Consider the following 288,358-nt stretch of genomic DNA (forward strand, 5'->3'; position numbering starts at 1 on the left):
GCCGTTTGTACTGAGTTTGAACGTGTTTTAGCGGCTCTGTGTTTATTAGCTCTGTTAGCAAACACCTGTTGCTCTGCACTAACTCACCGTTTATGACGCCGCTGACGCCTGTTACAAGCTCGTCACCTCAGACATCCCTCTGGTTTCTATGACAGCCGCACAAAAACACACAACACAGCACCTGGCAACCTAAAAGAGCCGCGCCAATCGCGACTGCTGGATATAGATTGACTGTCCCAGCACTGCGCCGCGCGGGATTATGGGACATGAAACCCACACCACAGAATTTGGAGTGGATTGGATTTTCAATGTGTTTATGAGTCAATGAATAATTAATTAATTAATGAAATATATATAAAATAGTTATAGTTATATATATATATATATAATATATATATATATATATATATATATATATATATATATATATATATATATATATATATATATATATATATATATTTAAAAATATATTTTATAGTTTTAATATTCTATACATCTTCATATATTTTAATGAATCATGAATGAAAATCTGTTCGTCTGTCCATCATTTTATTCATTCACAAAAAGATAACTGTAAAAAAGGGGAAAATATATAAACAAAGGAACTGTTTGTTTGTGTGTAACCAAACAAATGAATGAATAAACAATTAAAATAAAATAAAAAAGAAAGAAAGAAAGAAAGAAAGAAAGAAAGAAAGAAAGAAAGAAAGAAAGAAATGTGATCCATGCAGGGTTTTGGGGAGTTACTTTCTAGGATATATAAATTATAAAGATCAACATGCATATATTTTCACATATTTCCATTAATCGTGAGTGGATACGATTTTAAAAACCAGTTTCAGTTTCTAAAAATAGAGTTTTAAAAAAATATACATATCTATTCAGCCAACCATCCATCCATCACTGTATCAATTCACCAACGTAGATAAGTATTTAAAAAAGGAAAAATTATGAAAATAAATAAATAAATACACATATAAATAGTTTTTTGGTGTGAAAATGTGATCCATATATGGACACTGGGACTTTTTTTTATGTTGTAATAACAATATTAAATACAAAACACATAAAATATAAATATAAATATACTATCATTCTATCTACCAATATAGATCACTAAAATATGGGGGGGGGGATATTAAAAATAATTAGTTTTTTATTTAAGTGTTGGGATTTTCTCAAAATATATATATTTTTTCTGTTATAGTCTAAATATAAAATGCAAAATATACATATAGCTGCAATACATCTCCACTGTTATAACATCCATCAGAAGTCAGTTGATGGCATATGATGGCGCATTAGTGGTCTAGTGTAATATTTCAACGTCAAACTAGTGATTACTTGATGTCTCCTGTGATAAACCTGAACTGGTGAATGATCATGACTGTTTAAAGAGAGAATCCATCCTCTGAAGCCTAGGGAAATACATCAGCATGACTTGTTTAATAAGCAGTGCCATGCAAAGAGTCATATATAATATCTCCCAGTCGCCACCAAATGGCTTTAAACGTACAGCTTGGACTTGATGAGTGTGCTTTTGTCCCTCTGAATAAACATATGATATGCGTCACTCTTGAGACACACACACTGTCCAACAAATATAAATATAAATGAATAAATAAGATTTAAAGAACACAAATTAAGGTGGAAAAATGCAAAAACTAATGTACTCTAAAAAAAAAAAAAAAAATCTATTTTTAATGTTCTTATTTGAAAGAATACATTATGATGGGGATTTCCCACAGCATTAAGGGCCTTGAAGTAATGGAGCATAACAAACAAATGAATTACCGCAACACTTTTGTTTCTCCTTTTCTCTAAAGTCTCATGCCCAGCTGACATTGCAAAACAAAGCACTGAATATAAAAAGAAGGTTTCCTAAAATAGGGAAATAAACAGTCAACAAATGAACTCATAGTTTCCAAATAAGCATCTTCAGGAACCTACTGAGACTACTTGTGACTTGACTTGAAGTGACACTAATGGTAAACACCAGTGTAGTGCTGGATTACCGATTCTTAAAGGGACAGATCTCTTGAACATGAATATTATAGTATTCCAAATCCATATAAACTTTTCTCTTATGCAGGACACAAAATGAGAATTTCTGAAGAATATCCAGGCAGCTATTTTCCATATAATGAAAGTGAATGGGGACCGGGGCTCTCAGGCTCCACAATGACAAATAACACCAGCAAAGCAGTCTGATTTTCTTATATCTTGGGCTGTTCCTTACACAACTTAACATATGGCTTCAAAAGACTTGGAATATAGTCATTTAGACTATGTTTATTACACTTTAATGCTCATTTTTGAGCTTGACAACTCCAGTCCCCATGGTCTTTTTTTTATTTTATCGTTTTTATTTTCATTATATGACTGTTTTCCTTATTTTCAGTGATCTATACTGTCTAAAAAGTAAAATAAATAAACAAATATTTTAACAAATAAACAAACAAATCAAAATAAACAAACAAATATAAACAAACAAACAACCATCCTTGTGTTTTTTTGGATTTACTCAACATAATTATTCTATTTTTATGCCGCAATATAATCGCAATTAATCGCATCCAAAATAGACGTTCTTGTTTAAAATATATGTATATGTATGTATGCATATGTGTGTGTTTAAAAAAATAAAAATATACATATATATATTAAAATATATATATATATATATATATGTATGTATATATATATATATAAAATTACACACACATACAGTATATATTTTGAAAATATTTACAATATACATTTATATTTTATATTGTATATAAATATATTTAATATATAAACATGTTTTTTCTTAAATATATACATGCATGTGTTTCAAATTAATATATACAAAAATATACACACACACACACACACACACACTCTCTCTCTCTCTCTCTCTCTCTATTTAAACGAAAACTTTTATTATGGATGGGATTAACAGCAACTGATCGTTTGACAGCACTAATTAGAAATGAAAAATACAAGATAAACTATACTAAAAATGGTAAAGTGTGTGTTTTGCTGATCTGAATTTTGGGTGAACTGTCCCTTTAAGTGTCAAGTAGGTGCTCTTGTAAACCCCATCAGTCACTAGAAACCTGATCAAATCAAACTAGGTTATCTGCACGCAGACCCGCAGCGCAAAGCGGGTTGCAAAACAGCCGAAACTCGGGCTATGCTGCGTCACGTGACAGTTACTGATGGTCAAGCGCCCGATAGTTTATCAGAGCTCTCAATCTAGAGAAACCCCGTGAAAGACGCAAGAGCCCCGTGAAAACTGCGAGCAGCCTGGGGTTGACTGTGACATGCGCTGTGGTGCAGCAGGTGTGAGTTTGTGTTTGTGGTCGTGTGTTACTCACTCAAACACTGCAGGCCATGCTTTCTCTGTAGGGTCTTGCTGCACAGGGAACATGTCGCCCAGGTGGAGAACGAGCCAGGCACGAGCTGGTGGCCGCTCACGCTGCGCCGCCGCACTTTCTCACGCTCGTGCAACTCTTTCTCTTTCTCTTTGTCTTTGTATTTCTCTCTCTCTCTGCTTTTCTCTTTCTGCGGCTCTTTGTCTCGGGTCTTACCCTGAAAACAGAGGAATCAAGGGGCATGTAGCGTTACGCTTTGATAGTTAGCAACAACAACAAAGTAAAAAATATGTTAAAAAAATAGAATTATATATGATTTTGTAGATGTTTATAATTCTATATACTATTTGATTTTATTTACAAAAATAAACAAAAATATATTTTTCACAATATAAACTGCACAGAACATGCATCATGTTAGTATTTGTTTCAGTGAATGTAATGTAATTCATGCTGAATTTTAATGTAATTACTCAATCATGTTTAATTTAATGAAATTTTAGGGAAAAAAATAAAAATTTTTGTTTACATAATATATGTGTGTGAACTCTGTAAATGTATTATGTACATAAAAAAAATAAACAAAGTATACATGCATGTGTGTGTATTTATGTATACATAAATATACACGATATATATTACGTAAACAAAAAAAAACTTATTTTGGATGCGATTAATCATGACTAATTGTTTGACAGCACTAAAATAAACAAAATATATAGAATATAAAGCATGAAGTACATTTGTTTCAGTCAATGTAATTTTTGCTGAATTTTAATGTAATTATTTAATTAGTTTAATTTTAATTTATATTAAGAAATTTGTTGAATTGAATAATAGGGAAGAGCAGGGATAGATAATTTTTTTAAATGACTATTTTCATTTATTTCCACCAAATTATCATTACTATGATGAAAAAAATAATAATTGAATAAATAAATAAATGTAATATATACAATTTTGTTTATTATTATTATTATTATTTTTTACATTTAATTTAATATTATTATTATTTTTTACATTTAATTTAATTATATGTTAGAGTGGGGATTGATGCTAAAGTGGTTTTTCTTTTTTGTAATCCATTTTCCACCAAATGTACTTTTTTTGTGTGCATTTCATAAATATTTTACTCTTTACTCTTATTTTGCTGAACTAATATAAGAAAAGCATATAAATAAGTCCTAAAAATAGACTAACCCTAACATTTTAAAGTATATCAGCTATACTTTTTATTTTTTAAAAGACAGTATACAGTTGGCACATTGTCTAGTTCAAAGATCAGGTCAGAACTTCCCTAGTAGTCTGCATGGGCGAGCTTAGTGTCTCTCTACATTCAAGAAAAGGAGGAAGTTGCAGAGGTGCAGAAGTTGCTCTGAAGTTCAGCAGAAATGGACATGATTTTTTTTCCCACAGCCCGAGCGAGCATGAGCAATGACAGCGTGTGTGTGTGATTACTTTGTCTTTGTTGAAGGATCCGGTCACGCGGTTCCTCAGTGAGCTCAGAGTCCGCTTTACTTTGGTGCCTTTTTCCGGACGCTCTGGTCTGTCCTCCTCTTCTTCATCATTTCTACTTAAATAATTAAACCAATTTAAAATTCAAAAGAACAAGAGTATATCCATGTGATTATCATATAAAGAACAACATAAAAAGGTCAATGACTTACTCAATGGCAAGAAACTCGTACCACGTGAAATTCCCTGCCACCTCCTTTCTTTCTGTGTTTGAAGTTCTGCATTTAGCTCTGAGAAAAATCCAAGATAATCATGATCAGATAAGAATAAATTTGCTTCCTACAAAAATATACTGGATATGTTCGGAATGCAAACTACTATAACCTTATTGTTTTTACAGTATGCAGTATCTGGATAACGTACTACTTTGCCAAATTGTCAACCTTTCATACTACCGACTGATACCTCTTTAATGCATACTTGAAATGTTTGATTGGACTAGCAAACGTTTTAATGGAATTTAAAACAATAATACAAAAACTTTTAGCAAAAAATATTTAAAAAATACATGCAACATGTTGAGGTGATGTGACAGTGTGCATGCTACTGCTTAAACATATGATGCTGTATACATTAATACATAGTGCTCAGTAAGCAGCATGCTAGCATCCATTTTTATGCTCGGAACAGAATAATACCATACTATTTCTGCAGTATGCAAATTTTCTGCAACCTACAATGCAACATGTTTAAATAAACCTTCCATTGTTAGAGTGGCAGCTGCATCAGCCTCAATTTTTAACATCTCTTGTCTCTCTAGTGTACATTGTAGTACACTACTTTTTAATGTAAAAAAGGAAGTATGCACTCTAGTTTTCCATTCCGAACATACCCTCTTGCTAGTCTGCTGTTAGAAGCGTCAGTTACTGTGCAGATGTTTCATGACCTTGTTAAAAGCATGCTCTGGTTTCTCATGCAGGTTTTGAGATAAAACAAGGAAGTCCTAACCAGGAAAAGCCCCACCAGGTTTAAAAATACAGCAAGAGTGGTAAACACAGAAGATAAAATGCGGCATAATTATAAGCAAACGTATACAACATGTTTAAGACAGCCAAGTGAGAAACAATGCTTTCTATTTCGGGCCTGCAAACCAAACGTGGGCCACTCTGTTAGTCTGTAGGAGTGTACGACAGGCTCCTTCACACTGTTTACTTACCCATGATACTGCTTAAGCTCCTGCAGAACATTCTGTACCATCAGCCTGAGACAAACAAGACACTGAGGCTAAGTATGTGTGGCAGCAGCAGGGCACACGGTGGGCCGCTGTCCAAATAAAACCATCAGTAAAATCTACTGCCTAACTCACAGGCAGCCCACATCCACAGTGGGATACAATCAAATAACCCATGTTTAACAGACAAAAAGCTTGTTTAGATTAGTTCATTAGATTTTTCCCTTTAGTTCCAGTCTATTAGCCTTTAGGCTAAGCTATATGCTAGCATAAAAGTTGATCAATTAAAATTTAGGTCTCTTTCAAGAAAACAGACCCAAAATCTTGATGACATCATTCTGCACTACATACTTGTCCAATCAAATGGCTTTCTAGAATGAGAATGCCCCTCCCCAAATACTAGCTGCAGTTGTGAATAGCAAGTGTGATTTAGCTAACAGCTATTGGAAAAGAAAAAGAAGAAGTCTTTTGATATGTCCCACCCTACAACAGGAAATACATAAATAGTACTGAAATCTATACTTGTTTGTGTTTGTTATTAGAATAATTAGCATATACACATAATAGTTTTATGCAAATAAAACAGAACCCCTACCCAGCTATTTATACAGTACTGGACTTGTTAATCTAGCTATATTCTAAATGCATTCCATGACGCCATCATGGAAGCTTCTTGATCGTCTTGACAGATTACAAGCTCCTTCAGTAATCCTTCAGAATTATGTAACTTCACTGACTCAAAATAACCTTGCCATGGTGCTCTAAAACAAAACAAATATGTGAAAACTTACACATGACTCCGTCCTTCCACTGACTGCAGCCCCTCTTCTGACTCCTGCTCTTCTGGAATTCCAAAGCAACACAAGTCAGGATTACATGTATTCTGTTGTTCTTTGCAGCACTTTAGGATCAGTTTTCTAAGCAAGAAAGATATATGGCTGTAAAGGCTTCTATATAGAACTATACAGTTTCTATATAGTTCCCTGGATGTTCAAAACAGTTCAGTTTCTGGGTTTTTGAAAGTACCAGAACATAGTTTGTTTAAAGAACTACCGAATAAAGAAGGTCTCCTTGGAAGACTTTAAATGGTAAAGTGTGTGTTTTGCTGCTTTTGATCCAAGAATTCCTCCTGACAGAATTAGCATTGGATTTATGTGATTGCTTCAGAGCTAGAGCCCATGAGAACCTGACTGGAGTTTTCTGCCTAATTGGAGAATCATTTCACTAACCTCCAGCCTCTCTGGCAGCCTGCTTAGAAGTCTCCAGTATGCGGGAGACTCTGTCAGCTTGGGATTTTTTATCAGTCGCAAGGATCTCAGATCTGGAATATTCTGTCTTTGCTGGTGTGGTTGAATTCTGTTGTTAAAACCAAAGCATGGGAGAACATTATCAATAAGAGTTACGGCACAGGAAGCCAACCCTGCTCCTTGAGTGCTACCTTCTGGCTAGAATTCCACTCCAACTCTCCAACATACGTTATTTTCAAGTAATCCTGAACACCTTGATTAGCTGGTTCAAGTTTGTTTAATTAGGGTTGGAGTTAAACTCTGCAGGATGGCAGTCCTCCAGGAGCAGGAGTGTGGTTTTAGAGCTATCTGAAAGTCTTGTTCTGGTCATACTAAGACCGAGATTGCAATAAGGATAGTTACTGGTGTTTGGGGTATTTCACTTTCCACAGCGCTGGTGGTTTCTTCCACTGAGCTTTCGGAGAAGGAGCAAGATGGTATATGGGGACTTTTGGCCAAACAGTGGACCTCTCTTTCCCCATCACTGTCAATGCCGTTTGTGTCTAGACTGAATCTACACAACATAACCATACAATGTTTACAGACACACATATATCAGTCTGACTATGTTACCAGACAATTCATGCACTGCTCAAAGACTTTCTATCATCTCAGTTAGTTATGGCACTGACATTTATTTTTATTTGGAGCCACTGAAAAAGGGAGTCTTACCTTCTTCCCATGTCAAACGGCGACACTGGCACTTCCCAGCTGTGTCTACGTGATGTGGACATGGATCTAACCAATGTAGGAAAGTTATCTGTGTCCGAGTCCTCATCTTGATCTGATTCTGGATAATCCTGGAATTCCTTCTGTTCTGAGTTTCTGATAGCAACCAAGCGTTCCATGCCTTCCCCTTCAGTGGAAATCGCATCGGCTGTCTGGAAAAGTTGATGGTGCCGAGATCCACTTTCTGATGTGGATGCAGGAGGTACCAAAGGGGCAGAAACAGGTGCAGTTAAAACTGGAAGTGGTGTGTCTAGTGGTTCAGTTGATCCAAGTTGCAGGTCTCTGAAATATTCTGAATCTCTCAGATGAGAGCAGAGGTCTAAAAGGTCCTCTTCACTGCTGCACTCGTTGCTCTGTCAAGAAATTTCTCTGAATGTAAAAACCCATAGACAGTTGATTTATCACAACAAAAAGGTCACATGACCCATGAATAATAATGTGAAGTCTAAGTAAGTCTCAACTAGTGTCATTCATGGACTGAAAGAGGATGCAGTAAACTTCTTTTGTGATGCAAGGGCCACTGGCTAAGCCAGCGGTTCTCAATTCCAAATAACCACCCCCGAACCTGCTACAAACCTGCTAATCAAGGTCTTACTAGGTATACCTGAAACTTCCAGGCAGGTGTGTTGAGGCAAGGAGGAGCTAAACTCTGCAGGACACCGGCCCTCCAGGACCAAGTTTGGTGACCCCTGCAGTACACTGACAAAGACTCCCAACAGAGGAACCAGTGGTACAGTGCCTTGATCAAGGTCTTAAGATATTACACAGCTATATAAATTCAATTTCAGTTTGTTCCTCACACAAAGCTATGATACAATTTTAAAAAAAAGGCATATACATAATGAACAAGTCATATGGACTGTTTTGCCAAGTTCCATATATTCCTGGGTCAAAATCCTTGACGTTCTAGAACAACATTCCTGGCAAGCAATCAGTTTGAGGGTTTAGGGCTAATGTTGGGGTTTCGTTTAGGACTTGATTAAGAGCTTGAGCATCCTTCTTCTCAAACAATCATTAACTCTATATTAAGGGTAAGGTTATGGTCTTACCTTGTCCTCAGGTGAACTGCTAAAGAAGACGTCTTCTGGGATGGAGGTTGGGGACAAGGATGAGGAGGAGCTGGGTGCTGAGACCTGGGCTCGAAGTTGAGAGCATGGTTTGCAATCTGAGCCTGAAACACAAAACAATCCACCATGAATTTAGCAAGGAATATTATCAACATTTGTGTGAACTCTTGATCTCAGACTTGCAGTGTTGCTTTGGGTCAGGTGTCTTATCAAACATGTTGCTGTGCATCAGACAAAACAATTTAAGAGTGGTGTGACATTCGGTGTGATATCTAATTACATCGTATCTATTGTGTTTATTCCTTTGACATAGCAATAATAGAGATATGGGTCTGGAGAGCCAGTATGACAGCATACCCTAAATAAAATACTCTAAATAGCTAATGACAGAACTTATCGGTGACTTCCATTAACTTCAGCATATTACATCAGCACACAGCTGGAGTCAGTTGAAGCTGGAAACATTTCCCTGTAAACAGAAGATCTTAATCTGATGTAAAATGGAAGCACTAGTTTACAGAAGCAAAACTCTGGGTTGTGTTTGATAGCGGGTATATAATGGCCTCCAGCCTGATGCGATAGGAGAACCCAAGGTTCTTCAGAAAGCCATCAAATTACATGCTTCAAAAGAACCAAGAAATGCTAGATGTTTCCTCTACCTGGAAGCAATTCACTGACCTGAAGAACATATGAACCTGAAAATAAACTTGTTTCATCTCCAAAAGAGCCATATTACCAACTGTAGAACCACATAAGAACCATTGCAGAACCTGTATTTTTATAAATGCAGACTCAATGTTCTCCATCTTTTGAGATTTTCAAAATTTGCCATAAATTCTCAAGAACCGTCTTTTGGAGTTAAATTAAGGCCCATCACTATTGGGGCATTGCTTAAGTGACCTTTCCAAAACTCAGAGTAACTGAGTGACTAGGTGATGACAATAATGATATAGACTATGACAAAACCCAGACACCAAAGTGCAATCCACCTGTACAGTAATTTCTGGCGTAAATCATCTTGGCCCTAGAAGAATGACAGAGTCTGAGAGCAGTGCAGGTTGTTTGTATCCAAATTAGACACGTAATATGTAAACTATAAGAGAACCAAGATATCCTTTTATGGCGGCTGCGTCTTACCATATGCTCCAACATAAATGATTAAACAAAGGGACCTCTGAGCTTTTACAAGGGTTACTGTAGGTCTACCACAGAAAAGGTCAGAGCACACACTTTTAAGATGAAAAGTTTTATTTTGGTCTAAGTAAAAGGAAACAGGCTTGAAATAGCCTAAACTGTGCCATGCACTCGAGTAGCTGAATCCAAGGAGGAAGTTAAAGGTTTGCCAATTGCAATTTGCAGAATTATGTTATGTGAGTCTTGAGCTTTTCCAGGAGATTTACAGGAACAACCCCAAAGCTATAAAGCAATTCAGAGCTCCATCAGAGGAGGTAATCCCTGAAAATGCATGCAATATTTGGAGCATCATTAACAGATGATTTTAAAAACAACTCAAGTACACTAATTGTGACTTCTGCTTATCTCTCTATCTACAGTATCTATAACATATAACTGTTATTTATAATAGACATACAACTAAATTAATGAGAGAAAGATGGGGAACAGAATCTGGAAATGTTTGAGAGCAAATGCGCTATTGGCTAAATACTAAAAGAGCATTTTTTTTTTAAACTTGTTTTTTCTTTAAAGAATAGTGCAGCAACGAGAGGAAATGACATAGGATCAGGAAATTGCACATCAGAATCAAAATTGCATCACTTGTTTGATTACCATATCTCAAGAGTATACTGTAACACGCTAACCGCATGGGTTCAGTATTTAAATACATATCAAAAATTCCTGTTTTGGAGTCTGGTGGTTTCCAGTTATTCTGTCTTTTATCTCAAAATACAGTAATGACGTAATCACATAGAACATTTAAGTATGAAAATGTGGTTTTGTATGTGCTAACAGATACAGTCTGGTCATGAGAGCTTCATGCAAAAGCTCATTCTGTTAGCAATGAGACCTCTTGAGCACCGGTGGTCTTAAAGAACCGCAACTGCATGTACCATAACATCAGTGACACTCTCAACCACAAGCAAACAAAACATCTTCTCAGCTATTTATATTTTAAGACAGAAAAGGTAGGGAAATAATCTCCACTCTGCACAATTCTATAAAACACATGGCCAATTCAGAAAGCCAAAATAAAACACTAGGTATACTTTCAGAGCGGAAATGTTCTACTTACAAAAAATATATAAGATATTGTATGAGTACATTTTTATTTAAAATAAGAAAAAAGTAAAAAAATATTATGGGTACTAGAAATGATTTCTTTATTAATTATAAATACGAGGGTTTGGGAACAGAAAAAAAAGGAAAGATGCTAGCGTCTCCAGAAAGATGTACGAATCAGGCCCTCTACCTCTTTCTGAAGGACCACAGTTTCATGATGAAACAGAGGGCCAGAACATTTTAACGTATGAAAATGTGGGTTTTGTATGTGCTAACAGATACAGTCTGGTCATGAGAGCCTCATGCAAAAGCCTCATTCTGGTGTTAGCAATGAGACCTCTTGAGAGCACCGGTGGTCTTAAGAGAACCGCACTGCATGTACCATAACATCAGTGACACTCTCAACCACAAGCAAACAAAAATCATCTCCTCAGCTATTTATATTTTTAAGACAGAAAGGTAGGGAAATAATCTCCACTCTGCACAATTCTATAAAACACATGGCCAATTCAGAAAGCCAAAATAAAACACTAGGTATACTTTCAGAGCGGAAATGTTCTACTTACAAAAATATATAAGATATGTATGAGTACATTTATATATAAAATAAGAAAAAAGTAAAAAAATATTATGGTACTGCACATTATTTATTTATTAATTATATATTTTATTATAATTATATATTATATAATAGGGTAGAACAGAAAAAAAGGAAAGATGCTAGCGTTCCAGAAAGATGCAATCATGCCCTCTACCTCTTTTGAAGGACCATCGTTTCATCCATGAGAACGAGGGCCAGGAGTTGTGGAGAGGTGGATCTGCCATGTGGACAGTGTGAATTTCTCCCAGAGGAGTTAGTGAAAAAGATATCAGGAAACTAGAGTCCCACAGCCGGATCAGAGATGGGAACCGCTGGGGATTATCTAACATATGATTCAAAGTCAAGAGGCACAGCGGTGGGGGCTCACAGTGAGAAAGAGAGAGAGAGAGAGAGAGAGAGGGAGTAATAAAAGAGAGAAAGGAAGCACCACTGGATCTGAATGGGAGGGAATTGTGTTTAATACTACCACTTCAAAAAATGGCAGAGTGACGGAATTAGTTGGTAAATATCACCGTATTGTCCCTTCTGAAATTTGGACGCTTCACTTTATTTGGAAACTTTCATCAAAACAACAGCTTGCTCCACCCCACAACCTACTTTCTTTTTCTGCTGACATTATCAGACCACTTATTTTTAGACTCCTCCCTTTCAATAACCTTTTATCAAAATGTAACAACTTGCTCTGCCCCTCAAACGACTTTCCTTTTCTGATGACATCATCAAGGCCTCTACTTTTTAAACTCCTCATCTTCAATAACTTTTTTTCAAAATGTTCCACTTGTTCCAAGACTCCTCTTCTTCAATAACCTTTTAATCAAAAAATAACAACATGCTCCGCCCCTTAAACTACTTTTTTTCAAAACATCAACAACTTTTAGACTTCTCCCCTTTAATGACCTCAAACCTTAAACGACTTTTCTGCTGACATCATCAAGGCCACTTAGTTTTAGACTCCTCCCCTTCAATAACCTTTTAATCAAAAAATAATTTGCTCTAATCCTTAAACGACTTTCTTTTTCGCTGACATCATCAAAGCTACTTATTTTTAGACTCCTCCTCTTCAATAACCTTTTATCAAAACGTAACAACATGCTCCGCCCCTTAAACTACTTTTTTCTGTTGACATCAAGGCCACTTATATTTAGACTCCTCCCCTTCAGTAATCTTTTATCAGAACACAACTTGCTCCGCCTCTCAAACGACTTTCCTTTTCTGCTGATATCATCAAAGCTACTTATTTTTAGACTCCTCCTATTTAATAACCTTTTATCGAAATGTTCATCCTGCTCTGCCCCTCAAACAACCTTTTTTTTGTTGCTAACATTATCAAGGCCACTTGTTTTTTTAGATTCCTCCCTTCAGTAACCTGCCATATAGAGATACTTTTCACCTCCTATCAATCCCTAATAATGGCGCTATATAATTTTTTGGTTACGCTTTGTTTTAAGGTGTAGATGCTACAGATCGCCATTTTGGAGAATATTAGCTGAATGCAGGCAGCTTACGCTCTTCTGTGTCAGCCGCGCTGCACAGATGCGCTGTTTTCGTTCAAATCAAAGCGTAAATACACTTAGAAAACATATCCTTGTATGGCGGCTGACACAGAATAGCTTTCGCAGTTTGCATTCAGCAGATATTCTTCAAAATGCCGCTATGGTGGTGCAGAAAGACACAGAGGAGAAAAACTGTTGAATAAAGTTGTTATTTTTGTTTTCTTCGTGTACAAAAAGTATTCTTGTCACTTCATAACGTTACGGTTGAATCACTGATGGCAGATGGACTATTCTGATGATGTCTTTCATACTTTCCTGGACCTTGACATTGTATTTTATTTGGAAGTCTATGGGACAGTCACAAGCCTCCCGGTTTTCATCCAAAGTATCTTAAATTGTGTTCCAAAGACAAATGAAGCTTTTACGGGTTTGGAACGACATGGGGGTAAGTGATTAATGACAACATTTTCATTTTGGGGTGGAGTAACCCTTTAACCCAGCATTTTTTTTAGAGTGTACTATAGCAAGTACATGCAACATGTAACCATGTCACATTTAAATAAAATGTGTTACTTATATGAAATATCTCAGATTATGGCAATAAAATGTAAAACTGTTGATTTTAAATATGTTGCTCAAACACCCAATTACGTTTGGGGCTAATATACTGTATAAACCATGTTATTGTGTAACTGACATATTCATGCAACCACCATAGTTTTCTGTCAAAACTATCATGGTATTCTTGGAAGTAGCATTAACTATGGTACATGGTATAATACCATCACATGCCCCAAAAAACACAGTAAAACCATGGTATGTTTCGCAAAATGAACTACAATGAAATGTATAACGGTGTGCGTGATCTGGTGTATAATAGTGAAAGTGGAAAACACCATCTGTGAAGAGCACAAACAAGCATCATAACGGTTGCTCTTGAAAAACAACAGGTTTGTTCAAGAAAAAGAATACACAACCAACACCAAGTATGATTTTCTACACTTAGTCATTGAGTTGCACCACAGTGCAACTGCAACTGCATTTCTGCTTAGGCAGTTCCTTAAATGATACCAGCGAGTGAAGCAATAATGGCTGAAAGCACCAGTGAAATCCATCTAGTCGAGCTCAAGTCGGGTTCTTATAGCCCAAAACATCCAACCTTCATTCAAAACTCAAGATTAAACACATTAAAGGTTGCATGATAGCTTATCTGGAGCTGGAGAAGATAATGCCTTACCAGAACAATGGCACAGATTCAATTCAAATCATACAAAGTTAGCATTTTTATTGTGTATTAACTAAAACAAACTGTTTTAAGTACTCACCCCAATCTAGAAGTACAAACAGCAATCCACAACTAGCAAAAACGTCCTCCTCTGAATCTAACACACCACTTTCTGGCAGCTGAAGCGTCTGAAAAGAGCAGAGTGCTGCGTTAACCACAGCCTAAAACACACAACACTGCTACAACTTCCTCTTCAGACTGACACTCAGTGCAGACACATGGCCTTTATATGAACACACACACACAGAGGCCCTTCTTTCAGAAGTGGTATGATCAAAACGTGTCGAAGGTGGAAGTTTTAATTCAAACTGTAGAAAAACCCAGCCTTTTTGTGCATCTGTTGTGATGGCTGCATAGTTTCCATACTGAGTGCACTTGTGCAGAGGTTTGGAGGAGATGAGCAGAAACGCTGGTGGTTAACGTGGTCAACGAACCCTTCGAAGAGCTTGTTTTGCTTAAACTAGCTGCTGTTCACACTTTACTGACTACTAGAGATAAAACGTGCCATTTCCTGCTAACTGTACTATTGCTCTTATGACGACCCAATGTAGAGAAATTGAGTCTCTACAGACTTGAGTTTCTTTTTATGGCTTTAAAAGACATGTATGTTAGTATAATACTGTTACTCTTAACATTTACTAACACATCATTAAAATCAAAAGTTAATAGACATGACCTCACTTGAACTGCATTTTTTTTTTATTAGCATACAATGATTAATAAATACTGGAGCAAATATGTTGATCTTTCTTTAACAAAAGTGTTACTGATAAATACATAAACAGGAAAATTCTGTAATTTTTCTGAAAATCATCAATATTTCCACCAGTGTTATTTTTTAACCACATTTCAGATCATATTTTCTGGTATGGAAATGATGATGGAAATGACATTTAATGATTGCAGGAAAAAATGGCCAATTCATTTGTCTTTCTAATGCTGATTTTATAGCCTTTGTATCCAAAATGCACACAATTAAATAATCTTTTCAGTTTTCTGTGTTAATTCAACAAAATTACAGTTTGATTGGAAATAGGTATTTTTTGGGGAAAAGATGTTGTAAAATGAAGCCAAAAATTAGAAACAATCTTAATTTGTCATATTTTTTTTTTTTTACAACAGACTTTCATAGTTTAAGATGCAAGTATAGAGTATACTGTAAGAAAGAAAATATATTCATAAAAGGCATGTCAGAACTTTCCAAAAGTTTTTAACACTATATATTTACGTTTTAAGAGGTGCATTTTGTTTGAGATATTCACATTGTCTACATTTTGTCTAAAATTGAATAAAATATATATATATCTCAATGTGGTGTAAGAAAATAAAAATTCCTAATAAAAGAAAAATAAAACATTAACAAGTTTAAAATGTTTTTAAATAACAACTAAAAACTTTAAATAAATACATTTTAAATCATTCACTCACCCTTATGTGTTTTCATTTAAATTTTAATGTCAGTTTTTGATTTTGGTTGTTCTTTTGCATTTAAGGACCGTTGCCTTTTTCTCTCTTAAATGTACAAATAAAACCATTTATTATCTTGGGAACAGACACAACTGCAAGTCATTTTTCCCCCAATAATTTTTAATTCATAAATTTCATATAAACAGTTAATTGTTGAATAATTTACACACAGCAAGATTCATTTTCATTCCATTCCAACATTTGCTGTACATGTCACTGCTTGGCTTTTCTTGAAAAACTAAAACTGTCTATTCGTACTAGTTAATCATGGCACAGTTTGATCCTGGTCTGATGGATTTGTTGGTTTGCTTAAATAAGTGACGGTGGTTTTCATATGCAACGTATATGGCACAAATTCAACCAGCGAGGGGAAAGTTTTGATGGGAAGGTGTGTGTTGGTGATTAAATAACATTTTCTACAGTAAAGGTGAATGATGGGACAGAACAACAGTCGTGGTGATCGTCTATGTGCACAGAGGAAAAGCAAAACAGAAAACAAACAAAACGAAACAGCAGGGATAAACGAAACAAACCAAATTATCAAACGTTCAACTAAACAGAAAATTGTACAGGACAACAGTTGAAAAAAATACAAAAGGGTGCTGATTATTTGATGTTGAAACAGGCCAGACAACCTGAAACGTCCATCACATATAAAACCCCAAAAAGATGTTGGATTTACATAAGAAATAAACATTGAACACATTCAATAAAACAAAAGAAAATTAAATTGATGCTGTATCTGGGGCTGACATGATGCTTTTTAATCAAAGTTGTTCTCTGTAACCTATGGAAGCTCGTTTCTGCTTAAAAAACAAACTCACATTGCAAGATATAAATTCACAATTCTAAGGAAAAAAAAAAATCAGAACTACGAGATATAAACTCAGAATTCTGACTTTTTTTCTAGCAATTCCAAGTTTTTAACTTGCAAATTTTACTTTTCTCTCTGAATTCTAAGTTTACACATCACAATCTCATAATTTGTCGACTTTGTATTTCATAGTTCTGACTTCTTATCTCACAATTCTGAATTTTTTTTCACAATAGTGAGTTTATAATCCTACAAAATGTTTTTTTCCACACATTTTGGAATTTTTTCACAAAATTGCAAGTTTACATCACGAAAATTGACTTCTCACAATTCAGACTTTTTTTTCCCCTCACAATTGCGAGTATATATAATATAATTCCGATTTGTTTTTCTCAGAATTGTGAGTTTATATCTGAGAATCTCAGAAATGTGAGAAAAATTTACCAAACTTAGAAACAACAGAAAAAAATCAAAAATTCAAAACAAAAAACCACAACTAAAAATAATAAAAAAACATCCTCTTCCAAAAACAACAATACAAAAAAAAACCTACCCTATTATGTGTAAGTTCTCAATCATTTCAGATGTCAACTATACCTTTATTTTTGCGTGATTGTAGCTTATAATAAAGTCTGCAGTGGTCTTTTCCAGTTTTTCACATTGAAAAACAATTGTTTATTCAAACGGTCACCTTCATGAACGCAGAGGAATTGTCTGTATTGTACAAAGAAAAGGGTAACAATTTACAAATACAAAATGCTGACAAATGATATGCAATCATTTCTTAGATGGCAAACAAGTAGTTATACATGAAAAAAAAAAAAGAATAAAAATAAAATCAAACAACAATGCAATGTCATACAAAGAACATCATTGTAGGCCAAACCTCTGAACGGTTCGTCATCCGATCAGTTTGTAGAGTAAAATCGATGTCATTTCAATCTCTGAATCACAGTGTAATGCCATGAACAAAAGACATCACAATTTTATCGAAAAGAAATCTATATACATTGATAATGTTAATTCCGTAATGTACATGAATAGTAAAAGTTTACAGTCAAAAAAGTAATTGAATTTGCCCTCCCTATTTTGACTAAAAAAATAGAAATTAATATCTCTAAGTGTAATACTTTTTCCTTTTTAAAACAATAAAATACATACAATGCCTTGCGCTCGACCTGTTCTGCTTTTCTAGCTTGGTGCAGAAAACCGCATTAGGGTTTTTGTTACTAGGTTATTTAAGGTCATTCATCAAAATTATATTCTCTCAATTTAGAGCTGCCAAAGTTGTTGTTTTGGGTAACAGTGAATCAATCGTACGACGTTAGGCGGTTTATAAAGCCACAAAGCAAACCTTAGCATATCCAAGAAGAGACAAGTTCAGCTTAATTAAAAATAAAAATAAAAGAATATCATTCACATATACCAATACAGTAAAACCGAGCCAAGCATTGAGCCAAAGATGTGCTAACCTGTCGAGAAATCTGTACAATAGGCTCCAGTATTTTGAGGATGTTGGGTGAAAAACAATCCAGTCCAGGGAGTTTGTTGGCCAGGTTTGGCTTGGAGGATACTTAGGTTTGTGCAAGGCACTATGGATCCACCAGGGGGCACTCAATTTATTCCCCGAAACACATTGGAGAGGCAACAAAAGATACTAAATGCTTTCGAGATGCACGACTGGCATCCAAAGGCATCGTTTTTGCAGTTTTCCATTCGTTTTTCTCGTACGATTATGCTAGCAGTGGATAAAATTGACGCTCCTCCGATAAACAAAACCCAACGCTCACATCTCCCTGAGGAAAATAAAACATTTCTATGGCACATAGGATTGTCCGCAAGAGTATTTATGAACGCATGTGTAAGGAGAGGCAGGTGAAGTCCGTGTTTACTATAAACTATGGCATTGATAGAAATTTTCACAGTAGAAAACACATAGAACAAAAAAAGACATTGACAATCACATTTGGTGCAAACAAAACAAAAAACAAAAACAAACAAACAAAAAAAGTTTTTGTATGTGAAACTACTTAACTCTGGGCATCAGAAAGTTTGTTCGGTAAGATACTGCAGTGAGCGAAGAAAAGCTGTTTCACGTAGTGAATCACAAATGGTTGTACGCCCACTGTAACTACATAGCCAAAAAAAATAAAATAAATAATAATAAAAAAAAAATCGCAAAAAAAAAAAAAAAAAAAAACGCTAAATTTTTGGGCGTTTTTGCGCAACAAACTGTGATTCAGTAGTCTCTCAGGAACTGACTTCAAAGGTTAAATTGAGCTTAAATCTCAAAAAACATACATACTAAAATGTTTGCGAATTAACAAGTGGCTTTACGAAAAAAAAAAAAAATTATTTAAATAAGTGCTTTGTGTAATAGACAAACAAATAAAACTCTATAATACCTCATTCTGATAAGCAGAGCCAAACAATGTACCGTAAATTAAAAACCAGTTTTTCCGTACACTGAAGGTTGTACCTTAGTGATACTCTTTTTCGTACACTTTTTAATTTGGATAAACTTACGTTTTATCTCATTTTTCACAACTTAACTGCTCTGCGTATTTCAAATGACTCGAAAGAAAGATATCACCCGTTAAAATGAATCTTTGGGTTCTAAGCTTTCTCCAAAATCAAATAAAGGGGAACAAGGGAAGTGATCTGTAATCATAAATGCAAGAGAGAACCTCTAGTGGCCGAATTTGGGATTGCGGACATGGTTTTTGCTGCCCCGAAACAAGCCTGTTAAAGAAATTCAAACAACTAAAGAGAGATGCACTTGGCTCTAAAACATTTCTAACAACATACTGAGGTAGACTATGTCCAAACAACCAACAGAAAGACATTAGCGCTAATAAACCAACTGCGTTCGTGACCTCGCCAGCTGTTACTCTCTTTAAACAAAAAATAAACAACTAAAAGACTAGTTTTACCCGCCTTAGAGTATTGTAATAAAAGTTGGCAGGGATTTACATAATTATGAGGATCATAAAATAAATAAAATATCAATATTTGCCTTTTCAAAGATATGGTAATCTTGTTAAAAAGATTTTCTTTTCTGAAAAGCTACAAGCAAGTTAAAATAAAAAAAAAAAAGATTTTCTTTGTAATAGTTTAAGAAAAGCTACAAGCAAGTTTGATTTCTTCGATTCTGCTATGTACATTTAAAATTAAGCCAATGGAACCAAGAAAGGGAACATTTACGTTAAAAGGCTACGTAAAAAAAAAAAAAGAAAAAATGTGAAAAAAAAAAAAAGAAGAGCAAGGTGAGGAAAAAAATACATAAAATGGCAAACACGCTTACTAAAGCTTATGTGTGAATTTCAGCCTTGTTCTGTCGTTTCGCTCCCAAACTACCCACAAATAAATACACATACACAAATATACATGCACACACAGGAAATGTGCACATTTTTGATGATGACAAGCAAGAACCAGTAAAAGCGCCATCTCTCTTGCCTCTGGCGATTGGAGAAGGCACAAAGAATTGAGCATCTGCCTACGAAAGCTGTCTGCTTTTTAACTTTAAAGGATTATTTGGGAAAAGGCAGCATCATTCTGACAGAGAAGGAAGTTTACTTTCCCTGTGGTCTTCTAAGACTTCCCTTTCTCATAACTAGAGCGTAAACGTTGTTATTATGTGAAGCTGTGCGAGAACTACACTCACTTTTGATACTTAAACAGGTACCGGAGCCCGATCGGGGATAAATTACAGGAATGTTATAGTGATCCAACTTAAATATTACCAGGTTGAATATTTCTGCTGTCAAAAAACAAACAACCTAGAATCCCTCGGTAAAGCATATCTTTCACAATAACATCCTAAATCCACCTAAAAAATCAGGTAATTAGTAAATTGAGCCAAAAACAACCTCTCATATTCGAAGAAAAAAAAAAAAACGCTACGAAACATTCCCAAAACATTCTTCACAAAAGCTTTTGGAATCCCAAAAATTTAATTGATGAACATCCTACAAAATCCAATTTATGACAGAAAATTTGAACGTTTATTCCCTTGAATTGAGCAATCAAATATTTGTATTTTTAAATAATAATAACAATAATATTTTATTATTATTATTACGAAATGAAATCAGTTGAATTTAGGCCAAACCAAAAACGCTCCCCACTGTATGCTGGAACATCACTGTGAGTCAACTCGCACGTTAATTAATGAGAATTCTTTTTGGTTATATATATATATAAAAAAAACAGCTCATAAAAAGAGACAGTTGCAAAAAATATTGAATAAGCAAAGCTGATGAAGACATTAGATAAAGACATTATAATTATGTACAAAAGTTCAGATGTTGTGAATAGTATATTTAAAATACTGATACCAATCAATATTTAAATATATATATATATATATATATATATATATATATATATATATATATATATATATATATAAAATCAAATACCCACTATATATCAGAGCAGCAGCTATTGGTCAGTCTGAGGAACTCTTTTGTCCAATTCATAACTGTTAAATATCCTTCAGCCGGTAAAAAGGACACAGGAGTAAAAAGCTCAGAGAAAAAAAAAATAAAGCAAATAAATTAAACCTCCGTGTGAATATCATCTATGTGAATTCAGGAATTCTCCAGGACAAAATAAAAGTCATTCCTCTACAAAACAAAAGTTTGTTCTAAAAGAATATAAGCCATCCCATAGTTCCACACTGTAAAGTCATTGTTCTAAAGAAATTAACACAAGCATTGATAGACACTTCTCTTTTTATAGGCCACTTAATAAAAGGCCACTATCTTAAAAGATTTCCACTTAAAAAAAAAAAATAGAGAAAGAGACAGGAAATAAGCATCCAAGGGAGAAGGAAGTGGACTTGAGGTGATGTAGCCGAAGCAGCTTTTCTGGTTGATTTAGTCATGTTCACAGTTTGCTTTTCCCCACCGCCCAACCAAACTGTTTTGGAAACTTGGCAAAAGTGTAAAAGTGTCAGAAAGCGAATGGTGTGTCGGATGATGGGCGAAATAACGTCCGTTTTCGTTGTAACCATACTAGTGTAGCCGTGAGACGGAAACAACAACAACAACAACAAAAGACCTGAGATCTGTATCTTTAAGGGCCTCTGCAAAAATAACGCATTTAAAAACTTTTCTTGAAAAAAAAAAAGAAAAAGCCGAAGCAAATGTTAGGACGGATTAGATCTGGGTAAAGACAGAATTCGGCCATTTTTCTTTCCACCGTTCATATGCGTATAGGGCACATGCTCCTCATAATTGCCCCGTAGGCCCACCGAGGGGCCGTTGTCTCTACTGAGGCTCTCCTCGCGTTGGGAATAGGATGAGGGGTCCAGTGGTATGCTCTCCATGTTCTCGAAGTCCATGTCGAACTCCTCGGTCTCAGGAGGCTTGTTCTCCTCGCTGTAGAAAAAGGAGACCTCTTGGAAAGAAGGATGCAGGTCCTCCTTGATCATCTCAATGATCTCGAGGAAGGTGGGCCGCATCTTTGGGTTGTACTGCCAACACATCTGCATGAGGTTGTGCCTGAGAGAAGAGTTAGAGCGAGAAAACCACATAAACCTCAGTCTCCATGATGGGTATAGAAACCAGAATGTATTTTATTCATTTGTCAGATTGTTACATTTAATCAATAAACTCAATTAGATTATACAATTATACTGTTATACGAAGCTGCATCTTAAGTGGCATTTAGATATTTACAGCCCAGAGGTGTCTTGAAAGTGAGTGACATACAGTATTATCATAGAAGGCAAATATAGTAAATTATCATACATACTTGGTTTTTTGAATTCTAGAAAAATATTGACGTGGCCTGTTTTCTGCTGAAAGATCAGATTATATTGTATTTTGGATACACCAAAAAAAAAAAAAAAAAAAACTTTCGAGATCGAAATCGTTGACTGGAACAATGCCGAAGAACGAAATCATGAACAGCATAAGTACAAATACCCAATTACCCAAATTGAATTACCGAAACGTTAGTTTTTTTGGCTTAATGAGACCTTCAATTTCTGTTTTTCAGTAAAACAAATAAAAAATATATGCACTTGTTTCAGATACTGGACGCCAACAAGGAACGTCAACAGTAAAACTTACTTAGTCAACCAAGAAAGGACTGACATGCTTTCTTGCTGAAAAGAACAGGATACATTGCGTTTTCAATTGTGATGCACTAAATTTCAGAAATTTGGTTGAAAGAGCAAAAAAGAATGTCATTTTCACTTTCAGCCAAAATTGCTTTGGAATCGTAAATAATTAACCAAAATTATGCTGAACAACTTTACTACTTTTGGTTTATAATTTCAGAACACAAAATACTGGATAGCATAAAATAAAATACCTAAATAACCTAAATTCACTAAATTTGGATACTGGAAGCCAAAAAGGGACATCAACAGGTTTCTTAACTTGCTGAGCCATCTAAACTTACTCAGTCAAACAGCTACAAATGATGGTCTAATATGGTCTTAGCAAGGTTTCTCTCTCTATCGGTACTTACATTCTCTCTTGACAGTTCTCCGGTCTGTCCAGGTAGCCTCCGTCCATGACAAACTTGAGCACTTGCTCGTTGGACAGTCCCTGGTAAGGCTGCTCGGCAAGTGTGCTGATCTCCCATAATACCACTCCGAAAGACCTAAGAGTCAACAGAATTTTTATTACAGCACTGCCAGCTCATTAGGCTGGGTGTGTATTCATTTTGGTGGACCCTCTGTCTTGTAACCCAAGAATGTCCAATCCTGCTCTTAGAGGGCCAGTGTCAGCCAGCTTCAACACACTTGCTTGGAAGTTTAAAGTAATCCTAAAGACCTTGATTAGCTGGTTCAAGTTTGTTTAACTCTGCAAGGCCCTCCAAGATGAGGATTGGACACCCAAAAGGGCTAGCAAAGCACTTCTTGACTAGCATCTTATAGGGGATCTGAATGTTCTTCTAGACACCTGGTTAGCAAAAAATTACAAAGAAACACCAAGATATACCCACCAGCAGTCTGAGTGAGCGGTGAAAACGCCATCTTTTAGGGACTCTGGCGCCATCCATCTGACAGGCAATAAGCCCTTTCCACCCTTGCGATAGTAATCAGTCTCGTAGATGTCTCGCGTCATACCAAAGTCTGCAACAAAAAAACGAAACCAAGATTTTTCATTCTTCGAATCTTGAGTTTCACACTAAATATGCTTGATTCTGGTCTTCTTACCTCCAATTTTCACAGTGAAATCTTCAGCCACCATGCAGTTTCTGGCAGCGAGGTCTCTGTGGACGAACTTCTTAGCGTTGAGGTACGCCATGCCATCTGCTATCTCAGCTGCCATTTGGATCATCTCCTTCAAGGTTGGCGGTGGGCGACCTGGGTTATTCTGTAAAAAAAAACAAAAAAACAATTGAAATCAATGGTCACAGCTACAGGCTACTGTGATCTATTGATTGTGATGTTTCATAGACTCATACAGCCATTTAAGATAAAGGAAAACTGGATTATTTATCATCAAATGACAGCATTTGGTCTATTTTACTGTTATAACATCCTCAAGTGAGGTGCAATGAAATTGGGGGCTCGTCCGGGATACAACAATTGTCGATTGGGCTCATTCTACTTCAGGGATAAGAAGACTTGCCTCTGAATCAGGTCTCAGGCTACGCAGGTAGCTTTTCAGATCTCCGTGCGTCATCAGTTCCATGACGACCAATGACGGTTGCCCCTTAGATACCACACCGAGCAAGCGGACCTAGGTGAACACATTGAACATTTAGACAAGGTTGTTTTTGCCTTGATTATTTTGCTTCTCCAGGTTATCCACACTCACCACGTGATGGCAGTTAAAGGCTTTCATGACTGAAGCCTCGTTGAGGAACTCAATCCTCTCGCGCAGGCTCGCCGACTCGTTGACCGTTTTAACGGCCACTCGCGTATCCGGTTCGCCCTTCACAATGTCTTTAGCAATGCCTTCGTACACCATTCCAAACGATCCCTGACCAAGCTCTCTCATAACGTTGATCTTCTCCCGTGGCACCTCCCATTCATCTGGGATGTACACTACAAACACGCAAATTCAAATTTTCAAAATGTATGAATAATAATAATTAATTTTTTTGCCTTTCAAAAAAAAAAAAAAAAAAAAAGGCAAATTGAAAGCTATAAAATAAAACAAAAGGGGTAAATATTAGCGTAAATAAGCACAAGCGTATTGACAATAACATTAGTTCACAATCTTTCATTATCTATTTAATGAAGTGGATTACATCTATAATATCTTACCATCATTTGCACTTAAATATTCTGGGTTCGAGGAAGCAATCAGTGGACCAGTCGGTCCTTCAGTTTGTCTGAGGGAAAAGATATTTATAAATGAGAGCATTGTCTAGATGATAAAAAAGGAATTTATTTAAGAGTGTCTAACACATACTTCTTCCTAAGGACAATGAAGACGGAACTGGCCAGAAACAGCAGTACAATGAAGCAGATAAGCGGGCCGATAATGACTTTCATGTTCACATCCCCTGCAAAACATGCATATTAGAGACCATAGTGGCCAAAATAACAGTAAAAAAAGTAATAAATACAGTGAAACTTACTGTCTTGAACAAAGAAGTATGCAGGCTCCGTCCAAGAGCCATTGCTGGCCAGTGAAGTGGCACGTATTCTCACACTGTAATTCCCAGGATGCCCTACTCGTAATCGATAGCCATTCATTTTTTCATAAGTGATTCTGGACACACAGATTTGATCCTCCTGAGGAAAAAAATTAAGAAAAATATATACACCTTCTTGAACAAATGAATTTTAAAATATAGAATTGTATAATATTTTAAATACAAATACTTTAAAATGCATACATATTTAAATACATTAAGTATTAAATATATTTTAAGTTTTTAAACACATAAAAAAGTATTTATTTTCCAAACATATAAATGACTAAATATTGAATTATTGTATACGTTTAGGTCTATTTTTTATATCTAAAAATATAAATGTTTAAATAAAAATATTAATTAAACAATATATAGATAAAATACTGAAAAAAAATATAATATAAAAGCTAAAATTTAAACATTAATATGTCTGAATTTCTTAGAATTAATTGAACACCTACAGAGTTATCTGACATCCTCATGTATTTGACTTCATACAGTATGATCATGCCATTGGGTGCTTTCGGCTCCTGCCATCTGATGTAGACAAAGTCCGGTTCATCGGGAAAAAATTCGTGAGTCACTTTCCCAACGATATTGTCAGCTTTTACTAAGAACACAAACGGAAGATGACACATTAGAACGTGAATCCAAATCAAAACATCAGAAAAGAGGGGTCCGGCGGTCTTACGTTCAGGCAGGGTGCGGGCGTTGACGTATGTCGGCATGCTGCAGCGGTTCGGATCCATGGGATGGTTGCAGGCCTGGATCTCGATCTGGTAGCTGGTGAAGTGGACCAGGTTGGAGATGACCATGAACTCTTTGGAGTTGGCTTTGAATACCATCTTCTGACTCTTTTCCTTCTCTGGGCTGGACGTGGTGGAAAAGTTGGGCAGGCTGGATGATGTGCTTGCAAAATTAGGCAAAGTAGCATTGGCCACGCCAACTGAGCGCCGCCGTCGGTGGGGTCTGCGGGTTAACAGTGAAGACGGAGTTTCATTCGGAGCCATTGGACCAAAATAAACACCCAATGATTTTAGTTCTAATGCCACATAATGAAGAGCAGATAAATGTAAGTAATGCTTTATTGTGCTTTATAACTTCTGCCATAGAGAATAATGGGAAATGTTTAGGAACGATGTCCATCTTTGAGAAGTAGTAGTAAGAAATATATGCATTAATATTTATTCCATTAAAATACTTTTTTTTCTCTGCTAAAATAAAAATTGATGCAAACATTTTATATTTGCTTTCAAGTTTTTCTGATTATTTCTTTGAGTAACTGCATAAAGATGCCAAATTTTATTGTGTGTGTGTGTGTGTGTATACAGTATTTAAAAATTTTTAATAATATAATATTGTAATAATTAATATATTTTAAATTAACACCAAAAATATATTTTTATATTATAAAGATAAAATAACAGACCATAAAAACATAAAATAAAAAAATTATTTCAAACGAATAAAACATTATATTCTAAAACTAAGAAAATTGTTGTCATTCACTGTATATGTGAAATATTATTAAAAAATATTTCCAGATGTTTTTATATTTTTTATACAACTTGATTCTAGTGCTTTGAAAATTGAAATCACACTAATTTCAACTATTAAATTTACAAAAATACATGTTGTCATTCGACTGTCTTTGATTAATTGGATAAAGATGCTGTATACTATAACAAAAACTTAAAAAAAACAACATAAATAAAAACTAATTACATTTACTATAAAACATATATTTAAAATACTATAATAATAAAAATTAAAACAAAATAAAAAATAAAACAAAATTGAACTAAATAAGCTGCAGTGTGGCCGATGCAAAGCAATTAACCAATTAACCAGAAGATGGCGCTATAGACCCAAGATGTCAAACAGCTCAGAACCATTTAATATTAGACTATTTAATGAAAAAAAAAATCTAAATATATAAAAAAACAAATAAAAAAAAAAGTAATAATTAAAAAAAAAAAAAAAACAAACGAACAAACAAAAAATAAAAAAAAAAAAAAATGTAGCTAAAACTAAAAGAAATAAAAATAAATAAAAAAAAATAAATCAAAAAAAAAAAAAAAGTGAAAATTACATTATTTATCATCTATAATAACTTAATATTCATCTAAAATAAAACATTACATTTTTATTACATTATTTATCATCTATTGTATATGATTATTCGTCTTCACACAAGCACTGTGTACCTGGGCTCAAACACTTCATTATGGAGGTAGTTTTCAAAGGTCTTGCGGAACTCGCTCTCTTCGGCCTCCTTCTTCAGCTGCGTCTCTGTTATGGGACAGGCGCAGCAGTGGCCCTTCTGGTCGGTCACCTCTGTTTGGTTCCACTTCTGGTCTTCTTCGATGTCGTGGTGCGTCGGCGTATGGGACGGCACTTTCATCCCTGTTTGGAGAGAAAGAGGACATAAACGTAAGAAGCAGTGGTGCTGTGGACGTCTAGGCCTACAGACGCTTTGATGGATCAGGACCTTGCTGGCAGTAGTCGAACTTGTAGTGTGTGATGTCCTCATCCTGCTTCTGGCAGTAGACGATGTAGTGGGTGATGTTGCCGTTGGGGTCGGAGGGCGGTTTCCACTTGAGAATGATCTCGGAGGAGGAGTTGGACCAGGAAATGGGGTCCAGTGGTACCGAGGGTCCTGTTACACGTCAGAAACAGAGCAGGACAATGTCGCTTCAGCTTTCTGTTCTCAGATAACAAGCTTTCACGAGTCATTTCATTCACAGCACGCTACGGGGCTGATGGACTGACAACAACTGAGAGGAAACTGTTGCTTAACATACATACACACTGTTTCCCATTCATTAACTGGACTGTGGCGGCCCGCCTCAGTCTAATCTGTCCCGCCAGAGTTTCATATTAAACCCAAAATATATTTAAACTTCTCATTGTAACATAAAAGCTCTTTAACGCTGTTGTGCGCCATTGCTTTGGCAAAGTATGTGACAAACGAGCTAAAACCGAAAGCGCAATATGACTTTCTCAAGTCTGTTTGCGCTGTGTTTCTGCCGCAAAGTAAGCGGAAGCATTACGTAACTTTTCGCCTGCACGCACTCTCTTTGAAATAGGAATCATTGCCACATTTCTTGTTAACATTTTTTCATTTATCGTCGTCTCGTTTGTATCTGGCCAGTTTGGAGAAAGCCTCACCAAACCTGACCGGCCAGGCGTTTGCGATCACGGGAACTTGAAGACACTTGTACAAACGCTGATGGGTGACATGAATGGAGATGGCTCCAGATCGTTGATGTAGTATTTGGTTTCCCAACAAGGTCCATCGCCCAACACAAAATTAATTTGCTAAATGCAGAATAAACTGTATTTTCCTGCGCTCAAACCTGCCAATCTAAACAAAAACCTTATAGTCGAAATTAAATTCATATTATAATTGCACGGTTGTCATGGTGACCATCAACAGCCCTAGAGTGTGTAAATTTATTTAAATTACATTATATAAACTAAAATTAAAATTGAAAATTACAATTGCACGGTTGTCATGGTGACCATCAACAGCCCTAGAGTGTGTAAATTTATTTAAATTACATTATATAAACTAAAATTAAAATTGAAAATTACAATTTCCATTACAAATTTCTGTTATAATTAATGCTGTCAAATGATTAATTGCGATTAATCGCAGCCAAAAAAAGCTTTTGTTTACATAATATATGTGTGAACTGTGTAAACCAAATTTTTCTTATAGACATACAATATATATTTTGAAAATATTTACATGTAAATATTTATTTTCATATAATTTATATTATATATAAACCAAATTTTTCTTACATATATACATGTGTTTACACATATTATGCAAGAAAAACTTATTTTGGATTCGATTAATCGCGATTAATTGTTTGACAGCACTAATTATAATTATAAAATAATTATGTTATAAAATTTATATATATATATAATATATATACATATATATACATATATATACATATATATATATATATATATATATGAATAAAATAAAAAAAAAATTTAGAATTTTTTTACTACATTTAATTCACTACTTTATAAACAAAATGCTAATTTACATTACAATTACAAAACACAAAACAATTATATGTATATAATTAATGTGTTATGCATATATTTTTATGCATATGTATTATATATTTAGTTTTATTATAATTGCATAATTTACTATTTTATAAATAAATGTACATGAAAATATAATAAAATTATACATAGAAAAGTAATATGTGCTTTTATGCATATTAATATATATACTGTATATATACACATTTTATGCATGTATATCTATACTATTTATATTATAAAATTTACAATCAATTCTATTATAATTGTAATAAAATTATAGCCATTAGATTTTAATGAAAAAATATATATACCTGTATTATCTGTATGAACGTATAATATACACACCACCAAATATACATTTAGAGTTTTTTAGGCAAGAATGTAGCTGTTTAAACTTCAAATATGCTGTTTATTTATAATGATTCTAAAGTTTGTTTTTTTTCCATACGCTAGAAGCCAATAGGGACCATCAACTGTTAGGTGACCAACATTCTTCAAAACATCTTTTGTGTTCAACAAAATAAAGAAACTCTTACCTGTATGGAACAATATGAAGAGTAAATGATAACATGATTTTTATTTTTAAGTGAACTGTCCCTTTAAGAACCAAATAATGAAAAGAAGCTGCTGCTGTAATTTTCTGAACGGCTGTGACTTACGCGTGGCGTTGGTGCGGACGTAGATGATCTCGCTTTTGGCCCCGCGGACAAGGTGGTCGTCAGAGGCGGCGAGTTGGGTTTTGACCATGATGGCGTACTGGGTCCAGGGCTTCAGAGCATTGATGAGGAGACCCGGCTCGCTCTGGGCTTTGCCCTCGGAGCTGCGTTCAGGAGGCTCCACGTCTGCGATCGCCCAGCTGTTAGAGCCACAGGCATCCTGCCCGTCGTATTCAGTCACGTTCTTATAAGGACTGAACACGAAGAGACAATGTTACACAGTACTTCAATGCTTTCATAGATGATCTCATTTACACACGTAGGTTTTTAACTATTTTAACATATTTGAAGGTTACAGCAGATTAGCAATAAATTAAAAAGATGAGAAAAATGTAAACAATTTATATACTATACAGACATATATAAATATACACACACACACACCCATATATATATATATATATATATATATATATATATATATATATAGTATATATATATAATATATATATATATATATATTTTATATATATATATATACATATATATGTTTGAAACAATTTTTTTAAATTACATTTATTATCTTTATTAATTAATTGTTCAGGTTGTAAATGACATTCTTTCAATGTTTGAAACAATTATTATAATATATATTTGACAATTTTACAAACCAATCATAATTAAGATCAAAACACAGTTTTTTAATTATTTCAAGTTAGTATTTCAAGTATTCATAATCCAAGCATACACACAAAATAACACTATTTAAACAAGCAGGTAACAGAACATTTATAAAAAAAAAAAACATAATTCACAAAAAAATAAAATATTAAAAAAAAAAAAAAAAAAAAAAAACTAATCATCATGCACGCAAAATAATATTTTTATTAATAAATCAAAATGCAACCTCAATTAAAAATAAAAACGTGAAAATAAATAAATAAACAAATAAAATGTGATTTTTCAAAACAGTAATAACATATGAAAACATTAAAGCAATCGTAACACTCACGCTTCCTTGTAGAAGACCATGAATCCCAGCAGGTCTCTGAAGTCCGAGGGCCAGAACGCTTGCCACTGAATGAGGATTTTGTCGGACATCGTACGGATAAGCGTAAAATTAAGAACTTGATTTTCACCTGAAAGAGAGGACTGATAATCAGATCTGGTTTGACGTAAAACTCAAGCTGCGCTGAAACCTAAAGCGCGGCGTGTCTTACAGAAGGCCAGGTCCGCATACGCCGGGATGTTGATGTCGTTCTTCCTGTTCTTGGTCCCGGTCACTTCTTCCATCCGGAGAATCTCAGACTTACAGAGCTTGGAGTTGTAGCCGAAGTACATCCTGCCATTGAGGATGGTGAGGCTGTGTTTGTTCCAGTCCCACAGCTGTCGCAGGTTCTGGTTGTCAAAGGCGTTGAAAGAAAAGTTCCTGTGAAGATCAAAAACAGGAAAGTAAGCAAGCTGTGAGCTCAGCGTTAGAGGTCGGAGGCGTTTTACATACTCGTTCTCCAGCGTTTCTCCGCGAATGACGCGCAGCTTGCGGAGGAAGGAGAGCGAGACGAGAGCGTAGGCTCTGCGGATGCTCAGATAGCCCGTGATCTCCTCCAGCTGACCCAGACTAGACTCCAGCTCGGCGGCGATATTGTCTGAGGAACACAAGATGTGTCTCCATATGCTCCACTCACTTCATTTCACGCATACACATACTGATACTTAGATACATATTACTGTATGTGCTAAAAACATAGTACATGACTATTTGAAAAACTGATTGGTCAAGCATAGCACTCAGGTATTTAAAATCGATTTATATAATGATGGTCAACGGAATAATTGACTTATTATTTAATACTTTTTTATTTTCAAAAATATATCATATAATAAATATTTTATTTTATACCTATTTTATGTATTTGGGTTCATTTGACATTTAATTTGTATAATTATTTATATTTAATTCATTTAATGTTATTTGTTATTAATGTAAATGTTTTTATTTTTGTTCAAACAAACAAGTGACTTTTGTATTTATGTGTACAATATCTTTTTACATATCTTTATGAATATAGAGAATGAATATAGAGAAAAGTTTTTGTTCATGTAATTTACACGTGTATGTACGGTGTATATTGATTATGTATATATAAATACACACACATACAGTATATACTGAAAAAAATATTTACATGTATATATTTATTTTTATATAATTTATATTATATATAAATACATTTAATATTCAAATATAATATATTTTTCTTAAATATATACATGCATGTATTTATATATACAAAATAAATATACACAGTACACACATATATTATGTAAACAAAAATCACTAATAATCGTTTCAACAGCATTAAATTAATATCATAAAAACAAAAAATTTTTTTTTGAATAAGTATCGTTTACAGTTCAAAAAGTTTGCACAATAAACATTTTTTATTGTTTGTTAAACATTACCATTCTTAGTATTTTGAAAACTAACATAAAACTGAATATTACACAAAAGTTTTAAATATTACAAAATATGAAAAATTACTATGCATGTAAATACAGCATCTACAATATCTATAATTTATCATCTGTAATTTAACGTTAACACTTTAATCATTTTAATATATTTCTAATTATATATATATATATATATATATATATTTATATATATATAATTTTTATAACTATATAAAATATTTTAATGTCATTTAAAATAAAAATCATTTTATGTGTTTAATGGTTGAACCCATTTAATATTTATATTTGCGATTGTCTAATTATAAGTATTTAATTTATTTAAAATGCTATATTATGTTATTAATATAACGTAATGTTCAACTAATAATTAACTTATGTATTTATATTCGTGGTTACTATTGTTTTTATTTTTATAAATATATAAAAGTATACATTTTGTTTTCTATTTATAATAAATTTTTGTCATTTACTTAAAATGTTATTATATTATGTGCTATTTTGTATTTTGATAAGTAAATCTTAAAGAAAGGAAAAAATTTCACATAACTTATTTATGCATCTACATAAAGAAAAAAATGACAATTCTTAACATTCTGAAATAATATTACACAATATTGTTAAATTAATTAAATTATATAATTAAATTAACAATATTAATATTTAAAATAATACTAAAACAAAAAAGAAATCGATACGCTTGCATTTTGAATGCACAATACTCACTTCCTTTGCTGATCTTGATGGTCAGACTGCCGTTGAGCACCGTACAGCCGCGCAGAGCTTGAGCGGCGGTGACCGAGTCCACCGTCTTCACCCCCGTACACAGTTTGGGACACCGACCGGTGCACGGTGTGCAGTTCAACCTAAATGAACGACAGCGACAGGTTTGAATCAAGACAGAAGCCTGAAGACGTTCAAAGCCAATAACCACTGCTTTACGCATGCATTTGCCATGATGTCAGCAGCTGGCAGTGCTTTTTGAGATTATGATTGCCTCGGGGGCAAACATATTGTTCCCTGCCCTCTGAAGTCTCATGTCACCTGCACGGTTGTCATTGTAGTGTTTGGAACAAGCCCAAACGCGCTAGAATAGATTGTGTGCTGCAATGCAGCAGTGCATGTGAATGGAAAGGGTCAGCGAGGCCACAATCCCACTGAGACTCAACTAAATACCACGAATAGTTGCATTGGCTTTGAAGTACGCGACCTCCGCATGCGTCCCGTATGAAGAAACGACTCTGGAGACGAGGCCTTTTGATGCAAGAATCGGCGATTGCGCTGAAAGATGCTCTGGAAAGATCTAATCGTGAAACTGGAACGTAATGAATCCCTGCGGTGCAGAGCGTTTGCATAATTCTGTAATTTGATCAAAACGAGAGAGTAACGTTACGTAATTGCGCTCGACTCTTGCTGAAATGTTGCAGGAGTGAGTGGGAGGGGAATACGCAGCTATTTTTTCTAAATTAATTTAGAGTTTCAAGATTGAGATTTCAGCTTTCTTCTCTGATTCCACAAAAAAAAAGTCAAAAGCTTTAAGGAAAGAAAGTAAATAAACGTCTTAAACTACACATTGTCATTTGATTCGTAAGTTGTTAACTGAATGTTTTTGATTTACTCACATTCATAAGAGTCGTTTGTTGGGGAATCTGATTCAGTGGTCGCGCTCTATGTTTTTGATTGACTACAAAGAATCAGCTGTTGAATCACTTGTTTGAATCATATTTAACTGGTTGTGTTGTATGCTTCTCATTAGCTATGTTTCCATCCAAAGATTCGAATTAAACTTATGCGCAAAACTGGAATATTGCATAAAACATTTGCGAATGAAGCTTTTCCATCCAACGAATCATAGAGAACCAAATCGTCACTTCCTGATAAACTGGCACTAAATATCTCTAAGAAAACTAGGAGAAGCCACTAAATATGATCATTTTCGTATATGATAAATAACTTGCACCTCAGAGCGAGCAGACGAAACACAATAAATGCAGTCATTGCTTTCGGAGGTGGATGCCAGCTGTTTGGGAACCCAGTCGTGTAAGACAAGAAATTTTCGACGACAGATTTTGCTCAGGCATTTCAGAACGACCATAACAACATATAGATGCTGTGAACGAGATCAATCCGTTGATAGTTAAGTTATCCCATCTCATAGCGCAAAGTCACATGACTTTTTCGATGCGCATGGTGAAATTTATTCGGTAAATTGTGCTTTCATCATAGTTTATGTGCATTTTTTCTTATTGGATAAAATGTTTATCCTGCTCAAATGTGCGCACAAGTTTTTTTATGCGCATTTGTAGAATTTATGGCCATCTTGGCATTTCCATCCAGCGTTTTTTTTTTTGTTGCAATATTCCAAAATGCACATAAAATTAAGTGGATGGAAACATAGCTATGGACTTAAGATGCAGTTGTTTACGATCATTTTTTATTTTTCATGTAAGAATAATTTGATTGGGAATCAGATGTTTTAAGTCACGTAAAAGAACAGACTCGGAATTAGATTACTGATTGTGCTGTACGTTACAGATTCACTAAAAAGAATCAGCTCAAGGAGTCATTTGTGTGGGAACACTGGTCATGCTGTATGTTTTTGTTTCACTAAAAAGGCTCACAAGAGTCATTTGCTTGGGATTTGTACCTCACGTATTGCACTGTATGTTAATCTACTTTAGATTCAGTAGTTCAGTGTTGAAGCGCCATTGAGAGTATTTTAGTACAAAGGTTTGTCAGAAGAATGAACATGCGCAAACTATTAACTGAACTAAACATCACGGGGTTCTGGTGTTAGTTAAAGAGCAATAGTTAATGTTTCAAACCCTATTCAAGAGTATATGGGGGGGGGGGCATTTTAGAGTTCGACTGAACCCTTTTAAACTGCCACTACAAAAAACACTTCAAAGCATCACACATTTCAGGAATTAATTGAATTGAAAACCCCCAAACAACCCACAGAAATGCTCAACAGTTCATTCACAAATGAGCATTTTCTCTCTTAGGTTTTTAAGCTCATAAACCCACTCTTTAACTCCCATTCCAGTTTTGGAGATCCAAACCACGCAGATTTGTTTCAAATGCACACCGACGCCGTGAACCCACGGTTTTTATATTTTAGGCCCTTCGAGTGATATTCACGTGCTGCTGAATTTTCATTTACACTGCTTTGTCTTCTCCTTAGGAAAATATGAGGGATGGAAGGATGGGGTGCCCAGTTACGAAACTGGACTTACTGCTGCATGACTGCCTCTCACAAAAGGCGAAAGGTGGCCGGACGAGAAAAACAAGCCAATGACGTCACTTCAAAACCAAATTCCTGGAAAGCCGAGATCCCATCAAGCTTCCACAACTGCAACGCTCCGACATGGAGACAAAGGAATCAAAAGGCCAGTGAAACAGCCACCTTTTTAAAGCCCCCGAGACCCCAGCGAACTCAAACAAAGGCTGCTATTGTTCCCGCGAGGCTGCGTTTTACTCCCGTTCGCAGTGTTAATTCTCTGTTTATTTGTGCGTTAATAATTCCCACACATGAAGCTGGATGTGCAAACCAGCATGTGCGCAAGCTTCCGGACAATCTCAGGCAGCCAAACGGACTCGGACTCAAAAAAAGGGCCACTAGTGTCACTTTCCGTCACGCAATGTTGTTTTGGTTTGGCTCATTATACTTCCGCTAAGCTTGACAAATTCAGCCCGACTGCAAATGACTCGGTTGGAATAATCAGGGTGGCATTTTATCACGCTCTTAACACTTGACACCGGCCATTATAATCTGCTCATTTTCAATTTGCCGTGACTGACGAAAAGACTAAACGATGTTATGATACTTCCAGAAGAGTTTTCTCTTCTCCCCGGTCAAGTTGAGCGTGACAACCGGTTCGTTAATTTTCTAAACGACCAAAACAAATCACAGCATTAACCAGAAACGGCTCCTTCATGCCTGCAGCACACAATTCACTCTTTAAACAGTCATTTATATAGAAGGGGGAAAAAAAGTCTCACGAAACCTGTCAAGAACAGTGTCAAAAGAGAAATTATATTTTTAATAAAGGATATAAAATTATATTTTAATAATTATATGAAAATAATTTAATAATACTTTTATAACAATTTAACTATAATTTTTTTATTTTGGATTTATAATTTATTAATTTTAATAAATATATATTTGTTAATGTGATAAAGAAATGCAAAAAAAAAAATCAAAGTCTTGATTTTCTTTAAGATTAGATTAAGATCTTTTTTAATGCATTTAAAAACATTTTTATAAATTTAGATATATATAATTTTCATTTATAATGCTAAAACAATTTAAAGGGAAAATGTGTTTAATTTATTCAAATAATTCAAATTAGCACAAAAAATAAAATATTGCTTAAACTTGAATTTTTCTTTAATATTAGTTTTGTATTGTCAAATTTTCATGACAATTACATGATCTGTCACGATAGCTGGCTTCTCATCCTATTTCCCCCCTCATTTATACTATCATTCATTACTGTAGAACTTATTAAAATATATAGAGCATTATAGAGCATTGCGTTATCAGTGCAAAAGGTTGTGGGTTTGATTCCCAGGGAACACATGTTAGGTAAAAAAATGTTAGCCTGAATGCACTGTAAGTCACTTTGGATAAAAGTTTCTGCTAAATGCATAAATGTAAATGAATTGTTTACTGATAGAAATTCTAAAATTAATATAACAAATATTTAAAAATAACCATATAAAATAAAATGTATTGTGCAAATAAGACTTGAGAGATGGTGAAAATGTCAATGCAAAAAAACTAAAAATTTGCGTGTGAACTTTTGAGACTAAAAACCAAATTTTTTTTTTCTTCTTATTACATCATGAAAAAATTGGCGTGTGAACTTTTGAGACTCACTTCCAAATGTTAGACTGATTTTCATTAACATCTCTTGATACAGTTTATTTTCTGTCATGAAAAACAAAACAAAAACAAAACAAACATAACATCTTGGCCCTTTAATTCAACTTAGTGATTTATCGTCTAACTCATTCTGCCGCTGTTTTTAGTCAACTCATGTTTAACATGGAGCGAAATCTGATTAGAGTTGATTGGAAAGTGTAATACTGTTTAACGGCAGCAGTCTGGCTGCTGTAGTTGCATTTATTTGAAAAACTAAATGTGGTACGTACGAGGTGGAGTTCATGGTGGTGTATCCAGATGGGCATTCTGGGATACAGGCTCCATTGTGGATGACGTATTCGTGGCAGTCACCGCTCTTGCCCTTGCACTGGTTGTGGAGGTCCTGGCAGAATTTAAAGGACACGCAGCGCCATCCCTTGAAGGTGTAGTAGCCCGGCGGGCAGCGCTCCACACAGGTGTCACCGAACAGGAAGTTGCGACAAGCCACGCATTTGGTCGAGTTCCCTGGCACAGAGCAGCCGCCCAGACACTGGTCGTGACAGCACTCTTTATGGGGGGTACAAGCACCGTGGACGCATTCGGAAGGGCAAACTGTGAGGGGAAAAGAGTGAAAAAAAGAACTTGTTAGATTCATTTTCTTTAATGCAGCGAACTACAGGTAAAAACATTTTTTATACCCTTGTCAATTTTGAGATCTTTATTCATAACATGTTTCAGACTAGTGGAAGGAAAACATCTAAAATGCCCTTTTATTTGTTTATTTCTTTTTACAGTTTATCTGTAGATTTCAATTCAACTTTTTTATTTTTTTCACAATACAAAAGTTTTTTCTCCACTTCAGCAGCACACACACACACCAAGACTTAGAGTTTTATTCTTGTTTATATTCTGAAGGATTTTACTGAGGGGATTGTTCATATAACATTCGCCTGGTTTTTCAGAACATTTTATTCCTAAAAACCTTGGTTAAAATGCTAATTTTTTTGGCCGTTGACAGTATTTTCTGATTTATGGAGAGATAGAAAGAGATATCCAAAATCCCCTCTATAAAAACCTTCGACTCTAATATGTGAACAGAATTAAACCAGAATTTTAAACCCAGCTTTATCCAATGTTTTGGAACATTCTGTAAGAGTATGTTCAGAAACTCTAAGAACTAGAGAATGCTGTGCTTGTATATTTAAACATAACAGAAAACTTATAAAACAGAAAATATTTGCAATTCTTAATGTATTCAATCAACTGGGGAAGCACGCGTCTCTGTGTGTTTTTTTTACATTTTATTTTAATATAAAAATAACACTTTTAATTAACAGTTTAATTATTAGACAAAATTAGTAGATAATTAGCACATAATATAAATGAACATATTCAGAAATTGATATTAAATTGAATAACATTGTAACATGTTAACATTATTTCTTGTTTTAAAATTAAAACAAACATATCAATCTAAAACATCAAATAAATTTTTTTTACCCTATTCACCTGAGGTGTTAACATTATTTCTTGTTTTTCAGTTGAAACAAACATATCAAGCTGCAACATCACATAATGACAAAATCATGCATAAAATGCACGAAAAGGCGATCTGAGGTCAGTGGCATCGTTCTACTCCTTTCGTCAGGCAGAAAGGAAGTGATTCAGTCTTGTTTGGCCGCAGGACCATCTGGAAGTGAGGCTTGTGCATGGCAGGGTGCAAGAATTAATGAATACAGCGGTCTGTAAGTCATCTTACTCGTCTCGCACTAGCTGCCTGATAGACCACAACAAAGACGCTCCGGGACAAACGTGTTCCAGAAACATGTAAAGAACAGCACCCTATACACACAAAGTATACATGATACAATCAAAGATGTAAAAATAAATAGGTTAATAGTAAAAAAAAAAAAAACAATGATAGAAAATTATGTTAATACACTTTTGTTTTATTTCAAGTTTGCCTAAGCAGCTACACAGTACAAATGTACTTATATAAAGACCCATCTTAGCATGTTAACGTGCAGCATGTCAATGCAACCAAGCATTAAATTCAGCCTGAGCAGAAATGCCGCCTCCTGAGACTATTTCATAGATGTCGGACGCGGCCGGCCTTCCAGATTACAGTGGAGAAGCAAATCTGTTGGACTATATTAGTGCCATAAAACCCTCCATCATGTGACACTGGGCCGCCCCACAGGAGCAAAACAACATGGACCCTTCAGCCTGTCAGTGACAGGGCGGACCATATCACTGCCTGCCTGAAATAAAAAGGGCAAATAGGGCCGATAGGTGACGGGGAGTATGGGGGAGAAGATCCTGAATACATTCACAACAGACAAGAATCAGAAAAAGGCCAAGGAAACAATCCTAAAATTGTGCAAAAGGTATCAATTTGAAGCGAGTATATAACAAGTATATATTTTAACACCGTCTGCCTCAGTTGCAAGGCCCAACCACGTTTATACATGCCACAATTTTTCACCGAATCCCGATCCAAAACTCCAGTCCAGGTTTCTGCAGCAGCCTCAGATCCGCCCTCACCCTTAACCAATGTTTTTGCTGTCCGTGGAAGGCAGCCATTCAACGGCCTCATCCAACAGAGAGAGATATCCGCCCAGCATTAACCCCCGACGTGCCGGCAGACGGATGCAGCGGGAAACGCCAGAATACACGAGGACAGGCAGGAGCAAGCATGCAGACGGGCGCAGCCTCCACTCTCGCAGCATTCCTCACATACGCCAGCGATTGCAGGACAGCGTAACCCTGCACAAAACACCCCACCCCTCCACGACAGTCTCCACGGCATCTCCCCAAGGATCATCCCTGTGCAAACACACACATCTTCTCTCTGCGGCCTTTGTAGTCCCTCCTGCTTTCATTCATAAGCATTGTGTGGGTTTTGATGTCTGATTTGTCGTTCTTTTATGGATATCAAAATTGTTGCATTAACATATACACTATTAAAACGTATTACACTATTAACGCATTTATTTAATTTAGCATTATAATTTAATTCTGTCCTTCCTGCAAATATATGTCAGTATTATAAATATACTAATATAAATAATTTACACATTTTCTTAAAATATTGCTGTTAACAATATGCAATAAAAAAATTAAAAAAATAACATAATTACATAATTAAAAATTATAAAAATAAAAATACAAATAACAAAAAAACAAAAAAAAAGGAAAAAAAGACTATTTGGTCAAAAACCCCTTTAAAGGCAGGGCAAATACAAACATATCTAGACTGATTATAATCAAAAGGTTAAAAAACATCAAGTAATTGTTTTTGCCATATCGCAGAGCCCTAGTGACATGTGAGCGCGACACGGCCCATATAAAAACACACGCTTCCCTATATTCACTCTGAAGTCACGGGTCAGCAGCATTCACAGAAAACTTGTGCGGATTCCCCATAAAAACATGCTAATGCATTCACACGCGTGCACTGGAGCGCTTGGACGGCGTTTTACTATATTTGGCGGCGCTCGCATGTCTCAGGCCTCAAAAGATTTACTGTAAACGCTACTGATCATTTGTTCAGAGGCGTGCGGCTTACGAGAGCAGAGGCAGAGCGAGGAAGTCGGGGGAGGGGAGGCTAGAAATGTAAACAAAACAAACCCGTAAATGGGGAGGGGGAAGAAAGCCTCGAGGCGCTCGCTTAGGAGGAAAGGAAAGAAAGCACTGGAACATGGCCGAAGGTATGAAAGCATCTAGTTTATGCAACCTTGTCCTGGAAAACACACAGAAATGTGACAAACACACTGGCCGGGTGACCCGTTATTCAAGGTTCATCGGTCCAAGAACTCGACAAACAAAAACAAGCTTCAGAAATGTCATCCAGGCCGCTGATATCACCAGATTACGCAAGGCAGGTGAACAGGAAGTGCAAAGGTGATTCGCTATCAGGCCGCCGTAAATTCCAAGGAGTTTCACGTTTGCTGATTTCATAGGGAAGCCTTTGAAGTATCAGCCTCGGAGAGAACACTTAAAATAATTTGTTTAATCGGTCAGATGATGTTGTTTTGTGTTTTATTGGGCAAGTGTGCACACTTCACCACAGGAGTGAGCCGTCGACCTGCTTGGGCAAGTTGTGGGAGTGTCTGTTATGAACACACATCCCTGACCGGCAAACACATGAGCATGGGCAGAACGTCCGTCACTTAGCCAATAATCAAATGCCACAACATTGCTCTTGTCTTTTTTTTTTTTGGAACAAAAAGAGACGACTCATTTTTGAGGCAATTACGGAATTGGATTCACATGGATTATTATTATCATTTGGAGTCTTGGTTGGTTGGTGCTTATTTTTGAAGATCTTCCAAGTTAGGTGGCAAGTTTGCCGTAAAAATGTCCCTGATTTGTCCGTTCTTTTATGGATGATCAAAATTGTTGCCTTAAACATATACACTATTAAAACGTATTACACTATTAACGCATTTATTCAATTTAGCATTATAATTTAATTCTGTCCTTCCTGCAAATATATGTCAGTATTATAAATATACTAATATAAATAATTTACACATTTTCTTAAAATATTGCTGTTAACAATATGCAATATTAGTAAAAAAAAATTACATATTTACAGAATTATATGTTTTATAATTATTAGTATAAATATGCTGATAACAAAAACGGGGAAAAAAAGACTATTTGGTCAAAAACCCCTTTAAAGGCAGGGCAAATACAAACATATCTAGACTGATTATAATCAAAAGGTTAAAAAACATCAAGACGTAATTGTTTTTGCCATATCGCAGAGCCCTAGTGACATGTGAGCGCGACACGGCCCATAAACACGCTTCCCTATATTCACTCTGAAGTCACGGGTCAGCAGCATTCACAGAAAACTTGTGCGGATTCCCCATAAAAACATGCTAATGCATTCACACGCGTGCACTGGAGCGCTTGGGACGGCGTTTTACTATATTTGGCGGCGCTCGCATGTCTCAGGCCTCAAAGATTTACTGTAAACGCTACTGATCATTTGTTCAGAGGCGTTGCGGCTTACGAGAGCAGAGGCAGAGCGAGGAAGTCGGGGGAGGGGAGGCTAGAAATGTAAACAAAACAAACCCGTAAATGGGGAGGGGGAAGAAAGCCTCAAGGCGCTCGCTTAGGAGGAAAGGGAAAGAAAGCACTGGAACATGGCCGAAGGTATGAAAGCATCTAGTTTATGCAACCTTGTCCTGGAAAACACACAGAAATGTGACAAACACACTGGCCGGGTGACCCGTTATTCAAGGTTCATCGGTCCAAGAACTCGACAAACAAAAACAAGCTTCAGAAATGTCATCCAGGCCGCTGATATCACCAGATTACGCAAGGCAGGTGAACAGGAAGTGCAAAGGTGATTCGCTATCAGGCCGCCGTAAATTCCAAGGAGTTTCACGTTTGCTGATTTCATAGGGAAGCCTTTGAAGTATCAGCCTCGAAAACAACAAAAAAAATAATTTTAATAATCCATAAGATGTTGTTTTGTGTTTTAAGGGTGCATATAGTGTGCACACTCACTTCACCACAGGAGTGAGCCGTCGACCTGCTTGGGCAAGTTGTGGGAGTGTCTGTTATGAACACACATCCCTGACCGGCAAACACATGAGCATGGGCAGAACGTCCGTCACTTAGCCAATAATCAAATGCCACAACATTGCTCTTGTCTTTTTTTTTTTTGGAACAAAAAGAGACTCATTTGAGGGAAAGGAATTGGATTCACATGGATTATTATTATTCATTTGGAGTCTTGGTTGGTGCTTATTTTGAGATCCCCATGTTAGGTGGCAAGTTTTGCGTAGAAGTATTGTAAAACAATACAGGATGAGCAATTTTCACGTTTGCATTGTGCAGTCTTCAAAAATTGGGACTATGGTTAAAAACTAAAAATGTTGGTTAGAACAAAAATTCAGCTCCTCTCATCACTCTTTTTTTTTTTTTAAAGTGGCGGTTAAGATGAGAAATTAACAATGGAAACGAATGCGGCCAAGATATAACCGATTAGTTAACATTATTTTTCATTAAAAAAACAAAAACAGCAAATATGGAGGTTACGATGAGAAATTAACAATGGAAGTAAATGGGGCCAAAATATAACCAATGAGTTAACATGGTTTCAGTAAAAAACAAACAAACAAACAAAAAGAACCACTCTTGTAGCAGGTGTTTAGTTGGGCCAAATGAATATTCACAATCATTTTGCTAAAATTTGAAAATGCAATTAAAACAATTAAACAAGGAGGTCTCTGTGGCAATTTTTTTTTATTTTATTATAATAGTATAAAATATTTTCATATTATTTTTGGTCAATAATATTTCATATTAGTAATAAATAACATCAACAATACAATTTCACTAAATTAAATATAAATACGTATATATTTTTTATCAATTACACCATTAAGTCAAAAAACAATACAAAAATTATGATTTAAAAAGTATTATGGCTACAACAAAATACACTATTTTAACAGAAAATAAATTTAAGTGCCTTAAAAAAAAAAAAAAACACATTTGTTATATCCACAAAAATTCTCCTTTAAGAATAATTTTACTCAAGGAGCCTACATCCCGCATATAATGCACAAGGAAGTGTTTTGAGTTACATTTCTTGAAATTACAATTGGGTTTTTCCCTCCCTATTTTGTATAAACAAACACTAACTGATTTTAAATGTCTAACTATCCTTCACGCTCAAACTGCTGAAAAATGCATGACTGTTACAAAATGGACTCACTTTTTTTTTTTTTTTTTTTAAAGAAGTTGCTATAAATGAGAAGATTAGCATCTCTACATACCCAAAGTGACAACATTTGATTAGGCCAGTTAAAAGAAAACATCAGTATAATAACAGTTGGCACCTGCTATACACATTCAAGGGTCATTCTTAGTCCAGTCAATGACACAAATGTGATTATGGCACAGTTGGAAGGGGACAAACAGACCATCAAGGCCATGCAGGATGTTCTGTGGCCTAGACAGTGATTCAATTAAGGGTTCCTGCAGAAGAACAGTGAGTCACCTGTTATCTAGATGGTTCCTCAGTGAGGGCATCTGTCTGGAAGGAGTTACTCACAGCAGCTGTTCTTACAGTGACTCAGTGTCTCTCTGCCTCTGCTTGCCCTTCTATACGGGTCTCTTTCAGGTAGTTTGCATATTGTGCCCACAAGCTGTAGCCAAATTATTGACAGTAAAGTCATATTTTAAGTTTGCAGTCTAAACAGAGAGTGATAAGGTCAAATGGTTGTGTATCGCAGGCTGCACGCAATAACATCCAACGTGACCAATGCAGTACGATTCATGAACATATGACTGTCACGACCCGATTCTTTTCAGTGAATCCAACACATGGAGTCAGAGTCAGAGCTGTGCGTTTTTGATACACTAAAAGGAATCAGTTCATAAGAGTCATTTGCTTGTGAATCGGACTTTACTGGTCGTGCTGAATGTTCTTGATTATCTAAAAAGGAACTGTTCATTAGTTTATGACTCAGCTCTCTTCATGAATCATTCAAAAAGGCCCACAAACTAGCAAGTTACTGTTCGAATCCCTCAATTTGTTTACCGTTTTACTAACTTATCGTTCTAATAAAACTATTAGGCTACACATGAAACGCAATGGTGATGACAAAAATCAACATCCATCAGGACTAATGGTTATTTCCGTCCCTCGATTGATAAAAAAACGGTTTCCAGCTTCTCCTTTAGGTCCAGAATGAGGCAGGCCAGACTGGACACTCGGATGACAGACACAACCGGCCAATGAATATCATCGGGGGGAAGGGGAAATGATTACAATTCAACCTGCACAGAGACATGAACGCTACAACAGACGGAAAAAAAGCAAGCGAAATGTGAAATCCAAGAAACGTACAGTCCATCCATCGCTTTTGGTTGCCAAACCTTTTGTTAACGAAACCAATGCACTCGCTCGAAATAGCTTAGGCTCTTAACCCACCATAATGCCGTAGGAATTGGACTTTGGTAGAAAAAATATATTAGCTTAATCCATGTAACTAGATCACCTCTGAGCTAGTCATGAGCAGGGCATATTATACAGCCTCAAAGCAAACTGAATAGGCCATTATCTTCTCGAATGAACAAATGAAGAGTATCCAAACTCAGGGAATGTCTGGGATTCGGGGTGGACTTTTTGCAGGTGGAATTACGCCGTTCCAAGTCGCAGTGCCAAATGAGGACAGCAGGGATAACAAATCTTGAGCCTCGTCTTAGCCTTTTTTTTTTTTGGCCCGCCTGCTGTAGTGGTTTCCATGTGGGAAGGTTAACACAAAACGGAGATAAAATAAATCTAAAGATTGCATCCTATTGGATTGGAGGCAGTGCAGTAAGGAGACTCCAGAGAGGTTGTACATGTGCGGACAGGGCTGATGGGACGGGATGGGTTGGGCTGACCCTGCTCTAGAAACCTGCGGCACTGCAGCGGCTGCATTGCAGATAGGGAGCTGTTTCATATTCACGACGCAGCACACCGAGCCAGACGCGGCCCTCGGTCTGGGATCACCTGGCTTTCTCTCGCACGAGCGCTCGTCCCAGTCAAAGAGAGCGCGACTGTTTCCAGGGTTACAGTGATATCCGAATAATCTGGTTTCCTTGTCAATGACCTCCGGGTGAGCAGGGGAAAGGGTTACGCATTCGATTGCACAGGTGCTGCCGTTTCCAGACGAAGTGGAGAGCGTGAACTTTTCCCCTCGAGGATGTTTCTGTACATTTTTTCCTTGTGACGTTTACAAGTCTCAGCCCAGCTGCTCGTACGGACTCGGAAAAACATTTATTTCCAACATTACATTAATCCAACACAACACAAAACAAGAAATTACAGACGAAAATGTTCGGGTTTGTCATTGATAAAAAATACAGATGACAATAATGAATATATAAATGTAATCAAGTGTTGGGGAAAATATGACGACATTAAACACCACAAAATATTAACAATGTGAGTGTTTTTTTTTCTTTACTGTCTTTGATAATGACAAAAGCACATTACGGTGATAAAAAGAAGATTCATTAAAACATCAAAACATTGCTAATATTTCAATAATAAACAGTGAAAAATATTATCAATAAACTTTTTTTAATTGTCACAAAAAAAAAAAAAAAAAAAAAACGCATTCCAATGTTAAAAAATTAACCAAAACAGTGCATTTCTAATAATTTGCAATGTTTTTGTAGTCATAATTTCATCAACACTAAGTTTTTTGTCATCACTTATGTAATGCGCATTACAACGATAAACAAATGATTTTAATTCGAACGTAGCATTGGCAAAAATGACTAAATATTATCAGTGCACTTAAGTTTTTTTTTTTTTAATTGTCATCGATAATGAAAATACGCATCATAATGATAAATCTTAATTAAAACATAGCACATTCCTAATATTTTGCAGTATTTTTCTCGTCAACACTACATTTTTTGTCATCAACAATGATTAACACGCATCACATTGACAAATGGTTTTAATCCAAATGCCGTGTTGATGAAAACATGACAAAAATGAACATGTTTTTTGGAAAAGAAATATCCAGAGAGAATATGATTGTTTCAAATAATCCAATAAAGTCGATAATGACAGGTTTTCTAGCCGAGTTTACTCTGACTAAAGTACATGAATGACATGACAAAAATAATGACTAAATTTAAAAAGATTTTCATCAAAAGACTGACTAAAACAAACAAACAAAACCGCTGTAAAATTTGAACAATGTATTGAACCCATTATTATTCCGTTGTTAGTGCCATGCTCTATAGTTTAACTACACATCTTCAAAGTAAATTTCCTGGAATATGTATTAATAAATGCTGCTTTGAGACTGTCAAATAATGAAAGTACAGCTCAGTTAGTGAGCAATGCCAACGGAGACTATGACTCACTAAGAAAAGACAATAGGACAACAAACGCATGGAGCCAAGGACAAACAGGAAACAGTTTTCTCATGGCAGAAAACTGGAAAAAAACACGTCCTTGTAAAGTCTTGATACTGTATATTTACCTTTCACCTTCAGCATCTGTGACCTTGTTTTTGGACCACAGAGTCTAAATATACTGCAACTTAAGATGGGGAAAGTTTTATGCACTATGTAGTGTACCTAATGAAACAGGTGCTGAATCAGAAATAATTCAAACAGGAAATGGCCCGTATATGCCCTCTATATATAGAATACTGGGATATGAAACACATCTACAGTTGAGGAAATGGGGAAGTCTATAATATAAGTCTATAATGTGCAACATATGAAAACTTATCTATAGTGCTTACAGTGCAACTAAAGATTGCAACTACCCCCGAGAATGGCTGTAAATACAGTTTCTGGCTTATGACTTGGTGAAATGATTCCAGAACCCAGAATGATGTAACATTGCAAATGTTTTATAATGGCCATCTAATGCAAGGTTTGAATTTTCAAACTTTGCACATTTAACTTTTTTCATATTTAGCACATTTTCTTATATAAATGATGTCTTGCTTAAAGACAATGGCTATTTTTAGGGCCAATGAATTTTTTTGCAGACCCATACACTGGAAAATAAGCTTCACTTTCTTTATGCAAGACATTATTTCCATGATATTCTACAAGACATTATTTCTATTCTTATTTCTATAATTAAGAAGCTGATTAAGCAAAATGTCCATTACAAAAAAAAAAACAAAAAACAAAAAACATCAACTATATATTTAAATCGTAATGCTGTTAAATCAAAAATAAAAAATATTAAAGATTAAAATTATTTTTTGTTGTAAAAAAGTATTGTAAGAGACAAACAAAATTCAAAAAAAAAAAAAGTAAATAATGCATTAATAATACAAATCAGTTCAAAAACACTTAAAAATGTGCTTAATTATGAAAAGTCACATTGCACAAATATTAATGTTACTAGAATTATGCAAAATTTAATTATAAACTTAATATTTGAACAAACTACATGCAAACTACATGCTTCATACTACATGAAATATAAAAACTAATATTTTTATACAATTTATTCCAAATTAATAACTGCTTCCTTTTTAAGATTTTAATGTTCAAAAACATTTAAATAAAATGTGCTTAATTATGAAAAGTCAAAATGTAAAAAAAAACCAATGGTACTAGAAATGTGCAAAAATATAGTTATAACCTAATATCTGAACAAATAATATATAACAACTAATATTCTTTAAGCAAAACAATTTCTTCTAATAGATTTCAGACTATTTCCTTTCTTTTTTTAAATTTCTGAACAAAGCAAAAATATAAAAATGAATATTTTATGCAAAAAAAAAAATTTCTAAATTGATTCAAAATGAATAATTTTCTTTCTTTTCTTTTATTATTATATTTTATTTTAGATTTTGGGCTAAAACAGGACATGTAATTCATCCACTAATAATTCCACCCAATAATTTGGCTTGTAAGGGCACAAACGGCTAGTCGTCTGCTTAAATAAACTGTTAAATGTGATGCGAGGACGACGGTCAGTGCCCAGCATGCCGTGCGGTGTGTTCAGATGGAGGCCAGCGGGCAGCATTCAATGTTAAAGATTAACAGCCGCCCCGCCGACCCACAGCAAAGTGATAACAAGAGCTCCATACGGTCACTTGACCAGCCCAGACCAACGGATGAGGAGGAGGAGGAGGAGGAGGCTGCGCAGAAGAAAAGCCACAGCGAGACAGCCGTGATAAAGCTATAAACAGTCATGGCGTGAGACGAGCACATGGCCTCACCAACAAAAACAATTAGCAAAACAACCTGCATAGCAGCTGATTATTAAAACAACAGCAGTGACTAACCTACTAACATCTCGCATGTCCATATCAAAACCAATTTCATCAACAGAAAAGAAAAGCATTCTAGACCAGCACAGCTAATGCTAAAGCTCTGTAGTGAGCTGCCTTGCTCCCTAATGCCTACACAGGCAGCTTACTTCTTAGTTAGCATCCTAACTGAAACAAATCATCATGTGTGACTGATCTGGAACGCAAAAACATTAGGAGAATCGAATTATGATTGAATTATGATTGAATTTCAATAAATTGTTTCAAGCTATGTTAAACTAATATGCACAAATCAATATTTTATACAAATCTATATTCATCTATACTTCAGAATAAAATACAAGAAAATAATTTGAGCCATTGTTTGTTTTGCGGTCATATTTTAGATTTGAATAATTTATTAGTTTTAATATAACATCATCTACATGGTTTAGAATAAAAGCTATGTAGCTACAAGCTGAGCTATAATTTAAATGATTTGAATTTGTATACACTAATAAGCAAAAGTTATTTTTTTTAATAAAAATTTATAATTGCCATTTAACTAGAACCATCATATTTCTCTGTATTATTTTTTTTTTAAATAATTTTTACACTAAAAATGACATAATCGTTATATAACAACTCATCTGTACTATTCAGAATAAAATACAAGTTACATAAATATCCGAGTGTAATACTTTCATATTTTAATAATTTTTATATGCTAATAAGCACCATTTATTATTTTTATATAACAATTTCATCTACACCTTTCATGCTTTAGAATAAAATGATTTGTTAGTTATATAAATATATAACTGCTGTATAAAATTACCAACCATATATTTGTATTAAAATTTGTATTTTATAATTATTTAATGTGCCAATAAGTATTATTTATTACTTTTACATAACTATTCCAACTATACTTATATAAGCTGCCATATAAGATAATTATTTTTTGTTGTTGTTGTAATATTTAAATAGTTAAATTATTTTATAAACTAATAAGCATAATTTATTAATTTTATATAACAATTTCAGCTATACTTTCCAGATTAAAATACATTTACATTTAGCCATTTAGCAGACGCTTTTATCCAAAGTGACTTACAAATGAGGAGAACAATAGAAGCAATCAAAACTAACAAAAGAGCAATGATATACAAGTGCTATGACAAGTCTCGGTTAGTGTGTACACGTTAGTACACGTAGCAAGGTATTTTTTATATATATATATATATATATATGAATATATAAGTAACCAGTCAATCTCCTTATATATATATATATATATATATGACACACACACACACAATTGTAGTGCAATACGTGTGGCTAGTAACCAGTCAATCTCCCTGTTATAATGACTGTCCGTTCAGTGCTGGCCGATAACAGCCGTGAGGATCCTGCCATGCCTGGCATTGTGTGCTCTCTACTTACACCAATTAGTCTACTGGCAGGATGGCTCATTGTGTCACGCTGGCAGGTCATTAATGAAAACACGCTCATTCCCAATTAAAGAAGGTCTGTTTTATTCCTGGGGCCAGAGGAAGCAGGTCGCACACGGGCAAAAACAGAAAAACACACTACGAAATGAGGGATTTTATTTCGTCGGGAGATTGCAAAGGCTTGTGGTGAATTGAAATAGACAACATCAAGTACTGACCAATGAAATATCCTGCTGAGCAATCAGAAAAAAGTCATACTGTAGAAGTCGAATGCATTGTGAATGTTAAGACTATTCTACACTGCATTGAGAATTCATGTTGTATGGTGCCTTATATGAACCGGACGCAATTAGGACTGCGCATTCTCGCTCAAACATGAAAACAAGCAAAGATAAACCGGAGAAGCGCAGAACATCAGATCGGCCCCATTAGCGAGATCTGGCTTATTTCCTGCACTCTCTCTTTTGTGCCCCTTCTAAACACCATGTGCTGTTGATCTCGCAGACCTCCATCTGATCTGACTAAAGACATTTTCAGCCTAATGACGGGACCCACACGGAGCGCTTTCTGCTTCTCCTGCGCTGATTATGAGGAGAAATCTGCAGAATTATGTGGAACAGATTAAATGCGGGAAAATGCGATGCAGATGAGAGTTCTGCATTCTAATAGCTGTCAAAGTCAAAATGAAAAATAATTCACATATTGAGAAGGTTATCAATAAAAAGACTGCAAAATGGATTGCAGACATTTTTTTTATGAGTTACAGCTAAAGCAGAAGAATATGCAAAATAAATTATAGTAAAAAAATTGCATTTTAAATAAATGAGCATTATTACTCAACTTTTCTGGTAAAGTTTTATCATGAAAATGTAAGAAAAAAAATCAGTGAATGTCAATGGATCAATGAAATGTAAATGTATTAATATGAAACCTTTAAGTCAGTTAAAGTTACACTAAAAGTTTGGATGGTAAAACCTCTACAAAGTGAGAGAGGCATACAATAAAATAAACAAACAACAAATTATTTATTGTAACCCATCCATATTAGCAAACGTTACTTATAAGATCTATAAACAGCAGGAAAAAAAGAACTTATACACTGGCCATTTTATAAGAAATATGTGCAAATATGAAGGCTGAAAAGATATACAAACACATTAGGTGAGTATAAAATCATGAGGAAAATGCATTAGAACAAGACCATTAAATAAACACAAAGACCTGTTTAAATGAATCACACATGATGCACAAAATGTGTCGCTCTCATTTACATAAACTTCATTTACACCAAAGGTAAGGGAATCCTCGCGCGCAGATGCTACACGCAGCAGCGTTAATGATAGCACAAGTGCTAATTTTTTTTTAACTAGATATGATAACCCAAAAATACTCTGCTGTGAACCGCATGGCCCCCGTTTCAAGAGATCTAAAAATATTTATCATCCTAACAGCTCCGCCAAGCGTTTCTGCGCTCATCCCGCCTATAGCGCTAGCGATTGGGATGTTTACATGTTTTCTTGTAACAACTGTGAACTGGCAAGCGTGTGGAAGCTTAAATTGGATCAGAAGAGCGTGTTTTTGGGGTCTGACTCACAGTCCAGAGTGGAGTATGGCGCGGTGACAGAATCCAGAGCTTCGCTTTGCTTTCCTTTCCCAAACTTGGCTGATTTAGGAGGGAATTCCCCCAGACTCGCTGCAAGGTGACTCTCCACAGCTGTACGAGTCGCGGCCAAACTCGCGAGCCTCACGCGGGCCAGGTGTTCGGGGCCGGCTGGCTCCATAATTACAGTTTAAACGAGCCGGCGCATTCTTAAATGGAGTGAGGGAGCTATAAAACTAGCCGTCGTTTAGGCAATGGCCAAACAGAGTAAACAAAGGCACATCCTGATACGCAACAAATCGAGAGTTCGACGAGTCCCAGACGAGTCTCAGAACGAAGGAATTTGGGCTTTTAGGTTAGCACTCGAAACGAACTCAGTCCCCTCTAAAGCGGACTGAACTTAAAGGGATAGTTCACACAAAAAAGACAAACTGCTTTTGCCCGTAGTCAGTGGGTACCAATAAAGACTTCCTTTGTATTACCAAAAAAGAAATGATGATGCCAAAATTTTGGCAACCGAATCAAAACAAAAAATGAAACGAAGTGAAACAAAACAAAACTAAGCGAAACAAAACAAAAAAGAAAGCAAAGCCAAGATAACAAAACATGAATTTTCAGTGTCAAAATAGTTTTGGATAATCGAAAACTTTGATCAAAACAGGTGACATGTAATGTAATTTTTTAACCAAAAACAAAACAAATTTTCAATGTCAAACAAATGGTTTTGGATGGACAAAATCTTTGATTAAAACAAGTGACACTTAAATTAACGTTTTTTTGACGTGTTTCTTGCCCACAGCATGGATAAGCTGTGTGCGGTTAGCTTATGATTTTATTCATAAACGCTAAATTTTAGGGTGAACAATTTGCAACAACTTTTATGAAAAGTTTTTTTTTTCATATAAAACAATTTGCAAGCTTTTCGTATGAACAATTTTTTTTCTTTAGACGAAAAGTTTTTAATCAAACATATATATATATATATAAAATTACATTTTTTTGACAATATCTAAAGTTTATAAATATTATTGAGTGATACTATTAAAATATCACTCAAATACCAGCAAATAAATATAATGATATATATAATTTTTTTAATAAAATTACACTTTTTTTGTCAAAATATTTTTTGCCATTCAAACTTTAAATAAATTACAGTATATATTATCTATATATTGTTATATACAAAAGCATATAGTTAGTACACACGACACATTTCATAGAAACATTTTTGGCATATATATATATAGTTTTATTCTTGAAATATATAATTATATATATATATATATATATATATATATATATATATATAGTTTTATTCTTTGCAAAAATTTGAGATGCTTATTATTCGAATATATCATTGAATTGAATACATATCATTAATTGATATTCATTGATATAATTATGTTATTATTTACTATTATCTATTCTTATTGCTGATTGTTTAATTATCTTGCTGTGCTTCGGCTGTTAGATTCATTTTCATAATAAAACCACTTTGAAATATGACAAATATATGATACCGAAAGTAAATAAATATTGACAGTATTTAAATTTTTGGGTGGGGTCCACATATTACGTTCTTTGTAAACACAATTTTAGGTCCAAGCAGAATAAAGTTCAAGAGTTTGAGCTTTCTCAAAGCGGTTCAAATTCGGTTTAAATGTGGACGCGACAAACAAACTCATCAAACTTAGAAGGTTATACAAGTTCTTAGTGAGTTTGGCCTAATTTTTTAGGCGTCACCCAAATGCTGCAGACACAGCTTTGGGTACAGCTAGAAATCACAAGAGTTGGTCATGTTTTGGGGAGCAGAACGCTGGAAAGTTTGCGGTGACTGCTTAGCTCAGATCCTTCGACCCCAAACCTTCTGTGCTGAGTCAGTGCTCGGTGTGGGAGCGCCCACAGCTGGTTGGTACTCTCGGGGAAGCCTCACGCTTTGATCAAAGGCCCGTAATCAAAAACTACCCACCGTCCGTTGCCCAACAGTGGAGAGGAGGGGGGAGGACGAGCGTTCGGGCGAAGCCGGAGCACTGGGTTCTTCCATTCGTCACTCTCCAGCTGTGGGGTTTTATGATGAAGGCGTCCAGATGCACGGCAAAGTGGAAACGACAACAACAACAATAACAACAGCCTGGGAAAAACAAATTAGAGGGGAATCTCTGACAGCAACATGTTGCATTCATTTAACATTGCCTAATAACAAATGGACAAGCGATATATTCAAGTAATGGCTGTGTCAACATGTTTCTGGCTTAGAGTACAAACACGTTGCTTCATGTGGCGCGACGAATGCCGGTAACCCAAGAGCCACGGACTCTGCAAATATGGAAACGCCCTTGTAAATGATCTCAGGGTTAAACAATAGGTAAGTTATGACGGATCACATGACCTGTATAAATGGTTTGATGCTTTTGCTTTTGTGTCAGAGCGTCGATCAAACCTAGGTCATGACTTCTGCACAATTCGTAACCGATTGAGTCATTGGTTTGAAAGAGGAGCGGCTGACTCATTGGTCAAACGGTTCGAGAGCGATCCCACATTGTTTGTCAAGCAAACAAGATGCCCCTGCTAGCCCGGGACGCTGCATTTGTTTGGTCCACCAATGATTACTAGTCTGATGGTCGGGGGGGGGGGGGCTTTCTAAACGGGAAATGGCGGTTATGTGACACTTTCGAGGGTTGAAAACAATCCTCTCAGTCACCAGCGAGGAGGGAGGGCTTGTTTTGCTCACAAACAAGTTATGCAATGCCTCCTCCTCTCCTCAAATCATTAAACTCTTCCCTTCGGGGAGCTTCAGGCTACTAATTTTGCTCTCTGGTACACACGTGCTGATGCTCATTAACAATTACAAACGCCCCAATACGCTCATTAAAATACTTTTTTTGGTTTTTAATTTTTATTTTTGGAAAGCCGTCAAGTCTATTTGGGCTTTTTAATGGCCGATGACAGTGGCAATAATTAGGGACAAAATTGGTGAAATAAAATGCATTCTTATGTTATATAATATTAAACATAAAAAAAAAAAACACTGTTCAAATATTGGACAAATTTATAGAATTAGAATGCAAAGGACCAAAAATAGTGAAATAAATATTTTTGGCCTCTTTTTCACTATGTATATTTTTTCCCCCTGCATTTAATTGCCATTAATTTTATTTGTATAAAATGTTATGTTATCATTTACTTTTAATAAATATTGATCAAAAATACTAGGAAAACATTGCTCAGATATTAACAAAAAATAAACATTTTTTTTATATATATAAAAATTATAAAGGCCAAATACAGGACAATTTGGACAAGAAAACGCCCAGAAAGGGCAAAAATGTGAGGAATGTTTTGGTTGCTCAAATTAGTCAAATTAGCCAAAATATAATACAATTTGTGGATGACAACAGTCCCATTTCAGCACAGATTCTGGTAAACCATCCAATGATGTACTGTACCTAATAACCATTCCAATCCAGTCCATCGCTGTCACTTCCACGGCTCCCCTGAGTTTCTGATAGCTGTGGAAGTGTGAGACGCCGCACAAAGATAGGAAACAATTCCAAGAATTTCCTGTACACTTCACAAAGATGCCGGATTCCCTGTCAGTGTAGATTTGGAACGGTTTCTCTTTACATGAACACACATGCCTTTAGACACTCGCTTTTCATCACAGATGCTTCACTGTTGCCTGGAAACCCTAAAAACAGGAGCAACCACGTTTCTTCAACCCTTCTCAGTTATTAATACAATGTCATCATATTACATGACATTACTTACTATTTTTAAACATAATTTACAAAAATATAAAAATTTGCTAAAATATAAATTGTATAATTATTAGTAAATAAATGAAAAAAAAAATAAAAAAAAATAAAAAAATAAAAAAATAAACTGGCAATAATACTACATTAAAACTGTTATCTAAATCTATTTAGTTAGTATGCACAACCAAATAAAAAAAAAAATCAATGATAATACTATTATTAAATATCACTGACATATTAATAGCTAGAATATAGATTGTATATAATTTTAAATATTTTTTTTATAAATTTTAAATAATTGTAACTTTACATATTACATACCAATTTATATAATTACATAATTTATATAATATGCAAAAGGCCAAAAAAGTGCTATAAATATTTTTGACCTATACTGCACTCAAGGAGCCAAGAGACTTATATTTATTTGTAAATAATCAGGTTCTTGGATATTAAACAACTTTTTGTACCAAAAAAAATAAATAAACAAATAAATACATTTCATGATAGAAATGCATTGTACAATAATAAATCAATGTTACATTAAAACTGTGCTAAATTAATATGCAAAACAGAGTTCTTTTGAAAGAATTTAATGCTTCTTTTCAGCAAGGATGCATTAAAGTGACATTTATAATGTTAAGTCATATATTAATAATAATTAAAGATAATACAGTAAAAATAATATAGAATTATAATGTTACAAAAGATTTTAATTTCAAATAAACTCACAGTATTACTGTTTTAACAGTATTTTTGATTTAAAAAATGCAGCCTTGGTGAGAATAAAGTAAATAAAATATTTCCACCCCAACTGTATTATCAAAATGCATATGAAAAAAAAAAAAATCTGTAGTGTGATATAACAAAAAATAATGAGCTGAGATTTGTTTGCATTTAATTGTCATTAGCCACATGCAAATACGTTCCCTCAGATATTTCCCATGTTTACATGTGTGTCAGAAGGATCTAGCTTCTGAAACTGTCCCAGCGGCTCTTCCTTTCCTTTCTCAGAAGGACATGAAGCTGCGGGAATGCGCGAGCGCTAGACGAGAGAGGACGGGCTGCCTGTGAGAACAGCGTGTCAGTGGCGCGATGCAAATGTGGGGCATAGAAACGCCACCAATAACAACGACGATAAAACCACCTCCACCACCCCCATCACTTCCTCCTCATCAAATAAATAAAAGAAGTCGTAGTAGCTACACAACACCGAATTCACAACAAAAAAAACACACACACACACACACACACGTGCGTGCATAATCACAGAGGAAGTGCAGCTGCTAATGTGATTCTTCAGAAACAGCTAATCCAACACAATCTGCACTTCCTAATGCCGAGTTCACACTGCATAATTTTCAAAATCATCAGATCATCGTTATTTTCACACCACACGACTATCTGGGGTAGCATTCAGTTGCTCCGATTTCGGGCATTTGTCTGCGACTTCGCAAAACCTGTCGGCGAGTGAAAATCAGGCCTAAAATCATGCAGTGTGAACCCGGCATAATCCAAACACAAACCACTGGTTTGTCTCTAATCAAAATATTAATACATTAAAAAAATTATACATAAAAATACATTGCATAAATGTTTATATTAATTTTATTTATATTATTGTTGTAATGCAATGATTGTAGATTCATAGAAAAAAAAATATATATAGATAGATAGACAGACAGACAGACAGACAGACAGACAGACAGATTGATAGACCTTCCCTTACAATTGTTTTGATTCTATTTGTTCAATATTATTTATCATCATGTTATGATTCTATTTGTTCAATATTATTTATATTGTATACAAATAATTATACATATTAAAACATTTAAATAAATGGAACACTTTTTTTACTCCCATTTGATGCTTGCCACATTTGGTGCTTGCCTTTCGAACTATGCACGCATAGCAGAATGCATTTATGCCTCGTGCAGCAGTTTGTTGCTTCACTGTCTGTGAGAATCACTGGCTGGCAGCTGCAAGAGGGCCTCATACTTCCTGTCCTGACACAACATACACTCTTTACCTATAGGCACACGCATACACAAACTGCAAAACCAAAACAAACAAAACAACCACCCCCCCACAAAAAAAAAAAACCACAAAAAACATAGGATGTCGCACGTGTCGCACAAGCCAGCGTTTCAGTGGTGCTGATGGGTCGGACGACCTCAGGAGCCTATACGATGAGAAGGTATCTGTGTCAAAGTTCAAGCACACGGGTAACTAAAACCCCTGTGTTCCCGTGCAAGCTGATCTCAGAGCGAGGGGATCATGCTTCGCCTCCTCGATCAAGGGGGCTTTGTGCAAAAACCACAGATTTTACCTTCATAACTGTAAGATTAAAGGTAAAATGTGAAGGAAAGTCACTGCTGGATCACAAAATCCAAAGAATGCGATTTTAGTGAGGGTTATTGCTACTTATAAAACTAAAGTTATTCATTTTGAATAGATAAACATGTTTTTATATGTATAATTTAATGCTAAACAATTCAACCTCAAAAAAAAAAATACAGAAAAAACAATCAAAAACAAAAGTCAAGACATAAAAAAATTAAGCAATGACAAAAAAGGGCAAAAGGCGGGACTTTAAAAAATTAGGGCCTGATGATGTCATCTGAAAGGAAAGTCATTTCAGAGATAAGGAAAGCCGATAAAATAAAAATGCACAATAAACATTCCGTTTGTCATAATCATGTAAATATAGATATTGTTATTGGTGTGAATAAAGTTATTGTTCTTAGTGTGAATGCGCATCAAGACCAAAAATATAAACATTTAACAATAACTGATGAAATGATCACAATTTTAAAAGGGAATTTTACATGGAATAGAGAAAAAAAAAAACAGAACACCTATCAATTATAAAAATTCTACAAATTATCATAATGTTGTGTGCACACCGAAAGCAAGCGAATATTTGCATCACTCGCACAAATAAAAACACACGCAGTGAGGAGCGCCTTTGACTTTACGCTCATTTACAACAACACCATTTGGAAACCTTTGCATTGACTTTATACATAATCTACTCACGCAAGTAATTAAATTAGCTTTCTGTGTACACACACACATTACAGTTATCATTCCTCTTGTGAACAGGCCTTAGGCCCAGGAAAAACTATATAAACTAAAGCTTGTGCAACAAACACATGTAAATATAGATATTGTTATAGTTATCTTTCTTGGTGTGAACAAAACTTAAAAAATGCACAATAAACATTCCGTTTGTCATAATCATGTAAATATAGATATTGTTATAGTTATCTTTCTTGGTGTGAACAAAACTTAAGACTGGGGTATAATTAAAAAAGTAGAGTTAACAAATGAATGAATAATACATCGCTAATTTTAAAAATGTTTGAATTTAATTGGAAAAAAAGAATCAGAACGCTTCGAAATTGTGAAAAAAAGGTTTTTTTTTTTAATTTGCAGTACTTTCAGCTCTGGTTAAGAACTTTTACCAAGTTTGAATTCATTGAAAAAAACAAATTTAAATTTTAAATACTTGACACTTTTGAAAAAAAAAAAAATATAAAAAAAACAAAAAAAAAATAAAAAAAAAAAAAAAAACAACAACATGGCGATCAAATCAAATCAAATAGGCCTATGTAAACGACAACAATGGAAGCTACCACTTGCTTTTAAAATTCGAAAGGTTACATTGAATTGGAATACAAACAATCAGAAGAGTAATCGTAAAAATTCCACTGATTATGTCTTTGTTTGTTCTAGGCTAATTTATGCTAATTTGATGACCCTAACAAAAACGCGGTACTTTCAACTCTTACCACATTCTTTCAAAACTTCAAAATAAATTTTACATTTAATTAGAAAACAAAGAGTCGGATAATTTGAGATCAGTTTAATTGTAAAAATTCTGCAAATTCTTTGCCTCATCCATTCGTTTGTTAAATATTTAGGCTAATTTGACAATTCCAATAAGAAAGTTATACTTTCAGCTCGGTTTTGCTGCGTTCAAACTCCTTTAAGCACAAAAATGGAGCAAAAAACAAGATTTCATCTGGGCCTGGATATAAGGCTCTCTGACTGACAGCAACCATCGAGTTCCCCTGCTAAAGAAAATCAAATCAAGTGCTACAAGTGACTTCCATTCTGTCAGAAGAGGAGCCTAGAGATTTTTTCTTCAAAATTCTGCGAAGCACTACAATAAAAAAAAAGCTGTCGCTTGATCAAGCTGTGCAGACGATCCCCAGCTATTCCGCTGTGAAAGAGTGTCGGATACAGTGGGGAAAAGAGCAGTAAAGTGGGAGAAAGAGAATCCTCACGGCTTCTTATCTGTCTTGCTAAGGGCCTCTTTGCTCCGAGGTGGGAAGTGAATGACCCACTCTCAGACGGTTAGGAAAAGCACACTTACCCTCCGGCACTTCCGAGGTGCTGATACTCGGAAAAGCGGTTCGCCTAACAGCGGACGGAAGCTGAAGCGTCCACCTGTCCGCAGGCATCACGCGACACTTCAGCTCGACCCACGCATGGATTTATGCACCACAGTTATGAATTCAAATGAGTTTGACCGCAAGGTGTCCCTGAAAATCATTTTAAATCAAATTCAATCTGATTTCAGGGTCACCTATTTGGCTTGAAACGCCTGGAAAAACAAAATAAGTATACAAACACCTGTTAAGGGTCTCTCAGTCAAGGTCAGACTGAAGATCAGGAGATTTGATATCAAGCGCCTTCCAGAATCTTTTACCTGGACCACAAAAACAAGAACATCGGCTTCCTTGACCTCACTGAACCCTGTTATCTTTGCCAAGGCGAATGTGTCGGAGATTTATGACTGGACGTCAGCACTTGTAGAGCACCGCATTTTTCCTTCTGTTTTTACGGCTATTTTTTTCCACCTCCTTTTCTAAGAAACCAAAACACAGCTGAAACCCAGGAACATACCAGTGATTGTTCTACATCACTGATATATATATAAAAATCATATTGTTATAATAATAATAATTATTATTATTTATTAAAACTAATAACGTTGATAAAATAATAATCATCATCATCATTTATATTATTATTTATGCAATATAAAAATAATAACAATAATACAATAAAAAATTATAATCTTATTACTATTATAATTATTTATATATTATATAACAATAAAGCTTAAAATGTAAGTATTTTTATAATATAAATATATTGACACTACTACTTCTAAAAAAATTATTTATATAATTCTTTATATATTTAATAATAATAAGCATTATTATTATTATTATACTTTATAATTTACAATTAAGTTTACAATTCTCATTTAACATGCAATTTTAATATCACTACTAATACATTGTTATTATATACTACTATTAATAATATTAATAACAATAATGATCCCAGTTATTATTTTAAAATAAAGTATTATTGTATAACAAAATATACTACTATTAAAAACAAGAAATAAGTTTACGTTATTTTTACTTTAAATTGTTCATTATTAAATGTAGCATTATTATTAATAGTAGTGTTTATTATATTATTATGATTATTCTTCATAGTAACAACATGTTGATAAATTAATAATGACAATTTAATTAATAATAATATTATTATTATTTATATAATAATATATTATATAAATAACTGTAATAACTATAAAATAATAACTAATAATAAAAATAAAACACTACTACCACTACTACTACTAATAATAAGTGTCCACAACTCAAAGCAAACTAAGATTTATGATATTATTAGCTTCTGTTAATTATTGTTTTAATATTACGTTTAATAAGCTGTTAAAGCACATTTAAGCAGTAAATGAAAGTTAGATGAAAAACTAGCAAACCAAAAAAAAGTAATTCTTGTCAAGTTAATTCAAAGCGTCTGATCCAGATGAAAACCGACCTCAAGTCCACAGCGCACAACGCTCTGACGTCACCACAGGAGAACAAAATGGCTATGACAACAAAAAAGCGCAAATCCGCGGCTGCTGAACTTTGACCTGAAAACGTCCCGGTTGTGCAAGAGCCGCAGTCGGCGCAACAGAACAACGCTCACAATAACAGAACACGCTGTGCCAGAGGAGAAGATATGACTTATCTGAACAGCTCATCTGTTTGTACTGTCTTCTGTCGGACCCTCCACCTCACTGTTTGCGTTTCTGATGTTTTATATAGAAAAAGGAGGACGGTTTTTAATGCCGTTGCTACACAAGAACCAAGATATTTATCTGAAAGTATTAAAATAAATGACAGATTTCTTTTGTTGAAAGGAAAATACACGTTCCCTGGGCAACAAATGAAGCAAACACTAAACATTTGCTTTATACTTCAAGCATGTGGAGTTTTTTCATCGAGCTAAGAATGGAAAGCGCCGCTTACAGAAGCACCTGCACAGATTTTATCTTTGCACTCAAGCTCAAGTCTGCATCCACCGGCTCAACTTAAAACGCTTCCTGACACTGAACGCCTGCTTACACTCAAAACACTCACTGCATTCATGAATGAATCAAGGCCTTGCGCTTTCGCCACGTTAATTCATTTGCTGGACATTTTTACTGATTGTCAACTCAAAATGTTTTATGCATTTACGAGGCAACGCAAAACAGAATTTACAATTATATTCCCTTGGTTATATCTATAAAAAAATTGATTAAATGGTGAAAAGTGGACATTACGTACAGGAGTGGGACAAGACCTGGATAAGAGTTTGCAAAAATAATTAAATTATAATATGGAATTATTTAGCTATTTTCTTTCATTTAGCTATTACTTCATAGACTGTGCTCACTGAATAACGTCAGCAAAAACAAAAGCTGAAAAAGAAAAAGAAATAAACAAAAGGTATAAATCACATTAATAAAAATATTCATTTTATTAATATTATAAATAAAGTGCATAAAATAAAAATTTAAATAAACAAATCTAAATACACTACTACTACTAATAAAACATTTAAATATAGCCCACCATAATTTTAATCCTTGTAATAAATAACTAATAATAACTTTTAATATTATTAATAATAACAATAACAATGAATAAATACACTGATTAATAAACAAAAAAGAAATTAATATCACAAGTTAGAATGACAATCTATAAACAAATAAAATGCACAAATACATTACTTGAATTACAAAAAATTACAGGCATAAATATTTTTAAATATACATTTACTACTATTACTAAAAACATTTAAATATAGTCCACAATATTGTTAGTCCCTGTTATAATTAATCATCATCATTATTATTAAATAATTAAAATAAGTAAATAAAATGTATAATGAAGTGCATAATAGAATCATGAATATTATGAAGAAAAAAATACTGCTTAAAATAATGAAAACAAAGTAATAAATAAATAAATGGTTTACATAATAAAAAATTATGTAATATTTTTAAATATTATTTAAATAATATTTTTAATATGTTTGTGTCATTTATAATAAAATATTATGGTAATGTTTTATATATTGATATATAACAATAATAATAATAAAAGCATATATGGTCCACAACATTATTATTTAATATTACTTACATTATTATTATTACTATGGTTGATGTTGTCTATCACCACAATATCTTCACAAAAGAAGATATTTTAAAGAATGATGGTATCAAACTGTTGACGGTAGCCAATGACTTCCATTGTATTTTCCTCCATACTATGGAAGTCAATGGCTACCATCCATATCTAATATCTTACAACATCATTTCTGCTACTTACGCTTACAATAATACAATAAAATATGCAAAAAAGATAAAATATTATGATAATATTTTAGTTATTAATAACAATACTAATAAAAATATTTAAATATGCTCCACAACATTATTAATAATATTACTTACATTATTATTACTATTATGGTTGATGTTATTGTTTATCACCACAATATCATGAGTAGCTAATTGTTATCAGGAAATGCAATCATGCCACACCTAAAACAGGGTTAAATTTGCTTTTACTTTGGCTTGAAATAAAGTAAAAATGGAAGAACACACCTATGTAGGAAAGTTCCTTCTGGAATTAAATGCAAAAGAAAGTCAAAAACCTTCCATCTGGAACACAAACCATTTCCCCTTATTATTAGCTGTGGAGAAACAGAATTCCTTGGAGGAGCGAGGAAACATGAACGTCAGGCTAAACAAACAAACACACAGGTTGTGTTGATTTGGCACGGTGGAGAGCGCCTGTTTCTTTCTGGATCTGGAATCTTGCTGTAGGGTTACACACTCGCTCACCCAGCGCCTGCCCAAATACAGCAGCATTGCATCACACTCCAGAAATGGTGTCTTGCTTTGACATTACAGCCGACTAAACTTTCACCTCTCACATGACAAAAAGTGGGTTGAGTCATGTGTGCATGCTTACCAACGTGGAACTTTATTTGGGCTGGACGCTGCTGGTCTTATTGCAGAGCCTGACCTCATCCATATGAATGCAGTTGTGATTTCACTCACAAGGATTGTACAAACTACATACTTGCAAAACCAAATGGTCACTAGGTAATCTGAACATCAGTCTTAAAGGAATATATCACCCAAAAATGACATCTGAGATGTAGCTAGATGAGTTTCTTCGTGGGAAAAGATTTAGAGAAATTTAGCATTACATCACTTGCTCACCAATGGAGTGAATGGGTGCCGTCAGAATCCAAACAGATGATAAAAACATCACAATAATCCACACCACTCCAGTCCATCAGTTAATGTCTTGTGAAGTGAAATTTTATGCGTTTGTAAGATACAAATTCATCAAATTCGTTAGTTGACGTTTTTCCACCACAAAAAACCATCTCCTATACACAAAATTTCTCTCTCCACAGAAAAAAAGTCATCTTGTCTGAATCAGGGGAGAAATCAAGCAGTGTTTACAAGTGAAAACTGTTCTAAACAAATAATGTCAGTGGATTTTGATGTGAGAGGACAACAGGAGATGGACTTTTTCACTGGTGAAAACTATTTTATGGATTATGGAGTCATATTTTTGCCAAAAGCGATGGTTGTAAAGTTAAAACTTCTTAATGATGGATCTGTTTCTTACAAACGCACAGCTTTTTCCTTCACAAGACATTAACTGATGGACTGGAGATGTGTGGATTACTTGTGGATCATTGTGATGTTTTTATCAGCTGTCTGGACTCTCATTCTGACGGCACCCATTCACTGCAAAGGATCCATTGGTGAGCAAGTGATGTAATGCTAAATTTCTCTAAACTTGATGATTAAACAAGATCACCTACATCTTTGGTGAGTAAATTTTCACCGGATATTCACTTTTGGGTGAAATACTCCTATAAGGAAACCAGCAAATAAACTAGGTTTAGATTTTAGCTGCATAAAATTACACCTTTTAACTACTTATCGATTGATTTCTGGATGCATTTCAGGCCGAACAGACACACTGAGTGCTTCCACATCATTCCTCTCCAAAAAAGGTGGAAGTAAACAAGGCACTTGAGCTGAATCAGGTTGAACGGGGTGTGAGGTGAATAGCGAGCAGGCGCTGTACACGTTGAACCGCCAGACGAGATTTGTATTGGCAGACTGTCCTGTAATGTACCAGAGTGGCTTCCTCCAGCCAAACACTCACATACACACAGTGTTCATCTCAGCTATTGTAGGCAGCTTTGACTTGCAAATCAATCAGACCTATGTTTACTACAGAAATGTTCTCCTGCATATTTCTCAGACAATATGCAATAAATATCTACTCTGAATCTGAATCTAAAAAAGGTTATTTTTAATCAAGGGAACCTCAATTTCTACCAAAAAAGGCATCGTAGCCAATTAAATACAGAAGTTTTAAAGTGACAGTTCACCCAAAAATAAATTCTATCATCATTTACTCACCCTCAAACCTGTATGTGTTTCTTATTTTCTGCTGAACACAAAAGAAGATATTTTGAAGAAAGTTTGTATCAAACAGTTAATTGTAGCCATTGATTTCCATAGTATTTTCTTTCATACTATGGAAGTCAATGGCTACCGTCAACTTAGGATCTTCTTTTGTGTTCAGCAGCATTTCTGCTTAACACAGAGGAAGATACTTTAAAGACTGATTGTATGAAACAGTTGACGGTTGACTTCCATAGTGTGGAAGAAAATACTATGGAAGTCAATGGCTACCATCAATTGTTAGGATCTTCTTTGGTGTTCAACAGCATTTTTTGCTACTTACGTTTACAATTAGATATGCTACAAAAATATCTAGTCTCAAGACAATGAAGTATTAGTAGAAAGCTTAACAGCGAAATTAAAAAAACGCGATAAAATTGCACCAATCACAATGTCGCTTAAATGTATAATCACCAACAAATTCAGCACAAACACATCATGGATATTCGAAATACAGTAAACCTCTTTCCACCATGGTTTCTGATCACAATCACAACATCATATTTCAGTGCTACTCGCGATATCAGGCCATTCTGTTAAGTGTCAAGACCAAGTAAAGTCTTTCCGAGAGCCCTGCACTAGGGATGTAACGATTAACCGCAAGCCAGTTGGAAATCAATTAAAATATGTGACGATTCAAATCGGTTCGGATGCCAAACAAATCGTGATACAGCTGAAATAGGAGTTTATATGAATGTATCTCTGAGGGGAACGGACTGTCTTCAGAAAGGTTTACGTGGTATTTTCTTTTCATCTTGCCTCTGAACGATGCATATCAAAGTAGTGTTCATAAGCGCAGTTCTGCTTTGTTTACAGCGATAACCAAGGAAACACTACATCACTGCTGTTCATAAGCGCCACCTGCTGTCAGAAAATGAATGTGCGTCTCATTCAGCTCGTCTACGATTTCGTTCAGATACATTTTACGTAGTATATAGTTTCACAAAACTAAAGTCAGACCATTCTGTTTTTGGTTCAAATTTCGAAATTATACAGTCTTAATTTAGATTAAAAACTACTCATGCTGCATGTATGCTGCATCTTTGTTTAGATTAAAATGATTAAAATGCAGTGGTTGCCTCTAATTTTAAACGAAAGAGCACAGACAAAACCTTAGTTTGTTTATATGAAGAGATTTCTTTTATTCTTGCTTATTTGATTTGTTTTAAATTTTCAGCTTTAGTTTTGTTATATTTCAGTTTCGCAAAGAAACGTGCAGCAATAGCCTGATAAAACGACACCTTCTCATTTACTGTATTATGTCTTCAATCTCATTTCGTAAAAAAAAAAAAAAAAACATGAGAAAATCGAATCGTGACATCAAAATCGTGAATCGAATCGTGAGTTGAGTGAATCGTTACATCCCTACCCAGCACTGACTTTTGATTCCTTTTGATCAAAAACATAGGCCTGCTACTGCTTCCCAAGAAAGTTGAAAAGATGTTACACCAATGGCCTAAATAAAAACTGAGGATGACCATTATTCTGAAAGAAGAACAACCCCAACTTACTTCTTTGGCAATGGTTCTGATTCCAGCAACGCTCGCCGAAATTCCCGTTGATGGTGGTCTGTTTGCAGGTTATCGTCCCCGTGATGGTACCCGGGCAAATGTCTCCGCACTCCCGCTCATCTTTGTTAGCCACAATGAAGTTGTCCTCCACCGAGTCGGAGATCTTGGACCAGTCGAGGGTGGACAAATAGCAGAGGTTGGGGTTCTTCTCGATGCGCACCGCTCCTCGAGTGATGTTAGTCAGGCTGTGGAGGCCGATTTCTTTCAGCTGGATCATTTCGAACAGGACCAGGGCGTAGTTGAAGAAGAGATTGTTGCCGCGGATGACGGTGAGGTTCGGGAAGAGGTCACCCAGACTCTCCACGCCATAGACACGGAAGAGGAGCAGGTAATCCGTGATCACGACCAGCTTCGGGAAGCTTATCCCCCGGAAGTCCTCCAGTCTGGGCTTGAACATGAGCAGGATCTTCAGGTGGCCCTCGATCACCGTGCAGTTCTCCAGAAGGCGCAGGTGGGTCGCATTGTTGCGGATATCCGTGCTGGGGCAAACTGCAATGACAGACAGAGGAATGGTATTAGGAAAGTAATTGTTTCTTTTTCATTGGATTACATTTGGAAAAACAAACTCACTGTTTCAAACCTGAATGACTTTCTTTCTTCTGTTGAACAAAAAATAAGATATTTTGAAGAATGCAATTGAAAAAAAAAAACAACACTATGGAAGCCATTGGTCACCGTCAAATATTTGGTCACCGAGATTCTTCAAAATATCTTCTTTTTCAAACAACACAATAACTATCCCTCCGTCTTATATTAATATTAGTCACCAAGATTCTTCAAATTAAAATAAAACATTTCATAGGGCCCTTATCTTCTTTTTGCGTTCAACACATGCTTTTGAATTAAAAAACTCATACAGGTTTGGAGATGTTATAATAAAAAAATTCTAAATAATATACCTCATCTAGCTTATCAATAAATATTTGTTAACTGCATCTTAATATTCCTCATAAAACTTATCAATAAACATCATCAAAATAATCTTTAAAAAATTTTCTAAAATTTTCACCACAACTGACCACCCACCACAATTATAGAAAAAAGGACTCGGTGATGAGATAAATGTGTATTCAGCTGCACTTGATACAAACAAAAAATGCAAAAGCCGCAATTATTTGCACGCCAGCTGACCTCCCGCCACAATTTGAGGACGGTGACAGTTCTAGCATAAATGAAGAGCGCGTAAAAGTGCACGTGAAGGCCATCCTAACAGGAGCATGAAAGATTATCAACACTGAATAATGCATAAAGCGTGTCTCCGCGCAGCAGCTTTTCTGAGTTCATTCATAATCCAAACCCGCACACGCTGAGACCAGGCCGAGAGAATTCATTAGCAAAGCTTTGCGACAAGAGAGCATCTGCTAATGGATAACATCAAGAAATCCTTTCAGAGCTGCTCCATTGATTCACCATCAAAAGAAATCTCTCAGGCCTTTTTCAAGGGGTGTGTGTGTGTGGGGGGGGGTTCCTCTGGTTTCGCGCTGGAAATCATTACGAAATATTATTCACCGCGGCCTATTCATCCGAAACGCTGAAGTGTACAGAAACACCCATTCTAAGACATTACCAGACTAAATCATTAAAAAGAACGCTGGAACGTGCAATTTAGAGATTACGACGAATTCTCAGAGGCGAAATCTCAACTCAAAGAACATCGCAGGAAAACAAAGAGCTTTTCTGTCGAATGTGTTTCTGGAGAAGACAAAGGGAGCATGTGATTTGTGGTGTGAGCAGGTGTCAAAGTCTTTGAGGCTCGGCTGATCTCAACGGACTCTGTTTTTCCTCCTCGTCTGTGGAGAAGGCAGTTATCAGGGTTAATGGTTTTCGCATCGCAGCCTGAAATGGCAGTTTTACCTCATCTTATCACGGTATGTGGCTAAAACCTAAATAAAACCACAAAGTTGCTGTTGAGGACGCACATATGAGAAATTCAGTGAACAAAACTCAAGCTCACTGAGATCCAGGTGCTTTCTTCATGTGAAGTATTAACATAAAGTGCAAACTTTTTGGGTGATTTTCACAAAGACCATTTCCAGGTCATATTACACTCAAACAAAACAAAACAAAACAAAACAAAACAAAACAAAAAAATCAAAACAAAAACCAAAAAAAAAAAAAAGTTGTTGTTAAACACTAAATAATATATTTCAACAAAACAAAGCCATTTTCCATCAAAGCCTATACCACTATCTAAAAAAAGTTGTTGTTAAACACTAAATAATATATTTGTACTCAAACTTTCTGGGTATATTTCACAATAAAACATATCCAGGTCGTTTCACACATTTTATACACAAAACATACACTTATTTAATGATTTTATTAAAGTTAAAAGTACAGCATTTTTGGATAAAGAAAAAAATACATACATAATATTATTAAAAATATATTATTTAATGATTTTATTAAAGTTAAAAGTACAGCATTTTAAATTTAATATTAAAATTAAATACAAAAAAAAAAAAAAAAAAAAAAAAAAAAAAAATAAAAAAAAAAAAAATTGTACTGGCTATATTACACTCCAAAAGCAAAAAATAAATCAATCCTTCAGGTTTTAAAATAAACAATATATTAAAGGCCGTACAAATTCAATTTTTTATTTAAAAATAAATCCTTCAGGGTATTTAATGATTTTTTTTAAAGTTAAAAAAGTACAGTAATTTAAATTAATAATATACGATTATTTAAATTACAATAATGAAAATAAAAAATTTAAAAAAATAAAAAAAAATATAAAGTTTTTTAAACAATAATAATTATAATAAAAAAATAAAAATAAAAAAAAATATACAATATACAAAAGGCAGTGCAACTTATAATACAATTACAAAAAAATAAAAAATTAAACAATATACAATTTGTTTTGCATTACAGATCTACCTCCTTATTCTTTTCTTTTGATTATGAGGTATAATACGGCCTGGATATGTCCTTCAGGTTCTGTGAGATCACCACTTAAGCAATTGTGCAAACTTGATTTCCCTAAAATAACTGACTGACGCAGACTACAGATAAACCTGACTGACACAGAGACCATTGATCTCATAAAGGTCAGAAAAGCAACACTATTGAGACAAGCTGAGGACCCTTCACCCTCATGACCTGCAAGATCCTGACACACACACACACACACATGAGAAACTGTTACATCAGCTCCCTAAAGATAATTGAGCAAACATCATAAAACGGCAACATCTCTCCATAGCAACACGCAGCATGCAGCAACACGGAGCGTTTGCCAGACAAAAATGCACTTCAGCCTGTTTACCTCTGAGGAAAAGTCTGGAGGGGAAAATCAAAATACAACCAGAAAACACAAATTATATCTTGTAACAATCTGGTGCCAAAATCCAGGACTGCCAGAAAATATTCAGACACAAATCTGATGAAATATTACACAAATAGGGTAATTAAAGCCTGAAACTCTTCAAAATGTGTTTTCTATTTTAATAAATAGTCAACAATAGGAGGTGGTTTTATTTTCTGAGATTTTTATGTGAGATTCACAGCTTTTGCAATCCTGTTTCCCAATCTGGGATACAATTACCTTTTTTTGTTTTTGTTTTTTTGACATAACAGATGTAGGCCTACTAGTTTTAATACAAAAAAAGGTCATTAAAAATATTCATATTAGTTCTAAAAAGTCTTAATTTTATGTGAGAATCAAATGCAACCCTGTTACTCATTAAAAATTTAAACCACTGATGTTATTTTCTAGCAATGAACCTTTAACAGAATTTAAAAAAAAAAAAAAAAATGAAGAAAAAAACATGAAAATGCCACCTAGTAACGTAATTATTATTTTTTTTTTGAATTTTGTCATGCTGTAAAATAATAAATAAATAAATAAATAAAAGAATTTTAAAAAAATTAATGAAAATAAAAATGTAAAAAAGTTAGTGATATATATTTTTTTCCAAATATTGCAGAACAAAAAAATGTTTTAATCACTATCTGTTCTTATAACTTTGGTAAAAGAATTAAATTAAGCATAAATACAACAGTTGTTATTTGTGTGAAAATTTAGAAAATGTTTTATCTTGTCAAGCTATACAAAGTTTTACTAAGGTGTCAAAATTCGAAGAATTTTTTTTGTAATTCTTTTGAGAAAAAAATCACGCAATAACAGGGCTGCATGCAAAATGTCACATTAAAATAACTTTAATATTTAAATCATTTTTTTTTTACTATAACATACTAAAGTTTTTAATTACTTTTTATTGGAGAAAAGAAGCAAAATGTTAGCCTAACTGTAGAAAGCGGTGTTTAACACTTTTATAGTTACCGCAAAATGCATGTTAAATGTGGGATATTGACATAATTTTAATATTTAAACTTTTTTTTGTTTTAACTACAACTACCAATGAACATTGTTTTTCTCAACTCACGTTTCGATTCACGAATCGAATTTTCTAAAGTATGGCTCAAAATGTTAAAAATAATTAAATGGTTTACTTCAACTTTTTTTTACTGGAAAAAAAGTTTTTTTTTTTTAATTTATTTTTTTTTACACACACACAAAACATCTAATCGTGGCATTCAACATTTTTACAAAATGCATGCAAAACTGTGGGACATTAGTTTAGTTATATTTTTACTACAACAAATATAATATTTTTATTACACAAAATACACAAAATTGTGCCCTAATCATTAAAAGTACCACTCAAAATTTGAAAAATGTTTATAAATGTAAAATATTTTTTACCTTTTGATGTTTAACTTTTTTTTTTTTTTTTTTTACTGGAACAAAATGAATATTTTTTACACACACATAAACACACAAAACATTCAACATTTACAGCATTTTTACAACATTTTACAAGATGCATGCAAAACTGTGGGATAAATTTTAATATTTAAACAACAAACTGAATAGTATTTCACACAAAAAGATGATAAAACTATAGCCAAATTGTTAAAAAAATAAATAATTAAAAAAATTATATCCCCCGTTTATGAATTAATTCCCATTATGCCACAGCGCACCAAGTCAATCTCTATTGCGGCGTAGCACTCAGATCTGAATGAGGACAAGGTTACATTTTATTGTGTTGGTCAACATTGCCAAGGTCGGCTGTAAACATATACGCCGCTTGTTTGTGTGATCGTATGAGACCTCACGCGCCCATCTGTTCACACACTCCACAAACTTCCCCTTTTCCTCTCCGAGCAAACCTGCTCTTCTCCCGTACGGCGTTCGGGACGCATCCTGCCTCGGCCAGACTGAAAGTGGACACCCAGCCGTCATTTAGGAGCCTGATTTATAGGGTGTCACTGCGGTGACGTCAGGTTTTAGGTTGCTGCCTGTTTACGCCGCGCTCTGGGAATGAACACGGGGGGCTTCTGAGCTGCTGAAAAAAAGCAGCAGCAGCTTGTTTAGCGATGCTTACGAAATAAAGACAAACTACTCATAAGTGCTGAAAAAGACAGAGGATACCGAAACTGTGGGAGAAATATCAGATCTGCAGTATGTACAGATCAACAAGTTCAATATTACACAAACAGCTGCAGAGTCGAGGAAGGCAAGCGAGAACTAGTGCATGAAGATCTAGAAATGGGGGGGGGCTTTTTCTCGGGCAGAAGGAAACTAGTGCATGAAGATCTAGAAAGATCTAGAGATAAACAGCAGGCAGCATGTCTGAAACTCAACGCTGCGCTTATCACGCAAACCATCAACCAGAGCGCAGACGAGTGTCAAAGTAACAGCTCTGCATTCAAACACACACCGACTGATGTGCATAACAACGAAACAGCACCTGACCGCAGCCGTGAGGGTCAACCGATGCTACCGAACTGCAGAAAATAAACCACGCCACATTTTTAAATAACGTTTGAGAGGCTGCGTGCTAGAGGTGGAATATATTCACAAAACCACACAAAAAAAACTGCAAAAAAAATAAAAAACACAAAAAATAAAATAAAAAATACACACTGGTCCTTGTGCTGAAAAAAAAAAAAACTAAAATATTTTCTAAAAAAAAAAAAAAAAAAAAAACTGGTAAAAACTACTGAATCTACACTAAAATACAAAATAAAACTAAAATAAAAATTACGACATATTATTTGTTTTAGTTTTAGATAGATCTATACTATATTTAGTTTAAAAAACTGTGCCAATAAAACCACTTTAATCAGTATTATTTGTATTTATTTTTATTTCGATTTTTTAGAACATTTCCCGAATTTCACAATATTTTTAATTGAAACATTTAATGCATTATTTTGGCAGGCCTAAAATAATGAAAACTAAAATAAAAATCTAACACACAATGAAATAAGAGCTAAATAAATACATAAATAAATTCAAAATAAATAAATTACAAGATAAACACTTAAAAACTTAGAGTCAACAAACAAATAAATAAACGTTTTAACATAAACATACATGAAAAAGTAACTAACCCAAAGGAAAACGAACCCCAAGTATAAACAACGAAACCAAAGTAAACTCTAATGAGAAAACTAAATATAACTAAACTAAATATCAACGAGAATGAAAACTTAGGAAAAAATAAGGGTAGTTTAGTTAAAAAAAAATAAAGTAAAAATATATTAAAATATATAATCTAAACAAAAACAAATGAATTAGAAACACAATAATAAACACATATAACAATAATATTAACACTGTTCTGATAGAAGAAATAGATTCTAGCATGTTGTATTGATCAATTGCAGGATTACTGAAAGTTTCTTGAAATAAATAAATAATTTCATCTAGTTGCCAAGCAGACATTTCTTGTTTTCATATAAGCTTAGTTTGATATGTACTTAAATAACTAGCACTAAAACTAAAACTCAAAATAAATAAAAACTATATAGACATAAAAAATTTAAAAAATGACAAAAACACAACAAAATTACTAAAATTTAAATAGAAAACATAAAAATCCAAAACTGTAAAAGCATCTCAATGATACTAAAACAACACTGGCCAATCGGCATCGGTTTTATAACCACATATCTGACGGCTGAATCATTCTGCGAAGCTTCTTTGGTTAAAACCAAAAGGTCATCTTTCCAAAAGCTCTCAAAAGATCTGGGCCAGCAGCTTGTGAGACACTAGGGCTGTTAGTGAGTTTACATAAGGGCCGAGGGCCAAACCAGAGAGACGAGGGGCCCGCCGAAGGGGTGCTGCAGGTTAAAACCATTTCTCTTTCCCATCGGCACACATCGGGCCGGATAAAAGGGGGACACTTAAGCTGTAACATGAGCCGCACTATCCATGACGTAAGGCGAGCGGGACGGTTAGCGATCACACGCATGAATGGATGTGCCAATAGCCTCTTCTGTGAACACAAACACACGCGGACAATGCTGCTGGAAATGTGACTTCCATAACAGGCCTGGAAATGAAGCTCGAGGGAGGAATCCTCAGCCTTCAACAGACACTCCAGGATTCGGTTTCACATTCAAACTTTCGCGCTTCAGCCTTAAAACGCAGCAGCCGTGTGACGATCACAATAAACAAGACGTCAGGAACGACTATCGAGGCTACAATATCCCACTGTTTACATGATGAGATGCTTCCTTATTTTTAGGCTCACATTCCCAATGGAGAATTTAATATGTGGCTAGCAATAGTAACTAGCGCTTGGAAATGAAAGCATGATGGTTCTTACGCCACATGTCAGGAAGATCATTGCCACTCGGAGAAGTCTTCGCTGATGCAGCTAAACTTCACTTGCCTTGGTTTCCAAAATTAAAGTTTATAAAGTAAGAAAGTTACAAAGTCTACCACTGCAGATTTTACTGTTAAAATGAGCCTTATGAAGAATACGTCAACAATATTTCACCAAAAAAACTAAAGAGGAGGAAAAAATTTAAGAAAAACAATAGTTTAATTCGAAAATCTGTATTATTTTAGATTTTTCAGTGAGTTAAAGTTTAACTATAAAGTCTAACTTTAATGAAAATTTGGGAAAAAAAAGAATGAGACATGGGGGTAAAATGTGCTAAATTGTCATGAAAATATCAAAATACAAACAAAAAATATCGTAACAGTTCTAAAATAGGCTTAATTGTCTTGCAAAATAAAACAAATAAATAAAAATCCAAAAAAAAAAATTATAAACCATCCAAATATAAAAAATTACATAAAAAATCAAAAAAATAAAAAAAAATAAATTAAATTGTCAAAAATATCACAAATGCAATATTTTCTTAGTTTTAAATGCAATAAAAGGGAAATAAAAATGCCATTAAATTGTCAAAAATGCACAAATGCAATATGCATAAATATATATATATATATACTAATATATATATATATATATAATAACATTTTAGAAATTAAAATAAGCTTAATTTTCTTGCACATTTTATTGTTAAATAAATAAATGTTCTCAATACTGCAATAGAGTGATGAAATTCATACTTTCTGAATAGGATACATTTTTCTAATTAATATTAGCAGAAATAAAAAATAAATACATAACAAATACTACTATGATGTATACTAACTGTACCTGACAAGAAAAAAAAAAATTCTGCATTATTTTTATTTTAAGTTTATGCTAAAGGTTTATCTAAGCTTCACCCACAGTATAACCTTATAGTAATGAAAATTTAGCATGAAAATCATCAATTGGGAAAAAAAATGTGCAACATTTACGTTAAAAAAAATCTTTATGTTACTAAAATAAGCCTGATTTATTGCTAAATAGGATATATTATTTGTATTAGTTTATCAGTATTGAAATATGAGACCGACTGACAGTTTTCGCAAAGTTTATGCATAAAATGAAGCAACAGCTTTAAAAGACATGCTGAGGTTCTGCCTCCCACAATGCAATGAGTCTATTTCCAAACATCTCCTTTAGTTTACATAAGCTGTTACAGAGAATGGTCTGTTAGTTTGTGCAAAACACTCACAGACTGAAACGTTGTCATGTCATCCTTTAGTAGAATCACTGAAATATCATTCTAAATAATACAAAATAATCACCATTCCCAACAAAAGATACAGAAAACTGCATCAGCTCCAGAACATCCTCATTTTCTGCATCATGCAAACGTGTCGTCAGCAGGAGCAATGGAACGAACGGCTTTTTATTTAGGCTAGCTTTTGGCCAGCAGAAAATGCTTTTAGCCTAAACACAGGAAAAAAACAGTCTAGGTCTAAAAAAGCCGAAGGATTCATCCGTCAGGACGCCGAGTCGCTACAAACAAGACATGAATTCTGTCCAAAAACATGTTGCTTTTTGAGCAAAAAAAAAAAAGTATGGGGAAACAACGAGCGCATCAAATATCGATAGCTGTGGGGTAATTATGCTCTCTCTGAAAGGCTTCTGCCCCCATTAACGCTGAAGAGACGCTAGAACACATTTCCTCGTGCTTCTAAAAGCAGCACCGAGGCCCGCGGGTCATCGGGGACGGTATGAGGTACGTTCCTCATAGCACGCCACTCCAAAACCAGATGGGATCTGGCATCCTGACTATTTGGCTATTTCTTTCAAATCCGCAGCCTAGCCAGAGCAGGCAGCCACGTTTCTCACACGCCTGGAAGAGCTATGCTTTCACTAATAACCACCAACAAGGACTCACAGTTAATTAGGGAGGTCTAGATCGGATTTTTTTTTTACTTTTCTGAGAAAATGTAACAGTTGGGCCAGAAATTTAATACACAGAATTCAAATTTAAACACTGTGTGTAAGAATCTGAAACAAACGTGTTACATTATGATTTGATGCATTTCAGAACGTCAGACTGTGTGAAATCAATCTCAAAAGATACATATTTGAGTGTTTTGACATTACATGCTGCCGACGTGCTCAAATCACTCCAAAACGTTGTCGCCTCCAGCAATAAATTTCATGAAAGTTACAGCCAGACTCCAAAGATTTAGACTGATCTGTAAAGTTAAGACGGTGTAGTTTAAAAAAAAAAAAAGAAATGGTTTAGCTAACATATGGCCTTATGATTGAAGCCATGCAGAAAATCTGGATGGAATCACAAAATCCATTCATAAAAATGGAATTTACTGTATAACACGAAATGTTACAGAATTTGACTGTACACTCACCACTGTATAATATATTTGTATTACAACATAAATCAGCAGATAATAATAGCAATAATAATACAAATAATAAAAACAACAACAATACTAAATACAATAGTAAAAAAAAAAAAATTCAAGTTGTATTCAATTGTTTAGATATTGTTTATCATTAAAACAATTATCCCATTAAATACAAATCCAGAATTTTAGAATGTTATTTAGAAATAAATTAAACTTGGGGAATAAATATACAAAAACAATAAAAATAATTGTTAAATTGTGTCTCACGGTTTTTATTAATAAGACATGCTTTTTGATTACAAAAATTTAATCTAACCGTTAAAATAAAATACAGAGAAATGAAAAGGCAAACCAGAATTTCTTAAGTTTTTTGTTTTTTTAGAAAAGTATTGTACAAATTAATAAATTATTAAACTATTCAAAGTTCTATTAATTTAACTGATTAGATATTCTTTCGGATTATAAATATTTAATCATACCACTTAATTATACCAACCCAGAATTTGAGAAAAACAAAATAGAAACTGGTAAAAACAAAAAAATAAAAAAAAATAAAACTGATTTCATAGGGCCCTAAAAATGTCATTTTTGTTAAACTTTTAATAAATGGTTGTTAAATCATAAAGAATCCAAGTGGTTTCAATTACTCAGACATGCTTTTTGATTACTAAAATGTTATTTAACCATTAAAACGGGATCCAGAAAAATTAAAAAAAAAGAAAAAAAAATGGAGTTTGGTAAATAATAAAATTTTATAGAGCCCTGGGAACTGCGTAACATCCTAAAATATGTCTGGGAAATTAGTTGTTGTTAGCACGCTAAACGTTGCATCTCTTAATTCAAACCTTTGGTAGCAAATCCATCACTTTCAACAAATTCAAGGCAATTACTGTCAGACTTTAGAAATATTTCAACGGTTCATCAGGAGTAACGACTTCGCTCATTGCATCACATCAGACCATGCGTATTGTATTGATTAAACATGTTATGCTGTGTTTGAACACACAAACGTGCTTTGCGTCGACGCCTCATAAGAAACATATTTCTACAAGCTGCTGCACATGAACCTCTTATGAGGACAAATGCAACTCATGCTATACGGCGTAGTGTGTGTAGTGTGGCAAGAGAGAATAAAGGATTATTACGATGTTTTTCTACGTCAAGCGCTAAGCTCCTCACCGCCACCCTGTGCGAAACACGCAATCCTATCAGCATTTGCTGCAAACGTGGCTGTAACACAGCATCTTAAAAGCAGCTGAGAAGAGCCGAAGAGACAAAAGCCGATATTGATGAGTTCCTCGTTCAGAGTGCTGATGGGCGCAGTGTGTTTGGGTGAGAGTGTGCGAGATGAATATGGCCTTTGCAGTGCCGCCCCTCCCCCGCAGCCGCCGCTGGAATCAGTCCACACAGTCACCGCAGGGAGAGGAGCGGCCCGCCGGCTGCAGGGAAACACAGGTCACTTTAATGGGCTGTTTGTCTGTTCTGGAGACCACCGGCTCAGACTGACTGCTGCTGGGTAAGACCACGTCTACCCATAAACCCACACGCTCTGTCAGACTCTATGGCTCATCGCGAAGCAGCTTCGGGAGGCGTGTGTTTATCAGGGGTGAGCGAGGACTCTACTGAACCCTGAGTCGAACAAAATCGAACAAAACTGACTTCAAAATATAAAAAAAAAAAATAAATCAAAAAAGCAAATAATAAAAAAATATAAAAGAATAAAAAAGAAAAAAAAAACAAACCAAGAAAACAAAATAAAAAGAAAAACAAAAAAAAACAAAATCAAACTACATAAAAAAAAAAAAAAAATAACCGAAAGGAACCAAACAGATTAAAAAAATAAAGAAATGAAAAAAAAGAGGAGAAGCAAAAAGAACAGAATCAAACAGACAAACAGAACTGGAATTAACCAAATAGAAATCAAATCAAAAATACATAAATAACTGAATAGAATCAGTTTAAAACTGAACAGAAGAGAATCCAAAAGAAACTGAATCAAATAGAAAAAAACGGAATAAAAGAAAAAAGAAAAAGGAACATAAGAGAACCAAAAATAAATAGAATCCAACAGGCACAAACAGAACTGGAAAGAACCAAATAGAACTCAAATACAAAATACACAGAACTTAATGAATAGAATAAGGAAGAATCGAATAGAACCATAAAGAAACCAAATATCAAAATATTTGGATTATTTTAAAAAGAAACTAACAGAACTGACTAGAGCAAATCAAAAAAAGAACCAAATGGATAAAAAAAGATCAGAAAAGAAGAAAAAAACAAAAAAAAAAACAAAAACAAAAAAAAAAAAACAAAACCAAAACGAATAGCACAACACAAAAAAAAATACATTTATACAAACAAACAGATCCAAATAGATCCCAATTGAACAGAATCAGGTAGAACCAAACAGAACTGGAAACGACTTGGATTAATCTAAAAAAAAATTTAGAACTGAACAAAACAGAGAAAGAAACCGAAAGAATCAAACAGAACTAAATAGATCAAAATAAAAAAGAAATGAAAGAACAGAATCACAGACACAAACAGAACTGGAATTACCCAAATAGAACTAAACCAAACAGAACAAAATTCAAATCAAAGACCTGCCTCGCACCAAATGGAAATCAAATAAAAAACAAAGGAAACCAAACGAAACCTAAATGAATAGAATCAGGAAGAGCCAAACAGAACTGAAAAGCATTTGGAATTATTTTCAAGGAAACTAACAGAACGAACAGAACAGAATCCAAAAGAAACTGAATCAATTAGAAACAAACTGAATTAAATTGAATGGAATCAAACAGAAACAGAAGGAAGCAAATAGAATGCACAGAACAGAATGAAACCAAAACTTATAGAGTCAACCCCAAAAAAAAAGAACAATAAAAAATAATATTTTATCAAATTAAAATAAAATTAAATAAAAATCACCTTAAAAATAAATATATCGAAACAGAAGCTCATCTCCGAGTGTAAATTTCAAATATTATTTATTTTGCGGCATAATCCACTGCAGACTATTTCATAGCATAAAGGAGCCCCTTCATAAACAACATTCAATATTCATGCATTTGTGAATATTTGAGCATGTACCTGCAGCATTACACAGCAATGAAATATCAATTCATTACACTGCGTCTAGCAGCTCAACTAATATTTCCACTATTTGTTTTTCCGTTAGACTGCCCTGGACACTAAACAGTTTTACATTTTCAAACACACGAGAGCATGTTGGTTTTTCCCATTCTGGATATCCTTAACCCAAGCAAGGTGGGACACGTACAGAACCTACTAACCCACAAATCACTCACTGTCACCTCAATGGACCTAAGAGATCCAAACCCCAAGTCTGGATGGACCAAATGGAGCATATTTGGATTTATTTACCAACAAAGTAGCATTTGCTACACAATAAACACCCAATTTGTAGAACATTTCTGCAATGCAACGTAAAAAAAAAAAAAAAATGGCAGTTTCGTATGTGACGCCACCTTCTAAGCATCCCGGCGTCTACACAGTCTCTCATGGGCAGTTGGGCACTTGACGGACAACTCAAAGTTTGCTGCTTTTAAACATGTAACATGGCAAACGAAAAGAGAGAAAGGGACTAAGCAAAGCAAATAAATAAAGCTGGGCCGAGTGTGCTTTACTTTATTAACAATAGATACCCTGTTTCCTTTGCCACTGAAGTAAACCACGGTTAATTTCTCGCCCTGGTTGGCTGCCAAGTGCAGTATGAGCAGTCGCCTCACATTTGGACACATTTCTGAAGTTTTCCTTTCATGTTGAAGCATCTGACACAATGAAAGACTAAAACATTGGGAGAAAGATTGCGTCACGAAACGGTTCTGTCTAAAATGATGCATTATGGCGGCGAACAGGTGATGAAAGGCTTACGAAAATTAACTATGGTCTTACTACAAATAAAACAAACAAACAAACAAAACAGTTAAACCATGCACGGCAACCACAAATTAACCAGGGTTTTGTTACACTAACCGTAGTTTAACCGTGGTATTTGTAGTAAAACTGTGCATATGCAAATGGTAATCAATTCGTCAAAAATCCACAGTTACTACACCTTTACAACAATAAATTTTCATAAGGAAAAAGGCTCCAAAAATATCACGTTCATCGCATCTGACTGCATAAACAAATTTTGTTGTATTTGAGATGTCTTCATTTCAAAAGAATAAAATTTTTAATGAGCTCAAATCTGCACACGCTGTAAAAAAAAAACTTTTTCGAAGTTGTGAATAAAACGATTATTAGAGTACGATTTCGTTTTTTTAAGTACTTACTGTTTCTTTGTAATAATTTGCGAATTTTAATAGAAATTCTAAGTTTAATTGCAGCAATCATATTTTAATCTATCAATTTAAAGCAAACTTTGAAAAAGTGTATATTCTTTTTTATTTGCTAAAGATTATTAAAATTTAATAAATTACTAGTGCTTGTAAAGATTACTTTTAAGTAAGAATTTGATGAATTTGAATTGCACTGTATCGTGGTTTCCATAGAAAATTTAAGTAGCACAACTGTTTTCAACATTGATAATAATAATGAATGTTTCTGAAGCAGCAAATCATCATATCAGAATGATTTCTGAAGCATCATGTGACACTGAAGGCTAGATTAATGATGCTGAAAATTCAGCTTTGCATCACAGAAATAAATTACATTTTAAAATACATTCAAATAGAAAACAGTTATTTTAAATTGTAATCATATTTCACAATGTTACTGTATTTCTGATCAAATGAACGCAGCCTTGGTGAGCGTGAGACGTCTTTCAAAACCCTTTTTTATTATTTCATTATTTCAAACTTTTGACTGTTAGTTTATCATTTTACGTTGACTTTGAAACTGTAGTCTCAAAAAGCTACATGGAAAAAAAAAAACTAAGCTTGCTAAACCAAGTTTACCAACCAAACATTATTTATGCATAACTGGACTGGTGGAAAACATGCAGGCGTTGTAGGTGAATGAGTTTGTTTTCACACTTACAAACCGTCCAGGGCCGGATTATTGTAGCCGCTCATTGTTTGTACGTGTTATCCAGGCAGGACGGCTGCAAATACGTGTTGTATGAGGGGAAAAACAAAACAGTGAATGACAGTGAACTCTCTCACCTCCCTTTAAATGAGAAAAACTTGGGACGATGTGCTGCCTGACAGCAGCGCTCGGGCACCAGGCCATAAACTCACAAAGATGGCCTCGGGTGGGGAACGCGGCCCAGTGACGGGAATGTTCACTTTTGTAACGTGGTCTATGGAATTAGAGGCAGAACAGAATTAAAAATAAAGCAAATAACCTCTGATTTCTCATTTCACGCCTCTACGAGGAGAGTAAAACAGGTGGAGCGATCCAGTATTAAGACTCTAAACTCAATCCAGTTAGAGAGTAAAGACCTACGCTTCCACATGAGATTACGAGAGCAACTAAAACTTGGACGGCGTCCTGCTAGAGCGTGATCTAATTCTTCATCTGCAGCGATGTCTCTTAATGCGGTCAGGCTCAAGGCAATGAGATTTCAAGCTGAGAACAGAGCACAGCATAATACGACAGTTCATTTCAGGTAAATTATTTGACAGGATTGGAGTTTGACTCTTCTGAATCCTTTAAACGTTCAAAGTCTAGATCAAACAAAAACAAATCAAACCAAACACTCTCAATTAGTTTTCACTCTTAAACTACTTGCTAAATGCTTCCAAAGCCAAAGATGTTATCGAAGGCAAAATTAAACAGATGCAACCTTTTCCATAACATGCAATATTTCTGTGTCAAGAAGACTTAGACAAAAATCAGCAAATAATAAATAATACAAAAATTCAAATCAAAATAATAAATTAAAAGCCCAAAACATTAAGAAACGCAGTAAATTCATATAGACTTAAATGCAATTATAATTTCATAAAGCCTGCATTTATCAAACACAAACTTCTTAAGCAAACTATACTTACTCCTAACGACTGCTAAATTTTGTTTTGCTGGAGGTACAATAGATGCAATTAAGTTATAATTTTAACAACAGTGCTTATAAATCTAAATTGAGAATTTTTAAATTGAGAAAGACTTTTAAAAATAACATAAAATGGTGGGTTTTCTCACGACTGGTTGGCAATCAGATCAAAAAAAAAAAAAGTTTTGTGTTTGTAATAAACCACTGTTTCTGGCCAAAATATGAATCCATAATAACACTTATACTCCAGTGGAAAAGTCATCCTCTTTTATCATTTCACATCAAAATCCAACAACATATTTGGAGCATTTTGTAAACAGTGTTTGATCTGTGCATATTTCTCTCCTGATTCAAACAAGAGAACTTTTTTTATATTACAAGACATTAATTGATGGACTGGAGTCATATGGATTACTTGTGGATTATTATGATGTTTTTATCAGCTGTTTGGACTCTCATTCTGACGGCACCCATTCACTTCAATGAATCTATTGGTGAGCAATTAATGTAATGCTCCATTTCTCCAAATCTGTTCCCATGAAGAAACAAACTCATCTACATCTTGATTACCCTGAGGGTGAGTCAATTTTAGGCAAATGTTTATTTTGGTGAACTATTCCCCTAAAGCTCGTTTTCATTCATTGCTACAGAATGTTTTGCTCCTGAGCTATCTGATAGTATTTACTTGCAGTGAGCGAGGCGAGAAAATCCTAATTTCATTTACCCGCAAAGTAAAACAAATTAATGTCACCCCTTAACCTTGTTGAAAGGTTTATTGGCAGAATAAAGATGAGTATCGCTCACATTTACGGCTCTGTAATTGAGGGAACAGCCGCGTGTTTCACCACACACATCGAGATACGTCGTTCACTGCAGAAAAAGAAGCCTGTCTTCACCTATTAAATTATTTTATATAATACTTCCTCTAAAAACAGCACTAACCTCTGAAGAAAAACAAAGGTTCCTGCAGCTCAGCTTTCAAAATACATCATTTAGCTTTACTATTTAACCCATTTCTATTTCAGTCCCTGTATTGCAACTTATGACTGTTTAAAAGGCAACATTAAATTAATATTGACTTTCATTTCCTAAAGGAACAGTTCACTCAAAATGATTTTTTTCTGAAAATGTTCTCATGTAGATGAGTTCGTATCTCCATCAGATTTAGAGAAATTTAGCATTACATCACTTGCTCACCAATGGTTTCTCTGCAGTGATTGGGTGCTGTACGTCAGTGAACATTAAGGCATTTTTGGTATGTATTGATAGATGACTAATGCCAACAAATGGAACTTTATTGTAAAGTGTTACCAAACTGTTTATTACAGTTTTTACTAAATGCAACAATGGAATGATGCCGCAAAAACAGCAAAAGGCTTCAAAACAAACCACAGAATTTTGATTTCTCCCTTGGGATCAGATTAAAAATTATGGTCAAAAGAACCCGATTTCAGCCATATGACAGCTCTCAAAATACATGTAAGCCATCAGGTAGTGTAACAGAGCTGCCAAAATTCTCTAAAGCCCACAAATGCTGGAGACAAGCTGTCTTTCCACCCTCTCGTATGTGCTGAAAGGGCCCCAACTCAATGCTTGCTGATCCCCGCATTACTAGCATGGTTTGACAGAGACATTATGGCATGAGATCATTGACAGATAAAGCCGGACGGATACAAACAGCCACCGGCTCATCAGATCAGATTTTTCAGGCATGTTGTAAGAGGCATTGACCTCATTTGTGACCCACAACCCAACATGGAGAATGGTGTCAATAAAAGAAACAAGCCGCCATTAAACTTTAGTCAATGAATATTGAGCAGAGGCGGGACTATGTTAAGACTGAACGAGTCAGTTGAATACGTCGATGTGGAAATGACGGCCTCTGAGAGGTGGAATAAGGGCAGGTTGCTCGGTTCACGCCCTGGAACATCTTGACACGGTGAAGCAAGGATGTAGAGTTAAAACTGATGTGTTCGTAATAAAATCACAAACTGAAAGAGTGGTTTAAAACGGTCTAATCTGCATCATAAAACCTTTATTTTCCTTGATTTCTCACCAACTTAAAACTCAATATGAAGTTACATAATCAGTATCAAAAATATTGGTGCTTGTTGTTCATTAAAAAAAAGTGTTAGCTTATCTTTTTATAGAAGATAGTTTTGTCGCAAAATGTGTATGAAAAGGTGATTAAACAACAGAAACCATGATTAAGACATGTTCACGCCAAAAAACAATAACTATATAGGCTTCCACACCAATGCAAAATAACGTTCTTTTTATTATAATCACGCACTGCAGTTTTGTCATAAGTCACTTTAAATTCTCAAGCGCTTTAAAGCAGGATGGATTCTGACTGGCTGTCAGTGTTTTCATCGTTCATCAGTTAGAAAACCTCATTTTTAAAAAGAGATTCCAATTATGTTGTTTTTCTGTCGTTATTGTTACAGTTTTGATATGGACTCTGCTATTCTTTTAATTTTAGAGCAATTTTTTAAAACCGTACCTTTATCTCTATAGTTATTGTCCTTAATCTTAAAGGAAACAGAGATAAGGGGTTTTTATCCCCAAAAATAATCAGCAACTTATAAAACGTACAAAGTTTACAAAAGGAACAACGATTGTTACATTGTACTGATTTTTTTTCTCACAAAAAAAGTTTTGCAAGTTAATCAAAGCAAGTTTTTATCATTCCTCAGCTGGACAAATGTAATTATCATCCTTAGTGTGAACTGGCCATTATTTTTTTGCAATTAAGGGTTTTTGTTTTTAAGGAAAATAAACAGCAATTGTGCTTTCCAAAACATGCGAAAACTTTTACGAAAAAATAGCAAATTTCTTTCGCAAAAATGTTTTGCAAAGCAATGCAATTGCTGTTTATATTTCATTAAACAACTGGGTTAAGCACTACTTTTTTTAAATGAAAAAAAAAAATGCAACGTGTGTATTATTTTTATATTAATTGATTCATGAAATTTCCATTATACATTTAAAATACTTTTGAAGTATTTTAATACATTCAAGCATTTTAAAAATTAATATAAAATAAAAATAATGTATCCAATTTTATGCATGCATTTAAAGTTTCAAAGTTCTTATATGTGAACAAATATATAAAAAATAAGTTTTGCAGAACTTCTTTAGTTTCTTAAACATCTCTGGTCTTACTGTGGATAAATCATCACTTTATTATATTAAACAATGTTTACTTTCATATTTGGTCATCAAAACATAACTTTCTGCATCTGAATTTATATTTCCACTGGCAACCAATGAAAAAAATAGTTCAAACTCTAAATTCTGATTGGATGAGCCACATTCGAAGTCATTGTAAAATTCCTTTGAACATTTTTAATAAATACACACATTTTCTAAACTAATTTTTTTTTCTTTTTTTTTTTTAAATGGACACCTGCATGCATTTAAAGATTTTTTTCTTGTATGTGAATGTATGACAAATCATTTTTGAAATGGGAACCTTCGAGAAAATGGCCACACACCAATGAACTCCAATGAGTCCAATGAAATGCTCCAGTTTCCTGGGAAAAGCCCACCCTGGAGATTCGGAGAGCTGAACATAGAGCTCACATGCTACATGGCAAATGTTCAGATACATGACCTGGAAGACAAGAGGTCAGCAGGCAGCAGACACCGAAATGAGTCCCGAAACCCTCAACGGCAAGAGCACCTACAGGGTGGGCCACTTCAAAGACATTCCACACGCTTGGAATTCTGGGAGACATACCAAGGCAAACTACAGAGTGTCAGAAGATTCCAAACAGGTCCATGGAGTCAGGGAGGCCAACGGTAATGTTAAAACTATCCCAGCGTATTTTGACGTCCTAATATTTGAGAGTACAACCACAGATGTTTTCCAAAAGAGTAACAGTGAAAAAAGATTAACTCATATTTGGAACCAATCTTGGGAAAACTGTTTCAAATAGAGCAAAAAAAATCAAAAATTGCTCATCTTGCCAACTTTCTTTCTTTACATGAAAAACAAACAGATTGCATGAACATTAATCAAGTTTCTGATAGAGAAATCACACCACCTGCAAACACCTCATGTTTTCCCAATCTACATTACAAATGGCTCGCTGGGATGCAACGGTTACCTATAATAAGGAAGATCTAATTATCTCCAGACCATTATTTATAACAGCGTGTTACTCTTGCAGGCATCAGTCCAGCACTTTCTTGAGACAGCAACTCTACTAAACATTATCAGCCCACTATTGTAAGTGTGCCCATAAAAGTGCCTATTCTAAAATTAAAATGATGTTCAGAAATGGAGAAGCAGAAGGGGTTTAGATACAGTAGATATAAATTTCACAGTAATAAAGGATCTAAACATGTGCTACAGCTTCTTTATTTAACATGTAATGAATGAATTTAATGAATTAATAAAACTTTGTTTAATAAAAATCCAATTTAGCACAAACCTGGAAACACACAAATATATATATATATAGACAGCCATTCACTTGTCCGAGTAAAAAAAAAAGTTACTTCTTCGGAGCAAAAAAAAGTTTTTTGTTTTTATCAGTGCTCTATGAGGTCTTACTTTAATCAGCATATTTGTGATATTTGCCTTAAACTGATTTCTAGGACACTTTTTAACTTTGTGAAGGGCAATATTTTCCTAACCTTACTAAATGCATAATTTACGTCAAATTCTTACATTTTATCAATACATTCAGTTAGAATAATTTGACCCTGTATAGTTGTTACCATTCAAATGAAATCAGTATCAACAAACTCCATCTTTCCACTGCAGAGGAACAACGAAAGCTGCATCGAAAGTGCCATTTAGATGTATTTACCAACTGGAAACCTCCCGCTCTCTCTCGTGAAACCAACACGTAAATTACTTAAACTGTAATTCATCGACTGGCCGCTAGAGGCTGGCTGCAAAAGGGAGTCAGTCCCATAGACTCCCCATGTTAAAATGATTTACAGCAGAAAAAAACATGTTTACAGCCTGGTGCAAAAAATTATTTTGGTCTATATAGCCAATTTTGCCCTTCATGACAACTGTGAGGGGGGTGAATTTTTTTATTTATAAATCATCAGTTTAAATTATATTAAGCCTTAAAGTTCTGCATAATTATGGGCGTGGCCATTTGAGTGAAAGGTGGATTGCTGCTGCTGACACCACCGTCGAGATAGGTGGGCGTGGTTTCAGCAACCAGCTCCCACATTTTTGACCATTTTCGATGATACGGGAGTGACGCTCTGCCAAGATGGCAACGGTCGGCTCCGCCTACTTTAGGCTTCAAAGGCCCCACCCCAAATGAAACACTTAATGTGCACTTATGTAAGTCTTATGGACTTACAATGGCCGCCGCGTGTTTTACTTTTTTATCATATACAGTTAATATGAAATGTTGATACTTTTAAATATGAAACAAAACCACCAGTAGGTGGTGAGAAGTCACTATCTTAAGGAGCGAGTCACTGATTCAACCAATTCGTTCAAACATCTAATTCATTCAAAAAATAAAGCAAGTGACTCACTTTATGAATGGCTCACTGAATCATTGACCCACCTGATTTCTATAAAAAATGCTGAATTGTTCAGTAACGAAACACACTGCTGTGTGATGCTCAGAGATACACAACTGTTCTGCTGTGGCTTTGCTTAGAACTATTTTCGTTTGGAAAAATGGTCAATAATATGTCTAAAATGTAAGTCTGTTTATTGAACTACTGTTGTATAAAATGAGTGTCTCATTTGCAATCGTGCTGGTGCTTGATCTTGTGATGTTGCTAATAGCTACATCAAATAGAATATTTATATTTTTTTCTACCGCAGTATATTTGTTCATGTTTTGTGTGTGTGTGTGTTGTTGCACCCATAAAGTTTGGATTTTTTCCATGAGTCAGACAGGCTGTAGAAACCTCAACTGACGCGACCTTGATGCTGTCAATACATTTTCCATTATCAGTCAGCGTTTACACTGAAAGTAATAAAATCAGAATCATTCTCCCCAAAGTTTCGGTGCTGCCCTAGTTATTGATGTTTTATTCAGGTTACTTGTCCGGTTGGGCAAGTAAAATTTTCTTTCACTTGCCCCTTCACAAAATCCACTTGTCCCGGACAAGCGGACATATCTCTATTTATCTATCTATCTATCTATCTATGATAAATGATAGGAATATGACTTAATACAAATACCACCAGTTGCAGCATGACATGCGTGTTAATAACATAATATGAATTAATATTTTAAAGCATACCGATTTAAATACACACAAGCCACGGTTCTGTTAAGTATAATATCATATTTGATGACATAATTAAGGAGTAATTCAAATTACCATTGCTATACCTCCCTTATGAAAATTGACCATGGTTTTATTGTAAAAGTGCAGTAACCATGTTTTTTGGCGTATTGATTACCACTTGTTTTATAACCACAGTTTAACTATTTTTAGTTTTACTGATTTGTGGTCGCCATGGTTTAACTATAGTAACCAAGGGTTTTTGGCTGAAGTTGTAGTAAAACCATGGTCAATTTTCGTTATTATAAAATTATCCACAAATTATCCTTCAAATATCTAATTGCACGCGCAACATTCTTTTCCTTCTCTTTTGGGAATTCCATAATTGACATCACACCGAAGTCGATCTGGATATAGAAAGAGTCCCAACGCAGGCTAATCCCACACTTATGGGATCTGGGAATCTTCTTAGGGCCTGTTTACACGCTTCCAGATCGAACGTGAGGAACGTGCGTGTGCGCCTCCGCGACTGGAATCCAGGCGTGCGCGGTGCGCTCGCGAATCGAATCCCGCCGAGTCCAGTCACGAGCGCTAATCTGGCCTAGAACGCCAGGCCTGAGGAACGGCCCATTTTGAGAGGAAGCGGGGGGCGGGAAGACATATAAAAACATACGTTTAGCTACAAAACAATAAGCTTTTCATTCCACCGGTGACCTAAATGGCACCTTTATAAAATATCTGACACATAAAAATGTTTCCGAATGATCAAATGTCAAAACACAAGCCATTTTAAAAATCAAATAAGTGCGACATCCCTCGCCAGCACGTCGGAGCGGCCCGAAGTCTACACGGAGTGAATTCCACAAGTCCCTTCAGTTGTAAACTATAATAGTACGCACACATAGCACAACAACATCAACATTTTGCGAATTAAAACGTTAGAGAGTGTGTCACGACTTACTTTCTCCATGTAGAGATCCGCAGAGGCACACGATGTAGGCGAAAGTGACCAAAACAACCACAGATGTGTCCAGCCGCATTCTGCTCCGCGACACGTTTTAGTTTTCCTGGAAAATTAAATCCACCTCTGGTGTGTCCAAAAAAAAAAAAAAAAAAAACGGTTGTGGAGCAATAAAATAAAAATAAACCTTTAATTAGCTTATATCCAGGTCCAAAAAAAAAAAAAGTCAGGGACAACTTAAATGAGACCCCCCAAGAAGGGGACCCAGGGGTCCAGCGTGCTTCAGTTGAAGATAATGTTCAATTTAAGTAGATGTCGCCTACACAGCGTGAGCATTAAATAACACGATCTTGCACCCTAATGGAAAATACATGGATACAAATCATTTTGAACTACTTCTCGGGTTCATCTTTGCTCTCAGTAGCTCAAGCATGAAACACGTCCATGCATTTCTTCCATGGAGTCAATCCCACACTTCTAGGAATGAGGTACCCTTAAGGGTACAGTGCATTGCAACTTTTTCATACCCCTGTTTTAGCTTGAAAATGTATGTAATATTAATATTAATAATAATTACAGAAATAATAAGATACCCAAGGTTGCTTTAAAAACAAAAATATTCCAAATGTTCACAGAAAAGCTTCCCAATGACAAAAAAATCCTGAATTTTAACCTCTTTTAGGAAAGAAGCAAAAAAGCAGGCGTTATTCCACAGGTCGTGTCATGCACTGCCAAATGTTTCTAGAAAAAAGGGCATCTCCTCATCTCCATATGCACATGCACACACAACGCACACAAAAACAGATTTTTTTTTTTGCTCCTCTACTGACAAAAAAAGCCAGCGTCCCCTGATATTAAACGTCCACACACGTCTGTGTAAATTCAAAGCGTTCAGAGCCCAATGAAAAAATCTGGATATTCCCCTAAAAGCCTTAGCTTCCAGCACAATGCTCCAGAAGTGTGTGAGCGTACGCGCGTCACGGCCGCGTTGCGTTCTAATCTTCCACGTTAATCAAAAGAGCCGCGTCCAACGCGTGTCCGGCCTGCCCATAAAACCGCTCAGTTGCGTCCACAAGACCCCGGTGCGCGGTTTCGATGCACTCATTGGCGTGGGAATGGGCTGAAAGTGGGAAAAACTTCTCTGGTGTTGTCGGCGGTATGGTTTTCCCCCTCTCGTCTCTCCCTGTGTACCTCCACCAGTAAACAAGTACTGCTAGTCAGCTGGGGCACAGAAGACGGCGCCGCGCAAAACACGGAGCGGCTGCTGGAGCGGAGTCCGGCGTGAAGACTGTGACGCCCACATAAAGACAACGCACGAGTCATGAAGTAAATATAACGACGCCTTTCCATTCATTGTACTCAGGGGTTAATGTTAAAACTGAGTATTTTGGAGGTTGGAATCTGAATCCATGCAATAATTTACATGTCAAAATTTCAGCTGTATTTAATTGTGAATATTTAGCATTTTTGATTATGTGAATTTAATTATTAAAAAAATTAATAACAATATATTTTTGATTGCATCTATATAAAATATTTGTAAGTCGACTAAAATAAAATCTAAATATAATTACAAAATTAAAAAATAAAAATTATTTAATAACAATTTAAATAAAAATTATTTACAACAAAACAAAGATTTTCTTTTTTTTTTTTAAACTAAACATATTATATTATATTATATTATATTATATTATATTATATTATATTATATTATATTATATTATATTATATACATTGTACTCAGGTCTTAACAATTAAAACAGAACTTTGTTGGTTTGAATCTAAATCCATGCATTTTTTCATTATATTAATTTAATTATGAATTAAAATATATGGTATTTAATATTAGTTGACAAATGACATGGACAAATTTTTAAATAAAATTTTGTTTAAAAAGTAATTTTACCAAAAAAAATCATTACAAATTTAGTAAGACTTTACATTAAGACTATTAATTTTGATGCTTAGAATCTGAATCCATGCGATATTTTACGTGTAAAAATTATGAGTAATTTAGTATTTGTAATTATATCCCATTTAATTTACACTATGTATTTAATATTAGTCGACAAATAATATGGAAAACTTTTTAAAGATGTTTGGGTTTAAAAATTATATTATATTATATTATATTATAGCCAACCTTTCCATTGTATTTAAGGCTTAACATTAAAACTGAGAATTTGTCATTTGAATCCATGTTATATTTTACATGTAAAAATTATAAATAGTAAATGTGAATATTTAGCTCTTTTTATTATATGTAATTAAAATATAAATATGCATTTATTGTTTGCAGACCAATAACATGGACGATAACATTTAAAGATTTATTGTTTTTTAAATAAGTATATTTATTTTATTGTGTTATGTTATATTACATTTCTTAATATATAGCCCAAGCTTGATGAGATGCTTGAAAGGCAAAATGTGAAACTGAAATGTGAATTGTTTGTACATATGATGATTATTAATGTACTAACAAGTGTGCATTGAAGTCAGTGATTTGCCATTGATCACTTCTGAAGTCAGTGCTGCACGAAGGCGTCTATTTAAAACACAACTGTAATGTAATTGGACAATTTAATCTGTGAAAGCACACCGGAGCGGAACATCTCGTTTGCTTTAAAGCTGTGATTAATCTATCTGTTATACAAGAGCTCATATACTGACAGTTTCAGCATCAGTAATCCAAAATGATTTCTGTGATCAGATTATTGCCGCCCCCCCTTTATCAACCCAGCCACATACACACCTGTCAGACGCTGAACGCACATGTCATTTCCTGTGCATAGATGAGAAGGAAATAAACAAATTATTTATAATGGATAGATGAGAAGGAAAGCTACTATTGATTTATATGACCACACCTGCACAGGGACATTTAAACCATAATTTAACCAAAGGAAACACACAAGCAAATGTTAAATGACCATTAATAAACATTGATGGAGCAAATATTGATTTGCCATTTTATCACTAACACGCCTTTGTCAATAATAAGAGATTTTTGCCGGTGGGATATTGACATTGTATTAGAAGAATGAATGGATCTGATGTCCACTTGATACAGTAATGTTTGATTAAACACTCCTAGTAAAGTATATTTGAATAGTTGCCACGTCAAATTATGAGTGCTTTCACTTGTGCATATAAAAGAGCGATATTAGTAATTTGTTATCAAGTGAGGGTTTTTTTAGATTCTTTGATTAGTTGAACCGACTTAAAGGAATATTTCACCCCAAAATTTGAATTTGCTGAAAATTTACTCGCCCTCAGGCCATTTAAGATGTAGAAGAGTTTGTTTCTTCATCAGATTTGGAGAAATTTAGCATCACATCATTTGCTCACCAATGGATCCATTGTAGTGAATGGGTGCCGTCAGAATGAGAGTCCAAACAGCTGATAAAAACATTAAAATATTCCACAAGTAATCCATACCACTTCAAAAAAATAAAAAATAAAAAAAATTGAATTTTTGTAAAAAAAAACAAAAACAAATCCATAAATATGTTTTTAACTTGCCTTTGGCTAAAATACAAGTCTGTAAACCATAATACTGCTTCCTCTAGTGAAAGATTCCATCTCCTTTTGTCATCTTACATCAAAATCTGATGACATTTGTTTTTAGAAGTGTCTTGGATCATTTTCACTTGTAATCAGAGCTTGATCTGTGCATATTTCTCTGCTGATTCAGATGAGATGGCTTTTTCTTTGGAGAAAGCAATATTATGGATAGAGGACTTGAATTTTAGCTGGAAGCAATGTTTGAAGTTAACAAAAATGCAGCTTTTTGCTTCACATGACAATAATTGAGGGACTGGAGTGGTGTGGATTACTTGTGGATTATTGTGATGTTTTTATCAGCTGTTTGGACTCTCTTTCTGACGGCACCCATTCACTGCAGAGGATCCATTGGTGAGCAAGCGATGTAATGCTAAATTTCTCCAAATCTGTTCTGATGAAGAAACTACATCTTAAGGCCTCAGGGCGAGTAAATGTCAACGAATTTTAATTTTTTTGGATGAACTATTCCTATAAGACAACCTCTGATCAGTTTGCGGTCTACGTGGGAATAACAAAGATGTTTGAACACATTTAGAAGTCATGATGATTTTAAAAGATTAGCAAACAGCTGTTGCCAATATAGAAACACAGCTGCTGTTTTTTTGCGGCTTGATTCATGGGGAGCTGTGTATATAAATATAAACATGTTGGCAGCACATGTCAGTAGGTTTTAGCAACTCATTTCAGTTTTCTATATCTGGGGTCTATCTATCTATCTATCTATCTATCTATCTATCTATCTATCTATCTATCTATCTATCTATCACCTAAACATTACCATAAACAAAATGGTCTCAAGACATACCTTGATGAAATGACTACACTTGGCCACCTCAGTCTCAAAACAAGATGAGGTTATTTACCACAACACCAGAGAGGGAAGACTGAGAAACCAGGTAACCAAACAGCTTCCTGAACAACTTCCTGAGTGTTGCTCACCATTAGTGTTTACAGAAGGGCAGATCCCCCATACCACCCATCCTGGAGGACCAACGGCGTAATTATACCGGCTCCTTCTGCGAGGAGCAGCCGAGGATCAAAGCAGAAGAGCGTTTCCCACACTGCTCTTCCTGCTGGGGCATGTTGCAACAACTTTGTTTAAAACAAGCCCTCCGCCCCCTGCACACCACAGTACTGCCTTTATTTATTCACCGACTTCAAAACTTTACATAAACCCCACATAAAAAATGTCTTGATTCAGTACATGACCAAAAATCATGTAGAGTTGTGAAATATGCACACAAACTTGTCTTTTTCCATTCGTTTGGACACAGTTGACCTTCATATCTTCACCTGGAACAAAACCTTTGACGTTAGAATCGACCTCGAGAAGATACAAGCAGCTGCTTTCTGAATTCAAACATCGGTTTTGGCAGGTTCTCAGTTTGTTTGTGTTAATCAAGTAAAAGCTTTTCCACTTCACGGTTAAAGATCTCCTGAGAAGGTGGGTTTATTGTGTCTTAATCTCGGTGAACTTGAGTGGTTTCCAGGAGCTTTGCAGCACCTGCTGGGTTCCCCAGGGGTTGAGTGGAGGCCCGCGGCCGGGCGGAGGTGTCGCTTCAATCCCTTCACCCCAGCTAACCTGCCACCTTCCAGCCAGATCACAGCTTTCCCTGTCAGGAACCGCGAAATTAAAACTCACAGCTGCTTTATCTGCTCGCTTGACTTCAAAGGTGGGTCGACCTGGTTTAGAAAATTAGGCCTTTGGGTCCACAGGAGTCCTGTGTCAGAGTAACCATGATTTATGATGCATCAGGGGACTGCTAAGCTAACAGCGACAGGGGTCATGAAGAACATTATCCCAAAGTACATAAATTTCCATGCACATCAGCATTTTTTCCGAACATAAAATGTTTTGTGAAAGACGTAATGTTGCCTCATGAAGTGCAGTTGGGTCGTTCCCACCAAGTGAATACATCTCAGGTTAGGTTCTTGAACATTAAAACATACAGTTCATTTACTCAATATTTTCCATTTCAAACTTCCATACTTTTCCAGACTCAAATTTCCAAACCGATTTTCAGACCATATTTAACATAAATGGTCCATAGAGCATTATTTTCAGCTTTATAGGCCTATTTGGAGTATAGTACAGTAATTTGAAAAAAAAAAAATATATATATTTTCTCAGGGTATTTTCTTTTTTTTTATTGATTTTACTGTACAAACAGTATATTTTATTTCTCTACATACCTGTATATTCTATAAACCTACCCCTAGCCCTATACCCATTACTCAAACTTTCTGTATTTTTACAATTTTATCTTTCTGTATGATTTATAAGCTTGTTTCCTCATAGGTACCTAACAAACCCAGACAGCAACATAGTGTTGGCCCAGATCTGGCCCACATCTGGGCCAAAACTGCTTGCTGTCTGGGAAACTTTCCCACAAGTTTAGAATTTACTGGTATTATACATGTGGGGACATTTGGACATTTTAACCTATTATCATAAAAATCATGTACTGCTAAACAGCTGTGACGCAATAGGACACCTGTCTGGGTACAGCTGATACACAGCATCTCAACCGTACCTCACTGACCTACTCGCATGTTTCTCTAAATTATGCAAAGACCTTGCATGGCACAATATCATAAAATATGTCTATTTTTAGAGCACAGAGTAATGTTTGCAATGATATACGTGAAGTTTAACAATCACAAAAGAATAATAATAAGCTACTCATTGTGGAAGGGACATGGTGAAATTAAATCTTACTTTGAAAAAAACAAAAACAAACTTTTGCCGATATCTTCGGAGTGGAAAGATGCACCCCTTTCAAATTTTCCATGATCAAAGAGAATTCTAATACTCATGTGGAGCAGAAATCACGACTCAGGGTTCCTTTGCACGCAAGTTATTTAAGGTGTTTCAACTGTACACATGTCCCAAATGTACTCAGTCTACCCTACCTTTATTTTCTCATTCCGTGCAATAACTGGATATCGCCTGCAAAAACAATAAAATAAAATAGACAACAAGTAGGCGGATTGCCAATTATTTTATTAAAATAATACACCCTCCTGTTCTTTTCTTCACAGATAACTTCGAACACATCCGATAGAAAAGAAGAGTATATGACCATCTGTTCATGTGAATGAATTACAGGAGTGAAACTAAACACACAGACAAATAAACGATCACTGATTGACAGGCCGCTTCAAGATCCATCAATAGACTGCGCAGTGAAACATGTTAACCATATCTGAGCAATACTTAATACTCCGTCCATGTGCTATATAGGGAACAAGCACAAATAGATCGTTAGCAGCTAAACGGGTCATTTTTACTCTCTGGGTGGAGAAGGCAGTATCCATCTGTGCTTCCGACGGGCAAAAATACTTCCAGCTGTTTGCCAGAACATTTCCTGATCGACGCGGCGAGTCTGGACAAGTCTGGACCCTAAAACAGCTCGGTCCGTTTTTATAGCGACTGTACATGAGAAAGTGACTAACAGAAACTCAGGTAAAGCTGGAGGAAACTGTCTTTCATTTTAAGCGTCTAGAAATGCTCATATATAGTGTCAAAATGCATTAGCCTATATCAAGCATTACACTAGCCTGTTGGAAATAAAAACAGTTCAGGGAACCCTGTCAACAATGGCATGCAGGTTGAAAAATGTCGGTCTCAAGAACGTTTGTCATCAGATTATGTATTTAAATGATTGACAACAGTTTGTAGACTAGTTATCAAATGTTAACTGTTAATACCAACCGAATCAAATGATTCATTGAAGACCGTGTGGGCTATGTAAACCTGTTGTACAAAGACGTCAACAATGGCATGCAGGTGAAGTACATTTTCGCGGGAATGACTGAACGATCGAGGCTGTCAATCAAATTTATAACTCTTAGCTCGTGTGGGCTATGTAAACCTGTTGTAATAGATAAATTAAATCCAGCGGTTCTAATGATGATTAACATCATCTGAGTCGCGGGAACAGTCTTATGAAGAGGATCATGCTGATAAACGTGAAGGAGACGACGATTAGCATCAGCCACAGGAACCAGTTGACGGATTTCTTGGCGTGCTGCTCCAGACGCTCTGATTCAGTCTTCAGCTTCTCGAAGTTCATGTCGGCCTGACGCATAGACTGAGTGAGAGTCTGAGGAGGAAGAAGAGCGTTTACACTGTGTTCACTGTCGTTCAGTTTAACAAAGTTACTCAGAGCATGTCAAAGGTTTGGTAACAAAGTCATTCAAAAAAGCGTACATTAGTTTATATACTGATTTGTAAGGCCATGTTGCTGTAATAACAACATCACACTTAGGTCTGAAAGCGCAATAATTAGTGTAACACTAATGTAGTGCTGCCCTCTAGTGGTCACACAACAAATAAACCAATAATACAGTAAGAACCTCTCTTTTTAGGCAGCTACTTTACATTTTTAAATGCACTTTATTGTGGTGATTTTCACCCAGAAAAGTAATCAAATAATAATTAATAATACAACAACAACATAATATGACATTACAAGAGAATATTATTATATGAATATATTATATATGTGAAAATATTTATAAAATTATGTAATATATATGTATGTATTTTTTTAATAAAGTTGAATATCCTGATTTAAAAATGAAAAAATCATTCCAAAATTTTTTTTTTTTTTGAGCTGGCAGTAATTAATTTGAGGCAGAAGAATAAAGTATAATAATATAATAATAACAATAATAATAAGAGCAACAATACTGTAATATAAGCATGTAATAATATTAATAATGACATTATTTTATTATTAGAATAAAGTATAATAATATAATAATAACAATAATAATAAGAGCAACAATGGTAATATAATATAAATATGTAATAATATTAACAGCAATTTTATTAATGGAATATATATATATATATATATATAATATAATATATATATATATAATATATATATTATATATATATATATCTATATATATTAGGGCTGTCAAATGATTAATCACGATTAATCACATCCAAAATAAAAGTTTTGTTTACATAATATATGTGTGTATACTGTGTATATTTATAATGTGTATATAAATACACACAAATGCATGTATATATTTAACTAGAAAATGTTATGTTTATATATTAAATATATTTATATATAATATAAAATATAAGAATATAAATATACAAATGTATAACATGTAAATATTTTCTAAATATATAATTTATGTGTGTGTATTTATATATACATAATAAATATACCCTGTACACATACATATATTATGTAAACAAAACTTTTATTTTGGATGTGATTAATCGTGATTAATCATTTGACAGCCCTAATATATATATATATATATATATATATATATATATATATATATATATTATCAGCAACAACAAAGTAATAATAATAATAATTATTATTATTTTTATTATATTATTATTATTATTTTTATTATTATTATTATTATTATATACTTATTATAAGAACCAATTAAAAAACATTTAATTTAAAATTATTACTACCAACAATGTTACAGTTATATTCTTTTGCACTGCCAGTAATTAATTTGAAGTAGATAATTGGTGACCTTTTTTTTTGCTAGATAAAATATATTACAGCAACAAGAACTGAATGTCATTCAAGAATGAGAGTGATAAAATATGTTGTTGATTAAACGATGTACACAGTTTATTTTTGCTCTCAGAGGATGGTCACTAAGGTCCTAAATCTGCACTATTCTATAAACACCAGATGAACTAGAGCCGTGTAGAGAGAAAAGCACCAGACCTGGTTGTCCTGCTTGATGATGTTCTGGGCCGCGAGCGTGTTGTTCTTCAGGTTGCGAGCCAGATTCAGCATGTCATCAGCCAGTTTCTCCTGCAGGTTGTGATGATGCTGCAGAATAGCGTCCAGCTCTGTCGCCGACTGCCGCTCGTCTACAGGAATACTCCTGAAAAACCAGCAGAAATAACTCAATACTGTAGATTCCAGTGACACGTTCACAGAGAAAATCAATGAGAGAGCGCCACCTACTTTCTCTGTCTGAGATCCGTATCCAATGAACCTAACCAATGATTAATCACATCCAAAATAAAGGTTTTGTTTACATATGTGTGTGTGTGTGTATTGTGTATATTTATTTTGTATATATAAATACACAATACATACAGTATACATCTAGAAAAAATAAATAAATAAAATTTATATATATTATATATAATATACAGTACACACACACATTATATATATATATACACATGCATGTGTGTGTATTTATATAGAAATAATAAATATACACAGTACACACACACATTATATATTATGTAAACAAAACTTTTAATTTGGATGTGATTAATCGCGATTAATAGTTTCACAGCAGGCATGCTTAATAATTTGTAATTTAATTTCATAAAATGTAGCATTTAAATTAAAATAGAATATACAGCTTACCAGAACTTGACACAGCCTGTTAAGAAAAGCACAAAATGTACATTATATATATATTTTAAGGACGTTTAGATTTAGATTTTATGAAGCTACAATTCTAAGATGTTTCCATAAAAAAACCAGATTAGTAGCTGAAAGAGCAAAGTGTCGTACGGTGCTCATCAGCTCCTTCCTCATTTCTCCGGCACATCGCGCTTTACTCTGGATGTGCACCGTCTTACTGGCAGGCGTTCTCTCGCTGGATATCGTAGGCGTCCGTCCAGGAGCCAGAAACTGATTGGCCAGAGACTTTTCTGCTGGAGACGGCTAGATACAAAGCGTTTCTAGTTACAATCATCTTACTGTCACTGAGCAAGTGCTGACCAAATATCATAATCACTGACCAGTTTGTCTGCCTCTAAGAGACCCTTGAGGAAGTCCACCTTGCGGTTGTAGTCCGTCAGTATTTCCGGCGCTGGTTTGCTGAGAGAATAAATCAAATATAAATCAAGACTCATCATCTACATCAATATCTGTTCATATCACAGCTGTAGGAGAAACACTACTAGCCCTTTTTTCATCTGAACATCACACAGACGTTAATATATTTCTCTTTCATACTATAAATGTTGAAATGGTTATGTTTACACTTAAAATATGTGAATCATGAATGCCTGTAATCTTAAATAAACTTACCTGGGACTCTTTTTAAGGGCAACAAGCATCTCCTCAAGAGCACCAACGTACGAAAAGACAAAAGTAAATCCACTGAATATGATTTTCTGCTTAAAATGATAGAGAGGATATTACATTGAAAAATTAACTAATCAATTCTAGCGCACTAGGCGTAAATATGAATATGAATACGTAAATATGAATGTATGTCTTGTTTTTGACACGTAATTCATATGTAAATGGCGTTGGCAATATTGCTTTGTTGTATCGTGCAGAATACATAACGTTTACTTCAAAAGCGCGGAAGTACACGCGAATGCGGGGTTGTTATGAATTACCTTCTCTAGTCTCCATTCTGTCTCGTTCCTTTTCTCTGAAGCCAGAGATTCACAGCGCGATAATAACCTGATAAAATTGATCTCGAGTCTGGACGTGGCCATATTTGACGCTCAAAGCGGAAGTCGCGTGAGGTTTACGCACAACAAGGCGGAACCAGAGCGACAACTGAAGAGTCCTTGTTGGTTACGCAGGAACGGTGGGTAATAACGTATGCGAATGTAGTATAAATTTAAAAACAAACATACAAAACACGTGTACTTGTAACTTACGTTCATATATATAGCTTAAAAATAGGTAATGCAATCTGAGAAAACTAAAAGCAAATTAAATGTCCCCCGTGATGATGCAATATCTCTTCCCTTTCAAAAACAAAACAAAACATGGTTTTACTACAAAAAACAAAACAAAACAAAAGTTTCTGTAGTTAAACCATGCTAAACATAAATTAACCATGATTTTGATATGCTAACCATAGGTTAACCATGGCATTTGTGGTAAAACTTTGGTTATACAAATAGTAATCAATATGCCAAAAAAAAAAAAAAAATCCTTGGGGACGCAGGAGCCAATTAGTAATCAATAATGTCCGTGATGATGATTTAGCAATTTAAAAGTGTATATAAAACCAGGTCATAATCTAGAGATCATTGATGGCATCAGACTGCACACCATTGGTAAATGAGAAACTGCAATACATTTATATATTTAGGATCTATATTATTATTATTTATGCAAAATTCAATTCATTTAAAAAGAATACCAAATTATCCAAACAATATGTTAATCATTATTTTGTTTCTTTCTAAAGACACGTTTTATAAGGACAGTGATGGTACCAGACTGTACAGGACTGCTAAGTGTTAATGCACCACATTAAATTTATACATCTGAGATCTATTCAGAAGATTGCAGTGAAGATACATTATAGCTAATGTGTGCATTTTATTTGTATTTTTCTCTGCTGTTCCTCCTCAGATCCACTGACAGATCCTGAATATCTAGAAGTTCAGCCAAACTCTGTATATGAAACACCTTCATACTGAGAGATTGTGTTTTATTTCTTGCTGTTAACTTCAAATGATCAGAATTGATCATTTTTATTTATGTCTCTTTCCAAGCTTCTAGCTAAAATTAGGTTTTAAAAAATGAAATGTAATGGGATGTAGTGACAGCGGCTTGTCCAGATAATGATGTCATCTCCGGATCTACATTTTCCAGTTTTACATATAGTTTAAACAGGGTGGAACAGAGCAACGAATGAGTCTGTCTAGGTTACGCAGGAGCAGATGTTCTGAAAATGTATTTAAAAAGGCAAAAAACAGCAGGTTTCAGAGAAAGAAGAATGTTTTAGAATAGCCAAGTAGAAGTCCAGTGCTAATTCCAATAAAAAAACTGGTGGACTGGACTTGAAGCTGGTCTTCAAGTTGCACACAGAAGAGCCGCCTGATCAGTCTGAAGCTTTTTTGCAAGGGAGAGTTAGATAGGATCTAAGCTGATTGAGTTTTCATGATATTGCTGTATAAAAAGCAAAAAGTGCTTCAATCAAATATTAGCTGAGAGTTGTGTGCAGTTGGGAAATCAGGTTATTTTAAAGAAATACTTCACACAAAAAGGAAAATACGCTGAAAACTGACTCACCCTCAGAGCTTCCAAGATGTAGATGAGTTTGTTTCTTCATCAGAACAGATTTTGAGAAATGTAGCATTATATCACTTGTTCACCAGTGGATCCTCTGCAGTGAATGGGTGCCGTCAGAAAGAGAGCTGATAAAATCATCACAATAATCCACAAGTAATCCAAACAACTTCATCATTAAGATGCTTTTAACATCAAACTGTTTCAAGTCCATAATCCATAATAACACTTCCTCCATTAAAAAGTCATCTTGTCTGAATCAGGAGAGAAATATGCACAGATCAAACATTATTTACAAGTGAAAACAGTCCAAAACAGTTATAAACACACGTGTCAATGGATTTTGATGAGAGGACAACAGTGGATGGGCTTTCTTTTGGGAGGAAGTGTTATTATGGATTACATTTGTCCAGATACAATGGTTTAAAGTTAAAAAGTGTCCTGGATTTTTTTTCATAAATATTCTTTTTTTTTTTTTTTTCTCAATAAAATCAACTCAAAAACTCAAATAAAACAACCAAAAACAGCAACCATAACTGGAAAGTTATTTTTAACATCTATAACAAGAACTCGATGAATCATCTGGATATGATGCAACCCACATGGTATACTCCCATTCCTAAAGAAAAAAGTATATTTTGGCAACTTCCTTTATTCTATATTAGATTCATTAAAAAATAATAATAATAATAATAACATTTTATTTATTTAGCATATTTGGTCTTGCCATATTTGAGTCATTTTTTACTCTTTAACCAGTAGCAGTAAATAAACAACAAGCGCCAGCAGGGCCAGTTTAAGTTGAACTTGCGTCACTTCATCTGATTTACAGTATTTGGGCATTTCTGAAGCTCAGCAGTAGCACTTCCTCTATGAATTGTTACAAAAGTCACCCACAATCCTGAACAAAACCTGAACACACGTTCAACAAGCTCAAGAATGAAGACGCTGCTGCTTTCACTGCTCTGTAAGTTTATTTCTGTGTGATTGAGTGTGATTCTGTCTTGATCAGATGATCTCAATGATCTGTTTTCTGTTTCTTCAGGTCTGTTTGTGTGGAGTCAGTCCACAGATGCTTTAACTGATCAGCAGGTGGTTTTAGGACAGAATGTGACTTTAGCCTGTGAGTTTAATTTAAAAGCTGTTATTTGGTTTGTGACAAAACTGCCAGCTCGCCCAGAGATGATACTGCGAACATATGGATCCCCCCAACAGGCTAAATATTACAACAACAAATTCATTAGAAAATACTCAGAGGGAGGCTGGAGCCGCTTATTAATCAATGAAGTTAGTGTTGATGATTTAGGAATTTATTACTGTATAAAACCAGGGAATGATCTAAAGGTCATGGTCAGTGATGGTATCAGACTGCAAACCACTGGTAAGTGATAAACTGCAATACATTTACACAACTAAAATCTACATTATTATCATTATTTATGTTGTAAATTTATGATTTTGCATTACAATTATCCAAACTGATTATTTCTGTGATGACAGTTATGGTCCAGACTGTACTCCACTGGGGTGTGTTTCCCAAAAGCATTGTTAACCATCTATGGTTGTAACATTCAAGGTGTTTCTAGTGCCCAAAGTTTCTGTTCGCAAACAGCATTGCAAACTTAATTGTATGGTTGGATCTACACTTCTCCACCCGTGGTTAGAAGTTTACTAACTATCCGAACAATACATTAATACTTTGCTTTTCTAAAAGAAATTTCTCTCAGTAACCGTACCAGACTGCACAACACTGGAAAGTCACCGGCGATAAATTTATTCTTTATACATACTAAAAAAACCACAAAGAAAAATACATACAATTATTAACAATAAGAAACCAAGATTAAATCAACAACAAAACATTTCTAAGATAACGGAGAACAAAAACAGCTACAGTGAGTAGTCATCAGATTCCATGTTTGTATTTACAACAAAAACCTGAGATTACTGGATAATTAGCAGAAGTTATCACTCCACCGCTTGCTTGACGTCATTAACGTCAGATTTTAACCGAAGGACAGATGTGCAACAGAATTCCTACATTTTCGTGAAACAGTCATGAGCCTGTTTCTCTAACGCATTGTACTATAAGTTACTGTGTTGTTTGGGGAACGCACCCCAGGTTATGAATGAATGAATTATACATCTGATTTCTATGTTATTATTGTTAGTAGAAGCTGTAGTAGTTTATCATGTAATTATTAGGGGCCAAGCACTGAAGGTTCGTAGGCACCTATTGTATCCGTTGGCATTCTTATTAATCTTTTTTTTTGTTCCTCTGATTCCTTGGCTCAAGTTGATTTGATTACACTATATGATGTCATTTTCCATCTTTAAAATTTTCCCGCCATTTTGAATTTTATGAAGAACTTATTTTTTCAAACTCCTCCTAATCTGTTGCTCTGATTTTCACGAAAATTGAACCAGATCATCTTCATACCTTAAATCGAATTTTTAGTAGTGCTTGTGAAAATAAGCGTAAGGCTGTATCTCAGGGATCCTCAAATCTGGACCTCGAGATCCACTTTCCTGCAGAGTTTAGCTCTAACCCTAATCAAACATACCTGAGCATGCTAATCAATGCAAGTCAATGTCTTTGGGATCATTAGTAAATCACAGGCAGGTGACTTTGATCAGGGTTGGAGCTAAACTCTGCAGCACATTGGACCTCCAGGACAAGGTTTGAGGAACCCTGCTGTTTTGAGGAACTCGTTAACGCTTTATCATATTCAGACCAAACTTAGTCCATTTCATCATAACCATGACCTTGTCAGGGAAAATAAAGGAGGATTCAGTAGTGAGTGTAAATCTCAGTTCGTTATTAAGAAAACAATAAGAGTAGTAGCGTTGGGTCAGACGGGAGCAAGTGCATGAGGGTCCTCTCCTGGCAGATCAGGGACGCAGATGGGCAACCAGTCTTCCGTGGAGCACGAGAAATGGAACGACCATGAAGACAACACAGGAACCAGAACAATCACGCAGGAACAAGACAGCCAGAAACAGGACGACTCACAGTAAACTCCAAAATGATCCGACAAAGACAGGAAGTGGGATAAGAACATATATAGGCAGGTGAAAGTGACTGCAGCTGTCTGTGGTGATCAGGTGAGTGGTAATCAGTGGCCACGCCTCCAACACAACCAAACACACAGAGAGCATGAGCCAGCCAATTCAAGAACCGTGACAGTATCCCTCCCACTAGGAGCGCCTCCTGGCACTCCCAGGAGAACCTACCCGTCGATTGTAATCATCGATAAGGGAGTGATCCAGTATGTCCCTTGCAGGAACCCAACTCCTCTCCTCCGAACCGTAACCTTCCCAGTCCACCAAGTACTGGAATCTGCATCCCCTCCGTCTAGAGTCCAGAATACGATTTATCGTATAAGTTGGTTCCCCATCTACGAGTCGCGGCGGGGGAGGAATCAGAGCAGGCAGATTAAATACTGAATTAAAAACTGGAAATAAAACCCAAAATCACTGATGAAAGCCACACCCATATGCTGGAGGTAGTTTGAGGCAGACTTTTACTGGACTAAGGATCTTGGCAACAGGGAATGGACGAATGAATTTAAGAGCAAGCTTATTACACACGGAGCGAAGAGGAATATTTCTTGATGAAAGCCACACCTTTTGACCCACGACGTAGACAGGAGGCCTAGACCGGTTGCGATCGGCTTCAGCCTCGGTGCACTCCCCCACCTGGAGCAGAGTCTCACGGGCTCTATTCTATGTGTGACGACACCTCTGGACGAAGGTGTGAGCGGAGGGGACCGCGACTTCGTATTCCAGACTAGGAAAAATTGGTGGCTGGTAACCTAAACTAGCTTCAAACGGAGAGAGGCCCGTGGATGACACTGGTAACGAGTTATGTGCGTACTCAACCCAAGAAAGCTGTTGGCTCCAGGAGGAAGGATTCTTGGACACCAAACATCGCAACACTCTCTCAAGATCTTGGTTGGCTCGCTTGGATTGTCCATTGCTCTGGGGATGGAAACCCGAGGACAGACTCACACTCGCCCCCAGTAATCTACAAAACTCCCTCCAGAATTTGGATATAAATTGGGGCCCCCTGTCGGAGACCACATCTATCGGGACGTCATGTATACGAAAGACATGATCTACGACAGCCACCGCTGTCTCCTTATCAGAAGGCAAGGGAATAAAATGAGCCGCACCAGAGACTCGAAGGGACTGGCAGCGGTTGGAGCAACCCACCTGGAGGTCGATTAACAAAATCGAGCGCAATGTGGGACCAGGGTCTCGAAGGGACTGGCAGCGGTTGGAGCAACCCACCTGGAGGTCGATTGGAAGTCTTACCACATGCACAAACCGAACAGGCAAACACAAAATCCCAAATGTCGCAAGACATACCTGGCCACCAAAATCGTTGCTTTACCAAAAATTTGGTTCGATTAACTCCTGGATGACATGCCACATTGGAGCAATGACCCCATCGAATAACATCTGACCGAAATCTCTCAGGCATGAATAATAAACTCGGTAGACCGCCGGGCAGAGGAGTTACCCCTTCTAAGGCAGATTTGACCTTTGATTCAATCTCCCATGTGAGTGTGGAAACAATGAGTTTCTCAGGTAAAATGCACTCGGGAGTAGACGGGCGATTGGAGTGGTCAAAAACGCGTGACCAAGCATTGGGTTTGATGTTCTTAGATCCCGGGAGATACGATAGGGAAAAATCAAAGCGTCCCACCGAGCCTGCCTGGAGTTGAGTCTTTTAGCTGATCTGATATATTCCAAGTTCTTATGATCGGTCCAGATGATAAAGGGAATCCCTGACCCCTCTAACCAATGACGCCACTCCTCCAATTCTAACTTGACTGCCAACAACTCTCTGTTACCAATGTTGTAGTTACGTTCGGCTGGCGACAGATGATGGGAATAAAACGTGCAGGGATGCATCTTGTCATCCGAAGGAGAGCGCTGAGAAAGAACCGCACCTACCCCCACCTCTGACGCGTCGACCTCCACCACGAACTGACGTGAGGAATCAGGGGCAATCAGAATGGGAGCCGAAAGAAAGCAGCTTTTGAGTTTGGTAAATGCAGCTTCGGCTGCACCAGACCACCTGAACATCATTCGGGAGGAGGTCAAGGTCGTCAGAGGCGCAGCTAGTTGGCTGAAATTACGAATAAAACATCGGTAAGAATTGGCAAACCCCAGAAACCTCTGTAGGGCCTTACAGGAATGTGGACTTGGCCAATCTACCACAGCCTTATAACATCTGAATGATTTGGCCAAAAATCAAAAGTGGTCTCTTTAGATTCAGTGAAGCATGCCGAGTCGAACCATACCCAATTTTCCCATGTCAGCCATTTTTGGCGTCGGCCATTTTGAATTTTTTTATAAAAAGCTATATTTTACCAACGCACTGGCGTTATGAAACTCGGTTTGTGTATTCAGCACCATGCTCTGATGGCACTCAAAAGGCTTGGGGACAGCACCACCTTGTGGTCAAACTGTGTCTGAGGCTGCATCTCTGCAAAGCTTTGACATATTGACACCAAACTTTGTATTTGTGCTATTGTCACCTCACACTGACCACGCCACATCAGTTTGATAACAGGGTCACCTATTGGTCAAAAGTGATAAACCATTCATTAACCATTAATAATTAAATTTCTAAAAATTCTAATAACATTTCAATACATTGGCCCAATGTAATAAAACTGGTCTCAAATATTCCTTGGGTCATGCCAAGAACAGAGATACCAATTATGCCATAGTCAATGTCAATGAACAGTATTTATAAGGCAGTTGTTGTCAGCTCGGTGAACAGTTTTGGAGAATTTGATGTTCCCCATTCAAAGAGATTTTTTCTTTTTTTAACTCCTCCTAGATCGTTTGTCTGATTTTACCCAAATTCGAGTCAGATTTGAGTGTGCTGACAAAAAGTTATGGATTTTGTGTCGATAGATGAAACAACAAAGTTGAGGCATGATGCCAAAATGACTCTGAAGCTGTATCTCTGCAAAGCTTTGACATATTGTCACCAAACTTTGTGTGTGCCATTGTCACCTCACATAGAAAATACCACATCGATTTGAAAACAGTGCCACATATCAGTCAAAAGTGATAAGCCATTAAATCACATAACTGGAGGTTGTATTCATGATCTTTCAACCATTTTTACTAAAATTAATCTAAAACGGCTTCAATTACTCATTGCTGCAGTTGGTCCGATGCTCCATGCCACGCTTAGCTCCTCATTTTGCCTCTGTTGTGATTGGGCCCCTTAATAAATGCTGCTTGCAGCTATATTTGTTTATTATTTTTGTTTAATTTATGAAATTATATTTAGGCAGATTTATTTCCAATCTAAATTTAAAGAATGAATTCCCTTTATTTAATAAGTTAAGTAACTTTCCAAACATTAAATTAATACTTTGCTTTTCTAAAAGAAACATCTCAATATGACAGTGGACTTACCAGCCTGCACACCACTGGTAAGTCACTGGCAATAAATTTATTCAAAATAAATAAATAAAATGGCAAGAATGCCTGGCATTTATTTAATTTTTCTAACAATTATACAAACATTATAGAAGTTAGTTTACGTGGCTGTAGAAGATAAAACTTGGTATTTTTCTCAAAAACACAGAATCTCCCCCAAGTGGCAATGAAACAGAGGAAAAAAATCCACCACAAGATCAGACAACACTTCAGATTCCCATCATTATGTTAAGTCTGTTGACTGTTGTGCTGTTTGCTGCAGTAATAGGTGAGTAAAAAAGTCAAGACCATCATATATTAAAATCATGCAATGAAAATGATCACTAAGCTTTAAAAAATTTTGTACATTTATTATAGATTATAGATTTTATAGATGATATTAAATAATTAAAACATTTATAATAACTATATTCTAAATTATATATGAAATAATAATTAATTATACATACATTTAATATTTAAGTACAGTTTTGTTTGTATTACATTTATTGATTAATTTAGCAGCATTTAATCAAATATCATTGTGCTATTCTAGGTTTATTAATAATGAACCATAAACTGTCTAAGGAAATACCTAAATATGCCAATGCTCATCAGGTAAGATGTTTCTTATTGCTGTTATTATGACTGCTTTTGCAAACTTTTTATATTCCAGAAAACAAAACAAAAAATGTTTAATTAAAAAGGAATGTGTAAACATGATAAATGATAATGTCTTGATAAATGGAAATAAACATCTAATGTATCATTTTTGTTTGTCATTCGTTTAGATTTCTACTATGAAGTTTTGTGAGAGTAACAGAGGAAAAACAGATCCTGCATATCTAGAGGTGCTGCCAAATATCTAGAGGTCCTGTTTGAAACAGTGTTGATTTATTGCTGTTTGCTTCAAATGAGCAGAATTCTGCGCTGCTTGAGCATGTAATGAAATGATCTGCACTTGTCTGTTCATAATAAAACATGACTAAAATCTGTCTGCAATGAAAATGTCCATCAAGTTTTATAATAACGTTTGCTTTTGAAAAAATAAACTTTGTAATGTTTTTGATTGTTTTTTTTTTGTCTTTTGCTGGGTTGCTAAAATCTGATTGTAATGGGATGCAGCAACAGTAATTAGTGCATTCGCTCTGCTGATTGATCATGTGACAATGAATGTAATATGTGGATGTAACATAACAAACACAGCTTTTCATTTCACAAGACATTAATTGATGGACTGGAGTGGTGTGGATTATGGACTACTGTGATGTTTTTATCAGCTGTTTGGACTCTCATTCTGACGGCACCCATTCACTGCAAAGGATCCATTGGTGAACAAGTGATGTAATGCTACATTTCTCCAAATCTGTTCTCCTGAAGAAACAAACTTATCTAAACCTTGGATGTCCTGAGGGTGAGGAAATGTTCAGCAATTTTCAGTTTTGGGTGATCTATCTCTTTAATAACAATAAGTTGTCCAGTCAATTCGAGTTCAGCCGCAACTTCTTATGAAGGGAGTGGTTTCCTTTTATTTCTTAAGTTCTCCAACACTTTCTCTCAGATTCGCAAATTAACCATATTACTCTACATTAATTAATAAGTTCATGCCCAGATACTCTTCAGTAAGTTTTAAGTTCATGCCCAGAATAAGACTGAATATTGTTTAAAGTGAAAGTTAAGTGATGTGTGGCCAAGTAGGTGACCCATACTCAGAATTTGTGCTCTGCATTTAATGTGCACACACACACAGTAGTGAACACACACACTGTGAACACACACCCGGAGCAGTGGGCAGTTTGGGGTTTGGTGCCTTGCTCAAGGGTCTCACCTCAGTCGTGGTATTGAAGATTGGAGAGAGAGCTGTCAGTGGTGGACGAAGTACACAAATCAAGTACTTGAGTAAAAGTACAGATACGTATAATAAAATATGTACTCCATAAAAGTACTCCTTTTTCAATTTTACTCGAGTGAAAGTACAAAAGTACTACATTTTTTATGTACTTAAGGGAAAAAAAAGTACTGATAGATAGATTTATTTTGCAATTTTATGTAGGATACTTAATTTAATTTTATATTAGCACATATTTTTTATAATCTTATACTGCTCAAAATGCCTGGGATTTTCCCAAAATAACCAATATATGGAGTCAAGATATATTTTTGTACTACGTTGATGAGAGTGATGTACGTTAGTAATGTTCACTGTGAAGCTTACACTGCCATGTTCCTGAGAGGAAACAGATTTGACCATCTGATTTTCACCAGTAAGATAAAAGTGTTTCAAAGTTAGTTGTTTTCCAGAACATAACAGTTATATATGACAAGGGAATAAGGCCTTTAGTTAGGAATAACATTTTAAGGAAAATATAAATATATTTTCATAATGATTTTTTTCTTTATAAACCTTGTCTGTGGTGTAAAAAAAACAAACAAACAAAAAAACACCCAAATGCCCCCAGAGGGCATCACTTTCCACTTTGATAATTGCTGTAGTTACCATGTTCTGAACATCACATCCTTTCTTTTTCCCCCAGATATAATCTATCTAGGTCAGGGATCCTCAAATCTGGACCTCAAGATCCAATTTCCTGCCGAGTTTAGCTCTAACCCTAATCAAACACACCCTGATCATGCTAATCAATGCCAGTCAATGTCTTTGGGATCATTAGAAAATCACTGGCAGGTGACTTTGATCAGGGTTGGAGCTAAACTCTGCAGCACATTGCAGGGCAAGATTTGAGGAAGGGGGATCTAGGGGGTTGAAAAAAAATATTTAGACTTTATATCTATACCTCAACTTATCACCAGCAAGCTTGACAGTTAGCATAAGCTAACAATATTTAATTTTCAATATGGTTATGAAGAAACATTCATAGCCCATCTGTCAACTCGGCTAGTTAATACAAACAATATAAAAAATATATACAGTTGATAAACAATATAAAAACAGACATCACACGTAGTGTTTTAATAAAACTGTTAACATTACGGCAGCGGGGAATTTGAATGTGCATGAGTTATTTTATTTAATCTGTTATTTTAATGTTTCCTTTTTTTACCTAAAACATGACACGGATGCTGATGTGTCTGCATTCAAGCATTTCAGTGGGTTTAAATAGATCCACCTTTACAGCAGATTTAGTTCACAAACAACTGTCAGTTTTGACCTAAATATGGTTTTCAGTTACAATAATTAATTCTAAAAACGACATTAGTAACTTATTTTTAGCAGCTTCAGTCGCGCGCGCGCTCACAAGATCTCCCGGTTGTGAATTCAGTCCAATAGAGACTCGCACTAAACGGTTCATTTGAATCAGTGAGTTGTCGACTCGAGAACAGCTGCAATCGGATCATTATAATTCGTAAATGAATCATTTGGTGCGATTTGTGAACCGATTTAAAAGATTCATTGAAAAGAATCAGTTCGTTCTTGAATCAGATGGAGCATGTGATCTACTGAGCACGGGATATATTCCGACTCTCTAATAAGGAGTAACGATATGTTTTAGTAAAGTACGATTTTTTTTTTATGAAATGTAGTGAAGTAAAAAGTACGATCTTATGCTTTGGAATGTAGTGAAGGAAAGGTAACCAAGTTAGGCTACTCAAAAAAAAAAACTACTCCAGTAAAGTACAGATAGGCTACTTGAAAAATGTACTTAAGTACAGTAACGAAATAAAGCTACTCCGTTACTGACCACCACTGAGAGCTATACATTTACTCTCCCCCCAGCACGAGACAATTCCTGCCGGACTAACTGACACTCGAACCCGCAGCCATCGGGTTACAAGTCCGACTCTCTAACCCAGAGGTCGGCAACCTTTTCGGCATGACGTGTCATTTTACATTTTTCTGGTTAACCACTTGTTTTTTTAAACTTTTCAAAAGTTTCTTGAATAACAGATTTAACAGCGCTCTGCTTTTGTCAACAGTAAACCCCGCCTACTTTGATTTGATTGGCCATCTCAGTCATTTTGACATTGACGAGCACTGCTGAGGTTTTGATCTGAAGCACCTAGTACGTCAGTATCACTGATAGATCAAGTTAATTCTCACACTTTAATAGTATTTATAGCTCCTAACAGACTGTGTGATTATGAGAAGTTATAACCTAAAAATGTACGTCAGTATCACTGATAGATCAGTGGTCAGTATGCAGTTTTCTCTGTTGCTCGCATGCCAGCGATTATCCCTCTGTTCTGCTGTTGGCACGCGTGCCGTAGGTTTGCCGACCCTAACCATTAGGCCACGACTGCCCCACAAACAGAAATAATCTAACAGAAATCATTTGAAAAGACATAATCTGAATGATCTGTGTGTTTCTGTACAGATCTGCTGCTGCTGCTGGCGTGTCAAACTACAGAGAGTTTAACTGATAAATGGGTGAAATTAGGGCAAAATGTGACTTTAGACATTTCCTGAAGCCACCAGACTCTGTAGTAGTGATTCTGCCAACTTTCTCATCAGATTCAAGATCTACTTTTGTACAAGATGAAGGATTCACAGACAAATATTCAACATTAACTTTGAGCCGTTTATTTATTGGTAACATATCTATTGATGAATTAGGAATATATTATTGTGCAAAAGCAAGCATCTCTCTACAGCTCAGTGAAGACACCAGACTTTACATCACTGGTAAGTGTGTATAAAATCATCATGATAAATCTGTTATCTGTGAATTATCTAAAAACTGTTATAATGCACAAACAGCATTAAACTGGTGCTGTTTAAGGACTATTTCAAAAAAGACACCAACAGTACAAAAAAACCACTGGAACACAAAACCAGTCATAAGGATAATGATACATAATTATGAAATCATGAATAAATAAGGTTTCCATTAATTCATGGTTTGTTATGATTAGGACAATATTTGGCTGAGATACAACTATTTGGAAAAATCTAGAATCTGAGGGTGCAAAAAAAAAAAACAATCTAAAGTGGAGAAAATAACCTTTAAAACCTGTCCAAATGTTCCTTTTCAAAAAGCCTTAGCAATGCCAAATACTAATCAAAAATTAAGTTTTTAATATAGTTACATTAGAAATTTACAAAATAAATAATGGAACATGATCTATCTTAATATCCTAATGATTTTTGGGTGATAAAAGAAAAAAATTCATTTTGACCTCATTCAATGCAGAGATTTGTTCATTGCTAAAAATAAACCAAATTGCATCACATATAACAGGTTTTGTGGAAATAAAGGCAAAAATACCAATCAATGAAGGGGAAACTGCATTTGGAAAGTGAACACACAAATGCACAAATAAAAAAAAAAGCTATTATAAAACTCAGAAAGACATACAAATATAAAACATAAAAAACATAATAAATCAAAAATAAAACAATATTATAAAACTTGATTGACATTTTAATTGCAGACAGATTTTTAATAATCATTTTCTTCATGTCCAAATGTTGAACATTACAAGATTGGAATAAGCTGGTAGTTTAATCAAAAACCATATGGGAATCTTACATTTAAATTCACATGGCTCAAGCATCTCTCAATTCTGATCATTTAAAACCACCTGCAATGATCAACACAAGCTCTCAGATGACTGACTCCACACAAACAGACCTGGCTGAACATCTAGAATTCAGGATCATTGAGATCATCTGGTCACGCTCACCAAACATCACACTCAATTCTAAACAAAAATAAAAAAAAAAAAAAAGCAGCAGCGTGCTTCATTCACGTTCATTGAAGAATGTGTGTTCAGTAGGAAAACATAATTGGATTACTAAACTTTTTAAACTAAACTAAACATTTTAAACTAAAATCAATATCACATCAATATTTGTATAAATGTGACCCTGGAACACAAAATCAGTCATAACGATAATAATACATAATGCCTCATTTTGATAAAAATAGGATAAATATGCATCTCACCTTCTTCAAATCTGAAAATTGTAAAAAAATATCTAATCAAAAAATTCTAAAATATACATTTTCTTTTGGTATGGGTTTATTAGGATCATATGCTGCAGATTAATCAAATAACAACTATTTCGAAAATCAGCTGTCTGAGTCATGCCATACCAAAAAAAAACATGAGAGATGAAAATAAATCAAGAACAAAGACAGCTATCTTTAAAGGCTGTCCAAATGAAGATTCTTGCAATGCATAAACCTAATCAAAAGAACATTTTCAGAGATATTTACATTTTTAATTACACTCATAAAAAAATGTGTTTTAAAGGAACTTACATCTATACTTAATATCCTAATGATTTTTGGTATAACAAGAAAAAATTCAGTCAAGGTTCTTTAAAGATACAATGTCTTTTTTAGCTTTTGTAATCTGAAGAACCATGTATTGCATTTTCTCACTTACCAGTGGTTTGCAGTCTGATACCATCACTGATCTTTAAAGCCCAGCCTGCTTTTATACAGTAATAAATTCCTAAATCATGATCTTTAAAGCCCAGCCTGCTTTTATACAGTAATAAATTCCTAAATCATCAACAGTGACATTGTTGATTACTAATTCACTCCTGTTTCCCTCTAAATATTTGTTGCGGAATTTTTCATCATAATAATCAGTTTCTTCAGATCCAAATGTTCGCATTATCATCATTGGACGAGCTGGTAGTTTCATCAAAAACCATATAGCGGCTTTACATTTAAACTATTAAATGCTAAACAGTCAATATCTGTTCAAAAACCAATGCTATTTCAGTTAGAAGCTTCATATGTACTGACTCCACACAAACAGACCTGATATCAACAAAAACAGATCATTGAGATCATCTGATCAAGACAGAATCAACACTGAATCACACAGAAATAAACTACAGAGCAGTGAAAGCAGCAGCGTCTTCATTCTTAGCTTGTTCAATGTGTGTTCAGGTTCTTTGTTCAGGTTGATGAAGTTTATAACTAACAACTAAGGAAAATGCCAAATTCCGTATCTGCAGAAAAGTTAAATATTGTGAAAAGGACTCACTGAAATGAAGCAAGTTCAACCTGGTGCCTTTTACACTCTAAGTCATGCCTCATTTTGAACTCAGGAAACACCTGCACCTTCCTTTAAATCAGTCTCAAAAGTCTAGTTATGTAAAAAATCTTATACAAAAAAAAGATTGCTGAAATATACAGTTTTCTTTGGACGATCATTGTACATCTGCACATATGCTGCAGAGAATCAAAATATCATTCTGTTAAGGCTGGCTGTTCACATAGCTCTGTGTCCAGACCAATTAATAGACAGGCAAGGGAGATGAACTGATAGAAGAACAGCAGTCACAAGTACAGTGATAACCGCACCCTGGAGATTGATTGTGAAACAAAACCCTTCAAAAATGTGGGGGAGTCAAAATGAAGTGTTATGCAGCTGGAGTCAGTGCTTCAAAACCCATTACACAAAGACGTAAACAAGACATGGGTTTCAGCTGTCGCATTCCTTGTGTCAAGAGGCTTAAAACAACAACATTTCAGAGAGCGTTTATTTTTTAATAACAGGACATGGAAGTAAAATGAGTTTTCCAAGTTATGTGCTCTGATGAAAGTATATTTTGCATTTTTGGTTTGGATATCAGGGTCCCAGAGTCAGGAGAAGGTTCTTTAAAGAACACAATCCACATTTCTTGAGGTCCAGTTGTAATCTCCACAGTCAACCTTGGTTTGTGGTGCACAATCAACTTTTCTGGTGTTGGTCCACTGTGTTTTCTGAGGTCCAAGGTTCTTTACGGAACCGTTTATACCAAGAAGTTTTAGAGCACTTAATGCTTCCTGCTATTTTTAAAAGTGTGTTTAGTGGAGAGACATATTTAATTTTCCAACAGGAGTTGGCACAACACAGTGCCATTACGTTCAAGCCTATGTTTAAGGACCATGGATCCCTGATTCTTAATTGGCCAGCAAACTCGCCTGACCTTAAACCCCCATAGAAAATCTATTTCATTGGGAAGAGGACAATTTCATATGCCAGACCCAACAATGCATTAAGAGCTGAAGGCCACTATCAGAGCAAGCTGAAATATCTTCAAAAACAATGATATTTTAGTTTAGACTGATCGAACATATGTATATTGCATTGCTGCAGTAAATTCAGGCAAAGGAGCCCCAACTAAGTATTGAGTGCTGAGACACTGCTCATATTTAAATAAACATACTGGTGGTGATTGGCCCAGGTTTCTAAACCATCTTAAAGCTTTGTATTGGTCTTATAGTTTATGTAATGCTTCTGAGATGTCGTGAATTTGAGATTTTCCTAGTTGTCAGTTAGCATCAATCATCAAAATTAAAAGAAATAAACATTTGCAGCCTATCAGTCTGTGTTTGTAATGAATGAATATAATATGCAAGTTTCTGTGCTTTTTGAATGGAATTAGTGAAACCTAAAAATCAACTTTTTGATGATATTCTATTTATAGATGACCAGCACCCTGTATATTGCAGAATAGCACAATTGACCTAGGACAGATCCTTTGGCTCCATACTTGGTGATAACAGAGATGACTCCCCGTTTAAAACTAAACAAAGTGGTTAGCGATCAGATGTACTTCTAAAAACATAGTAAAGCCTTACCTTGGATACCTGTTTCCATAAAAAGTAACTGGGTAAAAAACAAAGAAATTTTTTTTAATTTAAAATAAAAAAGCAAGCCTAGCCCAGGTGACAAAAAGCAATGCAAAAGTAAAATAATGCATTACTTTCCATAAAAAGTAACTGGGTAACGCAATTAGTTTCTTTTTACAGAGTAATGCAATATTGTAATGCATTACTTTTAAAAGTAACTGTCCCCAACAATGGTCTCTGTGTTTGTGATATCCTGTAGAAATAAAGATGGATTATTTTAGTCATCAAAATTGTGAACAGCTTTAAAGGAAAGAAACAAAAATGTGCTGACATGCTCAATTTGGTATTTGATGAAATATGGTCTGGACACCAAACAAGAAGTGAACATTGTGTGTCCACATCTGGAGGTTACACAAGTGTTTAACGTAAATTAATCATCCAAATCCACTCCTCAGTGGAACTGAATTGCATCACTTCCTCATAACATTAAATTTGTCTGGGATTAAACTAAACCTGTCATCATCATTTACAGAAAACCTCATATGACAACAACAAAACATCTCATGATAGGGTAATAATAATAGGATAAAAGTTATAAATAAATTTGAAAAACTGGACTTTTACATTTTATAATATTTGAACATTTCCAATTTCCACTGAAGTAAAAAGTCAAAATCTGCAGCCTACAGATGATTGCTTTTATTTTTTTTATTATAGTTTTGTCCCTCATGTATATGTTCATACCATAAAGAAATTATCAACATATCTAAAAAAAAAATTAACAATCTAAAAAAAATAACGCATCTTATACACCTGTTTCTCCAAACTTACATTTACATTTAATCAAATACAACCAATCATACAAACTAAAAAACAACCAAAAAATAATTACAAATGAGAACAATAGAAGCAATCAGATCAATGAGAGAACAACAAAATTAAAGGAGATCAACGAATTTTTTGAACTAATTAAACGGTAAAAATGCAACATGCCATGACAAGTCATCGCATGTACTCAGTTTTAGTCTAGCACACGAAACTCATAGCAAGACGCGTTCTGTTTTGCGCTTTCCAAATTCCCAAATTTCCCAACTTCCCTTAAAGGGAATGAAAGATGAGAGATTGGTTTTATTGCACATTACCGCCCAAAAAAGAACTCAAAGAGAATAGGGAAACCCGTTTAGGACCATTGCGAAAGAAAACGTTTTTTCCGTCGTTAAAAAAAAAAGAAAAGAAAACCTGGCCATGAAAAGATCGTTTAAAATAGAAATATCTGCAGCCTAGAGATGATTGCTTTTAATTATAGTTTTGTCCTAGTATTAGTTCATTTGGTCAAGTGCTGGCTAAAAAGAGTTATTTTTTACATCTTTAGATGTTTTTTGAAAATGAAAACTTATTTTGTTCTGCATTAGATTTTTTTATTTTTATTAAAATGGCAATTATGACCTATTGAATAGGAGGTAAGATGCATATTCGATCCTGATTTTATTAAAATGAGGCATCACTTACAGTAAAAGGATCAGGTTGAACTTGCTTCATTTCAGTGAGTCATTTGGTTAATTTTAACTTTTCTGCAGCTCATCAGTAGCACTTCCTCTAAGAGACACTATAAACTTCAACCTGAACACAAGTTTAACCTGAACACACATTCAACAAGCTCAAGAATGAAGACGCTGCTGCTCTCACTGCTCTGTAAGTTTATTTCTGTGTGATTGAGTGTGATTCTGTCTTGATCAGATGATCTCAATGATCTGTTTTCTGTTTCTTCAGGTCTGTTTGTGTGGAGTCAGTCCTCAGAAGCTTTAACTGATCAGCAGGTGGTTTTAGGACAGAATGTGTCTTTAGCCTGTGAGTACAGATTAAAAGGCGTTATTTGGTTTGTAATGAAACTACCAGCTCGTCCAGAGATGATACTGCGAACCTTTGGATCAGAAAAAAAGACTGAATATTACGATGAAAAATTCCGTGAGAAATATTCAGAAGGAGACAGAAGCCGCTTAGTAATCAATAATGTCAGTGTTGATAATTTAGGAATTTATTACTGTATAAAACCAGGCTTTGCTCTACAGATCAGTGATGGTATCAGACTGCACACCACTGGTAAGTGAGAATCTTTAATACATCAATAAAAATATTATTATTTAGGCATAATTGTTTTGCAATCTTAGTGGCAAGAATGAATGCCCAGTTTAGGCAATACATTAAATGTACTTTACCTGTGCTTTTCTAAAAGAAATATGAATAGTCGAAGAGGAATGATGAAAAAGCCTGTACCTCACTGGTATACATCTGATTATTATTTGTATATCATCCCTATTTTTAATTGTAAATTAATTTGTATAAATGATAATTATTGTTTTATCATTTTTTAGAAGTCTGAGGTGAACTTCAGTGAGCATTAGAGAGGAGTAACATCCGTTCAGACCAGCAGCACTGTTCCTCCTCAGATCCACTGACAGATCCTGAATATCTAGAAGTTCAGCTGAACTCTGTATATGAAACACCTTCATACTGAGACATTGTGTTGATTTATCTCTGTTTGCTTCAAATGATCAAAATTTTTTTTTTTGCAAATTAGTTTTTGCCTGTTTGCAATAAAAATGCCTGAAATCTGTCTACAATGAAAATGTAATGTAAGATTTAAAATACCCTTTTCTTGTGCAATAAATCAACTTTGTAATGTTTTAGATTGTTTGTTTACTTCTCATTTTGAATTTGTAGCTAAAATCAGATCCATTAAATGATATAATGGGATGCAGTGACAGCAATTATTATTCACTCTCCTAACTGATCATGTGACAATGAAAGTAATATCTGGATGCAACAAACAAGACTGATAATAACTTTTCATCACAACTTGCTGGGGTAATTGGTTACTGTTCATTAACTATAGCTGATTTGTGCCTTTGTGGCACCACTTTCCAAATGCAGTGGATCTTAATTAGTTAAAGGCCCCTGAAGTGTTTTTCTCCCTCCTCTTTTACTGTATAATGAATACATAATCATTTGAAGTTGCTAGAATTATCTGTACTGTTAGCGTATCACAACCTGTAGAAATGACGTGTTTCTGTATTCTAAGTTAGTTTGAGGATGGCTTCGCTTACTCATTTTCTATAGCCTTTGGAAGTATGGAGGATAGTAAGTTGTCAAGTCAGTTCAAGTTCAATCACATCTTCTTTGTGGGAGTGGTTTACTTTTTCTACTTAAGTTCTGCAACACTTCTGCTCAGATTCACAGTAAAGTTAACCTCCTTACTGCATATGAATTAAACAACCAGAGAATGAGGATGGTGCATCTTTTACTCTTCTGTAAGTTGAAGTTAATGCAAGATTTTGTTCTGTTTTTATTATTTTATTATGTCAGGTGTTGAATTGCTGTGTAAATAGAAATAATCTGAATGATCCGTGTTTTTGTGTAGGTCTGCTGGTGTGTCAAACTACAGAGAGTTTAACTGATAAACTGGTGAATTTAGGGGAAAATGTGACTTTAGACTGTCAGATTGATGTAAGAGACATTTATTGGGTTTTCCAGAAACCGTCAGACGCTCCGGTGATGATACTGCGAACTTTTACATCAGATTCTACAACACACATACAAGACAAAAGACTGAAAGACAAATATTCATCACTAACTTTGAGCCTTTTATTAATTAATTAGTAATGTAACTATTAATGAATTAGGAATATATTATTGTGTAAATCGAAACAAAACTCTACAGGGCCGGGTTTCCCGATAACGATTGATCTTAGCGCTTACCAGCGTTTTCTGCGAGTAATTTTACGATCGTTCGTTATTGTGTCACGTCACGCCCGTTTCCCAAAAATGCACGTAAAGCAATCGCACGTAGCTGTGCTTTAAGTGCTACTTAGGAGTCGCTATCCGTTTGTCAAGTGCTGAAATGAATGGCTCTTAATTGTAGTACACGATCGTTTATTGAGATGTTAACCTAATGCTGCGTTCCAGACAGACAACTTGGATCTATAATACAATACAATATTATATTATAGTGTATTATGCTTTACATAATAATATATAATATACTTTATATACAGTATAGAGAGAGAAAGAGAGACCTTATTTCCGGGTGTAATACATAGATGGTATTCCTGCACGTTAGCAAGTCACTGACATATTTTTTCCCCCCGAGTCTTTGAGGCATTTCCTACATTACTTATTTTATTCGTCTTTTTTTCTTCAGTCATTTAATTTAGATTTTCAATTCTATCTTCCCTTCCCTAATTAATTATTTCATTTATAAATTAATAAAAAAATAAAGAAAACGAGTCATAAAGTGTACAATAAAGCACAATCAAATCCTTATATTATAATCACATTGCACTTGAATCAAGTTTAAAACTGCAACCCTGAACGAAATAATAATAATAATGATAATTACTATTACTATTATTAAAAAAACTGACAAATACGATTACACCACATAACATGTAGATCTACGATGATTTTCAGGTGCTACTTAAGTTACAATGCTTTTGGTAAACCACAAATAAATACTAAGAAAATAAGTACGAAATATTTCAAAAAATTAACAACATTTTATACCAATGATGTAAATTTAATGCTAATATCAATGTATTAGACTTGACATCATTGGTAAGGGTACATAACATTATCTGTTGTTATCTATGAATGATCTAAACTAAATTAACACATACCACATTACACAGTAAAATAAATATTTATCCATCATTTACATCCGGAAGACAATGCATGATGCATATTAATAATTTAAATAAAACAAAACTATTATATCTCTTAAGCTACTCAAGATCAGAATCAGACAGAACTGAACTATCATTCACAACATCGGAAAACACAGCAGGCTCTGATTGTGTTATATGTTATATTGAACATTGTGATGTTTTCTGCAGTGATAGGTGAGAATTCAGAGCTCTACATATCATATAAAATAATGATGATGATAATAATAATAATAATGTCCTTTAAATGTTTTTTTTTTTTTTGTATTACTTGATACGTTTTGCTGCATTACTGATGAATTTAATAATATTTAATCAGAAATGTTGGTGCTGTTTAAGGCCTATTTCAAATCAAACTCCAAGCGTGTAAAAAAGGACACCAACAATGTCAAGATGAAGAACTGGAGCAGCTTTACAGCACAAATGATGAAGAGGTACGACGCTCTTATTCAGAATTCAGTGTGTGTTTAGTGAATAGACTCTTTCTACTTGGACATTAGAAGCTCATTTATCTTTTGTTTTGTAGTTTTCTGAAGTGGAGTTTCGTCTGTTTCACCCGACCAACAACACTTTTCTTCCTTTTCAGCATGAATTTATTTGCTTTCGTTTTGATAAATAAGTCTCGTAAATAAAGTCCGTAAGTCTTGATTCTGTATATTTATTTTGAGTGGCTTCATTCTCTGACTTTGGGCTTTTATAATAATGTAAATAATAATGTAAAATTAAGATTTTTTAATGTTTTTGAAAGTCATAAAATAGGAAAAAGAAATATTATGATCTACTATAATTTCAATTAACTGTTTTATATGAGAATATATATGACAGGACTGGTTGCTTGTTTACATTAAGTATGATATATGTAAATGCTTATTTGTTTGCTCTAGATTTGTTTATGTGTGGTGTTAATATCCAAATTGTAAGTTTATGTTTTAAGGGTTTATTAACATATTTCAATGTCAATAAATAGGCCTATATACTGGCAGCATATAAACTTATATAGTGCTGTAGTGAGTCTTCTGGTTTCTCAAGTCATGAATATCAAGTCAAAGTCAAGTCACCCTTGTATTACAAACCCATTTTACTTTCTTCCATTAAACACAATTAAAAGAATAAGTTAAGCACATTGTTGGCTGAGAGTCTCAGAACAGAAAAACTGAATGGTTACTGAGACTGTCAGTTCTTGTACTCCACAGAAGAAATAAATCATTTATTACACACAGGGAAAGTTATTTTTTTAATTGTAGACTCACTTACGCAGCTGCTGTCTGTCTTCAGTTTAGACATGATGAGATGCTTATTAACTGAAAAGTACCTTCATGTTTTTTCGACTCGGATATCTTCTGTATATGTTTGTTTAGATGAATACAAACAGAGCAATGTTTTATCTCTGTATGTTCTGCGTCGAGAAAGCATTTTAGCATCGAAAATTGCCTCTAAATGGTGACAGCGCCCTCTATCAGTTGATTTTAGTAGCACAGTTTGATGAGGCAAACCGGAGATTTAGCAATAAAATAGTTTAGACTACATTATATTTTTAACAAACGCGTTAAAAATCATCTCATGTTTTTGAGATGTAATACACCAAGTTTTATTTCGAATTACACTGGTTCGGTCCTGAGTCCTGTGAAAGCTATTATTTTGTGTCAATTTCTGTGCCAATATATACATTTGTATTATTTCTTTGGTCAAATCTGGTAAAGATATGAGTTTTAGAAATTAAATGTAGCCTAAATTGAGGTGATGTCAACTGATTACTTAAAATCTTTGATCGTCTTGTAAGTCCAGAAGGCTTAACCTGCAAAATTAACAACAGAAATATTCAATCATTTATTTTTGTAATTAGGCCTACATATTAACAACATTTTGTATGATTCGTTCAGTCAAAAGAATCACAGGTCCAAGAAAAAAAGGATTCTGAGAAATCAATCTTGCATGACAGCTGACCATGTTTTGCAAACGTTATGAAATCTTTATTTCTTAAAGGGTTAGTTCACCCAAAAAGGAAAATTCTGTCATGAGTTACTCACCCTGAAGTCATCCCAAACCCAATAAGACCTTCGTTCATCTTCGGAACACAAATTAAGATATTTTCGATGCACTCCGGGAGCTCTTTGACTCTCAGCAAGGGTACTACCACGATCAAGGTCCAGAAACGAAGGTCTTACGGGTTTGGAACGACTTCAGGGTGAGTAACTCTTGACAGAATCGTCTCAGAACTATTCCTTTAATGTTATCTGAACATTCAAAATATCCACTGTTTACATTTTCTTTCTTTCCTGGTTATACAAATGTTAAGGGATGAATAAATTTTTTGATTTTGCAAACATTTTGGAATTTTTTTTTTAATGTCCCCTGAACTTCCTGAAACAAGTAGGCTAATATATATATATATATATATAATATATATATATAAAATATATATATATATATTATCTATAAAAACCTAGATGGAACCTCTACTGATGACACCTATGAATGAACATGCTACTGAATCTGTTTGTTCATAACTGTAAAAGAACATTGCCAAAATGTCCTCTACTATTTGGGTTGTTTTCAGTATACATGTTCCAGAGTATGAAGAAGCAAGGTGGCTACAAAGACTATGTGTACTTGTACATGAAACATACATGTAAAAAAAAACTCACACCTGCTAATGTGAAACTAGGTCAGCAAAACCACATGCCGGTGCTGTCAGAAAACACCTAGACATATGGCTGACAAGATTGGTCAGACGTTTTGTTAAAAATAAATAAATAAATCGGCTTCAAATTAAAATTAATTTTAGCTACCAATATAGCAATTGAATTAATTGAAAGTAAAACCTATTGGCAGCTGAAATTACTTAACCAAAACAAACACTTTATCTCATGCACTCTGATCTTCTTAAATGCTTTAATAACAGTAACCAGTCTGGTCAGTGCAAGTTCAGCATCTACATCCTCTTTTCAGGGGTGTATGTTGGTTTCTTTCTAATTTTTTTATGCACATCTGTGGTAGCACTTCCTCCAATTCATAGTTACGTTTTCCATCTTACTGCATATGAGCAAAACAACCAGAATGAGGACGGCGCAACTTTTACTCTTCTGTAAGTTACTGAGTGTAATTTCTGTCTGATCTTCACATGACTGAATAGTTTTCAGAGTTGAAAGAGTTGTGTTTTATCTTCACAGGTCTGCTGGTGTGTCAAAATACAGAGAGTTTAACTGATAAACTGGTGAATTTAGGGGAAAATGTGACTTTAGACTGTCAGATTGATGTAAGAGACATTTATTGGGTTTTCCAGAAACCGTCAGACTCTCCGCTGCTGATACTGCGAACTTTCTCATCAGATTCTACATCATCTTATGTACAAGACCAAAGACTGAAAGACAAATATTCATCACTAACTTTGAGCCGTTTATTTATTATTAATATAACTTTTCATGAATTAGGAATATATTATTGTGCAAAAGCAGCCACAACTCTACAGATCAGCAATGGCACCAGACTTTACATCAACGGTAAGTGTGTATAAAATCATCATGACAAATCAGTTTGATCTGTTGTTATATTTATGAATGATCTAAAAGTAGTTATTATGATCATATTGCATTCAATTTGTATTTTAACCTTTATTTCTATCAGAGATCTAGGAAATATAAATGCATGTTAGGTATTTCTAACACTGAACCCTTGTATTTTCTGTGTTCAGGAAGCTGCTCGAGATCACAATCAGACAGAACTGAAAAATAACTCGCAACGTCAGACTACACAGCAATCTCTCATAGTTTTGTGCTTCATACCAAATATTGTGATGTTTTTGGCAATAATAGGTGAGATCTCAGGTTTCTACATGTGTAATATATTATCTTTCTTTTAAATGCGTCTTACTACATTCCTTTAGTGATCAGTTATACAAGGTTTAATCAGAAATGTTGGTGCTGTTTAAGGCCTGTTCCAGATCAAACTCCAAGCGTGTAAAAAAGACACCAACAATGTCAAGATGAAGAACTGGAGCAGCTTTACAGCACACATGATGAAGAGGTACGACGCTCTTATTCAGAATTCAGTGTGTGTTTAGTGAATAGAATCTTTCTACATGGACATTAGAAGCTCATTTATCTTTTGTTTTGTAGTTTTCTGAAGTGGAGTTTCATCTGTTTCACCCGACCAACAACACTTTTCTTCCTTTTCAAAAGCCGAAGACAAAACCTAGACAAACATCCTAGAGAAACCTAGAGAAAGATCAGCTCATATAGTCTAATAGAAGTATGTATATTGTGTTAAATAATGAGTGAAATATTGTTAGCTGATGTTTGTTACCTAAACATGCATGTAATACAAAATTTGCAATGTTTTCAGCATGACTTTATTTGCTTTTGTTTTGATAAATAAGTCTCGTAAATAAAATCCATAAATCTTGATTCTGTATGTTTATTTTGAGTGGCTTCATTCTCTGACTTTGGGCTTTTATAATAATGTAAATAATAATGTAAAATTAAGATTTTTGAATGTTTTTGAAAGTCATAAAACAGGAAAAAGAAATATTATGAACTACTATAATTTTAATTAACTGTTTTATATGAGAATATATATGACTGGACTGGTTGCTTGTTTACATTAAGTATGATATATGTAAATGCGTATTTGTTTGCTCTAGATTTGTTTATGTGTGGTGTTAATATCCAAATTGTAAGTTTATGTTTTAAGGGTTTATTAACATATTTCAATGTCAATAAATAGGCCTACTGGCAGCATAAACTTAGCCTATATAATGCTGTGTGCGGTAGTGAGTCTTCTGGTTTCTAATTGTATTTAATGTATCTTCATTGTCTTGTTACAGTTTGTTTTCTCACAGCTGTGGGTTAGTTGGCTTGAACTCTGGTCTGGTTCAAGTTTTTGTAAAAAGACACACGTGGTGAAAAACATCAGCGCAGGGGCCTCTCAGTCTTTGCATATTTTTCACTTTATCACTATGAAGTGTTTTTGCTGGTTTCCTATATTTTTATTCTGATTTCAGCTCAGATTGGTCTTAACTCTTTGACTGCACATCAGTTAAACAAGCACAGAATGAGGGCGGAGCGGAGTGTTTCGTTCCTGAATAAATCAACCGTTGAAATGATTCAGTTCAATCGCAATGACTCACTTATTAACAGTGACTTGCTGACACATACTGGCCATTTTAATTTCACATTTAAAGTATCTTTTGATTTTTTTTTTAATAATTAATTTCTTATATTTCAAATGAGTATTCAACATTTTATGTCTTGTATTTCAAAACATTATTCATGCATGTGTAACTGCAGCTTAAATGCATTCTTGTCCTGCACTAAACAGTCTGTAAATACATCTAAATACCACTTCAGATGAAGCTTCTGCGTTTCCTCTGCATTGAAAAGATGAGTTTGTTGATACTGATTTGCCTGGTAACAGCCCAAATGTCTTATTATTCTAAATAAGCCTACTGATTCCTTTTGTACTTAATTAAAAACAACTAGTTTGAGATTAATAGGCCTATCCCGGGGTGGTTTTCAAACTCAAAAATCTTTAGTTCTAACCCTGCTCCAGCAAAAATGAAAATTATCATGTAGTTTTCAAATAAACCTAAATGATTAGATTAACTGGATTAGATGTGTTTAATATATCTAAACTGTGCAGGACCGTGGCCCTCCAGGAACTGAGTTAGACACCCTTGGCCTGTCCCATTTTTGCCTCCATCCCACTGTTAAAATGTAACTAAGTAATTTTTACTCTGAGTACATTTTAAATGAGCTACTTTTTAATTTTACTTGAGTAGATTTTTAGACTGGTACTTTTACTTGTACTTAAGTAAAATTTCATTAATGTAATGGTACTTTTACTTGAGTAGAATATTTTCGTACTCTTTCCACCTCTGGTTACTACCACGATCAAGGTCCAGAAACGAAGGTCTTACGGGTTTGGAACAACTTCAGGGTGAGAACTCTTGACAGAATCATCTCAGAACTATCCCTTTAATGTTATCTGAACATTCAAAATATCCAGTGTTTTAAAAAAAAAAATTCTTTCTTGGTTATACAAATGTTAATGGATTAGGTCAGCAAAACCACATGCCGGTGCTGTCAGAAAACACCTAGACATATGGCTGACAAGATTGGTCAGACGTTTTGTTATAAATAAATAAATCGGCTTCAAATTTACATTTATTTTAGCTACCAATATAGCATTTGAATTAATTGAAAATAAAACCTATTGGCAGCTGAAATTACTTAACCAAAACAAACACTTTATCTCATACACTCTGATCTTCTTAAATGCTTTAATAACAGTAAACAGTCTGGTCAGTGCAAGTTCAGCATCTACATCCTCTTTTCAAGGGTGTATGTTGGTTTCCTTCTAATTATTTTCTGCACATCTGTGGTAGCACTTCCTCTCCAATTCGTAGTTAAGTTTACCATCTTACTGCATATGAGCGAAACAAGCACAGAATGAGGACGGCGCAACTTTTACTCTTCTGTAAGTTACTGAGTGTAATTTTCTGTCTGATCTTCACATGACTGAATAGTTTTTCAAGGTTGAAAGAGTTTTGTTTTACCATGTGTTTTATCTTCACAGGTCTGCTGGTGTGTCAAACTACAGAGAGTTTAACTGATAAACTGGTGAATTTAGGGGAAAATGTGACTTTAGACTGTCAGATTGATGTAAAAGAGATTTATTGGGTTTTCCAGAAACCGACAGACTCTCCGGTGATAATACTGCGAACTTTCTCATCATATTTTACAACATCTTATGTTCAAGACCAAAGACTGAAAGACAAATATTCATCACTAACTTTGAGCCGTTTATTTATTATTAATATAACTGTTCATGAATTAGGAATATATTATTGTGTAAAACGAAACACAACTCTACAGATCAGCAATGGCACCAGACTTTACCTCAATGGTAAGTATTTTAAAAATAACATTTACAATTGACACAAAAAAGTATGAATATATTCATAACTATAAATTATCTAAAAATGATTTATTATATGTTTTGCTGCAATGAATGTATGCTTTTACATTTAAGTCTATCAGAGGCATTTAATCATATTTGGCATTAAAAACCTAAAACTGATGAGCGTTCTTCTATTTAGACTGTCAGCAGGAACAATCATGTGAGAAAACACTGGAGTTGTACAGGATTTTGACTGTTACATCCATCCTACTGAATTCTGTGCTGATTATTGCAATAATAGGTGAGGTTTCTGAGATACAATCACTTTGAAAGTACAAAAAACATGATGGCATGTTCAAATTAATCTGCCCGGTAAATTAGGTTTAGTGCATTCCTTTCTGAAAAGTTTTGTTTGAAGTGTACTCAACTATTGTTTCATAATAACATTGATTTCATGATAATATAACTTAACCAAAATGTAATGCACTATACTTTAGGTATGTTAATGATCAAACTTAAGAAGCCAAGAAAAAGTCGACGACAACCCCAGAATGTCGAACCAGAGCAGATCGAGGACTTAAACACTGCACAGGTAAGACTTATATTGCTAATTCAATTGACATTTAAATTCATAATACAAAATGTTTCCAAAATTTTCAGGCAACAGCTAAAATGTCTCATCAAGTTATTCTATTGTTTCTCTAGTAAACTCATTAGTTGTGAAATGTAAACATCTTAAGCAGCTGTGAAACACATACAACTTGCTAACATAACTCTACTAGATGTTCTACAAACTTACAAATGTTTTACAAAATCATCCAAATGTGTTCATGTGTGTGATGAAGAGGTTTATAAAGTGGCTAATTTCATTCTTATTGTTCTCATAGTATTCCGAAATCGAGTTACCCACATATTCCAGAAGAAAAAATCCCATTCAGACAAACGACACTTATGAACTTCTTCAGAAGCCAGAGCTGCATCCTAGATCAACACATGCAGAAATCATCACATCATACAACATAAAAAGTTGATAATGAGGCAGTCTGACACCTTCTGTGGGTGAATCCTTTTCGGTAGGATTAAGTTTTATAAATGTTTCTGTCACTGTTTGAATGAAACCTTGTTATTTGCTTATTTATAAAATGCATAATTTGGATGTGTTTTGCTACCAAATACCTTAGACATGTTAACAGATCAGTCTTGATTAATGTGGTTCAATGCATTAACATTAAATTACAATGGACAGTTTGTTTTCTCACAGCTGTGGGTTAGTTGGCTTGAACTCTGGTCTGGTTCAAGTTTTTGTACAAAGTCACACGTGGTGAAAAACATCAGCGCAGGGGCCTCTAATATCTCAGTCTTCGCATATTTTTAATTTTATCACTATAAAGTGTTTTTGCTGGTTTCCTATTTTTTATTCTGATTTCTGCTCAGATTGGTCTTAACTCTTTTACTGCACATCATTTAAACAAGCACAGAATGAGAACGGAGCAGCTGCAAAAAATCCTGATTCATAATCACAACGTCATTTAATGAAATCAAATACACATAAGATAAAGAAAATGGCTTTGCTGTGATTTCGGCTGTATTTGCATGTAAAAATAAAAGTTGGCAACACCGTGTCCACGCTCTTATGTCATCTCTCTCTGCTGGCCTGCTGCGTCACTTGGTTAGGATACGGTGCGTTCAAATACAAACATATATTTATTCAACAAAAGAGAAGTTATTTCAAGTCATTTAACTCAATTTCGAGTCAAGTCTCAAGTCATGAATATCAAGTCAAGTCATTTGGTTCAACACTTTGGTTCTTTTTCAAAACTCCCCAAACACAAAAACCTACACAAACACAATGAAGTGTAAATTATAAAGTCTAATAGAAATATATTCAGCTAAATTTTGCTTGCTTGTTGCTTTTTTTCCAATTAAATGTATTAATACAAATGCAAAATAATTAAAATTCAAAATGTTAAAAATTTAAATTAAAAATTCTAAATAAAAAAAATAAAAAAAAAAAAAAAAATAATTGTTATTATTATTATTATTATGGTTGTTATTATCGATAAATGAGTATACATTAAAATATTATTTCACCCAAAAATAATTTTTTGTCATCATTCATTCACGGTTCACCCTTGTGTTGCTACAAACCCATTTTATTTTCTTCCAGTAAACACAATTAAAAAGAATAAGATAAGCACAATGTTGGCTGACAGTCTCAGAACAGAAAAACTGAATGGTGACTGAGACTGTCAGTTCTTGTACTCCACAGAAGAAATAAATCATTTATTATACACAGGGAAAGTTATTTTTTTAATTGTAGACTCACGCAGCTGCTGTCTGCCTTCAGTTTAGACATGATGAGATGCTTATTAACTGAAAAGTACCTTCATGTTTTTTCGACTCGGATATCTTCTATATATGTTTGTTTATATGAATACAAACAGAGCAATGTTTTATCTCTGCATGTTCAGCGTCGAGAAAGCATTTTAGCATCGAAAATTGCCTCTAAATGGTGACAGCGCCCTCTATCAGCAGAATTTAGTAGCACAGTTTGATGAGGCAAACCGGAGATTTATCAATAAAATAGTTTAGACTACATTATATTTTTAACAAACGTGTTGTAATACACCAAGTTTTATTTCGAATTACAATAGTTCAGTCCTGAGTCCTTTGAAGACTATTATTTTGTGTCAATTTCTGTGCCAATATATACATTCGTATTATTTCTTTGGTCAAATCTGGTAAAGATATGAGTTTTAGAAATTAAATGAAGCCTAAATTGAGGTGATGTCAACTGATTTCTTAAAATCTTTGATCGTCTTGTAAGTCCAGAATTCTTAACCTGCAAAATTAACAACAGAAATATTCAATCATTTATTTTTGTAATTAGGCCTACATATTAACAACATTTTGTATGATTCGTTCAGTCAAAAGAATCACAGGTCCAAGAAGAATAGGATTCTGAGAAATCAATCTTGCATCACAGCTGACCATGTTTTGCAAACGTTATGAAATCTTTATTTCTTAAAGGGATAGTTCAACCAAAAATGAAAATTCTGTCATGAGTTACTCACCCTGAAGTCATCCCAAACCTGAAGACCTTCGTTCATCTTCGGAACACAAATTAAGATATTTTTGATGCACTCCGAGAGCTCTTTGAGTCTCAGCAAGGGTACTACCACGATCAAGGTCCCGAAACGAAGGTCTTACGGGTTTGGAACGACTTAAGGGTGAGTAACTCTTGACAGAATCATCTCAGAACTATCCCTTTAATGTTATCTGAACATTCAAAATATCCAGTGTTTTTAAAAAAAAAAAATTCTTTCTTGGTTATACAAATGTTAAGGGATTAATTCATTTTTTGATTTTGCAAACATTTGGGATTTTTTTTATTTTTTTTTATGTTCCCTGAACTTCCTAAAACAAGTAGGCTAATATATATATAAAAAAAACACCTTAGATGAACCTCTCATGAGAGAACTATGAATGAACAATCTGTTACTAAAACTGTTTGTTCATAACTGTAAAAGAACATTGCCAAAAGGTCCTCTACTATTTGGGTTGTTTTCAGTATACATGTTCCAGAGTATGAAGAAGCAAAGGTGGCTACAAAGACTATGGTGTACTTGTACAGAACATACATGTACATGTATAAAAACTCACACTTGCTAATGTGAAACTAGGTCAGCAAAACCACATGCCGGTGCTGTCAGAAAACACCTAGACATATGGCTGACAAGATTGGTCAGACGTTTTGTTATAAATAAATAAATAAATAAATAAATAAATCGGATTCAAAATTAAATTTATTTTAGCTACCAATATAGCATTTGAATTAATCGAAAATAAAACCTATTGAAATTACTTAACCAAAACAAACACTTTATCTCATACACTCTGATCTTCTTAAATGCTTTAATAACAGTAAACAGTCTGGTCAGTGCAAGTTCAGCATCTACATCCTCTTTTCAAGGGTGTATGTTGGTTTCCTTCTAATTTTTTTCTGCACATCTGTGGTAGCACTTCCTCTCCAATTCGTAGATAAGTTTACCATCTTACTGCATATGAGCAAAACAAGCACAGAATGAGGACGCCGCAACTTTTACTCTTCTGTAAGTTACTGAGTGTAATTTCTGTCTGATCTTCACATGACTGAATAGTTTTCAAGGTTGAAAGAGTTATGTGTTTTACCATGTGTTTTATCTTCACAGGTCTGCTGGTGTGTCAAACTACAGAGAGTTTAACTGATAAACTGGTGAATTTAGGGGAAAATGTGACTTTAGACTGTCAGACTAATGTAAAAGAGATTTATTGGGTTTTCCAGAAACCGACAGACTCTCCGGTGATGATACTGCGAACTTTTTCATCAGAATCTTCATCATCTAATGTACAAGACCAAAGACTGAAAGACAAACATTCATCACTTACCTTGAGCCGTTTAGTTATTATTAATATAACAGTAAAATAATAATGAATAAATTAAAAAATAAATCAAAAACACAACTCTACAGATCAGCAATGGCACAAGACTTCACAGCAATGGTAAGTATTTCTAAATCATATTTACAATTGACACAAAAAAGTATGAACATATTTATAACTATAAATTATCTAAAAATTAGTTATTATATGTTTTGCTGCAATAAATGTATGCTTTTAAGCATTAAAACATAAAACTGATGAAAGTTCTTCTGCTCAAACAGAATCTGCCCAAGATCAAAACCTAACTGAAGAGAAACATCAGGAACAGTCATGTTCAAACAACGAAGAACAGGGATCATGTGAGAAAACACTGGAGTTGTACAGGATTTTGACTGTTACATCCATCCTACTGAATTCTGTGCTGATTATTGCAATAATAGGTGAGGTTTCTGAGATACAATCACTTTGAAAGTACAAAAAACATGATGGTATGTTCAAATTAATCTGCCCGGTAAATTAGGTTTAGTGCATTCCTTTCTGAAAAGTTTTGTTTGAAGTGTACTCAACTATTGTTTCATAATAACATTGATTTCATGATAATATAACTTAACCAAAATGTAATGCAACTATACTTTAGGTCTGTTAATGTTCAAACTTAAGAAGCCAAGAAAAAGTCGACGACAACCCCAGAATGTCGAACCAGAGCAGATCGAGGACTTAAACACTGCACAGGTAAGACTTATATTGCTATTCAATTGCCATTCAAGTTCATAATACAAAATGTTTCCAAAATTTTCAGGCAACAGCTAAAATGTCTAATCAAGTTATTCTATTGTTTCTCTACTAAACTCAGTTGTGAAATGTAAACATCTTAAGCAGCTGTGAAACACATACAACTTGCTAACATAACTCTACTAGATGTTCTACAAACTTACAAATGTTTTACAAAATCATCCAAATGTGTTCATGTGTGTGATGAAGAGGTTTATAAAGTGGCTAATTTCATTCTTATTGTTCTCATAGTATTCTGAAATTGAGTTACCCACATATTCCAGAAGAGAAAATCCCATTCAGACAAACGGCACTTATGAACTTCTTCAGAAGCCAAAAGCTGCATCCAGATCAACACATGCAGAAATCATCACAACATACAAAGTTGATAATGAGGCAGTCTGACACCTTCTGTGCATGAATCCTTTTCGGTAGGATTAAGTTTTATAAAGGTCAATATGTTTCCGTCACTGTTTGAATGAAACCTTGTTATTTGCTTATTTATAAAATGCATAATTTGGAGCAAATACCTTAGACATGTTAACAGATCAGGCTTGATTAATGTGTTTCAATGCATTATACAATGGACAATATGTATTATGTTTTAATCCTGGGTTAATGTTTTTGAATCTTCATGTTCAAGTTTTTGTACATAACTAGTTGTGAAAAACATCAGAAGGGGCCCTTATCTAAGTCTTTGATATTTTTCATTATCAATATGAGTTTATTTGGTTTCCTATTTTTTAATCTGATTTCATGCTCAGTTTAGTCTTGACTTTTAGTTGGTCCCCATCACTGGCCAAGCACAGAATGTTTAGGAGCAGCTCTCCCAAAATCTGATTCAGCTGACAACGTATTTAATGAAATCAAATACACATAAGATAAAGAAAATAAAATTAGGTCTGTGATTTCGGCGACTTTTCATGTTGAAAAAAAAGTTGGCAAAAAAAACGCTCTTATGTTATTCTCTGCTTGCCTACAAGTCACTCGAAGGTTACAATTCAGCACAAAATGGGAAGATAAAAAACTCATGGTCAAGTCTAGAATATGCAACACTGACTTAGAGTACACAAACACAATGAATGTTGACATGCTTCTATCGTGTGAACAGATTGGTAAAAGTGCTACTTTCTGTTTCTGAAAAACACAATAAAAACATACCAATCTAGAGAAATAACAGCGAAATGTCTACATGCATTTTTTTTCAAAAAAAAACTAGTGTTAGAACTGTCTAGGGTTAAAATGGTTTCAGAAGCTCTTTCCAGCAGTGTTTTTTGTTCTTTCTGAACATAAATTCATCAGAATAAATAGTCCGAATTTTTTAACGAGCTTCTAATAATCCTGCTTGTAGCAAGTAATAATAAATATTATGCATCTGAAGCTATTACTGCCGCAATGAGTATACAGTCAAAAGATTAGTTCAACCCAGCGCGGGCGCGCGCAATTCACGGTGCACTGCGTCTGCTCTGTTTTAGCACAGCGGCTGAAATAAGAAAGCTGCGCTTTCAGTTAAGAACACAGATGTGTTGCTTCTCTGATTTTGTCAGTTCTTGCAAGTACAGCCAAATAAATCATTTATTACACACACAGCCATTGTTTTTATCTTATGCGTAGCCTCACGCATTTTGCAAACGCCGGCACGATTATAAATCAGGATTTTTTATGCAGAAAAGTAACATCTTGGAAGGGAGAGCTCGGTTATCTTCTGTATATAATGGGTCATGTTTCAAACACTATTTTTATATTTATGTCGTGCGTCTGGCAATCAGAAACAGCATCGAAAATTGTATCATTGGTGAACAGTTTTGAGAATTTAGCTGATTTCAAAAGCACAGTATGTGGCACACCGGAGATTTAAACAAAACAGTAATCAGGGACGGACTACCCATTAAATGTTTTTTCCTTGTCTCTAATAGACATGGGCAAAGTGCTTTTGAAAAGATATGCTATGACACGCGAACGGTTGCTGTTTAACATGACTACCGTCTGCGTGTCCGAGTTGAACTCTATGGTTTCACTAATAATAAAAATATTATTACATAAAGCATCCATATTTGTCCATGCCCATGTTCTGATTAGATTAAAAACTTGAAGCGGTTTTCTCTCTCTGCGTCCAGGACTAGGCTGCCTTAATTAAATTAAGATATTTAAGCAACTTTTACAAAAATGCCTTGGAAGAAAATGTTACAGGTGTGCATCTTGACACAGAACAATGATTTTTAAGATATGTCAGAGCAAGATATTTTCAGTTGAGGCAGCTCAAACATGGATTTTAGTCTGGGACTAGCTTAAGCCTAATCTGGGAAAAGTATTTAATTTAAGGTACATTTAGAACAGATAAAAATGTGTGATTGAGTTGCGATTATTCACAAGTTAACTCATGACAATCATGCGATTAATCGCAATTATATTTGAATTGATTGACAGCCCTAAGTTGAAATGACTAAAAAAAAAAATGTAGGCTTACACTAGTAACTCATCAGTGGACTTTCCTCGTCAATAAGAGGCTATATTTAGTTTTCACACTTTTTCTCATTTTTACTAATTCAAGTTTTTATGCTAAAAATCGTTTTCAAACTGATTGTCTTTAGAAAAGTTTAGATCACATTTTCATTTTAGCTGATAAAGTATCATTTAAGGCCCGTTCACACCAAGGACGATAACTATAAAGATAACGATAAAGATATAGTTCTAAAAATCGTTTTCAGTATTAAAGAACAGCAGAGTCCACACCACAACTATAACAATAAAGACAAAGAAAAACGATATAGTTGGAATCACTTTCAAAACGAATTTTTTTCCAGCTGATGAACGATAAAAAATTGACAGCCAATCAGAATCCATCCTGCTGTAACGCGCTCGAGAATTTAAAGCGGCAGACGAGCGTGCGCTTAAGGCCCGTTCACACCAAGAACGATAACTATAAAGATAACGATATTAGAGTCCACTCATGACAATCGTGCGATTAACGATATATCTTCTGTTTGATTCTAAGCGCACGCTCGTCTGCCGCTTTAAATTCTCGAGCACGTTACAGCAGGATGGATTCTGTATAATAATTAATTAATTATTTATTTATTAATTATTCTGTAGAATAAACAGAAGATATCGTTCGCTGGTGTGGACACTAATATCGTTATCTTTATAGTCAGGCGTTGCCGGGGAACGTTCTTGGTGTGAACGGGCCTTTATAAGCTGAGCACTGCTTTGTTTACAGGCGTTGCCGGGGAAACAATAAATGTGCATTTTCAACAATCTAGTCTGCAGTTTTTGTTCAGACCAATGTGAAAATTCACCCGCATAAATCCGTTTTAAATATCAGTTCAGAAATTCACCCACATAAATCCGTTTTATGTGAAAATTTTTAAAGGTTCAATAAATCCGTTTTAAATAATATAATAATTTTATACTTCCGACTTTTCAATTGCTAAAATGGTTTAAAGGTTCAATAATGTGACTAAATTCATCATAAATTTAATAATTTTTGTTTTTTGTTAAAAAAAATTGTATCTCAACAGTACAACAATGTGGCACATTGTTGCTATTTCGTGCATCTACAAAATGAATGTAATAAAAGTGTCTGCTAAATGCATAAATGTAAATGTAATTGAAAGGGGTCCCATTCATACATAAAAAATGTAGAAATAATTGTTTTATTTTCGAATTACACTGGTTTCGGTCCTGAGTCCTTTGAATTGTCTGTGCAGCAGCAAGCATTTGGTACGACAAAAAAATGTGGCCTAAAGATCTTCTTGTAAGTCAAGAAGGCTTAAATCTGCAAAATTAACAAAATTACGTCAATATTATTCAATCATTTATTTTTTGTAATTAGGCCTACATATTACCAACATTTTGTATGATTCGTTCAGTCAACAGAATTACAGGTCCAAGAAAAATAGGATTCTGAGAAATCAATCTTGCATCAGAGCTGACGATGTTTTGCAAACGTTATGAAAACTTTATTTCTTAAAGGGATAGTTCACCCAAAAATGAAAATTCTGTCAAGAGTTACTCACCCTGAAGTCATCCCAAACCTGAAGACCTTCGTTCATCTTCGGAACACAAATTAAGATATTTTTGATGCACTCCGGGAGCTCTCTGACTCTCAGCAAGGGTACTACCACGATCAAGGTCCAGAAATGAAGGTCTTACGGGTTTGGAACGACTTCATGGTGAGTAACTCTTGACAGAATCATCTCAGAATGATCCCTTTAATGTTATCTGAACATTCAAAATATCCAGTGTTTTCAAAAAATGTTTTTCTTGGTTATACAAATGTTAAGGGATTAATAAATTTTTTGATTTTGCAAAATTTTTTTTTTTTTTTTTTATGTTCCATGAACTTCCTAAAACAAGTAGGCTAATATAAAAAAAAAAAAAAAAAAAAAAAAAAAAAAACTTAGATGAACCTCTCACTGAGACAACTATGAATGAACACTGTGTTACTGAAACTGTTTGTTCATAACTGTAAAAGAACATTGCCAAAAGGTCCTCTACTATTTGGGTTGTTAACATTACAAAAAATACAAAGTATTAATAATAAAAGGTGTACATGTACATGTATAAAAACTCACACTTGCTAATGTGAAACTAGGTCAGCAAAACCACATGCCGGTGCTGTCAGAAAACACCTAGACATATGGCTGACAAGATTGGTCAGACGTTTTGTTATAAATAAATAAATAAATAAATCGGATTCAAAATCAAATTTATTTTAGCTACCAATATAGCAATTGAATTAATTAAAAATAAAACATACTGGCAGCTAAAATAACTTAACCAAAACAAACACTTTATCTCATACACTCTGATCTTCTTAAATGCTTTAATAACAGTAAACAGTCTGGTCAGTGCAAGTTCAGCATCTACATCCTCTTTTCAAGGGTGTATGTTGGTTTCCTTCTAATTATTTTCTGCACATCTGTGGTAGCACTTCCTCTCCAATTCGTAGTTAAGTTTACCATCTTACTGCATATGAGCAAAACAAGCACAGAATGAGGACGGCGCAACTTTTACTCTTCTGTAAGTTACTGAGTGTAATTTCTGTCTGATCTTCACATGACTGAATAGTTTTCAAGGTTGAAAGAGTTATGTGTTTTACCATGTGTTTTATCTTCACAGGTCTGCTGGTGTGTCAAACTACAGAGAGTTTAACTGATAAACTGGTGAATTTAGGGGAAAATGTGACTTTACACTGTGAGATTGATGTAAAAGAGATTTATTGGGTTTTCCAGAAACCGTCAGACTCTCCGGTGATAATACTGCGAACTTTCACAACAGAATCTTCATCATCTCTTGTACAAGACCAAAGACTGAAAGACAAATATTCATCCCTAACTTCAAGCCAATTATTTATTTTTAATATAACTGTTCATGAATTAGGAATATATTATTGTGCAAAACCTGGCATAATTCTACAGATCAGCAATGGCACCAGACTTTACATCAATGGTAAGTATTTCGAAATCACATTTACAATTGACACAAAAAAGTATGAATATATTCATAACTATAAATGATCTAAAAATAATTTATTATATGTTTTGCTACAATAAATGTATGCTTTTACATTTAAGTCTATCAGAGGCATTTAATCATATTTGGCATTAAAAACCTAAAACTGATGAGCGTTCTTCTATTTAAGATCTGTCAAACAGAATCTGGAACAAAATCAAACAAAAGACAAACAGCAGGAACAATCACTGGAGATGTACAGGATTTTGACTGTTACATCCATCCTACTGAATTCTGTGCTGATTATTGCAATAATAGGTGAGGTTTCTGAGATACAATCACTTTGAAAGTACAAAAAACATGATGGTATGTTAAAATAATCTGCCCGGTAAATTAGGTTTAGTGCATTCCTTTCTGAAAAGTTTTGTTTGAAGTGTACTCAACTATTGTTTCATAATAACATTGATTTCATGATAATATAACTTAACCAAAATGTAATGCACTATACTTTAGGTATGTTAATGATCAAACTTAAGAAGCCAAGAAAAAGTCGACGACAACCCCAGAATGTTGAACCAGAGCAGATCGAGGACTTAAACACTGCACAGGTAAGACTTTATATTAATTATTGCCATTCAAGTTCATAATACAAAATGTTTCCAAAATTTTCAGGCAACAGCTAAAATGTCTCATCAAATTATTCTATTGTTTCTCTACTAAACTCATTAGTTGTGAAATGTAAACATCTTAAGCAGCTGTGAAACACATACAGCTTGCTAACATAACTCTACTAGATGTTCTACAAATGTTCAAATGTTTTACAAAATCATCCAAATGTGTTCATGTGTGTGATGAAGAGGTTTATAAAGTGGCTAATTTCATTCTTATTGTTCTCGTAGTATTCCGAAATCGAGTTACCCACATATTCCAGAAGAGAAAATCCCATTCAGACAAACGGCACTTATGAACTTCTTCAGAAGCCAGAGCTGCATCCTAGATCAACACATGCAGAAATCATCACAACATACAAAGTTGATAATGAGGCAGTCTGACACCTTCTGTGCATGAATCCTTTTCGGTAGGATTAAGTTTTATAAAGGTCAATATGTTTCCGTCACTGTTTGAATGAAAACATGTTATTTGCTTATTTATAAAATGCATAATTTGGAGCAAATACCTTAGACATGTTAACAGATCAGGCTTGATTAATGTGTTTCAATGCATTAACATTAAATTACAATGGACAATATGTATTAATCCTGATTAATGTATATTCATGTTAACATACATAACTAGTTTATTATGAAGTATATTATTTAAGTTTGATTGTATTGATTGTAATTGATTTTATTTTAAGTGGTTAATCATGCATGCTGGTTTAGGATGATTTAGTTGGTCCCCAGACTGGCCAAGCTGGTGTTTAGCTGGTCTCCCAAATCTGGCCAGCTGACAAGTACCCAAACCACATCAAAAACCATAAAATTAGGTCAGAAAACGACTTTTCTTGAATAAAAGTGCAAAAACAATTATGATACAAGGTCGAACAAAGCACAAAATGGGAAGATAAAAACATGGTCTAGATATGCAACACTGACTTAGGTTTTGACATGCTTCTATCGTGTGAACAGATTGGTAAAAGTGCTACTTCCTGTTTCTGAAAAGAATAAAAACACCAATTAGAGAACAACAGCGAAATGTCTACATGCATTAAGGTCAAAAACTAGTTAAGAGGTCTAGGGTTAAAAATGGTTTCAGAAAGTGTTTTAAACTTTCTGAACATTGTTTTCATCAGTAAAGTGTTGTAGCATGCACTTGTGACTCATAAAGACATTAAAACTTGTTTTAAGAGATGGGTGTTTTTTTTTTATTATTATAATTGGAGCAATTACACTATATCGAGTATTCTGGAAGGAAATCAGCACAATGAAGTGAACAACAAACAATAAATAGAGTTAAATTTCAATTCTTTACATCCTAACATCAGATTTTCCTCTTCGATAGATTCACATTATGCAAATCTACGAGATACAGCAATTAAGAAACGTCACAAACAATTTTATTTGTCCATCTATCAACAGGCATCAATAAATAATCTTTATATCGGTGTTTGATTGTGTCATGAAGGCGAAGCATTTATACAAGCAATTCTGTGGTACCCACATCAAAAATAAAACGCATTCAAACGCACTCAAATACAAAACACAAAATGGAATGGGGTGTGTGATGGACGTCATCAGTCCAGGCGGATCTTCTGATTGGTCATCCTGTAGATGATGCTGTCATATCCAGGATCCATGTTCCAGAGGTTGTACGAGATCACGATGACGGCTAAAGCTAACACGATCATCAGCCACAGGACAATGTTAAAGACCACGGCGTAATCATAGTCATACTTGTAGGCCAGGTTGTAGAGGCTGCCTTCGTTAGTCTGAAACAACCACATTCTAGCGTTACATGTAGGTCAACCTTCAAAATTAGGTCAGCGAAGGGGGTTTCTACTGTACTGTTACCGTCTTTGTTTTAGAACAAAACAAACTGGTTATGGGTTGGAAAGGTGAGGGTCGCTAAGATAAAACTACACGCTTCTATTTGCTAACCAGCTACTACAGCTTATGCAATTCACGTTTAATGTCTTACAGAAGTGGTCTTGAAACGATTCTTTCTTCTCGTACCCTGACGAATAAGAATAATGCTGAAAACGAGGACCTGATCCAATTTTAAGTTTTTTTTTTTTGTATGTAGAAATGTTTGCAGTTAACTTACGGTCTGAAGGATGGAGCGTGACTTCCGGGTCAGAGGGGCTTCAAATGTCTTCACCGTCACCACTTCTACAACCGCGTTGTTTGCATAGACGTTGGCCACATCGTCTGCGAACTTGTTCATGTACAAACAAACAGATTTTAACGTAAAAGTACTAAAAACAGCAGTACTTTTTATGTATTATTTAGTACAACTAGGCCAAAAAACAAACACATTTTATATCTGGAACCAAGTAGAGAAATACATACGAAAATGTAATTAATGAATAATGAAATTTAATGAACGATGATGATCTTATGTTCATGACAAAACAATAAAAAGAGAAATTTGTAGATATCTAAATAACCTAAAATTTGTCATATTAGGGGCTAAAAGCAAAGCTTTTAAATATTTTGGCTTAATTTATTTTAACTTGTTATATTAACAGTTTTACACAGTAAAAGTGTGCCATTTTTTTAGCTTAAAATAAGTAAAGAAATAAAGCATAATATAATTATTTTTTTTTGCTTAAAAATGCCTTAATGCAAAATAAATATAAAAATCTTAATTGTCCTAAGGCTTAATTAAAACAACAACGATGACAAAAAACTACTAGTCTTCCTTATTTCTAGCAGAACATTTTATCAACTTGTTCCATGTTCCATATAAAAAAAAACTTTTGCTTGCGATTAAGTTTTAGAATTCTGTAATTATTGTCATATTATTGAAATATTGTCATTTACACTGCTATCTATTACACAATATGAACACATTATCAAACTGCATTTACATTAATGTAACACTGACTGTAATGTATTTTGAAAAAAAAAAAAAATTACAGTAAAAGTAATGTACTTTGTTGCATTAGAGACCATTGTGTCAGTAAACAAGAAAGAGGCTAGCACAGCAGTGTTATCTGAGTATCACTGATATCACTAATATTTAGAATTAGTTTTTATTTTTATATTTCCAGTTTGATTTTAGTTTAGTTTAGTAACTACCATTTTTATTAGTTTTTATTTTAGTTCAGGTGAACATTTTTATACATTTTTTATTCCAGTTAAAATGTATTTTAAATAATAGAAAGCTGATGTTTTAGTAAACTATAATAATGCAGCACAGTCTCCATACCTTCTGCAGAGCAGACGTCAGGATCCTGGTAGCGTCGGCGAACTGAGGAGAGTCTGTGCCATAACGACGGACGATCTCCTCCAACCCCGCAAGCTCTAGAGAGTACAGGTCAGGAGCCGGGTCTTTAGCCAGATGCTTGTGTTTCTGCAACTGTAGCACACAGAAAGAAACACTTCAATAAACACAGAATCAATAGAGTAAATTATCAGTGAAAAAGGACAATTCACTTTGTTTTAAAAAGTTGCCACGGTAATTTAATCTGATTACATAGATTTTGTTTGTTTTTTTCTCAGAGCAAACAGAGAAACTCACCAGAGCTGAGATGTCATAAAGCACCTGAACCTCAGAGAGGAACAGAAGATCAGCCTGAAAAACACAGACCACCACACGAACACATTCAAACCGGTTTATTTAGATCAACGCATAGTTTAGGGTGGGAAACAAAAAACCAACATGCATCTACCTAAACGACGGTTTCTATCTGTAACAACTACTTTCACATGTCGATATTTTCAGAAGCCACTTCCTACAAAGACCGAAAAACTGCTTCAGAAACTGTTACAGTCCATGTCTGTATAAAGCGTGTGAATACCGTAAACACTAATAAATAAATGACAGACAGACAGACAGATAGATAGATAGAGGGGTGCAGGATCTGGAAAGATCCTCAAGCTGGGATTCGAACTTGGGACGCCCATAGCACAACGATGCTGTATGTCAGCATGCTGCCAACAAGGCTATCAGTGCCGACAGATAAATACATTTTTAATTAGTTATTTGACATCTATGGACAAAGTAGATCTCAACACCATGAGTCTTCACCTCATTATTACGGCTGAGAGAGATGAGAGGAAGGGACGTGAGGACAGATCCATCCTGGGACAGACGTCCACGGATCTGCTGCAGGGTCACGGGCAGGTCCTCAAAAACCGTGTTGGCCATCCCCATCATATACAGCCTCTGAAACACACAATCAAGACATTTCTTAATATTAGACACGTATACAATAAATGTTTTGGGTTCAAAACATGTCCCATTTACATCATCTATGACTCTGTGAGAATTTCACAAAAAAACTAACAATTTAGACTTGTCTCTCAGTTTGTTAAATAAAAAAAATTATTTACTTTACTAATTATAAACAACATAATTGAAACTATTTTTAAATTACCATAATAACAGCAAAAAAATTTTTTTATCTTAGTGCTATATCAACACATACAGCAATTAAAAAAAAGACACATAAGATAAATAATAATAAAAAAAAAAAATCTAAAATCATCATTTAAAGCATGATTAGACAACTCTTTTTTTTTTTATACATATACAAACTACAAACTTTTAACTTAACACTGAATAAAAATGCTAATTTTCCAGTATTAAAAAAAACAAGTCAGTTCAATTGAATTGAATATTCTTTACAGTAGGTCTCATTTCAACTTTGCATTTAATAGCATTGGATTTTAAGCATCTCACGTGCATCTTCATCTGCAGAGCACTTTGTGTGTTTGCAGGCATCACTTATGTGGTTAGTGAGTCATAATGTGTCAGAAATTCGCTGAGGTCATACCTCCTCACTAGGGGCGAGCTGCAAGACCACAGGGGTGCTGTCGGCAAACAGAGTGTGCACCGTGTTTGCCACACTGTCCAGAGTGAACGGAACCGGCTGAAACCAGACAGACAGAGACGGATAGACAGACAAAGTAGTGCCATCAGTCTCATGATGCAAAATAAGGGAAGTCTAGCAGGGAAAATACATGGCTACTCAATCCAGAAATATCCTAATTTTCTGGAACTTACAAATTAGCTGTCGAAACTTCTTTTTTTCTGTTTTCAGGGTCAAAAGGGACTTATTTAACTTTACTCATTCATTTAAAGGTCAAAGTGACAACATACACATTGTATCAAAGACATAAAAGCAAGAAAGAGTCAGAGACAAAACCAGCTTTTGCATTCATGCACCACAGACCCTAAAATAACCCATGCACATGAGAATGCATCACTCACATTTTCGAGAGGGTAGGAGGAAATGTTTTTCGGAAAGTCGAGGGTGTCCAAGCCGCGCACGACAATCAGAGCGTTTGCACGCGGGCGTTGGAAGAGCGAGCCCGCAGCCAGACCTGGCCAATCAAGATCCTGCAAACAAAACAACAAGCTCACTACAGCGTTTACATGAAGACATCACATGTGCCATTACATGATTAAATAGACGTATACCTCACGGATGGAGAAGCCCATGGTCAGGGCGACTAAATCGGGGACCTTTTCTCCTGATATAGGCCATTGTCCATCCTGGAATGTCACATATGGCGGGCTGCGCAGAACAGTCAAGCTGTCGCCCAAAACACCTGATAGAAAATAGTACAGAAAACAATGCTGATATACATTACCACAATCTTTCTTTGCAATAAATGACACTTGCTTTAATATTTTGACAGCTAATGCAATGACATTCATAATAAGGTCCTTCGAAAGGTTTGCAAAAAAATAAAAAAAAACTGTATAAAATACAGTACAGGTCAAAAGTTTGGAAACATTACTATTTTTAATGTTTTTGAAAGAAGTCTCTTCTGCTCATCAAGCCTGCATTTATTTGATCAAAAATACAGAAAAAAACAGTAATATTATGAAATATTATTACAACTTAAAATAATAGTTTTCTATTTGAATATACTTTAAAAGAATAATTTATTCCTGTGATGCAAAGCTGAATTTTCAGCATCATTACTCCAGCCTTCAGTGTCACATGTAACATCCAGTCTATCACATGATCATTTAGAAATCATTCTAATATTCTGATTTATTATGAGTGTTGGAAACAGTTCTGCTGTCTAATATATTTGATGAATAAATGGTTAAAAAGAACTGCATTTATTCAAAATTAAAAAAAAAAAAATCTAATAATATATATTCTAATAATATATTTTCTTTACTATCACTTTTTATCAATTTAACACATCCTTGCTGAATAAAAGTATTGATTTTATTTAAAAAAAAAGAAAAAAAAAAATTACTGACCCCAAATTACTGACCAGTAGTGTATATTGTTATTACAAAATATTTATATTTTTTTACTTTTTATTCATCAAAGTATCCTAAAAAAGTATCACATGTTCTGAAAAAATATTAAGCAGCAGAACTGTTTCCAACTTTGATAATGAATCATCATATTAGAATGATTTCTAAAGGATCATGTGATAATGATCCTAAAAATTCAGCTTTGCATCACAGAAATAAATGATAATTTAAAGTATAATAAATTTAAAAACAATTATTTTAAATTGTAATAATATATCACAATATTACAATCAAATAAATGTATTTTTTTTGATGCTAAAAAATCCAGTATTTATCAGCAAAACAAACTTCTAAAAAAAAATCAATAAAAATAGTAATGTTTCCAAACTTTTGACCTGTACTGTATATAAATTAAATAATAATAAAAATAAGATTTAACAAAATAAATACAAATTATATTAAAATAAGTAAAAGAAATGACGAAAATAAATATATTCATACAAATAAATATAAACATCTATCAGTACCATCTTATAGTAGTACAGTAAAAAAGCTAAATAATGTAACGTAACAAACTAAATATTTTCCAAATAATATCGCATATTTATAATATGATTTCTTGTTCTGTAAAAACTGGGAATTTCTAAGCACATACAAATATATAAATGCCTTTCGTACGAAAATGATAACATTTTGGCTTCTAAAAAAACTAAACATTGAAAAGCCCTTTCCTAACACAATGACCAGTTTAAAACTCATATCAATACTATAACAACCATATTACTGCTCAACAACGTAAGATGTTTTTTAATGAACATGACTGTCACATGACTTGCTAGGGCTTCCTCATTCACTATCAACATTTAACAGCAAAAACCGTTTGTATTTCACAGCATAAAGCCACATAAACACAATATCGTAGCAGATCCACATAAATAAAATGGATTCAATTAATTGTATAAAAGAGATCAACTGGATCGAGTTACATGACTGCGGATTAGCTCACTGCACTCGTAATTTTTTCATTAAACAAGCGCTAAAAACACACCGACCCGGCTAAATAAAACCCCGTACATATAAAAGATACAGTATAACGTCAATTTACCTGATAAAAGGCATAAAAGCGCAAACACCGTGCTGATAATTGGTCGATTCATCTCAGCAGGGTCTTTCTGATGGACTGGCTTCCTCGCAATACCGGTCACGTGACACGGGCCCACCGCATGACGTCGTGCGTCATGACGTCGCTGCTGCTGTCCCTGTAGCGCTTCGGCTTTCACTGCGGCACTTTTAAACCTTATCTGACAGACCTTAATTAAAAATGAATGTTCGATCATGCAAATTTGCTAGCTAAAATAGGTTTATAATGCTATTAAGCGACACAATTAACACCAAAAGAGACTTTCTGAGAAAGTAAGCAGTGACGTGAAGAACCATCTCGAAAAAATGTTTTCGATAATATAGCCTAAGTTTTATTATTTCGATTTTTTTAAACTCAGTTAGCTTACTACATCACTTAGCTTGTAGCACGTAGGCTACCAAATTTGATTTCTGACAGGAATGAAAACAAGGCTGTGAGGAATAGAGGTAGCTTATGTTCAGTGGATTATAATGTTGATTAGCAACATACAGATTAAACAAATGTAGACAAAAACTTCATAAAAGAGTTTTTAAAAGTTGTGACATTTGTCCATCGCTTGCCATTATAAAGACCGTCTCTCCCTCATAGCCTCGTTTTCATCCTAACTTGACTGCGGATCTTCTTTCTGATGAAATACATTAATAACAGGATAGTGTATTATAATTGTGTATAATTAGAGCATAAATAGGCTACACTTTGATTTGATTCCATATACTGCTACAGCTCAAAAGACAGAATAATAATAATAACAAAAACACTACCGAAGTTAAACTAGCAATTTGTAGGTCATAGTATTTATATGCATACATTTCTTGTTTTTATTAGCAATTTGAATACAATCTGAGGACCATGATCTTGCCTCGTATCGTTGATGGTCCTCTCCAAGCGTGCTGATTTTCTTGTAATATCACCGTTGTCCACTTGGAGGAGCTCTTGTTCCGTCACTAACTGCTCGTATCGCCCGTGTTTATCTCCGCGAGCCAGCGATCATCTCCCTGCGCCTGTGACATTAGTTTCACGTGTCTCCTAACGCAGATCATCGCCACATGTTCGGCCGAGAAGCCTTATGTGACTCATGATATTTCAAAACAAGTCAATAAGTCAACGAGTAGTATATTGAAAATAAAGTCTGAGTTGAAATAGAAGTAAAGAGGCTGCATGCATGATAGTTATTTATATAAAGAATATACATATCTTGGTGAGCTGTAGGCTGATGATCAGATTGATGATGACTCAGACGTTGAGAATATGTTTGGTAATTAAATTATATATAATACTGATATATAGTATAAGCTAGCAGCCTACTGCTGCATAAGACAAAATCATGGTGTGTTTTCAAAAATAGGCAATAGAGAGTTGATCCACATTATATATATATATATATATATATATATATATATATATATATATATATATATATATATATATATATATATATATATATACATACACACACGCACACACATAAACACACATCAAAAACATTGAAATTGGCATAGGGTATATTTTAGGTCTGGTGACACACTTTGTAACATTTTCAACACTTTCACTTTCAGAGTGCACATTTTCTGCATGCTCTTTCGATTAAAGTTATAATTTTTATAACTATGATAGCAAAAGAAGAGAGCTTGTTACACTCCAATTATCCTTTTAATATACGTTCAAAACACTCATGGGCAACACACATCATTTGCTTTGGTCTTTCAGTCAATAACAAATATCAGAAATATCACCCACAACCTAATCCATTTAACATGATCGTTTCAAAAGCACTGTTTCCGTCTCTTGCCCGCGGAGGAGATTTTGTCCCGCACAGTGTTTGAGGTCCGTTCTCGCCCTGAGCAGCGGGACTGGAGCGCGCTGAGCGCGACCCCGTGACACGCCTCCTCTGATTTTCACATTCCATTAGGTAATTCAATAGCAGACAATTAGACTGACCCAGCCATCGGCCCACCCAACGGGACACTGCCGACTCAATGACCCTGATAGGGCAACGCTGCAGAAGTCTGCCTGGAGTTCCGTGTCATCCATGAGCATGTAAATTATTAATTACAGTTATAATATACAGTATATACAGTAATAACCACTGGTGGTGGTGGAGGAGATTCCCCTCTTCTATGTGAAGCGCTTTGAGTGCACAGAAAAGTGCTATATAAATATTAGGAATGATTATTATTATTATTATTAGAGAAGTGTAAGATATTATTAGATAAATAATTAATTTATGAATCATAAATATTTTAAATATTGTTTCAGGGTTATTCTATATGAAGATGTACCTTTTAATAAATATATGATATTAAAAAAAAACAATAAAATGGGTGCCTATATATATTAATTAAAATAAGCCAATTCTTGAATATCTTATTGTTTATTTGAAAGTTACAATAATACAACATTGTGACTTGTTTTATTATTATTATTAAAATAAGTGCAATTTTATTTATTTGTTTATTTGTTTGTTTGCTTATTTATTTAAGTTATAGTAATAAAACATTGTATCAATACCAATAAAAACTTTATTTATTTATTTATTTTATAATTTTGTGTCTTTTTGTAATTAATTGTGTTTTTGCATATATATATATATATATTTAATTTTCATACATTTATATATATATATATATATATATATATATATATATATATAATAATATATATATATATATATTTAATTTTCATACATTTAAAAAATATATATGATTATTATTAAAATAAGTAGGCCTACCAATTTAATTATTCATTTATTATATGGCAACACTTCTGTTTTCAACAATTGTGGCATTAATGAGAGTTTTTTTTCCAGTAGCTAATTTTTGCATTTTGTATTTTTAAATTGTTTTTTAATGTATTTTTAATAACTTAAAGCAACGTAGAGCTTTTTATCTTTATTTTTAAAATATTTTATTTTTAAAATATTTTATATTTTTAATATTTTATTTTATTTACCATGTCAATAAATAAATAAATCTAAATACCACGTAAATAAAACGATACATTAGATAGATAGATAGATAGATAGATAGATAGATAGATAGAAAAAAAAAAAAAAAAAAAAAAAAAAAAAAAAAAAAATAAAAAAAAAAAAAAAAAAAAAAGATAGATGCATATATTAAGTATTTCTGGAGCAATTCTACCGTTTTCACAAGTGCAGACGGTGACTCGGCCCGTTCTCTGTTGGTCTGACCGGTTTGAATGACAGATCACGCCTGCAAGTGACAACCTCTCGATGAGAAGACATTAACACCGGCGCTGACGGCCACTCACTCGTCTCTTCCCCTTCCTCTGTCTCTTTATTCCGCGAGAAAACGCGAAGCGCAGCGCCTCGGGCACTGAACACAATGGAGAGCTGAAGAGGGTGGGACGGGGGTTTGAGAGAGAGACCCCATGCATGTATAAATGAAGGCTGCATGGGGGAAGGTAGGGGCGGCCTTGAGGAGATCAGATTAAACAACAATACAAAAGCCCACCACACTCGCCTCTTATTTATTTAGATTTTAATGAATGGGGAGCGTTTGTGTCAGCTGAAGAATTCTAATATCCTATAAGGCCCTCGCCGTGTTAAATTAGACCCAACGGCCTGTTTATTTCAGGATTCATTTTAGGAGATTCGGGAGTGCCCGTTGTTTAAATATGTATGTCCAACACAGTCTCTGAAAACATCAACTCAATACGTTCATACTCCCATACATTCTCACATATTGGAGCGTTGCTCACAAAGACGCTTTGTCTCTTTCTTATCAGTAGATAACATTATCGTTTTCTTTTATTATCTCTTCAGAATTGTACGTTTTATAGTCTTCAAATAGTGTCTGTTTTGATTGAATTTGGGTCTCATTTGCTACTGGTTAATTCTAGTTAGATGCTTGGGAAGGATTTCATATTGCAATATTCAGCCTAGATAAATTACTTGAGAGGCCCAAATCAATAAGACTGTGAAGAACTTATTCACGTATTTGTTTTATTTTTTAGATTTTCTAAAGTAAGAATCCAAATGGCCATCCAACACATGTCACAGTATACTGGACCTTTATTACGTTATTTGACAAAAACACCAACTTGTAGTTTGACCAAAATATTAGACAAAACCATAAAACTTAAAAAGATTTTAAATGGCATTAGACTTTAAAACATCTCTGGATCATGTCATCTCTCTAGAAACAGAATTGATGAATATGTTCATGTTGAATTATGTTATAATGTTATACATAAATTAAAGTCTGTTTTTACAGTTTATACTGGACTTCTTCATTACACTATATCTCCATTCCGAATTTTGTTCAAACACTAATCGTTCGCCTGTGAAAATAGGACTCTGAGCACGTTCCCGAGCTCTTTAAGCGCGTTCCCCAGCGCTGTGACCTCCAGGTCGCCTCCCCCGGGGATAAGGCTTGCGTGTGGGGGAAGGGTTTGCCCGTCAGGCGGTGGCCAATACATCCTCCGTCAAAGCCCCGAGCAATCCTGTTACACACGCAGCTCGCGCGATTATCCTGCTCCTCTTCTAGGCGCGACAAAAACAGCCTCTCGTGCAAAGCGGCCACAAACATCAGCCATATTTACAAATATTCTATTTAAATTAGTTCTTATTTAATTATAAACATACGTCATCCTAGCTAACATCTTAATGTTCTGAAACGTTCTAAATGCTCTAAAAATGGAATGCATTTCAAACGTTAAATTTAGGTTGTGGGAACTTGCTTGGAGCTTTGATTATTAAGCTAATCATTTCAGTAGGTAGTTGATGAATAGGATGAATAGTTCCAGTAATTTTGTTCCCAGGTTTACAAAAGTGTTCTTAGCACTTAAAACATCCTGAGAATTTCATCAGCTTTAAACGATGTTGCACTAAGAACGTTTCTTTCATTTTAATGAAAACTTTCATTAAACATTTTTAAAAAGTTTACCCATGACATTAGCACCATTAATGTGTCCTTTTAGCCTAAAATTTTAAATAAAGCTTTGGTTTCAGCTTCATATTTCTAGGCTCCAGTGAAGTCTGTCATTTATTTTTTTTTGAAAGTGCATTTCTGATCACATTTCAACTTGATCACATTACTTTTTGAAAGTGCATTTCTGATCACATTCCAACAACTAATTAATTATCTTTATTTTGACTTTTTGACAACAAAAGTACAACCAAAATGATACCTGCTATACAATAAAAGTAAAGAACTGCATCTATTTTATTTAGGCCTTCGTCTTAATGTGTGTCTGAATGAGGGTTTTAAGCGTTCTGTTTGATATGATTTTAATGCTTGATCAATCTTATATTGAAAATTTAAAATACAAATTTTTCTGCTTAAAAAAAAGTCACATTTATATCTAGGCTATATAAGCCATCTATAATGTTTAAAACACCCTATAAATCCACCAACCACCTCCTTCTCTCTTTATAATATAAGCCAAAAATACCGTTTTGTGGTTTTCCAGAAGCCTCTCAGCGGCACTGCCGATTAATTTTGTTTACGGAGCCCATGCGCTGTGCGAAACACCCCCCTCTCGCTGTATTCTACACGGGCGCATCGAGTCGTACAGAGGGAGCGCAGCCTACTGGGTTTATGGTAATTGCGGTTGTTCCCCCGACTGGCCTTCTGGGTAAGAGAGAGAGAGATAGAGAGAGAGAGAGAGCGAGCGAGGGAGAGACAGGCGTCTTGCGCTCAGCTTTCATTCCCCGCTGCACGCGCTTACGGAAAGACACGCACACACAAGCAGCAGTCGCGCAAAGCACTCAGCGCGCCAGCGATATCGCGTATCGGAACCGGGACAAAGAGACGGAAAATTTTCCGCGATCGGTCCGTCAGATTAAAGAGAGAGAGAGAGAGAGCGGAGTTCGTGTGGCGGTTTTGTTGGCCAGTGGTCCGTAAATGTGCGTGTGAGGACCGGCCCGTGCACACACGAGCAAACACACTGCTGCCGTTCTCGCGGCGTGGCTCTCGATCGCTCGTTGTCTCGCCAGAGCCCAACATGGCGCTGCGAGGCGTCATATAGCAGACTGAGTTCAGTTCAACCAGAGCCCCGGGGATTTTTCGCCACCTGTGCATTCACGCGATTCGTGTCGAAGCCGTCCTCCTCTTCTGAATCAAAGGAATTACGTTCGACTGCTTTTGCATGGATGTATATGGAGCTCCTATTCGTGTTCACAGTTTTTCCAGGAGTGGATATTCGGCAAGTCCGGAGATACTTTGAACTTCTGAAGGACTTCCTTTGAAAACAAAGAGAAATCTAGGTTTAGTAGATTGACCTGAGTTATACAGGCTACATAGTAATGCAGCTTTCAATAGGAGCATCTGATCCTCTTTGTTTTAACGGGAATCTTTGCATATCTTAAAAACTAAAAGAGTGAAAACTTGCATTTTAAGAGGAAACCCACACTTTCTGGCGACTCGATGAACAACAAGCATCACTACATTCAGGTAAGAACGTTCTTAGCTTTATTATTGTTGTTTTCCATGTCTTATCTGCATGTGTTTGTTCCGTTACATTGTCCAGTCTAGGCAAATGCGTCCGATCAGTTTCGTGCGGACCTCTGGCAAAGCTAAAGAGGGGTTTTGATACCTAAAACTATTTTAAACCACTAACCTTCGCATATAGACTCCTGTTTTGAGATGTATGGTGTAAAACTTGTGTTTGCTGATAAGTTTTCAACATTTTGTCTCTGGGCTGACGCGCTCGCGGCGATGTTGTTGACATTTCTTGCCGGTGGTTTGTGTTTGTATATGAACATCAGACATTGCTTTTCATTTTATAAATCTATATAATCTAATTTTCCTGTCAGTCCGAGGACTGTCTTCACGAGCTAACGAACCATTTCCCATGTTACGGGACTTTCCTTTTTAGTTGCTGACCTTTTTACTGTGCATCACAGTCTATTCATAGCGAAATCAAATCGTAGATTTGTGGAACTGTTGGTTTCTGTGAAATTCACGTGTGTTCATTTTTTTTTTCGTGTTGAGTAATAAGACGGCAGCGCGCGCTCGCGGTGGCGCGTGGACCTTTTTTCCGATCGGGATACACCGCGCACGCTATTGATTTCACGAGCCTCGCCCTTTTATATGACGGTTGCTAACCTTATGAAAATTGCAATAAATGATCCTTTTCGGTCCTTTACAAAGCTCATAGAAAGCAAGAATTGGATGTGACCTCCAAACAAGTAGCTATATATACACGTTTGGAGGTCACCCTCCATTTCTTTTTTCAGTGAGCTTTGCGAGAGGACTGAAAGGAAACGTTATGGACAGAAGTAGCTTATGAATTCATATAAAATGAATGAAATGTTTCTTGTGGAGCCTGTGCTATACATTGACGCGAGATAGTGCTCAGTATGACCGCTTTGTGCTTCTGTAAGTCCTCCTTTTGTTAATAAACGCGACTAGACACTTCGCGACCTTCTTGCGCTCAAAGTTATTCGCTGTCGGGTTGTGTCCGGGACGGGAGGAAATGACTTGGTCGGTTCCTACTAAGTGAAGACACTGACAGTTTTGTGTGTAATCTCTCATAGAGCTTTGAAGTTTGAGAAACCTCTTTGTCCTCGACAGGCGCGGCCGTTTGGACATTAAAGATCCGTATTGACGCTATTTTCCTCCACTTCAAATATTTCACTCGCTATGTCACGCAGACTGTCGTACGATTTTCTAATCACAGACAATGCTGGGTTGTCGCACCCTGATGCTTGCTTTGTAGAAAAACCTCAGGGTTGAATCCAAGCTGTGAAAGTATCTGAAAGTTTGTAGGTTTAATTCCCACAAGGGCTGATCAATGAACCATTATCACTGTGCCTTGAATAAGACACCTAATCCCAGGTTTATCTAGGTTGACTTGATGAGTGTTATTTAAATCACCCGTGATAAAAAAAAAGCTGTTAAATCAGCATCTGTAAAGAGTTTAGACAAAACAGAAATAGAATTGTTTCGCTAAAGTGAAGATACGTTGTTGTTGGTTATGCTGAGGCAAACTAGGGCCCTAGTTACTGGCCTGCTTTTTGTCAAACCCGTGGGTTAATTTTTCACAGGAGTCTCCTTTCTAAATGCTTGCGACGTGCGATTCTGCATAATTAAAGCGCTGTGGACGCTATTAATCAAACATGTCAGAGCGTATCCGTATGAATCCTGGTGGAAAGAAAGCCCTGGATCCATCCATATTTTCATAGTCTTGCCTAAACGACTTGCTACCGCAGATTTTTTGGCATCCAGTGTTTTAGCCTGACTCAATCACACTGTCAGTTTTAAAAGTGAATTTCAATCTGTATTGCTGCACTCTTAACGTGCTCTTAAGTTGATCAACAACAGCTCTTGTTACGGATTCCCAGTAAGACCCATTTGGCTAGAAGTTTTTGAGTTGGCCCACTGGATCTTTGTAGATTAAAAGAGTGCTTGATATTATATTCATAGGTTCTTTAGATCAATGTAGGCTTTTTGGGTTATTTCGTGTAGGCCTAGATATTCTTCCGAAGAACAAGACAGTGAAAAGTTCTTTGTTGCCCTTAAATGTGAAAAATGTGAAATCACAAAACCCTTTTTGCTTCTAATTGGAACCTTAATTCATGTGAGTGTATACACACATACACACACTAAAGCATTCAACTGAATAAGACTTTTTACTTTGTAAATCAAACATTGCAAACTTTATTGAGTGGAACTAATGACAGTTTTAGTGTTACATAAAAGCCGACAATCTGCTCATTATTTGTTCCAATCTGTTCAATACAACCTAATCGAAGCTTATGGTTCAGTTTTTTGTTTTTTTTTTCTTAAATGATCCAAACTTTTTAGACTTAAGACTTCTTTTGACCCGCGCTATATTTCTATAGATAGGCTACGCATTCATTTATTTTGTTCTTAATCTCTGTAGTTGTTTATGCAATTAAAGATTACAGTGTTTGTATGCGAACTGCCATGAATACCGGTTGTTTTCACCGTTTATTTCGTCCACTCCCCCGACTCGCCCTGCTGAGACCCCCAGCTCTCCGGGTTTGTTTATTTATAGCCCGTCAGCTCAGTGTGAGCTCACGCCTGCATGGTCTCCTCACCCACGGAGCCTGTCTGCTGGAGACAGACCAGCCTATATTCCGATGTCAGCGTCAGATTTGCAAGAGAGAAAGTGTGACATGTCTGCCCCGTATTGTAATGCTCTATACATATACCCGCGGGTGGAATTTAGACCGGCGAGTCATGGCCTGAGTTAAACCGGTGCCACAGTTCACAGAATATTTTAAGTAATTGATGTTGGCCATGAATCTGGCGGAAATCAAAATGAGCCACATAACAGAGTTTGGCTGCATTATAGATTATGGAGATATCCATATATCTATCCATGATAGAACATTAGAGGCCAGCCCATTGCGGTCAGTAGGCTATTTTAGATTACTTTTGCGGGTTATTTTGTGTTTAACAAAATATATGACGACTTAAACGCTATGTGAAGAATTAATATTTTAGTTTTTGTTTAAATATTTGATTGAAATGTGCTCTGGCCTCGAGGTGTATTACGGTAGAAAAAAAATACATAAAAAGGAAAACTAAAGTTATTTGGGACAGAAGGCTTATTTTCTGTTTAAATATTGTTAAACGCTTTACAATATATATTGTGTATTTATAACAACTTTTGCTATTGGTTAGAATTTTAGTTTGCGTTTCAGATATGAATCTGGAGCAGTCAGTAGCCTATATAGACCCTTTGCACATACGTCAAAACAAATCAATTCATCATCTCATAAAAAACAATTTGCAAAACATTTGGGCTAAATGTTAAATATTTTGTGTTTAACACCTAAGCACCCGCGAGCAGACATCCCCACAGAGTTGATTTCTTTACTAAATCGTATTGCCAGAGTTTGCTTTTGTCTTGGCAGCCCGCTTGGCTTTATTCGCCAGCGTTTTAGTTCGTGTGAGGGTGGAGAGATGCGCGCGGATCGGATTTCGGAGTTTGGCTCCCGCTGGAGACGTCACGGTTTGATTGAAGTTTCTTCTCGGTCCGAGCGGTCCCGCGGGACGGCGCGCGCTGAAACGAGAGAGCTCTTCTCTTCGCTTCACTGAGCTTTTGTGCCGCAGCAGGAGCCCCGGCGTGCACGGATCGCTGCGCGCTCCCGGAGCGACGCCTACCCATGGATACATTGTTTTCTTTTCTTTGCGCTGTTTCTTATTTCTCACACGTTAAAAGCTGGGATTTTTAAAATAAATACACTGTATTGGAGTTAATAGATTATAAAGACGTGCTTTGAAAATGTCAGTCACTTTAAGTTCTACTTAGAACCGAAAAGAAGAAGCGCAACTTTCACAAGGATGTTTTTTTCTCATAGTAAACCATCTAGGTAACCTGCTTTATTAAACAGCTACTAGTCGATGTATGTCCTTATTATGGTGGAGAATGGTATATTAATTAAACGATTAACAGCACGCAGTGAGCTTCAGAGTCATCATACGTAGACACCGCTCTCAATTAAAACAGAACCACACATCCTGAAGAGGTTATGCTTTAGAAGCAATAAAAGATATACGAAATCCTTTGTGGCTTCATCCACACATTAAGCTACCCATATTAGACGTTTAAATATTTTATCTGCATTCACGTGTGGTCTCTTTTAATAACATAACAAAATGTGTCACCTTACACGGCTGATAGCAAGATTGGGACGAGGTTTGCTCATTATCTTGTGCTCGAGCCAAAAACGGACTTAGGGTGTCTGGAATTAAATAGGGTACGGGAATCGTAAGAAATGTGCCTGTTTTGAGTCCTTAACTCTTCACGAAAGGTTCTTTTAGGACTTTTTAAATGTTTGGGGAGGAAAAAAAAATCAGTCATCTCATGAGCCTTATGAACAACATTTCTTAGTTCATTTCAAATGGAAGTTGGAACATGACTAATTGTAACTGAATCAGATTAATTCAGTCCAAATGAGTCACAAGTGCATTTGACTCACTAAAAAGATCAGGCTCATGGTAATTCGTTCGGAGAACAGGTTATGGATAGCCATTCGATCGTGAACCTTACTAGAACGTTTCGCACTGTAAATTAGTGAGGTTCTGGTACCGCTGAATATTAGCGCAATAAACACCGTTAAAAGGCGCAGGGTTCGATCTATATCGGTGGAAGGATGCAAGTTCAAGAACCTTTAACAGAATTGAATGTCACTCGGGTGTAAGAACGGATCCAGTTGCGAATAGCAGTTCTCGAGTCCCAAGTCTCAGAGCACCCAGTTCGTATCGATTTGTATTCGCAAGCAAGAAGAGAAAAGACAGACAGAGAGAGAGAGAGGGTTGGCTAGAGCCAGCGCTGTAGTCTCTAGAGTACACGCACGCAACCCACCATTTCAGAGCAGTGCAGAGCGCACACTCGGCAGACGGGGAGGTGAGCGAGAGAAAGGAATGGCTGCGGGGGCCGCACGCGGAATGTGTGCGCTGCCAGCGCGTGGGGCTCGCAGCAATTCGTATCGCTTCTCGCAGCTGAATGTCTGCAGGCAAATAATCACTTTTGTACACGTTGCGTCTTAAATATCCGAGCCCTGCCTGCGGAATGTTTTGTTTTTGTCTTTTCTATATGGGCCAGCCAATGCACGTGCGCACTGAAAAAAGAAAAGTTTTGTCTTGTTGTTAAAGGATGCGAAACATGCATGTTGATTAAAAGATACAGATAACATTTTTTTTTTCATTTGTTTGTTTGACAAACTATAGATTTCTTAAAAACAAAAAACAAAAAACAAAAAATCTGGAAACATTATGTTCCATGGAGCTGATTTTTTTTTTATATGGGCTATATGAAAGTCAGGTTAATACTGTCCTAGAAACGATTTACCATACTTTCATTCATTGTTTAGTTTGCAGCTTATCAATCAATCATTTTATATATAAATATTATGAAATGATTATATCTTCCAGACCTAGATTTTTTAAAACTGAAAGTTAAATGAAATTAGGCCAACCCTCACAGTCACTATATCAATATTTAGCCTACTGTGTGAAAATGAGTCATTTTTAGTCAGGTGTGTCAAGCATGAAAATATTATTTAGTAAATGTGTGCATTTAAGACAGTTCTAAGATACATAAAATGCAGCGTATGAAATTAGCAACAAAGGACTTCAAAAATGTTTTACATGTCATTTCTCTCACAGAATGCTAAACGCAAAAGTAATTAGAGATGCTGCATAAATGACGTTGCGGTGGAAGTGTTTATGAAAGTATTTTCTCCTTAAAACTCAGTGTTTCCCCCTAATAATATATGTTTGTTTTCTAAAAGTAAATTGCTGCACAAGTGCATTTTCGCTCAGAGTTTAGAGTCATTTAAAAATAGGTTCACATACCACGCCTGAGTTTGGCCTTCGCTAATATGTGATAATCTAGGATAATTTATGTACGAGTGTCAGTAATGTGGACTGTTATTTTACACGGAGCACATTGTGGCCTATGACACGTTCATTTTCAGTTAGACATTGGACGCTTTGCGTTTAAGGTAATAAAGATAAGCTCATACCTTTCACAGCAAAGCAGTTCTCTTTGAAATGGAGCGCTTTAATGAAATATCATCTTCATATAAGGGCTCTATTACAAACCTTTTCATAAGTTACGGAGGCATGCGATGCATTTTATTAGGCTATAGGCCTACATTTCACTTTTCTTGAAAAGCTTTTGCCCTTGTATTATCCCCCTTCATTAGGCTTTGTTTTTATCTCCTGCTTACGGATATTATAAAACATTTTACTGCCACTTTAGAGAGTGTCGGCGCGGCGGACGATAGACTTGGCGATCTGCCACAGTTGAGAGCTGATGGCGGGACCTCTGGGGCTCTTAGGTGGAGATTTCAGCGGTCTTCCTTTCTCCACACTTGAGGCCTCACTGCAAAAACTCACACCTCAGGAGCTAAACATTTAACACTCTCTTTCATGCGCCGTACACTTTATAACATCATCTCGTGTTCTTCTATCAACAACACCGACCTGATGCAACGGCTTTCACGCCTGGTAGTGCCTTTGGCTTATCCGTGCTACCCTGTCACGCAAACGTCTTTGGGTAGGCATTGAAAAATAATTATTTTTACTTGTAAAATATATTAAGCATTAGGCCTACAGTTGTTTTGGTCTTTTTTGTTCTTGCATATAAAATGGCAAATTTAAAGATAAAAATATATTTCTTTTTTTAATGTGCATATTTTTTAAACGTTATTTTCTTTTGTTAATAATTAATTAGTTTAGTTTTTATATAGGTTATATATAATCATTTGAATGTGTATGTATATATGTTGGTACTTTTTATTTGCTTTAGAATTTTGCGCATTACCTGCATGGTCTATTAGTGAGTCGAACATTACGCGCTGCAAAATTGCAGCATTATAATTGCAAATTATAATTAAAATTGCGCAACAAACCAATTCCGTTTCTGCTCCAAGCATTTAATAATGGCGGGGCTAAAGAACGTAAAATACGTAGCAAAGTTTAACTTTTGTATAGTCTTTTGTTTAGTTTGAAAGCCAAGGTGATTAGAAACAAAGTTAAAACAGCCCATGCAGCTCGATTCAGTGTTGGCTCACCTGCATTAAATGGCAGACAAAGCGCCCGGCGAGCTTGGTTTGTGATTGATGTCTTTGAGAGCGGAGGTTTCTTTCCTCCGTGGGGGGTGAGTACCCCTCTTACCGAAGCGCCCCTCAAATGCATAATGTCCTCGCCCCCGCTGGCGCAATGAAAGAGCGGGTCACAGAGGGGACGGAAAATGAGAGCGCAGAGAACGTGACTGAATGGCCAAGGCGAGTGGGTTTCTGCTGCGCTCCCCACGGCAGGGTCGGATTAGGCTTTGCGAGCAGAGGAGCATGCATGGGGGAAGGGAGGCACACGCTCCGGGAACAGGGGCAGAATTTACGTTTATTAAGTTTAATAGCGGCTTAATGCTGGTGTAGTTATAGGACAATAATTCAACTTCGCGTGTAAATGCAAGAGGGCTACTCACGTGCATGTGCTTAGCCTGAATAGCAATGCATCTTTTACTGTTTTGCATAAATGCAACCGCTTTTAGGGATAGATTGTTAATGTATTAATACATTCTGCTTATGCATTAAAGCTGTTGTGCAGCACAGGTTGCTATGGAAGTGATGCATGCACATCTGTGTGTGTGTATGTGTGTAGGTTGGTTTGATTGATGACAGAGGGCAAACTGTCTCACTCCTTCAATAGCAGCGACTGTGGCCATGTCTCTAGATAAGCTCTGGGTATGCGTTATTGAAATCTGGAGTCTGTAGAGCCATCAATAACAGAGGCGCTCCTCGCCTACTCAACAAAGCTACGCTGTAATGTCTTGCCAAGCCGTGGGGCTGGGCTGCAGTATTTTTTTTTGGGGGGGGGGGGGGCTTTTGATTGCTGCTTTCTACGCTGTACGCCCCACATTGGTCTCCATGAGTATAGAACGCAGAGGGATTCCTTATCAGAGCACTTGCTCTGAGATAACAAGGCAGGTGGCCTGGTGACCGTTCGTGGAGACGAAGGCATGTGAATGTGTTTCTCATTTTCCCTCTTTCTGCTCATGTTAGCGGTAGTATGCCAATTTCTCCACTCAGTGATCAAGGTTAATTTTCAGTGTGGTTCATTGTGTTTACCCTGAACTGAAAACGGTATTCGAATAAATACTAGAATGTGGTAAATATGCTGCATAATGTATAATATCTTCGTTTTTCTTTCTCCAACAGAAAATTATCGTTATGGGATGGTGAAAACCAGGAAATCTGTTGAGAACTAACAGAGAAATAGAGTCGTTATTCAAAGCATGGTAAGCATTTCATTTAATACATACTCATGCATGTAAACATCAGATATTCTCTTTTAGTTAGTCGTGTGAGAACAGCTTTGTGTCATTTCATTTTTGGATAGAGAGACAAACTTCAAACTGTCTCCTCCCACATTGAAATATATCAACCTGTCATGCTTGCCAAGAGCGTAATAGCCTGTTTTCTTGCATTAGAATTTCCCATTGTTGACAGATGCATTCTCTCAGAATGCATAAGCCACGACTGGCAAAATTTGACTCCCAGGTCGCTCTCAGGTATGATGGGAAGACCGATCTGTGCTGTCTTCCAGACTGCCCAGAAAGCATACATCAAGGCTGCTGCGTTTCCTGCACTATAACCTCGCTGCGGCTGACATTTAAAAACGTTTTCTGCATTCGCCTGTTCTGACCTTGACTAGTGCAATGTGTTGTGACGTCCTTGCAATTTCCTATTAGCTTTTTTAAGGTTGTGGGAGAATCATCAGATTACTTTGTATGAATCAGTTTGTGATTAGAAAGAGATGCTTGGAGATGCTTTTCTCTCTGACCTTTTGATAAGAAAGTCTGATGTGTATATAAAATGACCACTTGTGGTGTCTGTCATGTGCTGTGATTCATTTTTGTGGTCCTTATCACATGCAGCCTCTTATTTCTGTGATAAATCTGCCCTCTCATTTAGTGAAGGGCGATAAAGATTGGATGGATTGAACCTGCTGTTAATCTGTATTGGCCTTTTGTTCACTTGTCTGTTCATTGTCTGAATCTTATTGCTTTTTGTTTGTTGTCTTGTTCTGCACTCCCTCTCCTCCCTTACCACTCTCTGCTCTTTTGTCCCAGGTGGATGCGAGTACAACCTGCAGAATGAACCCTCTCAGTGCACTTGGCATCGATCGGGCCAGCCTGATGCGGGAGAGCCTCCATGTTCACGGAGGGATGGTTTATCCACCTGGAATTCGGACCCTGCCGACCGAAAAGGGCTATGTTGGTGACAGGATCCCTGACTTGCTCTATAAACCAGATGTGTCTCTCGACAGCAGAAAGAACGCAAACAGTTATGTTGGACTTTATAAAAGTTCCCCTCCTGGGATCCAAAAGCCGCTGGTTTTGCCTGGGACTGGTGCAGATGCTTTAGGGTTGGACAGACGGGTCATACCAGCAGATAAGCCCCCAGAATTGAGTCTCAATGGTGGTAGCAGCTATCTGCGGGTTCCCTGGATGAATCCCTACCATGAAGTTGGAATGTACTCCTTCTTAGACTCCAGTAAATACACTACTTTGAACATGTATAAAGCATCAATCCTGTCACAACCGCCACCTTACCTTCCCCAGCATCTGGCCTACCAGTCTCTATGTGCAGGAGGCAGTGCAGCTGGTACAGAGCGCTTGTTTTACATGCCCCCCTATCCCCCTGCACCTATATCTTCACCCCTTGCTCCTCCTCTCAGGATCCCCACTGCAACTGTTGCCCCTACTGCACTGTCACCTATGATGCACCACCAGGACAAAACGATACAGAGTATTGGTCCAAGGATTCACCATGAGCCCTCAGCATTTGGTCAGCAGACCATACATCAGCAGACCCAGCCCCACCACCAGTCACCCAGTGATAGGCAGCACAGCAGCAGTGGAAACAGTGTCAGCAACAGCAAGTCCATCCGGACCCCATCCAGCAAAAACACAAGCAGCACTAGCAGTAATGTTAGCAACAGTAGCAGCGTTGGTGTTAGCAGCAGCTCCAGTTCCATAGTCACAGTAGACTCATGTCCTTCACTTGTAATGCAGCCGCCCCGCCATACACAACGCCCCTCTCAGCCGCCTGCAGTACCACCACCCCCTCCCCCACCTCAAAAGCCTCTGTACAGAAGTCCTTCCTCATCCTCGTCATCTTCACCATCGGTTGCGCATCCTGTCTACATTAGCAGCATGTCCAAAGAGCTTCGCTCTCCAGTTCGGCCTACTAGCCAGAAGTCTAAAGCCAAAGAGGCAACCATGGAGTCCAACAGAGGTATGGGGAATGAAAGAAAGAGCAGCAGCTCACCTGTTAAGACCTCTTCTGAGAAACCACCTCAACAGGGGCCTATTACCAAAGACCCAGCAGACAAGCCTTTAGACCTGTCTGCCAAAATCATGGACTTTGAAGGACCTACCAATGGGTACCCCTCAAAATTAGAGGCCTTAGCCAAGCTTGGCTATTCCCCTACTGCCCGTTATGGACTTTCCCAAAACAGGGAACTTTTAAAAGAAACTCTTTCTCCATCATCCTCTACAGTAAGCACTTCTTCTAAAACTCCAGAAAGGCCTGAGATAATTAGCACTTTACCATCTTCCTGGGTGGTGCCAAGTCCTACCCAGACAATCAGCTCTGAGGCAAGTCAAAACAAAGGCTCCAGCATCATCAAGAATAAGAATCTTGAACATGTGGTGCCACAGTCAAGAAGTTCCTCTTGTCCCAGAATTGACAACCAAAACAATGGCTCAATCCCAAGTTCTGCCCCTGCTGTCATGACTACAGCATCTCGCCCATCATCTGTCTCACCTTCTCCCAAGATTAATGGAGAATGGCCAAAGTCGGTCCCTACCCCACCAGAAAAGACCCCAACAGCTACAAAGCCCTCAAAGACACTCAAAAAACCTGAAACCCCTGAAATTGGCTTTAAGCCTCAGCAATCACATTTGGAGAATGGACATGCTCCAAGCCACCTCTACATGCCTCAGGGTGAAACTTATCTTCCTCCCAGCTTAGCATATTCTAACAGATATCTCTCATACCCAGTACCCGAGAGTCTTTCCCTTTCCCACTTACAGTTGTCAGGAAAAGGGCCAGTGTACCCTCATCCTGTTCTGCTTAGCACTAACAGTCTGTATTCAGCACGTTTACCACCCAAACCCGGCATCCCATATGGAATCCCACCCAGTCATGGAGAATATCTGACCTACCATGACTCACAAGAGATGGTCCATCCACTAATGTCTCCCCACCTGCCCCTGGACCACAAAGTCACTGAGCGTCTGGAACTGAGGCACAGACCCCTGGACAAGCCTTGGCATCACAATGAGGCTCCGTACAAGCGCCAAAGCATCACTGACACAGACCCAAGCTACAAATCTGAGAGGGAGTCAGAGAGGCAAGAAGTTTTTGGCTCAAGGTCTCAGAGCAAGCCTCACACAGTGAATAAAGATGAGATTGTCTGTATCGACCTGGTCCAAGATGACACAGATGGCAGTCCAGAGCCAGACAAACATAGTGCCATCGATGCCAAATGCAAAGAGCCAGCTAAGCCAGTCGGCAGTGGGACAGGGATGGGGAATGAGAGTGGAAGTAATTCTGAGGGGAAAGAGCCAGAGCTCATGCAGATTTTGCGCTCCGGCCAGCCTGCCGTATCCTGGCCAACTGATTCAGAGCGGCAGGCAGAGGTATGCAGTCCGCCTCGGCCGCAGAAGCAGTCTGACTCTCCTGTGGACAGCCAGAGTGAGGAAAGCTCCTCTGAGCATAGCCCACTACCTGACATGTTGGAAGAGCAGACACTGCGCTGTGCCAGAACCTCCGGAGATAGGGCTCGAGCTGATGTTGGTGAATTCAAAGTTGATCGGCACCACGCTAATCGACAGTATGCGGACCTGGGCAAGGATTTACCAGAAGATGCAGAGTCTCATGAGGATGATGAGGAAGGACATGGCTTGTCTAAAAGCAAGAGATCCAGCTTGGCCAAGAGAATAGCCAACTCCTCAGGCTATGTTGGCGACCGGTTCAAGTGCGTCACCACTGAGCTGTATGCAGACTCCAGTAAACTAAGCCGGGAACAGCGAGCCTTGCAGGTGAGTTCTGCAATTCATGTATGTCGGTTTGGATGAATAAGGAAGTTTGTGCAGTTTTGGAGCATGTCACCTGTCATTGTCATACTTTCAGTTTGAGAAGCATTCAGATCCCTTAAGGTCAAGTAAGAGTGCTATAATGTATGATCACCTCATATATTTTTTTGTTCCCTGGTCAACTTTTCATGAACCAGTAGCTGTCATTGAATTAGATAAACCTCCCAGTCATTCTGAGATTTACAGCTTCTCTTTAAATATAGCTCAATGACCTTAGTTCTGGCTTTGAACGGGCACCCGTATCTAACTTCCACACTCGTTATATTGAACGCCTTGCTAATTACAGATCTCCGCAACCCACACTCCCTCTCCTGCTCTCTCTTTCTAGCAGTTTTTGGGCCCCTGCTGTGAATCTGTCAAACAGGCTTTAATGGCAGCAGTTCTACAGTTAGCATTAGAGAACTTGGGTGTTTATACAAGATCACACACACTTGAGTGTGTGGTTCAGTCAACGGCTGAAAGGGTTAACACAAAGTGCTGTCGGTGGCTGCTTTGCCCAGTCGTGCGGAAGCTCAGCTACTGAGTGTTTGTGTGAGTGCGTACATGCCGTGGCCTTGCTAGCACATAATGCTGCAGGCAACTGTTAACCTGCAGGTGAGCCCTGGAGACCGGTGTGTGCGGGGCATACCAAAACATAATCATACACCCTTTTCTACCCGCTTCCATCTTGCACTCTGTTTCTCTCTTTACACATGCACACCCCTAGGCCCCCACTAGCCATGTGCGTGGTGGCAGCCCTTCTAGCTTAAGTGAAATCCAGCCCATTCTTTCCTGATGGGGAAGATTAGAGTTCTTACCAGCAGCAACGAGCAGAGCGCTCGCCGACTGGCAGAGTCATTAGTGCACACACACATAGTCGCGCTGCGGAGGGAGAGCAAGGGAGAGGCTGATGGAAGACAATGCCCTAATTTCAGATAGCCCACACATATTGGAAATTCCATTTTAAAAATCCCAGTATGTTCTACACATTTCCACATATCTTACATTGAAGTTTCTATCATTTAAAGAAGCCATAGCATTTTCAACTATATCATGAATTTCCCCATATTTTTGTGTATGAGGGTAAGTTAATGTTTGTTTGCAGATGTGTTAAATTTGTGTAAATATTCAATTCAAATAATTGAAAAAGACATTGAGCCCCATTCTGATTGCTTAGATGGAAGGATTATCACAAGAGGACAGTAATTTAAGTCAACCAGCTGCGTTTTGGGAGGTCAGTTCATTTTATTTTTAAATTACTAATCAGTTGAAATGAGTAACACTTGGTTTTGCGCCCACAGGCGATTGTGAAGTTAGACTTTATTTCCTTCCTTTTCCCCCTTTCTGAGGGGCCCTGAAAATTGCATGGTCAAATTTGAGTAAAATGAATACCCTTATTTCACCTGTATCAGTTAGTTTTTGTTATAAGTTATTGATATGCATTTGCTACATTTACTCTAATGCGCTTTAGCTCCTGTTCTACTCTCACTGCAGATTTACTTTATGCAACTTTTATTCTGTTTTTTCCCTCTATTTTTGTTGTACTGGAGCACACAAGAGACAGGCTTTACAGCTGGTGCTCGTAACACTGGATCTGGTTTCACGATTGTGCTGTGTGTGTGTGTGTCTGTGTAGCGTGCGATGATGCGTTTCTCGGAGCTGGAGCTGAAGGAAAAGGAGGGGTGTGTGTCGTCTACAGCGCCCGGACTGGGGAGAGAGCAGGAGAGAGAGAGGGAGCTGGCAGAGAGCCAGCGTGGAGCGGGAGACTGGGAACGAAGCCAGCCAAGCTCCAGGCCCTCCGCAGCCCTTTCGGCCCTCTCTGATCACACCGAGCAGCACAACGGTAAGATGCTCGCACACACACAAGCGCGATCCCTCTCCCACTCCTGTCTCCCTTTTATTTTTTTTCTCTCTGTCTTTCGTGAAACGACTCTAACTTTCGTCTTGCTCGCAGGCTGCCTTTTTTCATGCATTTCACCCATTCGCTCTCCCTTTGTCCAATCTCCTGCGATCTTCAGTATCCATCCCAGATTCACAGACACTTGCTCGTTCTTCACCCCCCCAACCCCCTTACATTTCCTCCCCTTGTCACTAGGGACGGTCCCTGTGCTGTGGCGCTCCATGCAACAGCGTTAAACCAGCGGAAACGACGTGGTAAACATGGCTTCCGCCACCGCCACCCTCAAACAGGAAGCGCTCACATAAACATGCACATGCTCTGAATCTCTCTCTCTCTCTCTCTCTCTCTCTCTCTCTCTCTGCTGTTTTGGCTCTTGTTTTTTCCACTTGAGCTTTGGTTATGGCCTAATGCCATCAGATTTCCAAATCAACACTTTGCTGCTATGTGACCTCGCACTCCCTGGTGGCTTTCACAGAGGCGAGGCGTTTCCTGTGCATGTTGGTTTAGAGTGTGTGTGTATGTGCGCGTGCGAATGCTCGCATGTGTGTCAGCCACACGGACAATTAACAGTGCTCCCGATTACATAAACAGAGTGCGCTCGGCAGACCGGCAGTTCCTGTGAAGCTTTGAAGGTGAAAAAGCTACAGAAAACCTTCTACTGTATTTTTAATTTGTCGAATACCATTATATTTATTAATCAATACAGTTCAAGTAATTGATTATTTGACTTTGTGCGTCCTTTCAGGATGTTTTTTGTCCTTCGTTCCTCTCTTGATTTCTATGCCCCGTCTGTCCTTCAACATCTCTCTCTCGCTCTCTCAGAATGGCCACATTAACTCTCTCCGGGTGACGCGAATGATGTTACCATGGTGATCTGTTTTGGTTCAGAGTTGCTATGGTGCACACATTGCCATGAATTATGGGATGCATGTGGTGTTAGTCACATGCTTTGTGCGTGTCTGTGAGAGCCCGGGGCAGGGTGGGCTGCATTCTTACCCAGGCCAGTATAAAGGTAGTTCTGTTCTGCATCGAGGGCACATAAATAGAGTCATTTTGTATGCATGATTCTGCACCATTTTTATTAATTTTGTGGAATGTGTATTTTTTGGTAAATTTGATAGATTTGGTTTATGTGTGACTCATAAGGTGTCAGCTAGCTGTGTAATGTGTGAGGGCATGCTTTTAGGATGTGTATGTGATACTATATATGGTGCGAGTGTGTGTGTGAAAGAGAGAAGCGGGCGGTATGGAGCGTGAGCCCCTAGCGCCTGTCTTTGATCTGCGCTGCTGCTCTTAGCTGCTGGGAGACATTCTCAAGGAGCGCTTTTCACTGCCACACACAGAACGGCAGAAAGCAGGAGAGGGGGAGGAGAGAGAGGAAGGGGGAGGGATAGGAGACTTGAGTTGGGTTGCCGCTTTGCGCTCTTGGCACGGATGTTTCGGCTAATTTAAGCCCGCAGATAGAGCAAGCAAGTGCGTCCCTGTTTGCCATCTAGCTCCCTGTGTAGGATGGGTGTGGTGTAGTTAGCGCAAACACACAAATGTCCAGGGTAGGGGGGACAGGGTTGTTTTTCTGTAGTCTTTTCCGTTCTATCTCTCTCTGTCTACTCTCTGGTTTGTCGCTCTTCTTTTGAACTTGGAAAAGGTCTTTCTTTGCAAGCCGCTGACGCAATGTGTCAGACTAACCCAATTGTGTTTGTGTGGCTACGCAGGTGCGACGGCAACATGTGCAAACAACAGAGTTCCCGTTCTCCAGCGGTGCGGCCCACCAGCTGATGTCCCACAGTCCCGCCGAGCAGAGGAGAAGAGAACGAGGGACGTGAAAGGAGAGGAGGAGGGATCTGTTGGCACGGCGACAGGCAGAAAACGTGCATTGGGTTTGGAACAGAGCCAAGGCCACCCTGATTGCCTGCACACCGCAGAAGAGAGAGATGGAGAGAGACGGACGAGAGGAGAGGACGATAATGGCATCGCGGCGAAGAGAGCAAGACTGATTTCAGGTAGACATCCGGGCTGTCTGTCTCTCTCTCTCCAATGTCCTTCAGCATGTCTGTCCTCTTTTTCCGTCTCTTCATCCCTGTTCTTTCCGCCAGCTCCAAGTAGTGGATGGTCTGCTCTGTCTTTCATCTTATCACGGACCTCCTGACACGTCTCACTCTCTCGCTTCTCTTTTCCCTTTTCCTCAGCTTGCTCCAGCTTTGATCCTTTCGCTGGCCTTTTTGATTCGTCTTGATTTGTTTATTGCCGTCACATGGTCCAAATAAACACAACTGCCAGGCATTCTCTGCCCTTCTCTCTCTTTGTGCTCAGTCTAAAGGGCGTTTTCAGACATCAAAACAACCTTTGTATAAACTCACATCGCTTAAACTTGTCCCAGAAAGCTTGTTTTTGTCAGCAAAACATGGGTGTCTGTTCAGCTCTGTACTTTCATTTTAAAAGCTATCAAACTGGTGGGTGATTGTGTTCTAGAAGGAAACGGCTCTGTTAACAATTGGAAAACAAGTCCTGCTCTAAGTGCGCAACCCTTTGTTTATACTTTGCACTGACACAAGTGAACATGGCTAAATTCAACTATAAAGAAGTTGCAGTGAATTGTGGTGATGCATTATGATCTAATTCTGGGGATGCATTGTGAACTTTTCATGGTCAGAGATGTCTTTGTCTAATGCATCCTAATTGTGTCAGTCAAGCAACAGTTTATGGTTCATATAACCACAAACTTATGCCAGAACTAGAAATTTGGGCACAGTTTATCACGCAATGTATGTAGTCCCAAACAGTGTTGGGGATTAACTAGTTACATGTAGTGCAATTAAAAGGGTTTTACAGCTGAATGTTTTCTCACACATATAGGTTTGATTGATTTCTTTCCCAAATTGCATTGACTGCTTTAAAATATGAGACACCAATGTTTCAGGAGTTTAGGACACAGAATAGGACACATGCTTGGGTTTGTGTATGCTGTATTTTTTAAGATTCACTGTTTTTTCCAAAGCATTGTTAGATGCCAGTGTTTACTACTTATTACATTTTAAATTGGGTAACTTGTAATCTGTAACATATTACATTTCTGAAGTAACCTTCCCAACACCGGTCACAAAATCTTTGATTTGAGATGCAGAGTAAATCCAGGTGTATCCAGCAAATCGTCCCAGCTGACCACTTAAGATCGGATCATCCGAGCTGAATGTCAATACAAGGTATAAACAGATTGCTTCTATCTCTCTTCACAGACGTGTGGCCGCAGCCCTCTGAGCAGGAGGTGAAGAATTTGAAGGTGTGTATCGAGTTGACGGGTCTTCGGCTCAGTAAGCCCCGGCACCTCCATAATCTCCAGGAACTGTGGGATAGACAGGGACAGCTCAACCATGACAGGCCACAATTCGGAGCTCCCAACATGGGTTTGTCTCCCACATCCAAAGCCTCTCTTCCACAACTCCAAACCGCCAGGAGGGAAAAGCTTGACCCTTGTCCCTCAGAGGTCCCAAGAGTCGCCCACGGTGTCCCTGCTGTGGATCGAAAGGTCAAAGCGAATGGATTTGAAGAGAAGGGGGTGAAGAGGAAAGCAGAAGTGGAGAAAGGCTGGACTAAGGACCAGCTGGAATACGCAGAGTCCAACACAGGTACGTCTTCCCATTTTGTCTCATTTAAATGCACAGTTGTAAGTGGAGAGCAGAGCATTCTGGGTAGAACAGAGTAGCCTGTCTGTGAAAATCTTTAGAGGACATTTATGTCAAAAGGACCACAGACTTGATGGCAAGGGACAACGGAGTAAATTGGTTTTGTCATCTGTTATCCTGATTTATTTGCATGACTAAACAGTTTCCTCATTTAGCCATGCACAAACCATTCAGGTAAAGAATGCCAAAACAGAGAGTGCTGTTTCTTATGCACAACAAACTACATACTATACCCTACAGATGGCTTACATACTACACTTTATGGCCTATACCCTAAATTTGCCTTACATACCGCATTTCTACGTCCTATGCATTGCACTCTACACAATACAATCTATGTAGTATCTATCGCTGTAGGGTACAAACTACATCTTACACCCTAATTTAAGCTCTGCACACTACCTTTTACACCCTGTTTCCTGCAAACTATTCCCTGCACCCTAAATAGTATGGCCTCACATCCAACATAGATTACAGGCCATAGAGTACCTAATTCATATTGAGTGTACAAAACAAAAACCAGCAACCTTAAAACTACAAAACTACATAATACAACAAAAAACACAAAAACTACAACACACAAAAACTAAAATACTACACACTACACACTAATAAATAATAAATGCCTCCTATATAATACTATCTATACCCTACACATATATACTACATCCTACATACTATACCTTTCAATACTATACAAACTGAGTTCTTTCACACTACATACTATAGTCAACATACTACACCCTACCTCCTATATGTTTTGTCTTACACAATACATACTACACTCTGTATCCTTTAAATGACATACTATGGCATACAACCCTCTCACATCTAGTATAGTACACACTACACTTTACATGGTATACACTACACCCTACTTACTACGTAATGTTCCCTATATATACATGTACACTACATCCTACATACTATATGCTATTTCTATACTATACAAACTACATCCTTTCACATATGTCCTTTCACATACTACGCCCTACATACTACACCCTGTTTCCTTCGATTGGGAGGAATGTGAATGGTGCTCTAAGCTAAGACTAAGTCTCATTAAGTTATGCAGGTCAGAGAAGGACCCAGAAGGAGAGAACTGAGCGGGGAGACACAAGCAGCGTGAACAAATGAGACACAAAGAAAAAGGGAACGAATGGCTGTTAGAAAGCAGAGTGGAAGAGAAGGAGTGAAAGAGATGAAAAGAGGATACGGAGCGCTGAGGGGAGAACTGAGGTGAAAGACGAGAGCGAGGCAGTAGGGAGAGGCAGATTAGAGAAAAGCAGAGCACGTCGCCCTGTGTCTGCGGCTTTGGGATAGCAATAATGATTCTTGTTGATTGACAAGCCATGCTCGCACTTCCTCGCACGCACACACACTCTCAGGCGCTCGCTTCCTTGTTGGTATAAAAGCATCGCCGAGAAAGCGCATGCCGCAGAGTAATGAGCCATGAGATTCCACAACTGTGCAAATAACAACGTGCGTGCATGTGTGTGTGTGTGTGTGTGTGTGTGTGAGGCTGCCCGTCAGTATCTTGGCTGCTGGATATTGTGCTGGCGTTCTGTCAGGAGGATTATAGAGCAGAAAGACGAGAAACGAGACTCTTTATCTCATTCTATCCCTCACTCTGTGCGTGTGAGTAATATGTCCTATACATATGCATCTTGGTTTTACTCAAGCTGAGAGATGGTTTGCCAGTTAATGCATTATTGTGTGTGTGTGTGTGTGCGCGTGTGCCCAGTTGTGTGCTAATGGGAGGCTAATATCCCCCAGATGTCCGTGTCAAAATCCGTCTCCCACCGCACACACACACTCTCGCTCTTCAGCCGAGGGAATTCGTACGCACACGCAGGCTAATTTGTGTTGTCTATGACAAGGTGTGAGAGACAAGACATGCATGCCAGTGATGCACGACTCTCCGCTGTAAGCCCCAGGGTATATGTGTGTGTGTGTGTGTGTGTGTGTGCGTTTTTAGCACGCTGCTTTTGTTCTGTTGATTTTTAAAGGCATTAAGGTCTTTGCTCCCCTTTTGCTAATTGAGTGATTCACTTAGGTTGCAGAGCACGCACACTTGTGTGTGTGTATGTGTGTGTGGGGTAGGTGCGGTGAATCCAGTCTCAAGGGTTCTCGGGGTAGGACTTTAATTAGCCTGTTGAAGGAGAGGAGCACTTTACGCAGCCTGGAACAGTTTGCCCATGAGGATGGGTTCTTGTGCGCAAACGCGCACACACCAAATGTGAACAGTTGCACAATTGGTGGTTCTCTGAGGTGCTTTTGTCTCGGGCCGATCTTTTAGATAGAAAATTACCAAAAATTAGACAAAATTTGCAAACATTCAACCAAAATCGAAACAATGTAACAAAGGAATGGAAAGTTTGAATATGTACTGTTAAAACAAACATCTTGTTTCTATATTGTTATACTATTGATCTGTTAATAAGCCTGTGAGAACATTTGTTAGCAAAAATATGGTTATCGTCCAAATTTGATACTTGGCCTGGCTGATATATATATAATTTGATAATTTTGATACTTGGCCTATGACATATATACTGGTGTTTTGGTAGTTAGTAGTACGTGTTTTTGTTGGCTATGTGGTCTTCTGTCTTTGGCGTCCTCTGTTCTTGCTTGCATGCGTGAGAGAAATTTCCTCTGTGTGGTGGGGCTCTCGCTGGCTTTATGTGTGTGTGTGTGCGACTGAACAGGGAATATGATGAATAATGGAACAGATGTGGAGCGTGCTCGGTTTCTCTCTCTCCCTCTCTCGGCCTTGCGCTCACCCTTTCATCGTCTCTTTCCCTCGCTGCTGCATTTCTCTCTCTATTCTTCCACTTTACATCTGTCCGTCATTTCTCCTTTTCCGTTCGCTGTTGCTTCCCTTTTCATTTGATTTCCCTCTCTTATCTTACTCTTCCTTTCATGTTTTTCCTCTTTTCCCTTCTGTCCTTCTCCACCGGTTGATGTTATCGCTTAAACGTGCCTCTCTTGCTTGAGCTCTGGTCACGTGATGCAAAATAGAAAGCAGACGAAGGAAAGGATGCATCAATTTTTGTAAATCTTTTCGTCCTTTGTCCGTCCCTCATAAGGTGGTCAGACTACTGTTGTTCATTCTTCTTCGGTCAGTCTGATTTACAAGACTTTAAGGAAGCTTCTGTCGGATTGATATTTGTGTGTGTTGCTATTTATCACATAAATCCCAAATTTGTGTTTTTTGCAATTTATCTTTGTGTTTCATTCCAGTTATATTTTTTTTGTGAAATTAGTTATTACAGAATTTACAATGAAAAAAACTGTTAGTATGTTCATAGAATCTGCAGCTACAAAATTCTGTAGTATTTAAAAAAAAATTATTTGATGCATTTTATTATTTTGACAACACAATTGCACTGTAACATTTGCATTTTATGTATCTCCCACCCTTTGAATATTCATGAAATATTTTGACATTTGTCTCATTCAGCTGAATTTGTTTTATTCTACGGTAATATTTTGACATATTACATAATTCTTACATTAGAATTCCACCACAACCAGTGCAGAAAAGGTACAAAAAACATTTTTAGATATTTGGTCATTTCTCTATTTAATGTTTATTAAATATTTTGTTTTAGTAAATTCAACTGATTTTTTTTTTTATTCTACTGTAGTATTCTTGTCTAATTTCAATGCATTTTACCAAATTTGTACTTTTTTTATTATTATTATTACATAGATTTTTCTTCATAATTGGTGCAGAAATTAAATTTTAATTTTGTTTATTTTTCTTACATTTACCTGAATTTAGCTGATTATTTCCTTTAATTTTACTGCAATATTCTCAGCTAATATGAATAGGTTTTACTAAATTTTCACACTTTGTAGAATTATGTTGCTTTTTCACCACAATCAGTGCAGGAATGGCACACACACAAATGTTCAACTTTCAATTCAACTGATTTTTTTGTTTTGTTTGATTTTCCTCCCCACTGTAATATTCTCAGCTAATTTTAATGCATTTTACAGAAGTTTTACATTTTTTAAGAATTACGTAGAATCTCCACCGCAATCAACCCAGAAATGGGCCAAAAATGTTCTGATTTTCCGATTTAAACATGAGCTTGATATTAGCCAACTCTATTAATCTCTCTCTTTCTCTCTTGCAGTTCCTGTGCTCTCTGATGGCTTTTGTTCCGATACCATACGGAAATTTTCCTCCTCGATTCCATCTCACCTTTCGGAAAAACGGCAGCGATTAAAGGAGCACCGCAAGTCACTGGGATCCTCCTTGCCCTCTCCAGACCCCGAAGGCACCTTCCCATCTCGTTTGCGCTGGCACAGCGACCCTGAAAAGCCAAAGGGCAAGCGGCAGTGCAAGACCAAGCACCTCGGCCAACAGGAGCGCAGGATGCTGTCGCAGTCAACCAATGAGGAGTGTCCTGAACTCAGCCCAGCCCACCAACACAAGGTAAGTGCGGAGGCACATGTCGGTGCGATCACAGCAGGTTGAGGTGCTCGTTTATCTGCACAAGAACATCCTTTCTTTGTTTGCGCGCGAGAGAGGCTAGCGGTGCTCTTTGCTTTGGCTCACAACCCAGGCGTTCTCCCCGGGCTCAGTGAGGAACCGTTTAAAAACGTGTCTCCAATCACAACAATGTTAATCATCCCAATTAGGGAAGCACCGCGGCTCTCCAAGACGGCTCAACGGACGCGGGAGGGGGTCAAAGCGTGTGTGTTTAGAGTGCGGTTGCTTTGACCTCCTCTCGTGCTGAAAGGCAGACTCCCAGCAGAGAGACGCAAGCGAGGGGGAGGGGAGAAGTGAAGGCCGGGTCAGAATCTGGTCTCTTTCTCTCTCCGTCAAGGAAAATTATTCCCCAGTGAACTCACTGTGCATTCTTTAAATAACACAGCCTGCGTTCTCCCCGCACGCAGATGTACCGCACACACATGTAGCCTGTGTTCTGCAGCCGAATACAAAACACACACACACCTTGAGTCCACAGCGTTTACAGCAGACAAACAGACTCCTATGAAAATATTATGTGGGTGTTTACACAATACAGTGTGTGCGGGTTTACTTGGTTTGCAAAGTGAACTACTTTTTCCGAGACCTGCCTTTGGGGACATAGGGGATGTCCTCAATTGGGAAAGATTACTCGTATCAGTTTGTGTCTAGTGGTTTGCTGAAATGTGTACATTTTTCCTTTACTTTTTTATGTTTTATCTTTTTACATTTAAAAAAAAAAAAAAAAAAAAGATTTTTTTTTTTTTTATAATAATACACATTTCTTCTAATTCTTCCTGTTATTAATATTATAAATATAAATATGATGAGTATTTATTATTTTTTATTATTAAATCTGATAAAATAATGAAACAGTTTCATGGTGATAAAAATGGTTGTTTTGTTGTTATTATTAAATTCATTTATTCTAACTTCTAATATATCTAGATATATATATATATATATATATATATATATATATATATATAAACATTTATTATTGTTGTTGTTTTTTATTATATACATTTTCTTTCTTATAAATATATTTATGATTGTTGTTGATAAATAATAATGTATTAGGATTTATCATCACTATTAAATAAATTTGATAAAATAAGGAAACTACTAATAATAATTTATAATATTTATTACTTTATTATTATCTAATATATTATATATAATATATATATATATATATATATATATATATATATATATATATATATATATATATATACATATAATATTTTAGTGGTCAGATTAATCTTGGTCTGTCTAATCTGTATGTCCTCATTCAGACAAACAAGAAAAGGTCAATCGTCATATTTTAAGAGACTTGTTTTCTTTGCGTTTTTACGGACCAGGCAGATCCTGTATGTGCGTGTGCTGTGTGTGTGTGTGTGTGTTTTCTCTGACAGCTGCTGCGCTGTGGAACTCCTCTGGGGTGGGTGGAGTTCCCGCCCCGATCACCCCCCCTTCCCGACCTTCAGTCTGCTCGCATGAACTCGCGGCCTACACACACACACACACACACGGCTCTCATCCGCCCGCCCTACTGTGCTCCGCAGATAGAGAACTCGCACACGGAAGGCGGGAGAGATAAAGCGAGTGGGAGAGAGCCAAAGTCTTCCGTTGTTTCCTGTTTAACTTTCCCTGCCGGGGAACATGCTCGCTGACGGATTGGCGTCTGCAGCTTTCCATCCAGCTCACAAACAAGCACGCAGCCTAGAGCCAAAAACAGAGAAGTGCTTGATGTGGGAAGAGGCACGTTTTTCAGTTTAAAACGTGTTTATGTATTGTACTGGTGTACATAGTCTCCTTTTGTTTCAGCATGTTTAACTGCAGGCCAAAAATAACCTTGCTGACCATGTGGGGTGTGTGTGCAAGGAACCGTTGTTGACAGTCACACTTTTGTTCTTGGTTTATGGTGGGAAACAACGTTTCCTGCACTGCTGTCCACCTAAGTTTTCCACTACTGCGAAAAACAAAAAGTAGAAACATCTCACATTTTCACATTCAAATGTTTCGACTTTCAAATTTCGGTCCCTCTGATTATACCGCAGTGCTGACTATGAACTTGTCGCTGTGATTAATTAGTGCTCCATCTCGCCTGTCTCTTGGCACCAAGCGAGTGTAGCTCTGTCGCTCTTTTATCCGCTCTGTCTTTGTAAAGAACGTCCGCCTTTCCCTGTTTGTGCCGCCACGTACTATGACTTGAATATCTGTGTGAAATCCAAAGGCCTTCTAAAGTAACACATTTTTATTCCCCCGTCAGGTGGTGAAACGTTCCGCCCAGAAGCAGCCAGCAGCTCTTTCTGATTACGAGATTTCTCCGGTCAAACCCCGTCCCCCTTCCCCTGCCTACCAACCCGCGGCACCCCCGACCCCTCCATGTGCCGTTCCGGACGTACCCGTACCTCTAGTCGCCCCCGCACCTCCAGTGTCAGCGGAGCTGCCAGTCAGCAGGCCCATGCCGCCGGAAGCACGCCGACTCATCGTCAACAAGAACGCAGGCGAGACTCTACTGCAGCGAGCTGCACGGCTAGGATATGAGGTAAGCTCGCATTTGCGCGTGTGTGTGCGCGACTGTCTCTCTCTTCGGCTGCCCTCTCCTGCTCTCTTCGCATCTCATTATTTCTGCGTGAGACTAAGTCTGACATGTGAGAGCCCCTGACAGGCACAGAGCGATTGCTTGGCGTGCGCATGCACACACACACACACACACACACACACCATTTTTTCTCCCTCTCACTTGCTCAAGCACACACACACACCCGCCATCTCATCTCTTTCTCCTTTCGGCTTTTGCTCTCCCACTCAAACCTTTCTCGCTCGCATTCATTCCCGTGCTTTCGCAGGCACGCTGTTTTCCCGCTTTCTCCGTCGCGCCCTTGCTCTTTCTCTGTCAAACCTAAAAACCTTAACCCTTCGCACACCGTCTCTGATCTTGTATTCAGGCTTTTTTGAGTTTAACACGGTAGTGTTTTGGTGTTTTTGCAACACTGCAGTGTTCCTGAAGACCAGGCCCGTAGCCAGCTATGAGGTCACCGAGGTCCGGACCTTGCTAAATTTTTCATGTTCAAAAATAAAATTTGTTCTCTGAATGACTAATTTGCTGTTAATCTCCTTATATGAATGTCTGCATGACATGTATAATACAGTTTAGATAGTTTGCAAGAATTTTTAGCGTCCGTGGTATTAAAATGTTCGCTGCCAGATGCTGCCGGTGTAAATGAGGGCACAGGTAAGGGTGCAGCCTCTGAGTTACCTGAACCAGCGATTATAAGCGTTTTTGGACTTGTCTTTTCCACTTAATTTAACACTTTAGTAAGGTAATAAAGTAGGAAGTTGTTAACTAGTATCATCAACATATTTACAAAAAATAATAAACAAAAGATTTGAAATAATTTTGGTTTATTTTATTTTAGCATTATCTGGCAACACTGCATCGCCGGCACTTAAACTGACAACAATCAAAAAAGCCCACGGACAGGTTATAGCTAATAGGATACGACATTCGGTAAGGGAAACGCAAAAAATATCATGATATTATCTGTCAGAAACATTAGCAACGCTGTCAAGAACAGTAGAATTTAACACTAATACATAGATCTGTTAAACAAATAGGTTACAGAATGAAATGAAATACACAAACACTAGCCATGAAGAAGTCTGTGCTATGTCATTCATTAGGACTATAGTAGTTACATTTTCATAAATCATGCTATAAACATTCAAAAGAGCACTAGACAAAGTTATCAGCTATAATGGCTATTAATAAAAACTATAACAGTAATATGTATTGTTGCATGAATAAATGATAAAATTATCCACCCCTAACTATTTTAAAGTATGAACAAATTTTGAGGCAATAAATAGGGTATGATTTAAAAATGATAATTCCTCAAATACAGAGAAAACATCTTTCACAAACATTTACATGTCTGTCTCTTTAAAAGTGTTTATAGTGTATATAATGAGTTGTATTTGTAGGGATTATTATAGAACAATTCTTTAACACCAATATCACCAACTTGGGTGATTGGGTTACTCTGTTCATTGGATTTTGTGCCCCAATGCTTTAGCAACGTTCTAGCACTCTACGGTCCAGTTTTTCTCCAAGTCTTTTTTAGAAGCAAAAAATTGCTTCAAAAATAAACTATTTTGTTTGTTTATTTTTAGAATATAGTACATTGATGAATTATGGGTAATAAGACTAGCGACTTTTATTATTTATTAAAACACCATTTTCATGTTGTCTTCATATATCTAGAATATCTCTGGGGTGTTCAGTATTTTTGTAATGCAACAAAACTGATCTCACTGTTTAGTAGATTCCGTGCTGTTCTGGAATTTGACGGTATTCCACAGTTCTGGAATACGGCGGTTCCGCGGGTTCTGGAATGGCGCGGCGTTCCGTGTCCAATTTGGGCAGATTAATGGGGAGCTGGATTAGTTCCGGCAGTGCGTCTGAAAGGACTGGCACGGAGAACAGGAAATGAGCGATTACTGCTGCGAGCGCATGATTTCTCTCCTTCCCCAGCCCTCTCCCTCCCCCCTTCCTCTCCCGCTCCGCAGCGGTGCCTTGAATTCCACTGAAAGGGAAAGTTTCTTATTGCATTTTACGGAGCATTTTTTAGCATTGAGGCAGTGGTGCCATTCCAGAATAAAACACGCTTTTGTGGTGTCTCTGAATCAAGCTAGTTTTACGCTCTCTACCCCCCTTTCCCATCTGCTATTTTCCGCTTCTCTCTCGCTCTGCCTATAACGTGCATCCACATGTGTCTGTGGGTTTGTTTTCTCGCATCTAGGTTCCACTGTGCACCACTCCTTGCTGTGTGTTTGTGTATTTTGTAAGTTTTGTGCTTGAAGTGGCCAGGCGGTTCCATCACCACCCCATGCTTTGACACACGCACGTTTGTAGTTCCCTTCCCCCAACGTCTCTTGTTCGCTTGTTTGCGTTTTTTCACCTCGCTTTAGCTCTCAAGCCAAGAGTTTTACTGCAACACACACACTCAGTTTCATTGCATTCCGCCGGCGCTGACGTCTCTCTTGCGTTACGATGCTGCTTATTTACACTTGTGTTTGGTTGTTGCCTCCCTCTTTTATGACTCAGACAAAACTGGCCTTTGTGTGCTGATTGAAACCTATCGTTATGTGCGTGTGTGTGTGTGTGTGTGAGAGAGAAAGAGCCCTATCCATCTCTTGCTCTCTCTCTCTGATTCTGCTGCAGTTGCTAGACTCTGTCGGTAATTCTGCTCTCAGGCAGAATGGCTCTTTGCCATTAAGGTCCAATCAGCGATCTGACAAGTGCTCTCCGTAATCTCCACGTTAATTAATCATTCCGCTGAAGGTGCTAAACACGTGCTGTTTTAAGCCATTAGCCGCCCGTTTCACGCAGCTCCCGATCTCTCGTTGCCCAAACCAACGCCCGCCGTTAACGACCCACGGAAATGGAGGGTGGTTTTTCTTCCTATCTAATCACAAAAAAGTGACAGTTCTCACAGAAAAGAAAGATTTTGCATTTTGTATTTTGTTGTTAAAGTTGAAAATTTAGATTTTAACCCACAGTTTTTTCTTAAAATATTTCTAGTAGCCAATAGCTAAACTGTTTATGAATAGCTAAACTATAATTTTTCTGAATAGCTAAACCTTATTTAAGAAAACATAAACTGTTTGTGAATATGAATAACTAAATGCCATTTAAGAAGTGCTATATTGTTAGCCTACTAGTAGCTAACTGTACTTTGACAAATTTTATTTAGCTGAACTGTTTATAAATAGCTAAACCTTGTTTAAAAATAGCTAAACTGTTCTTCACTGTGTATGAACTGTGTGTACTATATGAGAACTATATGTAAAAAAAAATACTGATATCCAAATTGTTTACGAATAGCTATGATTAGCTTGCTTATGCATAGCTAAATGTTTACGAATAGCTCAATATTTCACTATTAGCAAAACTGTGACAGATTTGTAAATTGTATATGTAATAGCTAAACTATTTAAAAATAGCTAAACTGTGTGTACAATAATAGCTAAACGATTGTTTACTAATAGATAAACGAATATCTCAACTATTTTTACGAATAGGCTATCTAAATTTTCCGAATATACATGTTTTCATGAATAGCTGAACAGTTAATATTTAACTTCGTTTCTTTATTCATGTAGATTAGTTCTTGTTTACTAGCCTGCTAGCTAAATGTTTTACGAATTGCTACATTGTTTTGGTGGTTATAGCAAATCTGTCTGTGTGTAAATACGAATAATTTCGGAATAGATAGTTTAGCTAAACTGTGTGTAAGAATAGGTATAAAAATAGGCCTAGCTAAACTGTGTGTACGAATGTTAAACTGTTCTTCGCTAATAGATAAACTAACGGCGAACTGATACCAAAAATATTTTTTACTAATAGCTAAACAGCGTTTTTCCCTAATGAGCTTTTCTCGCAGACTGCAGAGCGCTGGAGTGTTCCGCTCGCGGTGGATTTTCTCGAACGCTCGTCGAGAGCGTGGGCTCTCGTTACCGCTGAGTCTCAGGGCTTTGTGATTTTCCCCGCTGGCGCTCGGGGTCTAATTCTGCTCTAATGGCTTTATAAATGCGCTTGGTGACATCGGTTAAAGGCGGCTGTTCTCGCGGGGCTGTGCGTGCGCCACAGATACGGAGGGGGGAGCGGCGGAGCGCGCAGCGGAGGGCACTCGGCGCCGATCCGTGCGGCGTGTGTGTGTGTGTGTGTCAGAGGAAGCGAGATAAAATGTAATCCTTCCCACCCTGTATTCCTCATTTCTCTCTCTCTCTCTCTTTCTCAATCGCTCGTTCTCCTCCCTCTCTACACCCTCACCACGGCCCTTAGCAGGTGGGGACAGACCTTCCGTCCGCGTGTGTTTTTTTTCTGTCAGTCGACAGCGGCTTGTTTTTTTAGTCTTCGTTCGTTCCGTCCCCCTCCTGCGCTCCTGCCTCAGACAGGAAGCCGCTCTCTCGCTGTGTATGTGCGTGTGAGAGAGAGATAAGCCGCGAGCAACGCACTGAGCTGCCAGCGCTCTCTCTCTTTCTCTCTCTCTGTCTATCTCTCTCTCTTTGTGTGTTAAGCCACGAGCAGCTCCGCGGCGCTGCCAGAGCTCGGAAATATGACATGACTGCGCGGCCGAGCCTTTCAACAGACCGCGGCAGCTGCTCCGTTTGTGTGTGTGTGTGTGTGTGTGTCTCAGAGCGCCAGAGAACGACAGTTCACACACTTAAACGTGGCACTCCATCTCGGTCCCAGCGCAACTGCAGTAAACATGCAAACGGCACGTAGTTTTGCGCGCGCTCTCGTTTCCATTTTCTCATGGGCTCGCACCTTCAAAACAAACCGTTCTTGGCTTGATGAAACTCCCGGGCGCCTTTGAGCGGTTTTCTCTCTCTCTCTGTGTGTGTGTGTGTGTTTGCGCGCGCGCGTGTGATTGAGTCATTTTGGCTTGCATTTCAGGCATTAACCGAGCGCAACTGGAAAAACCTGCGTGTTTTCCACAGTTGACTGCATGAGCGTGTCCGCTGGTCAGGCTGTCCGTTCAAGGCCGCGTACTAAGGATGCCGTGCAAGAGGATCCTTTGATCTAGATGACGACCGCAAAACAGTCTGTGACCTGAAATAACCCTGTCGCATGCATTGACTGCAACCTAATCTGATGTTAATTCCCTCTCAGATTTTTTTGCAGTCTGCATATTTTAGGAAAAAACAAAATAGCGAAAGTTTGAGGTTGAGTTTATTTAAAGGCATAGCTCAACCCATAATTAAAGCTCTGTCATCATTTAGGCTACTCACCTTCTTCTTTGTAACACAAAAGAAGATATTTAGAAAAAATTTCAGTGCACCCCCCCCAAACCATAAAATGAAAGTCAATGGAGTCATAAATGTTGTTTTAGACATGTATTGACTGGTCAATAAAAGAAACATAGGCACTCCTCTAGTACAAAAAAAGAAGTCATAGTTTGGGACGACTTGAGGGTTAATAAATTATGACAGAATTTTCATTTTTGGGTGAACTATCCCTTTAAAAGCAATAGTGTTCACATGTGAATGTTTGCAGTTTAGTAACCAGCAGAAAGTGTGTGTGTGTGTGTGTGTATACAGAGGGTCAGTGAGGCGTGTGGGTGTGTCGCGCCCTGTTTTGTCACTGTCTGCCAAGCCTGAGCAAATAGCAGGATACAGACCTTCAACTCTCAGGGCCACGGCAGTTATATCTCGCAGTCTCGGCCACAGACGCCTCTAGACCGCCCAAAGTCCGCTCGCTGACTGTTGGATGCATATTGCACATAAAACTGGAAAGCATTTTCTTGACTTGGCAAGCACAAAACTGATTGGCTGACTTCATGCAACTTCCGGTACAAAGAGCACATCGTTTTTTTTTTTTTCCTTTTCTTTTTTCAGGTACTGGATTAATGCAATGATTGTGTTTTGTGGAAGAACTAATAACTGGATTTGCCAAAGTTCTTTGCCAGATTTGTAGAACTTTTTGCCTATTATTTAGGTATAATCTATGTAAGATAAGATAAACCCACCCTTAAACGGCATGTGAAAACAAACCATGGTTTGCAAGCTGCCATTCCAACCCAATCTCATGAAAGTGCGTATAAATAGTACACCACATAAAAACAAAAACTGGTGGTATTGATACACAAAAATGGATTTTGCCGTGTATATGCTACTCAGTGGGTAGGATTAGGGATGTGGGGTAGATGCGTATCTTATGTATGCAAAAACTACGTATTATATGTACGCCAAACACGTTCGTATCATATGCATGCCAAAGTAAATTTTTGAGTATCAATACCAGGATTTTTTTTTTTTTTTTATTTGGCGTACTATTTATACACAGTTTCATGAGACTGGGCTCGCCATTTCGTCAAAGGTCTGGTTGAGCGAGACATGTAATTTTTGCGCATGTACGCGTTCACACTCATCTGCACGTTCAGTACCGTCCTGGCCGGCTGTCAGGGAAATTCCTGATCCTTTAATGATGCACTTCTTCTGTGGAGGCCACCTCAACCCTTTTCCCTCTGTTATCAGAACTCCCACTCAAGCCATGGCTCTCTCAATTAAATCCACGCTGAGGGAGTTTCAGCGCTCCTTCTTCCCCCTCCGCATATCCTGCTCTTTCGTTCTTGTGTCGTTTTTTGTCTGTCTCTCTCCCTAGCCACTCACTTTCCGATGCAACGTGACGTCTGCTCAGTCTGAATGCTGTTTTTTCCTGAGTTGCATGTAAAATTAGAACATTCGTCAGCACTGTGCGTAGCCAGAGGATCATTAAGCAACCGCTACACATTAGACTTGAGAAAAAAAAAATTCACACAAAACTGCTTCAATTCTGTAGCAGTTTTTGAACTGTCTTTAGAATTAATCTCAGAATTAACTAACAGAGGTCTCATAATTCTGGATCTCTTCAGAATTCCAGAACTCTTGGAATTCTGCGACTCTTTGTAAACTGTTTGAGAATTCCAGAACTCTTCATTAGCAGTTTTAGAATGCTGGAACTCTTTATAAAACCCATTCTAGAATCCATCAGATTTAAGACGGCATTGAAGTTCAAAAATTCTTTGATAACTGGCTTTATTTTAGAACATTTATCATTTGCTTTCGAATTCAAGAACTTTTTGAACTACTTCAGAATTCTATAACTTCTATAACTGTCTTAGAATTCTGGAATTCTAATAAACACCCATTCTGGAAAGGTTTCTCAACTACTTCTGAAGTTGAAAATTTGTCATATTATGCATCAAAAGCTCTTTTTCAGCTACATCAGACTTTTTAGAATTTTACTGCTTTAGCGCTCCAGATTTTTTTCAGAACTACCTGTGAATTCTGTAACTGCCTTTGAATTCTAGAATGATTAGAAGAGTTAGAGTTTTAGAACTTCAGAGTCTTAGATTTTTCTCGAAGCTTTGAAATTCTAGACTTGAGTTTGAACTTGTATTACAGGTTTTAAGGAGGGCTGCCAGCATCTGAATTTGACTCCAGACTAGCAGTGACCCAGACTGGTTTCAGTTCAGGTCTGCCTTGTAAAGCTTCCCCTTCTTTTTCCTGTCTTGAGTGTCTTTCTTCCTAAGCGAGCTGTAGTTCTTGCTCTTTTATTTTTTATGATGTGGGTTGGGTTGAATAGGCTTTGAGGTTGTGGTAAAATGGTTGCACGTTGGGTTCAGTCTTGAGCCGGCCTGTGTCTTGTTTTGTGGGATTGCTGTTGTGAAGGGGTTAAGTGTCTTGAATGATGCATTGATTGCAGTTGTTAGCTGGGAGTTGTTTTAGCAGGGGACAGTGGGGGAGGAAACGCTACAGCAAAGAGCAGTTCTGAGGAGAAAATCACGACAAATCTTTTTCTCGCTACGCTGTGTAACACGGCTTTATTGTCTGTTTAATGTAACACTCAGCTCTCCTGCCTGCAAACATCCCCACTGAGAAACTCCCTGAGGCAGGAGAGAAAGAGAGAGACCTCACTGGAAAGGGAATGAGGTGATGGAAACATAAACGGAAATAGAGAAATTCTCCCTTGCACTGTGGCTCGCTTTCGGTAACTGACCTATCGGTAAGCCCCGCCCCCCTTAGTTAGTGATGCTCCCTCGGACAAACAAACAGAGTTGTCTCATGGTCTTACAATGTGAAAACCTTGTCCCACGATGATTCTGCACAATTTGGACACAGAAGGGCCACCATTCAAGTGGGAATTAAATATTCCATGGAGGGATATATATATATAAAAGATTTTAAAATAAATACTGTGGGTAACTCGAAGCGAGGGTTCAAAATCACAATGCAAGTGGGAGAAGGATCAACACTGTTCAAATAGCAAAGGATAACTTGAAATTTTGAACTACACAGTACTTGATGTGAGAACAGTTCACTATTTAGGTTTGTAAGTTAGCATGGATGCACTAACTTTACCATTAGTTTTAGCCAGAGATAACTTGCTGAAGCACATTAACGTTATGCTTGAGTAGATGAAATGTGTAACTTAATGAGAGTATGACAACCAGAAAATGAACGTTTTCATTTTCATTATTATCGAGGTTGAATGTTTAGGGACATTTTGCTCTGTTTTGGTTGGATTTAGGAAATGGAATGAAATAAATTCCATTGCAGATCCTCTCAGGATAACTGGAATTAGTGTTACAAGTACCCTAGGCACATCGTTTTTCCATTTTTGTAGCATAAACACCATTAAACCGATGCAAGCTTTGGATCTTCCAGTTTTTTCAATGGCGCTGAAACAGGGCTGTGTTTCTCAAAAGTATCATAAGAAATAATTGATGCTTTTGGGAACAGCAGCCCAGAACAATTTTTATTATAGGACAGAAAAAAAAAACATATATGTTTGAGTTACTTCACAAAACAAATTGAAATTGTAGCCTACATAGTTTGTGCAATAAATGTATTTAATTGATCGTTGAAAGTTCATATTGATAATGTTCTATTCTGTAATGTTAATATAAATCATAGCTGTCAGAATAAAAAAGCTGCATTATATGCATGCAACAGCCTGTCACTGGCAGACCCTTATGAAAATTAACCATGGTGGTTTTACTAAAGTGACCGTAGTTCAACTTTAGTATTTGTAGATTTCCATTGTTATAGCTACAGTATACATATTTTAACCATGTGTAAACAAAAATATAACCTAGTAAGTTGCAATTAAGGCATATTGAATGTTAAAATGCGTTTCAAATAAAAAGTTAAGTGGTTATCATTACCCATTTTACTCTTAGTAATTTAATAATTTCATAATTTAAAAGTTTAGTTTAGAAGTATCGTATCGGTATCAATATTGGCGATACTGACCTTTAAAAGTATCGGTATCGTATTGAAGACCAAATAAGTGGTATCGCCCATCCCTAGTCCAAGTTCCGCTCCCCTTGCAACTAATACTCGACTGCCATTGGCTCATCTGCATTCGAGGGGAGGGGCTTGCCAATAGGGCATCTGAGCGTTGTAATTGTGTGTGTGTATGTTTTACCTTCCTTGTGTTTTGGTCTACCTCTCCAGGCAGACGGGAGTGAACATCCGCACTGGAGCAAGAGTTTACCATTTGGGCTCGTTAACAGCTCGGCGCCCCTGCTAACGGCTTGTTTTTTTTTTTTTTCTGTCATGCCGACGGCATGCCGTATCCTGGATACGGAGCCGGTGGGAAGCGCGAGGCAGAGCTGCTGGCAGCAGCATGGGGCAGGTCGTACCACTGTGCGACTCCGTCGGGGGAGGGGTTGAATGCGTTCTCTGAGACGCTGCCAGGGTTGAAGTGCGAGTGCTACGCCTCCTGAATCCTAATGCCCTCATTCGTTTGAGCGCTGAGCGGACACTGGCCCTCCCCTCTCTTGCCCATCTGTGTGTGTGTGTGTGCTTGCATGTTTTTGTTGCCGCCGTGCATGAGGAATCAGCTCGCGGTGATGGATGTGGGAGTTCCTTTAAACCTGAGCTTGCAGAAGAACTCTCCAACTAATTCTGCAAGGACTCTCTGTAATTCCAGCCTCTTCCAGACATTGTTCTTTACCAGCAGACGGGAATGGAAGGAAGTGCTAACGGGACAATACATATAATGGCAAATCGCAAAAATCTGAGTAAACCTATATGGTATTGACAGACTTGCACAGTTTGCCTGATGGATGATAAAAATTGGCAAAATTGAAGCATGTTGTCAAATTATAGAATTCTAGGGTCTTTTAAATTGTTCCAGCACAGAACATTCTAGTGACCACAAAGCAACGTTCTGAGCAATTGCTGACGTGTTCCTTTGTGGTTGCTAGGGTGTTCTAGATTGGCACAATTCAAAACAACCTTGAATTCTATCATTTGAGATCCTCCTTCAAGCAACCACACAGCAAAGTTTTAACGACAGACTAACAATCATATAACAACATCCTTAGCATTTTACAGAGTTTTTTTTTTTTTTTTTGGCTTGGGTTGACCTTTAGACATATCTAAGCACCAAAATATCTGAAAATATGGAAAAAATTGTGGCCAACACAATCATTGTGGCAGCCGGTTTCGCACGGGCAAACATCGTTCAGATTTCCCCTGCCTTTAAAGTCGCTCCTACTCTGCTGCTTCTTGCAGACTCACACACACACACACACACACTCTCAGTGCCGTCTCAGGCGTCTCGTATAGAAAGTGAACAGCAGGCTTGGGGCAGGATTCGTCTGTAAAGCCCCTGATACCTCACACATCAATAATCAGCTCTGGGCGGAACTGTCTGTCTGCTCTCTGCCTGTCTCTCTTTCTCTGCGCTCTTTAATGGTGTTTAATGAATTTCATTCCTCACTGCACCATAGTAACCGCTCGTCTTCTGTCTCTCTCCCGCTCGCTGTAGGAGGTGGTTTTGTACTGTCTGGAGAATAAAGTGTGTGACGTGAATCATCGGGATAATGCGGGTTACTGCGCGCTCCACGAGGCCTGTTCCCGGCTGGCTCTCCATCGTACAGCACTTACTGGAGCACGGGGCCGACATCAACTGCAGTGCACAGGACGGCACCAGGTAAGCACACATGCATTCATGATATCACCTAAATAGTAAAGCCTTACATCCAAGACTAGTTTGTGTGACTTCCTGTGCTTTCGTCACACTGCGTACGAGAGCATGTGCATGCGTGCCGCCGCGGCACGGATAATTACACGTGCTGACGCGCGCACACTCAATGTCAGTAATTATATGTTTGGTAATAATGGCTTTACAACAACAGAAGAGGCCGAGAATCTTAGCTCGGATAATTACCGCAAGAAGAGCAGATTAGGCGTGTGAGATCTCTGTCTTTACTATACACTTAAAAATTCAATTTCGTTTAGCGTTCCGATTCAGGAAAGATGAATGACAGTGACAGGTTTTAATGACTGTTTTATTGGGCAATGCCAGCAGATAAAATTAAGGTAATTATGGACAAGTGAAGTAATTGAACTGTTTAAGCAAAAAGAAAATCTCGCAATTGCCAAAGAAAGTTACATTTTAAAAAATTGAAGTTTTAGGTATTTAAAACCATCGGCAGGTGGATTATGATCACAAGACAAATAATAATTTACCCAGTTTACTTTCTTATTTAAATTTTCTGGTATTATTGTGAACCATTTGTCAGTGCACATTATTCTAAAAATTTATTGATTATTAATTAATTAATTAATTAACTTACCTATAATAATTAATGATAATAATGTGTTTATTTGTATCATTTTTCTTTTATATATTTTTTTTTTTCTAATTTAATAGTAAAAATGTACTACTTTCTCCAAGGTTAGGGTCATTTTGTTGCATTGTTAAAGTCAGAGGTGAACTCCGGGATTGACAATTATGGGAAAATAAAATAAGTAATACTTTTCATGATCTAATCAAAATCTGATGGATATATTAAATATATGCTGCAGTATAAATATCCCCTTTTTTTTTGTTGGAAGTAAGTATTCATCTCTCTTTTCCAACAGGCCTCTCCATGATGCTGTGGAAAACGATCATCTAGATGTGGTCCGACTGTTGCTGTCATACGGCGCCGATCCAACTTTAGCTACCTATTCGGGCCGCAGTTTGCTGAAGATGACCCACAGCGACATAATGGAGTCTTTTCTGTCTGGTAAGAGCGCGCTATTCCTCTCTTCCACCTCTATTCCCAGAATTTCCCTCCTGTAGCAGTGGAAGGTTTGGCGCTGCTTGGCTATCTGGTTACTAAGCAACAGCTGGAGCGGAGGAGAAGCCTTTAGCACCGGCAAATCAGCTTTCCCTGAAAGGAGATTATGTGTGTGTTTGTCCGGGTGCGTGTCTTTATTTGGTCTTGTGCGGTGTGTCTGTTTTGAAGGGTGTGCGGGTTTGTCGCACGCAACAATATTTGGAAAAGCTGGGTTGTATTATTGAAATGGTAATCTGGGTCTAATCTGGAGCCATCTAAAATGAAATGTGGAATTGTTTTTATGGTTTTAGAAGCTTTTGACATCATTCTGACCCTTTGATTTTTAAATAGCTTGCTGTGTTATTTATTTATTTTTTTCTGCTGTTGTATGATGTGACTTTTCCTTGTGCATGTGTGCGATTTCTGGAGGAAAGTTTTCCCGTTACACCTCAAGAACAGCATCTGAATGGCTACAAAGATTTAAATTGGGTTTTAGAAGTCTAGATTTAGCTTAAACGACTTTTAAAGCTACAGCATGTATTTTCTGCCCCACTAGCAGCACCAAACAGAACTGAAACTTATTCGAAAACAGTCATTATTATGGCAAAACCCAACCCCCAGTTTATGCCACTGGTTACAACACTGTTCTGACGTCAGTGCACTCAAACAAAAAGAAACTGCAAATCTATGGGATTATTATCCTGCCATGATTCAAAACTGAAAATAATTTGGTGCCACTAGTGGTCTAAAAATAACGCTGAATATTTAAAGCAGCTGTATAGCTTGGTGTGATTTTGCTAGCTTTGGAGCCCCGTAAATATATCACTGTTGTAATTACAGTGATTAGCGATACACACGCATTTATGGTTTTTATAAATCAATACACACTTTTCGTAGCAGTTCGTACACACTAAACTTGCATACTGCCAGAACAGACATTTTTGGTGAAGCTTGAAAAAAGAAACAGAAGCTATTCTCCTTATTAAGGGTCAGTGTTTCATCAGAATTATTGTTGAAACTTAAATTAGAAGAAAAAAATGACAGAGTTGCTTCAAATATTGTTTGTTTTTTTAACTGTGCAATGTAATTCTCAACCTGTTAAATGTACTTTTTGCCAGACCAAAGACTGTTTGTAATTTTTTCAACAGTTCCTTTAAGTGCACATTTTTTGTTGAAAATAACCCAGAATATTCTTTCAAGAGTTGTTTATAACTTTACCGTTTATCATTAGCGGAGCGTTGACCTTGTCATTGCACTGTTCACCACCCATTGTGTGCAGAAGTAAAGTTTTAATGCGCAAGGTTAGATATTCACATGGAAAAAGACAAGCTGTGCTCCGGGGTGCATGTGAAGATGGCATCGCAGGAGACGTGGCATTTACCGAGACGGCCTTCCCGTGTTTGTGTTAACACTGACCCCTCTCGCCTGAGCACAGCCTCGCCATGACTGTCTGAAGGAGACGCTCTCTCTCTCTCTCTCTCTTTCAGGGACAGTAGTCTTGTTTTGTGAGGCACGGCTTGATTAATGGTCTGAATGTTGTGTGCTGAACACTGTATAGCTTGGTGTGATTTTGCTAGCTTTGGAGCCCCGTAAATATATCACTGTTGTAATTACAGTGATTAGCGATACACACGCATTTATGGTTTTTATAAATCAATACACACTTTCCGTAGCAGTTCGTACACACTAAACTTGCATACTGCCAGAACAGACATTTTTGGTGAAGCTTGAAAAAAGAAACAGAAGCTATTCTCCTTATTAAGGGTCAGTGTTTCATCAGAATTATTTTGAAACTTAAATTAGAAGAAAAAATGACAGAGTTGCTTCAAATATTGTTTGTTTTTTTAACTGTGCAATGTAATTCTCAACCTGTTAAATGTACTTTTTGCCAGACCAAAGACTGTTTGTAATTTTTTCAACAGTTCCTTTAAGTGCACATTTTTGTTGAAAATAACCCAGAATATTCTTTCAAGAGTTGTTTATACCTTTACCGTTTATCGTTAGCGGAGCATTGACCTTGTCATTGCGCTGTTCGCCACCCATTGTGTGCAGAAGTAAAGTTTTAATGCTCCAGCTTAGACATTCACATGGAAAAAGACAAGCTGTGCTCCGGGTGCATGTGAAGATGGCATCGCAGGAGACGTGGCATTTACCGAGACGGCCTTTCCCGTGTTTGTGTTAACACTGACCCCTCTCGCCTGAGCACAGCCTCGCCATGACTGTCTGAAGGAGACGCTCTCTCTCTCTCTCTCTCTCTCTCTCCTTCTCTCTCTCTCTCTCTCTCTTTCAGGGACAGTAGTCTTGTTTTGTGAGGCACGGCTTGATTAATGGTCTGAATGTTGTGTGCTGAACTAGAGGGCATCGGGAAACAATTTGTACACAGCCAGCGTTTGTTCTTGACGGCAGTCGCAAGTTCTTTCACCTCTAAAGCCATCTTAATACGTGTGTGTGTGTGTGTGCGTGTGTGGATTAGCTTCAGGGCTGCCAGTTAAAGGGCAGCTCAGTCACATGGTGGAGGTTCACACTGACTGGCTGCGTGATTATGCATGAGTTCGTGAGGCAGGAAAGAGCTCGGCCTGGAAGCGCAGGGCATCATATTGTGTGTGTGTGTGTGTGTGTGTGTGTGTGTAAATCAGCAGGCTTGTCCCATTCTGCTGTCTGCTGCGTTGATTTAAAGACCCTCCCCAAATTTGTTTTCCCTCTGTGGGAGCTTTCTAATCAACCTCTCTCTCTCTCTCTCTCTCTCTCTCTCACACTCTCTCTGGGTGGAATTGTTAATGGCTGCGCTGGCAAACGTGGCTCCCGTCGCCGCTGGCTGTGCTTCGCAGCACCAAGTGGCATCTGAGCGTGCAACCACATAACACTGGCAGAGCATCAGAGCTTCTGCTGTCTGTAGAAGACTATTTTCTTATTGTCGCTTGGAGAATGTGGTCTATTTAGCGATTGCACAATATATCGGTCATCATATCTGCCAAACATTAGGACTTCATTCCCTTTTATTGATATTAATTGCTATGCTTGTAGTGTCATCTATCATCTTATTTATGTATTTATTTATTTTAATTTATTTTATTACTTTTTTTATTACTTTTATTTATCATATTCTAGATTTGGAGCAATATCCATTAATTACCACTTTTTGTATATTATTATTATTATTATTATTATTCGTTTATTGATTTATTATTATTTTATTATGTGTATTTTCTTGAAATGACAAGCGTGTTCTTATAGATCTAATATTAGCTCAAAGTTTCGATTTTTTTTTTTTTTAGAGTATCTGCCAAAGATTCTGTCTGCATTTCTAGTCGCTTCCTGTTTACATCACTAATGGTCTCATCTCTCTCTTTCTCACTCTAGATTACTTTGCCGACCTGCAGGGCAGAGCGGACGATGACCCCGGCGTGTACTGGGAGTTTTACGGCAGCGCAGTGTGTGGTGAGTACCACTTTCACACTTGAACACACACACATACTCAGAAATGCACAAAACATTCACAGTAACAGACGTAAGAAACAATGGAAAAGAGAAAAGAATCACGCAAACAGACAGACAGACGGGTAAACACCTGAAGGTAAATCTCTGTGTGAATCATCAGTGTTTGTAGACGGTCATTGATCTAGAATTAAAAAAAAAAAAATAGCTTCCATGTGTGTTTCTACCTCTGATGTTTGCTTGAAAGTATTTATATAAAAATCCCCATCCGCTGAGTGGTGGGGTCGGCACCATGGGGGCAAAAATAGATGGCAGCATTTTTTTATTGCTCTTTTTTAAACGAATTCTAGCTGCGTAGCGAGAGTTCCCCTGGCTGCCATATATCAGCAGATCGCTCGGTGTGTGTGTGTGTGTGTGTGTGAGAGAGCGGGCCCATCTCCAGCTGGCCGAAAACAAACCCACTGCTACTGCACATTTTCCCTTGGATTCCTGGAATAACAAAGCCGGGAGAGAAGGGGAGGTGTGGAAGGGAGCCACGGGGCTATTTTTGGGAGCTTTGCGCTGCCTTGGAAAAACCCAAAGCGTAACAGAAAGAGGTAGAGCCGCCTGTTTCGCTCCGAGGCGTACGCTGTGCCGCTAGCACGCAAGAACGAGTGAAGTGGCTTCACACGCAGCTCTCCCCGCAGTGCCGCTTAATGGAAGAGAGTGCAAATAGGAGAGCGCGTTCAGAGAGCGACTTGAGAGCAGCACCACAAAAACATGTCTCGGCGTGAATCCGACAGAGAGAGGGAGGGGGGAGAGGACTTTGAAGGGATATCATGGGAGCAGAATCCATAAGCTCTCAGAGTGTGTGTGTGATTCCATAATTCACACTTTGTCTCTCATTTCTAATCAATATCTTTCTGTCTGACTAACAGAGCCTGCAGACGACTCGTCTGGTTATGACATCCTAGCTAACCCACCTGGTCCCGGCGAAGATGAGGACGAACAGAGAGAAGTTTTTGAGTTCGAATTTTCCGACCGGCCGCTGCTGCCGTGCTACAACATCCAGGTGTCTCTCTCGCAGGGGTAAGAATCTAAATCTTTAGTCTTGACTGACATTTGTCTGTAACTACTTTGTTTAGAACGAAACCAGTTATTTTATCGGTAGAGAGAGTGGGAATGTAGACATGGTTTTTAGGCAAAAGATGTTGAGAATCGGTCCAAATTGACCAAGGTACTATTCTTGAAATATTGTAAATGAAGAATTTATAAGAAATTTTGATTCGAAGCAAGATGTTCATAATCATTTGTTGACGTTTGATAGCCATCATTAACATGTTGCTTACTAGCAGGCTATTCACTTTCATGTGTCACTTAAAGTAATTTTTATTAGACTTCTTTATTAGACTTATATTTGCATTAAAGTTTTTGATCCTAGTGGAATTTTTGTAATTGAAAAATTTTAAAATTAAAGAGCCGAATGTTCCCAGGATGTGCTAATTATTCACCAGTAAGTTTAGTCATTATTGGATTAATGTTTATTGCACAAAGGCACTTTACTCTGATCTAAAACATTTTGTAAATAGAAATTAACTTCAAGAAAGGTGTTGGTAATTATTATCAAAAGTTTGGTTGTCATTGTAGCATCATAGATGGTGCAAAATATGTTTTGTTTGTACGCCAACTTATTGTCGCAATTGCCGAATGTAGCCATAGAACTTCCATTTAAAAGTAGAACACTGATCATCATTAGTCAAAATTTTGATCATTATTAGAGAATTGCACATTACAAAGTATTGCATAGAATTGTGCATTATGAAGTACTGCACAGTTCAAAGTATTGTGCAGAATTCTTGTAATTAGGAAATTCTGATGTACAGTTGCCAGTTGTTGGCTACCAGGACATTGCTAGTTGTATGCGATGTTTCTAGCCAAAAATTCTTAGAATTCATCAGTAGAGTTCATTCCAAACCCATAAGACCTTTGTTCATCTTTGGAACAAAAATGAACTTATTTTTGTTAATCCAAGAGATTTCTGACCCTGCATAGACAGCAACGGTGCTACCTTGTTCAAGGCCCAGAAAGGTAGTAAGGACTCTGTTAAAATAGTCCATGTTAAGTTTGCCCACTTACAAAGAAATTAAGGGTCTGTAATTTTTTATGGTAGTTTTATTTTAATATATAGAGACAGAATACCAACCAAAAAAATCCAGAAAAAAACACATTATATAAAGGTTAGAAATTGATTTGCATTTTAGTGAAATAAGTATTTGATCCACAAGCAAAACATGACTTAGTACTTGGTGCAGAAACCCTTGTTGGCAAGCACCCATGTAAGACATCGAAGACATTTTTTTGTAGTTTGTCACCAGGTTTGCACACATCTCAGAAGGGATTTGGTCCACTCCTCTTTACAGATCCTCTCTAAATCCTTAAGGTTTCTTGGCTGTCATTTGGCAACTCTTAAGTTTCTGCTCCCTCCACAGATTTTCTATAGGATTGAGGTCTGGAGACTGGCTAGGCCACTCCATGACCTTAATTTGCTTCTTCTTGAGCCACTCCTTTGTTTCCTTGGCGGTATGTTTCGGGTCATTGTCATGCTGGAAGACCCATCCATGACCCATCTTCAGTGTTCTGGCTGAGGGAAGGAGGTTCTCGTCCAAAATTTTACAGTACATAGCCCCGTCCATTTGCCCCTCACTGTGGTGAAGTCGTCCTAAACCCTTAGCAGAAAACCAGCCGTAAAGCATAATGTTTCCACCTCTGTGCTTGACTGTGGGGATGGTGTTCTTGGGGTCATAGTCAGCATTTCTCTCCCTCCAAACATGGCAAGTCGGGTTAAAGCCAAAGAGCTCAATTTTGGTCTCATCTGACCACAGCACTTTCTCCCAAGCCTTCTCTGAATCATTTAGAAGTTCTTTGGCAAACTTTAAACGGGACGTTGTGGGCGCTGCAGGATTTCAGTCCATTGCGACGTAGTGTGTTACCAATGTTTTGCTTGGTGACTGTGGTCCCAACTGCCTTAAGATCATTAACAAGCTCCTCCTGTGTAGTTCTGGGCTGATCCCTGACCTTTCTCATGATCATCCTTACCCCATGAGGCAAGATCTTGCACGGAACTCCAGACTGAGGAGAATTATTTTGTATTTCTTCCATTTCCGAATAATCGCACCAACAGTTGTCTCCTTCTCACCAAGCTTCTTGCTGATGGTCTTGTAGCCCATTCCAGCCTTGTGCAGATCTACAATCTTGTCTCTGACATCCTTTGACAGTTCTTTGGTCTTGCCCATGGTGGTGGGAGAGGTAGGAATGGGAGATACAGATTGTGTGGACAGGTGTCTTATACACCTAACGAGCTGACATTAGGAGTAACTTCTTAAAGTGGCAGTACTAATCTGTGTTCCTCATGGGCAAATAACCAATCTGTGGGAGCCAGAATTCTTGCAGGTGGGTAGTAGATCAAATACTTATTTCACTCACTGAAATACAATCAATCTCTAACCTTTATATAATGCGTTTTTTCTGGATTGTTAGGTTGGTATTCTGTCTCTATCCGTTAAAATAAACCTACCATAAAAATTACAGACCCTTCATTTCTTTGTAAGAGGGCAAACTTCCAAAATCAGCAGGGGATCAAATAAATATTTTCCCCACTGTATGTCAGAACGCTGACTCCTGAGTCAGCAGCACCACACGCAAGGGTGGTACTCTTGTGAACACGCAGCAGAGAATGAGACCGAAAAGAAGAATGGTTGAATAAAGTTTTCCTTGCGCAAAAAAAGTATTCTCGCAGCTTCATAAAATTAAGGTTGATCCACTGATGTCACATGGATATTTTAATGATGTCCTTACTTCCTTTCTGGACTTTGAACGTGTTAGTTCCATTGCTGTCCAGAAAGCAATCTGATTTCATCAAAAATAAGTTGATTTGTGTTCCGAAGATGAACGAAGGTCTTATGGAATGACATGAGGTTGAGTATTCAATGACAGAATTTTCTTATTTGGCTGAACTATCCTTTTAAGTCAAGTCAAAATTCGATCGTGACTAGACGAATTGTTGGTTTACATAAAAGCTGAACTGACGTGAGTTAGCTTTGACCTATATGACAGGTGTTTCCCTTAAGAACCGCATGACTGTGCAGCGTGTCGACTGACAGACAGGGACGACTTTAGTTTAGCGTTAGCAAAAACGTGAGGCCCGTTGCACTTAAACAGAGCGAGGACAGCAAAAGCGTGCGCGAGAGAGACAGTCTTGTGACACGCTGCTAAACAGACACAGCTAATTACCTCCCACACAGGCTCTCGCTCTGCCGTTACCGCGCTCCGCTCTCTCGCCACCCCTCCCTTGCTCGCCCGCTCGCTGTCTCGCTCCCAGGCTCAGCTGCCGCGCTCACTGTTGTGTATAATCTTCAGTCTGCGCTTGTCTCTGGCCTTCCCCTCCCCCGTTCTCATTCGCCCTCGTTCGCTCTCTCTCCCTCTCGCTCGGCGCAGCTGGCTGATGCAGTATTAATGGCTTTCTGCTCTCCTCACATTTCCTCCCCCTTCTCGCTCGCCCTCTCTCCTTCGCTCTCTCTCTCTCTTTTTCCCTCTCCCACTCCATTCAGCGTTCCGCGCTCCGCAAGAGCCACAGACCGCCTCAAGTGCCATCGATTGAGCGCTGCCTGTTACCGTCTTCCCCTCTGTGTATGTGTGTGTGCACGTCTGACAGGCTCAGTCTACAGTCTTTGTGTGTGTGTAGCCTATTGTGTTCCTAGGCGAGTGAAGGCCTTGAGAATCTTTGTGTAATTTTGTCTAATTATCTGAATGTGCGTCTGTTCTGGGGCAAGCTTTTGACACGGTGTATGTGCACGTACATTTTTTGTTTTGGTGTTTCTAACTTTGTGCACATGTTCTGACACATTTTGCCTTGGCGCTCACGTGGACGCTGCAAATTTGCGCATCTTATTTTTATTATGCCACGAATAAAATTAAGCCTGAAATAACCATTTTCTTTACTGCATATTGACGAAAACTAGCATGAAAACCTTGCTCTCTTTTTCAGCCAATTAATCTTTTTTCTCTCATTCTTCTTCTCAGACCTAGAAACTGGTTGCTGCTCTCAGACGTTCTCAAGCGCCTGAAGATGTCTGCCAGAACGTTCCGCGCCACGTTCACGCACATCGAAGTAGTGACTATAGCCGAGGCAGAATTCTACAAGCAGGCGTCTCTGAGTCAGCTGTTCTCTTGTCCGGAGGAGCTCGAGGGATTCATGCCCGACAGCAAGGAACTCTTGGATCTGGTGGAAATCAGCGCCGAGCTGGTGGCGCTGCTGGGGTCGTCGCTTGAATGCTTGGACGACCGCTGGGAGCCAGTATCCAGACCTCGCTCATGAGCTTCTGAACATGCACGCACACTCATACTGACTCTCGGAAGGACCCTTGGAGACCTGTGGAGAACTAGAAGCAAAAGAAAAAGGATATTCTGAGGCAGTTCTTGACATTTCAAGGAACTTCTGGCCTGGTAGCCAAAGGCGAAATTGGGTCCCAGTGCAGCTAATCTTTCTGTTTGGCTTCGAGAAGGTTTCGGAACATCTCCTGCGCTCTTCTCGCATACTAATTCTCCTGGTGACGATGCAAACCTGTACATAGTGTACAGTCTGCAGATATGAAAAGAGAACGTACCTGAGAATTGGACCACTATCTCTGGCTAACTCTGAGATATGAAGCCATGCTCGCAACGAAGAACTCTTTCATTTAAAAGAGATGTTTTCTAAATAGGAATATAAGTATATATACAGTCACTGTATTTTATTTGTGTGTATAATAAATAGATATAAATATATATATATAAATATATGAATAATATAATATATATATATATAATATATATATATATATATATATATATATATATATATATATATATATATATATAAAATATGCGCTGCCTTTTTTGTCTTGTTTAGTCAGGTCTTTATTTTATAATTGGAGTTACGATGTTGTAAATACATAATCGGGTTGAGATGGGGTTTTAATCGTGATGTCAACGTTAGAGGATTTACAGAGGCCGGAAGCCCCTTCGGTTCATCAAGAGTTAATTAGCGCACTTCATCAGCGATGTTCCTCGCCTGGAGTAGACGTTCTTATGGTGTTGACCAGTAACCAGTGTGGGATTTTTCGGTCTCCCGTGTGTTAAACTCTAATCTACAAAGCTGTTTCGTACCCTGTACGCAAGCTGTTGCTTTGACTAAGTCACTTATTTATGAGTAGAAATTAAGATATTTTAATGTGGCTTTTCTTTGTAAAATATTAAAGTAATTGTAAAATACTAACCTGATGCTTTGTTAGGCAAAGACATGCTTGAACTTGTAAATAGTGGGTTGACTATTTCAGTAACTTGTTTCTGACGTGTGTTATTATTGTTTTTTGGAGAAGTGTTCGGACTTTGTAATTACATACGCTATCATTTGTATTTATATTTTACCAAAAAAAAGTTCCTTTAAATAAACGGCAATAAAAGATTGTGAACATCTCGTGGTCTTCTTACATAAGTCACATTTACAACTACTTTGACCATATTTACTCACTGGTCTTATTGTGCTTGTTATATCAAAAGCACAAGTAAAAATGGTTTGGGAATGTAATTTTATGTTGTTAGACCAAATAGAGCATGAAGCTATACGGCTGCTCTGATTAATTCATGCACAAACAGATTATTAAACCTCCATGTTTATCACCATAATCGGAGATTAAGGTCTAAATTCCATAGCGACATTTCTGCCATCAGATCAGCCCTCTACAACAGAAGAGAGAGATAGCCACATCCTGTGCTGCTGGACAAAACAGGAAATGAAGAGTTCGCCGGAAATTAGAGGCCTTAGGCAGGAGTGAGGGAGGTTTTTGTTGGTCTAATAGCAATACGGACATTACAGGCTTTGTTTACGTTCCTAAACTTAAATGTAATTGTCACACTCCTTTCTACTAAGCCCTATAAACTTAAATCCCCTGCTTGTTTGTAAAGGCATGGTTCACCTAAAAGCAGAGAGGCACAAATACAACAAGTACATGTATGTATATGTACACAAGCATTTACAATAGCATAGAGCTCGGTACTAAACTAACTGACCAAAACGGACATTCAAATTACGCCATTTGTTTTCGTCGTAAATGTGGGAGGTTACACAAAATTTCCTTTCTTCTGCTTATATAACCAATCACTATCAAAGATAACCAAATCAAGCCAATTAGCTTTCAGTATCCTAATATGTCATAAAATCCAAATGAATGAAGCTTCCGTCTATGCTGAGGTGAGTAGATATTTGGTGAAATGGGGCTCTCCTTTGCATTTAGCCTGTATATAAATGTTTTGTCATGGTAGTACACGATGCCGCGAAATTTTTTCTGTTGGTTTAAATTGACAAGTGTTGTGACCTGAGAGACTTTAGGTGGCATATTGTTCATCAAGATGTCAAGAGATAGGCCTATCACATTCATCTGCTGATATGATTATAGCGAATATATAAAAATAGCCGAGATTGGTTTGGTCAGTGATTCATTTACATCAGACACCTTGAAAGCCTATAGGCCCAAAAGTGAAAATACTGTCATTACTTAGCCTATATCTTCAGACTTATTTGCTGTTTCTTCTGTGCGCCACACAATGTTTTCGTCAATACTCTTGTACTAATAGGGTTCTTTTTAAAATTGTTTTATCGGTCTTTTTTGGATCTTGCCAGCCATTATGACTGTCATTGTATAATCCTAGTATAGAAAAAGCACGCGTAAGGCTGATTAAAAAAGAAAAGAAAAAAAATCCCCAACGATGTGAGAGTAATTAGGCTAAACAATGACAATTTTAATGTTTGGGTGAATTATTTTTGTATTTGAGGCACAATAATGGACTGTCTATTTTCAGATGGGATCGTTCAACCGGTTGAACTGAAGAGGTGTATCTTAATTACTCTAGTTAATCACACACAAAGGACTTTATTTTTACTGTCCACGTTTCTGAGTGGTCACGATTGTTTTTTTACAATATGATTTTTTAACAATATGAAGCGATTAAAAAACATGGGCAGCTTGTTTACACTGGACCTGTTCATTTGTTGTGGTTAAGAGCTGGAAAGCAGTGTGGCTAAAGTAATAACGCAATAAACCACGCAATGCAGTGATTTTACCACAATTGGCATGTGACTTGACAAACAGCTTTATAAAAATGTTAAACATCTAATTGAATAAAGTTTTATAAATGTAGTAATATTTACGTAGGCTATTAGCATTCTAATAATAAAACGTAATAAAAATATGATAGGAAATATATAAATAAAAATATTAGGATAATCACAAAAGAGAAACAAGGCGCTTAAATGGATTTTAATTGACTCTTATGAGAATTGATAAACGTTGTGCTTGTAAATAAATATGGAAATTAACATGTCACTGACTTATTGGCCATTTCTAGCTCTCTGATGTGTCAAATGTTGCGTGTAGCTTAACTGACGACTGCGGACAGAGCCACATTGGGCCCAGCGCTGTGGAGGCTGGACTGCAGGGAAGAAATGTGGCCATCTAATTAAAAAACAATTAAATTACATTAGGCTTGGTAATTACACCCTCCCCCTTCCCCGGGTTCCGTGTTAAGACGGTTAATCCGCTCTTTATCTATTAGTCAGAGCTGTGACATTGACGGGACTTGACTATCAGAGCGCGCAGAGAGAAACAGATGCGTTCACCTCGCACCTTGTCAACACTGACGCAAAGCTTTATTTGCCCTGTCTCAGGGCCGTATTAACCATTGGGCTAGGTGGGGCTGTAGCCCCGGGGCCCGAGCAAGGAGGGAACACGTGATTGGCTCTGGAGATTGACTGGCGCGCCCATCTCCAAAGCCACCAGGCCCCCCACTTATTATCGCTGTTATTAAATTGAGTTTAAGTTCCAGTTTCCATGCATTACCATTTGAGATCCAAAAATAGTCTGAATTTGGTTTACCAATAAAATTAATTTATTCCATATTTGACTTTTGAATGATATGTAGGCCTACACATAGGCTATCTATCAGGTGATCGCTGCCCAGTAGGCTCCGTCCCAATTCGCATACTATCCGTCCTAAATAGTATTCGAAAATAGAATTAGCAGTATGTCCCAAATAAAAAAGAATTCCAAAGATTCCCGGATGGTCTAGTACTTCCGGTTAGAATTCGAAGTGCAGATCGATGCCAGAGCCCGTCTAAGGAGAGCCTTCCCACTCCCTATTAAATCCAATTGTACCGAATTTTGGTTGCAGTTCCACCAGAGTTGCACTGGGGGCGATCGCCATGAGTGAAAAATGAATGGGAGTTTTTGGGGCTAGACGGCTAAATTTGTCCCTTTCACCCGATTGCCGCAAAATTCAACATGGGTTAAGGTCGAAAGTTAAAAAGAACGAGTACTTCGATTTCTTACAGGTTGAGTTGTTGTTGCCCCATAACACGCTAGCACTCTGCTAATGAACGCTTATTGGTCAGTGAAGGACTGATTACGACCAGAGATACTGCTTGATGGCATCCGAATCAGAATCAGCGGGATCAGAATGTTAAGGCGGACTTTTTTCGCCCAAGTTTTTCTTTTCAAACGCAGCAACTTTTTTTTTTTGTTTGCTGGCACTTTTATCTGCCTATTGTTATGTATGTACTGTGAAATTTACACGGAAAATAAATTGAATTTGAGTACTTGTTGTGTTATTCTTGTGTTAAGAAATACCGGATACATATGGTATAGTATTGCCACCTTAAAAAAAACACAAACAAATGTCACGCTCAATAGTGCTAAATATCAATAAAAATTGAAAAAGGAAAAAAATGCCTCGCAGGTGTGCAATGATAAATTGTTCTAATAGTGGGCAAGGGTTGTCCTATTTCTCATTTCCCAAGGACGAAAAAAGGTAACCCATGTGGACTGTGTTAATTGTTAAAGCCTACCTGAATTTTTCAACGGCTCTGGAAAGCAACATAGACATTCTCTGAAAGCACCAAAGTGACTGAAGGATTCCCGTAAAGCAGTATCTCTGGTCGTACGATGTGTATGACGTCACTGACATTTTAAAATACTTTTTAAAGCAAATAAGTGACTCTAAAAAATTTAACACCCAGCAGTGTGTAATTTCTTTGCATCTCCTTTCGAATACAACATTCAAATTACTAGACAAAAAATTATATCCTGAGAAAAGTGGATTTTGAGGGTTATACCGCCATTGACCTCCATTCATTCTGCACTCGTCCTGTGAGCGCCCTCATATTGAATCAGTGTGGAATTGCAACCAGTTCAGAAGCCGGAAGTGTAGTGAGAGTGAAACTTCTCGCCATATTAGACATTCTCTGTCGATGCACAATCTAACGTTTAAGATTGCTTGAATGATAAATAATCTGTTTTTATATCTTAATTAGAACTACAAACACGCATTAAAAGTGCTAAAAAAACTTCAAACATGGCGGATATACGCGACCAACTGACAGGTAGATAAACGGATTTGAATGATAAATAATCTGTTTTTATATCACTATTTCTAAAAGAATCAGACTGTCTTTAGAAAATTTTGGATGTCATTTTCATTTCATCTTGCGTAATGTCTAATATTGCAGTGTTTGTGAGCGAAGCCATGCTTTGTGTACAGCCGTTATCGGGGAAACCTAGATCTCTACCACTCCAACAGCGCCTCCTTCTGGCAGAGAATGAATTTGCATAATGCATATGCTGCCACAAATATAGTCTATAAAGTCTGTGGGAAACACTGAAGTCGACTATGGTATAAATAAACTGTATAACAGTTTCTCTGCAATTCATGTTATAATGTTATAATTAAAGAACAATAAACATAATACATATCCACTTATCTGTACATAGTAAATGCAGTTATTTTTATGCGGTTGTTGACATCCTATCTAAAACGTGATTTAACCAATAAACAAAACAAACAAACAAACAACAACAACAAAAATAACGCTACCACTCTAATATGTCTTGCAATATCTGTGCGTGCAAAGGTTCTGCGCAATCGTCTTGCTCAATATTCTTGGGGTCTGAATCAGGTTCAAATTGATAGTCAATATTGATGACATCCTTAACTATACCAGAGCAGAGGGAACTTGCTGCTTTGGCAAGGGGCGGGACAGCACTGAAACACCATCATGAGCCCTGTCCCAAATGGCACATTCCGGACTTGTCTACTTCCTCAGAGTCCCCACTTTGGTGACGTCATGTAGTGCAGACCTATAGGGCCCTTGGTGCAAGTCCACGAGGGTGCATTGAGAGGTATTTTTGGGACAGACTCGATCGTTACGCCGGATAACGGTCTGGTTGTTTTTTGACAGGAGCTGCAGGTTCGGGGAATATGCTGCCTATGTTCCATTTGAACTAAGATTACAATTTTAACCCATAATAAACATGTGCGTGAGTTTCAGATGAATTTACAGGTTTAAATATAAACACTAGGTTTCACATATGACTCAGTAAAAGCCCTGACATTCAGTTCTATTTATTTAATAAATCATAATACATTCGTATTATTCAACGCGCTATTATTATGTTTGAGATATCAACCACTGGTCGATGTCCATAATGTTTGTATAAACTGTAGGTAACAACTGGTAAAATGTACACCTAGGTCATAAAAACTGTAATGATACCTACACTTAATTATTTTCTTCTCAGCCATGTCATTAATTGCTCTTGAGCGAAATCTCCTCCCATCCATTGTCTGATTGGCATTTCGCAAGGATTCCTGGGTAGTTAAAGTGTGCAGAGCCTGCATCTATGCGGGCTTCACGGAAGACCGCTTCAAGGGTACAAAGGGGGCGCTGCTGAGCACACTTTAGAGAATTAAAATGCTGAATCGGACGGCCTACGGACTCGTAGACTCGGCCAGCACACGCAATTTAAGTCCACGAGACCGAAAGTCCACATGGAGTGTGCCATTTGGGACAGGGCCTTAATCTGCCGTCACACTAGACTTTTCATTTCATTAACTTCCATTCATATGCATGCGAATGTGTCAGACCGGAAACGCAAGCCTGTGCAAAGATATTTCACTGTGTAGCGAAGTTCAAGTTTGGTGAACTCTGACCTGTGAATTCACGTCACTTGAATGCGTCAGACCAATAGAAGATCAAAACGTCATAAAGTGACTTCTCAGTACAGAAATTTAAAACATGGAGGAATCACTAATTTTAGCAGCGTCGCATCATCCTGTTTTATACAATGCAACTTTAAAAGATTACAAAAATCACATAAAAAGAGAAGTGGCTTTGTTTGCGGTGGCAAGGGAAACAGGAACGGATTTTTTTTTTTTAATTGCATGAGATTTGTATGTGTGTGTGTGTACTTGATTAACTATACTTGTGACTGATCGTAATCATTTAAATAGAAAATAATTATGACTAGTGAGGATATTTTGTTGGTGTACTGTGAAAACCTTGCCGCGTGATGTCATATCCAGGTCCTGCTCCATTTCGCAGCACCATCTAAACGAATTTCACATGCTCAAAGTCTAGTGTGACCGCGGCTTAAGCTGTTCGCCAATCACAACGCACTGGGACAGCTGATCAATCAGATCACATTTAGTTTTTCGGAAGGTCGGCCTTCATCAAACCTGGAACTAATATAACCGTTTGTGCCAGGCTGGGGAGAAAAGTACTATAATATTGTAAATTATGTGAAGAATAATGCATTTTTCGAACATGTTCTAGTACACCCCTAAAACAAATAAAAAATAGCATAATATGACCCCTTTAAGCAGTGGGGCAGAATTTATTCTGCTAAATATGTGCATTAAAGGTGCAGTATGTAAATTTTAGGGGCATCTAGCGGTCAGGTTGTGAATTGCAACCAATGGTTCATTTCTGTCAATAGATCCTCCTAAATATCACACACTGCACCTTTAAGACGGTTTCAGCCTGATACACGCGGCGCGCACCTGCTCATATAGCGACTGACTAAACTTTCGCTCCATTGTGCTTAATCGTTCAAATAAACACGTTATGTGTCAAAATGCCCGTCTTTGCGAGTATCCTCGTAAACACAGCTATCTGTGTCTTAAATGAACGTTAATAGTTAAAGATAAAGCATGCGTGTAGTGTTAGGCTATATGAGATCCTGGATTATATGATGAGATCTTAAAAGGATAGTTCACCCAAAAATGAAGATACTGTCATCATATACTTACCCTCAAATTGTCTAAACCTCTATGATTTTCTTTTTTCTCCTCGACATAAAAGAAGATATTTTGAAGAATGATCGGAACCAGTTTCTGGTCCCCATTGACTCCAATAGTGTTTTTTTTTTTTTTTTAAGGAAGTCATGGGGGCCCAGCAACTGTCTGATTACCACTATTGTTCCAAATATATTCTTTTGTGTTCAACAGCAGAAGGAATCTCATACATTTAGAACAATAACAGAATTTTCAATTTTGCTCAGTCATGACCATAGCTGTATAAAAACATGGACCGTGACATCACCATGGACCGTGACCTTCACTCAAGTGGCCAAATTATGCAGAATTCTGAAGGCTCAAAGTATGTAAACGGATGAGTTATCACATCACCCCCTCACAGTTGTCATGAAGGGCACTGCAGCTCATAGACCAGAATCATCGAAAATGTATCAGGCTGTAAAATTTTTTTCCTGCTGTAAAGCATTTTAACATGGGGCGTCTATGGGATTGACTGAAGCAGGAGCATTCTAGCGGCCAGTCGATATTCCATTTTAGCGAGTGGCTTGTTAGCTTCACTAGAGAGTATGAGAGGTTGCCGCTTCTTCATGACAAGCACCTCATAGTTTAACCGCTGAAAAGCGTTTCTGAAGCTCAAAGTCGGCGGAACGGGCCGTCATTCTAGCAGCGCCCCGTCTGTGACCTCACTCCCAGATCATCGACAAGGTTAAAAACAGCAAACCACCTACCTGAAGCAGTCGATATTTGCGACCATAAATACAATTTGCGAGTGGCGTTTTGCCTAGATCGGCCACTGGGGAAAACCCGCCGTCAGCTCCTCAGGATTTAACCGGCTAAAAAAGTTATCTTCTCGTCGGATGATTTGCTTCATTCTAGCAGACGCATTTCAGTCTGTGATAAACAGAACTCGGTTATTGCTATCTGGTTATATATTTAAACATCTTACACCGAGTTTGGACCTAATGCCTTTTTTCCTAATTGTTTGCGATCGGCCCACAGGAAAATGAAAGCCGTGGTTGTACAGCAAATAAGTGTTTTGCGCGGCTCTGGCCCATATAGTTTCTCACCGATGCCCAGAAATGAACCATGGAGCCGCATTTCAGCCAGAATTTAGCCCGATTGTAGTATTGCTCCGTGGGTATATAAATGGTACATCTTATATAACTTAACATTTGAATGTACAGTTTTACTTTTTTAAACCATGGTTAATTTTCATTTTGCGATCAAATCTTTTGTTATGTTCACGTATTAAACGGAGACGATGCGCATCAAAGTTTTAGTGGAAAAAGAGAGTTTCAGACAGTCCTCTTCTCTGCCGCACATCAGAGCTGACGCACACAGTCTGATAAACGCAGCTCCGCTGTGCAGCGAGAGAGAAATGACGGAGACGTACGAAGGGAAAGTGCAGCAAAATACAGCGTCTGTTTCATGCACAACTTGAACAAACTAGAAACAGGTAAAGCTGTCAGCTGTGTGGATATTGGCAATATCGTTAACAATTTATTTAACAATTCTCGTTTATAATAATTACTAATACGGCTTCTTCTAAAAAAGATCTTGGTCTGTCTTCTTTTAATGCGTGAACTTCATTATTTGAAGTGCAACTGCCGTCCAGTAATCGCAAAAAACTCTGTGCTTTGTCACTTTTTAATAAAAACCCACCAGCTTCCCCTAAAATTATGGTTCCGATTTAGTTATTTTTTGGGAACATAACGAAAACGTTCAAACGTTCCCTGTAAGTTAATTTTAGGTTTAGTTTTATAACCTATGGCGCTCCTTCTAGGAACGGGCAGGCGTGTTCCCGCTTCCCCTAAGGGAACGTTCTCATACGTTAAGAAGGGCCAAACGTTCTTGGAACAGTTCTTCTCGGAACGTGAACCCATTTAATCTTTCTCTTACTTAAAATATAGTACAATAGTTTTGGCGCATGAAGGCGTTCGCTTTACGCCTCAAAAAGGTAAGGCCCATTTAATCTTTTGCTCTTTATATTTTAACATAAGAGGCCTATTTATAGAGATCCTACAGTACAACTTACTGAAATGTCGGAGGAGCCCAGGGTACACTCAGTGGCCAAGTGATGCTTCTGCTCCATGATACTGGTACAGATTCTGTGTAATGAACAATTTTTTGTGACTGTAGATTTCAAGCTGGAAAAGACATTTAGTTCCCACTTTAAGTGAACCTTAATTCCCAGGTCATCTACAAGACGGATTAAAAATGCTGATAAAGTCAAGAAAAGATGAGACAGAAACATGACAGTATGATTGAAATGTTAAAATGTAAATAAATAAATAATAATAATCGTAAAATAAATAAAACACGTTTATTCTGTGGAACCTAAAAAAATTATTTGGCTCCTAAGTTTTTTCTTATAGAAGCCAATGGCTCCTTACTCGATTTTTTTGTTTGGAGCCCTGTGAAGCCACGCCCACCTAGCTCGATGGCAGTGTCAGCAGCGGCAATCCACCTGTCACTCAAGTGGCCACGCCCTTAATTATGCAGAATTTTAAGGCTTAATATTATGTAAACGGATGAGTTCTAAAAAATCACCCCCTCACAGTTGTCATGAAGGGCAAAATTAGCTATATAGACCAAAATAATTTTTTTGTATCAGGCTGTAAACATTTTTTTCCTGCTGTAAAGTTGGGCATTTTAACATGGGGCGTCTATGGGATTGACTATCTTTTGGAGCCAGCCTCTAGCGGCCAGTCGATGAATTCCAGTTTTAGACACTTCCTTGTTAGCTTCACTAGAGAGTATGAGAGGTTGCCGCTTCTTCATGACAGTAGCTGATCTGAAAGAGAAAACGGTATACAGTAAACTGTTTATGCTAATTCCGGTTACAGCGCCTCTTGTGGAAACGCTGATAATTAATTAATAAGCAATTAAAAAAAAAATAAAAAAAAAAATAAACATTTAATAAAAAAATAAAATTCAAATACGATTTTATAAGCAAAATTAATTTCTAATTCAGTACGACAATTTATATACGATTTTTTTAACATAAAAATGTATTTTGCGAACATTTGCTTGTTATGACTCATTGGTGCATATGACCCATTGGTGGAATTTTTGCACAATTTGTTTTTAAAAACATGTTTAAATAATATGAACAGATGGATCCAGTTCTGCCTTTAAATGTTAAAAAGTTATTTAACATTTTTTAACATTTAACAATTTCCCTATAGAGAAAATTGAATGAAGTGTTAACCTCCAGACTTAATTTTGTTGCCTTTTCTGCACTTGTTGTCATCAAACACTGCAAAATCTCAATAAAACGGATAGAATTTACATTCCTTATGCGACCAAAGTAACTTTTTATAACTTTGTGTCTATGAACTATATCCATGTCACAGATCCTTGGCATTTACAAATATTTTGGCTCCTCTGCCTTGGCCTCATGGAATAGCCTAGCTAGCCTATATCATGACTGCTTCAGAATCTCAACAAAAGTCATCTAAGTAGCTATACTTTCACCTATTATTTATAGGCTACATAAGACGCATTAATGTTCATTTTTGCATACTATACTTTTGAAGTATACATTCAGTGCAATGTAAACGGTGTCACCGACAAGCAGAGCGCTGGGTAGGGTGTGTTATACTCAGGGGCAGACTGGGCATCCACTATATTGCAGCTGTCGGAAGGTTTTGTGTGTGTGTTCCAAGGGTCAATGCTGTGCCCATCTCTGAGAGGGGTTTGGCGTGGACACGCACATTTCTGGTTTGAGGGCAGGCAGGAAAAACGCTCTCTGGCGGATTAGGTAACCTCTACACTAATTAATTCTGCGAAGGGCCTTTCAGAGCGCCGCATGCAGCTCTCAGAGAGAGAGAGAGAGCGAGAGAGCGAGCGAGGATGGCAGGCTGAAAGGATTGCATTATTCTGCGCTGCGAAAGGAAATCAGAGAGCGCCGGTCTCTCGGGGCCTCGGCGGCGCGCTCTAATAGCTCAGCGCGATCTCTGCTAGGATATTGCTGCCCTCGAGTGTGTGTGCGTGCCGGCAAGTGGGGGCTGGTGAGCGTGTATGCCGATATTTTTAGGGAATACACAAAGGATACGCATGAGGATAAGAGAATACGCAAAGAATGAGACACGGTTGACATTTTTGGACGCGTTTGGTCATGTGAGTAGGGCTGGGAATCGAAATTGGAGAAAATATAGTGGAACCGAATGATTTTCATGACATTCGGTTCTGTTAACGGCTTTTGAACGCCTACGTTTTTCCCAGCAGTTATCCACAGCGCTACTGCAAATAAAATGACGTTTTATCTCCCGGTCTGAATTGAATTTGATAAGAGAAAGACAATAAATAGCAAACACCTTACTATTGCATTATCTTTGCTGCGCGACCAGCGATGTCCGACTCTTTTGAACCGGTTCTTTTTAATGAATTAGTCCAAAAGATTCAGGTATCCCATTGTTGTTTACAAAAGGATGAGATGAGTAATATATATAACTGAATAGCATAAATATTGAGTTTCACGTAGGCTACACCTGGGCAGACACACAATAGTCCCGCCCTAATCTCACGCCATTGGCTGATTTGATGTTGTGTCAGTCTTATCTGGGGTGCACTTTGTTGGTTGCAATGCAATTTCCCATTGCCAACCAATGAAGTTGCTAACAGGTTAGCAACTATGGGTTTAGGAAATGCACCCCTGGATGTTACTCAACATTAAAATGTATTAAATTTTACATTCAAATTTTTCTTTTTACAAATTGCTTTACTTTAATTTCATCTATGTTTTTCACTTATTTCACTATAATTATAATTACATGCAGAAAATATACAATAAAAAAACATTATAATATAAAAAAAATATAATTATAATTATAAATATTTAATGTAGTATCATGCAGTAATTTGACCTTATAAAAACAGTATAATATAAAAAATATATAATAATTATTTTTTATTATATATATATATATATATATATATATATATATATAGCTTTAGAAATACATATTTTATTTGATTCAACAAACGTTTAGGCTAATGGCCTAACATAAACTAGGAAGAAGATAATCTGCGAAACAACTCTGTATTTATTTATTTTTGTTTATTTAAATGAAACTCAAAATAAAAAAAAAAACCTTAACCTGGCAGCTGGCAGCAGTAAATGTTTTCAGGAGTCATTCATTCATTCAATTCGTTCAAACTGCTGATTTATTCAGGAATGAAGCAAACGGCTCAGTTTATGAACAGGCTACTGAATAATTGGATTTGGTCAAAACGCGGATTCATTCAGAAACTAAACAACTGTGTTGCTCATAGACGCATATTAGGGTGGCTTTAAATGTAATTTTTTACAGACAATGTTGTGTTTAAAAATATAACACAATATTTACTTCTTTTTTTTACTGAACTATTGTATAAAATCACATTTAAACTTGTGATATTCGTGACAAAACAGCACTCATGTGGTAGGCCTATTGCTCCCGCTGGTAATGTGATATCCCTTTTCATATGATATAAATATGAGGCAAAACTCATACAGGGGCATTTTTACCCCAATATCTTGAATTTTAGGAGCATAACTGCATTTATGGAGTTCTTACCCTGTATCATATTTGTCAACAGTCAACTGTATGAAATGGAAGATGATGTACAGGTCTGGGGGCGGGGCCAGTGCGTTAACTGTTAAAATATTTTAATCAAGTTATTTTTTCATAACTAATTTATATATATATATATATATATATATATAATAATAGAAGATGTAGCATGTCACACTGCAGGACACTGCTGTAACTGCATGTCAACTTCTCAGAGACACCAGCAAACAAACGTAAGAGCGTGTCATGAGTGAATGGCCCCTAACGCCGTCAGGAGCCGCTCCTTTAGTTTTCTCTGTATCTCACACATTCACACACACTCGCAGATAGTGTAGGAGTTGTGCTCTTCAGTAGGTAACTGTGATCTTGCCATCTGTCCGTGCAGTCAGACGCTGGCAGCAGCCGTGGCTTGAAGGCGTGAGTGGTGGCGAGCTGGAACAAGGACGCGGGCATACGGCCAAAGTGAGAGAGAGACAGAGAGAGAGAACACACGCTATTCGCATCTCAGGTTGCAGGAAACAACGCCTCCAGCAGCAGTTATAAATCAGGTCTAGCGCACAAACAAGCACGCACTCGGCGAGATCCACCTGTACGTCATTATAGCGCACTCACAACAATCTTCATAATATACACATCTGCGCATGTGTTTATAAAAGACATTCACTGTGCTAAAATGACCTTTTGATTAGAGGCTACATGAAATTGCTTGACTAACGCGGTTTTATGTCCTGTGTTGTTTGTACTTCCTGTTGAAACAGGAAGTTTGGGCGGGGCTCATCAAAACGCCAATCTCTGTTTATTTTAAATTGGCAGTAACGTTTAGTTACATTACAGCAATGAAGCATGATTTACAATTTGCTAGTCAGTTCCAGTTTCTAAAATGGAAAGGGACATTCTCATTTTAGAGAGCGTTTGATTGGATCAAAATCTGTGTAGTGCAGGATGATGTCATCAGTACCTTTGCTTAATTTTCCTGAAAATAAGAGTATAAATTTGAAATGTGTATATACGCAAAAAAAAAAATACATTTGTGAATGTTCAGGAGTACACTAGCATATAGATTTGCCTTAACACTAACAGACATGGACTCAGAGCCACAAACTGTTTTATTTAAATAACATGAAAACCAATGAATCGTTCACAGTAAGACTGAGAATAAGCTTTAAGTATCTACAGTGGATTCTGATTCCATGTCATCTTTGAAGCATAAATATTATGCGCACAAGACAGTCAGATGTTTTTTAGACTGTACAGTCCTAGCACATTTGGCCATCGACAAATCTGAGCACACACTCCAATTTCATGCTCTTGCGCACACACACACTGACTATTTACCCCACTGGAATGTTACCCGACCTTTCTGGGCTGCGTCGGTTTAAAAAGATTTGTGTCGTCCCTACTTTCATCCCACAAGGGAAAGAAAATCTCGTTTCTGTTTTTGCCTGTGCAGTTTTATTCTCGCTCCCCGAGTGGTTTGTGTGTGCACAGGCGCGTTTACGACTAGTATGTGTGTGAATGTGCGTCAGGGGCAGCAACCTTGAGACTGTGTCTATAAACACGGTCATGTGGGCCGCCTGAAGAAGCCACTGGCACAATCTCGACTGCTCTCAGATGAATACAAGCCAGAAAGGAGGAGGTGATGGTGGTGGGGGGGTAGCAGATGTGATAGCGAGAGGACAACGAAATACACAACATCCTCTCGTTTCTCCAGCCTTGCTTGCCTTGCATTGGCACATTAGAGTTATAGAGAAAACTCACAGCTGTTGCATACAAACAGTGCTTCTCTGGAACAACAGCCCAAGCACAGCATACAAAATAAAGGTACTGGGTTTTATTTATTTTATATTTTTTCCAGAACTTGAGTATTCAATTTCAATGATACCTTTCACTTGGTGGATGATAAAATGAATAAAGAAATTGCCTGGACATCGAAGAAAAGTACTGAGGCATATCTGAGACTATAATATCAAGAGAACTTGGATTATGTTATGTTAAATTTTGCTTAAAAAAATTAAATTCTGTTTCTAATTTCCTAAATAACTTTTCATTCCACTGTATTAAATGTTACATAAGGTTGCTATGACATCTACATTTTAGAGACCAGAGAAATTTTCCAATTCTCTATGCCACAGCGGAATACTAGAGCAACTCATATTAGTAAATAAAAAAAAGTCCTCAAAAATGATTGAGAATGATTAAACTGTATATAAATGCAAAGGACAAACACAATAGAAAAAAAGATACAAATGAAACAAACAGTGCTTTAAGTTTTTATGCAAGTCTAACGTATTCAGTTAACAGCCTACTACAGAAAATGAATAATCGAATGGCAAATAAAATAGCATAGTATTCACTATAAGAATTAAGCTTCCTTTGTTTCTAATTAAAGTTACAAAAGTCCTTCAGTCAAGAGGACTGAAAATTCCTTCAGTCATGGGTGATTTTGTCTTTTTTTATTATTATTAATATTAAGCACACAGTCAGCAGCAGCAAAATAGCCCACTGTCACTTTAAGAGCTGTATGGATCCAGTTCACTGTTATGCACATATTTTTATTCCCAACTGTTTATGTTCACTTATTACATAACTGACCAGGGTTTATGTGAATAATCACTAAGTGCTGCATTTTGACACATTTTTGCATGTATTAGACCGTTTAGGTGCACACATTGACCTAAAAGATAACTTTACTTGTCTTTGTTCTGTTCCGTCTTTGAGCGCATGCACAGAGATCGTCCTGAGGAACAGCACAAGTTTCTTTCATGCTTTTAAAAACATTAATAAATCTAATCAATTTGAATAAATCGGCATGTCCCATTTTTCAAAAGTCATGTTACATGATTAGTTTGCACATGAAATTGGGCTTTTAAGGCGGAGTGAAAGCGTTCACTGGAAAAGGGGCGCAATGGGGTGTAATAATCATTTTAGCTTGATTATTGTATTTTCATAATCATTGGAGGCCAAAATTGAAACTGTATTTCGATTAATTGAACAGCTCTGAGAACACCCTCACCTAACAACACCCTAAAAACAACCCAAAATACCCTAGGAACCACATAGCAACACCCTTAAAACCACCCAGAACCACCCTAACAATAAGGTGACTAGACGTGCCACTTCCCGGGGACACGTTCTGCCCAGGATTTCTAAATTGCTTAAAATAACCAGGTTTTGGCTGTTTGCACTGACCAGACTAATCATTATGACATCAAAGTACCATGAGAACAATTCGAAAGCATAAGGAGCCGTCTGCTCTGCTCTCTATAGCTCTCAAAATCCTGGGCAGAACGTGTCCCCGGGAAGTGGCACATAAACCCAAAAAACCCAAAAACCCAAAACCCCAAAAAATCCTAGAAACCACCCAAAACACACTAGAAACTACCTAGCAATGCCCTAAAAACCATTCAGAACATCTTAACAGCCACCCAGAAACACTGCTACTAACTCTCTAGAAAAACCACTCAAATTGTCTCCAGTAAAGGTTTCAGAACAAAATGTTTTCACTGCTTGATGTCATTGAAAATCCTCTTCAGAATTTCCTCAGAGAATTTTGTATTTTTTAGGTTTTTGAAAACCATTTTGAATCTGGTGCTTTAAAAAGCCCATATCTGAACAACCTGTAATATGACATCAATAACTTTTTTTTATTATCTTATACATAAACGTTCAAGTGCTACAAAGGACCATTTAAGAGCCTTTATTTTTAAGAGCACTGAACCTGTTTATCATGCTTAATATTCACTGCAGAGCTTGTAAACATTCTGAACACTATCATGTCCGTAACCCTAATCCCAGCTCTATCCCAACAGCCTCAGGGCTGCTAGCCACAAGAAAAGATGAATAAAAGCTCTCTTTGTTTAAATGCTGAACGCAGGCTGACACTTTGACCTGTCAGGGCCTCTGGGTTCCAGAAAGCTCCATCATGTTTGGCTCTCCACGGGGTGTTCAAACCTGAATGACAGTTTGAAATAACACTTTTTCTTACATTTTAAACTCTCTTTTTTAATGCCCAGATCCTTTGTTCTTTACTCTTTATCTGCACAATCAGCCTTAGAGGGCCATTTCTGGAGAGATGTTTCCTCTACCTCTAGTGCTTTTCCAGAGGTTTACATCGGATTATAGGCGGACCTGCTGCATTATCGTCTGAAGCCTCAAAAACATTGAACCTAGGGTATTTGTGGGGCATCCAGATCTTCAAAATACGTGGCTGATGTTAAAGGTCCAGCTGTTAGAAAGATTCCCTCAAATCATAAACCATTTTTCTGCTCTTCTGCGCTTCTCTCTCTCTCTCTTTCTGTGATCCCAGGAGACTATTTTTCTTGGTCTTGCCCGAGTAGCGTAGCCTGACTGGGGCCCCGTACGCACACACATTCATCACTCCACCCCTACTCCAGTGAGCAAATACGCCGTTCTGCGGCTGCAGAGTCAACAACACAAGGGTTCTCCCTGCTGTGTGTATGCCTTGGAGTGCAGTTCGGGTTTTTGACGAAGGATGGTTACCAAGCAAGTAACCAAGTATGTATTCAAACCATGCATTGCGAGTTACAACTGTGCAGATGTGCAGCAAATGTGAAGTATTAAAAAAAGGATTGGATTTTAATTGATAGATCAGATATCGGTAGTGCTTTCAAATGTTTGGTTAATTTAAAAAAATTTAGCTTGACAAGGTACGAATACATTGTAAATATAGGCTGCATGTCATACATTACTAGTTGTCATTGAAACGTTATTTATTTAGTGCGAAAAGATTTAGGCTTGTGACACACCCTACGCACCTACTTAAGAACAATTTGCTGATGTTCCCATTAAGTTTAAAAATGTTACTCAAAAATTAAGTGAACATTCCATTGTATCATTTTAAAAACATTTTTAAGAAAAAATAAATGTTCCACGAATAATGTATAAATAATGTTTTTGCATTTTGATTTTAAAAACATTTTTAAGAAAAAATAAATGTTCCACGAATAATGTATAAATAATGTTTTTGTTATTATGTTTTTGGAACAAAGAAAAAATAAATGTTCCACGAATAATGTATAAATAATGTTTTTGTTATTATGTTTTTGGAACATAAACATTCTATTAATGTTCCTGAAAGAACGTGTGTTCATAACTTTGAGAGAACCTTAACCAGAACGTTAACCAAAGTTGTGAGAATGAACCTTGTTAGGTCGCCAAGTAAATAAAGCTTCTAGCTACACAAGCTTGAAAGTGTGCGTTGTATGCTTAGTGTTTCTATGAAGGGAACTCTAGCAGTTATAACAGTAAATGTCATAATTTACAGTAAGTTTTCTCTTTTATGTCAACTACTGTCTTAGCAGATGAGAATCTTACAAAGCAACTGTGGATGCCTCCAAAATCGTAGGTGCTTTTTTGAATAAGTAATTGCATCGCAACTGCTAAAAAGTATGTCCTGAATGTGTTTAGTATGAATGCAGTCCAGATGTACTATACCTTTGCTATGTTGTCATTATCACATGGCCTACCAGCATCAGTTGCGTCATTTCACTACCATTTAAAAATCACCTCCCATGGCCTGATGGGATACTAAAGTTTCCATTGGATGTAAACGTTAGTATTTTGTCGGAAATAGTAGGTAATCTGGGTAGATTTTGCCTGCTGTTTTATGAATACTGTGAAATGGGAATACTAAACTTTTCACATAATTTATTATATAGTAGGAAAGTGTGCAAATTCGGATGCAGCCTATATGTTTAATGCAACTTACCTAAAGAGCGCAGACATTCAAAGGACTCTATGACTCCCTTGAGTACTGGGGTATGTTAACGCAAATGTTCAACAGTATAATATATGTTTTAAACTTTACTTGCATGAAGTATGTTCATGACATATAAAATAAAGGCACATTCTCGCATTAAAAAAAAAAATAAATAAATTGTGCAATGAAACACTAAAAACACGTTTTGTGCGAACTGGCCCTAAGGGCTGCAAAAATACAGTTCAGCCTTGTTTTTGTGCTCTTAACAGTATGCGATTTTGGACACCAAATATATTGTACAGTTTCACGCTGCTGGAATGCAGTATTAACCAATCAGATGCCAGGACTGGAACTGTGCATTTAAAAATGCTCAATATTTGTTGTATTCAAATTTCACGACACTTTAATTCATAAATTTTAAGATTTGAATTAATCTCAAATACTGATGGGTTCAGATTGATAAAGTGTTAGTTAATGGCGTGTCATTATAAACTGTCTCCACGATATTTCACAGGGAAGCCAGTGTTGTGTATCCAGCAACACCTGGTTCGTAACCTAGGCCCATTAATTGTTAATTGCCTTGACACTCTGTGCACAAAACTGGTACCAGAGCTTTTCCCAACCGTTTCAAAATCCCTGATGCCTCTCGCCCACAGCATGTTTGTGTTACAGGCTACTTGAGCGGCGAGAGCAAAGAGAAGAAGAAAAGCGCTCAGGGGGATGAAGAGGAGGAGGAGGAGGAGGGGCAGACCGCGTGTTTGGCAATAAATTCAAGCACTGACATGAATTTCGCGAGGGGCCGGTCCCTCTGGAAACTCCCCTGTTCGGCATTAGAGGCCTCTCTGTGTTATTGCACGCACACACGCGCATACATAGCCTGCGTCTCTAAAAATCTGCACTTTTCTCGGCCAACCCCTATAAACAATAGGAGTACTTGACTGGAGCTGAGAAACCTTTGTCATATTGTGTGTGCTTCTGACCTAGCTACACTCCTAGTGACAAACTTGCTGAATTTTTGCTAGAGATATTCTAAATCTCACAAAATATTTTAAGAAAGGTATTTTATGGTTTATCTACCCAGAGTAATCAATACAATATTATATATTTAAAAAAACTGATTTTAATTCTATACTAATGCATAATTCGCGTTTATTACTTAGGTCTAACAACAGAAACCGACCTTTTATGAATATATATATATATATATATATATATATATACACACACACACACACACACACACACACAGAGACATGGCTTGGAGTGCCATATTAATATCATGTCACTGATTATAATGGAAACCAAGGTCATAAATTAAAAGCATTAAAACACTACTTATTCAAAACAGGGTGGCGCAAACTATCACAGTTTAAAATACAAAGCGTTCTAGAAAGGGTTCTGGTTTGATTCTAGAGCGCGCACGTGAGCTGATTGCAGATTGTCGCTCTGGCTGCTGTCGGGTTTAACGAGCGCAGCGTGTCGTTAAAGCGCCGGTTTACGAGGCTCCTTTATCGTCCCACTCACACGCATATACGCGAGCGGCACACAGACTGCAGAACCCCTAAAGACTCAGATTTAATGCTTCCTGCCCGAGCTGATCTCACTCCCACCGCCAGCTGCTGCTTTCAATTTCCACCTCACGCTCGCTCGCGCGCTATCTCTCTTTTTTTCTTCTTCAGCGCTTTAACTCGCCGCTGCCTTTGGCGACCAAATGTTTTAAAACCTGAGGTGAGAATACAGCACACACACACACTCACTCATACTTGTGTATACTTGAGACTCATCGAGCATTACAAAAGTGATAATGTTCAAACGTATGAAAAATGGTGTTTAATTGAAGTTAACACTACTGAAAAGACACTGGAAATGTTTAAATGTACAAGTCGTTACAATCAGTAATTATGTCCCCACTGGATGCAACAAATGCCTGGTTTGGAATGGTTTTTATTGGTTTTGTCTGGTCGTGCTGGGAGATGGCATCACAGTATGCTAAGGGATTTTTTTTCCCATGAATGTTCCAGTCTTGAAAATGAAGGCCTATTTTATTATATTGAAATTCCCTGATATTTAATTTATAAAATATATTAATAAATATAAATGTTTATTAATGTTAATTATATATATATATATATATATATATATATATATATATATATATATATATATATATATATATATATATAGACCATGAACTCCTCAGTATACCAAGAGTCAAATGTGAGGGCATCCGTCTGATCCCAAGCACTGCAGCAAATCTACAACAAAACGACTGAAAAAGGAAAGAATCATGGGGTTTCAATGGCTCAGTCAAAGTCCAGACCTCATCCTGACTGAAATAAACTTGAACATAAACTGTAGCAATGTTGTAAAGAAGAGTGGGTCAAAATTCCTCCAGACTGAGGTGAGAGACTGATAACGTCATAAGGGCAAGTTATTTATTTTTCATTGGCTCAAGTTAAAAAAATATAGATTTGATTCATTGCCCTAATTTATTTTTTAATTGGATGAATGAAACACTTTTTTCAGTGTGGATCAACAAGCAATTGAATCATAGGGTGTCCTAACTTTTTCACACATGGTTTTCCATTTTGGCTTAATTTTGGTTAATTTCTAAGTATTATTTTGTTTATTTCTGAGGTTTTATTTTCCAGATTTTATGGCCTGCCTAGGACCAGATACTTTTTTATTATGTCCTGATACAGAATACCTTGGAATTAAATAGGCTGTCCTAACTTTTCTACATGACTACATATATATATATATACACACACACACACACACACACACACACACAAAACAATAAAATAAATATATAAATAAAAAAACAGTATATCAAATGTAATAGAAATATATACAGTATTAAACTTTTTTATAAATAATTTTATATATAATTGGTTCATTTTATTAAAATGGCATAAAACTGTATAATATAGATAATATACCACACAGTGGTATATAATTTTTATTACTAAATTATGAAAAGAAAGTAATTTATTAACCCTTTGTATGTAAAATTAAGTTTATTCATGTTCATCAATGTTCATTAATGTTCACACTAAAAATATACATAAATATTATATTTTGTTGTATTAATATAATGTAGTAAATATTATAATATATATATATATATATATATATATATTTAAATATATATATATATATATATATATATATATATATATATATATATATTTAAATATAGAAACTTCTAAATAATTTATTAAAGTTATTTAGTAATTTTTTTCTTTTGAGGGCATCCCCAAAAAATATTTTCACATTTAGCTAAATTCTGGTGACATTTTTCAACAAAAAAAAAAAAAACAAACACAAAAAAACACACAAAAAAACCGCCACAAACACACACACACACACACACACACACACACACACACACACACACACACACACACACACACACACACACACACACACACACAGAGAGAGTGCTCACGTTAATCCGTTTGTCACGGTGAGCGTGCTTCCTGAGAGCTGAAAAATTATTCCTCTCCTTTTCCCTGCGCGATGCTCCACGCACGACAGTGTGTGTGTGTGTGTGTTAATGTCTGTGTGTGTGTGTGTGTGTGTGTGTGTGTGTGTGTGTGTGTGTGTGTGAGGGGGAACAGACAGGCAAGCAGCTGCAAATGTTAAATTGTATCCAATTACTGCCCGCACGGCGATACGAGGGGAATAATTCTTTCCGTATGACAGCGCGATTCGATTATTCCGCACACGAGAGATGCTCCTTATAACTGCGTGAAAAACGTCCCCTGCACGCTCATGCTGAAACACACAAGCAGCCCGTGTCAGTGTGTGTGTGTGTGTGTGTGTGTGTGTGTGTGTAATGATGCATGCCGTGTACTAGTGTTACACTCTTGATTGACAGAGAGGAAGAGCTCATTATGGTCCGGTGCTTTGAAACACGACGGCCTGCCTCAGACGTGTCTCTAAAGAACAGCGACCTCTGACCTCCACCTATTTTAACACAATTAGACCTCCCAATAACTGTGTACATTTTTGAAACACCTCAGGGCTGAGTCATGTTAAAGGAATGGCTCTCAGGTGTCATCGTGACAGATTATTCAAACGCATCAGTCACGAGGTACGTCACGTGATGACATCATTGACTCAATAATTATGCAGAAACCCAAACTACATTTGAGCGCTTTGGTGGAGAAGTGTTTTTTCAGTGAATAGTAACTTAAATTTCGACCTGTTGTTCACACCGGTCAAATGTATGACCTCAAAGACTTGTATAAATATATAGACGTATAGACAAAGACTTAAAGCAATATAGTACAGGAGAATATGAACCACATTTATGAATACCTTTGTGACACCATTTTTGAGCAGCTCATACATTCTGGTAAACGTCTATTTTGTGATATACTGAAGAAAGAAACTGGAACGACATGAGGATGTGTATTTTTATTAATTTATGGTTTAAAAAATGGTTATGATTAAAAACAATGGTATTACTGTAGTACATGTAAAACTGCTCACGGTGCATTACCAAAAACATTACATCCAATACAATAAAGTACAGTACCAGCAAGAATACCATAGTACTACCATGACACATGTTCCAAAAGGCAAGGTGATACTATGGTACTTTATTAAGTCTGTGATATTTTGTAAATACCATCATTTATGAACATTGTAACGATACAGTATGGTATATCTCAAAATATCATGGTTTAACACTTACAAAACCATACACATGGTATTACTGTGGTGAATATCCAAAAACATGGTATTACCATGGTATATTTCCAAAAAAAAAAAAAATTCCAAGGTGCAGTTGTATTATCATAGTTCATGTCCAAAAATAATGGTATTACTAAAATGCATATTCAAAAATTACCATATCTAAGAGTGTAATACTTCAGAAAACTTCAGACATTCACAATTAAAAGACAGGAACATCACAGGCTGTAATCAAATCAGTCAGGCAGTCTTAATTCTTGCCCTCTTTGTAAAAGTCTTGACGTTAAGAGGAAGCTGACGTGTCATCTGGCCAAGACATCTGAACGACAGACCAGAATCACACCTGCTCTGCTCACGGCCTGCTCTCCTTCACTGAGAATAGATGAAGCAGAGAGACCAAGCCGCAGGCAGGCAGTGGAAACGTGTTCACAAGGCCATACGTCACGTACGTGACAACAGTGGAGCAGCTCTGGACAAATGAGAGCGGGGAGAAAGATGGAGGGATACTCTCAAGGACGAGGATGGAGGCAAGAAAGGAGAAGGTTAAAGGGTTGTGGATGGGAGTCCAGCCAAACAGACAGTGGAGGTGGGCTGTCAACTCTCATTATCCATTCAGGCCCTAATGTCTAATATTAAAAACCCAGAGAGAGCGAGGTTAGACGAGGAAAGAGGAGCGAGCCACGGGCGCTTCACCTTGCCTTGTTCCCCTGCGTCGTAGCGCACACACATGCGCGGCTGTTTTTTTATGTGATGTAGTGGTTGCCACAGTGGCAGCAGACACCTTGACAACCAGGCAGCCCTCACAGCTGCTGTCTGACTGGCAGCCACTTAGAGACTCCACGAGTGTATGTGAGTGTCTATGTGTGTGTGTGACAGCAAGCCCTTAAACCTGTAGCACACTAGTGTGTGCCGTCATATGCTCTAGTTCAGAAATCTTCTGTTGGAGTTGGTGTCAGTTACAGCTGACATACGTTACCCAAGTACATTGACGCGAGTGGTCGGCACTTCTTGCACTGCTGTTGCAATACTGAAGGCATCTTCATCACGTATTTATGAAGAATACTTTTAATTAATGACAAGACAAAATATTGGTAACTGGATTGCTACCATTTAAATTAATAGTAATTGCTTTATGTTTGTCACTCTAAGCACCCCGTATAAAGTTTGTTCATTTGATGGACATCTTGAATAAAATTTTGATGCCTATAAAGTGACATTTGCAGAAGTTTCTCATGAACACGCAAAAATGTCCTCATACACACAATTTCTTTCTTTCCTGCAAATGTCACCTAGTTAACTTTACCTACGCATATGTCTGCTATGGTGCCCCTAGTGGCAACCCTGAGAACGCAACATGTACGTTGAACATTTGAGTTGCTCTTTGACACATTCTAAAACATATTAACGTGCGAATATAAACATGTGAGTATGCGTTAAAGCGTCTTCATGCACATACTTGCAAATGAAAGATTTAATTTCTTATTCTAGGTTGTGGCAAGACAAAATATTGTAATATAGTAACTAGGTTGCTACCAATAAAGTTAATATTAATCAATTTAAGTATTTGTGTTAAAGGGATAGTCCACCCCAAAATAAAAATTTGATTAATTTTGTCATTAATCACTTACCCCCATGTCGTTCCAAACCCGTAAAAGCTCCATTCATCTTTGGAATACAATTTAAGATATTTTGGATGAAAACCGGGAGGCCTGTGACTGTCCCATAGACTGCCAAATAAATAACAGTGTCAAGGTCCAGAAAAGGTATGAAAGTCATCATCAGAATACTCCATCTGCTATCAGACGTGCAATGTGGGTTATATGAAGCACGGGAACACTTTTTGTAAGCGAAAAAAAAAAAAAAAAAATAACGATTTTATTCAACAATTCCTTTGTCAACAGTCTCCTCTGTGTCTCTCCATATCACCATATGCTCTTTTGTATCATTCGTGCCACAAGGATGTGCTGTTTCTACGTGTATTTAGCTTTGATTTGAAAGAAAACAGCGCATCCTTGTGGCGTGGATGACACAGAAGAGCATACGCAGCACACGGTGATACACACACATCAATCACAACTCTACACAAATACATCAACACACCACACATCTTCAGTTCAGAAATGCGTGAGCCAGCAACCAGTTGAAATTAAAAAAAAATGATGATGTGACCCAACCCCCCCCCCACACACACACACACACACACTCGAGACTCATTCCACGCCTGCACACCGGAAAGAGATCACTGTGAGTGCAATTATACTCAATCACTTCCATTGTATTTAAATCACAAAGTAAATATGTATTACTGTAAAGTAATGCAATAATAATAAAAATAGCAATAATAATAATAATAATAATTATTATTATTATTATTATGCTTTTATTACATTTGATAATAATAATAATAATCAAATATTCCAGTTGAAATTAAAAAAAAATGATGATGATAATAATAATAATAATCAAATATTCAAGAATTAAGCCAAATATTTAAAAAATCTCTTCTTTCTGACCGTTCTTTCATGTGAAAACACAGAGACATGCACACACACACATCTTTAAGATGACAAGCCAGTGTAAACGTGAAATGAGTCACAAACACTCATTTACAGAGAACTGCAGAGAGACGTGTGTCTACCAGAAGAGAGAGGAAACAGTGATGTATGTCAAAGAGAAACAGAGAAAAACATCGAGACGGAGATCTTTTTAAGTCTGTTACCGTAGTGCCATAAATGTGTGTGTGTGTGTGGGCTGATACATCGCCAGCAGGCACAATCTAGCATGTTTATCACACACACACACACACACACACACACACACACACACACACACACACACACACACACAATCCTGGCATGTGTCCCCAGCACATAAACAGCCATTAATCGTTGCTCACACTGCTGACATTTGGAAGAAAGGTCACTTTCCTGTCTCTCTCTCTGTCTCCCTCTCTGCCGTTCCGCCCACCCTCTCTAAGAACCAGCAGACAGGCCACGACTCCTGGTAATTTCCTGCCTTGCGCCACTAATAGTGCGTTCGCTGTGCGTCTGCATGGTTGGTTCGTACACGTGACTCAACTAGCATCCAGCAATGGGCAGTTTGTCTGTCCACAGTGTGAAAATGCTATGTGATGTGAAGCATTTACAGACAATTAGAATAATTTTGATGTTAATTGTATACAATTATGAGGACAGAATTCTCAACCAATCAGATTTCACAGTGGGCTGGGATACCTATTAGGCAGGTGGAATGGAAACCAAACAATCAAATAAATGTCCTGTTGCTCAATGTTTATTGTGATTGTTTATGACAAAACTATCCCTTGTCATTTTATAGCTTTATTGACAGCAATTTGCAGAGACAGTTTGCATGAAAGTCATTAGTTTTCAGTAACGACCGTTAACGATGCGACAAAACTGAGCAGAACTGAACTTTTATACAAATAAGCAGCGATGTGATGTAAAAATAACATTTATGCTCCCTGTAAAATCCGACACATTAAACATTGTAGCTACTTTTATTGAGTAAAGATGGTAAACTTTAAACGCAAACCTTTTCCGTAAACTTTTTCATGATTTGAGGCTGTGTGTGTTTTTTTATGTTTTTATTTCACAAGCATAAAACAAACTATTTAAAAATTTTGCATTAACATGGTTTTGTTTTCTTGTGTTTTTATAATGCGCCGATTTTTTTGTAGTTTTTTATTGCTTTATTGTAAGTGTCAACATACTCGCTAACAGAAATTAGCAGTAGCAAGGGAACTCAAAGTCATTTATTTTTTACCAAGAACTGGCAATTTAAGGCAAAGTGAGGAATGGCTACTCTTGCCAATGCGACAAAGTATCAATTTCACAAAATACCATTATGCAAATGTAAGTGGCATCGCTGGGATTACAGTTTTCCAACATTGCGACGTATTTCAGTGAGGACAGAATTTTATGCCTGTTTAGGACCGCTGAGAGAAATAATAACTTAAGTGCATTTTTGTGGCGGACAAGCCTGGTCAGTTTGTAGGACATTCGCCGTTGCAGCCACTTGTGAATGAACCTCGTTGTTCGTCTTTCTCGGCTGCGATCTTCCTTGCCTCGTGATTCCTGTCAGTCTGTTATCGAAACAATAGCAGCGTTTCATCGTGAGATCAACCAGCGCACACACCCACACACTCGGGCCGTCAGAGGGAAGAGTCGACGGGGAATCTAGTAACAGAGGAACAAATGATGAGGATTACAGACAGAGATGCGCATTATACCGTTGCCCCCTCCGAACCCGTCTCTCTCCCTCTCCGTGCTCATTCCACATAATCTGATTCCACGTCCTCGCTGCCAGTAATCCCTCCAAAACAATTTACACCCCCCAAATGCACTAAACGGTTGCGCCACACTTGCATGCAGAATTTAGCATGTAGCGCCTGGTTTGATTGTTTGGTTTTAACGCGAAATCTAATCCCTCCTCCTGCACATTGTGCTTTTGGGTCTGGCCGTGGAACATTTGCGTCATCCACACGAGGATCACCGTGAGTATTAGCGGCAGCCGTTTACTACTGCCATTTACCGCCAAATCTTTGTACTCTGGCACGGACAAAGATTGACAGTGTGACAAAGAGTGCGTTAAGATTCCAGTTAAACGTTGTTCATAATGGCTTACCGCCAATTGAATTGCGTTCAAAACAACTAGGCTACTATCATGAGTAGTTCGGCAAACACTTTTTTAAAACAATGCAAAAATTTCACCTGTTCCTTGTGCCATTACATTATTTATATAATTAAGTTTAAAAAGTATTTTTATTTTGTAATTTTTTAAATATAAATTTTTATGCTCAACAAGGCTGCATTTAGCCTATTTGATAAAAAATACAGTAAAAAGTTTTCTGCTGTTTTTTTAGCACACTTCCTTTTGTTTGTAAATTATTTTTATTATATGTTCATATTCTTTTATGTGTATTGACACAACTTGCACTTTTTCCTTCTGCAACTAATGTAATTAAGTTTGATTATAAATATATATGATATTGCAGTTGCAAGGTTTAGGTTCCGTACAATTTTTATTTATTCATTATTTTTTTCAATTTATTGAAAGAAGTCTCTTGTGCACACAAATGTGAAAAATATTCTGACATATTATTACAGTTTAAAAAATAAGTTAAAATAAGTTAAAATTCTATATATATATATATCTATATATATATATATATATATATATATATATATATATATATATATATATAATTTAATTTATTCCTGTGATGGATTTTCAGCATGATTACTCCAATCTTCAGAGTCACATTATCCTTTAGATATCATTCTAATACTAATTTGGAGCTCAAGAAATATTTCTTAATGTCAGTGTTGAAATCAGCTGTGTTTCTTCATATTTTTAGGGAAACTATAATACATGTTATTTTTTAGGATTCTTGGATGAATAGAAAGTTCAAAATAACAGAGTTAAATCTTTTGTAACAGAAATGTATTTACTGTCACTTTTTATAAATTTATTGCATCCTTGCTAAATAAAAGTATTAATTTTATTTATTTTAATCTTACTGAACCCAAACTTTTGTTATATACTGTTCAGCTCTAAGTAACCCGTTTTTTTACTCGTGTCTAAAAATCACGTTTTCTCCATCCGCCCAAGAGTGTCACATTCAAACACACGTCAGTCGATTTATGTATTCTTGAGCGGCAGTTTTTCTGGTTGTGTTTGTTTTGTGCGTCTGCGGTGAGCAGCCCACACACCTCTTGTGTGTTGACACTGCACGCTTGGCCTCAGACTGCAGCGGAGAGAGAGAGAGACAGCATGTCTGGCTACCAGGTCTTTATCCCAGCGCCCCGTGTGCCAGACTTCAGGGCTGGAACGGTTTAATGCCGAGTACAGCTCGCAAAACAACTCTCGCCGTGTCTCATTTGGTTCAGGGCCCCAGAGGCATCTCTCCATATCGGCCTGAAACTGTGACCACGTGTTGTTTTGCAACACAGTTTTTGGCATTTAAAGAGTTAATCCCGCAGACGGCAGCAACATGTAGCGAGCATGTGGGCGTTTGGGCGTGTTTGTGCTGGAGAGAGCGAGAGAAAAAGAGAGGATGTGTGTAAATGTGTGCGTGTGAGAGAGTGTTTTTGGCTTGCCATCCCATCAGGGAGACGCGCTCCATTGTGGTACTCTTTAATGGTGCTTTTCCACTGCATGGTACGGCACGGTATGGTTCACTTTGGGGGGAGCTGGGGGTTTCCACTGGGTACAGTACCTGGTACCTGCTGCTTTTTTTCATTACCATCTCGGTTGAGGTTCCAAGTGAACCATACCGTTACCAAAACAAAACTCTGCTGATCACTGATTGGCTGGAGAGAATCGTCACTACCTGCGTCACTGAAGTTGCGACACAAGACATAACAGACCCACTAGATTTAAATCCGCACAGCCAGAGAAGGATCGAACCCAACTGTTTTGAATGAGTGCACCTTTTTTTAACAACCAAAAATTTTGTTGTCTGTTGAAGAAGTACAGACATTCTTCTTGTTGATAGCCAAGGAGCAAATCCAGCGAGAGCTTGATGAGGCAATGCGGAATGAAAACGTTTTTCAGGAGTTGTGGCAGTAGAGGTGGTGCAACTATAACGACGTGAATAATCCCGCCCACTCTAAAGCAGTACTAAAGTGCAGTGGAAATGCAAACCGAGCCGTGTCGTGCCATATTGAGCCGTGCCGAGCCGAGTCGTACCACGCAGTGGAAAAGCACCATAACTTTCAGAACTGGCCGCTAGTACACCAAACTCTCCCATCACTGTGACCTTGTGTAATCACACTAAGGTCTTTGCACACTAAGTCCCGAAATTCATAAAAAAAATTCAGACCAGGTTCAATTTTCTGCATTTTGATAGGAAAGGATGCCGAATACAAAAAAGAATAATAATAATAAAAAGAAATAACTGAAAAATTGAAAAACGCATAAGAAAATTCTCGTCCAAAATTTTTGCATGTTAAAAAATAAATACAACCTCACGTTGTGTCAAGCACGTTTACACACTGCCTCCGAAACTTTTGTTCAAAAAAACATCTTCTGGATTTTCGTATCGTATCACTATAAAAATGCAGGGTTATATACAACCCAATGCTGGGTAAAATATGGACAAACTCAACAACTGGGTTGTTTTGACCCATCAGTTTTTGCGTTTATACAACAGTTTTTATGGCACGAGTGTGTAAATATATAAGAAAAACAACAACTGAGTGTCTTTAAAAACCCTTTTGTGCAGAACTACTTCCACCACGGATTCAAATCTCAGTTTGACAGTTTAACAGAGGATCTCTTCATTAAAAGAAAAACATCACTTTAGAACTAGTAACGAAGGAAGATTGAGTTGCTTCATTAAAAGCTTATTGTATTACTGTATTAAAAGCTCTCTGTATTATATTTAGATTATTATGAGATAGAGATTGACTGAGTGTGATTACCTGCAACTGATACAACATTCATTCTTCAGCTTAATCTTATATTCACAATAAAAATTAGTTTGTTGTACTGTCCTTTCATCTGTTAAGGGTGATTTCCGATGACAGCGGTGCTCAGTGCATTTGTTAACTGTATCTTTCAAGCTGTTGTTGAAAGTAAAAAGAACTTCTGTTTCAGTCTCTTTCAATATAAAAGTCTTTACTGCTGACTTGTAAAACAGTCTCTTGTCGTGATCTAATGGTGAAACAATGCAGACATCACATATCTCATGTTTAACCACTATAGAGACATCAGAGGCAGCGGCAAATTCGACAAGATCTGGCCAAGGTGAGGCTGCTCTCAGCAGGTTCATGAGCACTGAATGGCCGCTGATGCCTCGGAGCTCACATCTCCGAAAGTGCTGAAGCAAATTTTCAAATAGACGTTATCTTTATTAAGTCTAAACACGTAAATTCTCACGAAAAATACTCTTAAAACTACATTCTGTCACACAAAAACAGTATTATTTTTTAAATTTAAGTGGATTTAGGCATCCACCATGACACTCGCTGTGAGAAATACGGGAAGCGGAGTGATACAAACGGTGAAGAGGCGTTCCTGTAGCGATACCAGTACAATATCTCACGGTTCTCAACCAATCAGATTTGAGAACTAGAACGAACTGTTTTATATATATATATATATATATATGTATTTATATATATATATACTTCAATATATATATATATATATATATATATATATATATTGAACTTACATTTGTCAAGACATTATAAAGAACAATACTTCATAAAAATATGAATAAAAATACTGATATATGTACAGTGTTTATATTGGTCAAGGCAATAATTGTTTCTGAGGTAGTGATCAATTTTGATGAAATTGATGGGTAATTGTTTTCCCCCAGTAACACTCAAAGGATGCATTTCAGCATCTTGGTGTGTAAGCATAGTCGAATAAACATGGCTAATCTAAGAGTGCGCAATGCAGACATCAGACTCTCGTTTTCTCTTCGACCCTTAATTTTTTTCCTCCATCACATCCCCCTGTCCGCCCAGACACTAAGTATGATTAGAGAACGCAAGAAATGCGACTTCCCGAAGGAGAACGCACGTCTAAACAACTCTGGTTGCTTGCACAAACATCCCGTCTCCAGCAATCTGTAAAATAAACCCAAAACACACACACGTGATTTTCCCACAAGGGAAACCCCGGTGAGAATTTCTGTTCTCTACTTGAGACGCAACCCCACAAACACACGCTAATGCATTTAAACGGTTTCCCATAGGAAAGACAATCGCAAATGCAATTTCTTCAATATTTCAACTGTTTCTTGTTGATATCAAAAAGATTGAATGGAGATCAGATGTATACTGTTGTAATTTTTCATCTGAGATTATGACCCAGGTAATCTTGCAATGCATTTCTTATGGAGTTTTAACTGTGCTCAAATACCAAAGTCTGCAAACAAGTGTAATATCTCAATATAATCTCATTCAATTTTCCAAAGACATGATCTATGCTATCAATTTAATTTTATAGCAATATATACTTATTGTATGTCAGCAATTGTCTCATTTGTGTCAAAGAAACTTTGATTCTTTGATGCAAAATGAAACACAACTCAGAAATCAAAAGAATGCATGATTAATGCTGTATTTGCAATGACAAATCTATTCTTCTGGGTAGCATTTAGTTTTAATGCTCACAAGGGGAAGGCAACAACATCTGATGCACAGAAGTTCAAACATTAACTGAGTAAGAGGAACACGAGTGTGAGTCAAGAGCGAGAAAAAACGAGAGAGAGAGAGGCTGTGGTGAATCAGCCTTTGGTATAAAAGAGATGGAAGAGATCGGACGACAGCCAGAGGCTGCCACGGTTCAAGACACACACACGCGAAAACACGTCTCAGACGGAGATGTGCTTTTGTGTATCAGCACAGTCTCGCATGGAGTAAGGAATGCCCTACTCTGAGACCACATACAACAGTGGTTGTGCCTCATATACTGGGAAAAAAATCATTTCCAGTATTTTTTATTTTTTAATTTTTTTATATTTTATATTTTTATATTTAATTTTTCAGACAATATCAAATTTGATCATTTTTGCTTGAAAAAGCAGTGTATTTTCACACAGCCAGGAGCTACGTATTCTTTCGACGCACTCAAGCTTGTCTTACTGCCCATTTTAAGTCTATCTCTCTTTTTTTCTCGCTCTTTCTCTGTGCAGGCAGCGGCATTTAAAAGACCCTTATAGCGCTGCCCTGACACGCTCTTGGCCTTGACTCTGCTGAGAGAACCCACCTGACAAGGACACGGGAGCGAGCTGCTTTCCCCTCCTCCACACATCTCATTACGTCCTCTCTTGCTTGCCTGTATTCATTTTCTAGAGTTCCTCGGTTTTTCCTCTACTTTGCTTTGTTTTGTCTATGATGGTCAAATCGTTTTTCCTGGTTTTGAAAGTCTATATCTTGTGGTTGGTAAAAATGCCAGTGGTGAAATATCTACGCCACAATGTGCTGCAGTGTTTGACCATTTTTGCAGCAGCTTTTGGTACGTCCTTAGACAGAAACATTGGCGAATGGCTATAAACTAATGTGGTGGGAAAAGGAAGTTGAAATCAGAGACCACACCTCAAGATGCCACTAGTAAAGTATCTGCATTTATTGTATAAATGTGAATACCAATATGCTGCAATTTTTACAACTTTTAATGCATGTTTTGCCAATTTATTTGACAGAAACATCGAATAATGATAAGAAACTCCAGTAGAGAATGAGTGGGAATGGAGTTTATTCCTGTTTCAGAGTAAAAACCAAGGCACATCTTACACTTACATTGATGGAAAATTACTGAAGAGGTCGGGTGGGAATGGGATTCAAACCCACCATGGATTTAAACTTGAAACTACAATATCCAAATGAGCCAAACCTCAGCAGATTTTGAGCACATGGGTGACATCTACATATTATCCAAAGCAAGTAGCATTGCATTCAAGGTATACATTTGATCATTTCCTATTTAAACTGGGAATCGAACCCATAACCTTGGTGTTGTTAGTGCCATGCTTTACTGTTTGTGTTATAAGAATATGCTAAACAAGTCATTTTGAATTACGTCCTCTTTTAATGGTGAAATCTGTAATTGTGGGTAGGACCACCAGGGCTATACGAACAATGGCAGATGTTGGCGGGGTTAAAGGGATCATTGAAATGTTTGGGAAAAACAGTTGACTGAAAACTTTTTTGCAATTTCTGCTGTTCTACTGGTGCAGAAATTATGCACTTCACCTTTAACCTCAGAGCATGTGAGATGTGTCATTTTCAAAATAACAGTCATTTTCAAATTCATTTCACCCTGGACAGGTCCGGCAGCGCTACACTGAAGTTGAGTGAACACATCCGAACAATGACCTGAGCCTGATCTCTCTCTCCTCCATTAAGCAGGCGAGCGGCGCAGATGCACAGGAGTCTGTCACGTTGGAGGGGAGGTGATGTTTCTCCATGAGTGTCTGGTCAGACACACTGGCGGCTGCTCAACCACTAAATGGCCCAATCACAAAACCCTATGACTCGTGGAAAACAACAGATCAATAGCGCTTCCTCTGGTTCTCGCCTGTGTGCTTGTATATCCGTGTATGAGAGAGAGAGAGAGAGCGTAGATGAAGGCAGACGATTTTGCACCCATATGCCCACTCAAATGGCATTTGAAAGCAGGAATATCTTTTTTTTTTCTTGTTGTTCCTTGCACCGGTTTTAAACACACATGGTCCTGATTACAGTCTCCCTCTGGAGACGGCAGATATAAAGAATGATCGCTGAGCAGGGAGAGACAAATTTACGCTCTGCGAGCAGCATTCATTACAAACAGACTGCCGTGTGTGTGCTGTGTGGCCGAACTCGACCTCAAGAGTTAGCAGACTGAAAGCCAAACCCTCCGCCTCTGCCAAACAGATCAGATTAGAAATGCAGTCGAGCGCTCGGCAGCAAGACAACAAGACAGAAGGCAGACAGATAGACATGTGAGAAAAAGCGGCAGTAATATCGGATGAACTGGTCGTTTTATTGGCAGGTGCAAATGCACTCTGTGTCAGGTGTTTACAAGGCGACAGATATATGGCTGAGAATTCTGTCAAAATGTCAAAACAGAGCTTCATTTCCACCTGAGCGTAGACTACTCGAGCACAAACAATGATGTTAAGCTCATTCTGCTGATCTAGTACTCAGCTTGAGATGCATTCATGCAGAAAGGTCTAGAGCATGAAATGTTGATCCAGAAGTACATTGAAGCAGAAAGGAAAAGAAATCTAACACTTGTGTTTAAATAGGAAGGCTGAAAAATCTTGCAATTGAGACATATTGATGCAGAATGACAGAAAAAGTTTCAGAAGTTTATTGATGCAGAGGATCCGAAAACTAGAACTAAAGATTGAAATAAGTTGAAAGAAGTAAGCCGAAAAAATAGAATATATTGTGTTAAAGCACAAGAGTAGAAAAATCTAGAACTTGAGATGATGTTGTTGCAGGAGAGCAGAAAAAAATCTTTAAATTGATTTACTGAAGCACAAAGTCCAAACAATCCAAAACTGAAGATCTGTTGATGTAAAAAGATCAGAAAATGAGATGTGATATGTCCTGGAGCAGAAAATCTAAAATATTAGTAAAGAGATCTTGACTCTGAAATATGTTGGAAGGTTTCAGAAGCTGAAATTTGTTTAAAGCAAAAAGTTTCAAGACTGAAGATGTTGATGTATGGAAGTGAGGAAAAGGTAGAACTTTGAGATGCACTGCTGCACAGAAAAACAAGGCGGCTAAAGGTTGAGATTGTGTTGAAGCATAAAATATCTATAACTTGAGATTATGTTGATTCGGGAGAGCAGAAATAATCTTTAACCTGTTGAAAAAAAAAAAAAAAAAACGGCATATGCTAGTTAGGTATGTTTTGAAGCATGGCTGCTGGTTTGAGCTGGTCATGTGCTGGTTCTTAGCAACTAGCTCCTGCTCAGGACCAGCTTAGGACAAGTACATGATCAGTGTAAACTAGCTCATGTTCAGGTAAGAACCAGCTTAAACCAGCTCAAACCAGCAGCCATGCTTGAAAACATACCTAACCAGCATATGCTTGTTTTTTCACCAGGGTAATCTGAGATTCACTTCAGCAGAAACGCCAAAGGATCTAGGACTGGAAATCTGTTGATTTAGAAAGGCTGATAATGTGTTAATGCAGAATTATCAGAAAAATCTTGAATCTTACTGGAGCATCAGATCTGAAATCTGAAATATGCTAATACAAGAAAAATATTTTGTAAACTGAGATTTGTTGAAGGCCAAATATCCAGAAATGGAGACGCACTGATGTACAAAGACAGAAAAAAATCTAGAACTTGATATGTGTTGAAGCAGAAAGATCTAGAACTTGGGATATGTTGATGCAGGAGAGCAGAAAAGACAAACATTCCCGTTAATGCAGAAAGGCCAAAACTTCAGAAAAGCCAAAGAACCAGAACTCAAAATGTGTTGAAGCAGAAAGATCTAAAACTTGACATATATTAATGGAGAAAGGCAGAGAAATCCGGTTTCAGCCTCAGAAGCACCTATGGCCTATCCTGGATGTCAGTCCTCTAGAAAATCATGCGGCCTGATCCCGTCACGTGGGTAACCAGGCAGTGCAGATTTTCCTGTGGCATTAAAGCATGTGATGGCCAGGGGTAATATTTTAACACCACGGCTGTTTCCCCCGACATATACACACACTCGCAATCACAGCGCGGAAAAAACAGCCCGTGTTCGTATGTGTGTGTGCAAGAGAAAAACAGCCCTGCCGCTGAACAATCAGCAGTCCTCCGCGTGTCTCTCTCTCTGGGCGGCGTCATGGCAACGGAACAGCTTCAATTAGAGGAGAAGAAAGCGTTTCCCCTCGGCATGGCATTGGAGAGAGAGCCGAGTGTCAACGAGCGCAGAAAAGGGAGGGAGCGTGTGTGTCTGTGTGTGTGAAAAAGATTGTGAGCAGGAGGGAGGCAGAGAAAACGAGCGCCGGGGAGATGTGTGTGAGGCTGAGATTGCAAGAGAGGGAAAGGGAGCATGTCTGAGTGTGTGTGTGTATGTGTGTATGTGTGTGTGTGTGCTACAGATTGCAAGGAAGCAAGCCAGAGAGACAAAGCAAGCGAGTGAGATTGAGAGGGAGGGGAAAGTGTGTGTATGTGTGTGTGTGTGTGTGTGTGTGTGTGTGTGTCAGAGCAGCCAGAGACAGACAGTGTTTTGCCTGCGTTAGCGCAGCTAATGAAAAATGAATGAACCCACGGGAGAGAAAGAGGGAGAGATACAGAAAGATGGAGCGGTAGTTTAGCACTCGCAATATTTCGGCACTGCCATGTATGTTTAGAGGGGTTGGAGTGAAATGTTGGCCTTGCTCAGGGTCAAGAGGATAAGGCCAGATACTCTATGCAAGTACACAAGTCTGTTGCTTTGGTGGTAACAAACTTTTTTACTCGATATGCATAGAGTTACTTTCAAAATCTGTGCCATTTAAACCAGACGTAGTTAACTATAAACATGTCAACAGTTTAATAACTTCTACTAATTTAGTTTAAATTTCTTTGCCACAACCCTTGAACTAAAAACGAAGACTGACAGTATGTGTCAGTTTTGCTAATATTGCCAGTGAAAATATTTCTACGCAAACCACATACTTTGGTGTTGCCACATAAATCCTCAAAAAAGTTTTTGAACGAATAGTTTTGCTTAAATAAAACTCAAAATTCTAATGAGTGTTTTTGAACAAGTCAGTTGAGTGAATAATTCAATGACAGGTTCGTAAAGACAGTGTCTGTGTCCCAATGTGTATACTATCCATACTAAATTCTGTGTGATATTAGTAACTTTCAATACTATTTAGAGAAGAGAGGGTGAATAGTATGCACATTGGGATTCACATGCTTGGACCCAGATGAATCAGTATGTTTTAATGAATCTGTTCATTGAATGAATCACTGAATTGCTCATAAAGAGTCATTTGTTACCACCTACTGGTTTAATGAAGCAATTTGCAAATCCCCATAGACTAAATATATGCTGTTAAATTCACGAACCGTTGAATAATACTGTATAAAACATACCCATTTTATTATTGCAGCACTTTTTATTACCTCTTATAGGTAAATCTGTGTTTGATTCATAGGTGTAGAATATTTGTTTTAATCAGCATGCCAGTACTAGTCAGTTCATGCAGCAACTAATATTGCATACCACTTTTGAAGAGGTGCCTTTTTTTTGGTGTACAGCATTGGCTGAAGCATACCCCTTTTATACCCAGGATGCTCGTTAACTCCTACGGTTAAATTGAGATCATCTGAGTCACAGGTGAATCATAGGTGCATATAGAACCATGCTAAAATCAAACCTACGCCACTGCGCACTTGTACTTTTATCTGTCATCCATTTTGTCCTTTAAGTTCGCCGGGTCACTTTAACACACACACTCTTGCATGCACGCTTTGCCATTTGATCTCTCTCACATGTACACGTTCACTCTCTTCCATTCGTCTTTGTCACCTTTCTCTGACCTTTGCCACAAACCGGGGGAAATCCACCCGCTGGCTTGCAAAATACCACCTGCTACAGACAGACCTCTGTCGGAGAAACGGGAGACGGAGAGAGATGACTGATAGGGACTTCATGAGTTAGAGGGCCCCTGTCTCAGCGCAGCTGCGGAGAGATCAAGACTGATAAAGATAGATAGAAGGAGCTATTCTCTCTCTCCGTCTCAAAGACATTCCTCTGGAGCGTTGGCGGTGGTTCTGATATTCCCCACTGCCGCTCTGGTATTCGAGGGTCTGTGTGCGGAGATTGATAGCTGAGCGTTGCTATTTTTGACATGCTGGTGTCGACACATCGACGCCACCCCACCAACAACAGCAGCGCCACAGCTGGGTACAATTTTCACTTGCACACTGACAACTTTTCCTACACTGCAAGTAAGCGATGCAACACACAAAAAGCTGTAGTTAAAGTGCGTTCACATTGACAGCAATTAAATCAAGGGAGGTCGGCAATTTGCTGTCTTGTCGGTTGTTAGTAGGTATTCTAAAGCCTGGGACATGCTCATCTGATGGTTGGCCATCAGTGTGTGGATTGTGTCACTGCTATTTTGCATATTTAAATTCAACATCTTTTGTCTGGCTCACGTCACATTTGTCTGATTCAGGGCCGCCAAACTCTGATTGGATGTTCAGTTTAGCGAACGATGGATGAAAGTGATGAAAACTAGTAAGTAAATGAAGGCTGGACAGACAGAAGTCTGTTTTAATGTTACGTGGTCTTAACACAAGCATTCCAATATGCAAATGTATTCATAACAAGAGCCCCTTAAAATGAAGAAAATTAACAACATAACTGAAATTTAAAAAGGTAAGCAAGCGCTGCTTTGTTTACGTTTCGTATATCTGCTTATATCTTGTATATCCTTTTCCAGTTTCTCATGTTAAATGACAAATGTATACTATTGATAGCTGCTGATATAGATAGTTAATTCCCCTCACGCAGGCGCAAAATGCAAAACGTTTGTTCCAACGCTGCCAACGCGAGGCGAAAACACATCAGCTTTTGTCGCTGCTAGTTCTTTGAAGTCGGCTTTGCATATTTAAATTCAACATTAATAATGGTTGCATACTCCACAAAAAATCATCAAAAATTAATGGATTGTGTCACTGCTATTTTGCATATTTAAATTCAACATTAATAATGGTTGCATATTCCATCTCAAATCATTAAAAATTTGTCTTTGCAAATTTGCTGCCAGTGTGAATATTGCTTAAATTCATCCACAATGCAAGCATGTGATGCTGCACCAAAACAAATGCAGTCCAGTAATCTTAAAAATGCTGCAAAATATTGGCATGATAAAAAACTAAAATGCTTTAGAGTCAACAAAGCTTTGCATACAGCATTGCATGGCATAACGAAACTAAATGGTCCAGTTAAAATTGAGGATGTGTCTGAACTTGAATGTGTACTAACATAAAACACCTTTACTTGGCAAACAATGTTGTATATGCATGAAAGCAGTATAGACAGCTCAAATATTATAATGCACAAGCAAGAAATGCGACAAAACTAGAATGGTCCCATTATAATCAACAATGTGGTTTACAATGCAGTTTTATGCCTTAGAAAATAATTTAGACAAAACTAAAATGCTACCATTATATTCTACAAAACTGTTTATGGTGCATATATGCAACTTCATGCAACCTACCAAAACTAAAATGCTCCATAATCTACAATGCATGCTGTTTATACTACTAGCATTTGACTTGGCGTAACACACTAAAACACATATAATCAACCATGCTGTCTACACTGCAAGCATGTGACCTGAAAAATTAAAATGCTCCCAGTACAAGTGTTTCTACAATTTGCGTGCATGCAGTATAGGTAATGTCATTGATAATAACTCTGACATGCTAGTTTTAGCTCCTCACACAACTTGCTTACAGCATAGATAGGATATAATAAACCTCCTGCTGAAGATAATAGGCAATGTAGCCCTGTCAATTTATATGCGTACATAAACATGCATCCTTCTCCCTGATGGCTGGATAGTATGTCCTCTGGTCTTGATCACAACAATCTACAGAAAAACAGAATCTCTTTCTCTCTCGCTTTCTCTCTTCTGCAGTAAATGCCAGGGGCTCCAATCACGGACCTCCCGTTGAGCTCTTTGGCTTTGACTGACACAACATTCGGAAACACACTGGGATTTAAGTGTGTGTGTGTTTGCGTGTGCTTCCCTAAGTAGCATGGGACCCTCCACCCACATTTGATCTCCCCCCGCTTCTCTCTCTATCCGGTTCTAATCTGTGTCTCATTTTTCTCACCCACGAACTCACGCTCCCTAAAGACTGCATCCATTCAGCGTGAGAGAATTTCTCTCTCACACAGTTTATACTGTAAACTACAGCAGCTATTTATTGTTCTCTTGATGGCTAACTAGACCAGACAGGTGTGTAACTCTGGGGTGTATGTGGTTTCAAGGTGTAGCGTGTTTGGAAATGACTAACTAGCTCTATCTGTCTGTCAGGAATTTATCGAAATGAAGGTATTCTCAATTCGATCCAGAATTATGCACGAACTTGCTAAATAATGAATTTTTGTTTTGTCATGCCTCCCTGCAAAAAACCACATTACTGAAAAATGTAGCGCCGCTTCTTTTAGTTAGTTACTCGCTAACACTTCAGTTGAACTATGTTACACCTCAAATCGCGCACACACAGCAAGCACTGCACAGCAGAGCGACTGATTTTTCACAGAGGCAGTGAGTTGTGAAAAAAAAGAGATAGAGAGAGAGACGAGTGATGAACAGAAAAGAGGAAAAGCGAGCAGGACACAGCGCTCCGCTCAGCCAGCGAGACTCCGCTGCTCTGCGTGAGTGTGTGACTGTCTCATGTGGGCCCTTCAGTCCTCGAGGCGTTTTGTTCCCCCTCCCTGCGCCGGCCCCCAGCCCTGCTAATCCTTTTGAGACACACACACGCACACACATTTCCCAAGGCTCCGAGACACTCTATGCTGCTGCTTATCTCCGCACTCCACTGAGCTACGCCGCACTACACACACACACACACACACATGCACACGGCAGATCTCAACTCTGGCTCTAACACCTAACACGTCTACACTGCAACTGCACGACGTGACAAAACTAGATCGCTCCCATTCTAAAAAACTGAACAATCTATACTGAAACCAGAGTTTCCTTTATGTGAGTATTCCAGTTTTGACGCATTGTGCATTTGCAGTGTGGACCACGTCATTGATTTGAAAAATCTTCTGGTGTTGTCACTTTGCTTCACTCGCTTTCCGTGTAGACAGCTTTGTCGATTATAACGGGAAAGTTCTGGCTGGGTCGCATTGCTCGCTTGCAGTTTCGCTGACTAGTTTTGTTGCATCATTTGAGTTGTTTTATGTGGAGACGACTTTGATGTTTAGCATTCTAGATTTGTTGCAACATGCATTTGCTGTGTCTACGGCTTTGTGTCTACTAGTTTTGTTGCATTGCACACTTGCAGTGTAGACAGTTTTGTTTATTTTTACAGAACCATTTTAGTTTTGTCATCTCATTTTAGTTTTGTTGCATTGTTTGCAATAAAGGCAACTTCATTAATTATAATAGTAACATTATAGTTTTGTCACTTGCTTCGCTTGTCTGCAGTCTCAAAAGGTGATTATCAGCATTCATTTTGCCACATTTCTTGCAGTGTAGGTTTCATTGAATATAACACATGCATTCTAGACTTGTTGCATCACTCACTGTACACATTTAGCTTTGTTCATTATAATGCGCAACCTCTAGTTTTGTTGCATTGCACGTTTGCAGAGTAAACTGCTTTTTAGTGGCACTTTGTTTACATGCACTGTAAACAATTCGCTGATTATTACAGAAACACTCTAGTTTTGTCATCTTGAGTTGCTTGCATTTTGTTGCATTGCATAATGCAAGGATTCTGGATTTGTTGCATCGCTCGTTTATATCGGAAATATTCTAGTTTTGTCACATCGCTTTGTACACTTGCAGTGTAGACAGTTTTATTGATTTTATTGCCAGTGTTCTTGTGTTCTCGCATCACGGCTGACTCTGTTCTGCTCCACCCTGTAATTTACCACAGCTTTAACAATTTGTGTAGGATTGTTCCATTCCTGTATAATCAATATTTCATAATTCCGTAACGTAAGATGCTTTTAGGAGCCTCACATTTCTTCTGGAGTGTTCATTGAAGGGTCAGCCAGGATACAGATGTCTCGCGAATGTCTGACTGTCATTTATTGTTTTTGGAGACGGAACGTCATCCTTTGAACACATATGTGAAATATGAAAGTAGTTGTTTTTTTGAAATTCCTTAACAGAGGTAAAATCATTAATAAATACATTTATTCATAATAATAATCATAATTTCACAGCCAGCACTATATGCTTTAAAATATTTCATGAATGTTTCATATGCTCTTTCTTCTCTTGCAGACAATCTGAGATGCTGTTTGGAAGAATTTGACAGACAATATGGATTTTGCTCATACACGTCTTCCAGTCGATCTGTTTTTTATCCATCTTTCCTATTTTCTTTTTCAGCACGGACCTTCAGTCAGACTCTTGGCAGACTGTTAGCTGTCCCATAATCCTCTTTGATGCAAGAAGTAGAGGTCAGGGCAGGGTCATGGTTGCTGCGAGAGCGCACATGCACGCAAACACATGCACCAGGAATTTTATTCTAGGCTGACTTCCTCTGATCGCTGCAGATTTTCCCAACAGCGCAGTCTTTCGCTCGCTCGCTCTCTATCTCGGAACATCTGTGTGTGATTGGAGTCGTGCATAAATTATTCTCCGGCAGCAGCGCCATGTCTGCGTCTCTCTCCTCGTGTGTTTTCTCTTGCGTCCTCTGACTCTTTCAGATCGCAAACAGCGCAGGGTTTCTGTTGGATTGCGATGTCTAGCAGTGGTAGACGCACGTGTATTCTCTCTCACGTAGACACGTATGCACATATGCGGTGGTGCTGCATTTTAAGGAGAGCGGCCTGTGCTGTCGTAGAGTTTCACATCTCTTTAACACTGCAGCACACAAAAGGACATCCTGTTTCCTGGAACACAAACACACACACACACACACACACACATTTAGTCCATTGTGAGCTTTAGGCACTCTCACTCTCTCGGTTAACCCTTTACAGCACCATTCTCTGTATACAGACCTATAGAGCTATTTAACTTTTTGTGTCTGCCGCATCTTTTTTTGTAGCTCTTTCTGTCCTGTTTGCCTTGATTTTGATAAATACATTTATGTAAATTATATAATATGTACAAAGATGAGAGGGGGAAAAAGACAATACAGATGAAACGGAAAGGAGAAAAGAGATCAAAGATGAAACCTGAATGAGAAAAAGACAGCGCAATGAAGATAAATAGACTGGGGTAAAAGCAGAAGAACATGGAACAAAATTGATCAAGATGTGATGGAGGGGATGAGAAATAGATGATAAGAAAGATTTAAGACGTGATGGGAAAAAGGAGAAGAGAGGGTTAACGCAAATGGGAAATTTTAAAAGAGAAGAAAGGAGAAAGAGATGAGGCAGAAATCAGAAGGAGGGGATGGGAATGAAAAAGAGGCAATGCAAAGAAGTGAAAGACAACAGAAAGACATGACAAAGATTATCTAGATGTAACAAAGAGACAAATTTGAAATTAATGAGAAAGATTGGAGGTAATGATGAGAGAGATGTGAGACCGAGAGGAGAAAGTGATGAGACAGAAGACAAAATTAAAAGAAATATGAGACAGTGATAAGAAAAAGGAGACAGAGTTAAGGCAAATGAGAAAGTTTTGGCTGAGAAAAAAGAAAAGAATGAGGGAAAAATCCGGAGGAGACAGGAATGAGAAAGAGACAGCATAGAGGAGAAAGAAACAGATGGGAAAGATATAAAGAAAATCAAGATGTGACAAAGAAAGAGGTAAGAAATAGATAATACAGAGATTAATGAGACATAAGGTGATGAGAGAGATGTGACACAGAGAGGAGAAAGTGATGAGCCAGAAGACAAAGTTAAAAGAGATATGAGAGAGTGATGAACAGGGGACAAGAGACAAATTAAAAAGAGTTCAGGCAGAAATCAAAGCGGAGAAAGACAAATGGGAAAGACATGAATGGTAGAAGATCAAGATGTTACAAAAGAAAGAGTGAAAGAAGAAAGTTAGAGCAAAGATGAGAACTAATATGAGGTAGTCATGAGCCCGATGTGAGACAGAACTGAGAAAGATAAAACAGGAAAAAGATGAGACAGAGAAAAGAAAGGCAGCGATCTAAAAGGAAGAATGAGACAGTAATAAAGGAGACAGGAAAGATGAGGTAAAACAATTAAAAAGAGATGAGACAGATGGGAAATACATGAAACAAAGAAGATCAAGATGAGAAATAGATGATACAGTGAAACAAGAAAGTCATGAGACAGAGTTAGGGAAAATCTAAGAAATATGACGTAAAGATGAGAGAGATGAAACAAGAAAAAAGATGAGACCGAAAAGAGAAAGACAGCAATGTGAAAGAACGAATGAGACAGTAATGAGAGAGATATGACAAAGACGAGGAAAAAGACAGAGAAAGAGCCAGAAAATGGCATGGGTGATAGAGAGATGGCAGCCGTCAGGTGGAGAGGAATCGATGGGAGAGTAGACACCTCTGCAGTATTTAGCAGAGATTGTGTGTGTGCGTGCGTGTGACAGCTTTTTACAGCTTTTTGCATGACTAATGTGCCAGTGAGAGCCTGAGTCTGCGTTTACTGCCGCCCAGAGCTGCCCAAGACCAACAGCGCCGCCCGACCAATGAATATTTAAAGCCTGTGTGTGTGTGGGGGGCTAGGATCATTTATTAATGCCGGCAGAGGGAGAGAGATGAATAGATTGGCTGTGTACACAGAGCCAGGGCCAGGACGAGGTGAATGGCAGAGCAGCGTGTGTGTGTGTGTGTGTGTGTGTGTGTCACCCTGTGCTGTCTTCTGTATGGTCTGAGGGACTGAAGCCCTGCATCTATTTATAGATCCATTATACATCCATTATTAATCTCTCCATCCAGCCCTGATGAAAAGAGAACCATCACCCGAGCAACCGGACCACAAACGCACACGCAAATACACACACAAAAGCCAAGGCTAATCGCAGCTGCACATGGTAAAATGTGTGTCAATGTTCCTTTTCTGTTTACACACGCAAATACAACAAAAAACAAAAATCAACAAAAATTTACTATAACTTCTCAAAATACTCCTCAAAAAAAAACTGCTAAAAATACATAGTCTTTTGATTGCTACCGAATTTGGCTGGTTTTAGATTTAAAGGTTGCAGTAAGGGATTTCTGAGAAACGCTGTTGAAAGTGGATCGGACTGAGCACCAAAACACACTTCTAGCCAGTCTCCAGCAAGAGGCGTGTCCACTCACGATGGGGCAGTTGCATGTGTGCTTTGGGGGCAGAGCTGTCAAGTAGGTGTGTGATCCTTTCGAGTAGGTGTGTGTTTATTTTGGTGATTTCCAATATCAGCGGTGTTTCTCAGAAACTGCACTTTTAACAAGGCTATAGGTTTTTGTATTTATATTCATTGGTTTGGTTTATGGCTCCTCATTTGTTCTAGTCAAATGTTGCATTAAGATTCACACGCCGCATTAGCAGCCAATAATGTGATGTATTTCTGAGTAAATAAAATCCACACATGAAAATTGATATAGGCTACACTTAATAGTGAGTATCAATGACAGAAAAAGTTGAGCTGTTTGACTTTATGTAGGGTGTGGTCATAAGTGTTTTCTTCCCCTCCTCTTTTCAGATTATTTTATATTAACCAATCAGCTGTGCGGGAGGATCTTAAAATAATTTTGTAGTGATTGTGATTGGTTTAATTTATCTTTCAGTTTACAGCCCTGTCAAACATCTTGAGTAAATAATCTTGATATTAGCACTTTTGGATTTGGAAAAGTGTTTAACAGCTATAAACTGTGTTTGTATGTAGGGTGGGATCAGTGGGGTGAGTTAATTGCATTTAAAACCATAGGTTTTACTCCCTGGGTGAACTAGCCCAGATTAGCTTGCACCTTTCACAAACAAATTTCATGTAGATGTTTAAAATGCGAAAGGGTGTAATATGTTAAAAAAAATGACATCATTCTGGAGGAGATAAAAAATGTTTTCTTCCCACAAAAGATGAGAAAGTGGAGAGAAATACAACAGACAAAGTGAGAAATGATTTGGCGCCAACATTCTGGAAGAGAAAGACGGTGAGAAAATGTTTCACAAAGGTAGCCTAACTAACTTTTTACTTCCCTTGACGTTATGCGTTTAGGCTACTTCAAGACTTCTAAACATTATTTACCGCTGCTGTTGATCTGTTCAGTTTCTCTGAGGTTGAAAGAGCCCTATATGAAAATCGTGTGTGTAACGGTTGGTTGTTTAACCACAAGCCTTTACAACAGGGTTTCCCCCCCATGGGTCTACAGGTGTGTGTTTGCGCGTAGCTACACAGAAGGACGGATTGACTCATATCGAGACTGTGAGGAGCTGACGATGAGCAAAAACGAGAAAACGTGAGTGAGAGTGAAAACACACGCACGCACAGTCACACTCAGAAAACGAGGAGACAGATTTCGCTCCGATAATGTGTATGCGAAGGAGAAGAGATGCTTGTCGTTTACTCTGCCTAATGAATAATCACTATGGCTCCGATTCTTCCCTCATTTTTCAAAACCTTGCACTTTTCTGAGCAGCACGACGGCTGTGTGTGTGCGTGTGTGTGTGCGCGCGCGCCTGACAGGAGTGTGTGTGTGTGTGTGTGTGTGTGTGTGTGTGTGTGTGTGTGTGTGTGTGTGTGTGTGTACTTCCTGAGAGCCGAGCAGCATTAACTCTGCCTCCGGTTTCCAGCGGCGAGAGGAAGGGAAAATTAATTTTGCACAGAGGAGAAAGCCTGCGTCCGGGAGAGAGGACGCTAAAAATCTGATGTACAACCTAACAGAAGGGGTCTGAAGTCAAGAGGGTCAAGAGTGTACAGCACGCTGTCGTAAAACACACACACACACACACACACACACACACACACACACACACACACACACACACATATTGGATTATGACGGTGAGAGACGGAGCCGAGGATTTCTCATTTTGAACCCCCGACGTCCCTGTAATACATTTCTGATAAATGATTGTGTTTCAAAGTAATGAATTAGCCTCATTAAGCGGATGACTGGATCTCAAGAAAGGCGAGGGAAAAACTCCGAAGGGGGAGGTGCGGTGTGTGTGTGGGGGGGGGGTAGATTTCATCAGCGAGCGAGCGGAGATAAGAAAGCGCGTGTGTGCGCGCGGGAGCGGGAGGGCGGGAGAGACAGAGAAAACGGGCGTGTGTCTGCGCAGTAGGAGAACAGAGGAGTGACAAGCTTTGTGCGGAGAGATGGAGCGAGCGAACGAGCGCAGGAGGAAAGCCATAGAAGAGGGGGGCGGGAGGGAACCAGCCTGGTGGGAGATTAAGAAGGGCTGTTTTAGCACAGCGCAGGGCGCAGCGTTCCCGCTGGCTTCTTATCTGGATCGTTGATACCGCTCTGAGACGGCGCTGCACAGAGATTCAGCGCGCGCCTGTGCTGCCTGAGACGTTTTCCCTGTGCCTAACTTTCCCCCCTCTTCTTCTGACTCTGTTTTATGTGCTGGTAGAATATCTGTGCTGATGCTTTGTTCAGTTGTGTGTAGCGCACCTGTGCTGCCTGTTTCCATGTGCTTTTCCCTGTGCCACACAAAGATTGCTCTCAATAAGATTTAAGAATAAGTTTGATCTCAAAATATAGCATATATTGTTTTGGTTACTGTTGGTATTCTAGTTTTCATGTTGTCTGTATTTAAGATTTTTGTCATTGTGTCTGTGTTTCAGTTCTCTATATCATGTTTGTATTCTAGTTTGTTATTTTCATGTCTCTTATATTATTTTCAGTTCTCTGTTTCTCTTACGTCTGTTCAGTTATTTTGTCTCTATACTAGTTTTTCTGTTGTCTGTTTTATTTTTGTCTGTTGTGTCTGTATTCTAGCTTTTTGTTGTCTGTGTTTCAGTTTTGTCTGTCGTGTCTGTATTCTGTTGTCTCTTTTATTTTTGTCTGTTGTGTCTGTATTCTAGTTTTTTGTTGTGTCTGTGTTTCAGTTTTGTCTGTTGCGTCTGTATTCTCTTTTTCTGTTGTCTCTTTTATTTTTGTCTGTTGTGTCTGTATTCTAGCTTTTTGTTGTCTGTTTCTGTTTTGTCTGTCGTGTCTGTATTCTGTTGTCTCTTTTATTTTTGTCTGTTCTGTCTGTATTCTAGCTTTTTGTTTTCTGTGTTTCAGTTTTGTCTGTCGTGTCTGTATTCTGTTTTTCTGTTGTCTCTTTTATTTTTGTATGTTTTGTCTGTATTCAAGCTTTTTGTTGTGTCTGTGTTTTCAGTTTTGTCTATTGCGTCTGTATTCTGTTTTTCTGTTGTCTCTTTTATTTTTGTATGTTTTGTCTGTATTCAAGCTTTTTGTTGCATCTGTGTTTTAGTTTTGTCTGTCGTGTCTGTATTCTGTCTTTCTTTTGTCTGTTTCAGATTTGACTTGTGTCTGTATTCTGTTTTTCTGTTGACTCTTATTTTTGTCTGTTGTGACTGTATTCTAGCTTTTTGTTACTCTAGCTTTTTGTTGTGTCTGTGTTTAAATTTTGTCTATTGCGTCTGTATTCTTTTTTTCTGTCGTCTATTTTACTTTTGTCTATTGGGTCTGTATTTTAGTTTTTTTGTTATGTCTGTGTGTCAGTTTTGTCTGTTGTGTATGTTTTCTGTTTTTCTGTTGTCTGTTTTAGTTTGTCTGTAGTGTCAGTATTGTAGTTTTAATTTTCTTTGTTTTAGTTCTGTCTGTATTCTAGTTTTTTGTTTGTCATGTCTGTTTCAGTTCTGCCTGTCATGTCTGTGATTCTCTGTCATGTCTGTATTTTATTTTTGTGTCTCTATTCTGCCATTCAGTTCTGTCATGTCTGTATTTAAGTTTTTTATTGTTTCATTATTTTAGTTCTTTCTGTCGTGTCTGTCTTGTAGATTTTGTTGTGTCTGTTTCAGTTCTGTCTGTAGTGTCTGTATTCTGCTTGTTGTTTGTTCTTCAGTTTTCTCCACTGTGTCTGTATTTCATTCTCTTTTGTGTCTTAAGTTGTTTTTTCCGCCTGTTTTCTACTTTTTATTGTCTTGTCTGTTTTTCAGTTTTCTGTATCATCTGTCTTTAGTTTTCTTTGCCATGTCTGTATTCGGTTTTGTGTTGTCTGTGTTTCTCTTTGTAGTGTCCGTATTCTTCTGTTAATTGTGTTTTTATGTTTGAGAACTCCCTGCCGTGTCTGTATTTCAGTTCTCTCTTGTGTCTTAACTTCTTTTCATTGTGTCTGTATTCTACTTTTTTGTTTGTGTCTGTGTTTTAGTTCTCTGTCATGTTTGTATACATTTTTATTTTCTCTGTGTCATCTGTGTTTAGTTTTCTCTGTCGTGTCCATATTTGGTTTTGTGTTGTCTGTGTTTCAGTTCTGTCTGTGGTGTCTGTATTCTAGTTTGTCTGTGCTTCAGTTCTGTGTGTCATGTTTTGTAGTTCTCTGTCTTGTCTGTGTTTTACATCTCTGTAGTGTCTATGTTTTAGTTTTGTCATGTTTCTGTATCAGTTCTCTCTGTTGCGTCTGTATACAAGCTGTCCACATCTAACCTGTATTATAGTTCTGCCACATATGTACTGTATTTCCCCGTGTCTCATCCGTGTTTTAGTTTTGTGTCACATCAACTGTAACACAGACACGACACAGAAAAACTGGAACAACATAGAAAATGTCTGAAAAATGAAACAATGAAAGACGACACAGCTTAGATTTGTATTCTAGTTGTCTGTGTTTTGTCTGTGTTTCAGTCCCATCTGTATTCTAGTTGCATGCTATGTCCTTTTCGATTCTTTGCCATGTCTCTTTTTCTGTTGTTTGTGTCGTGTATTCCCGTTCTCTATCTCATCTATATTGCAGTTCTCCATGTTGCGTCTGTCTTTCGCATGTGGCGGTAAAAAAGCTGTAAGCCTGTAAGCGTTCACCTCAACACAGCACATATGGAAACAATGAAGCCAACAGCTGTCACAGGGTGTGTTTGAGCGACCTGGGAGATGGAGGGGCTTAGGGGATGGGTGTGTGTGTGCACGTTTGCCTCGTGCACAAACAAGTGGCCAAAATCGAACCCCACAATCTGTTGAACATTGACATTGTGTGAGTGCAAGTGAGTCTTTGGGGAGAGAGCCCCCTGTTTAGTGAGAACAATGAATTGAATCGGAGGATAAGTCAAAGCGGGGCAGGAGGCAAAATGTAGGCAATAAATTTCAATTGCGTGCTTTTCTTCCGCTCCGGGCAGTTACACAGAGAGAGAGGTAGGGAGACGGATGAGAGAATAGGGAAAGCAATCTCTGCCCATCAACCATAAATCACTAACTAGCAAAAAAACATGGATATAACAACATTTTTCACTGAGCGCAAAGCAGAGATTAGGAATGCTAAGTAATGGAAAGAATTACATCTTCAAACCTTTACCTCCCCAAAACATGACCACACACCTCGCCAAGTGCCTTTGTTTAATCTTTGTTTTTAAGGACATGCTTCTCATTGACACTTGATGTGCAGAGTATAACCTCCATCCTGAAGCGATTCGCTAACATCCCGCAAATCTCCGCTCTGCTTCAGAGGCACCCTACCTCTTTTAAAAGAGTTCACGCACACACACACACACACACACACACACACACAGCCTTCCATTGCTGATTAGAAAATGCATTATTCATTATAAATCTGCACACGAGTCACATGGACGTGGAAGAATAGAAAGAGATTGAAAGAGAGAGAGAGATAGGTAGAGGGTCAATGTAGCATTTTGTCGATGCTTCCCTCTCAAGAGGACGGAAAAAGTGTGTAAATGTGTCAGTGAGCGTGTGTGTGTCTGCACATGTGGGCGTGGCTGCCCTTTGGGACGCGTTGACCCTCTAATTGACCCTGTCCTCATAGTCACCGGCCGACACGCACGGATCCAGCGGGGCTAAACGCTCGCAACACTCCTGCCTGCCAGTCAAACCCACGGGGGGGCTGACACTCTCCAGAGCTCGCACACACACACATGCATGTATTAATATTCAGCGTGTGTGTGTGTACAGACCCCGTCCCTGGTGGCCGCCTGCTACGCCGTTCCACAGTGCAGCGGTCCGTCGAGATTTAGAGACCCGAGACTGCTATTACTCACCAGCTGACAGCACACACACAAATGCACGCACACACAGACGGCAGAGCAGCTTGGAACGCCCTCAACAACCGCGGCATGACACGAATACAGCAGTATGGCGATGCGGTGAATTACCAACACGGAGAATAACAATTCAAACTCTCATGGAAACCTCGGAGGCTTTGATTTCACCCAACGCCTGAGCAGTTAAACATGTTTGACCTTGTGCAAATAGAGTTTGTTTTGATTTGCAAAGAGGACAAACAACTGCTCCTTATTCGTGAAATTCTTGAGTTAACCTCAAAAATGTATCAAAATCACAGTTGTTTCCTAATGAAGAACAGAATTAGAAATTACTAGATAAACACAAAAACAGTGGTAACTTGAACACACCAGCAGGCCGACAAGATAAATGCTGGCATAGTTTCAAACATAAAAACATAATAATTCAAAATTTGCTAAATAAACTGAATATTGAGGTGCCCGTATTATGCTATTTAAAAGTTTCATAATTTGGTTTTGGGTGTCCCCAACAACAGGTTTACATGCATGCAAGGTAAAAAACAAAAACAAAATAAAAAAACTCATTTAAATTAAAATTTACCTTATTTCTCAACGACTGTCACGTTTCATTCAAAGATTAATGTTTCCAAACCCTTCCTTTGCGTGAGGCTACTTTGCTCCGATTGGTCTGGTGACTCAGTCTGTTGTGATTGGTCGACTGCATACTGCACACAATGGAAATGGAACATAGTAAAGACCCAAACAATACTGGTTTATATGCATTAGCTGAACACAAACATGGAGTACTGATAAATCACTACAGTTTGTAAATCGTAAAACGTATTGCTGCATCCTTGATCATGACTTAAGTAATAAGAATGACAGACATTAATCGACAAATTTCTAGATAATAGCGGGCCCACAGTTGATTAGCAGAACTATATATTAGTATAACTATAAAATGAGTAAACTGGAGACATAAAGCTGCACTGAGTGCATACACAACACACAAAACTACATATTTTGCACTCTCTACAGAACATTAAAGAAACAGGTTTTGATTTGGAGGAGCAAGCTGGTCCAGACAAATTGGGCATTGATCCATCTTTCAAGGTCTACCGTTTTATTAAATTCCTCTTTAATCTCGCAGCGATTTGGGAAGCAGTCGTCAGTGAAATTATGGGAACACAGCAAACGTTTGGGATTATACTGCTGTGTTATCGAAGTAAAGGTGATTTTTTTAAAAGGATTTATTTTCACTTTTATTTGATAGGACAGTAGTTAGACAGGAAGCGATGTGGGAGAGAGAGGGGGGACGGGTCTCAAACAGGGGACGCCCAAAGCACAACGGCACTACATGTCAACGCATCAGCACAATGTAAAGGTGAAATTTAACCACTGATTCTTCACAGCCTCATCTTTTGGAAGTGAAAATAAACCGAATTTACTTCCATAGCGTCTTCTCGACATTGTTATCCACACGAATGAGCTACAGCATTTGGCGGGAATTCAAGTTTCCGTGGGATGCAGAACGTATCGGAATAATGCAAATGTTGTAACTTGTGACGTGAAATTCACGGAAATGCGTTATGAATTTTAAACGACTTTAGGTGATTTAAGTTAAGTTTAAGCGATTCAGAGTCAACTCCTTATTTTGAGAGACAGTAAATTTATTTATGATGCACTTTCAGCTTTAAAAATTGGCAGACTGTTTACATTCACATACAGCTATGTCCACACTGCATGAAAGGTAATTTTCCAAATTCCAAAGATTATAAAAGCTTTTTTCATTTGTAAAATTCTTATGTTTGCCTCAAAGATGTACAAAATAAATTTTTCGGCGTTTCTCACATTTTCTATGCAAACAAAGAATCTGTGGCAACTTAAACGAACCAGTGAACCGACACGATACTGTTGGAGTTTCAATCATTAAAAAAATCCTAAATTCACAAGAACCTCAATGTTACAATTTTTTTTGTTTCTATGCAAATCTAGTTTATTTTGATTTGTGAAGATAAAGAACAGCTTTTTACTTACTATTTTACTTATTATTATATTTATTTATTTTACTTCTATGCAAACAACATTAACTTGAATACACCAGCAACACAAGAAGATACTGGTGTAAATTAAATTTTTCGCATATCTTCTTCGTACAAACATTAAGTGAAAACAGTAGTATGTCAAGGAGATAAATACTTGAAATTAAAAACTTACAGGAACTGTGTTTTTTTTTTTTTTTGCAAATTACAAAAAGACATGCAGACAATGTTAAGAACACTGAATACCTGACTACGGCAGTGTGGTGAGACAATGAATACTGGATTCTCATCCAGTAGGTTACATTAATTCGCCTCAAAACTGTACAAGAATCGCTGTTTGTTTGGCCACAAACAACAGAATAAGAAAACCAGACATTTTTATGCCGATTATACACACATGCACATGCGTCGTCAAGACCGTGGTAAGCTCAGATGTTCCGTGAAAGCCCCCAGACAGAATTTTCCGATAAACAGCCACACGCTTGCAAGCATACGGCCGCGCTATGGGGGAAATAATGACATCATGGTCACGGCAGGTCTGCTGGCAGAGCGTAGGCGACTGTGGGCCGGGGAGAGGAAACGCCACTATGTGTGTGTGTGTGTGTGTGTGTGCGTGCGTGCATGCTTCCTGAAAAGGCTGGGAAACACTAGCGTCGGCTGGGGGAAAAACCTTTGAGGTTGTTCATCAAGCTGTTCATGGAATCCGTGTGTTTCACCAGCGGAGAGAAAGGAAAGGAAGGATTGATGAGGTCCAAAAGAAGATAGTAGGTGAGAGGAATGAAAAAAATGACAGTGCAATAGCAAACAGGTTTAAATTGCAGAGGGGAAAAAAAATATCAACAAATGTGTGAAAAGTGTGACTTTTCCAGATGAATTTACCATATGCTTTCAATGGGATTTAAGGAATATTTGAGCTAAGAATGTGTCCTGGTGTCCTGTGGTGTGAGTAAAGACTGTGATGATCTGTTTTACATGTCTTAGAGGAGTTGAGAAACACAATGTGGCACATGTGACCTTGACTTTCGTCTCTTTCAGGTGCCTCTGAACTAGCATAAAGACATGCTAGTGCTAGTGCTTGCAACAGAGCCGGTGCATGGTGGTGAAATGTGAACCTCTTTCAGAACCGAACTACATTTCCACTAACTTGAAAGCCGAACAATGATGTAACAGACTGTAACCTGCTCTCAAATGTTGCGTTTTGAGTGGTTGTTGAAAATGACTTTGTCTTGGTTTCTCCCTGCAGCCCCCCCACCCCCCACCCCCCAATATAAAGATTAAAAAAGCTTTCCATTGTCTATTTTCCCAGAATCCACCTGAAGGCAGATGGCACTTAATAGTTCATTCTGTACCAAAAGACATCTGCTTACTGGCCAACTTTAGCTAGATAGAAATCAAGGATGAGATGTTACCGTTTGAGTCATCTTTGCCCGTCATTGACATTTTAAGACAATCGATTAATACAGCTAGACTTCAAGGAGTGTTTGGTCAGGTCTTACAGCTCTCTGAACCAGAAACGACCTTCCGGTTCCCTCATGGACAAATAAAAAGCCTTGTCCTGCTGAGATCAAACTTGAAGACAGTCTATATTTATGAAACAGTTACGGCTCTTAAATTTGATTCAGTGAGGCTTGGATGAGAATTCATCTGAATACTGACACTATTTATGATTATTTATTGATAACATTAATAATTGTTTTTATTATTATTTTGAAATAATTTTTATTTAAAAGTATTTTTATGAATATGATAATTATTGATAATAATGATAACAATAATGCATTTACTTATTGATCTGTTATTCAACTGCTGCTGCTAATTGCTATTATTTATATATCATTAAAAATAATAAGACACGTAAAGTTGTGAAAGTGATTTGTATTAACCTTAAACCAAAATCACTCAAGTGGCTTATTTAATAGGAAAAAAAAACATTTGCTTTATACACAAAAGGAAACTTTTTATCGTTGTCGTTGAAGCAAACACATGGTTTCAACTCTTAAGATATCAACGTACACACACAAGGTTTTCTTTCCGGATTCAGCAGGTCTGGGCTTTCACTCTTTGGTTTTCCCAAAATGATTCCAAAGTTTGACAGAGGAACTGTCAAAACAAAGTATGTTGTCTGTTGAAGCCCATTTAGCTAAAGCATAGTATAAAGACTCGCCCGAGACCATTTCAAATAAATGTGTGTTTCAGCTTATGCGGAGCGGCCGAGACTGAAAAATTTGTTTGCTCAAGTTTCTTTGTTTACTCCAGGTTTTCTCTGGCAGAACATGCATGCAGCAGCACAAGAACGTGTTTATGTCTGTGTGTTTTCCTACTCGCGTTTACCAGCCAGACCAAAACTACCTCATAAAACCACACATTCCCATCAGACTTACGAAGGAATATTCCAAGTTATTTTCTATGGACCATGTCTGCGGCGTGTTGCTGATTACCACACACGATAGTGTATTTACTCTAAAACAGTCAAAGTTATTATAACCTTTAATTCCAACTACAAATGTAATTGCTAAAATTATGATTGTTTCCAAACAGGTTTACCACAAGAAACTATTTTAATTTATCTTATTTGTAGCTATATTATATTAGAATATAATAACATATTATATGACAGGCAGATAGATAGATGGATAGATAGATAGATAGATAGATAGATAGATAGATAGATAGATAGATAGATAGATAGATGAACAAATAAACAAAGACAAATAGATTTTGTTAAGCGTTTATTCTAAACCAAATTAATTTATTGTAATCTTCAAGGTATGTAATGTTCAAAAGGAACTATAATCTTCAAAAGAAATTGCTAGAAAAAATGACTGTTTCCAAACGTATCTTGCTGTATGACTTATTTATTAGATATATGATATCATAATATTATTATAATATAAACATATGACAGAAAGACAAAGCGATAGAAAGTTAGATACAGTAACAGACAGATTAATAGACAGACAGACAAACAAACAAACAAACACAGAGAAAGACAGGCAGATCAAGCTTATTTATTCTAAAGCAGTCAAAATGATTGTAATCTTCAAGGTTGTGACAAAGTTTGCAGAAAAAAAAAGAAAAAAAAAAACCTAGTGGCAACAAATGGAATGGCTAAAATAATGATTGTTTCCAAACAAGTTTACCATAAGAAAGCATTTTAATTTATATGTAATATATAGTAATATATATATATATATATATATATATATATATATATATAAACACTTGATACTATATATATTAATTTAATTATTTAAAATAGTATATATTATTCATAAAATAAAAATGTATTACTATTATTATAAATTTATTATATATTTTAAAATTATATTATTATTTAAATATATATTAACACATATATATTTCTCCAGTTGTTTTTTTTTCCTACCCAAGACAGATGTTATGAAAGTACAGTGTGTGTTTAGTAAAAAGCACCTCTTGTATTTGTTGTATGTATATTACAGTGCGTATATATGTGTGTGCCTCTGTCTGTAGGGGAAGCACGAGTGTTGATCAGCTGGGAACAAGCGTTTGTGTGTGTATTTGCGTGTCGGGCTCCCCGTGGCGCTGCCTGCCAGGCACTGTCACCAGCCTGTGATTGACAGCTCTGATAAGCGAGGAGGCAGGCTGCAAATTCTGCCAGCACACGTCACGCTCAATGTGTGTGTGTGTATGCGAGGCAGCCTGCGAACGCTGCCAATGTACGTCACACTTACCCTGTCGGCCTCGTATCAGTCTGAGAGGGAGAGAGAGAGAGGCAGTTAGCGGAATGAAAGACTGCCGCAAGCCGGAGAGGGAAGTAGAGCGAGGAAGAGGGGAGAGAGGGAGGGAGACAGACTGTCAGGCGAGAGCAAAGTCACTGGGCAACATCGGCCCGCTTGGTGTGTGTGTGTTTTAACAGCACAAATACACAAAAATGGACATTCACAGGTCAGAATATTTCAGGTTATTTTTCATGAATTTCGAGTACAAACACATAAGGCCCGTTACCAAGAACGATAACTATATTAGCGTCCACAGCAGTGCATGTTTTCTGTTTTGGGTGGGAAGCATCCAATCAGCAACTGTGTGCAGTCGCTAATGCTCACGAAAGAGTGCAATTGCTATTTTCCCACTTTAACTATGTACCCGTTTATTTTTCTTCTTTAGCTGGAAAAGGAGGGGAAGGGGGGCAAAGTCATTTGTTTTAGGAGACAAGACCCATGAATGCCCCCCATTGCAACTGTCCTTGGTGTGATCGGGACCTATACCATCACACACTTACAATATAAAGTTGCATAGTCTCACATAGGCCTTTACACATTGAATGTTTACATACACAACCATAAGTTGATAACATAAGTTGAGAACCTGCAAAGAAAACTGTTACTGGTTTTTGAATTTTTTTTTTTACATGTCCTTAAATTACAACACATTGTTGAGTTGTGCAAGATGAATGCATATAAATAAGCTGCTTACACATTCTTGACAATACAACACTTTGTCATAGCTTAGGGTGCAAAATGTGACCCTGTGGTCTTGTGATACTGTTCTTAATGACATCAGTGCATTTGCAGCATCCTCTGACACAATGTAAATTATGCAAGTAACAACATATACAAAAATATATATAATAATTTTTTTTTTTATTATTCCAAAAAAATAAAAAAGTCATCATATGACCACCATCCACAACATGTTGATATGATTCTTTAGGGTCTTAATGAAAAGTCTCTAACATACCCTGGTTAAAATTTCTCAATGGTAGTGTAAAATAAAAATAAAAAAACCTTTTTACCTTGTCAAAATCAGCTCTGCAGAAATCAACCTGTTTTTTGCATGTTGCTTTAAATGCTAATGAGCTCTGCTGACCCCGCCCCTCTCTTCTGTGGGATGACGAACCGTGCTATGAGAGACTGTTTACCTTAGCTGTGAAACTTGCTAACTAGCACGTTATTAGAGATAGCGATTGCAGAGATTCGTAAAAAAAAAACTTATACTCACTTCTGCTGTAAGTGAAGCTGGGTCAAGAATGATTCGTGTGAACATAAACACATTTAGGTAGCACATTCGGGGGCACATTCCCTTCAAAAACAATAACTCAGTGCGTTTTCAGCGGCTCAGATGTCAGGAGTAAATGACGACTGCCAAAACACCTCAATCACTATGGGGCCAGTGTTGCCAGATTGGAAATGTCCAAGTATCATACCAGAAGTTCAAAATTACCATATTTGGAAGAAAATTATCGTACATGAGTCAAACATTCAGAATACAGCTATTTATCTAGATGTTACAGCTATTTATCCTTTTCAGCACTCATGTTCTATACTTTATTGCTAATTTATCGACCTCATCTTTGAAACAACTGACCTAAGTGTGGCAGGAACATTAGCTTGTTCTCGTGAGAGAGAGTCATTCTCCGTGAGATGAGACGAAAGACATGCGTAACATGTTCAAGTCTTGTCATACAGTATTGTATTATTGGGTCTAAGGTAAGACGGACGTGATACGCCTGGCAACACTGTATGGAGCTTTTCTTCTCTTCATCTGCTCCGGCGTCGAAACAATGGCGGTCACTCAGGGTGGGTCTAAGGTAAGACGGACGTGTCAATCAACTATCGTGGGAGGGGCCTGGGTCTGTGTGATGTCACACAGAAAAGAAGCCGAGAACGGCCTGATTTGAAAAAGGGGATATTATTTTTAGGGATTAAATAAAATCCACTCGGTGGATTTTTATCGTTATAGGGTAGATGTGTACACACACTGCTAACACACATTTATGTTCAAACAATATGTAAAAGTGAATTTAGAATCCGATGACCCCTTTAAGTTGGAAAGTTCCTCAGAGGTCTTTTCAGTTGTGTATAAAACATTCAAATTTCTGATGTTTTTGGATTTAAAACCATGATAGGATGAAAAAAAAATATTTTGGGTTGTTTTGTAAAACCCTGAAGTGGTTTTATGTTTCATGATGAGTTGTGTTGAAGACATCTATTAACATGTTTCCAAAAAGATCATAATGGATGATACAATTTTCAAGATGGAGAAAATGTAGACTATTCTAGAGTTCACCTCAGAGTAGTTTAGTGTAGACTTAGGAGTTTACTACAGGTTTACCACACAGTTTGCCTCAGAGTTACCTCATATTTTACTTCAGATTTTACCACAGAATTTAACTCCATTTACAAGAGTTCTCCTCAACTTTTACTTCAGAGTTTACCTCAGAGAAGTTTAGTGCAGTTTACTTCATATTTTAACTGGCAGTTTACCTAAGGTTACCTCATATTTTACTTTTGATTGTACAACAGTAAGAGTCTAACTCAGTTTACCACAGACTTTACATCAGATTTTACCCTAGAGTTTACCCTCTTAGAAATAATGGTGCTTCATGATGCCATAAAAGAACCTTTTTTGTCTAAATGGTTCCATAAAGAATTTTTAATATCTGAAGAACCTTTCTGTTTCACAAAAGGTTCTTTGTGGCGAAAGAAGGTTCTTCAGATTATAGAAAGGTAAGAAAGATATGATTCTTTAAAGAGCCTTTAAGCACCAGATATTTGCCAGATGTAGTCTACTTCAGAAATACCTCATACATTGCGAATTTTACCTCAAATTTTACCTCAGTTTTTACACATGACCTCAGATTTTACACCATAGAAATTTGGTATAATATGTAAGTTACATGTACTATCAAACCAAAAACTACCAACATACCACATACTCTCTAAGCAGGTTCCAAATATGTAAGTTACATGTACTATCATCCCACAGACTGTCTAGGTAGGTTCTGTGCTGTAAGCTGGGTCCAATGATGTAGGACCTCACAGCTATCAGTTACAATGCGGCCTTGGCAATGTCATTCTGCCATCAACTCAACTCTTGACACCATCAAGATCTTGCTCAATATCGACAAGACAGACAGAAAGTCGACCTCCAAGGAACTCAGCGAGGTCATTTACTGCATGGATTCGGCCACAGTCCCAGGTAATGACAGCATCTTGCTGGACCTGATTAAACACTGTCAAAGTTTGTAATTTTACCTTCTACATGAGGTCATCACTCCGTGCCGCTTGTCGGAAAGCTTTAACTCATGCGGTTCAAGCATGAGGAAGGATGAGTAATGTCTCCTGATCTCAATCATCTTGGGATCATCATCCTAATTCCTTGAGTCTGAGGGGTAAAATATGGAGGATTTTGAAGGATATGTGCTGGTTTTCATTTTGATGGATTTGTGTGGCATCTCAGTGGCTGGTATGTAGATGTTTTTGTTTTTTATGTCATGCACTTTCCATGGTAAATCTGAAGATTTTCCATCAGTGTGTGTAGACCTTCAACTGAGTAATTATTGTGGATAATATGCTAGTGGTTGTGATTTCATACGTTACCTATACCACAAAAAGGGTAAAAATCCCTTTAGATTAAAATGACTGTACAAGTTTCATTTAAAATCAGAATCGCAATTCCATATTCATAAGGAGTGTCCAGGATTCTCCACTGCGTTTGCTGGGGGCCTTACTGACAGTTTGTAATGCTTCATGGAAGACGTGTAGAAGACCTGGTAACCGAATCTCAATAATTAAGATTTACTGGTGGAAATGTGGCCTCTCTGTAGATAAGAAAGTGTGAGTTACGTACAACTCCGCTGAACCACCTGTGCGTTCATACACACACACATAGTATAGAAAGATTAAAAACTGCATCTGTGTGTAACTGTATAATTTCCTACCCACTTATTACATTAGGCCTACTGCTGTGTGATGTTTTACAGATTCCACAATTAAATACTATAAACATTTTTAATTAAATTTTATTGTAAATAAAAAAACAGTGGTGCAATCGTAAATAATGATCATGGGAAAAAGTGGAGCAAAAAAAGATGGTATAATTTTGTTAGTAGGGACTATTATACTATACTCCCAACCATTGTAGGTTGATTCCCTGAAAAGTGGCTCTGTGGGACTATTAAAACTTTTAATGTATCCCGACCTGCAACTGCTATCAGTTTTTTCGACTAATGACAGCGAATTGGATTTCCAAAAGCACAACTGTATCTTCCTGTTTGTAATTCTCACGCAGCAAAAGTAAAACTTTCTTGACGTTAGGCCCCATTATAGTGTCATTTTCGCAAACCTTGCCTTTTCCCATTATGTCCTTAAATCGCACCATTTTATATTTTTAATGTTTTGGCTAACATCCATGTCCCTTCTATTGTCATTTCTACCCATTGCAATAAAAATGTACTATAAAACATGCTACTTCTACTTGATTTGTCTCTTAAAACTACTTTCATTGGTGTAAATGAGCAATCAAGTTGATTCAGTCATATTTAATAACACTTTTAACATTTTACAGTGTAATCTATTATTAGCCATCACTTGAAAAAAAAATACTAATACAGAGTAATTCTAAAGACCCCATAAAGATCTCACATTTTGATTTTACACAATACTTTCTTTGTTATTTTATGGTTTCCCATATAAAATTTTCTAAGAGTAATATTACCTGAATATTCCTCATATTTGATTTCTTGGGAGCATGATTACACATACAACTCTGCATGCAACGCAATTATCATGGAATAATGTCAAACATTACAATTCACCACTGGGCAGATGACAAAAGTAGTTTTTATGAAGTGAAGATATGAATTATTTTAAGTTCAAGTTGCGTCACAATTCTCTCTCTATGCATCCTCTGCTGTCTTTACTGGTACGCCAACTAACGACCCGACAACCGCGAAAACAAACAGCAGTAAGATGGCCGACTCCCGCGCGCGGCAGGAATATCTGACATTCGTTTGTTCCATCGCCGTCGCTCCGAGCGACAGAGGCCAATTACTGCAGCAGCCGCGTGACCTTTAGCATGCAGATGAGCCACACAGCGCACGTGCTATGTGTGTGTGGCCGGTAAATATTAACGGGAACGGAAGACCGGAGCCATAATGACGCGCGGATCGTTAGAGGCTCGTTAGGGACCACGAGACGGAGGATATTAAAGAGCAGTTAAGAGCAAAACGCAGATACGCACATGCACCTTTCTACAGGAGTCTCTCTCACACACACACAGACACACACACACACACACACTTCACCTGTCTAACGCACTCGCGCGGACGCGCGCACACACATGAATAATGCGTGCATACTTGTCTAACTCACACATAAACACGTGTCAGTAATATGTGAATAAATAGACACATTTGATCAAGCTAACAGACATATACACACATTTCTAACTTACAAAAACATACATATTCATACATCCTGTCTTCTATGGATCACTAAAACGGTCTGACACACATAAACATTCATCCTAGTACATATAGACACTTTACCTGTCTAACACACATCTAACACCTTAACGTTACCTGTCCAACATAGACAACAAGCTTTACCTGTCTAATGCTTACATATACCCACAATATAGAGCGTCACACACTTATAGAGCGTCGTTCTATAGAGCGTCGCAAGTTTTATGTGTGTGTGAGCGCTGCGCTGCCGGGGTCTTTCAGCACGCTGGCATTAGTATTCACAGACAGCGCTTCCCTTCAGTTCCTGAATTAATTTTCCACGGTGCGTGTGTGTGTGTGTGTGTGTGTGTGTGTGTATCGCATCACAGAGAGCGCGAGACCGCGGCAGAGCGTGCGAGAGACAGACAGTGTGTGGTGATCTCCCTGAGTCTCAAGCCTCTTTTCCTGTTATTTTATTGCGATTTAAATACTTCACTTGTCTAATGCATGTAATCTGACTAATCAGTGCAGGAAATTGCTCACAGTCTGTTTCTAAAGAGGAAACCGTTCTGTGCCGAACCCACCACAGAGAGAGAGACAGGCTTCCGACGGGAAGCAGCATGCGCGAAGAACGAAGATTGAGCGTGTGCATGCGTGCGTGTGTGTGGTATTTGTATTCCCTCCACGTTCTCCGCAGCACACCGGATAATTCCGCTTTTTCCTCTTATTTTGATATATGCAGCTCCTGAGTCAGCGTGTGCCTGCGAGGACGTGCTTTTATTGCACGCTTGCTCTCTCTTGCTTGTCTGTCGGATGAATAATATGCCGTCCAGGGGGCCCTTGTGCCGTACGGACGGGAGCAAGAGAGAGATTGCCGGTTTGTCGGTTTCCCTCCGCTCTTTTTTTTTTTTTTTTTTTTTTTTTTTTTGCACACGCATGTGAGCCTTCATTTGATTGAAGACCTCCGGCGTATCCGCACACCGCCGGCTAATTAATTGATCGATTCGGCATGTGCAGAGGGCCTGCCGTCTCGTTCGACGTGCGAAACGCTCTCGCTAATTGAGATTCTGTGTTCGTGCACGCTAAACATTTGGAAAGGTCTCTCTCTCTTGTTTATCCCGTAAACAAATGCAAAACGTTCCTCCTTGTTGCGCTACAAACTAATGAAGTCACGCAAATGCTCTTTTAAAAATGTTCTTTCGGGGAAAGGAAGTGCTTTTTTCTTCTACTTCCCCGTGTCTTTCTCTCTCTTCTAGACTGTTTCCCGCTGGGATGTTTTTGAGAGAGGCAGAGCCAGTAATTTCAGCACGGCAGACAATGCGATCCGCAGGCGTTTCTTTTCCCCGACACGCGGATCCTGTTCTGTCTTCCTCTTCTTTCTCCCTGCCGTTCCTGTCCATCCTCCTTCCTGCGTATCCCCCCCGCTGTCTCTCTTCTCTCTCCGTCTAGGATGAAAGCGCAGAATCACAAAAGTGTTTATGCCGCGCATGGAACACCTGGGCTCAGATCTGCGTTTAAAGTCGCAAAGTGTTCCCACATCACACGGCTGAGATTATCAGTCAGCATGCGTGTGCATTTGGCATGCACGAGTGAGCGGCCTGTCAAAGACAAGCCCCACATCGCAAGAAACACAAACCATTTGTATGACCCCTTCACCTCTTAATACCGCCTCCGAGAACCACACATACGCGCACATGCCCCTGGGGAGAAGGTACGTTCATTAAACAGTCTGGGTACGCCAACGGTAATGCGGCGTAGATGGAGGGAGGAAGGGGGGTTGGGGCGATAGTTGGGGCAATTAGAAGGAAAATTGAATATGAGTCATCGCACTGACACACAGGGGCTTTAACCATCGAATAGGAAATTACCTGGCTGAGAGGGCATGACTGTTGTGTTCATTTATGTACCATAAACATAAAACCCAATGTGTAGATTGTTTCTTGTATTCTTAGATTTTTACATTTTATATTTCCATTTATTTATTATTTCATCTTTATTTTAATTTGACAATTTCATCCAACACAACTTTGTAAATTGTAAAAGTTCACACATTTATACCTCTTTTATACTTTGTACTGCTTGTCTGCAACAATGTACAATTCATACAACATTTGACACTTTTTTCCAACACAGCTTATTTTTTCTTATGTCGACTATATATGACAAAGCTAGTGGTTGTATGTATTATTTATTGCACATTTTTGCACATTAAATGTGTTTATAAGCGATTGTGTGTATGTGTGATAGGTCTGTTTACACAAAGCTAGCAGTTATAGGTATATTACTGCAAGTTTATTTGTATCTACCACAATCTGTGTGTAAAAATGTATGTGAGCAATTGTGTGCAGTCCTGTTTAAACTGTTCGTCTTCGAAAAACGTAAAAATTTTGCATATCTGAGTTTCACAATTTACTTAAATTCAACTACATATTCAATAAAGCTAACAATTCTATGTATATACCCTTTCACTATTTTACGTCTGCACGTTTATTTTTAGGTAGTGCATCCAGTATATCAAAATGTACTTATTTTTACGTTTGCTGTTTTTTGACAAATTATACTGTGATCAGCTATATTCAACAAATCCAGCGTACATTTATTGTTAGTGTAAGTCTATTTGGGGGCAGTTGTGGCCTAATGGTTAGAGAGTCGGACTTGTAACCCAAAGGTCACAGGTTTGAGTCTCAGGTTGGGCAGGGATTGTAGGTGGGGGAAGTGAATGGCAAGTGCTCTCTTCCACCTTCAATACCACGACTGAGGTGAGACCCTTGAGCAAGGCACCGAACCCCCAACTGCTCCCCTGGCCTTTCCCTCAATAAGGAAATGTCCTTTCCTTAGTGAGAAACTCTGTTTGTTCTTCCGAGTGAGCAACAGTAACTAAGGGGGGCGGTACTTACCGATAGGTCAATTACAGGAATTCCTGTCCTTTGTAGGTAGCGCATTTGACCTATCAGTAAGTCCCGCCCCCCTTAGTTACTGTTGCTCATTTGGACAAACAAACAGAGTTTTTCACTGTCTTACAATGACAGCTGTCAGTGAAAACTTTCTTCCGAGGTGTTTCTGATACATCTGGGACACAGATGGACCTTCAAGTGGGACTTAAATATAAAAGATATTAAAATAAATATGTAAAAATACAGATCACAATGCAAATGGTAGAATTACGGTCATCACAATCGCAATGACAATATCCCGGATCAACACCGTTCATATACTGCAGAGTAAGATTAAATGAATTTACATCTAACCAGATTAATATGGAGAGGCACTCTCATATAGACCTTCGTTTATGTGTTTTTGACTTTCACTGCACGGTATGTGACGTGAGAACAGTTTGCTATTTAGGTTTTAGTTTTGTAACTTTAACGCTAACGTTAGCTAATTTTAGCCAGAGATAACTTGCTGAAGCACAAAATGACATTAACGTTCTGCCTGAGCAGATGAAAAGTGTAACTTAATGAGAGTATGACAACCAGTAACTGAACATTTTTAATCTTAATTGTGATTGGGGTCGAATGCTTAGGGACATTTTGCTCTGTTTTGGTTGGATTTAGGAAATGGAATAAAATAAATTACATTGCCTGTCCTTCTCAGGATAACTGGAATTAGTGTTACAAGTATCCCAGGCACATTGCTTTTCCATTTTTGTAGCATAAACACCATTAAACCGATGCAAGCTTCGGATCTTCTAATGTTTCTCTATGGCGCTGAAACCTACAGATGTCCGAGTTCCGCTCCCCTTTCAACTGATACTCGACTCCAATTGGCTCATCTGTGTTCGAGGGGAGGGGCTTACCGATAGGTCAATTGTACTTGAGTGATTGTGTGCAGCCTTGTTTGAATGGCTTGTGTACCACAAACTTAAAAATCAATGTATATTGAATTTTTTTTCCACACTTGATTTTTACAATTTACGAAAACTTATATTCAATTGCGCATTCAATAATGCTAACAATTGTATGTGTGTCTTGACTCATTGTACATCTGGTGTATGAAAATATACGTATAACTTATTTTTGCATTTTTTTACTCTTTCAGCAAATTATAATATAATCATCAAAGCCACTGTTGTACATATATTGTTACTGTAAGTTTACTTGTAGCTAGTGCAATTGTGTTTTTTGTGCATGTGTGTGTGTGTAGTGCATCCAGCATTTGAAAATGAACGTTTTTTTTTCTGTTGTCTTTCACCAAATTATACTTTAATCAACTATATTCAACAAAGCTAGCATTGTACGTATATTGTTACTTAAGTTAATTTAAGTACAGTGTTTATTTGTAGTATGAAATAGTAATGTGAACGGTATTGTTTGTTACAGTTCCTTTTGAACTGTTTATATATGATTAACAAAAAGTGGCATAGATTAGGTTTGTATTTTCATATATTTTTTTTATTCATTTGTAGCGTTTTATATAATAGCCTACTTTTAGTTTTTATCCAACACTTTTAGCCTTTATCCAATCTGGTCATTTTTACTGCGTTTAGTGCTACATTCATCAAAGCTGTTGGCTGTATGTATTGTCCAAATGCACATTTATTTGTACCTAGTGAATCCAGTGTATGAGAATGTATGTGAGAGATCATTTATGTGTGTGTGCTAGTTCTGTCTGCTCTTGCCCAGCGAGTTCATGGTGCGTAACACACCCCGGCAACCTCTGCAGAGGCACCTCTTTCATCTCCCATAATGCCCCTCTCTGATCCTCTGCCCGCTAGCGCTCACGGGGAGGTGCTGTCAGCCACGGCTGATTAGAGTGTGTATGTGTGTGCGTGTCAGGGAGGGAGGGACTCTATTTTAGACTCCAGAGATCGGCCAATTAATTTCTTCATTCATGTCTGATTGCTTTGCTCCGGTGTAACGTACAATTATTGTATTTGCCACTCAGGAGTAGCACTCCATGGCCTGGACACACACACACACCTCCATTCAAAGAGGTGCATACATCCACACTATCTAATCATTCTATATTATTATCAGATATTATTGGTGTTTTTGGTTACAGTAGATTTACTTTTTTGTCATTCTAGTAATTGTTAATTGTATTTTGTATACTTTTATGCAGACCCCAGGAAGAACATGGAAGCTAATGGAGATCCAAAAGAAAAAACAAAATATTCAGTTGAAAATAGCAAAAATCAGGTGCGTTTTATTGGAATTTGACTGTAAATAGTTATGCTTTAATATCCGACGTTAAATTATAGTTATACTTGCTATATAAAGTAAATTTATCAACTTAACAACAAGTACAATTACATTAAAGGGATAGTTCACCCAAAAATGAAAATTATGTCATTAATGACTCACCCTCATGTCTTTCCAAACCCGTGAGACCTCCGTTCATCTTCGGAACACAGTATAAGATATTTTAGATTTAGTCCGAGAGCTTTCTGTCCCTCCATTGAGAATGTATGTACGGTATACTGTCCACGTCCAGAAAGGTTGTCTTCAGCGTTGTCTTCTCTCCCGGGTCTGTTGAGAGCGCGTTCACAGCACTGCAGTTTAGTGATATCCGGTTCGCGAACGAATCACTCGATGTAACCGGATCTTCTTGAACCAGTTCACCAAATCGAACTGAATCGTTTGAAACGGTTCGCGTCAACAATAAGCATTAATCCACAAATGACTTAAGCTGTTAACTTTTTTAACATGGCTGACACTCCCTCTGAGTTCAAATAAACCAATATCCCGGAGTAATTCATTTACTCAAACAGTACACTGACTGAACTGCTGTGAAGAGAGAACTGAAGATGAACACCGAGCCATGCCAGATAACGAACAAACATTGACTCGTTCTCGAGTCAAGAACCGTTTCTGTCGGACGCGTCCGGTTCGAGAACCGAGGAGCTGATGATACTGCGCATGCGTTCAGCGTGATTCAGACTGACACACAGTGCGTCTGAACCGAAACTGGTTCTCTTGGTGATTGATTCTGAACTGATTCTGTGCTAATGTTATGAGCGCGGGTAAACCGAAGGCTTGAATCAAGGGCAATCATCGCCAATGAAGTCATTACGTCGAGCGCAAAAGAACTGGTGAACCGTTTTCGGCAACCGGTTTATTGAATCAAACTGTCCGAAAGAACCGTTTCGCGGAGAAGAACAGAACTTCCCATCACTACCGGTGATCCGAAAACCGATGCAACCGGTTCTTGACTCGAGAACGAGTCAATGTTTCATTCGTTATCTGGCTCGGCTCTGTGTTCATCTTCAGTTCTCTCTCTTCACAGCAGTTCAGTCAGTGTACTGTTTGAGTAAATGAATTACTCCGGGATATTGGTTTATTTGAACTCAGAGGGAGTGTCAGCCATGTTAAAAAAGTTAACAGCTTAAGTCATTTGTGGGATTAATGCTTATTGTTGACGCAAACCGTTTCAAACGATTCAGTTCGATTTGGTGAACTGGCTCAAGAAGATCCGGTTACATCGAGTGATTCGTTCGCGAACCAGATATCACTAAACTGCAGTGTTGTGAACGCGCTCACAACAGACCCTGGAGAGAAGTCAGTGCTGAATAAAGTTGTAGTTTTTGATATTTTTGGACCAAAATGTATTTTCGATGCTTCAAAACATTCTAACGGACCCTCTGATGTCACATGGACTACTTTGAAGATGTTTTTATTACCTTTCTGGACGTGGACAGTATACCGAACATACATTCTCAATGGAGGAACAGAAAGCTCTCGGACTAAATCTAAAATATCTTATACTGTGTTCCGAAGATGAACGGAGGTCTCACGGGTTTGGAAAGACATGAGGGTGAGTCATTAATGACATAATTTTCATTTTTGGGTGAACTATCCCTTTAAGCTTAAAAAGAAAACAATAAAAGTGACACTGGTACAGTTTTTTTTGCGATTTTTATGTTAAATACCAAACAATTTAATGGTTCACTCAAGTCCCCCAAGGAAGTGTCTTCAGTTTTGAAGTTTATTGTAGGGAAAAGTGTCTTCTGGTTTTGTTAGACACATTAAGTATAAGCTTTAGAATAAAAGTTATTGTGCCAAACTGTGTCTTGCTTTTTTAAAGTGAAGCTTACTGTAGCAAGTTTTATTAGTCATATTTAGCATAAATCATTCTTATAGAGATTTTCATTGTTTTCCTTTTTGAGGTTTATTGCAGAAAATTTGTTTTTTTTTTTGGTTGTATTAGTCATATTTAGCATACATTTTTCGCTCAATTTGTTCAAGTTTTCATCAGCCTTAAAAAGATTTTCATTGTTTTTGTGCCAGATTAATTAAGATCTGATTCATCTGCAGAATTCAGTTATATAATCAGATAGCTGGTTTTAGCTACTTTTTGTTAGTCCTTGAAGTGTCGGCAAGTGCTTTTTCAAATCTTGACTGTAAATGATAAGTAGTTTCGGAAGCAGATTTGAAAGTGGCTTTGCCATCACTGGTACACATTCCGTCAAAAACGAGGAAAAGCGCAAGACAGAAACATCAAGAGAGACGGGAAAGTCTGAAATGGGCCGCACGGCTTTGAAATTTGTGGGGCGAGACAGAAAATGTCAGGAAAGAAAAGATACAGAGACCACGAGCGAGAGAAAAAGGCATAAAGAAGCGGGGAGAAAAAACGCGACAGGGGAAAAACGTGTGCGATTATGTGAGAACAGGAGAGCCAGATCACAGACTACGAGCCCACTCTACATTCAGCCCGAGCAATTAGAGACCCGCGACCACAGACGAGAAAGAGAGAAAATTACACTTCCTCATTATTCAAATCACTTCTTAGAAAATGAGGCACGTCTCTCTGCATCTCTCTCTCTCTCTCCTTATCTCTTTTCTTCCCTCTCTTCTGTGTGCTGCAGTGATGGTGGTGTTTGCATTCCCTCTCTCTTTCGGTGAAGATAAGCCCTTGGAAAACGTTGTCATTACTGTCCCTCCTTCGCTCCCCCCGTGGGGTTAAATGATTCTCCTCGCTCTGTCACTCCACTCGTTTCTTTATCTATCACTTTACCAAACTCGAGTGGGATCGATACCCCTATCGACTGCAGGATGCTCTCTACACACCCGACTTCCTGCGGCAGGGAGGAAGAGAAGGAGGGAGGGAGAGCGTGGAGGTGAAGGGCCTTTCAGTTGGCGTCACTCAATCGCTCCGTTCTTAGAAATTGGACTTGGAAATGAGGCAGCCAGGAATAATAGCTCTCTCTCTCTCCCTGTGCAGCGGCGTATTAGCCGGGTTAGGCACCGGAGAAAGCTCTGACAGACGGATGAGATGCGTTTTGAGACCAGGGTCAGGTTGAAATCAAGTGGGAATCCGGCAGATTGGATTGAACAGCACCTTTTTGCAATTCCTGTTGGTGTGTTTTCATTTGAAATTCGCAATTTTCACAATTGCAAGATTTTGTCATGTTGGCAAATGCATTTTTTTTTAAATCAAAGGTTTGGTGGATTCTTTCCCAGAGTAAACTATTGTTTAAGCACCCTAGATTTTCGTCTTCCAACATAACATCTGATCCATATTTCATGTGTTGTTATTGTTTACTAAAACTAAAACTATTGAAAATGGTTTTTGGCAGTTGAAGTAACGCTGAAATAAAGCGAAATAAATATTTTAATGAAAAACATAAAAACCTTAAATGAAAATGAAAGAAAATGGGAAATCTGGCCTTGGCAACTAACCAAAATAAGTTTAAATTCTAAGTACTAAAATACTAAAACTATTTTGAAATACTAAAAATATTTTGAAATGAAAATGAAGCTCTTTTTTTTAAAATGACAAAACATAACAAAATGACTACAATTTAACTTAAAGAAACTGAAATTACTTAAAGTAATAATTCTGTAATAATCAGTGTTATTTTACTATCATTGAGCTACAATTATAGTTTATATTATTATTTTGAATTACTTATTTTAAAATTTTTAGTTTTCTGACTTAAATACTATAATTGTCAGTGTTATTTTTGAGATACTATTATAGTTTTTAATATATATATATATATATATATATATATATATGATTTCCACTTGCTGACTAAAAATTACACTAAAATGTAAACCTAAAATATAAAAAAAATGTTAATTAAATTATAAATAAATGTAAAAACAGTCAATATTATTTTAGCTTACTGATATTTTATTATTTATTATATAATTATTTTGAATAAGTTTTTAATTTTATGACATAATGACATCATTATCACATGGCGCAGCTGATTGGTTCTTTTTGTATCAGCAGCCACTGAGCTTGCTGCTCAACATTCAAATACTGGGCCAGTGCTTGCTGTAAAAGAAACCCTCCACCATCCCCAGCTCCACCTGTACAGATCTGCTACGGAGTGATTCATGTATGCTACATAGGAGGGTTATTTCATATATGTTATATGTGCAGCAGCAGTATATCTTACATGCTCACAGCAGAACACTGGTTAAGTTTTTTTCTTCCTTTTTCTTTTTTTTTCTGCAGTCTTGCAATCTGGCCACCTGGTTTAACGAAGAACATCTCATGAATTATTCCACCGGACTACACTTGGAATCTCCCGCCTTGCTCTCCAAATCCTTGCTCGCATCTTGCGTCTCTTTTAAAACTTTATTTCCTCCACTTTTCTTCACCTCTAATCCCCATTAGCCTCATTTTCAGCAATGGACCGAATACCTCTACCAGTGTTTTTGTTAAAAATGACTAAAAGTTTCCTGTTTACCATTTTGGGTGTGCCGTCTGAGATCTTCCATCGCTGGCACATACACAAAAGCCGAACGAACGGCTCACAACAGTCTATAAAAGTGTTAACCCCGAGCAGACAAAGAGAAATGGAGTGTGTAGCAGAGAAGAGAGAAATCATAAGTGTCTCGGAGATTTACTCGGTGTGTGTGTTTGGTCAGCTCTCAGCAGACCTGTTTGATGTGAATCTCCGATCGGGTTTCTTTTCATGTACACACAAATGCAGCTGGCACACACACTCGTGCATCACTGCGGCTTTGAAGGCAGCAGATGCGGAGTTCTGACGGAGGGCAGGTGTGTAGCCTGTCTCTCTCGCTCTCTGTCTCTGTCTCTCTCTGTCGGTCCCGGGGCAGGTCACTGTAAAGGTCAGCGGGCCGGTGATGGAAAGGGACAGCAGTGTCTGTTGCCGTGGGGACGGACCAGACACATTATCAGGTTAATGCCACACACTGGAAAGCGCGACCTCGCCAGCATCACACACACACACACGCGCACGCTTGTACAAAAGCCAAACAAGGCCTTGCGTCCTCAAGGACGGGTTGGACTTGTGAATGTCTTCGTTCATGTCTGTCTTTGTGCTGTTACATAGAAAATATATAGCAGAGTGTCTGAGGAAGTTTCAATGGTGCCAATTTTCTAAAAATCTTGTGTCTTTCTAAGAAACTTAATTGCAGACTTTTTACTAGTGAATGTTTAAGGCTTTAGACTGCTTGGTCACTTAGAGGCATATCTTGAACTTTAGGTCCTCTGGACATCTAGAAAATAAATGCTCCGTTTTTTTTTTTTGTTTTTTTTTTGTCTACCAACAATGTCCATTACAGAATATACAGGCATTACAGGTGAAATTTGTTTTTATTTCTACCTGAAAGTCGTAAAAATTGGCACCACATTTGGCATTTCCATCACATTTCAAATTAGGTTTTGTTTTTAGTAATATTTTGTGACAGAAATTAGATTTGGAATGTTTTTGAAATAAAAAAGTGTCCTAAATACACATAATTAAATAATATTTACATTTTTGCATAATGTGAAATTACAAATAAATTACAGCTTGATTGGAAATGATGCTGGAAAATTATGAAAAAACAACAATTTATCACAGACACTTTAATCATGAGTATTTATTTATTTATGCTTGATTGGAAATAATGTATTTATTTATGTATGTATGTCAGGTTTGTTTGTTTATTTATTTATTTTTTATTTTTTTGTTTGTTTGTTTGCTTGGAAATGATGCCAACTATCTATGGTAAATGAACTATTTTTTTTTTCCATTCATTCATTTATTCATGTTTGATTGGAAATGATGCTGGAAATTTTTCACAAAAAAAAAAATCATTTCATTTATTAAATTAAATGTAATTTTATTTAATAAATAAAATAAAATGAAAAATAGTTTTTCCACTCATTCATTTATTAATTAATTTATTATTATTATTATTATTATTATTATTATTATTATTTAAATATATTTTCATAATTACCCAGCAATGGTAAAATACTAAAGATCTATACATAACAGGCATTTTAAAAGTAGTGCATATATATGACAATGCATTGTAAAAGTTTCCAAGATGGTTTTAAGATAACCATAAAAAAACAAAGTTAATGAATTTCAAATTTGATTTCTTTTTAGGTGCCTGAAGTTGAACATTTTTCCATGTTCCTAGGCTGATATAATGAGGTCTACTGTGCAATAACTAGTCAAAGTTTGTGAGGTTCATGCTTTGAATCTTTAAAAAAAAAATTATTATGTTTAAGACACTTGGTGGCAAGTAAACAAGAAGTTCTTGAACACACCATGAAATGAGAACAGAAAGTTTGCATTCATGCCTATGAGCTGTGAGGCTAATCTATATGTAGTGTATTCCTAAATGATGACAAATTTAAAAGTGTTTCTTTTCCAAAAAAAATTGACCTATATATTGATGTTATCTTGTTCATACAATATAAAAATTATTTTTTGAAGTTAGTGGTGGTATTTTCTTCTTAAATATTCATCTTCTTTAATTTTGTCACAGCCACGAATCATGATTTACTACAACCTACTGTAGTCAGTTGCAGGTGTTATTATAGGGCGGGATATTCTCATCTAGAGAGCATTTGATTGGACAAAGAGCAGTGCAGGATGATGTCATCAAGAAATTTGCTCCGTTTCTATTGTTTGAAAACTCATTATTTGTGGCATGAAAAATGACAGATTTTCACTATTTCTCCCCCTCTGCATTGCTCTCATTTCATTCTCAATGAAGCTCTCAGAAGCTTTTGCGTTTTCACATTTTTCTATTTCTCATTGCGAGCCCTGTCTTCCTCTTCTAATCGGTATGCTCTTTATTTCCTCTCTCGCTCTCTTTTCACTCTCTCTCTCTCTAACTCAAATTACACCCATTACGGCCCACTCTAGCTCTCCAGCACCTCTCTCCCTCCCTCTCCACACCTCACTGCAGCAAACACACACACACACTTTCTGCGCAGCTTTTCAAGAAAGGCATCTATTTGTCAGCGTCTGTGTGGAGCTGAGACTGCAGGAGGCCTCCGTTTATAAAACGCACAGCTATCTGTTATACAGCGTATGTGTGTGTGTGTCACAGAGAAGAAAAACAACAGAGAAATACAGAGAGAGTGAATATCACCAAACCTGTCAAGAACAGGTCCGACTCACATCTCAGCAGAAAAAAAATGAAATAAATAAATTTAAAAAAATCAGAAATTTGTTGAAAGATAACAAAGCCTGTTTTAGGACCATTAATATTTATTTTTATTGATTTTATTACCATTTTGGGGGACATTTCCAGTGGTATTACCATATTTTTTTGACATTTACCATGGTATTACCAATTTTTACACACAAAAAAACTCCATGCTATTGCTGTTTTGGATATTTACCATGGTACTACAATATTTTTGGACTATCATCATAGTATTACCATGGGGTTTTTTTTTTTTTTAGACATTTACCAAGATATTACCACATTTTCCTGATGATTTCTCAGAATTGTGACTTTAGTTCACATAATTGCAACTTTAGATTTCACAATGTGACATATTAATTGTATTATCATATTTACTCAAATATTGTATTATCATATGTACTATGATATTTACCATTCTACTACGTACTATAATATTTACCATGCTTTTTTCTTTTCTTTTGTTTTCTTTACATTTACCGTGCTGTTGTTTTGTAAATTTAAGTAGAACAATGTTTTTGGACTTTTATAATTTAAGTATTACCATGTTTTACAGCATAGTATTATCACATTTTTCTGATATTTTCCATAGTCTCACAATTGTAACTTTATTTCACATAATTGTGACTTTATTTCTCGCAATTGTGATTTTATTTCTTGTAACTGTAACTTTTTATTTCACAATCTGAATTTATATGCATTACAGTAAAAATGGCTCTTGCTTAAACCAGCCTAAGCTGGTTTTCTGGCATTAACTGGTATGGTTAAACCAGGGTTAAGCTTAACCTGGCTTAGAGAGTAGCTAAACCAGTTTAAACCAGCTAAGACCAGGAAACTAGCTTAGTCAGGTTTTTATTTTTATTTATTTATTTTTCAGCTGGAAAATAGAATGACATTAAAGTACAAAAATAATACCATTATGTATACAAACTTTATAATTTAAATAATGTTTGACTATTTTTGCATTTCAGTAATAAGAATTTTTTTAGCATTTAGTAGTACACTAATATTGATTAGCCTCAAAACTAACAAACATGTACTAAAAGCCATAAAACTCCAATTGTGAATGTCATGAAAATAATGGCAAAGCCTAATGCTCCTAAAAAAAATATGCTTAATTTCTTGTTTCTTTTCATTCTGGTCATATGTAAACCAGAAATATTCAGGAGAGGATCCGTGTGATTCACCCAGGCTGACTTTGTGTGTTACAAAGAACAGAGAGAAAACTTTTGAATATGTGTTTGAGGGAAAGAGAGGGAGATTAATTGGGTGAGCGGTGAAAAGCTTTCAGCAGAGTCTGCCTCCATTAAGCTTTGCCGCCGTCCACCAATTAGATGGCAAAAAGAATGTAAAAAAAGGGATGAGAAAAATGACAGAGTGAGAGAGCAGAATAGATCGGTGGTTTCTTTGTCCTGAGTTTAACCGAATTAAAGAACAACAATTATGTGAGACAGACAGACAGAGAGGCAGACGTCCCGCTGTGGCTGCTGCAACATTACTAACAATCACGCACAAACACACAAACACACAGCGAATCACAATGTACCACAGCGTTGATTAAAGAAAATATTACCCAGACTACATTCAATTTGGGTTCACCTTAAATGAGGATATGTATGGAGTTAAAAAAAAAAAATTGTGAATTTTTGCTGTTTTGTAGTTGAAACCTTAACTCCAACTATATAACACACAAACATCCTTTGTCTTGCAATTCTGACTTTGTCTCATAATTGCAACATAATTTCTCATAATTGTGACTTTTATCTCACAACTGCAACTTTATTTCTCATAATTGCAACTCTTCTAATTTCGCGCTTTAATTTTGCAGTGACTTTAGATCTGCAACTTTATTTCTCATAATTCATAACTGCAACTTTATATTTCACAGTGTCAACTATGACTACGCATTACTATATCTGACAAAATAATCTTATAATATCACAAATAAAACTTACTTTAATATCACAACTTCAACCTTATTACTCAAAAATAGTTCACAATGTGACTTTGTCTCAATTGCGACTATTACACATAACTGCACAATGACCTTTGTCATCAATTCTGACTTTGTCTCACAATTGCAACTTATTTCTTGTAATTGCAACTTTATTTCACAATGTGACTTTGTCTCTCGACTCTTACTCATAACGGCGAGTTATATTTCTCATTTTGGATTATTTTCAACTTTTACAAATGTGATTATATGTTAAACCTGCAAATTTCTTCACAATTGTGATGTTATTTCCGTATGATGTTCAACTGATTGCAACTTATAATTTCACAATGCACCTTTGTTTTTCATGCTAATTCTGCCTTTGTCTCACAATTGATAAATTTTAAACTTTATTTCTTGTAATTGCAACTTTATATTCAACAATGGCGGGGGGGAAGAGAAGAATAAGAATTTTAATTGCGACTATTAATATAAAAAACATAACTGCGATGTTAACCATTTCCACAATTTTCTTATTTTCAGGAACAGCCTTTACAAGGTGACTTTATATGTTTTAAACAAAAAACAAATCAAAATAAACAATTTTGGCCTGGTTATTTCTCGTCCTGATATCGCAACTATACTTCACAATGTGACTTCCCGATCTTCCACAGTGGCTCGAACCGGTGAGTGGAGCAGGCACATTTCTGCCAATATGGCTAGGAATATACACCAATAAACCTTGTATCACAGTAAACTTAATATAAATTTTTAAACTTTATGTCACAGTTACCTTTTCTATTTCCTTTCCAGTCTGTATCATATTAAAGCAATAAGCCCCAAGAAGCCATGGTTTACAGTAAATTTATAACAGCTAAGGGGCATTGTTAGGCACGACGCAAAGCGTCTTATGGTAATATTAAAACATTTCCATGTTTGATTTTAAGAACATATGTTTATTTTCAGATGTTGAACACCTTATTGTAATTTTATTGGGTCACCATCTTATGTCTAATGAAAAACCAGTTGAGACTGACAGTAGTGCATTTATTGCGGTTTGCACATCTGCCTGTACTGTAAGTTGTAAGTTGGAGATTAGTTGAGGTGAATACACAAATAAATATGAACAGTCAGGACTTACAGATAGCAGACATGACAGTGCGCAGGACGCAAACACATGTAGGGACCCACTTCAGCTATTTATCAAAAACCTCTGGTTTCCATGGTTTCCTGTCTCTGCCCCTCCACTAGTGAATTCAAAGCTCTTAAAGAGAGAGATGTTCTTAGTTCACTTTTTGGAGCACACATTTATGCATACAAACACTCTTCATCCATGCTATTTTGAACATGGTATTACTATAGGCTTTTGACATTTACCATTTACAATTTTTTGGACCATTTACAATGGTATTACCATGTTGTTTGACATTTATCGTGGCATTAACATGTTTTTACAGACATTTGCCATGCTTTTACTGTTTTTTGTTTGTTTGTTTGTTTTTTGGACAAAAACATGGACATTATGGACATTAAACATGCTATTGCTCTTGTTTGGACTTTTACTTTGGTACCACCATGTTATTGGACATTTATTATAGTGTTACTATTTTATCTTCAGACATTTGATTTTACCATGTTTTGTTTTTTTTGGACATTTTCCATAGTATTAGCAGGGAACATTTGCTGTGTGGTTATTTAATTATTTATTTTGAGACATTTACTGTAGTATTACCGTGTTTTTCCCCCCAAACATTTTCCATGCCATTACTGTTTTTTGTACCAATACAAAATTACATTTGGACATTTACCATGTTTCTACTCTATTGTTGTACAGTTATAATGATATTACCATGTTTTTTTTTTTTTTTTTGGACATTTACCATAGTATTAGCATGTTTACTATGACAGTTATACAATGTTGTTACTTTTTTTTAGAACATTTACAATGGTATTGCCATGGTTTTTACAACAGTATTTACCATGCTATTACGTTTTTTTAGACAAAAACATGGACATTAACCATGCTGTTTCTGTTGTTTGAAAAATTTACCATGGTGCTATCTTGTCTTTGGACATTTATTATAGTATGATACATTTTTTTTCAGATATTGACCATAATAATGCCTTTTTTTTTTTTACTTTTTTTTTGCCATTTACGTTATAAAATTACTGTTGTTTGTGGGCATTTACAATAGTGTTACCATGTTTTTCAAACATTTACCGTTATGTCACCATGTTTAAGACATTTATTTCAGTGGAAACATTTACCAGGTATCATCACATACATTAAACATTTAATCACTAATTACTATATTTATTATGGTACTATGGTGTTTTTAAGACATTAACCATTGTGTTACCATGTTTTAGACAATTATCTTAGTATGTTTTTTAAAAACATTTACCATAGTATTACCCCATTTTACATTTACCTTGGTCTTACTATATTTATTATGGCACTACAGTTTTGTCTGGAGATTTTCCATTGTATTACCATATTTTTTTGATATTTACCATGGAGTTGCTGTGTTTATTTTTATTTATTTATTTATTTTCTTCTTCAGATATTTACAATGGTCTTACCATGTACCATGTATTTTTTATTTTTTTTTAATTACTTGGAATTATTTGGAATGTTTTAAAGTACCATGGTATATAAATCAGATTATCATGATACTGGTGTACCTTCAATGTAAATATACAATATGTTTTTGTAATGGTCCGTCACGCTCATTAACCGTATGTTATTCTCTCTTTTTTTTCTCAGTACGTTTGTCTTGGTTGATAAGGACAACAGATCATTATGAGTGTCATAATGGCTCAGGAGACACACACACACACACACACACACACACACACACACACACACTGCGCACCAAAGGATCCCAATTTCCAGCAGCACCCCAGCGGTTTCTGAATTTCTTAATTACATTCTTGGTACTGGCTTACGCAAGCGCTCTTACACGCGGCCCCTCAAACTGCTCTGCCAGCAAAGGTAACCTCAGCACTGATCAATACTAAGTCGCTAATTAAACCTCTCTCTCTCTCCAGCCTCTAGCATTAGCACGAGGAAGCGCTTCATTGAACCGAACCAAGGCCGTGCCGTCTCCAACATTACTGAGTCAACGGGGGTCACGAGAATAAATCCTCTAAGGTACAGGTGCTGCGCTGAGTTCAGTTTATATCCAATCACCAGAGGAACAGAGGGTTTTGGGTCTGATCTTAATATGCTGTGTCCATCTATCTATCTATCTATCTATCTATCTATCTATCTATCTATCTATCTATCTATCTATCTATCTATCTATCTGTCTGTCTGTCTGTATATATTCTTTAATATAGTTTTAGTTTACTTTAACTAAAATAATATATAGTTTTAGATAATGAAATTAACATTTATTTATAAACATATGAACATGTATATATTATATTTGTTTTACATCAATTAAGAAAGTGCAAAAATGTGACTAAATATTAAATTTTATATATTCATTTGTTTGTATTCACTAACTACTATTACCGGCTACTACTAATTATTAATGTGTATAATTTATAATTTATAGTTCAAATTAACTTTATTTGTTTAGATTAATGTTGTAATTAATTATATTAATATATTAGTTTGTTTATATTAAGAAAGTGCAAAATATTAATTTATATTTATATCTTAATTGTTTATATTAAAATATAATTAGTTTTATTTTAATTAAGAAAGAGCTAAATTAGATGAAACTTTAAAATATATAACATATTAATTTGTTAATAAAAAATGATTTATGTTGTTTTTAATAATTTCTTCCCATTTATATTAATTCAATAATTAGGTTAACGTTTCTATAAATTTTTATTGATTTGTTTCAATTAATATCATAATTGTTTATATTGTTATATTAATGTTTGTTAATATTTTGTTTGTATTAATATGTTAATTTGTTTTTATATTGATTAGGAAAGTGCACAATTAAATCAAATATACCAACATTTTATTTTATTTTAACCAACATTGTTTTTTAAATGAATTAATATTTTATTATATTAATTTATATTTATATTAATATCTTAATTGTTTATATTGCTATATTATTTTTTTGAAAATTAAATCTACACATTTAAAAAAAAAAAAAAAAACATGAAAACTAGATTGATCTTCTTCAAATGTAGAACATTGTGTATTGTTAAGCATATCATAAAATGCATGCATTTTGTGGATGAATTGAATTTGGGACATGCTGGGTGCATTTTGTTCATGAAAGCCTTTTTGTAGTCCAAAAAAGGAAATGTTTTGGTGTAGTTCAGACGTGTAGATGTGTTTATCTGCATGTGTTGGATTGTGTTTGGGTGGCTCAGCTGTGCTAGGTTGTGTTGAACTACTGAAGCTTTGTTGGGTTCATGGTTCAGTTGAGGTGGTTCAGCTGTTCAGGGTTGGCTCAGTTAAGGCTAAATATGTTAAAGTGCCATAATAATTAGTAGCTTCATTACTGTCCGTGCTCTAAAAACAGTGTCTCTCTATAACATTGTAAAAAATCAGCTCGCCGATTATGAACCGCCCAAAGACACACACACACACACAAATACTGCACGAGTCACAGCTACAAAATGCTTTAATTAGCATGATAATGATCTGTCATTTAGAAACCCAACCTTCTTAACGCACACACAGTGCTGGTATGCTCTTAACACATGTGCTGTGCGTGCGTGGGTGCACACGTGTGCGTGTGTGTGTGTTGGGACTTGTGTGTGTGTGTGTGTGTGTGTGTGTGTGTGTGTGTGTGTGTGTGTGTGTGTTGGAGTCCTTCTTGCCCTCATATGCTCCAGCACTGCACTGCTCACGCTGTTCGCTGGCTTCCCCTTTCCAAGCCCTCGTCTTCATGTGCGTTCTCCATCTGTGAGTCATTCTTGAGTGTTCTGTCATCTTTGCTACTCCCTAAAGCACTGTCTGCAGAAGAGAGAGAGAGAGATGAGAAGAGAAGGAATGAGAGAAAAGAACAGACGACAGATCGAAAATTGTAAGAGGTCAAGATAAAACATGCATCTTCTTATTGGTTGATTGGTAAGTCTGTGTCTGAGTCTTTCTCAAGGTTACATTGGTATGCCAGTAAGTGACAAGTGAGTCTTTATGACAGAGTGATTGAATCATTCATTTAATCAACACTGAATGGTACACACTTCATTCACGAGTGAGTCTTGAAGCATTCATTTAATCACTTGGTTTTTAAACACAATTCAAAAACTAAACTGAATGAGTCATTGAATCAATGACTTAAAAAAAATGTGTTTAAAAAAAAATAAAATGAATGTGAATCAATGACTTAAAAAAAATGTGTTTAAAAAACTGATTAATTTAGGAACTAAACAAGTGGGTGTTTTTTTTATTATAAGTGAATCACCGAATCATTAATTAAATTGATTTGTTCAAATGCACTGAGTGGAACTGAACAAATAACCATCTAACCATCGTGATTCACTGATTTTTCACTAATGGATTTGTTCAAAACACTGATTTGATGAAGTGACTTGTTGAATCAATCATTAAACTGATTCATTCAAAACACTGGTGAATTCAGAAATTGAGCAAATGAGTCTTTGTGAAGTCTTTGTGTGTAAGTCATTGAATCATTTATTCAGCCAATTTGTTCAAATACACTGATTGATTCAGGAAATGGACAAGAGTCTGTCTTAATGAGTGAGTCACTGATGATTCACTAAACGGATTTGTTCAAGACACTGATTTGTTCAAGTGACTCTTTATAAGTGGATTCAGTTACTTAACTGATTTGTGCAAAACAGTGATTCATTCAGGAACCAAACAAGTAAGTCTTTATCAGTGAGTCAGAGAATCATTGACTAAACCGATTAATTCAAAACACAGATTCATTCAAGAACAAATCAAGTGACTGTCTTTATAAGTGATTTATTGATTTATTCTCTCAACTGATTTATTTAAAAACAGATTAAATTATGAACTGTCTTCACGAGTGAGTCATTAAATCATTGTCTAAACCAGGGGTGGCGAACTCCGGTCTTGGAGCGCTGCAGCCCTGCAGAGCTCAGCTCCAGCCCTAATTAAAACTCACCTGCCTGTAGCTTGAAGCAAAACTCTGCAGGGCTGTGGCTCTCCAGGACCGATGTTCGCCACCCCTGGTCTAAACAAATTTTTTCAAAACTAAGATTTAATCAGGAGTTTTTCATTTATAACTTTCAGTTTATATAAAGTTGATTTTGAAAAATCCCTCATTATTATATCTATATTTTTTTACTTGTGATTCAGAGCCTATGAAAATCCAGCAGTATGGATCTGCTTACATTTTAATCAGATGCAGTGGCCCCAAAAACCATGATTTCAAGAAGATATGACTAACTATTAATAATTGAAATAAAAACAGCATTTCTAGACAACACAGAATTCCTCTAAATAATTCACATCAAGATTGTCAGAATTTTTTTTTTTTTTTTTTAAATAGTGTCTTGAAGCACGTCGACGTCATGGATGACCTTGTTATATGTCCTGCGCATATTTTCTTCAAGTTGTTATTCCCAAGTGCACAGAAGATATTGATGTGTTGTTTGTTAAAGTGCTCAACGCTTGTAAGAGCTCAGGTGTATGTGCGAGTAGATATTCCTGCAGGGGCCTGGTAGTCGTTCTCCGGAGATTTTCAAAACTTTAAAAGGACTATTTTGGTGCTAAATCTAAATATTCACAAAATTTGGGGGTTAGCATTTGTACGAAGGTTCAGATTAGGATTACCTTCCAAACAGGAGCTCTACTGGATGAAATGAGTGAGAGAAAGAGACGGCGAGAGGCAGGACACGTCTGTACCTGTCTACTGTTTACAGGCTGCTCTGTCTCTGCTGGTGTTCTCCACTATCTGCTCCTGTTTTCGCATTCAGCAGACTTGTGCTCTGCGGCTCACGGTGGGAAGCGTGCCAGGGAAAAATCACAGTACGGCCGCTAACGGAGGATGACAACAACGTTCCTCTTTTTTCCCCTCAGCATTTCATGCCTCATTCGCGGCCCACTCTCATCTTTTCCTCTGCGTTACATCAGCCTTGTTCTGCTATGTCTGATCCTGGCACATAGGGTTTGTGAGTGTGTGTGTGTGTGTGTGTGTGTGTGTAGAGAGAGGTGCAGCGGGCACTGGGAGGGCATCAAAGACTGTCAGAGCGAATCAAAGACCCTGCCAACCTTGGCAAGCCGGGCACATGGACACGCACACATTCTCTTTCACTTTCTGCCAAGTCTTTTTTAGCCTGAATTTTGGCCACGTCTGTCCTCTCGTTTGTGTCCGCGTGTGTGTTTTCCACGGTTGATCATTACAAATGGCAGAGGTCACTCGGCTGGCAGATGTCCCCACTGCATGGGCTACCCTTTCAATCTCTATCAATCTCATTTTCGTTCCATTGTTTTTCCCCTAGTTATCTGTTAATCCTTCTTCTCCTTGACTGTAATTAAACTCTTCAAGATTCACTGAGAAACTACGCATACAGAAAAGACTCAACGGCTCGGTCCTAAATGGCGTGCTTGATGCCTACAAGACTTGCAGGCTTGTGATGGCCATCTCATGCAGGATTTTAATATTTTTGTATATACTTTTTGTATATAATGTTAGATTATATACAGTTAGAGTTAGAGTAGCTGTTTAGGTGGCTCAACAATATTTACAATTATTGGTTGACTTTGAAATGTAATACAGTAGTGAGCCGCCCAAACAACTATTATTACCCAGATGACTGTATATGAATATTTATAAATTTCTACCTGATCTCATGACGAAAACATACCTGTGGGAACTTTTTCGCAAAACTTGAAATACGTACCAATAAGTACATACCACTGCAGTTTCTAACAGAAATGAACACTAGAAGCGGTAAAAGAGCGAGCACTTGTAATCGTTTTCATACACAGTTATGATAACAGTTCCGTATGTTTCGCTTTCTGTACATAGCAAGCTTGTTCAGTATCTCAGTCGGCACGAAACTGGACTTAGGATGCAGAATCCTTGGGTACGAATCCTGTGAAAAACATGACTCACAATGAAAGAGCTGCAAGATGAGCAACTGAAAAACAAGCTTTAAAGGATTAGTTCATTTTCAAATTAAAATTTCCTGATAATCTACTCACCCCTATGCCATCCAAGATGTTTACGTCTTTCTTTCTTCAGTCGAAAAGAAATTAAAGTTTTTGATGAAAACATTCCAGGATTATTCTCCTTATAGTGTACTTCAGCGGCTACCAAACGGTTGAAGGTCAAAATTAGAGTTTCAATGCAGCTTCAAATGGCTCTACACGAACCCAGACGAGGAATAAGGGTCTTATCTAGCAAAACGATCAGTCATTTTCTAAAAAAACAAAAAAACAAATGTATATGCTTTATAAATAGAAATGCTCACCTTGCACTGCTCTGCGATGTGCATCCATGACATCATGTAATATGTAATCATGTTGAAAAGGTCATGCGTGACGTAGGCGGAAGTACCGATTCAGTGTTTACAAGTCGAACATGCAAAGACTAGGTCAAACGCTGTTTACAAAAAAAATTGATTATGTGTCATTGAACATACAACAACTTTTGAACAGTCCTCCTTCTCCACATTTGTAAAAACTGACTGAGTTGGTACTTCCGCCTACGTCACGCGTAAATAAATTAAATGTGTTATTATAATTAAAATATGAAAATTAAAATGTCGGGTAAGAATAGATTATGACAGAATTTTTACGACCTCGCTAAAGTGCAACCTCTGGTTTATATTATTGGATAGATTTAGGTGTATTGCAGATGGTACGTTATTTTAAAATGCCGCTCAAAGGACATTTCTTGTCAGAACTGCTGTGACACGCACAAATCCAAAGTACCATATGTACGTTCATCTCTTCCGGGGAAAGAAAAAACAAACACCCCTTTAGCGCCACACAGTGGACATTTCACATTGAATATATCACAAAATGTACATGGCGCTACGTATTTCGCGTCTTGTGAAAAAGTTCCCAGAGGTATAATTTTGTCATGGCTGATGAATTTTGTATTTTTGTATTTATTTATCCTTAAAATGTAGTTTCATTTTCCTTTTTGTTAAAAAAAATCCATTTATATTCATTTCCATCTTTAACAACATTATTATTATAATTTTTTAGTTTGTATTTTTAATTAGGTTTACTTTTGCTATGTTGTAGTTTTTTTATTTTGGTCTTTTTTTTTTTTTTTTTTCTTCCAAAGGCATATCGGCATTAGCTTAGCAACATGCTAATGACTACGAATTGCATTTCTTGTGCAAAATTTTATTTGTGTAATCCACAGAATTGTTAATTATGTAGAGTCTTCCAAATTGTTTACTTACGAGGTTTCATTTCAGTTAGTATGCTGCCTTAGAAGTGAAAACGACTACCGAAAATAATGCACAGGTGACAGCAAAGTGCCACATCTCACAGAAATGCTGAGAAATGTGTAATGTCCTGTGATAATAATCTAGGTCTTGTTGTTTGTTGCACTTTCTCTTTTTTATTTCTCAGATTTCATGCACGAGAAAATGACTTCACTTAAGTGTTTTAGGATAAGAAACCAGAGTATTGAGACGCATACAAACACACTAAGCTTTTAGACTCTGATACGCCACAAACAACTGTCTCAGTGGTGAACTAAGCATTTCCTACTGCATTAGATCAGTGTGCTTGAGTAAATGCCAGTTTATCACTGCCAGCCTGCCAATGCAACAGCGCTCATGTCAGCCATCAGTGCCCTGCAGACCAGCCAATGCAAATGTCAGGGTTTTTATTGTAGGGCAGAGAGAGAATTTACTTCGGGTCATATTTTATCTTACAAAGTTTTATTGCTGGTTTTCAAGGATGACGGCATGTCACGCAACCTACCGATGCTGGCATGTGGTTAATTTGTCTAGCTTCTGTGAAGCCACAGATGAAATTGTGCCAAAAATACAGCAGAGTTTGAGTTAGAGTACTGCACGACTTTTGAACAATGTAA

General features: G+C 36.9%; 7 protein-coding genes and 3 long non-coding RNA genes across 14 annotated transcripts in view; 6 read left to right on the plus strand and 4 right to left on the minus strand.

Annotated features, from left to right (window-relative positions):
* Nucleotides 1-14,934, minus strand: part of LOC109046550 (rho guanine nucleotide exchange factor 18-like) — a 43,389-nt gene extending 28,455 nt beyond the window's left edge. Inside the window, exons 1-10 of one of the 4 annotated variants that reach the window (XM_042748780.1) lie at nt 14,788-14,934; nt 9,113-9,234; nt 8,007-8,416; nt 7,698-7,848; nt 7,278-7,404; nt 6,840-6,891; nt 6,034-6,078; nt 5,030-5,107; nt 4,821-4,932; nt 3,366-3,579 (exon numbers count right to left, since the gene is read on the minus strand). In XM_042748780.1, coding sequence (XP_042604714.1) covers nt 3,366-3,579; nt 4,821-4,932; nt 5,030-5,107; nt 6,034-6,078; nt 6,840-6,891; nt 7,278-7,404; nt 7,698-7,848; nt 8,007-8,182 — 955 coding nt within the window. In that variant the 5' untranslated portion in view covers nt 8,183-8,416; nt 9,113-9,234; nt 14,788-14,934. Of the gene's footprint in view, nt 1-3,365; nt 3,580-4,820; nt 4,936-5,029; nt 5,108-6,033; nt 6,079-6,839; nt 6,892-7,277; nt 7,405-7,697; nt 7,849-8,006; nt 8,417-9,112; nt 9,235-14,787 lie in introns of all 4 variants that reach the window. The other 3 variants (XM_042748779.1, XM_042748783.1, XM_042748781.1) reach the window with 3 other exon arrangements.
* Nucleotides 14,935-21,858: 6,924 nt separating this feature from the next.
* On the minus strand, nt 21,859-92,199 carry LOC109046541 (insulin receptor-like). Its single transcript, XM_042749877.1, has 21 exons — nt 90,914-92,199; nt 67,679-68,227; nt 38,010-38,331; nt 33,576-33,715; nt 31,879-32,023; nt 31,598-31,806; nt 31,390-31,516; nt 30,381-30,631; nt 28,136-28,303; nt 27,852-28,050; nt 26,336-26,613; nt 26,106-26,254; nt 25,585-25,741; nt 25,416-25,509; nt 25,268-25,335; nt 24,816-25,045; nt 24,627-24,737; nt 24,209-24,368; nt 23,995-24,124; nt 23,515-23,649; nt 21,859-22,538 (listed from the first exon to the last, which is right to left on the minus strand). Exons 1-21 carry the CDS (start codon nt 90,990-90,992, stop codon nt 22,184-22,186), a joined length of 4,056 nt encoding a protein of 1,351 aa, XP_042605811.1. The 5' UTR covers nt 90,993-92,199; the 3' UTR covers nt 21,859-22,183.
* Nucleotides 92,200-98,239: 6,040 nt separating this feature from the next.
* On the minus strand, nt 98,240-102,028 carry LOC122141680 (vesicle transport protein USE1). Its single transcript, XM_042749626.1, has 8 exons — nt 101,866-102,028; nt 101,548-101,598; nt 101,256-101,334; nt 101,026-101,178; nt 100,876-100,891; nt 100,459-100,489; nt 100,213-100,375; nt 98,240-98,589 (listed from the first exon to the last, which is right to left on the minus strand). The coding sequence occupies exons 1-8, from the start codon at nt 101,964-101,966 to the stop codon at nt 98,407-98,409; spliced, it is 777 nt and encodes a 258-aa protein (XP_042605560.1). The 5' UTR covers nt 101,967-102,028; the 3' UTR covers nt 98,240-98,406.
* Nucleotides 102,029-104,175: 2,147 nt separating this feature from the next.
* Nucleotides 104,176-111,014, plus strand: LOC109047208. Of its 2 annotated transcripts, XM_019064916.2 has the most exons (6): nt 104,196-104,467; nt 104,546-104,881; nt 109,920-109,964; nt 110,120-110,239; nt 110,507-110,568; nt 110,742-111,014. In XM_019064916.2, exons 1-6 carry the CDS (start codon nt 104,440-104,442, stop codon nt 110,817-110,819), a joined length of 669 nt encoding a protein of 222 aa, XP_018920461.1. In that variant the 5' UTR covers nt 104,196-104,439; the 3' UTR covers nt 110,820-111,014. The 2 variants fall into 2 exon arrangements, with proteins under 2 accessions (XP_018920462.1, XP_018920461.1); XM_019064917.2 differs by lacking the exon at nt 109,920-109,964 and having other exon boundaries at nt 104,176-104,467.
* Nucleotides 111,015-126,217: 15,203 nt separating this feature from the next.
* LOC109047207 lies at nt 126,218-127,724 on the plus strand. The gene is made up of 5 exons (XR_006157916.1): nt 126,218-126,287; nt 126,373-126,706; nt 126,894-127,014; nt 127,132-127,225; nt 127,318-127,724. It is a non-coding gene; the product is annotated as an uncharacterized LOC109047207 (long non-coding RNA).
* Nucleotides 127,725-129,343: 1,619 nt separating this feature from the next.
* LOC109047217 lies at nt 129,344-132,006 on the plus strand. The gene is made up of 5 exons (XM_042749844.1): nt 129,344-129,676; nt 129,776-130,105; nt 130,299-130,400; nt 130,597-130,691; nt 130,987-132,006. Exons 1-5 carry the CDS (start codon nt 129,649-129,651, stop codon nt 131,128-131,130), a joined length of 699 nt encoding a protein of 232 aa, XP_042605778.1. The 5' UTR covers nt 129,344-129,648; the 3' UTR covers nt 131,131-132,006.
* A 2,870-nt stretch (nt 132,007-134,876) lies between these two features.
* On the plus strand, nt 134,877-135,854 carry LOC122141517. Its single transcript, XR_006157860.1, has 3 exons — nt 134,877-134,961; nt 135,159-135,253; nt 135,545-135,854. It is a non-coding gene; the product is annotated as an uncharacterized LOC122141517 (long non-coding RNA).
* A 5,138-nt stretch (nt 135,855-140,992) lies between these two features.
* Nucleotides 140,993-142,594, plus strand: LOC109047212. The gene is made up of 3 exons (XR_006157859.1): nt 140,993-141,064; nt 141,260-141,354; nt 141,646-142,594. It is a non-coding gene; the product is annotated as an uncharacterized LOC109047212 (long non-coding RNA).
* Nucleotides 142,584-148,897, minus strand: LOC109047211 (renin receptor-like). The gene is made up of 9 exons (XM_042749101.1): nt 148,740-148,897; nt 146,834-146,964; nt 146,624-146,752; nt 146,187-146,282; nt 145,439-145,576; nt 144,929-144,982; nt 144,617-144,766; nt 143,510-143,620; nt 142,584-143,174 (listed from the first exon to the last, which is right to left on the minus strand). The coding sequence occupies exons 1-9, from the start codon at nt 148,789-148,791 to the stop codon at nt 142,980-142,982; spliced, it is 1,056 nt and encodes a 351-aa protein (XP_042605035.1). The 5' UTR covers nt 148,792-148,897; the 3' UTR covers nt 142,584-142,979.
* Nucleotides 148,898-154,235: 5,338 nt separating this feature from the next.
* Nucleotides 154,236-201,100, plus strand: LOC109047203 (BCL-6 corepressor-like). Its single transcript, XM_042749701.1, is given in 15 exon segments — nt 154,236-155,188; nt 163,438-163,517; nt 164,352-167,330; nt 168,541-168,597; nt 168,999-169,206; nt 170,976-171,263; nt 172,497-172,886; nt 177,089-177,390; nt 179,702-179,980; nt 190,763-190,851; nt 190,853-190,927; nt 191,863-192,008; nt 195,402-195,479; nt 196,394-196,544; nt 200,535-201,100. Coding segments are annotated over 14 exon segments (5,340 nt in total). The 5' UTR covers nt 154,236-155,188; nt 163,438-163,514; the 3' UTR covers nt 200,830-201,100.
* Nucleotides 201,101-288,358: the final 87,258 nt, after the last annotated feature.

This window comes from Cyprinus carpio, chromosome B22 (genome assembly GCF_018340385.1).
Source record: "Cyprinus carpio isolate SPL01 chromosome B22, ASM1834038v1, whole genome shotgun sequence".
Classification (NCBI taxonomy): Eukaryota; Metazoa; Chordata; class Actinopteri; order Cypriniformes; family Cyprinidae; genus Cyprinus; species Cyprinus carpio.

Coding starts and splice junctions, on each gene's coding strand:
- LOC109046541 (XM_042749877.1), bottom strand. CDS start 90,992: ATGCGGCTGGACACATCTGTGGTTGTTTTGGTCACTTTCGCCTACATC. Junction 28,304..30,380: donor CGTCCGCACCAACGCCACGC/GTAAGTCACAGC, acceptor GACGTGTAACAG/GACCCTCGGTACCACTGGAC. Junction 28,051..28,135: donor GTTCGACTACTGCCAGCAAG/GTCCTGATCCAT, acceptor CTCTCCAAACAG/GGATGAAAGTGCCGTCCCAT.
- LOC122141680 (XM_042749626.1), bottom strand. CDS start 101,966: ATGGCCACGTCCAGACTCGAGATCAATTTTATCAGGTTATTATCGCGC. Junction 101,599..101,865: donor ACAGAATGGAGACTAGAGAA/GGTAATTCATAA, acceptor TTTTGTCTTTTC/GTACGTTGGTGCTCTTGAGG. Junction 101,335..101,547: donor GCCCTTAAAAAGAGTCCCAG/GTAAGTTTATTT, acceptor TTATTCTCTCAG/CAAACCAGCGCCGGAAATAC.
- LOC109047208 (XM_019064916.2), top strand. CDS start 104,440: ATGAAGACGCTGCTGCTTTCACTGCTCT. Junction 104,882..109,919: donor TATCAGACTGCAAACCACTG/GTAAGTGATAAA, acceptor CTTTTCTAAAAG/AAACATCTCAATATGACAGT. Junction 109,965..110,119: donor TACCAGCCTGCACACCACTG/GTAAGTCACTGG, acceptor TCAAAAACACAG/AATCTCCCCCAAGTGGCAAT.
- LOC109047217 (XM_042749844.1), top strand. CDS start 129,649: ATGAGGACGGCGCAACTTTTACTCTTCT. Junction 129,677..129,775: donor GGCGCAACTTTTACTCTTCT/GTAAGTTACTGA, acceptor TTATCTTCACAG/GTCTGCTGGTGTGTCAAACT. Junction 130,401..130,596: donor GCTGATTATTGCAATAATAG/GTGAGGTTTCTG, acceptor ACTATACTTTAG/GTATGTTAATGATCAAACTT.
- LOC109047211 (XM_042749101.1), bottom strand. CDS start 148,791: ATGAATCGACCAATTATCAGCACGGTGTTTGCGCTTTTATGCCTTTTA. Junction 146,283..146,623: donor CCTCCTACCCTCTCGAAAAT/GTGAGTGATGCA, acceptor GTCTGGTTTCAG/CCGGTTCCGTTCACTCTGGA. Junction 143,175..143,509: donor CACGCTCCATCCTTCAGACC/GTAAGTTAACTG, acceptor TGGTTGTTTCAG/ACTAACGAAGGCAGCCTCTA.